We start from the raw sequence: 231,033 nt of genomic DNA, 5'->3' as shown, positions 1-231,033 counted from the left end.
TAAGTATAAATAAGTATTATAGTATTAATGGAAAATAAGGTTAAAATAAGTTAAGAAAATTATATGACAGAAAATAGAGAAAGATGGAAAGGAATTGCTGAAACAATTAACAGAAGTGGAATACAAAAAGGGAGGTGAGAGGAGGTCGATGAAACGAGGGAATGAAAGATAGGGCATTGAAATGGTATGATGTATGTTTTTAAATTGTTTTTGTTTTGTTTTGTTTAGTTTAATGTGTTAATGTTGCGTTGTGTATTGTTTATAAATTGTATTGTATTTTCTTTCTTTTGCTTCTTCTTTTTTTCTTCTTCTTTTTTGTAAGGTTTAAAAGTAATAAATATTATTTTATTTTTTTTTAAAAAAGAGAAAGTACCTAATAGGCACCAGCAGTTACCATTCAACCTTAAAATGAATGCACCTGAACTCTGAAGGTGAATGTAGACATTACAATAAACATGGCATTCAGGCTCTAAATATCAGTTGCCAGGAACCGCAACTGGAGAGGGTGGTTGTTGTGCTCTCTTTGAGCTTATCCACTTTTAGCTTTCCTCCACGCTTTCCAGACATGGTCCATGCTTTAAATCTGCGCCTGAATGACCTTTTGCTTTAAAGAGTGTTTTCTGTGGTGAATGCACTGGAGCAAAATGGGGGGCGGCCACTAAAACACAAAGTTTTAAAACAAGGACATGTGCCTGGAAAGAACGGGGCAAGCCCATTGTACCTCAGGATATAGATTAATGCATTAAGCGTGGTGACAACAAATGTATAGAAAAAGGAAACCATCTTGCCTGGTCACAAGAATAGTTCGACCGGGGGTTGAAGGTAACTGAAAATGGCCGCCCCATAAAACAGTGACACCACAATCAAGTGGGAGGCACAGGTGTTGACTGCCCTCAGCTGAGTGAATCTAACACAGCATCATAGTGTAGCTATGAAAGTCCATAATGAGGCCCAGGGGTGCTACAAGGAATACCACACTGGAAGCAAAGAGCACCACCACATTCAGTGAGGTGTCAGAACAGGCCTATTTGACTGAGGCTGGCACCCAGGGCCAGCCCTATCATGGGGCAAACTAGATAACTGCCTAGGCCACAGACCTCAGAGGGGTGCAGTACAGACTGCAGTGTCCAGCCTGATTCATTGGCATATCTGGCAGTCAATTCAAAATTAAAAAGAAGCTCTGGTTAAGACAAAAAGTGCCACATAAGTGATCAGTGAGGTTTTATTTATTTTTTATTAAAATATAACCACACAGTCTCTGAATGGAGTTGGGAGACATTAGTCTTAAGTTCTCTTCATCAGTCTTCTTAGAGCTTTGTGTACCTCTTTGTTCCTCAGCGTATAGATTAAGGGATTGAGCATGGTGACAACAAATGTATAGAAAAGGGAAACCATCTTGCCCTGATCGCGGGAGTAGTTGGACGGGGGCTGGACATAGCTGAAGGTGGCCGTCCCATAAAAGAGCGACACCACGATCAAGTGGGAAGCACAGGTGTTGAAGGCCTTCTGCCTGCTCTCTGCTGAGCGGATCCTCAACACAGCAACCACAATGTAGCAATAAGAGACCATGATGAGGCCTAGTGGCACTATAAGGAAGACGGCACTAGAAGCAACAAGCAAAGCCTCGTTGAAGGAGGTGTCAACACAGGCCAATTCGATTAAGGCTGGCACCTCACAGAAAAAATTGTCTATTCGGTTCTCTCCACACCGTGGGAGCCGAAGAGTCATCACCGACTCCACCACTGAGGTGCTTAGCCCACTAATCCAGGCGACAGCAGCCATTTTGAAGCATACAGAGTGGCTCATAATGGTAGTGTAACGCAGCGGGTGGCAGACGGCAGCATAGCGGTCGCAGGCCATGACAGCCAAAAGAATACATTCTGTGGAGCCCAGAGCAAGGAAGATGTAGAGTTGGGCCACACAGGCACCATAACTGATAGTCTTGCTTTTCCTCCAGAAGTTCACCAGCATCTGCGGGGCCACACTGGTGGTGAAGCAAAGATCAAGGAAGGAGAGGTTGCTGAGGAAGAAATACATAGGGGTGTGGAGATGGGGGTCCATCCGTGACACCACCATGATGGTTGTGTTGCCCAGCAAGGTCATTGTGTAGCAGATCAGGACAAGACCAAAGAGCAACATCTCCAAGTGTGGGCGGTCAGCCACTCCCAGTAAGATGAATTCTCCTTCATGGCTCTGATTATCTCCCCACATTGCTTCCCTGTACAACATCTGGAAAAGAAAAAAAGATAAATAGCAAAATACCTACTCAAAATGGAGCTGGAATAAACTGCTGGCACAAGAGCAATAGTGGCTGAGATCACCCATGTACCATGTGTACAATGAGAAAACCTTCTAATTTTTACATGGCCTGATGCAGGGATAGGGTACCTGCACGTAAGGGTTGGGATTCTTACTGAAAATGATAATGTTTTGTAGTGATCTAAAGAAGGCAAATTTAAAGTTGAGAATAATAAGATTGAAATAAAGTGCCAACTACCATATGCTCATATGTAAACCAGTGGTCAGCCGCACTTTGAATACTGTGTACTATTCTGGTGGTCAAATCTCAGAAAAAGGTAGACTTGCGGTTAAAAATACATAAAGACAAAGAGCATACAATAAAATGATCCAGGGTTGGAGTCCTCCCTTATAAGGAAAATCTGTTTAAAAAAACTTAACAAAGGTTGAATAACCTAATTGTATCAGCTGCAAATGCAAGTAACAGAAACACAAAAGCTGCTTTTTTCTTGCTGCTTGTATATAAAAGAAAGATCAACTTAAGGAGGGAGGAGGAATCTGTGATGAAGATGCTTAATCTGTCCCCCAACTTCATCTTAAAATATCCATCCCAGGCACTTTCCCCATACAGTCGTACCTCAGGTTACATACGCTTCAGGTTACAGACTCCGCTAACCCAGAAATAGTACCTCGGGTTAAGAACTTTGCTTCAGGATGAGAACAGAAATCGCGCGGGAGGCCCCATTAGCTAAAGTGGTGCTTCAGGTTAAGAACAGTTTCAGGTTAAGAACGGACCTCCGGATCGAATTAAGTACTTAACCCGAGGTACCACTGTATACATTTCCAAGCACATGTCTCAAAACTTTGAGGGAGAGAAACTTTAGGAGGAAAAACAAGACAAGAAAATTGCTCACCAGCATATCATGAAAAGTGCCATGTCCCATGAACTGAAAAATGATAACAACAACAAGAAGAAATAAACTTTTATTTGTATCCTGTCCTCCCCGGCCAAAACTGGGCTCAGGGCGGCTAATATCAAATATATAACATTAGTATAAAATCAAACAATAATTAAATTACCGACTAAAAACAAGTGTATTCAGTATTATATCTCCATTCTTCTCTTCATTTCACATCCATCCTATAATTTATGGTCCCTTTCTCAAGATGACACTCCTTACACCACCTCACTAGGGCATGTCATTTTAGGGGGTGAAACTTAATTTTTGCAAATTTATTCAGTGAGGGGTATTTCTGACTGTGAGGAATTCAAATCTGCTATTATTTTTTGTGACTGGACAACATTTAGTTTGATGTCGACGTTTGATGAAGAAGCACATAAACTACTTTTGGGAAACCAAATAATACTTAATTTTATCATATATATAACTGAATGAATGAATTTATTAATACGGTCACAGACCAGCGTCAACACACACAATATCACAGATCATAAAAATATATATCAGAAATACAAAAGACAATATGAATATAACAAGGATTTAAATATAAAAATTAAAATTAATTATTAGCGTGCCCCCTGTAAATAACATTTAGGGGTTTAGTCACTATGGAATACCATTTGCTTCCTGCGATTGATTGCAGACGCACAGAATTTAGCTACATTTAATGTAGTCTTGGGATTCTTGTCCTCTAGCAGTAGTTTTAAACTATGGTGTTCCGATTCTTTCCTGGACTTTTGCAAAACAGGTGTAATAAAAGTCAAACGTATATCCTCATAGAAACGACAACGTAATAGTACATGTGCAGCAGTTTCAACTTCCAACGAGCCACAAGGGCAGACCCGTGCTGTGTATGGTTTACCCTAAAATCTGCCCTGAAGTAAAGCAGAAGGGAGAACGTTGAATCTGGCGAGGGTAAAAGACCGTCTGTATTTGGGTACCTGAAGACCTGACAGATAGTTAGCTGGAGAGAAACCTCTCCCATGGTCCCTTATTGCTGGATGTTTAATCATTTCGCTCATGTGGCATTGTAATTCTACGTCCCAGATACGCTGGCGAATTGTAGTCCTAGCTTTCTCGAAGCCTGTCGCTATCAGGGTCTGCTGTGGGATCCCCAAGCCTTTAAGCTTTTCCAGCAGTGTAGCTTTCCATTTGGATTGGTAGGTATCTAGTAAGGTTAAAGGTGCCAGCCCAACCGGGAAGAAAATAAGCTTTAGCCAATAGTGGATCTTCAATATCCATATCCGAGTACTGATAGGAATTTGCCCAACCTCCAAACGGACCGCTATGTTGGATACACAGGAGGGGATCCCCAGCAGGCAGCGGAAAAACTTAGTTTGGAATGCCTCTAAGAGAGTAAGGTTTTTAAAGCTGCAGATCTGGGATCCATATAACAATTGTGATAGTATTTTGGCAGCAAAGACCTGGGAGGCTGCCGGTATGTGTTGGCCCCCTTTCCCATAGAAGAATCTTATTAACGCTTTGGTAGATCTTTCTGCATTTGCAATAGTATTATTAATCTGAAAGTGCCAGGAGCCCCTTTCCTGGAAGGTTACATCCAGGTATTTAAAGGTTGCTACCTGTTCTATTGAGCGATTGTCTATTCTCCATTTATGCCTCCTCCTTTTTTTAGAGAACACCATAACTTTGGATTTGTTGTAGTTAATTGTTAGTTGTTCGATGCTGCAATATTTCGTAAGAGATCTCAAAAGTTTTCTTAATCCAACACAAGAAAAAGACATTAAGACTGTGTCATCCGCATATAAAAGGACCGGGAGGGGCGTACCAGCCAATTTGGGGGGATGGGCATTTTCCTTCTCCATATTTCCTACTAGCGAGTTGATATAGAAGTTAAATAGAGTAGGCGCAAGGACACACCCTTGCCTGACCCCCTGGTGGATTTGGATTTCCTTGGATAGGTGGCCCTGTCGGTCACACCTTACCCGGATCCGTGTATTTTCATATAGACTGTGGATGAGATACAGTAGGCGTTTGTTTATATTTGCGGCGCTTAGCTTTCCCCAAAGCCTGTCCCTCGGTATATATAACTGCAAGTACTTGACAATCAATTTTCATAATATCCATGCAATCTTATACCCATTTTACTTACCAAGCAAAACTAAATTGTATTAATTTAACCAAAATATCTTTTGAATTCCCAATACATATTAAAACTTTTTTGCACCCCACATTTTTGGAATTTAAAAGTGGAAAAATTCTATATACCCTACTATCTCACCCCTGTCACAGTGAGAAGTAAATTCATTATGGCTAGGTCAGTTTTACACACTGGATATTCTTTTATTTATTTAATATGTGTATAGCCCACACTGCATTCTGAGATTTATGGCTGGGGAAAATAAAATAAGATTTGCAAAGAAGAATATTAACAACAACAAAAATCTATCCCATGGAGTGGTCCATAGCTTGGCCTCTTGGTCTGCTATGACAGTCTGTATTGAGAGAGCAAGTGGCTCCACCTTGGGCCAAGGAAACTCTCACAGAGCTCACTCGGGATGCAACTCCAGGTCATCAAGAGGGTATTGTGTAGAAAATACCAGGGGTAGCCTGGGGCAGTCATGAAATTGCCTTATAGCCAATAAGAACATTAGTCCAGCTATCTCAGTTATTACACAGTATTCTCCATGCTTGAGTTGCCGGGTTTTGTTGGACTACTACTCCCATCACCCCTCAGACACCTGAGGGTGATGGATGACGGGAGTTGCAGTCCAACAGCTCTGGAGATTGAAGCTTGAAGGACACTGGTCTAGTCTGACAGGCAGCAGCTGTCAAGATTGCAGACCCAGCTTTCTACAAGCCCGTTCAAGAGATGTCCAAGTTTGAACCTGGAACCTTCTGCATGCAAAGCAGATGCTCCACCACTGAGCTATGGCCCTTCCTATGTGACTAGAGGGGGGGCAGAAGGGAAGATGGCGACTGGGGGAGACACCCAGAGAGTATGAGCCAAGCAAAAAGAAGCACACACTGAGCCACACTGATAAGAAATCTTTTCTAAAAAGCAGAGAGTAAGAGCATCCAGTAAGTGTATGAGTTTGTGAAGGGGAGAGGGTCAAGGGGGAAAAGACAGGAGGAGACTGATAGAGAAAGAGATGCAGATTCTCCTACATCTGGAGGCATCTCCATAATGATCAATGTAAATCGTGGTAGCAAAAGAGAAATACTCTCCGCAACTCTTACCCTGGGTGGCTTGCCTAATTCAGTCCAGTGCCTTGGCTCTTCTGCCTCAGCATTGTGTCCCATACTATCTGTTGGTACCGGCACAAATACATGATCATAGTAGTCTGATCTCTCTATCTCAAAAGGGGCCTTCAGGGGACAGGATAAATGATTTTATGATGTTATCCAGGAGGATGGGAGAGGTGGAGGAAATTGCTCTGTCTTCCCTTCTTTAGCAGCTCTCTGAGGAACCATCATGAAGCCCCATAAGCGCCAGAAATCAGACGTGATAATTAAGGGAAAACTACATGTTACCCTTCAGTCATGAGCAAAGAAGCCCCAAAGGACCTGCCTCCCCTTCCCTTGCACAGCGTCCTCTGGAGGCTGTGACTTGCACCAGGGAAGGGATGGAAAAGATGGAAAAGGGAAGGAATTTGGTTGACTCATAAAAATATTGACCTGTTCCAGAATAACTATGTTCAGATATGGAAAGGAATTAAGAAGGACCTGGAGGTGTGGGGTAGAATGAAACTGTCCTTTTGGGGCAGAATATCTACGATAAAGATGAACGTGCTCCCAAAGATGTTATTTCTATTTCAGACTATCCCTGTTATTAAGGGGGTAGGGAATTTTAGAGATTGGCAAAGAGTGATTTCAAGGTATATCTGGCAGGGCAAGAAGCCAAGAATAAAATATAAATTATTAACAGATGCTAAGGAAAGGGGAGGCTTCGCCCTGCCAGATATGAAATTATATTATGAAGCAGCATGTCTTTGCTGGTTAAAAGAGTGGATTAAATTAGAAAACACGGAGTTATTGGATTTAGAAGGTTTTGATAACAGATTTGGGTGGCACGCATACTTATGGGCGGATAAGAAGAAAGTCCATAAAGGATTCGGGAACCACATCTTCAGGAGTCCTTTAATAGAAGTATGGGACAGGTACAAAAACCTCCTAGAACCAAGAGTCCCTCACTGGTTATCTCCGCTAGAGGTTATGAGTGTTAAGAAAATTAACATGCGAGGGAATTGGGCGACATATGGAGAATTATTAACTAAAGAAGGAGGAAAATGGAAACTAAAACCATACGAAGAGGTTAAAGATTATGTATATGATTGGTTACATTACTTTCAGGTGAATGAAATGTTTAAAAAAGATATAAGAGAAAGTGGATATGCAGAAAAAGACTCAAAGTTCCAGACAGAGATTATAGCTAATGAATACAAAATTCTGTCTAAAATGTATAAGATATTGTTAGAATGGAACACGAAAGATGAAGAGGTTAAATCTGTAATGATACAGTGGGCCAAAGATTTTGGATATAATATTCAATTTGAAGAATGGGAAAAATTATGGAAGGAAAGTTTAAAGTTTACTGCATGCATGGGGTTGAAGGAGAATGTCATGAAAATGTTTTATAGATGGTATATCACCCCGGTAAAATTGGCAAAAATGTACAAAACATGTAATAAATGCTGGAAATGTAAAGAAAAAGAGGGAACATTCTACCATATGTGGTGGGAATGTAAGAAAGTGAAAAGCTTCTGGGAAGCAATCTATAATGAACTGAAAAAGATGTTAAAATACACTTTTATTAAGAAACCAGAAGCCTTTCTTTTAGGGATTACAGGAAAAGATATAAGAAGAAAAGACTTTAGACTCTTCCAGTATGCAGTTACGGCAGCAAGAATTCTTTTGGCCCAGAAATGGAAACAAGAGGACATACCGACGATTCAAGAATGGAGAATGAAACTGACTGACTATGCGGAACTGGACAAACTGACTGGGAAAATAAGATATGTTCGAAACCAAAAGTTCATCGAAGATTGGGGAAAATTTGTTGATTATCTGAAAAATGTATGTGAGGTGCAAACAACGCTAGTGGGGTTTCAAGAAGCACTGTAAAAACTTTTAAAGAGGTATTGCTGAAAGTAAATAGAAAAAAGGAGGGAAGACAAATGGCAATGCTATTAAAGAAATGCGCATTAAAGGGTAAAAATGGATGATTGTCAGGGAAGTTGAAGGAAGTCCAAAATATGAATTTTGTTAAAATCTGGTAAAATTTGGATAAATGATTTGAATGTATGGAAAACTAATAAAAATCTATTTAAAAAAAAAAAAGGAAAAGAGAACACTACTTAACTCCTTAGGGAGCAAACTCTTTGAATTAACTATCTATGCAGAACCTTTCAAAGTTGTTAGGAGAAATTTATTTTATTGCATATGGATATTTCTGGGTATTCCAATTAGCTGTTAGGAGACCTCATGTGGTGTCACATTTAGGGAACTGGATTTAGTTCGAGGGGAGATCAAACTATGGGCATGGGGCCCATAGGCCAGTGACTAAGGTAAAGTGACCCCTGACCATTAGGTCCAGTTGTGACCAACTCTGGGGTTGCGACGCTCATCTCGCTTTATTGGCCAAGAGAGCCAGCATATAGCTTCCGGGTCGTGTGGCCAGCATGACTAAGCCGCTTCTGGCGAACCAGAGCAGGGCACGGAAACGGCATTTGCCTTCCCACCGGAGCGGTACCTATTTATCTACTTGCACTGTGACGTGCTTTCGAACTGCTAGGTTGGCAGGAGCAGGGAACGAGCAACGGGAGCTCACCCCGTCGCAGGGATTTGAAATGCTGACCTTCTGATCGGCAAGTCCTAGGCTCTGTGGTTTAACCCACAGCGCCACCCTTTGGGATAAAAAAACACTGGTTCTGAAGACAATGTCCCATGACCCTTTAAAATGAATTCTGAACAAAATTGGTGAAGCAGCCAAAAGGATTATTGAAAGAAAAACATCATTTCAAGATAGGTGACCAATGCAGGCACACCTTGTTCAGGGAGTCACAAGCATATTATCCTTTCCCCGAGCACAAAAATTCCTCCTCTATGTGCCCACCAGGAAGGGGCGTGCAAAGTTTACAGCCTATCACGTCCGCCTTATTAACATATAACCATCCAACTTCCCCTTGTTAATCATTGTACAGATATGGTCAGAAGCCCCCTTACAAAAATCTATTGATGTGAGCAGTATCTATTTTCTTTCCACAAGCTGTCCTATTTACACGTATTTATTCTTAATGCGAGCACAAGCTAGTTTCATATCTGATTAAACTAAAACGGCACATCACAATTTGCTTACCAAAGGTTCTAGCCCTAGGTGTAAGAGGGTCTTTGCTTCTGGGTCCTAACCACAAGCTATATGACTTTCTGAGCATTCTAACCACCAGTTTTGCTAAATGTGTATATTCCTATCTGTATATGTAGTGATGTATGGAAGTGAAAGCTGGACCATAAAGAAGGCTGATCGCTGAAGAATTGATGCTTTTGAATTATGGTGCTGGAGGAGACTCTTGAAAGTCCCATGGACTGCAAGAAGATCAAACCTCTCCATTCTGAAGGAAATCAGCCCCGAGTGCTCACTGGAAGGACAGATCCTGAAGCTGAGGCTCCAATACTTTGGCCACCTCATGAGAAGAGAAGACTCCCCGGAAATGGCCCTGATGTTGGGAAAGATGAAGGGCACAAGGAGAAGGGGACGACAGAGGACGAGATGGTTGGATAGTGTTCTCGAAGCTACCAGCATGACTTTGCCCAAACTGCAGGAGGCAGTGGAAGACAGGAGTGCCTGGCGTGCTCTGGTCCAGGGGGTCACGAAGAGTCGGACACGACTAAACGGCTAAATAACAACAAAAACCATTTGTGGTTATCACGAGCTCGGCTAATTTTGCAAACCTTGTCAAAGTCCATGCATTCTCTTGTTCTACTAGGGCCAGGCAGCTACTAATTTGCAACATACAATCAGATTGTATGTGTCCTAGTTCTATCAGGCAATCATCATCATCATCATCATCATCATCATCATCATCATCATTTATTTGTATGCCGCCTTTCCATAGCTAAAACAATGCTCAAGGCACTTTACAGCATGACAAGATTTACATAATTACCAACATAACAAAAGTCATAAACAATAAATAAAACATTAAAAAGGACACAACCAAACGGAAAACAATTTCCACATGAATCATAAAATCTAAAACTAAGAATACAGCATTAATACGAATCACAATTTATTTTTATTTTTTTTTACTTCTTTTTATTCATTTTCTATAACCAAACCACAAAAAAGAAAAACAAAAATAAACAACACACACCAAAGAAAAAAGAAAACATCAACCAAAACAAAACACATGAACAAACCAGAAGACAAACATTAATTAACAACAAATAACGGTTGACTTCCCTCCATCTCGGTTTTGGGTTATGTAAATATTAAATCCATTCTGCAGTTTTTCATTTTATATTGTCTACACATCACAAGGGTTATATTAAACCTACTGTGATTTTTATATCTCTAGAATTTGTTTCCATATATGTTATGAATTTGGTCCAATCGTCAATAAACTTTGTACCTTTTTGCTGTCTGATGTTCTGCGTCATTTTTGCCAAATCCATATATTCAAATAATTTAATTTGCCAATCTTTAATGGTCGGGATATTTGGGGTTTTCCAATTTTGTGCTAACAGAATCCTGGCAGCTACAGTTGCGTATTGAAACATTATATGATCTTCTTTCTTAATCTCATCTCCGATCATTCCCAGAAGGAAGGCTTCGGGCTTTTTAACGAAAGTGTATTTAAGTATTTTTTTCAGTTCATTGTATATGGATTCCCAATTTTTTTTAACTTCTTCACATTTCCACCACATGTGGTAGAAACTTCCCTCTTTAGATTTACACTTCCAACACCTTTTATCACCAGTCTTATACATTTTTTGCAATTTCACAGGGGTGATGTACCAACGGTACATCATCTTTTCCATATTTTCTCTAAGGGTGGTACAGGCTGTAAATTTCATTCCTTTAGTCTACAACCTCGTCCATTTGTCAAAATCCAAATTATATCCGATGTCTATTGCCCATTTTACCATAACCTCCTTGACCTCTTCGTCCTTGGTGTCCCAATCTAATAGCTGATTATACATTTTAGATAGCAGTTTAGTTTTACTTTCTATTATCTCTACCTGGAACTAAGATTTTTTCTCATTCATTCCAATCTTTTTGTCTTCCTTCCATAAGGCGTTAATTTGATGATACTGCAACCAACCTGCTAATTTGCTTTTTAACTCTTCGTATGGTCTAATTTTCCATCCTCTTTCCGATCTTTCCAGGAGATCTTCATAGGTCAATCTCTCACCTTCCATGTTTGTTTTTTTAATAGTTAATATATCAATAGGCGATAGCCACCGGGGGGTATTTTTTTCCAATAATTTTCTATTCTTTTCCCACGCTTCTAACAGTGTTCCTCTGATAATGTGGTTTGAGAAGCCTTTATGCACCTTTTCCTTATTCTGCCAGAGATAAGCATGCCAACTGAATCTTAAATCGAAGCCTTCTAAATCTAGCAGATCTGTATTTTTTAAGGTAATCCATTCTCTAAGCCAGCAAAGGCACGAGGCTTCATAATACAATCTCAGATTTGGGACCGAGAATCCTCCTCTGTCTTTTCTATCCGTTAACAATTTAAGTCTAATTCTCGGTCTTTTGCCTTGCCATATGAATTTAGAGAGAATTTTTTGCCAGTTTTTGAATATTACACTTCCTCTAATCACCGGGACATTTTGAAATAAGAATTATAGTTTCGGCAGTATGCACATCTTAATTGCTGCCATTCTACCTGACCAGGAGAGTTTTATCCTATTCCAAATATCTAGTTCCTTTTGGATTTCCTTCCAGGTATTTATGTAGTTATCAGCCATTAAATTTATATTTTTCATCGTTAGCCACACTCCTAAGTATTTTACCTTTTTTGCTTCTTTGATTCCCGATTGAAATTCTAACTGCCTCCTTAGATCTTCTCCCATGTTCTTAACCATCATTTTAGTTTTAGTTTTATTTAACTTAAAGCCCGCTACTTTCCCAAATTCCTCTAGAAATGCCAGGACTTTGTCAATACTCTGTTTTGGGTCCTCCACTGATATTACCAAGTCATCAGCGTATGCTTTCAGTTTGAATTCTTTCACCCCAATTCTAATTCCTCGTATCTCTGGTGTTTTCCTTATCTTATTTGCGATTACTTCCAATACCATTATGAATAGAAGTGGTGACAGGGGGCAGCCTTGTCTCGTACCCTTTGAAATTTCGAATGTGTCAGATAAATTGTTATTAATAATCAGTTTGGCTCTTTGATTTGAATAAATTGCTTTGATTCCCTCCATGAAAGCACCTTCTATCCCTGCTGTCTCCATACACTTTAATAGGAATCGCCATGATACATTATCGAATGCTTTTTCTGCATCGATAAAAATTAATGCTGCAGGAATTTCATTCTTCTTTTCCAGGTATTCGATGATATTTATTATATGCCTAACATTGTCTTTTAATTGTCTATTAGGAAGGAATCCAGCTTGATCCGTGTGTCTTACATTTTTTAGATAATTTTTAAGTCTGTTTGCCATTATTTCAGCAAATATTTTATAATCATTGTTAAGAAGCGATATCGGTCTATAGTTTTTTATATTCAATTTGTCTGAGTTCGCTTTAGGTATCAGCGTTATGTGAGCATCTTTCCAGGAGTCCGGTATCTTCCCTCCTTGCAGGATATTATTCATTACTTCACATAACACCGGGGCTAAGTATTCTTCGAAAACTTTATAATATTTGGCCGATAATCCGTCTGGGCCCGGTGCTTTCCCTAGTTTCGTTCTCTTTATTGCTTCCTGAACTTCATCTATTGTTATGCACTTGTTCAATTGGATTTTCTCTTCCTCCGTTATGGATGTTATTCTGTTATTTTCTAAGTATTTCCCTATTTCTATTATGTCTTCTTCTTCGTTTTGGTAAAGTTTTTCAAAGAATTTTAGGAAATTTTTCTTTATTTCGTTTGGCTCTTCCACAAGCCTTTCTTCTATTTTTATCTTATTAATCACATTTTGCTTTTTCCTTTTTCGTAGTTGCCAGGCCAAAAATTTCCCTGTTTTGTTTGTGGATTCGAAAAAATTTTGCCTCATCGATTTAATTCTCCATTCGACTTCTTGGTTAATTAGCATTGAATATTGTGATTGTAACAATTTGGATGTTTGTTTAATCTGTTCATCACTAGGATTTGTTATTAATTTTTTCTCACATTCTCTTAATTGGGTCAGGATTCCATCTTTCTTTTGTTCTCTTATTTTTTTCCTATGGCTATTTTGTTGGATTAGAAAGCCTCTTAGCACCGCCTTGCTGGCATCCCAGACTATATCAATATTTGTCTCTTTATTAAGGTTTAAGTCAAAAAAGTCTTTTAAGGTGTTTTTGGCCTTCTCAATTACCTCCTAATTTTCAAATAGGTATTCGTTCATTCTCCATCTATACACACCCTGGACTCCACACTTGATTTCCAGGGATATTGAATTGTGATCAGAAAGAGTTCTGGGTTGTATTTCACATTTTTCAACTCTTGTTACTAGTTCTCTTGATACCCAAATCTGGTCTATTCTACCTCAGCTCTGGTGCGGCTCTGAAAAGTATGTGAATTGTTTTATCAGTGGGTTTTTGTGTCTCCAAATGTTCGTCAAGTCTAAATTTTCTTCAAGGTTTTTAAACGATCTTGGTAATTTCCCTTGGCTCAATTTTTTCTTTTTTGCACTTCTATCTAACTCTGGTATTGGAACTCCATTTAAGTCACCGAGTAGAATCAGTTTATGAGGCTCTAAATCCAGTAGAATTTGTTCCAGTTTTTTGAAAAATTCTGCTTTATTCGTATTTGGGGCATAGACAGTTACCACATTTAATTTTTCTCCCTGATGGTTAATTTGTATCCCCACAATTCTCCCTTCCTCATCTTTGCATATTAATTTAGGGTCCCCTTTTTCTTTTGCATATATCACCACTCCTCTTTTTTTGTTTATATCTGAATTGATAAATTCAACCCCCAACCTTTTGTTTATCAAAATATGTTTGTGTTTTTTGGCCACGTGTGTTTCCTGACAGCATATCACATCAACATTCTTTTTCATCAAAACCTTTGAAATTTTATTCCTTTTAGATTTGTCATTTAGTCCTTTCACGTTCCAAGATAAAATGTTAAGAGTCATTATCGTATATGTTATTATTTTTTAATTCGTACTGTGCTCGTACTCAGGCGTACGAATCACAATTTAAAATGACATAGATAAAAAAATCTCTTCTCTTCTTCTCTTTGGCGATCACTCGTGGCCGAGTAAGATTGTGTTCCATAAACACGGTTTTAACAATGAGTCTGTAATGGAGGCCAATTCTGGATCCACATGTCCTTCCACAGTGGGGACATTGGTTCCTGGGCGGGAGTTGATCATGGTGTGGATTTGCCAAGTGTGCCTTCCTCTTAGCACGTTTCTCCCTTGCATTCTGAGTTCAAGTGTCTTCAAAGTCCATGACACCTTTGGTAAAGGCTCTTCTTCAACTGGAGTGCTCGTAGGCCAGTGTTTCCCAGTTGTCAGTGTTTATGCTACATTTTTTTAGATTTCCCTTGAGAGAGTCTTTAAACCTCTTTTGTTGACCAGCAGCATTATGCTTTCCATTTTTAAGTTTGGAATAGAGTAGTTGCTTTGGAAGACGATCATCAGGCATCCACACAACATGACCAGTCCAACAAAGTTGATGTTGAAGAATCATTGCTTCAACACTGGTGATCTTTGCTTCATCCAGTACACTGATATTAGTTTGCCTGTCTTCCTAAGTGATGTGTAAGATTTTTCAGAGAATCTTTTGAGAAGTTGGAGATGGTGTTTATAAGTGGTCCATGTTTCACAAGCATACAGTAAGGTTGGCAGTACAATAGCTTTGTAAACAAGCATTTTGGTTTCCCTGCGAATGTCCCGGTCCTCAAATATGTGATTCTTACTAATGCTGTATTCTTAGTTTTAGATTTTTTTATTCATGTGGAAATTGTTTTAAGTTTGGTTGTGTCCTTTTTAATGTTTTATTTCTTGTTTATGACTTTTGTTATGTTGGTAATTATGTAAATCTTGTCATGCTGTAAAGTGCCTTGAGCATTGTTTTAGCTATGGAAAGGCGGCATACAAATAAATGATGATGATGATTGCCTGATAGAACTAGGAGACATACAATCTGATTGTATGTTGCAAATTAGTAGCTGCCTAGCCCTAGTAGAACAAGAGAATGCATGGACTTTGACAAGGTTTGCAAAATTAGCCGAGCTTGTGATAACCACAAATGGCTACAGATAGGTATATACACATTTAGCAAAACTGGTGGTTAGAATGCTCGGAAAGTCATATAGCTTGTGGTTAGGACCCAGAAGCAAAGACCCTCTTACACCTAGGGCTAGAACCTTTGGTAAGCAAATTGTGATTTGCCATTTTAGCGTTATCAGATATGAAACTAGCTTGTGCTCGCATTAAGAATAAATACGTGTAAATAGGACAGCTTGTGGAAAGAAAATAGATACTGCTCACGTCAATAGATTTTTGTAAGGGGGCTTCTGACCATATCTGTGCAATGATTAACAAGGGGAAGTAGGATGGTTATATGTTAATAAGGCGGACGTGATAGGCTGTAAACTTTGCACGCCCCTTCCTGGTGGGCACATAGAGGAGGAATTTTTGTGCTCGGGGAAAGGATAATATGCTTGTGACTCCCTGAACAAGGTGTGCCTGCATTGGTCACCTATCTTGAAATGATGTTTTTCTTTCAATAATCCTTTTGGCTACTTCACCAATTTTGTTCAGAATTCATTTTAAAGGGTCATGGGACATTGTCTTCAGAACCAGTGTTTTTTTATCCCACAGTAGTCACCGGCCTATGGGCCCCATGCCCATAGTTTGATCTCCCCTCGAACTAAATCCAGTTCCCTAAATGTAACACCACATGAGGTCTCCTAACAGCTAATTGGAATACCCAGAAATATCCATATGCAATGAAATAAATTTCTCCTAACAACTTTGAAAATTTCTGCATAGCTAGTTAATTCAAACACTTTTGCTCCCTAAGGAGTTAAGTAGTGTTCTCTTTTCCATCCCTTCCCTGGTGCAAGTCACAGCCTCCAGAGGACGCTGTGCAAGGGAAGAGGAGGCAGGTCCTTTGGGGCTTCTTTGCTCATGACTGAAGGGTAACATGTAGTTTCCCCTTAATTATCATGTCTGATTTCTGGCGCTTATGGGGCTTCATGGTGGTTCCTCAGAGAGCTGCTGAAGAAGGGGAGAAAGAGCAATTTCCTCCACCTCTCCCATCCTCCTGGATAACATCATAAAATCATTTGTCCTGACCTCTGAAGGCCCCTTTTGAGATAGAGAGATCAGACTACTATGGTCATGTATTTGTGCCGGTACCAACAGATAGTATGGGACACAATGCTGAGGCAGAAGAGCCAAGGCACTGGACTGAATTAGGCAAGCCACCCAGGGTAAGAGTTGCGGAGAGTATTTCTCTTTTGCTACTACGATTTACATTGATCATTATGGAGATGCCTCCAGATGTAAGAGAATCTGCATCTCTTTCTCTATCAGTCTCCTCTTGTCTTTTCCCCCTTGACCTTCTCCCCTTCACAAACTCATACACTTACTGGATGCTCTTACTCTCTGCTTTTTAGAAAAGATTTCTTATCAGTGTGGCTCAGTGTGTGCTTCTTTTTGCTTGGCTCATACTCTCTGGGTGTCTCCCCCAGTCGCCATCTTCCCTTCTGCCCCCCCTCTAGTCACATAGGAAGGGCCATAGCTCAGTGGTGGAGCATCTGCTTTGCATGCAGAAGGTTCCAGGTTCAAACTTGGACATCTCTTGAACGGGCTTGCAGAGAGCTGGGTCTGCAATCTTGACAGCTGCTGCCTGTCAGACTAGACCAGTGTCCTTCAAGCTTCAATCCCCAGAGCTGTTGGACTGCAACTCCCATCGTCCATCACCACTGGCTAAGGCGTCTGGGTCTTGGTGGGAGTAGTAGTCCAACAACACCCAGGAACTCAAGCACGGAGAATACTGTGTAATGCTGAAATAGCTGGACTAATGCTCTTATTGGCCATAAGGCAATTTTATGACTGCCCCAGGCTACCCCTGGTATTTTCTACACAATACCCTCTTGATGACCTGGAGTTGCATCCAAAGTGAGCTCTGTGAGAGTTTCCTTGGCCCAAGGTGGAGCCACTTGCTCTCTCAATACAGACAGTCATAGAATCATAGAATCATGGAGTTGGAAGAGACCACAAGGGCCATCGAGTCCAACCCCTTGCCAATCCGGAAACACCATCAGAGCACTCCTGACATATGGTTGTCTTTTTTTTTATTTTTAAATGATTTTTTATTAAAGGTTTTTATAACAACAACAAAACATATAACAAATACATAAACAGACAAAAACAAAAACAAAACAAAAAAAAACATGTACCATTTCGAATCTTAATTTCTTATACCTTTCTTCCCCGACTTCCTCATGCCTCCCTTTTCTGTATTCCAAATTCTTATCAATTGCTCAGCAAATCTTCCCTTATTTTAATTTAAATTTAATCTAGTCTTCCTTATTCTCCTTGTCTTAACCCTTACTAATAGTAACCATTTACTTTCCAATCCAACATCATTCTAACTTTCGTTAATTTTGTAATATTTCTTTAAATAGTCCTTGAACTTTTTCCATTCTTCTTGCGCTGCTTCTCTTCCCTGGTTTCGGATTCTGCTTGTCATTTCTGCCAGGCCCATGTAGTCTATCACCTTCATCTGCCATTCTTCCAGTGTGGGTAGTTCTTGTGTCTTCCAGTACTTCGCAATAAGTATTCTAGCTGCTGTTGTAGCGTACAAAAAGAAAGTTGTATCCGTCTTTAACACCCCCTGTCCGACAATACCCAAGAGAAAGGCCTCTGGTTTCTTAGGGAAAGTATATTTAAATACCTTTTTAAGTTCATTATAGATCATTTCCCAGAATGCCTTAATCTTCGGGCACGTCCACCAAAGGTGAAAGAATGTACCTTCCTTTTCTTTACATTTCCAACATTTATTATCAGGCAAATGGTAAATCTTTGCAAGCTTGACTGGGGTTATGTACCACCTATATATCATTTTCATAATGTTTTCTCTTAGAGCATTACATGCCGTAAATTTCATCCCGGTGTTCCACAACTTTTCCCAATCAGCAAACAAAATATTATGACCAATGTCCTGAGCCCATTTAATCATAGCTGATTTAACCGTTTCATCTTGTGTATTCCATTTCAGCAGCAAGTTGTACATTTTAGACAAATTCTTAGTACTGGGTTCTAACAATTCTGTCTCCAATTTTGATTTTTCCACCTGGAAGCCAATTTTACTGTCCAATTTAAACGCTTCATTTATTTGATGATAGTGCAGCCAATCTCTCACCTTCCCTTTTAATTTCTCAAAACTCTGCAATCTCGATTTGTCCCCTTCCTTTTCCAAGATTTCCCAGTATCTTGGCCACTTCGACTCCATGTTCAACTTTTTAACTGCCTTAGCTTCCATTGGCGACAGCCACCTTGGAGTTTTATTTTCCAGCAAATCTTTATATCTGATCCAAACATTTAATAGTGCTTTTCTGACAATATGGTTTTTGAAACTTTTATGTGCTTTAACCTTGTCATACCACAAATATGCATGCCACCCAAAAATGTTATTAAAACCTTCCAAATCCAAAATGTCTGTGTTTTCAAGAAGCAGCCATTCTTTCAGCCAGCAGAAAGCTGCCGCTTCATAGTAAAGTTTAAAGTCTGGCAGGGCAAACCCCCCTCTTTCCTTTGAATCCGTTAATATCTTAAATTTAATTCTGGGCTTCTTGCCCTGCCAGACAAATTTAGATATATCTTTTTGCCACTTCTTGAAACAGTCCATTTTTTCCATTATTTGTAATGCTTGGAACAAAAACAACATTCTTGGCAATACATTCATTTTTATAACTGCGATTCGACCTAACAAGGAAAGCTTTAAGTTTGACCAAATCTCCAAATCTTTTTTCACTTCTGTCCAAGTTTTTTCATAATTGTCTTTAAATAAGTTCACATTCTTAGCTGTCATATTTATACCCAAATATTTCACTTTTTTAACCACGATCAACCCTGTCTCATTCTGAAACCTTTCTTTTTCAATCTGTGTTAAATTTTTCTCCAATACCTTTGTCTTTAACTTATTCAATTTAAATCCTGCCAATTGACCAAACTCTTGGATTATTTCCAAAACTCTTTTCGTACTAGCTTCTGGCTCTTGCAATGTAAGTACTAAGTCATCTGCAAATGCTCTCAATTTGTATTGTTTAGCTCCCTGACATATGGTTGTCAAGCCTCTGCTTAAAGACCTCCAAAGAAGGAGACTCCACCACACTCCTTGGCAGCAAATTCCACTGTTGAACAGCTCTTACTGTCAGGAAGTTCTTCCTGATGTTTAGGTGGAATCTTCTTTCTTGTAATTTGGATCCATTGCTCCGTGTCCGCTTCTCTGGAGCAGCAGAAAACAACCTTTCTCCCTCCTCTATGTGACATCCTTTTATAAATTTGAACATGGCTATCATATCACCCCTTAACCTCCTCTTCTCCAGGCTAAACATGCCCAGCTCCCTTAGCCGTTCCTCATAAGGCATCGTTTCCAGGCCTTTGACCATTTTGGTTGCCCTCCTCTGGACACGTTCCAGTTTGTCAGTGTCCTTCTTGAACTGTCATAGCAGTCCAAGAGGCCAAGCTATGGGCCACTCCATGGGATAGATTTTTGTTGTTGTTAATATTCTTCTTTGCAAATCTTTTTTTATTTTCCCCAGCCAAAGATCTCAGAATGCATGTGGGCTATACACATATTAAATAAATAAAAGAATATCCAGTGTGTAAAACTGACCTAGCCATAATGAATTTACTTCTCACTGTGACAGGCGTGAGGTAGTAGGGTATATAGAATATTTCAACTTTTAAATTCCAAAAATGTGGGGTGCAAAAAAGTTTTAATATGTCTTGGGAATTCAAAAGATATTTTGGTTAAATTAATACAATTTCGTTTTGCTTGGTAAGGAAAATGGGTGTAAGATTGCATGGATATTATGAAAATTGATTGCCAAGTACTTGCAGTTATATAATAATAATAATAATAATAATAATAATAATAATAATAATAATTTTTATTTATACCCCGCCCTCCCCAGCCATGGCCGAGCTCAGAGCAGCTTACAAGCAATAATAAAAACAAGTTGAATGATTACAACTTAAAAACAAAATTAAAATACAACATTATATAATAATAATAATATTATAATATTATAATATTATATTATTATTATTATTATTATTATCAGTTGGGCGGCTTCCAACTGAATATTAAAAACAGTACAGCATCAGACATTAAAAACTTCCCTAAAGAGGGCTGCCTTCAGTTGTCTTTTAAAAGTAAAATAGTTGTTTATTGCTTTGACATCTGCTGGGAGGGCGTTCCACAGGGCAGGCGCCACTACCAAGAAGGCCCTCTGCCTGGTTCCCTGTAACCTTACTTCTCGCAATGAGGGAACCGCCAGAAGGCCCTAGGCGCTGGATCTCAGTGTCCGGGCTGAACGATGGGGGTGGAGTCGCTCCTTCAGGTATCCAGGACCGAGGACGTTTAGGGCTTTAAAGGTCAGCACCAACACTTTGAATTGTGCTCAGAAACGTACTGGGAGCCAATGCAGATCTCTCAGAACCGGTGTTATGTGGTCCCGGCGGCCACTCCCAGTCACCAGTCTAGCTGCCGCATTCTGGATTAATTGCAGTTTCCGGGTCACCTTCAAAGGTAGCCCCACGTAGAGCGCGTTGCAGCAGTCCAAGCGGGAGATAACTAGAGCATGCACCACTCTGGCAAGACAGTCCGCGGGCAGGTAGGGTCTTAGCCTGCGTACCAGGTGGAGCTGGTAGACAGCTGCCCTGGACACAGAATTCACCTGTGCCTCCATGGACAGCTGTGAGTCCAAAATGACTCCCAGGCTGCGCACCTGGTCCTTCAGGGGCACAGTTACCCCATTCAGGACCAGGGAATCCTCCACACCTGCCCACCCCCTGTCCCCCCAAAACAGTACTTCTGTCTTGTCAGGATTCAACCTCAATCTGTTAGCCGCCATCCATCCTCCAACAGCCTCCAGGCACTCACACAGGACCTTCACTGCCTTCACTGGTTCTGATTTAAAGGAGAGGTAGAGCTGGGTGTCATCTGCATACTGATGAACACCCAGCCCAAACCCCCTGATGATCTCTCCCAGCGGCTTCATATAGATATTAAAAAGCATGGGGGAGAGGACGGAACCCTGAGGCACCCCACAAGTGAGAGCCCAGGGGTCTGAACACTCATCCCCCCCCACCACTTTCTGGACACGGCCCAGGATAAAGGAGCAGAACCACCGTATAACAGTGCCCCCAGCTCCCAGCCCCTCTAGACTATCCAGAAGGATGTTATGGTCGATGGTGTCAAAGGCCGCTGAGAGATCCAGCAGAACTAGGAAACAGCTCTCACCTTTGTCCCTAGCCCGCCGGAGATCATCAACCAGCACGACCAAGGCAGTTTCAGTCCCATGGTGAGGCCTGAATCCCGACTGGAAGGGATCCAAATGGTCCGCATCCTCCAGGCGTGCTTGGAGTTGTTTGGCAACCACCCGCTCAATCACCTTGCCCAAGAATGGTAAATTTGAGACTGGGCGATAGTTGGCCAAATTGGCTGGGTCTAAAGATGTTTTTTTAAGAAGCGGTTTAATGACCGCCTCTTTCAGCAGGTCTGGGAAGGCTCCCTCACAGAGGGAAGCATTCACCACCCCGCAGAGCCCATCGCCCAGCCCTTCCTGGCTCGCTTTTATCAGCCAGGATGGGCAAGGATCAAGGAGACAGGTGGTCGGTTTCACTTGTCCAAGCAGCCTGTCCACATCCTCGGAGGTAACAGATTGGAATTGATCCCATGTAACAGGACTAGACAGAACTCTAGCACTCTCCCACCCTGGCCCTGCTCCCACGGTGGAGTCTACCTCCTTCTGAATCTGAGCGACTTTATCTGCAAAAAACTTTGCAAAAGCATTGCAGGAGATCTTGGGGTCCCTACCAGGCCCCGGTGGTGCAGGTGGTTCCGATAGATTGCGAACCACATGAAAAAGTCTCCTGCTGCTGTTTTCTGCAGATGCAATGGAGGCGGTGAAGAAGGCCCTCTTCGCCATCGCCATTGCCACTTGGTAGGCTCGACGTTGAGCTCTAGCCCGTGTCTGGTCTGATTCAGAATGAGTTTTCCACCACCGGCGCTCTAGCCGTCTCAACGATTGTTTCATCACCCTCAGCTCCGGGGAAAACCATGGGGCTGTCTGGGCTCCATGCAATCGGAGAGGGCGCTTCGGAGCCAGACAGTCAATAGCCCTGGTTAACTCCACATTCCAGCGGGCCACCAGGGAACCAGCTGAAAGGCCATCAACTTGGGATAAAACATCCCCTACCACTCTCTGGAAGCCAATTGGATCCATTAAGTGGCGGGGGTGGACCATCCGAATCCGTCCCACCTCCCTGCAGAGGGGAAGGGTCGCGGAGAAGTCCAGTTGCACCAGGAAGTGATCTGACCATGGCACTTCTTTTGTTTCGCTTTTAGTTAATGTCAGATCACCAACATCCGTAGAGGTAAACACCAAGTCTAAGGCATGTCTGTGGCTATGAGTTGGGCCAAAATTATTCAGGGACAGCCCCGTGGAGGCCATGCTTTCCACGAAGTCCCGAGCGGCCCCTTGTAAGGTCGTGTCGGCATGGATGTTAAAATCCCCCAGGACAACCAAGCTAGGTGTCTCCAGGAGCATATCCGCCACGACCTGAAGCAGCTCGGGCAGGGAATCCTTGGTGCAGCGGGGAGGTCGGTACACCAATAGGAATCCTGTACTGCCCCTATTGCCCAACCTCCAGAACATGTACTCAGAGAACTGGGTCTTCCCAATAGGACGCCTGGTGCAGACTAATGACTTCCTAAAAATCACTGCAACCCCCCCTCCACGCCCACATGACCTGGGTTGCTGTGTGTAAGAGAAACCTGGTGGGCAAGCAGCGGCAAGGACAGGCCCATCTGCTTCATCCAACCAGGTCTCTGTCACACATGCCAGGTCAAATCCTCCATCCACAATCAGGTCGTGGATGGCAGTGGTTTTATTCATCATTGACGTGGCATTGCACAGCAACACTTTCAGGTCATGTGGGTTTCCCTTGCTGATTCCAGTATCCTTCCGGTCAGGACCAGACCTGGAGGCAGGGATAGTCCTCAAACAACGACTAAACCTGCCTCCTCGGTAATGACATGGTCTGGTCTTAGCGTAACTCCTCCTCCTGCCCATGATCACTGAGATCGGGTGTCCCAATACATTCCCTCCTGTGGAACCTGCCCCAGCCATTCTATTGGCTGAGGCCCACTCCCAGGCAGCCCTGACCCTTCCCCTTAAAAGGCAAAATACAAACTATATAATAACTTAACAGAATAATAAAGATAGAAGCACAGCAAAAAACAATAGTGCTAAAATTAAACTACTCCCCACCCTAACTAAATACTTAACCAACCGCAAGCAGAAATAAAATTATAAAACATTATAAAAAACAACAACCACCATTTAAGGTGCAGCAAATTAAAAGCAGTTAAAACATTTAAAACCATTTTGTCACTTGCTGCAGGTAGCTGCTCAGGCCTCTAAACTAGTGGTGAGTGCAGGCCCCGCCCCCTAGGCCAGATGGAATTGGCAGGAGAGGGAGCAGTTCTCCCATCACTCACGCAGGCAGCAACAGCAGCAGTGTCCCAGAGGCCTTGATGGAGGCCCTCAAGCTGTGGCGATGAGTGCAGGCTCCGCCCCCTAGGCCAGATGGAGTTAGCAGGAAATGGAGCGGTCCACCCAGCACTCACCTGAGCAGCAGCAGCAGTAGTTATTAAAATAATGAAACATTAAAATATTAAAATGTAGCCTCATCGCAGGAGGAGAAGGAAAGGAAAAAAGAAAGAGAGGGAGGGAATCAAATTGGCTCCAAGCCAAAGGCCAGGCGGAACAACTCTGTCTTACAGGCCCTGCGGAAAGAAATCAGATCCTGCAGGGCCCTGGTCTTATGAGACAGAGCTTTCCACCAGGCCGGAGCCAGAGTTGAAAAGGCCCTGGCTCTGGTTGAGGCTAATCTAACTTCCTTAGGGCCCGGGACCTCTAGGGTTTTGCTATTTATGGACCTTGAGGCTCTCCGTGGGGCATACCGGGAGAGGCGGTCCCATAGGTACGAGGGTCCTAGGCCGTGAAGGGCTTTAAAGGTCAAAAACAGCACCTTAAATCTGACCCTGTACTCTACCGGGAGCCAGTGCAGTTTGAAAAGCACTGGGGGAATATGCTCCCATGGCAGAGACCCCGTGAGGAGCCTCACTGCAGCATTCTGCACCCTCTGGAGTTTCTGCGTCAGCTTCAAGGGCAGCCCCGCGTAGAGCGAATTACAGTAGTCAAGCCTGGAGGTGACCGTCGCATGGATCACTGTGGCCAGGTCAGGGCGGGAAAGGTAAGGGACCAACTGCTTGATGCGGCGAAGGTGGAAAAATGTCGCCTTGGCTGTTGCTGTAACTTGCGCCTCCATGGAAAGGGAGGCGTCAAGGATTACACCCAAACCCTTAACGGAAGGCAATGGCACTAATTGGGCCGCCACAAGAGAAGGGAGTTGGCCCTCATCCCCATGCCATCCCGACCCAGCCATAGGACCTCTGTCTTCAAAGGATTTAGTTTCAATCGGCTCCCACGAAACCATCCAGCCACAGCTTCCAAGCATCTGCTCAGTGTGTGTTCGGGGCCGAGTCGGTGTGGCCATCCATTAACAGATAGAGCTGAGTGTCATCAGCATATTGGTGACAGCCCAGCCCAAAGCTCCGGATAATCTGGGCAAGGGGGCGCATAAAGATGTTAAAAAGCATCGGGGAGAGAATTGCGCCCTGCGGCACACCAAGGAATGGCACGATGACATTTCCCTCCCTAGTGCCACCCTCTGTCCCCGACCAGAGATAAAAGAGCACAGCCAGTTACAGGCTATGCCCTGTATCCCCACATCTGCGAGGCGGTGGTCCAGAAGATCATGATCGACCATGTCAAAGGCTGCTGACAAATCTAAAAGGATCAGCAGTCCTGACCCGCCTCGATCCAGTTGTCTACGGAGATCATCTGTTAGGGCAACCAGAGCTGTCTCGGTCCCAAAACCAGGATGGAAACTGGACTGAAATGGATCTAAAGCCGTTTTATATGATAAAATTAGTATTATGTGGTTTTCCAAAAGTAGTTTGTGTGCTTCTTCATCAAACGTCGACATCAAACTAAAGGTTGTCCAGTCACAAAAAATAACAGCAGATTTGAATTCCTCACACTCAGAAATAACCCTCACTGAATAAATTTGCAAAAATTAAGTTTCAGCCCCTGAAACGACATGCGCTAGTGAGGTAGTGTGAGGAGTGTCATCTTGAGAAAGAGACCATAAATTATAGGATAGATGTGAAGAGAAGAATGGAGATATAATATTGAATACACTTGTTTTTAGTGGGTAATTTAATTATTGTTTGATTTTATACTAATGATATATGTGATATTAGCCGCCCTGAGCCCAGTTTTGGCCCGGGAGTACGGGATACAAATAAAAGTTTTGTTGTTGTTGTTATCATTTTTCAGTTCATGGGGAATGGCACTTTTCATGATATGCTGGTGAGCAATTTTCTTGTCTTGTTTTTCCTCCTAAAGTTTCTCTCCCACAAAGTTTTGAGACATGTGCTTGAAAATGTATACAGTGGTAAAGGTAAAGGTACCCCTGCCCGTACGGGCCAGTCGTGTCCGACTCTAGAGTTGCGTGCTCATCTCGCTCTAGAGGCCGTGAGCCGGCGCCATCCGAAGACACTTCCGGGTCACGTGGCCAGTACCTCAGGTTAAGTACTTAATTTGTTCCAGAGGTCCGTTCTTAACCTGAAACTGTTCTTAACCTGAAGCACCACTTTAGCTAATGGGGCCTCCCACTGGCTGACCACTGGTTTACATATGAGCATATGGTAGCTGGCACTTTAGTTCAATCTTATTATTCTCAACTTTAAATTTGCCTTCTTTAGATCACTACAAAACATTACCATTTTCAGTAAGCATCCCAACCCTTACGTGCAGGTACCCTATCCCTGCATCAGGCCATGTAAAAATTAGAAGGTTTTCTCATTGTACACATGGTACATGGGTGATCTCAGCCATACCAAGATGCCACTATTGCTCTTGTGACAGCAGTTTATTCCAGCTCCATTTTGAGTAGGTATTTTGCTATTTATCTTTTTTTCTTTTCCAGATGTTGTACAGGGAAGCAATGTGGGGAGATAATCAGAGCCATGAAGAAGAATTCATCTTACTGGGAGTGGCTGACCGCCCACACTTGGAGATGTTGCTCTTTGGTCTTGTCCTGATCTGCTACACAATGACCTTGCTGGGCAACACAACCATCATGGTGGTGTCACGGCTGGACCCCCATCTCCACACCCCTATGTATTTCTTCCTCAGCAACCTCTCCTTCCTTGATCTTTGCTTCACTACCAGTCTTGGTCCCCAGATGCTGGTGAACTTTTGGAGGAAAAGCAAGACCATCAGTTATGGTGCCTGCGTGGCCCAGCTCTACATCTCTCTCGCTCTGGGCTCCACAGAATGTATTCTTTTGGCTGTCATGGCCTGCGACCGCTATGCTGCCGTCTGCCACCCGCTGCGTTACACTACCATTATGAGCCACTCTGTATGCTTCAAAATGGCTGCCATCGCCTGGATTAGTGGGCTAAGCACCTCAGTGGTGGAGTCGGTGATGACTCTTCGGCTCCCACGGTGTGGAGAGAACCGAATAGACAATTTTTTCTGTGAGGTGCCAGCCTTAATCGAATTGGCCTGTGTTGACACCTCCTTCAACGAGGCTTTGCTTGTTGCTTCTAGTGCTGTCTTCCTTATAGTGCCACTAGGCCTCATCATGGTCTCTTATTGCTACATTGTGGTTGCTGTGTTGAGGATCAGCTCAGCAGAGAGCAGGCAGAAGGCCTTCAACACCTGTGCTTCCCACTTGATCGTGGTGTCGCTCTTTTATGGGACGGCCACCTTCAGCTATGTCCAGCCCCCGTCCAACTACTCCCGTGATCAAGGCAAGATGGTTTCCCTTTTCTATACATTTGTTGTCACCATGCTCAATCCCTTAATCTATACCCTGAGGAACAAAGAGGTACACAAAGCTCTAAGAAGACTGATGAAGAAAACTTAAGACTAATGTCTCCCAACTCCGTTCAGAGACTGTGTGGTTATATTTTAATAAAAAATAAATAAAACCTCACTGATCACTTATGTGGCACTTTTTGTCTTAAACAGAGCTTCTTTTTAATTTTGAATTGACTGCCAGATATGCCAATGAATCAGGCTGGACACTGCAGTCTGTACTGCACCCCTCTGAGGTCTGTGGCCTAGGCAGTTACCTACTTTGCCCCATGATAGGGCTGGCCCTGGGTGCCAGCCTCAGTCAAATAGGCCTGTTGTGACACCTCACTGAATGTGGTGGTGCTCTTTGCTTCCAGTGTGGTATTCCTTGTAGCACCCCTAGGCCTCATTATGGATTTCATAGCTACACTATGATGCTGTGTTAGATTCACTCAGCTGAGGGCAGTAAACACCTGTACCTCCCACTTGATTGTGGTGTTGCTGTTTTATGGGGTGGCCATTTTCAGTTACCTTCAGCCCCCGGTCCAACTATTCTTGTGACCAGGCAAGATGGTTTCCTTTTTCTATACATTTGTTGTCACCACGCTTAATGCACTAATTTATATCCTGAGGTACAATGGGCTTGCCCCGTTCTTTCCAGGCACATGTCCTTGTTTTAAAACTTTGTGTTTTAGTGCCCCTCCCCATTTTGCTCCAGTGCATTCACCACAGAAAACACTCTTTAAAGCAAAAGGTCATTCAGGTGCAGATTTAAAGCATGGACCATGTCTGGAAAGTGTGGAGGAAAGCTAAAAGTGGATAAGCTCAAGGAGAGCACAACAACCACCCTCTCCAGTTGCGGTTCCTGGCAACTGATATTTAAAGCCTGAATGCCATGTATATTGTAATGTCTACTTTCACCTTCAGAGTTCAGGTGCATTCATTTTAAGGTTGAATGGTAACTGCTGGTGCCTATTAGGTACGTTCTCCTTCATCCCTAGAAGTTACATTTGGAGGTGTGCATTGAGAACTAATATCCTTTTTAAAAAGATAAAGATTAAAAAGACTGCCATTAATACGACCGTTGGGTTGATGGGAATAAAATGGAGGATAAAATGTCCTTCCTACAGATGTACTGTAAGGCCAAAGACGGGAGGGGAAGGAAGGTAGGGAAAACAGTGTCAAACTGGTTCTGCAGAATGGAAGTCACCCCCACCAAAGTAGCAATAATATCAAATGGCTGGTTCACATGACACAATGACAATCAGCAGCCGTAAAATGCATTAAACAGAAAAGTAGTGTGTTGGTATGGTGTGTGTGTGTGTGTGTAGAACTGGCAGACAGCTAAGCCAAAAGATCTTGGATTGGAAAGTCAAATTAAGGGCCCCTGCAGCTGTCCTTTTTAACACACATTCATAGCTCTTTGTGCTCAGGATGCTTTTGGGGTGGTCACATACAATCCAACAACAACAACAATTTTATATGTACCCTGTCCATCTGGCTGCCCAAACGATGCTGATTGCACCTGCAGAATTTGGGGGGCAGTCACACTGCTGCATTTCCATTCATTGCAAACTTCCTGTTGAAATATTCTATACCACAAATGTTTGGTGTAAGGGGTTTCTCCCACATCTGTTATGCTATAGCCCCAGCAGTTATGTGGTAACACTGAGGAAGCATCACAGAACAACCTGAAGCAAATTCTTTATGCTACCACTAATCAGTGCTTTTTTCCTCGGGGGGCGCAGGGGTACGCATACTCCTAAACATTTTGTCAATCTAAGTTTGGCCTCATTGAGGGGCAGTATTTCAATATGAGTAGGAAAATGAGAGCACCCCTAAACAGTTTTTTAGGAGGGAAAAAGCACTGCCACTAATACACAGTGATGGTGTCAAAAACATGTTGCTGAATATCACTGACAGGGCCTTGAATATCAGTACATCACCACAAGGGGGGTGAACTGTGTCGTATGCATAGCAAAGAAACAAAACCCAAGTGGGAGAAAAACCAAATGTAGATCAATTCCTAGTGAATTTTGTGGCTGTATGATGATGTGAACCCAGATCCCCCCCCTTGGACTAAAATTAGTTCTCTAAATGTGACACCACCACGAGGTGTCCAAAGAGCAAATTGGAGTACTGAGAAATATCAATATGCAATGAAATAAATTTATCCGACCAACAGTTTCTATATAGCTAGTTGATTCAAAGACTTTTGCTCCCTAAGGAGTTAAGTAGTATTTTTCTTTCCAGGTCTTCCCTCATGCAAGTCACAGACTCCAAATGACATTGCGCAAGCGAGGAGGAGGAGAGTCTTTGAGGCTTCTTTGCTCATGGCTGCAACGTAAAATTTTCCCCTAATTATTGAGTCTGAGTTCTGTTCCATCTGCGGCTCCATGATGGTTCTTCAGGGAGCTGCTGAAGATGCGGCTGGGGAGGATAGCAACTTGCTCCACCACCTCCCCACTGGATAACATCATAAAATCTGACAGTAATTTGGTTTAAATGTTGTTGTTTTTTTTTTTTAAAAAATACTAGATTACCTTTGGCCCTCCAGATGTTGGTGAACTACAACTCCCATCATCCCAGTATTTGGCCATGCTTGCTGGGGCTGAACAGAATTGTGCTTCAGCAACATCTGGAGGGCTCAATGTTAAGTCATGTTGTCAGAGCTACCCTTGGTCCCAGCTCACAAAGGACCAACGCTGCTTCGTTGTTAAGTATAAAAGTCTTTATTGAAGTTCAGTTTCACTTCCTTTTTTTTTTAAAAAAAATAAATTTTATTAACTGGCCAATCACATCAAATTAAATCACATCACATAAATTCCAAATTACAAAGCCAAATTTTTAAATTTTGTTGGGGGAACCCATACTTCAAGATCCAAAGGGGGATTCAAATCATCTTCTTATTACTGCGTCAGTGTCCAAATCAGTCCCAATCAGTCCAGACAAAGCTCATAATTCTATCCAGTCTTATCTTGGTGTTTCCACATCATATCTTGTTCATATAATTTCTCTTTTTCTTTTACGATCTCTTCTGTTAGTCTCCTTAAGCCGATAAGCAAATATAATAATCCTGTGTGAATTTCCCGTTCTTCCAATCTAAGTCCAGATGGTTTCCATATATCTCCTTCGTAGATAACATCACTCTTTCCATCATAAATCAGGCATTTTTCGCTCTTAAGTCCCACAGAGAAATTAATCCACGATATGTAAACAGCTCTATTTCTCTCTTTCTCCTCCCAGACCCAAGAGCTCCAACAATGCCTCCCAAGATGGCGACGGCATTTTTAACTGCGTCATTCCAAAACTCTTAACTTTCCAGCTTCGTCTTGAAACATTGCTTTGGTTCGAAAGTTTATCTCCACACAGCCTTAAATCACAGCTTAAGTCCTTAAAGTTCTAACTCATTAGGGGAGGGGATTCTTGTTAATCACATAAAGAGGAAAGGAAAGTTTTTTCCCCCTCCCCCCTCAGTCATTTGCAATACCGTATCTTGACGTATCTTCTCATATTTTGTTCTTGCCTTGTTATCAGAGATCTCTTCTGTCAGCAGTCTTTACTCCCCCTTTTTCCTTGAAATATGTGCAATTTATCTCGTCCAAATTGTTTCTTTTGAAGATTCTTGCAAACTAGAGGCGCGGATCAGGGACGGCGTCCAGGAGTGCCGGAGTCCCACAGGAGGGCTTTGTGCCTAGTGCCCCCACCCCCACAAATTCGGGGGTGGTATAGGGCACAGCAGGCAAGGGCCGTCCCCCCCATAATCCTGGGGGGGTTGAGGAGGCTAATTACCCCCATCATAGCCTCCAAATTACCTCGTGTGGGTCGGAGAGATGTTATTGTCAGCCATCTTCCGATGCGCCACCTAGTGGCCCCCCCTGAAGTTCAGTTTCACTTCCAGAGCCGCAGCGCGCAGCTCTACGTCTCAAGTGTCAGACCGCTGATGCTCCGTCTGAGTCTCCTCCCCCTTGACACCAATTTAAGATTCTAGCCTTGCTCCACCTTCTCCGCTGCTCCTTCCTCCTCTGGGTCCGCCTGCCCGCCGGGGTTCCGCCCTTTCTAGCCTCTTCTCCCGCTGATTCCCCTGAGCCTTCTCCCTCCCTCCGGCGGGCTTTAGGAGCTGGTTCCCCATCCGGGTCTCCTGCTGTTCCGCGCGCCTGCACATTTGAACTTGGCGCGCGCGCCCAGCCAGCAGCTTTCCTCCTGACCGTTCCACTGCTGCTGTCACTGCTTCCCCCTTCGGGGGGGCTAGCTGCAACTGGCCTCCCCTCCATTCCCCCACTCTCCGATGGAGGCGTGGTCAGCCCTGACTCCCTCTCTGGAGGAGACACTGCCCCTGACACATGTGACTCTCCCCCCCCACTACGCTCTGGTGGGGAAACTGGTCCCGATCCTCCACTGCTGCTTTGGGGTTCCCCTCTGGCTCCTTGTTTCTGGTGCGTCCCCCCTGGGACCCCCCTTGCCCTGACCATCGGCGCCCCCTTCTGGGAATCTTCTGATTCGCTGGAGAAGCTCATGGAATCTCTCGGGCCACTGTCATACTCCCCTACGCTGCCCTCGGATTCTTCCCCTTCGCTCTCCCAATCCTCTCTCCCCAGTGCTCCTGCTCCTGATTCCCTGACACATGTAAACATGAGAAGGTTTTCTTGTACACATGGTTCCTGGTTCATATTCATACTGCATAGATTCAGAAGCAGATTGGGGATGGGACATAACTTTTTAAATGGTATCAATGCAATCTATCATGAACAAAAAGCTAAAATTATTGTAAATAATGTGGTAACGGAGGAAACTAGAATTGAGAAGGGAACCAGGCAAGGGTGCCCACTTTCCCCTCTCCTGTTTATTTCGGTCCTAGAGGTCTTGCTAAGTATGATTAGAAAAGATGAACAAATTAAAGGTATTAAAGTAGAATCCAAACAATATAAATTAAAAGCCTTTGCTGACAATTTAGTACTGACATTACAGGATCCAGACTCCAGTGCAGTGAAAGCACTGGAGTTGATACAGGAATTCAGGCAGGTAGCGGGATTTAAGTTAAATAAGAGTAAAACCAAAGTATTAGAGAAAAATCTGGATAATGATGTGTCAGGGAACTGCCATCAGAGCCAAGAGTGGAGGTAAGGCTCCCCAACGATGCAGGAGAAGGGACCAGCAGGGAGAGAGAGAACACTTCCTTTGGGGAAGGAAATCGGCGTGACACCAGGAAGAAAGGGGAGCAGGGAAGGACTTTGGAGAGATGGCTCCAAGACTCTTCCACAGAGACCAGCGGGGAGAGCCCAGGACCTCCGCTGGCCACGCCCACTCTGCGCAGAAGACTTCCGCGCAGGGAGGCTAGGCGGAGACTTGGCGTCAAAGAGCTTTTATGTTGGAAGAAGTTCAGGAAACGCCCACTGACGGATTCTGCCAGTGACTGACACAGCCACGGAGAAAGGGCTGTCCAGCCAGGGAAAGGTTTAGCCAGACAACGTTGCCTAGAGCAGCAGCCCCCTTACGCACGAGCAACCCCAATTCCCTTTACATGATGAAATAAAACTATTACAAGAAAAGACGGGCCTAGATTTTGTGAAAAAAGTCAAGTATTTGGGTGTGAATCTGTCTCGGAAAAACTTGAACTTATATAAAGAGAACTATGAGAAACTATGGAATGAAATTAAGAGAGACCTAGCGATATGGTCAAATTTAAAACTGTCATTAATGGGCCGGATTTCAGTGGTTAAGATGAATGTATTGCCAAAGGTGGTTTTTTTTGTTTGTTTCAAGCCCTCCCAATCATAATGTGAAATGCTTTAAAGAATGGCAGAAAGCTTTATCTAGATTTCTCTGGCAGGGGGGGAAACCCAGAATTAAATATAAATTACTTAGGGATTATAAAGAAAGAGGGGGATTCTCCCTGCCAGATTTGAAAATCTATTTTGAGGCAGCTGCTTTTTGCTGGATTAAAGAATGGATACAACTAGAAGACACTGATGTTTTAGATTTAGAGGGATTCGATAATTTGTTTGGATGGCATGCATATCTATGGTATGATAAAGTAAAGGCCCATAATGCTTTCAAAAATCATGTAATTAGGAAATCTCTGTACAACGTATGGATAAAATATAATGATCTCTTAGAAAGGAAGACACCCAGATGGCTTTCACCAATGGAGGCGAAGGCCCAGAAAAAGTTAAATATGGATATCAAGTGGTTGAGGTATTCACATTTATTGTTGGAATTAGCTGGAGTAGCTGGGTGGAGGTGGGGGTCACTGAAAATGCCCATCCCATAAAAGAGTGACACCACAATCAAGTGCAGGCAATCCAACATAAAAAAGAAGCTCTGGTTGCCATATAAGTGATCAGTGATGTTTTATTTATTTTTATTAAAATATAACCACAGAGCCTCTGCATGGAGTTGGGAGACATTGGTCTTAAGTTCTCTTCGTCAGTCTTCTTAGAGCTTTGTGCACCTCTTTGTTCCTCAGGGTATAGATTAGGGGATTGAGCATGGTGACAACAAATGTATAGAAAAGGGAAACCATCTTGCCCTGATCGCGGGAGTAGTTGGACGCGGGCTGGACATAGCTGAAGATGGCCGTCCCATAAAAGAGCGACACCACGATCAAGTGGGAAGCACAGGTGTTGAAGGCCTTCTGCCTGCTCTCTGCTGAGCGGATCCTCAACACAGCAACCACAATATAGCTATAAGAGACCATAATGAGGCCTAGTGGTACTATAAGGAACACTGCGCTAAAAGCAACAAGTAAAGCCTCGTTGAAGGAGGTGTCGACACAGGCCAGTTTGATTAAGGCTGGCACCTCACAGAAAAAATGGTCTATTCGGTTCTCTCCACACCGTGGGAGCCGAAGAGTCATCACTGTGTGCACTAATGAATTGCTGAAGCCAAAAAGCCATGCGATGGCAGCCATTTTGAAACATAAAGAGTGGCTCATAATGGTAGTGTAGTGCAGTGGATGGCAGACTGCAGCATATCTGTCATAGGCCATGACAGCCAAAAGAACGCATTCTGTAGAGCCCAGAGCAAGGGAGATGTGCAATTCAGCCACACAGCCACCATAGGAGATAGACTTCTTTTTCTTCCACAAGCTCACCAGCATCTGTGGTCCGAGGCTGGTGGTGAAGCAAAGATCAAGGAAGGAGAGGTTGCTGAGGAAGAAATACATAGGGGTGTGGAGCTGGGGGTCCAGTCGTGACACCACAATGATGGTTGTGTTTCCCAACAGGGTCATCATGTAGCAGGTCAGGATAATGGCAAAGAGAAACATCTCCAAGCGTGGGCGGTCAGCCACTCCCAGTAAGATGAATTCTCCTTGGTAGCTCTGATTACCTTCTTCCCACAATCCTTCCCTGTACATTATCTAGAAAAGGAAGAAACAAAAATAGGAAAATACCTACTCAAAATGGAGCTGGGATAAACAGTTGGCACAAAAGCAATAGTGGCATGGTTGCAAGACTGTGATCACCCAGTGATTCTCATTCTTGGACATGAGACTCGTCCCCGTTCTCGAAGTCCAAGCTCCAGTTAAGTGTAATCTCTACCCAATCTGCTTCTGAATCAATGCAGTATGAATATGAACCAGGTACCATGTGTACAAGAAAACCTTCTCATATTTACATGACTTAACATTCAGCCCTCCAGATGTTGCTGAAGCACAGTTCTGTTCAGCCCGAACAAGCATGGCCAAAAGCCTTGGGAAGATGGGAGTTGTAGTTCATCAACATCTGGAGGGCCAAAGGTAATTAGTATTTTTTTTTAAAAAAACAAAATTTAAACCAAATTACTGTCAGATTTTATGATGTTATCCAGCAGGGAGGTGCAGGAGGAAATTGCTATCCTCCCCACCTGCATCTTCAGCAGCTCCCTAAAGAACCAACATGGAGCCGCAGAAGGAACAGAACTCAGACCCAATAATTAGGGGAATACTTTACGCTGCAGCTATGAGCAAAGAAGCCTCAAAGGACTCTCCTTCTCCTCGCTTGCGCAATGTCCTCTGGAGGCTGTGACTTGCACGAGGGAAGGCCTGGAAAGAAAAATACTACTTAACTCCTTAGGGAGCAAAAGTCTTTGAATCAACTAGCTATATGGGAACTTTCCAAGTTGGTCGGATAAATTTATTTCATGGCATATTGATATTTTGAGTACTCCAATTTGCTATTTTGACACCTCGTGTGGTGTCACATTTAGACAACTAGTTTTAATCCCAGGAGGGATCTGGCTTCACAGCATCATAAAGGTAAAGGTAAAGGGACCCCTGACCATTAGGTCCAGTCGCAGACGACTCAGGGGTTATGGCACTCATCTCACCTTATTGGCCGAGGGTCATGTGGTCAGCATGACTAAGCCGCTTCTGGGGGACCAGAGCAGCGCACGGAAACGCCGTTTACCTTCCTGCCAGAACGGTACCTATTTATCTACTTGCACTTTGACATGCTTTCGAACTGCTAGGTTGGCAGGAGCAGGGACCGAGCAACGGGAGCTCACCCCGTCGCGGGGATTCAAACCGCCAACCTTCTGATTGGCAAGTCCTAGGCTCTGTGGTTTAACCCACAGTGCCACCCACGTCCCTTCACATCGTCATACAGCCACAAAATTCACTAGGAACTGATCCACATTTGGTTTTTCTCCCCCTCGGCTTTTTGTCTCCTTGCTATGCACATGACGCAGTTCACCCCACTTGTGGTGATGTACTGCTATTCAAGACAATGTCAGCCCACTAATCCAGGCAAAAGCAGCCATTTTGGAGCACAGGGAGTGGTTCATAATGGTAGTGTAGCGCAGCGGGGGGCAGATGGCAGCATAGCGGTCACAGGCCATGACAGCCAAAAGAATACATTCTGTGGAGCCCAACACAAGAAAGATGTAGAGCTGGGCCACACAGGCACTATAACTGATGGTCTTGCTTTTCCTCCAGAAGTTCACCAACATCTGCAGACCCACACTGGTGGTGAAGCAAAGATCAAGGAAGGAGAGATTGGTGAGAAAGAAATACATGGGGGTGTGGAGATGGGGGTCCAGCCGCGACACCACAATGATGGATGTGTTGCCCAGCAAGGTCATTGTGTAGCAGGGCAGGAGAATTGCAAAGAGCAACGTCTTCAAGTGTGGGTGGTCAGCCACTCCCAGTAAGATTAATTCTCCTTCATAGCTCTTATTGCCTTCTTCCCACAATGCTTCCCTGTACGTTATCTAGAAAAGGAAGAAACAAAAATAGGAAAATACCTACTCAAAATGGAGCTGGGATACAGTTGGCACAAAAGCAATAGTGGCATCTTGGTATGGCTGAGATCACCCATGTACCATGTGTACAATGAGAAAACCTTCTAATTTTTACATGGCTTAACGCAGGGATGGGGAACCCGCCTGATGTTCCTGAACTACAACGCTTCTCGGCCCTGGCAAGCATCGCCAAAAGCATGAGAAGCTGGGAGTTGTAGTACAGCTATGTCTGGAGGGCCAAGGGTAATCTAATATTCAAGATTAAAAGGAGTTAAACCAGGTTACAGTCAGAAGACTAGGGTGCTCTGATTTAGCACTAAAGTGTGGGCTTTCTGGGGGAAGTAGCAGGGCAAAGGCAAAACCTCTGCCTAGAAAGCATGGGACAAGTGGAAAATCACTTGGACCCATGCTTTCTACACACGAAACAAGCAAAAGGGTGGATGGGCATACATTCTTGCTCCAGATTATTCTAGCACAGGGACAGCCAACACTAGACTTCAGCTCCCAGAAAGCATGGGAAATGATCGGGAATGATGGGAGGCATAGTGCTAATGGAAGAGAATACATAGCTGATCTTGGATTTTAAGATTGCTCTGCGGTTTTTATTGTATGGTTTTTATTTTGAGCTGTGGAAAACCACTCTGGTATTTTTATGAGTACAGTGGTACCTCGGGTTACAGACGCTTCGGCTTGCAGACACTTCGGCTTACAGACTCCGCTAACCCAGAAATAGTACCTCGGGTTAAGAACTGTGCTTCAGGATGAGAACAGAAATCGTGCTTCGGCAGCGCAGCAGCAGCAGGAGGCCCCATTAGCTAAAGTGGTACCTCAGGTTAAGAACAGTTTCAGGTTAAGAACGGACCTCCAGAACGAATTAAGTTCTTAACCCGAGGTACCACTGTAGTGGCATATCAGTATTTACAAATAAATATTTAAATGTGCTCTAGATGGTGCTACCTTTAGAACATACCAGAAGAGTTTAGTTCATACAAAATACAGTGGCTTCTGACAGGAACCCACAAACTGGGAGTTAGCCAATTCCTTTTTTTAAATGGTAAAATGTTGTTTGGCTCTGAACAGGATATGTAAGGGTTGAGATGCTTACTAAAAACGATAATATTTTGTAGTGATAGAAAGAAGGCAAATTAGAGTTGAAAATAATTAGATTGAAATAAAGTACCAGCTACCATATGCTCATATGTAAACCAGTGGTCAGCCACACCTTGAATACTGTGTACTATTCTGGTGGTCAAATCTCAGAAAAATGTAGACTTGCGGTTAAAAATACATAAAGACAAAGAGCATACAATAAAATGATCCAGGGTTGGAGACCTCGCTTATAAGGAAGATTTGTTTAGAGAAACTACACAAAAGTCGAATAACCTAATTGTATCAGCTGCAAATACAAGTAACAGAAAGACAAAAGCTGCTTGCCCCCCCTCCGGTATTTAAAAGAAGAATCAACTTAAGGAGGGAGTAGGAATCTGCGATAAATATGCTTAATCTGTTTCCCAACTTCACCTTGAAATATCCTTTCCATACACTTTCCCCATATACATTTCCGAGCACACGTCTCAAAGCTGTGAGGGAGAGAAACTTGAGGACAAGACAAGAAAATTACTTACCAGCATATTGTTGAAATTGCCATGTCCCATGAACTGAAAAATATGTATTCAATATTTTATCTCTATTCTCTTCATTTCACATCCATCCATTATATAATTTATTGTCACTTTCTTTCTCAGATGATACTCCTCGCACTACCTCACTAGGGAGTGTCATTTTAGGGTTGAAACTTAGTTCTTGCCAATTTATTCAGTGAGGGGTATTTTTGAGTGTGAGGAATTCAAATCTGCTATTATTTTTGTGACTAGACAACGTTTAGTTTGCTAAGTTCACATTTGATGAAGAAGCACATAAACTACTTTTGGAAAACCAAATAATACTAATTTTATCATATAAAATATATAACTGCAGCTACTTGGCAATCAATTTGAATGATATCTATGCAATCTTACACCCATTTTACTTACCAAGCAAAACAAAATTGTATTAATTTAACCAAAATGTCTTTTGAATTCCCAAGTTATTTTACAACATTTTAGCAACCCTTTATTTTTGATTTAGCTCACCTCTGTCTCAGTGAGAAGTAAATTCATTCTGAAAAATGTGTATGCAATATTTTATCTCTTTTCTTCTCTTCATTTCTCTTCCATCCATCCTGTAATTTGTGGTCCCTTTCTCAAGATGACACTCCTCACACTACCTCAGAAGGGCGTGTCATTTGAGGGGTGAAACTTAATTATTGCAAGGTATTCTTGAGTGTGAGGAATTCAAATCTGCTATTATTTTTGTAACTGGACAACATTTAGTTTGGTAAGTCGACGTTTGATGAAGAAGCACATAAACTACTTTTGGAAAACCAAATAAGTTTAATATTATCATATAAAATATATAACTGCAAGCACTTGGCAATCAATTGTAATGATATCTATGCAATCTTACACCCATTTTACTTATCAAGCAAAACAAAATTGTATTAATTTAACAAAAATATCTTTTGAATTCCTGTCATGTTAGAACTTTTAGCACCCTTCATTTTTGGAATTAGCTCACCCCTGACTCTTGGTCTGCTGTGACAGTCTGTGTTGAGGGAGCAAGTGGCTCCACCTTGGGCCAAGGAAACTCTCACAGAGCTCACTCTGGATGCAGCTCCGTAGTCCAGGTCATCAAGAGGGTACTATGTGGAAAATACCAGGGGTAGCCTGGGCAGTCATGAAATTGCCTTATAGCCAATAAGAGCATTAGTCCAGCTCTCTCAGTATTACACAGTATTCTCCGTGCTTGAGTTGCCGGGTTTTGTTGGACTACTACTCCCATCACCCCTCAGACACCTTAGCCAATGGTGATGGGCGATGGGAGTTGTAGTCCAACAGGCAGGGGTGGTGTGGTAGGAAAGGGAAGGCTGCTTCAGAATAAACCTCACACACCCCTGACTATTAATCATGTCAACTGGAGTTGATGGCAGTTGTCATTCCAGCCACCTGTCAGGCACGACGCCAGCGAAGGTTGCTTTACACCTTCCTGTTCTATAGTTGAAGCAGGTAGAGAATGAAATCAAATAAGAAGAAATCTTTTTGAGAAAGCAGAGAGAAAGAGCAGTGTGTATGTGTATCTGAAGGGGAGAGGGTCAAGGGGGAAAGGGCAGGAGGAGACTGAAAAAGAAAGAAATGCAGATTCTCTTACACCTGGAGGCAAGCCCGCAAGCCCGTTCAAGAGATGTCCAAGTTTGAACCTGGAACCTTCTGCATGCAAAGCAGATGCTCCACCACTGAGCTATGGCCCTTCCTATGTGACTAGAGGGGGGCAGAAGGGAAGATGGCGACTGGGGGAGACACCCAGAGAGGATGAGCCAAGCAAAAAGAAGCACACACTGAACCACACTGACAAGAAATCTTTTTGAAAAAGCAGAGAGCAAGAACAGTATGTGTGTGAGTTTGTGAAGGGGAGAGGGTCAAGGGGGAAAAGACAGGAGGAGACTGAAAGAGAAAGAGAAAGAGATGCAGATTCTCTTATATCTCCATAATGATCAATGTAAATCGTGGTAGCAAAAGAGAAATACTCTCCGCAACTTTTACCCTGAGCGGCTTGGCTAATTCAGTCCAGCTCCTTGGCTCTTCTGCCTCAGCATTGTGTCCCATACTATCTGTTGATACCGGCACATATACATGACCATAGTAGTCTGATCTCTCTATCTCAAAAGGGGCCTTCAGGGGTCAGGATAAATGATTTTATGATGTTATCCAGGAGGATGGGAGAGGTGGAGGAAATTGCTCTCTCTCCCCTTCTTCAGCAGCTCTCTGAGGAACCATCATGAAGCCCCATAAGGGCCAGAACTCAGGCTCGATAATTAAGGGGAAACTACATGTTACCCTTCAGTCATGAGCAAGGAAGCCCCAAAGGACCTGCCTCCCCTTCCCTTGCACAGCGTCCTCTGGAGGCTGTGACTTGCACCAGGGAAGGGATGGAAAAGAGAAGACTACTTAACTCCTTAGGGAGCAAAAGTCTTTGAATTAACTAGCTATGCAGAAATTTTCAAAGTTGGTTGGAGAAATTTATTTCATTGCATGTGGATATTTCTGGGTATTCCAATTAGCTATTAGGAGACCTCATGTGGTGTCACATTTAGAGAACTGGATTTAGTTCGAAGGGAGATCAAACTATGGGCATGGAGCCCATAGGCTGGTGACTGCCTATTTGGTAATCCGGCACTGAGGACTGTGGACCCTCTGCCTTTCAAATGGACCCTTACTTTTAAATTTTTAATATCTCTATGGCAGCCTTTGTTGTGTGAATGGTGCCATGGATCCCCTGGGGTCCAAGGTCCACCGATCAGGAGCACTGATTTGCAGCATTTTCACCTCACCTTTCTATAAAAATAATGTCATTATTACATTACAATGTTACAACACTGAAATATTCCAAACACCAATAAAACATCTGTAAAATAATCATTAAAAACAAATGAACAGAAGCAACACTGAAAGTCACCATAGAATGAAGGACAATTCATTATTATTAGAGTTGGCAGCCATTCTGTTCCAAATATGAATCTTTCATTATTAGGCAGAGTGTTGACCATAAAGATGAACGTGTTGCCAAGAATGTTATTTCTGTTTCAATCGATTCCAATGATCGGCAGGATGGATTGTTTTTGGGCATGACAAAAGGATATTTGTAAACATATCTGGCAAGGGAAAAAACCGAGGATAAAATATTAAAAGAAAGAGGAGGTTTTTCACTGCTGGATCTGAGATTATATTATGAAGCATCCTGTCTTTGTTGGTTGAAGGAATGGATGACGTTAGAGAATTCACATATTTTAAGACTTAGAAATCATGATAATATTTTTGGCTGGCACACTTATTTATGGTACAAAAAGGTGAATGTTCATAAAGGATTTACAAACCATATAATTAGGAAAAAATTGTATAGAGTGCGGGATAGTTACAAGAATTTACTAGAAGTAAAAACACCATTATGGCTTTCACAGCTGGAAGCTATAGCAGTAAAGAAAAAGAACATGACAGAAGGGTGGACAACTTATAGAAATTTATAAAAACAAGAGGGAGGAGAGTATAAATTAAAAGAATTTAAGGAATTATCTGGGAAATTAACAACATGGTTACAATATCATCATTTGAATGAAGTGTTTAATAAAGTTTGGATATGAGGCTTTGGGGAACAAATATCACAACTGGCGAGAGACCTGCTGGAATGTAATATAAACGTGTTGTCTAAAATGTATAAAATATTATTGGAATGGGAGACAAAGGATGAGCAAATAAAATCTTCAATGATACACTGGGCAATAGATATCAGTCATAATATAGATATGAAAGCATGGGAACGATTGTGGAATTTGAATGTAAAATCTACAGCGTGTTATGGTTTAAGAGAAAATTATATGAAAATGATATATCGTTGGTATCTAACACCAAGAAAATTGGCAAAATCTAAATCTAAATCAAACAAATGTTGGAAACATAAAGAGAAAGAAGGTTCTTTTTATCATATGTGGTGGTCTTGTAGTAAGGTTAAAGCTTACTGGAAAATGATATATAATGAATTGAAAATGATGTTCAAAATAACATTTATAAAAAAAAAATTATAAAAATTTCTTTTGGGAATTATAGGGACACAACTACCAAAATTGTATATAAATTAATTTATGTATGCTACTACAGCAGCAATAATGTTACTTGCGCCAAAATGGAAAGAAGTAGAAGTCCCAGTAAAGGAAGAATGGACCCAAAAACTTATGAAATATGCAGAAATGGCGAAACTTACTGGAAAAATAAGAAATCAAGATAACAAACTCTTTATAAAAGAATGGAAATGGTTTATTGAATAATTACAGACAAATTGTGAACAGATAAAAACATTAGCAGGATTACTGTAATAATCTGCAGTTTTATAAGACTATATATTCACAGTAGATAATTAAATGAGCAAATTAAATGAATTTGAATATGCAGAAATGAAAAAAATTAAAGAACCGCAGAAAGAGGGGGAAGGAAGTCAAATTTTGAAATGTTAAATGGATTGTAAAATTAATGAAATGTATCAATTTGAAAAGTATAAATAAAAAACCTTTATTAAAAAAGTTGGCAGCCATTCGACTCAAGTTGTTGATTTCCTCATTATTCTTCCAAGAGCTTTGTGCATGTCTTTTGTTAAGTTGTGGGTGAACATATCAGACAACACAGCGATTCTTCAAACAGATCTTGTTTATTCACAGGCCAGAACAGAACTGGGCTGAAGGGTTCAGCCAACCTGCTTATATAGAGCTCAACTACAAAGCAACAGTAACAACTTTCTGTAACTATCCAATCACTGAATGTCACTTTCAATTCCTTATTTGCATATGCGGACCTGAGTGAAAACTATCTACAGTATCCCCCTTCTGGTCCAGGGTGAGAACTTCAGCACATAACATCTTTGTTCCTCAGAGTGTAGATCAGTGGATTGAGGGTAGTGGTACCAAATGTATAAAAGAGCTACATCATCTTGCCATTCTCCATGGAGTAGCTGGATAGAGGCTGGACGTAACTGCAAATGGCCGACCCGTAAAAGAGCGACACCACAATCAAGTGGGAAGCACAGGTGCTGAAGGCCTTCTGCCTGCCTTTGGCTGAGCGGATCCTCAACACAGCAGCTGTTATATAGCTGTAAGAGGTTATAATGACACTCAGTGGTAAAAGAAGATAAACCACACTGGAAGAAAGGAGCTCAGCCTCATTGAGCGTGGTGTCAACACAGGCCAATTTGATTAAGGCTGGCGCCTCACAGAAAAAAGTGTCTATTCGGTTATGTCCACACCGTGGAAGCTGAACAGTCAACACTGTCTGCACTAGTGAATTACTGAAGCCACAAAGCCAGGCAAAGGCAGCCATTTTGAAAGATACAGAGCGGCTCATAATGGTGGTGTAGCGCAGCGGATGGCAGACTGCAACATATCGGTCATAGGCCATGACAGGCAAAAGAACACATTCTGTGGAGCCCAGAGCAAGGGAGATGTACAACTCAGCCACACAGCCACCATAGGAGATGGACTTGTTTTTCTTCCAGAAGCTCACCAGCTTAAAACCATGGAGAGACCTGGTCTGAATAGAGACATTGGATTCTTATCTCATTATACATGACAAAGCTATTTTTAGTCATCTCACCCCTTGCTTTTTCCTGTAAGACCATTGCAGTCATTAACAGCCGTCAACAGGTTTACCACACCTATCAGCCAATCACCCATTCCCACCACCCTTCTGAGTAATACCCATCCTCACCCTCTACTATATATGAGGGTCTGGTGACTTCTGTTTCAGTGTATCTGAAGAAGTGTGCATGCACATGAAAGCTCGTACCAATAACTGACTTAGTTGGTCTCTAAGGTGCTACTGGAAGGAAATTTTTTTATTTTGTTTCAATGAAGGAAAGGCCCTTGTTATACACCCACTGCCTACACGCTCCTCTTCTGTTATGTACTGAGCTGAATCCCAGAACAATAGGATCCAAAATGCAGTAGTCAAATTGGTCCACAGGAGCCACCCAATCCAGCTCCAGGTGGAAGTGATTCAGCGACCTGATTGGCCTGCAGGGGCACCCAATCAGGCTCCTGGATGAAGTGAATCCGCAACCTGATTGGCCAACAGGAGTAGCCCGGAATTAGCCAATCACGCAGGGCCCATTGTGTAAATAATGTATATATAGCTAGACGTTTTGGGGAAAGTTTCATTCATTGCTACTACGAGCTGAATAAAGAGCATGAAATTCACACTCGACTCCGAGTATATTTCATCTTCCTTATAGATTTAAAGCTTCTGCCGCTGTTGCGATACAGCTAGCACAAGGGAAAGGGAAAAGAACCCCTGTTTTGTCCCACACGAGAGTAAAGGCTGGGAGGTAGGGGAGGCAAAAGGTGGCGGACGCCAAAAGGCTGGGTAACCAAACGCCAAAAAAAAGTAAAAATAAAATAAAATAAAATAAGGGGTGGGGGAGTAAAGCGTAGAAATTTAACTCAGGAGGAAGCAAAATGCAGCGGTAAATGGGGGTGGGGGGAGGCGGAGGATCCAGGGAGGGAGGAAAGCAAAGCGCTCTATGAGGTAAAGCACCCAGCTCTCACACGCCCTTCTCTCAGCAAAGTTTAAGGGGGCGGGGATTGGAATTAAGCAAATCCTGCAGGCACAGCCAATCAGGCTTCTGGAGGAGGTGAATCCGCAACCTGATTGGCCTACAGAAGCAGCCCGGAATTAGCCAATCAGGCAGGGCCCATTGTGTAAATAATGTATATATAGCTAGACATTTTGGGGACAGTTTCATTCATTGCTACTACTATGAGCTAAATAAAGAGCATGAAATTCCCACACGACTCTGAGTATATTTCACACACCACACATTTAAACCACTATAATACCACAGCGGATGGCACTGTGGTCTATACAACAGAGCCTACAGCTTGCAGATCAGAAGGTTGGTGGTTCGAATCCCCACAACAGGGTGAGCTCCTGTTGCTCGGTCCCTGCTCCTGCCAACCTAGCAGTTCGAAAGCCCGTCAAAGTGCAAGTAGATAAATAGGTACTGCTCTGGCGGGAAGGTAAACGGTGTTTCCGTGCCCTGCTCTGGTTCGCCAGAAGTGGCTTAGTTATGCTGGCCACATGACCTGGAAGCTGTACACCGGCTCTCTTGGCCAATAAAGCCCGATGAGCGTCACAACCCCAGAGTCGTCCGTGACTGGACCTAACAGTCAGGGGTCCCTTTACCTTTAATACCACTTTAAACAGCCCTGGCTTCCCCAAAGAATGCTGGGCGCTGCAGCTTAAGTAGGGTTGCCATATTTCAACACACACCCCTTTTTTGCCAAATCTTTAAAAAAATGAAAATTGCCAAAATCTACACTACCAACATGGGCTGCCGCACATCCAGATTTTCCCAGACATTTCAGTGATTTTCTGCCCAGATGCTGTTTACAAGGGCTGAATACTGACTGTGTCCAGGAAATTTCGGACGTATGGCAACCCTAAGTTTATGGTGTTGAAAGTTATTAGAAGACCCCTGTTCTCCTCACAAAGCTACAGTTTCCTACAGAATCAGACAGCATTTTTAAAAATTAGTAATCTACTGTATAGACCACAGCAACAAATCGGATCCACTTTCCCCTTCCCAAAAGCAGCAGCTCAAGGCACCTTATGAACTATGAAAAAAGCATTAAAAATAACAGAAAACATTATTATTATTATTATTATTATTATTATTATTATTATTATTATTATTTCTACCCTGCCCATCTGGCTGGATTGCCACCAGTAGTCACCAAACCAAAAAGCAGCATCAAGGAAGAAGAACATAAAGGGTCCAAATGAAGAATCAATAAACTAACAGTTAATAACTTTGCCGAACTTGCAACACAAGTCCTACAACTTGGGCACAATTATAGCAGTTTGAAGTTCTGCAAATGACGAAAGAACTCTGACGAAAGTCGCCTTCCCTGAGGATGTCATGCGAGTGGCAGCTGGCCTTTGGGACTGCATGTCTTAATGGGGAGCCGGCCTCTAATTGTTCGGCTTGAAGTTTGATTCCCTGAGGCTCCGTGATGTGCAGGAAACTTCCTTGCATTGTCCATTAAATTCTGGAGACGCAGCAACAACAGTCCTTTCTTTAGTAAGATCCCCATAAAGCCAGCTCCCTTCCCCTCCGATGCCCTGCAAGAAGTAGGCTTAAGCTGTGGGAGGTCTCTAGGTACATGTAGTTGGGGTGCTATTCTCAGCCAGAATACCAATGATGCTAGGGTGAAGTAGACAAGCTGGAGTTGTGGGGAGAGTGAAGATCCAGCTTCTCCCTTTTATTTAATCTCTGAGGCTCTGCAGCTATCTTTCCAACCTTTCTGATAGTCTATATTCGTATCTGTTTCCATTCTCCTGATCTTACTCTCTCCCTTTCCCACCACAAGCACACACACAAAGAATGGATGCTTCCTCCCACCTAACTTCTAACTGCATTCAACTCCTTTCTTGACATTTAATTCATTATAGTCTATAATCCTTGGACTCTTTCCTAGGAACATAGCATTTCCTTTCTTCACATTCCACATCTATCACCCCTCTTTCTGTATGCCTGCCTGCCTGCCTCTTTGTACCTCTCCACACCTGTCTGCTTCTCTTTGCTTGACTTTCTCCTTCCATGCTGCCAGCCTCTCCCTCAAGCCAACTTCTGCCACAGCCTGTGATCTCTGGCCATAGCTTCTGGACCCTAAAAGCCTATCCAGAGTGCATCTGTTGATGGGAGCAAAGTCCCAAGACAAGCTGACTGCTCTGGTCTCCTACAAGTAGCAGGACAAATACCAGAGCAACGGAATCATCCCTGGAATAGAAGCAAAAATCGTATCCTTCGTCATCACACGAGAGAAAAACTGGAAGAAGGGAAGGCGATTGTTACGAAGACAGAAGTGAGGTTAGGAAGGGGCCGACCCAGCAAAAGAAGAAAAACTTTGTACTAGAGTACCAATATACGTGAGATGAAAAGGAGAGCTGAGATTAAGTGGCGTTTAGTTTATGTCTTTCGATCTATGGGAAGCAGCCTTTTCCTTCATGCAGAGGTGAGTACTGTAATTTGCTTTATTTACTCCTACCGGAGGTTTCTAGTCCTTGTGGTTTTGCAAAATTTTGTGCCAACAGGCCTTTGCATCTGCCTCCCCAGAAGCACTCTTTAATGCATATTTGTTCTGATTTGCCCTCATGGTGCTCTCTGAGCGGTCATACCCAACCCCACTTTTAATACAGTTTGCGCCTGCAGAAGCTTTCGGATAGTCATACTATTTCATTTCCAAGCAGTGCACAACCTGTAACATGCTGCTGAAACCCTGTAACTTTTTATACCACAGCTTTTCCAGATTATTTTTGTCCTGCTGTATCTGTACAGCAATAACACGCTAGCATTGGGGAAGCATCACAGAACTGAGGGCTCGTCAACACTTCTGCTTGTCCGTTGTCTAGAAAGAGCAGTTTTCCCCAGGGGAAAGCAGTGGAGCAAGAGGAAGTGTGGACAAGCCCTAAAGCAGGATAAATCCATTACTAATTCACTGTTGGGGGGACGCAGGTGCACTGTGGGTGAAACTACAGAGCCTAGGGCTTGCCAATCAGAAGGTCGGTGGTTCGAATCCCAGCAACGGGGTGAGCAGTTCACAACATAAAAACACAAAATGAGAATACAAAATACATAATAAACCAAAAACACCCACAAAAAAACAACATATTTAAAAAGCCATAACAAAACCCAAATAAGCCCATAGGAAGTCCATGGGTTGAAAGCTTGGCATTTTAATTCATGTCATATCAAATCACTTTGAGATGTTTTATGGGAAGTGATTCACTAATTAAATCATCATTATCACCATGCTCCTTTATTTTCAGTCCTAATAATTACTGGCACTGAATTGTTTTGTCTCTCTCTTTTTATTCATTACAGCACACTGCTATAATAAGTGAGCTTTCTGATGTGGCCCCAGGATGTATTGGGAAAACCTTGGGAGCCCACAGCCCCATTCAGACAGCGTTAGCATGTTTGTGAAATTCAGACCCCTTTGCCCTGGTATGCATCACTTTAGCCTTATGCTGAATTTCACTTGCTCTGCTGTTGCCTGTTTAGACAATTTTGGTTTTGGAGCTCTTCAGAATCTGAGATTTTACTATAATGAATAGTTTACTGTCATTATTAGAAAACCTGACTAGTTCAAGTTGCACCCTTGACTTGCTTATGAATCATTTAAGTAAAAGCAGTGTCACACACAATTTTACATTTTAGAATATTCATTTAAACAACTTTAAAATGTCAATGACTTCCCTTCTTCTCTTTCCATGGTTTATTTTACATAACATAAATTCCTGCATATTTTACATAAACTAAACCATTCATTAGTCCATTACTACATCCATCAAAACTTATGTACACTGTTGAATTTATCTTAATACTGCCAACATTTTCAAATGTACACAATTTTCACCCATATATTCAATAAACATTTTCAAATCTTCTTTAAACGTATGTGAGGGGAAAAACAAAACCCCACAGCTTTCTTGCCCCCATAAACTGTCAAATTGGGTTGCAGACAACTAAGTTCTACTCAGAGTAGAGCCCCTGAAATTCATCAGTGGGTCTACTCTGAGTAGGACTAGCAATACAGACAGTTGTCTCCCCTTGATCTCTTGGGTTTTTTAAACCAGTAACAAAATCCATAAGAACAGTGAATCTCAAACTGTGGTGTGCAGATCACCAGTGATCCGCAAGCTTCATGCAGGAGCTCTGTGGGGTTGTTCGTATTAAATATGAATATTGCATAGATATAAATGAATATGGTATATGGATATACATATAGATATTGTATATGGATAATTGTATTTTTATTCTATGTAATGCAATTTGTAACACAACAAATAGAATGCCAGAAATTAAAACAATGAAAATGCAATTTAATATCACACAGCATCTACTACAGCACTTTACAATTTGTTACAACAGGCAGAAACATAATTAAGGGTCCACCCATATCTTGGCTTAATTTGGAATGTGAACAATCGCCTCTCCCACTTTGTGGTTCCTACTTGGATCCCTAGTATACTCTAGAGCAGAGTGGTCCAACACGTGGCCCTCAAGGCCTTTTTTGGCGGCCCTCAGCACCGTATGCTGCCCACCACCTGCAGCCCTCGCCTTCCCAAAGCTGGATAAGCGAGTTGCTGGGCTTTGCAAAGGAGGAGCGAGGGCTCTGACAGGGTCTTCGGGTCCCCCTGCCTCTTTCCCAAAGCCCAATTAGTGCTTTTCCTGCTTTCGGAAGAAGGTGGGAAGGTTCTAGGATGCCGTCGGAGCATCGTGCCTCCTTCCCAAAGCCCAGCCCTCGCTTCTCTGGCTTTGGGAAAGCAGCAGGAGGGACCCCCTCAAATCTTGGCCTCGCTCCCCTGCCCTGCATGGCAAGGCAGTGTGCAGCTTGTGGCTTCTGTGTCGAAATTCTCTTGGGGCCCACTTGGTATGGAAGGTTGGACTGCTCTGCTCTAGAATCAAGGGTGAGGAAACAAGCTGGGAGATGATTCGAACATGCGTGGAGGAAAACTCCGTTGAATGAAATTGAACACTAGTGAGGGCTCATAGAATCATCGAATTGTAGAGTAGGACCCACAGGACCATCTATTAAAAAACAATAATTTTAAAAGTTGTGTGTCCTTGTTTCTCAATTTGATCCTTTCATATGGTTTTCTGGTCTTTCATGCATTGTGAGTTGCCATTATTTTTATTGATTATAGTTTAGTAAATCTTTATTATACAGTGGTACCTCGGGTTACAAACACCTTGGGTTACAAACACTTCGGGTTACAGACTCCACTTACCCAGTAGTACGACCTCACGTTAAGAACTCTACCTCAGGATGAAAACACAAATCGTGCACCGGCTGCGCAGCACAAGCAGGAGGCCCCATTAGCTAAAGTGGTACCTCAGGTTAAGAATGGTTTCAGGTTAAGAACAGACCTCTGGAACAAATTAAGTTTGTAACCAGAGGTACCACTGTAATTGTTAAGTGTAAACTGTTTAATAATTTTTTGCTGATATTTAAGTTTGCCGTTTACTTATTGACTAATGTTTTATTTGATGAAAGTTGTTTATTTTAAAGTTACGTTTTTATTATGGCTTCTTTGCATTGGATCAGATCGTTATTAGGTGTGCAATCCTTGCTGTCTATTTTGTGGTTTCTTCAGCTTGTAAACCGCTTTGTGCAAACAATATAGAAAGGTGGCATGCAAATTAAAAGTGAAATGGAAATGAAATGAAATCTAGTCCAAGCCCCTGCAATGCAGGAATATGCAGCTGCCCCATATGGGGATCTAACCCACAACCTTGACATGGTCAGCACCACACTCTAACCTTCTTTGGCAATCACTCGTAGCCAAGTAAGATTGTCTTCCACAAAAACAGTCTTAACAGTGAGTCTGTAAGTGACTGTGGAAGCCACTTCCTAGATCCACACGTCCTTCAACAGTGGAGACATAGGTTTCCGGGCGGGAGTTGATCATGGTGAAGGTTTGCCAAACATGCCTTCCTCTTAGCCCTGAATTCATGCTTCTTCAAAGTCCACGGCACTTTTGGTAAGGGCTGTTCTCCAACTGGAGCGCTGTAACCTACTGAGTCATCAAGCCTACCTAGAGGCAGTGAAGGCTGCCTCCATTGCATCCCCCTTGTGCTGTCCAGCACAGCTTTTCCAGGTATGGAGATGACAGCAGCCCACTAACTGTAACTTGGACCAAAACTTTAGAGGCCAGAGCTCAAGTGCCAGTCCAAGTATGGAAGTCTTACGAGAGGTGATGGACCCTCCTTCCTTGGTGGTTCTTAAGCAGAGGTTGGATGGCCATCTGTTGTGGATGCTTTAGTTGAGATTCCTGCACTGCAGGGAGTAGGACTAAATGATCCTCAGGGTCCCATCCAACTCTACAGCTCTATGACTCTTGGAGAAAGGACAATCTCCCAGCCAAATAACTATTGCTTCCATTTGTTGGTTGTCTGTGATTGATTAAGGTCTCCTTGATGTTACAGATGATGTACAGGGAAGCATCACGGGAAGAAGGTAACCAAAGCTACCAAGGAGAATTCATCTTACTGGGAGTGGCTGACCGCCCACGCTTGGAGATGCTGCTCTTTGCCATTATCCTGATCTGCTACGTGATGACCCTGTTGGGAAACACAACCATCATTGTGGTGTCGCGGCTGGACCCCCATCTCCACACCCCCATGTATTTCTTCCTCAGCAACCTCTCCTTCCTTGATCTTTGCTTCACCACCAGCCTCGGACCACAGATGCTGGTGAGCTTCTGGAGGAAAAACAAGTCCATCTCCTATGGCGGCTGTGTGGCTGAGATGTACATCTCCCTTGCTTTGGGCTCCACAGAATGTGTCCTTTTGGCTTTTATGGCCTATGACCGCTATGCTGCAGTCTGCCATCCGCTGCGCTACTCTACCATTATGAACCATTCTTTATGTTTCACAATGGCTGCCATTTCCTGGGTTAGTGGCTTCAGCAATTCACTAGTGCAGACCGTGTTGACATTCAGGATTCCACGATGCGGAGAGAACCGAATAGACCATTTTTTCTGTGAGGTGCCCGCCTTTATCAAATTGGCCTGTGGGGACACCTCACTCAATGAGGCTGTCCTCTTTTTTGCAAGTGTGGTCATCCTTCTGTTACCAGTGGGCCTGATCACCGTCTCTTATGCCTACATTGTGGCAGCTGTGTTAAGGATCCGCTCAGCTGAAGGCAGGCAGAAGGCCTTCAACACCTGTACTTCCCACTTGATCGTGGTGTCGCTGTTTTATGGGACGGCCATTTTCAGTTACCTCCAGCCCCCGTCCAACTACTCACGCGACCGGGGCAAGTTGGTCTCCCTTTTCTATACATTTGTCACCACCATGCTAAATCCACTAATCTACACCCTGAGGAACAAAGAGGTACACAAAGCTCTTGGAAGGGTAATGAAGAGAATCCCAATAGCTCCTAACTTTATTCAGCAGCTCAGTCTTATCTTTTAATAATAAAAAAATCTCTCATTAAACATCTGTATGATTCCCCTTCCTGTGGGAATCTGTCGCTTTTCTAGGTCCTATATTAATGAATGTTTCTTTTGTGAATGTTTTATTGCTGTTATGATTACTGCAATCTTATGATGCTGTAATATTGTTTTAATGAAATTTACAGAATTTTTACAGAAATTTACAGAAAGGTGGGGTGGAGATGTTGAAAATAAATAAATCTTTCTTTCTTTCTGTTCTGGCCCTCGCTTCTTGACAGAGTACTCAAATTCAGGTTTCTGTTTCTACCAAAATATTTTATTCACAGATTACTATGATACATAGGCACCACAGCAGACAGGAGATGGTAGTGCTGCAGCAGGACATTGATCTGATATCTAGCTCATGCCCCCTTTTCTCTCTCTCCCAGAACGCCAGAACTGGTGGACCTCAAACGAAGCTGACTGTCAAAAGATAAAAGAAATTATTTCTCCTCAAAGCGCATATATAAATTTTGGCGCTTGTTCCCACAGGAGGCAGTGATGGCCACCAACCTGTAAAGCCTTGTCCTCCTAGCTTTTCTCCAACCGTCGTTTATAGCTATCATTGGCTACTAGTTACGATGACTATTTTCTACATCCTCTGTCAATACCAGTTTCTAAAAGTTGCAGGAGGATAGAGTGCTCTTGTACGTGCTAGTTTTCCGCAGGCATCTGTGAAACGACTAGATGGGCCTCTGACCTGTTCCATTAGGCTATCTTGTTATTGTTTATCAAGTTCAAAGTTTGAGCCAAATCAAAAAAAGTCTTTGGTAATCTGCCTTCTTTCGTCTCTTTTTTCCTGGCTGATCTGTCTTTTTCTAATGATGAAACTCCATTTAAATCTCCCATTAACATCATCTTCTGATCTGCAAATTCAAGTAGTTCTGTTTCCATTTAAAGAAAAACAAAACCCACTGCTTTTTTCTCATTGGGGGCATAAATTCCTACCAAAATCATCTTCTCTCCCTGAACTTTTATTTGTATTATTAAAATTCTACCTTTCTCATCCTTCTGAATCAATTTGGGTTCTAGTGCAGGTTTAATGTAGAAAATTACTCCTCTTTTTTGCTTTATCCACTGAGATGAAGTCCAAACCTAATTTTTTATTAATTAAAACTATTTTATGCTTTTTTGCAGTATGTGTTTCTTGAAGACAAATTATATCCAACTTTTGTTTTAAAATTACATGTTGAATCCTGTTACATTTGGCTTTGCTGTTCAAGCCATTAACATTCCAACTCAATATTTTAAGATTGGCCATTTTCAGAGTCAGTTACAATATCTGTTTTTCCACCTGTTGCTCCTTCCAATGACAGCCGCTCCAAAGCAGCTCTTTGTTCTGCTACTGGGTCTGTTCTTGTGTCATGTCCAGGGTCTAAGTCTCTCCTATGTTTTTCAAAGAATTCTTTGGCCTGGTATTCTGTTGTCAACCTGTATCTCTTTTTCATGAATGTAAATGAGATCCCTTCTGGGTATTCCCAATTGTACCTGATGTCTACCCTCTTCAATGCTGTTGCTAAAATCTGGTACTTGTGCCTCCTAAGTCTCGATTTCAATGGAATCTCCCTAAAATGTCAACTTTCTGTCCAGCAACCACGAGACTGACCTCAAAACGTTTTTGAAGGATTGCATCCTTCATTTGATTTGAAGCTAATGTTAATAGGATATCTCCAGGCTGCCGTCTCAGTCTACTTTCTCTCGTCCTTACTCAAAAACAGCTCTCCAACTTTTCTGCCATCCAGTCTTGCCTCTCCCCCATCCATTCTGCAATTGTCTGTGTAACCGTCCCCATAACTGCTTTTTGTTCCTCCTTCAAGTGCCCTAACTCCTCAGTAGTCCCCCCTCCCAGTCTGTCAACTTTAGTTTCTAAATTATTGACCTTTTTGCCTAATTTTCCAAATTGTTCTGTCAACAACTTCAACTTGTTGGAATTTTCCATATCCCTATGACTTCCTATGCACTTGTTCTGTCAACAATTTGTTAGATTTCTCCATATCCATATGCACTTGTTGAGTAAAACTTTTCATTGACTGAACCATCTCTTTCCTAAATTCCATAAACTGTTGTGTAAGGAAATCAGTATGTTCTGCTTTCCCTACTTTTTCTAATGTCTTCTCTTGCACACTTGCACATCTTTTCTCCATAGCAGATTTCCTAGTAACCGCTCCTGCATCTTGCTTACCCACCATATCTAGGCCAGCAGTCTTTCCCACAGTTCGGCACTCTTGTTTTGAACTCTGCATTTCCTGGCTCAGCCCAGAAGTGTAGATATTTTCCCACTTCCAGACTGAACCATTAAATTTTTATTTCCCTTTAAACAACCTTCCGTCTCCTAGCAATCCCTCAAGACAGTAAACCAAAAACAGACAAAAGAAAAGCATAAAATAATCCAAAAACAGACAAAGGAAAAGGCATAAAATGATATCACACTAAATCTATAAAATATAAAAATAACAGTTCTCACACCCAGGCCCTTAAAAAACAGAAAAAGCAAAACAATTCCAGATCAAATCAAATTAATCAAACAAGACCATTCCCAATCCAGCCGACATATAAAATTAATATGAAAGCATATACTTCTCTTCAGTCCTGTCCTTTCCTTTTCCCAAAGGTGGTGGGAAGTAAGAGTTAGTCCAACTTTATATAAATCCAAGATGTACTTCTAAATTAAAAGTCCAAGTCCAAATTCAAGTCCATGTAAACTGTCCTTTAGTACCGTATTTTTCACTCTATAAGACACACTTTTCCCCTCCTAAAAAGTAAGGGGAAATGTGTCTGCATCTTATGGAGCGAATGCAGGAGTGCTCCCGCTGTGCTCCGGAGGCTTTGCGTTGTTTTCACTGAAGCCAGGAGAGCAAGAGGGGTCGGTGCGCACCGACCCCTCTTGCTCTCCTGGCTTCAGGGATAGGAAGATGAGTGCTGCAGCCCCAGAGTTGTCCGCAACTGGACCTAACAGTCAGGAGTAACTTTACCTTTAATATCACTTTAAACAGCCATGGCTTACTCAAAGAATGCTGGGTGCTGTAGTTTAAGTCGGGTTGCCATATTTCAACCCCCCCCTTTTTTGCCAAATCTTAAAAAAAATGAAAATTGCCAAAATCTACACTACCAACGTGGGCTGCCGCACATCCGGATTTTCCCAGACATTTCAGTGATTTTCTGCCCAGACGCTGTTTACAAGTACTGAATACTGACTGTGTCCAGGAAATTTCGGATGTATGGCAACCCTAAGTTTATGGTGCTGAAAGTTATTAGAAAACCCCTGTTCTCCTCACAGAGCTACAGTTTCCTACAGAATCAGACAGCATTTAAAAAAATTAGTAATCTACTGTATAGACCACAGCAGCAAATCAGATCCACTTTCCCCTTCCCAAAAGCAGCAGCTCAAAGCACCTTATGAACTATGAAAACAAGCATTACAAAAGAACAGAAAACATTATTATTATTATTATTATTATTAATAATAATAATAATAATTTTATTTCTACCCCGCCCATCTGGCTGGATTGCCACCAGTAGTCGCCAAACCAAAAAGCAGCATCAAGGAAGAAGAACATAAAGGGTCCAAACGAAGAATCAATAAACTAACAGTTAATAACTTTGCTGAACTTGCAACACAAGATTCACAACTTGGGCACAATTATAGCAGTTTGAAATACTTCTGCAAATGACGAAAGAACTCTGACGAAAGTCGCCTTCCCTGAGGATGTCATGCGAGTGGCAGCTGGCCTTTGGGACTGCATGTCTTAATGGGGAGCCTGCCTCTAATTGTTCAGCTTGAAGTTTGATTCCCTGAGGCTCCGTGATGTGCAGGAAACTTCCTTGCATTGTCCATTAGATTCTGGAGATGCAGCAACAACAGCCCCTTCTTCAGTAAGATCCCCATAAAGCCAGCTCCCTTCCCCTCCAATGCCCTGCAAGAAGTAGGCTTAAGCTGTGGGAGGTCTCTAGGTACATGTAGTTGGAGTGCAATTCTCAGCCAGAATAGCAAAGATGCTGGGGTGAAGTAGACAAGCTGTGGGGAGAGGGAAGATCCAGCTTCTCCCTTTTATTTAATCTCTGAGGCTCTGCAGCTATCTTTCCAACCTTTCTGATAGTCTATATTCGTATCTGTTTCCATTCTCCTGATCTTACTCTCTCCCTTTCCCACCACAAACACACACACAAAGAATGGACGCTTCCTCCCACCTAACTTCTAACTGCATTCAACTCCTTTCTCTCACCTCTTTTTTCTGTCACAAGTAAACACATCGACATTTAATTCATTATAGTCTATAATCCTTGGACTCTTTCCTAGGAACATAGCATTTCCTTTCTTCACATTCCACATCTATCACCCCTCTTTCTGTCTGTCTGCCTGCCTACCTGCCTCTTTGTACCTCTCCACACCTGTCTGCTTCTCTTTGCTTGACTTTCTCCTTCCATGCTGCCAGCCTCTCCCTCAAGCCAACTTCTGCCACAGCCTGTGATCTCTGGCCATAGCTTCCCGACCCTAAAAGCCTATCCAGAGTGCATCTGTTGATGGGAGCGAAGTCCCAAGACAAGCTGACTGCTCTGGTCTGCTACAAGTAGCAGGACAAATACGGATTCATCCCTGGAATAGAAGCAAAAGTTGTATCCTTAGTTATCACACGAGTGAAGAACTGGAAGAAGGGAAGGCGATTGTTACGAAGACAGAAGTGAGGTTAGGAAGGGCCCGACCCAGCAAAAGAAGAAAAAGTTTGTACTAGAGTACCAATATACGTGTGATGAAAAGGGAAGCTGAGATTAAGTGGCGTTCAGTTTATGTCTTTCGATCTATGGGAAGCAGCCTTTTCCTTCATGCAGAGGTGAGTACTGTAATTTGCTTTATTTACTCCTGCCGGAGGTTTCTAGTCCTTGTGGTTTTGCAAAATTTTGTGCCAACAGGCCTTTGCATCTGCCTCCCCAGAAACACTCTTTAATGCATATTTGTTCTGATTTGCCCTCATGGTGCTCTCTGAGCGGTCATACCCAAGCCCACTTTTAATACAGTTTGCGCTTGCAGAAGCTTTTGGATAGTCATACTATTTCATTTCCAAGCAGTGCACAACTTGTAACATGCTGCTGAAACCCTGCAACTTTTTATACCACAGCTTTTCCAGATTATTTTTGTCCTGCTGCATCTGTACAGCAATAACACGCGAGCATTGGGGAAGCATCACAGAACTGAGGGCTCGTCGACAATTCTGCTTGTCCGTTGTCTAGAAAGAGCAGTTTTCCCCAGGGGAAAGCAGTGGAGCAAGAGGAAGTGTGGACAAGCCCTAAAGCAGGATAAATCCATTACTAATTCACTGTTGGGGGGACGCAGGTGCACTGTGGGTGAAACTACAGAGCCTAGGGCTTGCCAATCAGAAGGTCGGTGGTTCGAATCCCAGCAACGTGGTGAGCTCCCGTTGCTCGGTCCCTGCTCCTGCCAACCTAGCAGTTCGGAAGCACGTCAAAGTGCAAGTAGATAAATAGGTACCGCTCCGGCGGGAAGGTAAACGGTGTTTCCGTGCGCTGCTCTGGTTCGCCAGAAGCGGCTTAGTCATGCTGGCCACGTGACCCGGAAGCTGTACGCCAGCTCCCTCAGCCAATAAAGCGAGATGAGGTCACGACTGGACCTAATGGTCAGGGGCCCCTTTAATTCACTGTTACTGTGTCAATAACATGTTGCAGAAGACACATGCAATAACACACCCATCTAGAAGTGTCCTCGGTTGGTTTTTCTTTCTGAGCTCCCCAACCCCACAACTTCCTTATACATTCCTTGTTTGAAGTTGCTCTATTCCTTGACTGTATTGTTTCCATTTGTCTTTTTCTGCACCTCTTTCAGTTCTACAGAACTGTGGAAGAGTCGGAAACCAGAGCAAAACACAGTTTTCAGTATTTATTATTATTATTATTATTATTATGGTTGAATTTTTATACTGCCCTTCATCCAAAGATCTTGGGACAGTTCACAACATAAGAACACAAAATGAGAATACAAAATACACAATAAACGAAAAACACCTACAAAAAAACACATTTAAAAAGCCATAACAAAACCCAAATAAGCCCATAGGAAGTCCATGGGTTGAAAGCTTGGCATTTTAATTCATGTCATATCAAATCACTTTGAGATGTTTTATGGGAAGTGATTCACTAATTAAATCATCATTATCACCCTGGTCCTTTATTTTCAGTCCTAATAATTACTGGCACTGAATAGTTTTGTCTCTCTCTTTTTATTCATTACAGCACACTGATATAATAAGTGAGCTTTCTGATATGGCCCCAGGATGTATTGGGGAAACCTTGGGAGCCCACAGCCCCATTCAGACAGCGTTAGCATGTTTGTGAAATTCAGACCCCTTTGCCCTGGTATGCATCACTTTAGCCTTATGCTGAATGTCACTTGCTCTGCTGTTGCCTGTTTAGACAATTTTGGTTTTGGAGCTCTTCAGAATCTGAGATTTTACTATAATGAATAGTTTACTGTCATTATTAGAAAACCTGACTAGTTCAAGTTGCACCCTTGACTTGCTTATGAATCATTTAAGTAAAAGTAGTGTCACACACACACACACACACACACACACACACACACAATTTTATATTTTAGAATATTCATTTAAACAACTTTAAAATATCAGTGACTTCCCTTCTTCTCTTTCCATAGTTCATTTTACATAACACAAATTCCTGCATATTTTACATAAACCAAACCATTCAGTATTCCATTATTACATCCATCAAAACTTATTTACACTGTTGAATTTATCTTAATACTGCCAACATTTTCAAATGTACACAATTTTCACCCATATATTCAATAAACATTTTCCAATCTTCTTTAAACATATGTGAAGGGAAAAACAAAACCCCACAGCTTTCTTGCCCCCATAAACTGTCAAATTGGGTTGCAGACAACTAAGTTCTACTCAGAGTAGAGCCCCTGAAATTCATCAGTGGGTCTACTCTGAGTAGGACTAGCAATACAGACAGTTGTCTCCCCTTGATCTCTTGGGTTTTTTAAACCAGTAACAAAATCCATAAGAACAGTGAATCTCAAACTGTGGTGTGCAGATCACCAGTGATCCGCAAGCTTCATGCAGGAGCTCTGTGGGGTTGTTCGTATTAAATATGAATATTGCATAGATATAAATGAATATGGTATATGGATATACATATAGATATTGTATATGGATAATTGTATTTTTATTCTATGGAATGCAATTTGTAACACAACAAAATAGAATGCCAGAAATTAAAACAATGAAAATGCAATTAAAAATCACACAGCATCTACTACAGCACTTTACAATTTGTTAAAACAGGCAGAAACATAATTAAGGGTCCACCCATACCTTGGCTTAATGTGGAATGTGAACTGCTTGTGCCTCCTTCATTCCCCTACGTCCATGCATTATTCCCCAGCTGTTGCTGTCCCACACTTTATCTTCCCTAAATCAATGCAGCTCTTGTACTTGGATTTTCAAAGCATAGGCAATATCCAGTTTTGAGGATGGGAAAGTGTTGGATAGCAGTAGTTGGAGGAGAATGCTCTCAGTAGAGCATGAGACTCAATCTCAGCATTTCTCCGATGAAAATAGGGACGTCGTATTTAACAACAAGAACAACAGTTTTACTACTGCCCAGTTTTACTGGGTTGACCAAGCCACTTCCAACATATATAAAAACATAATAAAACATTAAACATTTAAAAAACCTCCCTGTATAGGACTGCCTTCAGATGTATTCTAAAGGTTGACACAATCGCCGCTGAGCACCCTCTCCCACTTTGTGGTTCCCACTTGGATCCCTAGTATACTCTAGAGCAGAGTGGTCCAACACGTGGCCCTCAAGGCCTTTTTTGGTGGCCCTCAGCACCGTATGCTGCCCACCACCTGCAGCCCTCGCCTTCCCAAAGCCGGATAAGTGAGTTGCTGGGCTTTGCAAAGGAGGAGCGAGGGCTCTGACAGGGTCTTCGGGTCCCCTTTCTCTTTCCCAAAGCCCAATTAGTGCTTTTCCTGCTTTCGGAAGAAGGTGGGAAGGTTCTAGGATGCCGTCGGAGCATCGTGCCTCCTCCCCAAAGCCCAGCCCTCGCTTCTCTGGCTTTGGGAAAGCAGCAGGAGGGACCCCCTCAAATCTTGGCCTCGCTCCCCTGCCCTGCATGGCAAGGCAGTGTGCAGCTTGTGGCTTCTGTGTCGAAATTCTCTTGGGGCCCACTTGGTATGGAAGGTTGGACTGCTCTGCTCTAGAATCAAGGGTGAGGAAACAAGCTGGGAGATGATTCGAACATGTGTGGAGGAAAACTCCGTTGAATGAAATTGAACACTAGTGAGGGCTCAGTGAGAGCCAGTGTGGTGTAGTGGTTAAGAGCGTTAGTCTCGTAATCTGGGGAACCGAGTTCGCTTCCCCGCTCCTCCACATGCAGCTGCTGAGTGACCTTGGGCCAGTCAAACTTCTTTGAAGTCTCTCAGCCCCACTCACCTCACAGAGTGTTTGTTGTGGGGGAGGAAGGGAAAGGAGAATGTTAGCCGCTTTGAGACTCCTTAAAAAGGGAGTGAAAGGCGGGATATCAAATCCAAACTCTTCCTCTTCTTCTTCTCATAGAATCATCAAATTGTAGAGTTGCACCCAGAGGACCACCTATTAAAAACCAATAATTTTAAAAGTTGTGTGTCCTTGTTTCTCAATTTGATCCTTTCATATGGTTTTCTGGTCTTTCATGCATTGTGAGTTGCCATTATTTTTATTGATTATACTTTAGTAAATCTTTATTATACAGTGGTACCTCGGGTTACAAACACCTTGGGTTAGAAACACTTTGGGTTACAGACTCCACTAACCCAGAAGTACCACCTCGGGTTAAGAACTTTACCTCAGGATGAAAACAGAAATCACACTCCAGCGGCGCGGCACAAGCGGGAGGCTCCATTAGCTAAAGTGGTACCTCAGGTTAAGAATGGTTTCAGGTTAAGAACGGACTTCTGGAACGAATTAAGTTTGTAACCAGAGGTACCACTGTAATTGTTAAGTGTAAACTGATTAATTATTATTTGCTGATATTTAAGTTTACAGTTTACTTATTGAATATTGCTTTATTTGATGTAAGTTGTTTATTTTAAAGTTACATTTTTATTATGGCTTCTTTGCATTGGATCAGATCGTTATTAGGTGTGCGATCTTTGCTGTCTATTTTGTGGTTTCTTCAGCTTGTAAACCGCCTTGTGCATAGAAGAAGAAGAGTTTGGACTTGATATCCCGCCTTTCACTCCCCTTCAGGAGTCTCAAAGCGGCTAACAATCTCCTTTCCCTTCCTCCCCCACAACAAACACTCTGTGAGGTGAGTGGGGCTGAGAGACTTCAAAGAAGTGTGACTGGCCCAAGGTCACCCAGCAGCTGCATGTGGAGGAGCGGAGACACGAACCCGGTTCCCCAGATTACGAGACTACCGCTCTTAACCACTACACCACACTGCAATATAGCAATATAGAAAGGTGGCAGGCAAATTATGATTCTTGGAGAAAGCACAATCTCCCAGCCAAACAACTATTGCTTCCATTTGCTGGTTGTCTGTGATTCATTAAGGTCTCCTTGATGTTACAGATGATGTACAGGGAAGCATCACAGGAAGAAGGCAACCAAAGCTACCAAGGAGAATTCATCTTACTGGGAGTGGCTGACCGCCCACGCTTGGAGATGCTGCTCTTTGCCATTATACTGATCTGCTACGTGATGACCCTGTTGGGAAACACAACCATCATTGTGGTGTCGCGGCTGGACCCCCATCTCCACACCCCCATGTATTTCTTCCTCAGCAACCTCTCCATCCTTGACCTTTGCTTCACTACTAGTGCGGCCCCACTGATGCTGGTGAACTTCTGGAGGAAAAGCAAGACCATCAGTTATGGTGCCTGTGTGGCCCAGCTCTACATCTTCCTTGCTCTGGGCTCCACAGAATGTGTCCTTTTGGCTTTTATGGCGTATGACCGATATGCTGCAGTCTGCCATCCGCTACGCTACACTACCATTATGAACCATTCTGTATGTTTCACAATGGCTGCCATCTCCTGGGTTAGTGGCTTCAGCAATTCACTAGTGCAGACCGTGTTGACATTTAGGATTCCACGATGCGGAGAGAACCGAATAGACCATTTTTTCTGTGAGGTGCCCGCCTTTATGAAATTGGCCTGCGGAGACACCTCACTCAATGAGGTTGTCCTCTTTTTTGGCACTGTGGCCATCCTTCTGTTACCAGTGGGCCTGATCACCATCTCTTATGCCTACATTGTGGCAGCTGTGTTACGGATCCGCTCAGCCAAAGGCAGGCAGAAGGCCTTCAACACCTGTGCTTCCCACTTGATTGTGGTGTCACTCTTTTACGGGTCAGCCATTTTCAGTTACCTCCAGCCCCGATCCGGCTACTCCCGTGACCAGGAAAAGATGGTCTCCCTTTTCTATACATTTGTCACCACCATGCTAAATCCACTAATCTACACCCTGAGGAACAAAGAGGTACACAAAGCGCTTGGAAGGGTAATGAAGAGAATCCCAATAGCTCCTAACTTTTAATAATAATAAAATCTCTCATTAATCATCTGTATGATTCCCCTTCCTGTGAGAATCTGTCGCTTTTCTAGGTCGTATATTAATGAATGCTTCTTTTGTGAATGTTTTATTGCTGTTATGATTACTGTGATCTTATGATGCTGTAATATTGTTTTATTGAAATTGTTATAGAAAGGTGGGGTGGAGATGTTGAAAATAAATGAATCTATCTTTCTTTCTGTTCTGGCCCTTGCTTCTTGACAGAGTACTCAAACTCAGGTTTCTGTTTCTACCAAAATATTTTATTCACAGATTACTATGATACATAGGCACCAGAGCAGACAGGAGATGGTAGTGCTGCAGCAGGACATTGATCTGATATCTAGCTCATGCCCCCTTTTCTCTCTCTCCCAGAACGCCAGAACTTGTGGACCTCAAACGAAGCTGACTGTCGAAAGATAAAAGAAATTATTTCTCCTCAAAGCACATATATAAATTTTGGTGCTTGCTCCCACAGGCGGCAGTGATGGCCACCAACCTATAAAGCCTTGTCCTCCATGCTTTTCTCCAACCCTCTTTTAAAGCTATCATTGGCTACTGGTCACGATGACTATTTTCTACATCCTCTGACAATACCAGTTTCTAGAAGTTGCAGGAGGAAAGAGTGCTCTTGTACTTGCTAGTTTTCCGCAGGCATCTTTGAGGCGACTAGATGGGCCTCACCTGATCCAGTAGGCTCTCATGTTCTTGATGTGCTCCTAAATTTTCTCTATATTGAATAGATATTTTTCGAGATTGCATTTCTGTTTATTGTCAAGAGGTTTTCACCGTCACAGTACACCAAGGGGTGGGTTTTCTCTAATTGCAGAGGGCAGGCCAGCTTCTTCCACTTCTGATACTCTAGAATTTGTAAACCAATATTTTAGATTGCAGCATGGTTAAAAACGTTTTCCATTAGGAAATGCTAAACCCCTTTTGGTTGAGTGTTTTTGCTGCTACTCTGGGCTTCTTGTTGTTGTTGTCGTTTAGTTGTGTCCGACTCTTCGTGACCCCATGGACCAGAGCACTCCAGGCACTCCTGTCTTCCACTGCCTCCCGCAGTTTGGTCACACTCATGCTCGTAGTTTCGAGAACACTGTCCAACCATCTTGTCCTCTGTCATCCCCTTTGAAGCACGTGAACGTAAGCAGGTACTCGCTTGGTGTTAAATAAGGACTCAGCAATGGAGAATAAGAAGGTGAAGTTTATTGCCAGGCAATAAGGACCCAGTTTGGAATCTCTTCCAAAAGGAACTGGGACCCCGATCGACAGAAATCCAGAGGTCTTTATACCTGAGCAGATCACAGCAAATCATAGATCATGAGACAACCATGAGGCAGTCACGATATTGCCAGCGAAAATTAGCCAATTAGCAAGCTTCTTGCCATGCTACCAGCTCCTGGTCAAGCACTGGTCAAGCATGGAGTTCTAGCTCTGCTTTCCGATGCTTGCAGTGACGCTCTGTCTAACCTCTCCCCTAGTTATGACAGGACAGGGAGTTTGGAGATTTTGTGGTTTTGCTCTTCCTGTTCTGTGGATTAATTTAGCCTGTATCTGAGGGGATTTTGTACCAGAATCTCTGATTCACGCCTTCCCCTTGTCCAAGGTACATGGATGTTTGTAGGGGAAAGGTCGGCTCCTAATTTTGCTGTTTCAAGCAGTATGTAATTAGCTAAGGCATGGCTTCCCTTTGATTCAAAATGGATTATAAAATACTGTAAGCCCTGATTATGTGTGAGCATATATGAATATATTGATTACTGATAACTGATTATATGGATAGCATAGGGGTAGCCCTTCTTCCTTGCCTCACCTTCTCCTTGTGCCCTCCATCTTTCCCAACATCAGGGTCGTTTCCAGGGAGTCTTCTCTTCTCATGAGGTGGCCAAAATATTGGAGCCTCAGCTTCAGGATCTGTCCTTCCAGTGAGCACTCAGGGCTGATTTCCTTCAGAATGGAGAGGTTTGATCTTCTTGCAGTCCATGGGACTCTCAAGAGTCTCCTCCAGCACCATAATTCAAAAGCATCAATTCTTCGGCAATCAGCCTTCTTTATGGTCCCTGCTCATAAAAAATTGAATAGTTCTTCCTATTTTTTGAAGTAAAGTTTCGCTCACCTTCAGTGGTACATTTGACATCAGTAAATAGGATTTGTTTATGTTCATCTTTATTACTGAATTCCTAGCCATCCAAAAGTTTCACATTTTCCCAATTGCTAGATATTTACTTCTTTCTTTAATTTATTTGTTATGATTAAATATTATTCCAAATTAGTGGTGGATTTATACCTGGGCATCCGCACACATTTGATGTCTTGGAATGTTTCCCCAATGATACTGCAGTATTGGCATCTAGAGGGGTAGAAGAGAAGAGTTTGGATTTGATATCCTGCTTTATCACTACCCGAAGGAGTCTCAAAGCGGCTAACATTCTCCTTTTCCTTCCTCCCCCACAACAAACACTCTGTGAGGTGAGTGAGGCTGAGAGACTTCAGAGAAGTGTGACTGGCCCAAGGTCACCCAGCAGCTGCATGTGGAGGAGCAGGGAAGCGAACCCAGTTCACCAGATAACGAGTCCACCGCTCTTAACCACTACACCACACAACAAAAACAGAAATTAAACTGGAAGGTTTACGGTATAAAAAGTTACAAGATTTCAGCAGGAGCTACATGGCGTGCACTGAAATATGACATGCACAGAAACAAAGCAGCATGTCTACCCCAAATATTTGCAGGTATAAACAGCATTGAAGGTGGGATCACAAAGAAACAATAACCTGTCTGGATGGCCACTGTGAGAAAAGGATGCTGGACTGGTCGTTGCCATGATCCAGAAAACTCTTCTTATGTTCTTATATATGCAATGTTATGCACAGTCTTTGAGCGGTGAGAGATTCCAGTGGTTCCTTCCTCCCAGACCTCCATTTGAAGGTTAGCAGAGACTGGTATCTTTAGAATATATGGTTTTATTTACACATATACATAACCTGAGCACAGGATGGAGGAGCTCACAGCACTAACATCCCACTAGATCTTGCTTCCCCATTTATTTTCCAGAGGAATCCCAAAGTTCAACACACAGAGCAAAACATGTCTCTCTCTCCAGTTTACACAACCAGGGGCGTCTTTACCATTGGGTGTAGTGGCGCAGCGAGCCAGGGCGCCAAGCAGTGGACAGCGCTAGGTGGAGAGTCCAGGAAGAGTCCAGGGAGGGGAGAGTGGGGAGGTAAGTGAGGCAGAGCGGGGGCTTAGTGCCTGTATGCCTCCAGCACCCATCAGAGGCAGGAAGGCTCCAGATGCTTTCCCACAGTCCGGAGCTTTCTCCACTAGCTCTGCGACACACCACTTCCTTGGCTGCGTGGTGTGTGCTTGCACCCTGTGCATAATAAACATGACTCTACCACGGCTCCCCCTGTCCCTCTACCTCGAAACATCCCTGTGCTCGAGGTTACACGCTGCAACTGCTGCCCCCAGCGCCCCCTCCTTCCCCTGCTTCTCCACCGCCCAGTGGCGTAGCGTGGGGGGTGCAGGGGGGCCGGCCGCACCGGGCACAACATCTGGGGGTTAGGGTTAGGGGGCGCAAATCCACGGGTTAGGGGGCGCAAATCCATGGGTTAGGGGGCGCAAATTACTTGCCTTGCCCCGGGTGCTGACAACCCACGCTACGCCAGTGCCACCGCCTTGCACAGAGCCTGCCTCCTCCCGCTGCCCCCACCACACTCCTTCACACAAACCACATTTCCTTCCCCTGCCCGATCCCCTCCCAGTCACACTCCCTCCACCCCTTTCTCCCCAAGCAAGGACGGTGAGACTGCGGCTGAGTGAGCGCGCTTCTCTGCTGCAGCGATGTGGATAGCCCAACTCGCTTTGCCTGTCCCTGCCCGGACGAGACCCCTGCCTGCTTCCCGTGCCAACCCCATCACGCCTGGGTGCCCAACCCCACACCATGATCCCGCTGTGGGAGCTGATGCCCGGTCGCGCATGGGCAGCGCGGGGCAGCAGCGCGAGGGCGGGAGCAGCCTTTCCTAGAAAAAAGGTCTACAACTCTGGGAAACGGGGGGGGGGGCTGGAGGGATCTTTGCACCAGGGCGCCAGATACGCTTAAGACGGCCCTGTACACAACTCAGGACGTTGTTCTTCTATGTACACCACAGGTGAGGTGGCAACAGGAAGGCAACTGTTATGTACTGAGTTGAATAGGATTCAGAATGCAGCAGTCTGATTGGTCCTAGAACAATAGGATTCAGAATGCAGCAGTCTGATTGGTCCTAGAACAATAGGATTCAGAATGCAGCAGTCTGATTGGTCCTAGAACAATAGGATTCAGAATGCAGCAGTATGATTGGTCCGCAGGAGCCACCCAATCCAGCTCCAGGTGGAAGTGAATCCGCAACCTGATTGGCCTACAGGAGAATCCCAGAATTAGCCAATCACATGCGGCCCATTGTGTAAATAATGTATATAAAGCAGATATTTTTGGGGAACTACTATGAGCTGAATAAAGAGCATGAAATCCACACTCGACTCCGAGTATAATTCAGCAACTCATTTGTTCCTAAGGCACAGAGCAATTTCTTTGGATATGCTAAATCATAGTACTTAGCAAGCCAAAGCCATCACCTTGACAAAGGAACGGGTTTGGCAGGTTACTCCTTACCCATTGTACCTCACAGATACATGATCAAAGGTTTTGGAAGGGACCCAGGTTATCATCCAGACTGATGCTTCTCCCCAAAACTCATAACAGTATGTTCATCATTAAAGCACAACTGTCAAACAAAACTCAACCTCCAAGAGCAAGTCCATAAAGAGAGCCAAAACAAACAAACAAACATATCTGCTCAACTTGAAACACATTGGGCACAATAATAGTAAGAATAATTAGGAATGCTTCTGCAAATGAATAAACAATGCCAGTGATAGTCACCTCTCCTGAGGATGATCACAATTGCCTTCCTGTTGCCAACTCACCTGTGTGGTACATAGAAGAACAACGTCCTGAGTTGTGTACAGGGCCATCTTAAGGATATCTGGTGCTGTGGTGCAAATATCCCTCTGGTACCCCCCCTTTCCCAGAGTTGTCAACCTTTATTAAGGGGAGGGGACCCCAAAGTTGTTGACCTTTTTTAGGAAAAGCTGTTCCTGCCCTCGTGCTACTGCCCTGCGCTGCATTGGCTCCTGCAGCAGGATCATGGTGTAGGGCCGGGCGCGATGGGGATGGCATGGGAGGCAGGTGGGGGTCTCATCTGGGCAGGGACAGGCGAAGCGAGCTGGGCCATCCACGTCGTCGCAGCAGAGAAGCGCGCTCACTCAGCCGCAGTCTCGCCGTCCTTGCTTGGGGAGGAGGGGGGGGAGAGAAAGTGACTAGGAGGGGATTGGGCAGGGGAAGGAAATGCGGTTCATGTGAAGGAGTGCAGAGGTGGTGGGGGATGGCTAGGAATTCAGTAATAAAGATGAACATAGAAAAATTCTATTTACTGATGTCAAATATACCACTGAAGGTGAGCGAAACTTTACTTCAAAAAATGGGAAGACCTATTCAACTTTTTATGAGCAGGGACTATAAAGAAGGCTGATCGCTGAAGAATTGATGCTTTTGCATTATGGTGCTGGAGGAGACTCTTGAGAGTCCCATGGACTGCAAGAAGATCAAACCTCTCCATTCTTAAGGACATCAGCCCTGAGTGCTCACTGGAAGGCAGTGGCGTAGCGTGGGTTGTCAGCACCTGGGGCAAGGCAAGTAATTTGCGCCCCCTAACCCGTGGATTTGCGCCCCCTAACCCGTGGATTTGCCCTAACCCCAGATGTTGCGCCCGGTGCGGCCGGCCCCCCCTGCACCCCCCACGCTACGCCACTGCTGGAAGGACAGATCCTGAAGCCGAGGCTCCGATATTTTGGCCACCTCATGAGAAGAGAAGACTCCCTGGAAAAGACCCTGATGTTGGGAAAGATGGAGGGCACAAGGAGAAGGGGACGACAGAGGACGAGATGGTTGGACAGTGTTCTCGAAGCTACCAGCATGAGTTTGACCAAACTGCGGGAGGCAGTGGAAGACAGGAGTGCCTGGCGTGCTCTGGTCCATGGGGTCATGAAGAGTCGGACATGACTAAATGACTAAACAACAAGAAGAAGCCCAGAGTAGCAGCAAGAACACTCAACCAAAAGGGGTTTAGCATTTCCTAATGGAAAACGTTTTTAACCATGCTGCAATCTAAAATATTGGTTTACAAATTCTAGAGTGTCAAAAGTGGAAGAAGGTGGCCTGCCCTCTGCAATTAGAGAAAACCCACCCCTTGGTGTACTGTGGCGGTGAAAACCTCTTGACAATAAACAGAAATGCAATCTCTAAAAATATCTATTCAATATAGAGAAAATTTAGGAGCACATCAGGAACATGAGAGCCTACTGGATCAGGTCAGAGGCCCATCTAGTCGTCTCACAGATGCCTGTGGAAAACTAGCACGTACAAGAGCACTCTATCCTCCTGCAACTTCTAGAAACTGGTATTGACAGAGGATGTAGAAGATAAGTCATCGTGACTAGTAGCCATTGATAGCTTTAAACGAGGGCTGGAGAAAAGCATGGAGGACAAGGCTTTATTGGTTGGTGGCCATCACTGCCTCCTGTGGGAGCAAGCACCAAAATTTTTATATGTGCTTTGAGGAGAAATAATTTCTTCTATCTTTCTACAGTCAGCTTTGTTTGAGGCCCACATGTTCTGGCGTTCTGGGAGAGAGAGAAAAGGGGGCATGAGGTAGATATGAAGAAGAAGAAGAAAAGTTTGGATTTGATATCCCGCTTTACCACTACCTGAAGGAGTCTCAAAGCAGCTAACATTCTCCTTTTCCCTTCCTCCCCCACAACAAACACTCTGTGAGGTGAGTGGGGCTGAGAGACTTCAAAGAAGTGTAACTAGCCCAAGGTCACCCAGCAGCTGCATGTGGAGGAGAGGAGACGCAAACCCAGTTCCCCAGATTACGAGTCTACCGCTCTTAACCACTACACCACACTGGCTCTATATATCAGATAAATGTCCTGCTGCAGCACTACCATCTCCTGTCTGCTGTGGTGCCTATGTATCATAGTAATCTGTGAATAAAATATTTTGGTAGAAACAGAAATCTGAATTTGAGTATTCTGTCAAGAAGCAAGGGCCAGTACAGAAAGAAAGAAAGATTTATTTATTTTCAACATCTCCACCCCACCTTTCTATAACAATTTCATTAAAACTATATTAGAGCATTAATAAGATTAGAGTAATCATAACAGCAGTAAAACATTCACAAAAGAAACATTCATTAATATAGGACCTAGAAAAGTGACAAATTCCCACAGGAAGGGGAATCATACATATGATTAGTGAGAGATTTTTTTATTATTAAAAGATAAGACTGAGCTGCTGAATAAAGTAAGGAGCTATTGGGATTAATTCCTCTTCATTACCCTTCCAAGAGCTTTGTGTACCTTTTTGTTCCTCAGGGTGTAGATTAGTGGATTTAGCATGGTGGTGACAAATGTATAGAAAAGGGAGACCATCTTTTCCTGGTCATGGGAGTGGCCTGATCGGGGCTGGAGGTAACTGAAAATGGCTGACCCGTAAAAGAGTGACACCACGATCAAGTGGGAAGCACAGGTGTTGAAGGCCTTCTGCCTGCCTTCAGCAGAGCGGATCTTTAACACAGCTGCCACAATGTAGGCATAAGAGATGGTGATCAGGCCCACTGGTAACAGAAGGATGGCCACACTGGCAAAAAAGAGGACAGCCTCATTGAGTGAGGTGTCTCCGCAGGCCAATTTCATAAAGGCGGGCACCTCACAGAAAAAATGGTCTATTCGGTTCTCTCCGCATCGTGGAATCCTAAATGTCAACACGGTCTGCACTAGTGAATTGCTGAAGCCACTAACCCAGGAGATGGCAGCCATTGTGAAACATACAGAATGGTTCATAATGGTAGTGTAGCGCAGCGGATGGCAGACTGCAGCATATCGGTCATAGGCCATAAAAGCCAAAAGGACACATTCTGTGGAGCCCAAAGCAAGGGAGATGTACAACTCAGCCACACAGCCGCCATAGGAGATGGACTTGTTTTTCCTCCAGAAGCTCACCAGCATCCGGGGTCCGAGGCTGGTAGTGTAACAGAGGTCAAGGATGGAGAGGTTGCAGAGGAAGAAATACATGGGGGTGTGGAGATGGGGGTCCAGCCGCGACACCACAATGATGGTTGTGTTTCCCAACAGGGTCATCACGTAGCAGATCAGTATAATGGCAAAGAGCAGCATCTCCAAGCGTGGGCGGTCAGCCACTCCCAGTAAGATGAATTCTCCTTGGTAGCTTTGGTTGCCTTCTTCCTGTGATGCTTCCCTGTACATCATCTGTAACATCAAGGAGACCTTAATGAATCACAGACAACCAGCAAATGGAAGCAATAGTTATTTGGCTGGGAGATTGTGCTTTCTCTAAGAATCATAGAGCTGTAGAGTTGGATGGGACCCTGAGGATCATTTAGTCCTACTCCCTGCAGTGCAGGAATCTCAACTAAAGCATCCACAACAGATGGCAATCCAACCTCTGCTTAAGAACCACCAAGGAAGGAGGGTCCATCACCTCTCGTAAGACTTCCATACTTGGACTGGCACTTGAGCTCTGGCCTCTAAAGTTTTGGTCCAAGTTACAGTTAGTGGGCTGCTGTCATCTCCATACCTGGAAAAGCTGTGCTGGACAGCACAAGGGGGATGCAATGGAGGCAGCCTTCAGTGCCTCTAGGTAGGCTTGATGACTCAGTTTGTTTACAAAGCTATTGTACTACCAACCTTACTGTATGCTTGTGAAACATGGACCACTTACAAACGCCATCTCCAACTTCTCAAAAGATTCTCTGAAAAATCTTACACATCACTTAGGAAGACAGGCAAACTAATATCAGTGTACTGGATGAAGCAAAGATCACCAGTGTTGAAGCAATGATTCTTCAACATCAACTTCAACTTCAGCATCAACTTTGTTGTACGGATGCCTGATTATTGTCTTCCAAAGCAACTACTCTATTCTGAACTTAAAAATGGAAAGCGTAATGCTGGTGGTCAACAAAAGAGGTTTAAAGACTGTCTCAAGGCAAATCTAAAAAAATGTAGTATAAACACTGACAACTGGGAAACACTGGCCTGTGAGCACTCCAGTTGGAGAACAGCCCTTACCAAAAGTGCTGTGGACTTTTGTAAACGGCAAACTTAAATATCAGCAAAAAATTATTAAACAGTTTACACTTAACAATTACAGTGGTACCTCTGGTTACACACTTAATTCATTCCAGAAGTCCATTCTTAACCTGAAACCATTCTTAACCTGAGGTACCACTTTAGCTAATGGGGCCTCCCGCTTGTGCCGCGCAGCCGGTGCGCGATTTCTGTTTTCATCCTGAGGTAAAGTTCTTAACCCGAGGTGGTACTACTGGGTAAGTGGAGTCTGTAACCTGAAGTGTTTGTAACCCAAGGTGTTTGTAACCCGAGGTACCACTGTATAATAAAGATTTACTAAACTATAATCAATAAAAATAATGGCAACTCACAATGCATGAAAGACCAGAAAACCATATGAAAGGATCAAATTGAGAAACAAGGACACACAACTTTTAAAATTATTGTTTTTTAATAGATGGTCCTGTGGGTCCTACTCTACAATTCGATGATTCTATGAGCCCTCACTAGTGTTCAATTTCATTCAGCGGAGTTTTCCTCCACGCATGTTCGAATCATCTCCCAGCTTGTTTCCTCACCCTTGATTCTAGAGCAGAGCAGTCCAACCTTCCATACCAAGTGGGCCGCAAGAGAATTTCGACATAGAAGCCACAAGCTGCACACTGCCTTGCCATGCAGGGCAGGGGAGCGAGGCCAAGATTTGAGGGGGTCCCTCCTGCTGCTTTCCCAAAGCCAGAGAAGCGAGGGCTGGGCTTTGGGAAGGAGGCACGATGCTCCGACGGCATCCTAGAACCTTCCCACCTTCTTCCTAAAGCAGGAAAAGCACTAATTGGGCTTTGGGAAAGAGGCAGGGGGACCCGAAGACCCTGTCAGAGCCCTCGCTCCTCCTTTGCAAAGCCCAGCAACTCACTTATCCAGCTTTGGGAAGGCGAGGGCTGCAGGTGGTGGGCAGCATACGGTGCTGAGGGCCGCCAAAAAAGGCCTTGAGGGCCACGTGTTGGACCACCCTGCTCTAGAGTATACTAGGGATCCAAGCGAGAACCACAAAGTGGGAGAGGGTGCTCAGTGGCAATTGTGTCAACCTTTAGAAGACATCTGAAGGCAGTCCTATATAGGGAAGTTTTTTAAATGTTTAATGTTTTATTATGTTTTTATATATGTGGAAGTGGCTTGGTCAACCCAGTCAGATGAGCAGGATATAAATAGTAAAACTGTTGTTGTTGTTGAATAGGACGCCCCTATTTTCATTGGAGAAATGCTGGAGGGTACATGAAAGGGACCACATGCAGTGATTTTTATGTTGTGATCTTTAATAAATGTACCCACAACCCTGATACTGAGTCTCATGCTCTACTGTGAGCATTCTCCTCCAACTGCTGCTATCCATCACTTTCCCGCCCTCAAAACTGGATATTGCCTATGCTTTGAAAATCCAAGTACGAGAGCTGCATTGGTTTAGGGAGGATAAAGTGTGGGACAGCAACAGTTGGGGAACAATGCATGGACGTAGGGGAATAAAGGAGGCACAAGCAGTTCACATTCCACATTAAGCCAAGGTATGGGTGGACCCTTAATTATGTTTCTGCCTGTTGTAACAAATTGTAAAGTGCTGTAGAAGATGCTGTGTGATTTTTAATTGAATTTTCACTGTTTTAATTTCTGGCGTTCTATTTTGTTGTGTTACAAATTGCATTCCATAGAATAAAAATACAATTATCCATATACAATATCTATTTGTATATCCATATACCATATTCATATTCATTTATATTTATGCAATATTCATATTTAATACGAACAACCCCACAGAGCACCTGAATGAAGCTTGCGGATCACTGGTGATCCACACACCACAGTTTGAGATTCACTGTTCTTATGGATTATGTTACTGGTTTAAAAAACCCAAGAGATCAAGGGGAGACAACTGTCTGTATTGCTAGTCCTACTCAGAGTAGACCCACTGATGGATTTCAGTGGCTCTACTCTGAGTAGAACTTAGTGGTCTGCAACCCAATTTGACAGTTTATGGGGGCAAGAAAGCTGTGGGGTTTGGTTTTCCCCCTCAAGTTCTGCAATGAAACTGCAGACTTAACAAGAGGAACATACGTTTAAAGAAGATTGGAAAATTTTTTTTGAATATATGGGTGAAAATTGTGTACATTTGAAAATGTTGGCAGTATTAAGATAAATTCAACAGTGTAAATAAGTTTTGATGGATGTAATAATGGAATACTGAATGGTTTAGTTTATGTAAAATATGCAGGAATTTATGTTATGTAAAATAAACCATGGAAAGAGAATAAGGGAAGTCATTGACATTTTAAAGTTGTTTAAATGAATATTCTAAAATGTAAAATAGAATGTGTGTGTGTGTGTGTGTGTGTGTGTGTGTGTGTGTGTGTGTGTGACACACTGGTTTTACTTAAATGATTCATAAGCAAGTCAAGGGTGCAACTTGAACTAGTCAGGGTTTCTAATAATGGCAGTAAACTATTCATCATTGTAAAATCTCAGATTCTGAAGAGCTCCAAAACCAAAATTGTCTAAACAGGCAACAGCAGAGCAAGTGGCATTCAGCATAAGGCTAAAGTGATGCAAAGGGGTCTGAATTTCACAAACATGCTAACGCTGTCTGAATGGGGCTGTGGGCTCCCAAGGTTTCCCCAATACATCCTGGGGCCATATCAGAAAGCTCACTTATTATAGCAGTGTGCTGTAATGAATAAAAGAGAGAGACAAAACAATTCAGTGCCAGTAATTATTAGGACTGAAAATAAAGGAGCATGGTGATAATGATGATTTAATTAGTGAATCACTTCCCATAAAAAATCTCAAAGTGATTTAATATGACATGAATTAAAATGCCAAGCTTTCAACCCATGGACTTCCTATGGGCTTATTTGGGTTTTGTTATGGCTTTTTAAATGTGTTTTTTGGTAGGTGTTTTTCATTTATTGTGTATTTTGTATTCTCATTTTGTGTTCTTATGTTGTGAACTGTCCCGGGATCTTTGGATGAAGGGCAGTATACAAATTCAACAAACAACAATAATAATAAATACTGAAAACTGTGTTTTGCTCTGGTTTCTGACTCTCCCACAGTTCTGTAGAACTGAAAGAGGTGCAGAAAAAGACAAATGGAAACAATACAGTCAAGGAATAGAGCAATGTCAAACAAGGAATGTATAAATGGACACTTCTAGATGGGTGTGTTATTGCATGTGTCTTCTGCAACGTGTTATTGACACAGTAACAGTGAATTAAAGGAACCCCTAACCATTAGGTCCAGTCGTGACCGACTCTGGGGTTACGGCGCTCATCTCGCTTTACTGGCCGAAGGAGCCGGTGAACAGCTTCTGGGTCATGTGGCCAGCATGACTAAGCTGCTTCTGGCAAACCAGAGCAGCACACGGAAACACCGTTTACCTTCCCGCCGGAGTGGTACCTATTTATCTACTTGAACTTTGACGTGCTTTCAAACTGCTAGGTTGGCAGGAGCAGGGCTGAGCAATGGGAGCTCACCCCGTTGCGGGGATTTGAACTGCCGAGCTTCTGATTGGCAAGCCCTAGGCTCTGTAGTTTCACCCACAGCGCCACCCGCGTCCCCCAACAGTGAATTAGTAATGGATTTATCCTGCTTTAGGGCTTGTCCGCACATCCTCTTGCTCCGCTGCTTTCCCCTGGGGAAAACTGCTCTTTCTAGGCAACGGACAAGCGGAAGTGTCGACGAGCCCTCAGTTCTGCGATGCTTCCCCAACGCTAGCGTGTTATTGCTGTCCACATGCAGCAGGACAAAAGTAAACTGGAAAAACTGTGGTATAAAAAGTTACAGGATTTCAGCGGCATGTTACAGTTTGTGCACTGCTTGGAAATGAAATAGTATGACTATCCGAAAGCTTCTGCAGGCGCAAACTGTATTAAAAGTGGGGTTGGGTGTGACCGCTCAGAGAGCACCATGAGGGCAAATCAGAACAAATATGCATTAAAGAGTGTTTCTGGGGAGGCAGATGCAAAGGCCTGTTGGCACAAAATTTTGCAAAACCACAAGGATTAGAAACCTCCGGCAGGAGTAAATAAAGCAAATTACAGTACTCACCTCTGCATGAAGGAAAAGGCTGCTTCCCATAGATCGAAAGACATAAACTAAACGCCACTTAATCTCAGCTCTCCTTTTCATCTCACGTATATTGGTACTCTAGTACAAAGTTATTCTTCTTTTGCTGGGTCGGCCCCTTCCTAACCTCACTTCTGTCTTCGTAACAATCGCCTTCCCTTCTTCCAGTTTTTCTCTCGTGTGATGACGAAGGATACGATTTTTGCTTCTATTCCAGGGATGATTCCGTTGCTCTGGTATTTGTCCTGCTACTTGTAGGAGACCAGAGCAGTCAGCTTGTCTTGGGACTTTGCTCCCATCAACAGATGCACTCTGGATAGGCTTTTAGGGTCAGGAAGCTATGGCCAGAGATCACAGGCTGTGGCAGAAGTTGGCTTGAGGGAGAGGCTGGCAGCATGGAAGGAGAAAGTCAAGCAAAGAGAAGCAGACAGGTGTGGAGAGGTACAAAGAGGCAGGCAGGCAGACAGACAGAAAGAGGGGTGATAGATGTGGAATGTGAAGAAAGGAAATGCTATATTCCTAGGAAAGAGTCCAAGGATTATAGACTATAATGAATTAAATGTCGATGTGTTTACTTGTGACAGAAAAAAAGAGGTGAGAGAAAGGAGTTGAATGCAGTTAGAAGTTAGATGGGAGGAAGCGTCCATTCTTTGTCTGTGTGTTTGTGGTGGGAAAGGGAGAGAGTAAGATCAGGAGAATGGAAACAGATACGAATATAGACTATCAGAAAGGTTGGAAAGATAGCTGCAGAGCCTCAAAGATTAAATAAAAGGGAGAAGCTGGATCTTCCCTCTCCCCACAACTTGTCTACTTCACCCCAGCATCATTGGTATTCTGGCTGAGAATTGCACCCCAACTACATGTACCTAGAGACCTCCCACAGCTTAAGCCTACTTCTTGCAGGGCATCGGAGGGGAAGGGAGCTGGCTTTATGGGGATCTTACTGAAGAAGAGGCTGTTGTTGCTGCGTCTCAAGAATCTAATGGACAATGCAAGGAAGTTTCCTGCACATCACGGAGCCTCAGGGAATCAAACTTCAAGCTGAACAATTAGAGGCAGGTTCCCCATTAAGACATGCAGTCCCAAAGGCCAGCTGCCTCGCATGACATCCTCAGGGAAGGCGACTTTCGTCAGAGTTCTTTCGTCATTTGCAGAAGTATTTCAAACTGCTATAATTGTGCCCAAGTTGTGGAACTTGTGTTGTAAGTTCAGCAAAGTTATTAACTGTTAGTTTATTGATTCTTCGTTTGGACCCTTTATGTTCTTCTTCCTTGATGCTGCTTTTTGGTTTGGCGACTACTGGTGGCAATCCAGCCAGATGGGCGGGGTAGAAATAAAATTATTATTATTATTATTCTTATTATTATTATTATTATTATTAATGTTTTCTGTTCTTTTGTAATGCTTGTTTTCATAGTTCATAAGGTGCTTTGTGCTGCTGCTTTTGGGAAGGGGAAAGTGGATCTGATTTGCTGCTGTGGTCTATACAGTAGATTACTAATTTTTTTAAATGCTGTCTGATTCTGTAGGAAACTGTAGCTCTGTGAGGAGAACAGGGGTTTTCTAATAACTTTCAGCACCATAAACTTAGGGTTGCCATACGTCCGAAATTTCCTGGACACAGTCAGTATTCAGTACTTGGTAAACAGCGTCTGGGCAGAAAATCACTGAAATGTCTGGGAAAATCCGGATGTGCGGCAGCCCACGTTGGTAGTGTAGATTTTGGCAATTTTCATTTTTTTTAAGATTTGGCAAAAAAAGGGGGGGTGTTGAAATATGGCAACCCGACTTAAACTACAGCACCCAGCATTCTTTGAGTAAGCCATGGCTGTTTAAAGTGGTATTAAAGGTAAAGGGACTCCTGACTGTTAGGTCCAGTTGCAGACAACTCTGGGGCTGCAGCACTCATCGACCGCTCTTGCTCTCCTGGCTTCAGTGAAAGCAACGCAAAGCCTCCAGAGCACAGTGGGAGCACTGGGTCCAGATGGTTTAACTGCAAAGTATTATAAAAAATTAATTGAACAATTGGTAAACCCATTGAAAGATGTTATGAATGAGATTTTAAATACAGGTGAAATCCCAGAAACATGGAAAGAGGCTTATATTACAGTAATCCCAAAACAAGATTCAGATTTGCTGCAAATTAAAACTTATAGGCCTATCTCATTGTTAAACAATGATTATAAATTATTTGCAAACATTTTAGCTAGCAAAAAATATTAAATGAGTATGTACATCAAGATCAGACAGGATTTCTTCCAGGTAGACAAATGAAAGAGAATATAAGAAATATCCTGAATGAAATAGAATATCTGGAGGTCAAAAATGAAAAGAAAGAAGCAATGATGTTTATAGATGCCAAAAAAGCCTTTGACAATGTTTCTTGGAATTTTATGACAAAATTACTTGAAGAAATTAATTGTGGATCCATATTTTCAAAAGGAATACAAGCAATATATTCAGAACAAAAAGCTAAATTAATTGCAAATCAGGTGATAATGGATGACTGTAAGATACAAAAAGGAACTAGACAAAGATGTCCACTATCACCACTGTTATTCATTCTGGTTCTGGAGGTACTTACTAGAAACATAAGAGCAGATAAAGAGATCACTGGGATAAAAACTGGGAAAAGTGAGTTTAAATCTGAAGCATAAGCTGATGATTTAGTGATTACAGTGGAAGATCCAAAAAACTCTCCCCAGAGTTATAGAAAAAATTCAAAAATTTGGGGAAGTGGCAGGATTTAAATTAAATAGAAACAAAAGTTATTAGTAAAAAATCTGAAGGAAGGAGAGAAAAAAGAGTTGGAGCAAAGAATTGAGATAGAAGTCCATAAAAAAGTAAAATATCTAGGGATATGGCTAACTGCAAAAAATATAAGCATTTATAAAGATAATTATGAAAAAGTGTGGCTTGAGATAAAAAGAAATTTAGAAATATGGAACCTCTCCCTACTAGGAAAAATTTAAGCGGTAAAAATGACTGTTTTGCCAAGAATGCTCTTTTTTCCCCCCAGACAGTCCCAGTAATGGTGAAAGATGATTGGCTCAAAAGATGGTAGAAGGAAATTTCCAAGTTTATTGGGGGCGGGCGGGCGGGCGCAAAAGGCCAAGGATTAAACATAAAATACTTACAGACACAAAAGAAAGAGGCAGTTTTGCCCTCCCAGACCTTAAATTGTATTATGAGGCTGCATGTTTGGTATGGATCAGGGACTGGATAAAACTGGAAAAGTAAGAAGCATTGGACTTAGAAGGCCATGATAACAGATTTGGATGGCATGCATACTTATGGTATGGGAAAGGAAAAGTACATAAAGGATTCTACAATCATATAATTAGGAAATCATTAATGAGGGTCTGGGAGATATATAAAGATTTAATAGAACAAAAGTCACCTTGGTGGCTCTCACCAATTGAAGCTTTGCTGCTCAAGATACTTGGCAAAAAAGGAAAGTGGCTTACATACAGTGATTTATTAAAAGACCAAGAAGGAAAATGGAAACTAAAAGAGTATGAGGAAATAAGTATCATTTTCAGAGTTGGTTACATTACAGGCAATTACATGAGATGTACAAAGAAGACAACAAGAAAGGATTTAGTTACACCACTTCTAGATTTCAAAAGGAAGTCATAGAAGGGAAAGTGAAGTTGCTGAAGGGTGCATATAGTATTCTGTTAGAATGGGAAACAAAAGATGAGGAAGATCTGAAGAAGTGTATCTGAAGAAGTGTGCATGCACACGAAAGCTCATACCAAGAACTAACTTACTTGGTCTTTAAGGTGCTACTGGAAGAAAAAAATTTTTTTTGTTTTGACTATGGCAGACCAACACGGCTACCTATCTGTATTTATTCTCAGTATAGGTAAGATAAATAGCTAGCTGAGAGTAAGCCGGCCCGCCACTAAAATCTGGGACACGGTCATTGCATATTTGATTTTCCAACCCCATCCATTTTCTTTCTGTGTCACGTTTTTCAAGACTGAGTTTGGCAGGGACGATCTTGTTTTTTAATTTTTCTTACTTATCTGACAGCTGCTCTGCGAGGCATTTTTGGCGGGTGTGTTGAAAGCTATACGAAACAAAGCGACAAACAAATAAATAAGCGTTTTTATTGTTTTTGTCATGCATATTTGTGGTTTTTTTTTTATTGTACACCCCCCGTGATCCTCGGATGAAGGGCGGCATTGAAATCTAATAAACACACAAGCAAACAAATAAACCCCAGTTCGGAAAATCCTATCTAGTCTGATCCTATGTGCATTTAATGGGAACCAAAGCGCGCTTGTCGAAGAGCCTTTAATTCCAATGTGCGCGATTCCTGCTGTCAAATTCGAAGACCTCCGTGGATGAAGACGCTCTAGCGGTTTCCCTCTGCATCTTTCTTCTTCACCGCTCTAGACGCGCGGGCGCTCTAGGCTGCCGAGCTTGTCTCTCCAGGAAATGAAGTGAGTGTTCCATGCAAGCGCGTGCGGAATCAGCTGCCCGTGGAACCAGCCGCTGCATCAAACCCAGTAAGAGGACGCAGGAGGGAGCCTGGGGAGAATCGGGCAGCCTGGCGTCTGCCTGATTTGATTTGCAGAGCTCCGGTTCTGTTCCTGTAGATCTGCTGCTGTAGCCTCAGCGGCTTTAGCGGGGAGTAAGTTCTCACCCTATTTATTTATATATAGGGTGATATAAAAGAAGTCAGAAAGGAAACTGGTCATTTTGGGGGTTTGAGGACTTTCTCCTCTTATTTATTTATATAACCGCAAGATTACCCAAGATGGATTTATCCTAGCTGTAACTCCTTATAAGTTTGCTACAATGGCTTCTTGGAGGAATCTGTTTTCAGTTTGCATGATGTACAGTGGTACCTCGGGTTACATATGCTTCAGGTTACATACGCTTCAGGTTACAGACTCTGCTAACCCAGAAATAGTGCTTCAGGTTAAGAACTTTGCTTCAGGATGAGAACAGAAATCGTGCTCCGGCGGCGCGGCGGCAGCAGGAGGCCCCATTAGCTAAAGTGGTGCTTCAGGTTAAGAACAGTTTCAGGTTAAGAACGGACCTCTGGAACGAATTAAGTACTTAACCCGAGGTACCACTGTATGTGATACAGTGACCGATTGTCCAGATAAATGGAGGAGTTAATGGGTGGACGGGACTATATTTAGCTGGGCAGTCACCCAAGAGATACGAGGTACCACAAGCGGCTCCCAAAGCCTTCCTTTCCTAAAGCATTGACATGTGTTTTCACTTGGACTAGCTGATGTTTTCATGACCACGTGTGTGTTTTTCTCCCCTCAGAGTTTCCACTTGCTTCGGTCATTATGATACAAGGCAGCTCCTGCTTTGAATCTGAACTCGATTTCTGCCCCGAGTGCGGTACTGTCCTGCCTTTGCCGGGGATCCAGGACAAGGTGACATGCCCCTGTTGCTCTTACTCCATTGATGTGCGAGGTAAGGGCTTTGGTCTCTTCCTGACACATTCTGGGGAGGCCCCAGGCAGACATGTTAGAAATTCCTGAAGGCTGGTGTGGTCATCCAAGAGGTGGACATAAGTATAATTGTGGGCTGCATCTCTACACTCACCCAACTTCAGATCTGGAGCCACTATGTAAATACCTATAACACTTTTAGGGATCTCTCATTAAAAGAGGAATAGCAATTATGCACCCCTCTTGAAAAGTTTTGGGGGAGGGGTCACCAGTTTTTCTTCCACAAAATTTTGAGTATTTTGAGGTGCCTGCAACAGATTTTGCCTGGACTGAAAAAGAATGGGGAAGCTTTCTGTGCTCTCAGATCGGTGAAAGTGTAGAATGGCCTTGTAAATAAACCCACAACAGTTGCTATCTTGCTATTTTAGGGTTGTTCTTTTTACTTCTCTGCTAAGAGGCTGATAGGCTGCATTTCTGTGCTGACTGTGGATGAAGGATTGCCTTCTCCTCTCCACCACTAGCAGTCTAGCATGGAAACCAAATGAACTGTTGGAAGAGGGGCCAGGTGTGTATGAATTGCTTCACCCCTCTTTCATCAGCCTGTTGTCTTGATGCCAGGCATTGAGACGATGAACCCACTCCTTAAGCAGCCAGCCTAAGAATGCAGCAGTCTAACACGGGAGGGATGGAGCCATCTGTCCCTCAACTGCTACCTTTCTCAGTTGTCTGTATGGAAGTAACTATTGCCTGTATGGAAGTCCCTACACATGCCTGTTTGGATTTCCTTGACACCTGTGGCTGCCAGGTGAGATATTAAATGGAAGGCTGTTGTAAAGAGTATTAGGAGGGGATTTTAAGCTTGCATTTTTGAGTTCTGTTCTCTGTTGTTCCTCATACGTTTCTTCTCTACACAGTTTTTGAGATGCGAGTTGTGCATACATCCGTCACATTCAACAGTACAGATTCCACCTCTTTGAAGACGGAGGATGAAGGAAGCGCAGTCAAGGGACCATTGGTAAGTGGATGGGGAAATGAAAGTAGGTGTTGTACTGGAATGATTCAGTTGTCTGTAGCAGAGGCCTCCCAATATCTTTGTTCCTTTAACTCAAACGAGGTAGCTCAAAACTGGTGGGGTGGTATGCAAGTTGTTGTCAGGACAGTGTTGCTGTTCCATGCCTGCAGGTACACTTGTTTACAGTGGACTATATAAAAGAGTACAGAATTTATAATTTGACCCTGCCAACATTAAACTTATAGATGCACACTTTTAAAATATGAATTGCGGGGTGTGTGCACAATTTTCTCTTTGAGTTTTGGATTTTCATTGTGGAACTTAAACAACAGCAACATACTTTGAATCCTGCCCATGGAATCTGGCTGACATGGTTCCCACATCAGGAAGAAATTGTTGGGGGCAGAATTGTAATTCCCAGATTTGCAATTTGGGTGCTGAGTTTGGAATTTTAGATGTCTTTATATTCTTTTCCCCAAGCGGGTTCTCTGAATGAAATTCCGAATGGGGAAACCCACCTCCCGGTCTGACACTATCCTATGTTTCTCCTCTCAGATTGACAGGAAGTGTCCCCAGTGCGGGAACGAGGGCATGGCATACCATACGCGGCAGATGAGGTCTGCGGATGAAGGGCAGACGGTCTTCTACACCTGCGTTCGATGCAAGTAAGGATAGGCTACTAACAGCTTGTTCATGCCTCTCTTGGACACCCTGTTCGCTTTGTCCATGCTTTGCAAAATATGTTTGTTTGTCCCCTATTGGATTATTAGCACCGTGAGCAACCCCATCCACCCCAAATGATTTGCCAAGAAACATATGCTACAAACTTTTATTAAGATTGCATCATCCAGCCTGGTTTTGAGACAAAGAACTTGAGTTGCCTTGGTGAATAGTCTCCATTGGGACCTAGATAGATGCATCCCTGTTGGTTCTGCTGGGCTTGGCAGTAGGTTTCAACTCTTCTGAGCTGCCTACAAAGGCGAGGAAGTTGCCTTTTCCTGTGTCAGAACATTGGTTCATTTAGTTCAGTGCTGCCTACACCAAGTGTAAGGAACTCCCCCCCCCCCCAGATCCATGGCCATTGACCATGCTTGCTAGGGCTGATGGGAGTTGTAGTTCAGCAATGTATGGAGCACCAAAGGTTACCCACGCATGGTCTACATTGACTGGTGGCAGCTATCCAGTGTTTCAGACAGGATATTTGCAGCCCTACCTGGAGAAGTCAGGGATTGAACCTGGACCTTCTCTCTGAGCTATGGCCCTTCTGATTCAGCAGGTATCACTTTCCATTCAGCCCCAGCTGGTCTGCAGTGACTGGCATCAGCTCCCCAGAGTCTTTCCCAACCCTACATAGAGGTGCAGTGGGTTGAACCTAAGACCTTATACATGCAGAGTGGTCACTCTTATCGCCATGCCACTGTCCTTCCCTAGGATGAATGCTGGAGATACTGCTTTATGATGGTTCTCATGTTTCTAGGAGAGTAGGTCTCATAAGATGGTATTGAGGGAAGATCTGCATATCTCCATGGCTGTTGCCTTTTGAGGGCCTGTGAGAATCCATCTCATCCCTGACTTTCCTCAGTACTGTATCTACATGGACACTACTGGGAGAGGTTGCTCAAGAGTTTTGGAGTGCAGTGCTACAAAACACCATTCTCTTTGTCATCCAGCCACCGTTCTCTGTGAGTTGCTTCCGTTGGCAAGTTCCACTGGGGAATGGCCTTACAAATACAGTGGTACCACGGGTTAAGAACTTAATTCGTTCTGGAGGTCCGTTCTTAACCTGAAGCACCACTTTAGCTAATGGGGCCTCCTGCTGCCGCCGCTGCGCAATTTCTGTTCTCATCCTGAAGCAAAGTTCTTAACCCAAGGTACTATTTCTGGGTTAGCGGAGTCTGTAACCTGAAGCGTGTGTAACCTGAAGCGTCTGTCACCTGAGGTACCACTGTACATATGTATTTGTTTTTCACTTCCAGGTTCCAGGAAAAGGAAGATTCTTGATCGGCTTTACCCAAATGTGTGGGGGACACTGTGTCTGAGGAACTTCACTTCCGAGGGTCATTTTTGTCTAGTTACTATGGCCGTGGAGTCCTTTTTGGGTTCCATGGAAACATTCTGTTACTTGAGATGGGGGATTTCGTGCATAGTGCCTGTAGCTCCCCTGTAACTCTACGCAGAATAAAGCACTTTATGGTTTTCTTTGCATATGCATCATATTGCTGGTTTGGTGGTCAATGAGGGAGAGGGGGCTGGGTCCTCATGTGGATTATTTCCTGCCTTCTGTACTTTAACTACCTTCTCATAACACTCTTGATATTTTGTTGGAAACCACCCAGATAGGTGGGGTACAGCGGCGTAGCGTGGGTTGTCAGCACCCGGGGCAAGGTAAGTAATTTGCGCCCCCTAACCCCTAACCTGCCGCCGCTGCCAGCTTCTTCTTGCTGCTGCCTGGGCTGGTCTGGTGTGGTTCTCTCCCGCGCTCAGCGCTGCGCTGGACGGCCGCTGCACTGTCCCTCCCCCAGATAGTCCCTCGCCCTCTCTCCGCACCGCACGCCTGGCACCCACCCCCTCCACAGTGGGCGGCGACCCAGCGGCTCGGATCGGATTCGCACAGCCAGCACTGCAGTGAGAGAGAGTGAGTGAGCCAGGTAGGGGCAGAGAGCTGCGAGTGCGAGCGCCCCCCCCCAGATGTTGCGCCCGGTGCGGCCGGCCCCCCCTGCACCCCCACGCTACGCCACTGGTAGGGTATAAGAATTATAATTATTATTATTATTATTACTATTACTATTATTCCTCCTCAAAATCAAAGTGGTGAAGAGCGGTTTTCCCTCATTGAAAGTTTTCTTCTTGGTTATCATGATTCGTATCAGCAGATTGTTACTGAAAGTGCAGAAGCAATGGGCTGCATCTATCGTCTTTTCAGCAGACACCCAGCCTTGGTCACACTTCATTGCGACCAAGGAAACAGAAGTCAAGGCAGGGTTCTGAAGATGGAAGTATTAGGCTACACAGCTAGATGTAGGCTCTGGTCAAAATGGCTCCCGCTGAGTTTAGTGGGAGAACGTAATCTGGATCTAATTTGATATACTCGGTTAGTCTGAAGTTCTACTAAAAGTAGAGCTATTGAAATTAATGGATCTGGTCTAGCCTTGTTAATCAGTTTCAGTGAGTCATAGAATCAGAGAATCGAAGAGTTGGAAGGGAACCTGAGCGTCATCTAGTCCAACCCCCTGCAATGCAGGAATCTCAACTAGATCATACATGACAGATGGCCATCCAACCTTTGCTTTAAAATCTCGCAAGGAAGGAGAGCCCACCAGCTCCCTAGGGAGTCTGTTGCACTGTCAACTGTCCACTGAATCTACTCTGAGTAAAAATTAGTTGAATACTACCTATATATTTAGCCCCATACCAAAAGTGAACACCTTCGTCTTACATGATACAATAGCAGTAATTTAACAAATGACGTGATACAATAGCAGGAGGTTTAACAAACTGAAGGACATCGTCCTCTTTCTATGCTCTTCCCGATGGAAACATGCAGATGGGGACAGATATACCCCTGCTTTAAGTCGTTTACATACTGTCTTCTCTTGTATATTATTTACTACAAAGCTTGATATCTAAGCTCTTTAGCCATGAAACATTGGATTACTGAAACAATATCTGAGCACTGAACCACTGCTCTGTCACAAGTGCACTAATTATTACTGCGTTTGCAATTGTTCAAGATAAAATCTAATTTGGGAAGAGAAGAAATGAGCACTGAACCACTGACGTGTGAACTCTTTATTTACTGTGTTTGCTATTGTTTAAGATAAAACCTATTTGTAATATATAGTTTGCAGAATATGGCAGTTTGATGTTTTCTACTTTGATAATGACAAGGTTCTTTGGCTCTTGTGTGCCTTGGAGAGCAATGGGCGGGGGTTGGCTGAGGCCAGCCACTTAACATCCCAATTGAGAGGTTTATTTGAAATATCTAAATTGTTGTAGAAATTAAGGTAGGAGTTACTAACAGGATGGATGAGAGAGGTGGGATATCTATTTGAATACCAAGTCAGCAATTTGCCCAGAGTTGCTTATTGTCTCACAGCTGTTGTTAAAATGAGAATGATTGTGCCCAGCTTCACTACTGAAAAGTAAATTATACCAGTCTTAAGCCTGAGCCATAAATGTAACACATATATTATAAACTAATAAATGAGTAAAAAGCACCTGACCTTTGAGGCAAAACTGAAAGCAGTCACCTAAAAAATTAAATTGTCCAGTAGCACCTTAGAAACCAACTTAAGTTTGTTCTGGCTATAAGCTTTCATGTGCATGCACGCTTCTTCAAAAGCTTATACCCAGAACATAACTTAGTTGGTCTCTAAGGTGCTACTAGACAATTCTTAAATTTTATTTCGACTGCGTCAGACCAACTGGCTACCTACCTGAATCTACAGTCAGCTAAAGATATATTTGACTGATAATATTCTACACACTGGCAGCTGAGTTGCTGCTATCTAATCTTAAATATATTTTTAAAATGGGCCTTTGTACCTTGCCATGAATCTTCCCACTCACCCTTCAAAACAATCTGAAAATGTCCCTTGTGTTTCAGTACCCTACACAAGTTTGGTAGCTTATATTCCCGCTGTGCAATTTTAGGAGATAATTCTGGAAGGAGCTGTAGTTTGATGGTGTTTTGTGAGCAAAAGGTTCAAAGGTAAATCATCCCCAACATGTCTCATTTAGACCAAGAAAGACTCCTGCCAGTCAATAGACAATACTTAGCTAGACAGCTAGATGGACCAACAGTCTGATTCCAGACAAAGCAGCTTCTTATGTTCCTAATACACAGCTGTAAGTTCCATTGTGCATAATGTGGCTTATTCCCTTAGAAGTGTGCTTAGACTTGCAGCCTTAGGCGCCTCTGCTCACTCTCTTTCACAGCCCCTACCTTTCTTTCTCCCCCCCTGGCACTTCCAGATGTTATGAAGTACCCTAACTTCCCAATGCTACATTCCAAATGAAGAAGGTAGTTTTTCTAGGCTCCTCTCTACCCCCAAGGCTGAAAATTATTTGCATAACTTTTTTTTTATAAAAACCACAATAATTTATTGTAGAATGATTTTCAACAAAAAATGTCCTTGAGGCAGCATCTGCAAGGTTTTAAATGAAAGCATTTAAACAAATCCAATTAAAATTCCATAAAACAAAAAAATAGTCATGATATCTACAGGAGCTGTTGACACTATGGCCATTTCAATGCAGAAACAAAGGAGACTTATTGTGCCGTGAGCTTTTATGGTCTAGTAAAGATTTTTGAATCCATGGATGCTTAAACCACGATAACCTTAGGGCTTGGTCATGTACACAGAATGCAAGATGGCAGGATCCCCAAGGCACCAGGTTGTTGGGAGCCATGGAGGAGCACAACATTTGGGGTGAAGTCAAACCACTGGAGAGTTACAGCGCCTGCTGCGGCTGTAGAGACTGATAAGGGAGAGGCCTGTTTTGTTGCAGCTGGGGCAAATGAAGGCTGCAGACAGATGCACCATGTGCTGCTGCAGATGCATCATGGCATTTCTTCTCTCTGTGCTCCTCCCAGTGGTCATTTCTCCTCTGATCACTGCTACGGGTACACAACCTGCCTGTCTCCAGGTGCTGTGGTCCTTCACAAGCGGTTCCCACAGGCCAGGGTTCCTGCCACAACTGCAGACATATCTGTAGCGCAGAGTTGGTCTGCCGATGGGCCTGGTGCCCGAAGCTAGCTCCTCGTGGAGCACATCCTTGGGGATCGTGCCATCTTCCATTCTGTGGACATGGCCGAGCCAGCATAGACGTTGGTCTATAATAATATAATATAAGCATCATTTTCAGAGTTGTAAATAGTATATTTATTCCCCGCCCATTTGGCTGGGTTTTCCCAGCCACTCTGGGCGGCTCCCACAAAGTATTAAAAATAATGCCTGGCAAAAGCGGGGAGCCAATGCCGAGCGACTTCTGCGACCGCACAAGCGCAAGCACACTTTACTGAGCAAAGGGCAAGCCTCTCTCAAACAACGCGAGCCTCCTTTCACTACGCGCGCGCCGGTGCCATCTGTTGGTTTTTTTTTGTTATGTTCCTCCTCCTGCCGCATACGGCGGAAATGACTCTGGGGCCCAGCTGGGGGACCGCTTAACGCGACGGACTCCTGAGCGGAAGTAGGAAGTGGCGGGGCCGGAAGTCGGCTGAGGGAGAGGCTGCTGCACCTGCAGGAGGAGGAGTAGGTGGAGGAAGGGAAAGAACGAAAGAGGGAGAGGAGCTGCGGCGCGTCCGAACAGCTGCCGGCAGGTTTCCCCCGAGGCTGCGAAAGCTCCGGGCGAGCTTTGTCTCCGGGCCCCTCCGAATCCCCGTCCCCCCTGCAACTGGCGCCACGGCGGACAGGGCCGCAGGCAGCCGCGCCATGGCGGAGTCCACGACCGCCGTGGGAGCTTCTTCGACGGTCACCGAGACGGAGGTGACGGAGCCGGTGAGGACGGGGAGCCGAGGGAGCGGCCGGGGCGAAGGGGGGTGGGGAGCGGGCGGGCCGGGCCGGGCCGGGGACTGCGTTCGGCGCCATGGCAACCGCGGTGATGGAGTTGGGGGGGGAGGAGGAGGAGCAGCGCCCCCGGTGTCTGGGTCCGGGTCCCCCTCGGTTGCCGTAGCAACCGCGAATGCCTCTGGAAGGGGGGTGAGGCAGACTCACGGAGGGAGTCAGGTGCATCTGTGGGCGTTCGTCATGGCCAGAGGTGGGATGCTCCTTTGAGCGTGCGAGGGTGGGGCATCCACAGGCTTTGCGATTTCCCTTTTATCGTTTTCTCTTGTGGGAAGCAGGACGCTGGACCTCTGGTCTGACCATGCAACAGGGCTCATATATATATATATATGGATCCGCACCCTGCGCTTATTTCTTCCTGCCTCAAGGAGCTCCCTGCACCCATTCTATCCTCACAGCCAGCCCTGTCAAGTCAAGTACGGCTGGGAGGCCATGAGCTTTGGTCAGAGTGGGGATTTGAGCCCACATGCTCCTAGTTTTAACGCTCATAAACTACTGCACCATGCCGACTCTCCTGTGCAAAAAGGATGGATGCCGCTGCTGCAGGCTTGTGTGAGTCAGCCAGCCTGCTTTTTGCAGAAGTGAAGCCTTTGGCAGCTGTCGTGATGGCCGTGTCTTCCGCTGTAATGCATTTGAATACCAGTTGCTGGGTGTCACAGTCAAGGTTTTGTGAGCTGGAGAGAGAGCCTGCACAACTTAACCCAGTATTGCACGGTTGTTTTTCATGATGGGCCACATAGAAAATAATCGATTGCCAAACCACTCAGGTCTCCGGGTCCGCCACCATTATCAGTTGTTTTCTCATTCCCATCAGCCTTGCTTGACCCATCTCCTGTGCGTTTGCAATGGCAGCAGCATCCAGTGCAGTTAATAAGCAAAGTGATTTAGGCTGCAAAGGCAACAGCAAATGGATAAGCGGAAGGCGCTTAAGTGGATAAGTGGGGACAGGCTGTAGCTCAGTGGTAGAGCATTTGCTTTGTATGCAGAAGGTCCCAGATTCAATCCCTGGCATGTCCAGATAGGACTGGAGTAATAACCCTGTCTGAGCTGGACTCGTAATGGTCTGACTCATGAAACAAGATGAATTTTAACAGGGAGAAATGTAAAGTATTGCACTTGGGCAAAAAAAATGAGAGGCACAAATACAAGATGGGTGACACCTGGCTTGAGAGCAGTACATGTGAAAAGGATCTAGGAGTCTTGGTTGACCACAAACTTGACATGAGCCAACAGTGTGACGCGGCAGCTAAAAAAGCCAATGCAATTCTGGGCTGCATCAATAGGAGTATAGCATCTAGATCAAGGGAAGTAATAGTGCCACTGTATTCTGCTCTGGTCAGACCTCACCTGGAGTACTGTGTCCAGTTCTGGGCACCACAGTTCAAGAAGGACACTGACAAACTGGAACGTGTCCAAAGGAGGGCAACCAAAATGGTCAAAGGCCTGGAAATGATGCCTTATGAGGAACGGCTAAGGGAGCTGGGCATGTTTAGCCTGGAGAAGAGGAGGTTAAGGGGTGATATGATAGCCATGTTCAAATATATAAAAGGATGTCACATAGAGGAGGGAGAAAGGTTGTTTTCTGCTGCTCCAGAGAAGCGGACACGGAGCAATGGTTCCAAACTACAAGAAAGAAGATTCCACCTAAACATTAGGAAGAACTTCCTGACAGTAAGAGCTGTTCGACAGTGGAATTTGCTGCCAAGGAGTGTGGTGGAGTCTCCTTCTTTGGAGGTCTTTAAGCAGAGGCTTGACAACCATATGTCAGGAGTGCTCTGATGGTGTTTCCTGCTTGGCCCTTATGGTCTCTTCCAACTCTATGATTCTATGATTCTATATGGCAGCTTCCTGTGTTCCAGCTACAGTAAGAAAGAATCAAAAGTGCTTTTATAGCTACTTGGTTGTAAGCACTGTGACAGCTTGGTTCAGAGGAAGGCAGCATGGATAGTTAGCAGTACTGAAAGACTGGGAGTTGGGAAAGCATGGTAGCATTCTTCCAAGTACCTGAAGGGCTGTCACACAGAAGATGTCAAAGGCTTGTTCTCTGATTCCCCAGACGGCAGAGCTAGATCTAATGGTTTTGTTACAGATTTTCATTAAACGTTAGGAGAAACAATAGGAGAGCAGTTCAGCAGTGGAGCCAATTGTCTATGTCGTGATGGGTGCTCTCTATCTCAGAAACTAAACAGCTCTGTATATTCTGTATTAAGCAAGGGGTTGGGCTGGACTGCCTGCAAGGTTTGCTCCAGCTTTGATTCTATGGAACAGTTTACAAGAGCTAAGTGGGCCGCAATGCAAAGCCCACTGAATCTGCTGGGTATCAGAGTCACTTTTCACAGATTTTGGAAAACAAACCAGCTGTAGAAGGGAAACTGGCAACCTAAGGAGTGGGAATGGAAAGCAAGGAAGGTTCAGAGGGATTAAATAAAACACATTTTAAATTTCAGCACAAAACAAGCAGGTTGATAAACAATTGCATGTTCCACTATGTGTAGATCCTGTGTGGCATTGTGGTCTTCCTTCCCATTGTTTCTAAAATATTCCCAGCTGTTGATGGAATATTTATTGCAAGCCCATAATTGCTTAGCTGGTGACCTCCTTCGTCCAGTCTTCTGCCATCTGCCTAGTTCAAGAAGTAGTAGCTCTCTCTCTCTTTTTCCTGACAAGCTCCATCCACTCTATACTATGGTGCCATCATGCCTCACAACAATGTGAGTGCAGCCACTACAATGTCTGTTTCAGCCTACTCTACCTACCTCTATCGGGAAATTTCACAGGCTTGTAAAAATGGAACAAAAATGCAGAACCAGTTTATGGGTTTGGTGCAAGTTCTTTTTCCTTCTCACCGGAGCAGAAGTGAGAGCTGCCCATAGGAATCAGTGAAGAAATCCAGGATTTTAGCTTACCTGTGATTGGACGTTTGTGTGTTTCTTTACTTCTTGCTGCCCCTCCAAAAGATGGCAGCAAAGACACAGTACAGTGGATTTGCTAATACTGTAAAAGTAATTGATTCATCCTTTATCACCCCTTAATAAAAGCACTAAACTTGATATATGCAGATGATATGCAGCATGAGACACAAATTAAGATAGGGAGCATTCCTAACATTTTCAAAATTCAGAATAATGGCTGATTTTGAAAGTAGTTGGGGATTATAAATGGGTTCTGCAGATCTGACTGGCATTTCCTTTACAGCAAAGTGTCAGTAGTTGCCCTTGCCTTTCACTGGTTTCATGGCAAATCTTACTACTGGTCTTCAGGGTGCTGCAAGACTATTGCTTTTGCTACAACGGACTGGCATGGCTGTGCTTTTGAAAATGGTTACATATAAATATACTGAAAAGTAATGTGTTGCTTTACAGTACTGTACTGCTGCATGTTAAATTGCTGGCTGGCTGGTGCTTTTTACGGTGGTGCAAAGAAAATGCAAATCTGATCCCTAGAACCTGAGATCATATTACTTACAGCTGCAGTTAAATCTTGGGTTTCTCAATTGATTTCTTTGGGCAGTCTCCCATTTCTGCCCCAGGGGATATTTAAAATGGATGGAAACAGTCTGCACAGGCAGAGAGGACGCCTCTGCAGGCCTTTTTCTTATTTCTGTGGGAAGGCCTGTGACATGAGGATATTGTCATATTGGTTTGATGAGAGGAGGAGGAGGAGCCGCTAAGACTTCAGAATCCTCTGCAATTGTACATGGATTTACTATTGGCAGAGGCAAAGAGTTCCTAGGCAGACATGCTGATGCGGAAAGTGTTCCTGGAGGACTCGAGTTTTTGACAGTCAAGTACTCGTGTATTGAATGGGGGAATTGGCATACCATTTTCTGTTACGCATGAGACAATCTTCTCCCTGTTTCTCACCATTACGTTCACAGGAGAATCGCAGCCTCACCATCAAACTGAGGAAACGGAAACCAGCCAAGAAAGTGGAATGGTCAAGTGACACGGTGGACAACGAGCACTTGGGACGCAGATCTTCCAAATGTGAGCCACGCTTCCACCTATCTCGGCTACGTTGAGAGACCGACTCCTCACTATACAGTGGTACCTCGAGTTACAAACGCCTCAGGTTACAAACGCTTCAGGTTACACACTCCGCTAACCTGGAAGAGTTACCTCGAGTTGAGAACTTTGCCCCAGGATGAGAACAGAAATCGTGGCAGTGGCAGCAAGAGGCCCCATTAGCGAAAGCACGCCTTTAGTTAAGAACAGTTTCAGGTTAAGAATGGACCTCTAGAACAAATTAAGTTCGTAACTAGAGGTACCACTGTATTATCATTGTATCCCCAGAGGGTCCGCCCCCCCATGAACCCATCTCCCTGGTTCTGTGGTGAGATCACGGAGTCTGCTAGCCAAGTTCCTGTCATGCTGCCTTTTGTTCCCAGCATTCACCAGCACTTGTCCCCCAGCTGCCATCTTTTCTTATGTCCTTGGGTGTGCACAGCAGCACAGTGTGGCACGTAAACTTAGTAGCCTGGAACAGCCGGGAAGCTGGGTGCCCAGTGCTCCCAATCCAATAGGCTCAGCAAGCCAGATGTCGTTTGTGGATCACCTGTTGAGGAGTCATAGCTTTAGGGATGTACAGTGGTACCTTGGGTTACATACGCTTCAAGTTACAGACTCTGCTAACCCAAAAATATTACCTCAGGTTAAGAACTTTGCTTCAGGATGAGAACAGAAATTGTGCTCTGGCGGCACGACGGCAGCTGGAGGCCCCATTAGCTAAAGTGGTGCTTCAGGTTAAGAACAGTTTCAGGTTAAGAACACACCTCCGGAATGAATTAAGTACTTAACCTGAGGTGCCACTGTATTTGGCTAGTTTAGCCACCATTTTATGATTGTTGTTCCATTTTTATTCTGTACTTTCCCAAAGCATCTGGGACAGTGTATATGGTTCCTCTCTTCTCCCCCCCTCCTTCTAAAACCTGGCCACACCCATTTAATTCTTTTATCCTTACAAACAACTTTGTGAGGTAGGTTAGGCTGAGAGACGGTAATTGGCCTGAGACAAAGATTCATGGCCAAGTTCTGATCTGAGCCCAGATTTCCTCGGTCCCAGTCCATCACTCTCAGCTTCGCTATTAGCTCTCAACTTTATAGCAAGAAATGCTTAGTAGAAATGCTTTGTATGGGGGGGGGGTATTTGTCTGCTGATGTTTGGGAGCAGTTTTGCACAGGGATGGTGGTTCTAGGCAAGATCTGAGGCTGGGGCAACTTTATTCCCTCCCTCACTTTATTCCAGCTCTCTTTCCACCCCATATCCACTGGCAGCTCTCCCTAATTTTAATCAAGGTGTATAAAGGTTTTCCTACTGGAAAAGGGAAGCAAAAGCTTTAAGAAGCAAAATATTCCATATCTCAATGCACTGACATGTATATGCATAGATGTTTGTATTTGCCGCCAAGTCTGCGAAGCCCTTTCTGCTAGATGCACCAGCTCTACTATAGCACCTGTCTACTCACGAGGGGTTGCTTTTGATTGGCAAGGCACCCTTCTGGCCCTGACACTACTGTCTGGGGGCTGCATGGACCATGAGAAGACCACAGTTTGTCATCCCTGGTCTGGTGTATTGGAATGGCAGTATCAGTTGTGACTTATGTGTGAGGAGGCCTGTAGACTAGTGCAGATGAGATTTAAAATCCCTGGTATGTTTACTTGCAGGTAAACTCCTGTGTGATTTTGTATCCTGGCCCAGCCACTATAATCTCATCCCACATTAGCCAGCATCCCCTGAAAATGGCTGATTGCCGTCTTCTAATAATATGCTTATTGAATATGACTCAGCAATAGGCACGTGGGTGGCCACTTTGAGAACAGGATGCCAGGCTACAGGGGCCTTTGTTCCATCGGAGCAGGGCTCCTCTTACCTTCCCATGACAGACATTGGAGACCAAAGGCTACTTATGCCATGCTGGACAGAGATGTTCCTGCTGTGGTTGGCAGCCAGTTGCCAGCAGGAATCCCAGAGGCTCAGCACTTCTACAGTGGTACCTCTGGGTACGTACTTAATTCATTCAGGAGGTCCGTTCATAACCTGAAGCTGTTCTTAACCTGAAGCACCACTTTAGCTAATGGGGCCTCCTGCTGCTGCCGGAGCACGATTTCTATTCTCATCCTGAAGCAAAGTTCTTAACCTGAGATACTATTTCTGGGTTAGCGAAGTCTGTAACCTGAAGCGTATGTAACCTGAAGCGTATGTAACCCAAGGTACTACTGTATCTAGATGCTTGAAGGGAGCACGTCAAGTGATAGCTGCAAAGGGATAAGGGGGAAGAATTGCTACCTTAGCAGTGCCTGGATTGATTGGAACAGAGCGTGGTGGCAGGAGGAGACCATGGAGAATAAAACTGCATCGCAGTACCTGCGAGATTTTCCAGGGCACAAGCTGTCTGCAGTCATTAGGTGCAAACATTATACACTCAAGAGTGCATGAAACGACAATATAATGAAGTGTTAGCGGGAAGGAACCAGCATATGGACTGAGAAGTGAGGGGTAATACAGACAGGTGGAGAAAAAGTGTGTTTGTGTGTGTATGGTACTGGGCATTTGTTCTTGATCTTGCCATTCTTATGCTTCAGTGTCAGCTGTGGGCCGAATCCAGTGCTCTCCTTTGCACGGGTGTAAGGGATGTGCCACTTTGATCCAGTTTCAGTCAACAGAATGGGGATGGAGACCATTTTTGCTGGTTCCTCCTCTTTCCTCATCCCCCCTCTAGTACTCCCCAAAATCTGCTCCAGATGGTTTGGGGATCCTTCAGCACAGCATGGGAGGTTGCTGAAGGCAGCAGAAGTGGGGATCACTAACAATGGCCTCCCTTTCCCATTCACCTGATGGGAGCCTCCGCTGGGTCAGAGAGTCTTCCGTCACTGCAAGGAATGTTGCTGGACACAGCTTAACAGATTTTATAAGGAAGAGGTGAAGGTGGAGGTAGAAAGCTTTCAGGCTGCTTGACTCAGCTATAGCCTTCCTTCCTGGGGGGATACCTCCGGCTGCAGTAGGCCTTATGCTAGGAGAGAATCCTTCCTTCCTCTGTCTTCACATGCGAGGAGTGGAGAAGCATGACAGGAGGTTTTCTCATCCTTTTGGCCTCTGCTTTCTCCACACCTGAGAGAGAGAGAGTTGAATTGCTCACTCTGACAACGCAGGTTCAACACCTGCAGCCGACATTGCACAGGAGATAAATCTTCTGAGGCTGTCTGAAAGAAGTCCATGTGTGTGAATTACTGGTAGATGAGAGGGTTTGCTCCTTTGCTCCCAAAGGATATTGATCATTGGCAGGCTGTTGTCTGATTCTCTCTCCCTTCTTCCTCTGCCCCTCTTTTCCTTCCCTCCTTGTGCCCTTCCCTTTACGCTCTTCTCTCTAATGCTCTACTACCCTGTAATTGCTGTTTCCTTCCTTCCATCATGATGCACCTCTTCTTTTTCCTCTCCTCCTACATATTCTTTTCCCTCCTGCTTAATGATTCTCCTCCATCCCATTTTTCCACCCTGTCTCTTCTTCAATCCCATCCTTCTTTCCACATCATGATCCTCCACACACTGGATGATGACCCATATTCTTAAACCTCCCTCCCTCCCTCCCTCCCTCCCTCTCCCATCTTCCTTACCTTGACATCTCTCACCATCTCCCTTCTGAACGCTCTCCGTCCCTCACTTGCCTGCTTTCCCTCCCCTCCCACCCGACGCAGGCTGCTGCATCTACGAGAAGCCACGGGCGTTTGGCGAGAGCTCCACAGAGAGCGAAGACGAGGACGACGAAGGTTGCGGCAACGCCCACTGCATCCGGGGCCACAAGAAAGGCCAGCACGGGAAGGGAAGGGGCAAAGCGGGAGACCCCAGCCCGTCGGAGAGCAGCCCCCAGAAGTCGGAGCCACCTGACCAGAACCACGCCGGGGCGATGCAGCACTGAACCCCTCCCTGCCACGGGGCGGGAGAGGGGAGCCCCAGCTTCCGCCCTAAACAGGGACTGACGCTGCCCCAACTCAGGGGCAAGGGGGAGGGAGGGGAGGGCCCACACAATCAGCTACCCGTCCGTCTTGTGCCGGCGCTGGTGCTGCCTCGGTCCCAGGGGAGGGGGAGGGAGGGGAGGGGAGGGCACCTGCATCCAGCTCCCCACCTGCCTTGTGCCAGAGCTGCTACTGTTGTCTATCTGTCCATCCGTGGCTGGTGAGTCCGTCTGGTGACACCCATCCTCACTCCACCCAATGTGGAATGTAGAGAGAGAGAGAGAGCGCCCGCTGGGTTTCTTGGCTGAATTTCTGCCCCCCATGCTTCTTCATTAAATATTTGCATCAGTGATAAACAAGATGGGAAACGGGTGCTGCTTCAGAAAAGGGCAGCGATGGAGCTGTGCCCGAGCTCCTGTCGGACATGCATGCCCTCTCGCTCCCTGTTCCCGGCTTTGAGTACCCCTCCGTTTTCTGCTTGTACACCTCCTCCCCTTGTCCTTCCCCAGCAATTTCCTTCCCTAATCAGCCCAGTTCTGACCCTCAATGATGTTCATTCTCTCTCACTCTCACCCTGCCCTCTCTGATCCCTGATTGCCCCCCCCCACTTCTCTTCTCCCCCCCGTACCCCACTCTTTGCCTCCCCACCGCTGCAGGGCCTCTGCTTCTGACACACAGCTGCCTCAAGGGTGCAGCTGTGGGGTTTCCCCACCGTCCTAAACTTTTCCAGGAGCCCTCGGTTCCTCCTCCGCACTGCTACAACAACTGTGATTGGTTGTCTTCAGTTGTGTCTTTCTAAGAGGGCACCCTTCCCTTCCACGGTTCCTTTTTTTTAAAAAAAATGAAACAAAACCCAACAATGCTTCTTTTTCATTATGTTATGGAAGGCTGTGATATATTTTCTTTTAAGTGGGGCTGGGGAGAAAAGGAAGGAAATCAGGGTGGGTGCACCTAACTCGTGAGGTGGTGGGTGGGGGTTTAGAAACTGGTGCTGGAGTTGGGGAAGAGGCGTTGTGGATGTGGAAGGCGGCTGAGAATTATGTGCTATGGTAGACTCTGGCATCTGCCCAGGGAGCAAGGTTGGTCCTCGTTTGGAGAAGGTCCACGATCGAATAAAACAGATCCTGATCAGCTTTCACGGTGAAGTGGAACGTCAGCAGAAGGTGGACTTCATGACCTTGTGCGAAGAATACCAGCCTTCTGTTGACTTTCCATCCTTTGGCTGCAGGATCATACTAAACGAACTCCCCCCTCCCCTCCTGAAATCTCACATGACCGCAAAGGGATCCTGGCATTGCCATGTGGGACAGGGGCACCTTCCCTTGCATGACTCACAGATCACTCTGTCACTCTCCCTGTCCGCGGTTTCAGGGAAAAAGTCCTGGGCTGAATTTTTCAGTTCTCTGTTTTGTACAGCCTCGCACCCTCTCTGGCCCCTGTGCGCCAGTGTCGGCTTGCTTCTAATGAAAAGTCACGCTACCCCAGAGAACCACATGGCAAAGCGTTTCCCACAAGGTTTCAAGCAAGTTAGGGGACCTCTGCCTGGTTTTGAGAACTCCTTATCAGCAGTGTTTCTCCAGCTTCCAATGGCTGAGGCATAGGCCTGTCTGAATTAAAACTTGGAGGCACACGTCACACTCTGATCTGAAAAGATTCTCTGTCAGGGAGTGAACGCAAGTGGTGCACGGTTGCTCTCAAAGCTTACCCCATCCATTTCTGCATCAGTCACTCTTTTGAGCAAGAACACATTGCAGAGCAGGAGATGGGAGATGCGATGGGCTGCCGCTGTCGCCACCTCCTCTCTCAGCAAGTGCTTTGGGTTCAGGGAAGCCTCTTGATGAATTTCTTTTGTGCAGCACGCTTTCATTCCCGTAGCACGGTGTTCAGATTGCCTGATGGGTAAAGTGGGCCTAACCACCTTCTTTTGTGATAGTCCTCCTTAGCAGGCAGAATTTGGCCCAAATCAAGGGAAAGTCGGGGGTGTGGGGCTTGAGGATTTCATAACTTGGGGTCCTACATTCCCCCAATAAGTTGAACACAGTTTTGGAGCAACTACGCTAGGGTAAGCCACAGATTTCTGTACACAAACAGGGTGAAGAACTTCATAGGCGAGTCATGACTGGTGTTATTATTGGCCTGTCTTGTTTGGACGAAGGAAATGTGACATGTTTAGCTGGTCCATCTTGGGCACTTCCTCTGTTGGCCTTGGAAGTGCCTATTGGCCACAAGGTGGGAGGCTGAGCAAGTGGGACCGCTGAGCTTGTAGCCGCACGTAGTTGCTCTACAAATAATAAGCATCCCCATTTACCAGCAAAAAAAGAAAAGGGGGGCCAAAATGCTCCTTAGCGAAGCTGCTTTCTCTCCTGCCTTGCCCTAGGAAGAAAATTAGATGCAACACCTTAGGAAGGTGCCTCTGGAGTTTAAAACAGAAATGCCTGCAGGTTTGGACAGAAATCTTTGCTTCCTTGGTCACTCCAGTAGCCCTAAGTCCTGTGCTGCTCAACCAGCTTATAAGATACGTACCCATCTCAAATGTATTGCAACCCCAAATGCCAAATTTTGTCAAGCTCATTACAAATGGCATACATTACCCAACTGTTGTGATTATTTGATACACCAATTAAATTCTGGTTCGTTTAAACACAGTTGCTGTTTAGCAGATGCACTGAGGGACTAGTCGAGACCTTGCTGCCTCCAGCATGCTGGGGGGGGGGGAGTTCCTAGCACGGTAACAAGCAATGGGCCATATGGACAACTGGCAGACAGAGAGGGTGAGAAGAGAGGAAACTGAATAATATCCTTCAGCCTCTAGCCACTTGTAATTCTTCTTACCACCCTCTCCAGCCTCAGCAGCCAATGTGTTCACTTTTAAAGCTTATTTCTGCAACACAGAGGACTAGGAACATGCTTTTATTTTATTTTTTAAAATTAAAACTAGATCTCACGTATCTGACAGGTGCCTTTTCATTTTGCAAGCTGCATTATATAAATTCACAGTGAAACGGGCAGCCTGTGTTATGGTTTGAAGGCATACGCTGTAACAGTTCTGGTGGTGTTGTTTTCTGCACGGAAAACCAAATTTATTTAATCTGAACCACTTGTATGGTTCACAGTGCTGGGAACTATATGTGTGCTCTCTTGAGTTCCACAGAGGAAATGAGCTCAAAGAATAAAACTTCAAATCACGAATGAGGCAATGCTGTTAAATGAACTGACCGCTAGAGGGCAGGTAAAGGTGTTTAAAGTACCTGCTTCTGTTTTATTAGGCCATGCTAATCCTTTAGCTTCCTTCAGTGGTGGTTTGTTAAAACAAGAACCTGAGAAGAACCATGCTGGATCAGGCCCAATGGTCTGTCAAGTCCAGCCTCCTTTACCCAAAGTGGCAGGGGAAGCCCACAAGCAAGATCTGAGCAAAAGGGAATTCTGCAGTTTCCATCTACATGCCTCCAAACATGGCTGGATAGTAGCCAACTTGTCACATGGGTCTAAAACACGCATCTCCTAAGGCGATGCAAGAGTACCTTCTGGGATATATACGAGACCTTCCTAGTCTTTCTTACTGCATTTGATTTAGGAGGGACAACAGTGCGCCCGCCCACAAACATAAAAGCTGTAGCTCCGTAAAAGAGCTCAGGTCTTGCATGAGGAAAGACCTAGGCTTGCGATTAAAAGATCTGAAGTGGCAGGGCTGGTAAAGATGCGATATGGACTTGCTCTTGCTCACCATAATAAAGCAGTTTGAGATCTTTACACCAAAGCAATTGCAGAAGGCTTTTGGGGAAAAGATCTTGAAGGACACCCTTTTATTCCCCGGTCTGGGGGTGGGTGGTTTATGAACAGATCTGTGCATATCCTGCACTTAGGCTGGGGGACCCTAGAAATTCTACACCAAGGTCAAATATGGCTGGTTCCCATATTTTGCATCATTTATTCTGCAGTTACCATTTTGCATAAACACTTGGCTAGTCATATTTCAAACAGCGCCTCTGGCTTCTGATAGGCACACCCAATTCCAAGTATGTCATAAGGGCTAGAAACATGGTTTAAAATTACGGTTGTTTCTAAGGAATGCCCTGCTTCCACGTCATATATTCCCCAGCAGCTGTACAAACCAGGAAAGGGAAGTTTCATTCAGAAGAAAGTGTGGTTATATCTGCTTTAAAAGTTGTTGTTTAGTCGTTTAGTCGTGTCCGACTCTTCGTGACCCCATGGACCAGAGCACGCCAGGCACTCCTGTCTTTCACTGCCTCCCGCAGTTTGGTCAGACTCATGTTTGTAGCTTCGAGAACACTGTCCAACCATCTTGTCCTCTGACGTCCCCTTCTCCTTGTGCCCTCCATCTTTCCCAACATCAGGGTCTTTTCCAGGGAGTCTTCTCATGAGGTGGCCAAAGTATTGGAGCCTCAGCTTCACGATCTGTCCTTCCAGTGAGCACTAGGGGCTGATTTCCTTAAGAATGGATAGGTTTGATCTTCTTGCAGTCCATGGGACTCTCAAGAGTCTCCTCCAGCACCATAAGTAGGCTGCGTTAAAACACATGCCCAGCATTCTTTCAGTATCTACATATGTGTGCTAGGCTGCTGGTAAAGAGAATAGGAGCAAGAACATTAAAAAGTGGGAGAGGCAGTAAAAAGGAGAGAAGCAAGCCTTCTGTCCCATCCATTTCCTTTCCTGATAGGCTTGTGTGCTGCAAAAAGCTTGGGTAAACAAGCTTGCCTGTCCGTTTTCCATTCATGCTGTCTGCCAGATCTCCCATTGTAGATGAGTTGCATTTTCTCATTCTCTCCCCTATCCCCAATTAACAGGCCCAATTAACGACATCATGGATGGGCAGAAAGTAGATTGGGATCCATCAGTAATCTCTGGTGATTTTCTACAGATCTGCAAGAGTTTCTGATTTCCAATTGTTTAGCAACAGTGAGAACAAAACTACTCTCTCCCCCCCCCCACACACCTGAATTGGGCTGCTCAAATGAAGAAAGTCAGCTGGGAGTGGACTTTATGGGGAAAGACTGTGAGCACAGTTCAATTCTGGCGCTGAGAATAAATTCCTAGGCTCAGGATGAGTTGCTGACAGGCACCCTCTGATTCTAACAGTATGCTCCTTCCAACTTGACTGCTTTAAATCTTACGGTCCTGAATTTGGGCTGGGCAACATCTGGTTTTCAACACTGTGATATATCACCAGCTAAACATCGTGATATACTGCTATATCATGATGTCTGAAATAAGGATGTAACTATGTAAAGGCATTGGCTGGCTTCAGGGATTTTCCTGCATGGTGATTTTTGCATAGTGCAAGCACACACACACAAGTGCTGGGCAAGATATCAATACATGGTCAGAAATAGGTTTGAAGTCCATATTGTGGTAACAGTTTCATAATATTCAACATGGCTATATATATGTGGAACGCCCTCACTTCAAATGTCAAGGAGTTAAAGAATCACACAACTTTTAGAAGACACCTGAAGGCAGCCCTGTAGCGGGAGGTTTTTAATGCTTGATACTTTTATCATGTTTTTAGGTATGCTGTAAGCCACCCAGAGTGGATGAGGAAACACTGCCAGATGGGTGGGGTATAAATAAAATTATTATTATTATTATTATTATTATTATTATTATTATTATTATAGAATCACAATGTGTGGGGGTACTAAGTAAAAAATGGTGATGTGGGAAAAACCGTGAAGCCAGTCGTCACTTCTCTCACAATTCCTTCTGTCTCGACCTCTATGTAGTTACATCCTTATTGCAGACATTGTGATATATTGGTATATCGTGATATTTAGCTGATGATATATCACAGTGTTGAAAGCCAGACATCTCTCAGCCCTAACACACATCATGATTCATAACATATTGCCAGGTCAAAAATTATGAAACCGATACCACAATTTACACTTCAGACCAGTTTTGGATGATGTATTGATATATCCCCCTGCCCTAGTCCTGATTTTAAAAAAACAAAGTAGATTCAACAAGCCTGAAATCGACTCACTCCTGAAGTGTGTGACCAAAAGGCCGAGAAATCTTTACCTGCCCTGCTAATGCAGGGTGTGTGTTACAGTTTTACCTGTCAAAATTATGCATGCAGTGCCATCATGAAAAGGCACCGGAGGCTTTGGGGCAGGATGGGGAAGAGGGAACCCTAGTTTTTAGAAATCATTCCTCAGTACACACAAATTATTCTTATGCACTCTGAAAACAAGCATCCGTTAAAAGGTATAACCTTGCTTGGCTCCAAACCTGGCTGTATCCCCAACAACACCTGTAGTTTTTCCTCCCCCTGCTGTGGACATGCCAAGGCAGGAGGCTGCGCTAATATAGGAAGAATCCAGGTGGGGTTTGTGAATGGGGCCCCCCAGCCTCTGGGACAAATCCAAGGCTGGGTTTTCAACAGTTCTGACAAGAGAAGGATGTTTAATTAGCTTGGCAAGAGCTGGCCTGAAGGGGCTTGGAGCGATGCATCATATTTGGACGGGAAATGTATTTTTAGTACAGGAGCTGAGAGATGTCACATGGTTTCCCATATCCAACAGGGATGAGGAGGGAGGCTCTGCCTTCGCTAATCTCCGGGCAAGTTTATACATTCCACAAAATGCTTAAGCTTTTCCTAGAATGTTACCATTTTAGGATGCAAAGGGGGTGTGTTTGGGGGAGGGAAGAGGCAACTGGTTCGTAGAAAAATAAGTGTCTTAGGTTGGTGGGACTTTGTTTTTGACAAGCTGCTTCTCTAGCTAGAGAGGTCCCCCTTCCACCAGCAGCTAGAATAATAATAATAATAATAATAATAATAATAATAATAATAATAATTATTATTATTATTATTATTATTATTATTTATTTATACCCCACCCTCCCCGGCCAGAGCTGGGCACAGGGCGGCTAACACCAATAAAATCACAGTAAAAACATAATGGGGGGGGGACCAATTTAAAATACTGGTTAAAATGCAATTAAAAATGCAGCTTCATTTTAAAAGTAGCTGATAGATCAAGACCATAAGGGGAGGGCAGCATAAGGGTCAGACTGAGTCCAAACCAAAGGCCAGGCGGAACAGCTCTGTCTTGCAGGCCCTGCGGAAAGATGTCAAGTCCCGCAGGGCCCTAATCTTTTGTGACAGAGCGTTCCACCAGGTCGGAGCCAGTACTGAAAAGGCCCTGGCCCTAGTTGAGACCAATCTAACCACCTTGCGACCTGGGGTCTCCAAAATGTTGTCATTTGTGGACCTTAAGGTCCTCCGCGGGGCATAGCAGGAGGCATGAAGTGGCCTACTGATCAGGAATGGGAACCAATGGTGCTCGGACTCCAACTCTCATCTGCCCCAGCCAACATTGTCAGTGGTCAGGAATGATGGGAGTTGTGGTCCAGCAGGCCCGCAGCGTTCTCATCCCTGCTTCAGAAGATGGCCTCTGTTGCCGGTAGACAGGGATGATGGGAGATATTGGCCACCGACATTTGGAGGGCATCATGCTTGCTGGGGCTGAAGGGAATTGTAGTTCAGCAACATCTGGAGGGCTAAAGGTCTCTCACTCCCACACCAGAACTGTCCCTTACACTTAGAATCATAACCCCCTGCAATGCAGGAATCTCAGCTAAAACACCAGGGACAGGCGGCCACACAACCTCTGCTTTAAAACCTTCAAGGAAGGAGAGTCCACAACCTCCTGAGGGAGACCGTTCCCCTTCTGACTGTCGTGCCACTGTTAAAGACATGGAAATCCTGCTGTAGGGCAACAAATCAAGACTCTGGGTTTCAAATCTACTAAATTAACCTTGAATTGTGCTGCGTGATTAGTTCTCCACATTACTGGGGGAAAGGAGAAGAAAATTGCTTATGTGATGTTATGCTAGGCCTTTGGGGAAATTTCCATTGGCTGTTCACTCAAACCTTCCAAGCCAACTCCTCACCAAAGAAAACAACCACAACCACATATTTCCTTTGGGATAATGCCTTTTTTTAATTTACTTGCCCGTGGATTTACAGTTAAAAGTCCATTCCACGGATGGACTCAAATAACTCGAGACACACAAAAATTAAAATAATTATCTATAGTGCACGAAACAAACACAACGTTATTTGTGGGTATAATACATTTTCTTCCTTATCAGCAGTACAATATATTGTGGAAAGGGGAGTGGACTTTGGGGAAATAAGGTATGTACATTGAACTTCAAATTTCTCCCCTCAGATGGTAGCTGGGTCAAGTTTAGAAGCTGGTTAGAATCACTGACAGATTTTTTTAAAGCTAGCCAGAAAGATAAATGACCACACAGCACCACCCACTGGTCATGTATGAAATAACTGCATTGGGAACTTCAGATCACTTTAATGCCTTTCAGTAAATACCAGTTCATGTCAAATAGTTATTCCTTCTGCCATTTAACACGGTGTCAGCAGTGTGTTCTAGACCCTGTAAAGAACAGAGAAACTGGGGAGTTTTGCCTAGAAGGTTTATACTTCCCAGACAAGGCAGACAAGAAATTAGCAGAGGAAGATGGCAGAGATGGATAAACTAAAAGAAAACCAATCATTCTTCTCCAAGATCTCGTCTTCTCCCACATCAAGTGACACTTGGAGGTACCAGAACTTCTGAAGACTTAGTCAAACGTGGAACCAGTCACTCCTCGCAGATTTAGCCTGTTCTGCTCAGTTATGGGGCAGGGCTTAATCTGAACTAGGGGATGACGGAAGCCTGAAATCTGATTCCAAACTCTAAACCCTAACAAAGTAAGGGGGTTCTGCCATGTATGGAGCACTTTTCCCGCCCACCCCCCTCACCAAGCCAATGCATTTTGTAGCTTCCGAGACAGCTTGATATCTCTCTCTAGAAAATAACTTAAGCCCTGCAGCACGAGAGTCTCCCTAACTCTTGCAGGTCCATTCGTAAATCCAGAGCCTCATGCTTGGCTGATATCTCAGTTTCTCCACCACCAGCAGCCCTCCCCAAATTTAGCTGCCCCCATGCCATAGCCTGAGCCATTTGGAGATGGCTTGTTCGGCCATCTTGTTGAGGGTCTTCAAATCTTGGGAAGCAGGGATTGCCACTCTGAGGGGCTCCAGGTAGGTTGTTCTGCAGGTTCTGGTGAATATGGGTGTCTGGGAGCATCCAAACCACATTAGCTGTGGAGAGAAAAATGAAGATACACAAACAATAAATATCAAGACTAGGATGGAAGGCAGCGCTTACATTTCAGGGTTCCAGTTGCTCAGTGGAGGAATCTCAAGGGTGTTTCTGTATAAGAGGTGTCAGACATCTTATTTTTATTTTATTCCATGAAATTTGTAAACCACTTGATTGCAAATAGAATATCCAAGCGGTTTATAAAAAAAGAAAGCAAACATTAAAATTATCAATAAAAAGGAGTTAAAAACAGCCATTTTTAAAAACGCAGAAAATAATTAAAATATAAAATAAGCTGAAAACATATTAAAAATACTTGCTGGCTTCTACATCTGGGTAGGCTTGTCTGAACAAAAAATGTTTTTAGCAGGCGCTTCCAGGCACAATTAAGATTGTGATGACATTTAATGCTCCTCAACAGTTCAGAGCCAATATATTAAATGACCGTCTACGTCAGGGAAGGGGAAAACAGTGGCATTGTTGGACTACAACTCCCATGACTCAGTGGGTTTCTCCAGACTATAGTCATGATGAGGAAAGCCACAGTGTATGATTGGTTGAGAGTTCAGGAGCTGCTTCTGGCAAGCAAAAACACTTTGTCCTTCGAGCCGGAATCGAACCAGCGACCTAAGGATGGCTTGGACGACAATCTACAGTCCTCCGCTCTACCAGCTGAGCTATCGAAGGAACAAGCCCAAAGCTTTGCCTTGTTCTTTTCAACTTTGGATGTGGCTTCCTTTTTAAAAATAGATAGCAATTAGCCTACAGGGCATGGAAGTGGAATTTCAATGAAAGCTTCCATATATTCCTTGAGAAATCTTGGCACAAAGTCATGACGCTGCTGAGGCAGCAGTTGCAGCTCTGGTACCTGTGTGGATCACAGCATCACCAAAAGATTATGAACTGAGATGTGGGGAATCCCTTATAGCAGAAATGGGAGTGTTCAGCCCTCCAAATGGTGCTGGGGCTGGTGGGATTTGGAGTGACCCACTGAAAAGCCCCAGGGTTGCTCCCTCATCCAAAAATTTCCCTGGCCTGCAATTTGATACTTAAGCAGCTATCTTCTACAAACATATTTAGGGCCATCTATAGTACGCGGGTGGCACTGTAGGTTAAACCACAGAGCCTAGGTTCAGTTCGAAAGCACGAAGTGCAAGTAGATAAATAGGTACCACTCTGGCGGGAAGGTAAACAGTGTTTCTGTGCGCTGCTCTGGTTTGCCAGAAGCGGCTTAGTCATGCTGACCACATGACCCAGAAGCTGTACACCGGCTCCCTCAGCCAATAAAGCGAGATGAGCACCGCAACCCCAGAGTTGTCTGCAACTGGACCTAATGGTCAGGGGTCCCTTTACCCTTTACCTTTATAGTACTGTTTGAGCCCGTGTTTGCAAGGCTGGATTTAGGGTTTGATGAGGCCCTAAGCTACTGAAGATAATGGGGCCCTTTATATGCCTAGCTGTCCTTTGTCAACAACAAATTGTCGCTGTTTTTTGTGTTCAATATACTGTATGCTATATGGTAATTTATGGACCTAATAGGTATCTAAAGCCATTTGCACATAACAAAATATGTATTTTACCAAAGTAATTGTTGAACTTACAATTAAGAAGAAGTATATTAACAGTGAAAGTGATATTTTAGGGAGCAGGCTAGCAGGTGGGGCCCATTACTTACATCATGGGAGCCTACACAACACAAAACACTGTTGTTGTATGTAGGTTTTATTTTATTTGTTTTTTATCTTATATTTTGGAAATGTACATCCAGGTTTTTTCCCTTTAATTTTTTTGGAGGCCCACAAGAGAGTGGGGCCCTAAGCTATAGCTTGCTTAGCTTATATATAAATCCGGCACTGTGTGTTTGGCTTACATAAAGCTGCCAGATTCAATGCCTGGCAAGGTTAGTTTTCAAGTATCTGGAAATCGAGAAGGTGGAGTAGACTCACCATCTGCAGACTTCTCTGATGACTTCCTGGAAAAAAGAGAGAGAAGGCGATATTAGATGGATAGGTCAAGGTGGTAATCTTGTCTATATCGATGGAGCAGGAGCAAACAGAAAATGTGTTGAGTCAGATTCATATTGATTGGCAGTAGGTTCAGCAAAGTCAGAATTTATTCTATATTGTTTATTTATGATGGTGTTTATATACTGCACTCTCATAAAATATCAGGGCAGTGTACAGCAATATACAAACTTTTTTTTTTTAAAAAAAAGACCATTAAAAGCCTTACAGATCAATCATGAAAATGAACAGCTACTCAATAAAATTTTAAACAGCTGCACAGGCCCATCGACATAGAAAACAAAGTAGAATGTTTCTTTGCACAAGCGTAATTTAATTGGAATTCAATGCCAAAAGATATACGGCGATGACCATTGACTTTGATGGCTTGTAAATGGAAGCAGTCACTTCCACAGAGGATTATTTATTTATTTATTTATTTGCTTGCTTATTTGCAATGTTAAGCAGTCAAAGTTTATTAGATTTGTGAGGTCCATGCCTTTACACAAAATACCATAAAACATTATTAAAAGATAAACAATAAAATTATAAAAATAAGCTAAAATTCATGCCATGCTGTCCCAGCAAGGAAACTACCCAAACAACCTCGCCATTCAGGAAAGAAGATACAGCATCAGGTTAGGAGAGCAATGGGAGGAACCTCACCATTTCCTCCAGGAACCATACCCTAGTTTTCATAGCCTTCACCACAAAGACCGCTACCACGTGAGAAATCCGTGGATCAGCGTCCACCAGTAAAAACTTTACTTGGTCCTCAGGGTTGGCTATTGATTTGGGAATAGTTTGTAACATCGCATCCCTGAAGGCCGAATAGATGGGACAATACAACATGTAATGTGTGAGATCCTCTTTGGTTCTCATATGACAAGGACATATACGCTGCTCTACTGGGACGATATCGCGAGACGATAGAAAATTTTGGGCAATAGTAGCACAGGGAGTCTCATCCAAAGGAAAAATTGTAAACAACAGTATTCCATCCGATGTGTGGTTTCAACACTTTTTCCAGCTATTGTATTTGCAATGTTGATAAGGGCCCTGTTGGATCAGTCCAGCGGCTCATCTAGTCAAGCATCTTTTATCACGGCGGGCAACCAGATGCTTATGGGAAGCCCCCAAGGAGGAGACAAGTGCCTCAAAAATCAATTGCTCCCATCTGTGTATTATGCTTATTTATTCCACATTATCCCAGTCAAGGCAGAGCTCTTATGAATGCAAACTAGACAATGCAAGTGTCCAAACGAAGGTCAGCAGAGGGCTTGGAGGCAAGTGTCCCCAAGCCCAGATGAAGACATACCTTCCAGCATCTCACAGGTTAAATCAAGCCAGGCCATGCTTGTGTCACCCAAGTTCTCATGCCAAAGATTGCTGTCTGAATGTTGTCCCATCCTGAACCAGGTACACATTTTGTGCTGTATTTGTCCCTCCTACCATAACCTGCTCTCCAGTCTCCGCAGGCAAGAGGGTATATGGGTTAAAGGCAAATGAAATTGTCCTGCTGCACTAGGGATGAAGGGATCTGGGTTCTCCAGATGTTATTGTGAGCTCCCATGAAGTTCACAAGTTCCTCCCTGCGACTCTGGCCTGATGGTAGGGCAGCTCCTGGTTACTCCTTCCGAATAGTGAAGAAGAAGAAGAAGAAGAAGAAGAAGAAGAAGAAGAAGAAGAAGAAGAAGAAGAAGAAGAAGAGTAGTAGTAGTAGTAGTAGTAGTAGTAATTTGGCTTTGATATCCTGCTTTATCACTACCCGAAGGAGTCTCAAAGCGGCTAACATTCTCCTTTCCCTTTCCCTTCCTCCCCCACAACAAACACTCTGTGAGGTGAGTGGGGCTGAGAGACTTCAGAGAAGTGTGACTGGCCCAAGGTCACCCAGCAGCTGCATGTGGAGGAGCGGGGAAGCGAACCCGGTTCACCAGATTACAAGTCTACCACTTTTAGCCACTACACCACACTGGCTCTCTAGTGAAGGGGAGCTGGAAGAGATTGGTGGAGAACTAGCAGAAGGAAAATAACTCTGGCTCCTCCAGAGGGTTACTGGTCTCTTGCTATTATTATAATTCCAGGCTTTGCAAGGAAATAAACTATGTTGTTGTGTTTGCTATGTCAGGGTAGCTAGCAGGATGTTGCTGGACTCCCATCATCCCCTGCCAGCATGGCCAGTGGTGAGGGATGATGGCAGCTGGGGTTCCAACCACATTTGGTGGGTGGGACATTGACTCCTTCCATGTGCTTATTATTTAAAGGGGCAGGCCCACTATTTTGGACAAGCAGCCCCAGACCAAGGTACAAAATGAATTGCTAAATTGAAGGGTGCGTGTGTGTGTGTGTCTGAAAAACAAGGCAATGAGCTGCAAAAGGACAGGGCTCACAATGACACAGTTTTGACTCCTTAACTGAATTATGAATTTCAGTAAGTGCAATTTTGTCTGTCCCTATGGGCCAGGCATGTTTGCCTAATCTCCCTCCTCTACACAACTAACACTGGTCCACCAGTGTGCCTTATGCGGTCACCCTAGTGAAAAATCTGCAATTTGCAGGGAGAATGCTGCTATGGGATTCGCTATCCTCCCAAGAACTTGTGTGCTCCTAAAATCTCTCCTTTCCCAAATTACACCTAAATAGGCTATCCCACCCACCCACCTTCCCCGACAGAGGATCTGTACCTTAACAGTTGTACGTCAGCCTGAAATTCAACAGATGCAATCATGGTCACCTTTGTGTTGGGAAAAGCTGTGCCTGTTTAATTTCTGCCAGGAAGCTGTTAACGATAATTACATTGGCTTTGGTGGGGAAAGGGTTGGAGCCCCTTCCATGTACAGTGGTACCTCGGGTTACAGACGCTTCAGGTTGCAGACGCTTCAGGTTGCAGACTCTGCTAACCCAGAAATAGTACCTTGGGTTAAGAACTTTGCTTCAGGATGAGAACAGAAATTGCGTGGCGGCGGCGCGGCGGCAGCGGGAGGCCCCATTAGCTAAAGTGGTGCTTCAGGTTAAGAACAGTTTCAGGTTAAGAACGGACCTCCAGAATGAATTAAGTTCTTAACCCGAGGTACCACTGTACACATTTGGACACACATGTATAAACACCGACAACTGGGAAACACTGGCATGTGAACGCTCCGATTGGAGAACAGCCTTTACCAAATTTGTCATGGGCTTTAAAGACACTCAAACTCAGGACGCAAGGGAGAAACATGCTAAGAGGAAGGCACGCTTGGCAAACCCTCACCGTGATCAACTCCCGCCCAGAAACCTATGTCCCCACTGTGGAAGGACGTGTGGATCCAGAACTTACAGACTCACTTTTAAAACCGTGTTCATGGAAGAAGAAGAAGAAGAAGAAGAAGAAGAAGAAGAAGAAGAAGAAGAAGAAGAAGAAGACTCTGTGTGCCACCTGCTCACCTGGGATTCCACGTGCTGTTCATGCCCGATAATCAGGAGTGGTTGGCTACGACCCAGGCTGAGGCATGGAGCAACATAAACACACCATTGTCTTGGGCTGCCTTACCTAATGGTTGGCCTACGAGTGGTTGAGTCACGAGGGAGGGTGGTGTCCCTGAAATCCTTCCCATCAGTTACATGCCTTGAGCCTCAGCAGTGCCAATTAAAGTTTGCAACCTTCGCTCTGCTCCGCAGCATGCTCCAGCCACTCGATGCACATGAGGTCACCCACAACCACCTCAGCCTCCAGGAATTTATGAGCTGCCTGTGTCTGGGGCAGAGGTGTCAGGCACGAGTTTTCCTCCAGCACCACGGGCTCATCCGTCCACAAGGATGCCATGATAGTCTCCTGTATCTAAAGCAGCGTACGGAGCTCCCTTATCCAGAGTTGAATCCTTGGTCCATCTAGTTCAGTATTGTCTACACTGACTGGAAGAAGCTCTCCAGCCTTTCAGGGAGGCTTCTCTCCCAGCCCTGGAGAAGCCAGGGAGGGAACCTGGGACCTTCTGGACGCAAAGCAGATGATCTACAACTGAGCCAAAATATAGGAACACAGGAAGCTGCCCTCTACTGAGAACCAGACCCTCCCGCTCAGTATTGTCTACACCAGGGTTTCCCAAAGTTGGTTCTCTAGCTGTTTTTTGGACTACAAATCCCACAATCCCTAGCTAACAGGACCAGTGGAAAGGGATGATGGGAGTTGAAGTCCAAAAACAGCTGGAGGTCCAAGTTTGGGAAACCCTGGTCCACACTCGATCCTGCAGCAAAACAGGGTTCCAGATCAGGATCCTCCCCAGGCTTACCTGGATTGAACCTGGAACCTCCTGTATTCAAAGCAGATGCTCTAACCACTGTGATATGGCTGAGAATTGTAGCTCCGCGAGGGGAATAGGGGTCACCTAACAACTCTCAACACTTTTAACAAGCTGCAGATCCCAGGAGTCTTTGGGGGGAAGCCATGACTGTTTAAGGCGGTGTGATAGTGCTTTAAATGTGTAGTGCGGATGGAGCTAGAGTGATTGCAAGAGCGGAATACCTTTCACAAGACAAGAGAACTTATCATGCGCATGCACACACCCCAAATCTGCTCTAGAGGTTCTCCCACCCCTCTGGAGAAGATCTGGGTTGGGAGCAGAAGGAGGGGGAGCTCTGTCTAGTTGATGGGAGCAGCTCAGTGCCCCAGGTGCCAACATGTCAGGCGCCTCAGGTGATAGTAGAAGCATAAGAACCACCAGAAGATGCCACTACAGTGGTACCTCAGGTTACAGATGCTTCAGGTTACAAACTCCGCTAACCCAGAAATATTACCTCGGGTTAAGAACTTTGCTTCAGGATGAGAACAGAAATTGTGCAGCCGCGGTGCAGCGGCAGCGGGAGGCCCCATTAGCTAAAGTGGTGCTTCAGGTTAAGAACAGTTTCAGGTTAAGAATGGACCTCCGGAACGAATCAAGTTCTTAACCCGAGGTACCACTGTATTTAGAAATCTCAGCCTGTCCGAGTGATTGTGCGAGAGCAAAACATGGCTATGGTGTCAGCAATCCACAACTCACCAGTGCACAGCAGGTGTGTCCTTTTGTGGCATGACTACGTATGCCTTATATTTACATAGTTAAATATAATGACTGTTTTCTCACTGTGTGGCCTGGTTCGCCCCTGTTTCCTGCGATGTGCGCTGCTTGACATTATTAGACGGGAGCATCTTTTCCCAAAAGTACTTATTTGACTAGGTACATTTTGCCATGCATTAGTGACTCATCCAGCTTTGCCAGCTTCTAATGAGCAACTTTATGGATTCCAGGTGCGATGCTGCTGGCAAAAAGAGACGTCTTGCGTTGGTGCAGCTCGACATGACTGCTCCTTCGCAGATAGCTATCGGGTTTTGCAGCAGAGCCGCCCACCACAGACTACAGGAGCTGCCTTCCAGGTGAAGAGGGAGAAATGGTGGCCTGGAGTTCCTCCATGTCGTCTTCCATTAAGGTTCTGAACTGTTCCCTGCAGCTGTGCCAGATCAGCATCAATGGGCTGATGTTAACAGTGACTGGGTAGTGGAAGAGCTGTAGCTTAGTGGTAGAACCTCTGCCTTGCAAGCACAAGGTCCCTGGTTCGATCCCTGGCATCTCCACTTAGGGCTGGGAGAAAATCTTGGATAGCCATTGAGGACAATAATGCTGAGCTGGACAGCCCAATGGTCTGAGTCAGCGCTAAGCATCTGCCTCAAGTTTATCACCGCGGAGTGAAATTTTCACTAGCTCATTTCTGAAGGTCAAGCTGTTTTTAAAGAGCTGACACTGGTGGCGCTGTGGGTTAAACCACAGAGACTAGGACTTGCTGACCAGAAGGTCGGCGGTTTGAATCCCCGCAACAGGGTGAGCTCCTATTGCTTGGTCCTGTTGCTCCTGCCAACCTAGCAGCTCAAAAGCACGTCAAAGTGCAAGTAGATAAATAGGTACCGCTCTGGCGGGAAGGTGAATGCCATTTCCATGCGCTGCTCTGGTTCACCAGAAGAGGCTTAGTCATGCTGGCCACATGACCTGGAAGCTGTACGCCGGCTCCCTCGGCCAATAAAGCGAGATGAGCGCCGCAACCCCAGTTGGCCACGACTGGACCTAATGGTCAGGGGTCCCTTTACCTTTACCTTTAGACAAGGTTGTGGTTAGCTGGCCACTCTATCTCCTGCCCATGATTTTTATGGTGCTGGCTGTGCACCCCACTGTATCGCCTGCTGCATATATGTGGCACACCTGAAGTCCTAATTGCCCCAGCAGGTGGGGCAAGCAAGGGGAATGACAAAGTCGTGGAGGGAGGAATGAGCAGAGAAGCATGGCGGAGCCACGGCTGTTACCTTTCCTCCTTCTCCAGCAAAGGATCAAAAGGGCAATGTCCCGTATCAAACTTAAGAGGGAACAAACCTAAACTCCAGGTGTGCCAAACAGCAGGGAAGCGGGAGCAGGGACTAAGCAACAGGCAAGTGACCTGAGGCTGCTGTGCCATCCATTGCATCAACACATTTAAAAGCACAGGTCTCCAGGTTGCTGCCAGGGTGGTGTAGTGGTTAGAGTGTTGGACTAGGATCCAGGAGACCAGGGTTCAAATCCCCTCTTGGCCACGAAGCTCACAAAGGGTGACTTTGGGCCAATCACTGCCTCTCGGCCTAACCCACCTCACAGGGTTGTTGTGGAGATTAAAGGAGGAGAACCATGTACGCCAGCTTGAGCTCTTCGGAGAAAAAGGCAGGATATAAGTGTGATAGATAAATAAATAAAAATAAAATAAACCTGTCAACCTTTGATGCCAAGCACCGAACCAATGGCCTCTTGAGCTGCACGCTATAATTATCTGTAATTTTCAACAAGCAATAGTTGAGCTTAATTGGTGGATGTCGTCCGGAGTCATCAGCACACGACAGGTGGCGTTCAGGATGCAGACACAAGTGACAATGTCCCTGCCCTGAGAGCATTGGGTTTGTTTGTGAGGTCAGGGCTGAGACGATGCCAACTTTTCTTTCCCCTGGAACTCTCAGGTGGAGTTTCTGATTGCTTCCCAGTGATGTTGCATACAGCCAAGGACAGGAAGTCTCCCTGCCATTTCCTCATGCCTGGAATACTAGAAGTCTCTGACATGGTGCACTCATTGCTGTACACATCGTTGCTGCTCTGTGTCCTGGTGCTTGGTCACTGTTCTGCAGAGTGGATTGCATCACCGTGGTGTTGGACTAGGATCTGGGAGACCAGAGTGCAAATGCCCATTCAGTCGTGAAGCTCACCATTTCTCAGCTTAAAGTACCTCACAGAGTTGTTGGAAGCTGTACAGAGTGGGCTACCCCAACCCAGTCAGATGGGTGGCATATAAGTCATTTATTATTATTATTATTATTATTATTATTATTATTATTATTAGAGGGGAGGGAGCAGAACTTAAAACCTTAACATCCTTTTAACCCTGATGGGTCCAAAGTGAGCATACGAACACCTCATAGCCTAGCATAAGACACTTGTGAATGACACTAATATGGTGTGTCTTGTACTAGAAGCAGGAGTTGCCAATCTATGGGCTCATCTGGATTTTTAAGTGAGTGCCATGGGTGCCACACTCTCTGGCCTCTTACAGTAGAACTAATTGGAGTGTCTGAAACTACATAGAGCTAAAGGAAGAAGGGGAAAAGTGGGTCACTTGTCCAACACCCTCTGTCAGCTCCATGGACTTTACAAGGGAGAAAAAACGAACCGCCCTCATCACCTCCTAAGTTTTGTGGTGACCAGCAGACGACCTCAAGGGCACCGCGTTGGCAACCTCAACTAGAGACAGGAAATATGCTGCTCAGGTGGAAGATGATTGTGCCATCCTTTGATCCTTAAGGTAAAGGTAAAGGGACCCCTGACCATTAGGTCCAGTCATGACCGACTCTGGGGTTGCGGTGCTCATCTCGCTTTATTGGCTGAGGGAGCTGGCGTACAGCATGACTAAGCCACTTATGGCGAAGCAGAGCAGTGCACGGAAACGCCGTTTACCTTCCCGCCAGAGTGATACCTATTTATCTACTTGCACTTTGACGTGCTTTCGAACTGCTAGGTTGGCAGGAGCAGGGACCGAGCAACGGGAGCTCACCCCGTCCCGGGGATTCGAACCGCCAACCTTCTGATCGGCAAGTCCTAGGCTCTGTAGTTTAACTGACAGCGCCACCCGCGTCCCATGTTTATACGGAGCTACAGTTCATCTGCCACAGTTTCAGTTAGAGACTTATTTTAGTTTTAGGATCTGGCTGGAAGGTAGCTTTGTATCTGCATGTTTTGATCATCTGTGAACAGGCACAATACTGAGCAGGCACTTTTCACTGAAAAATTCAAGCAGTCAGTCTTCCTTCCCAGGGATGTGGCCTCTCCTCATCCAAGAGATCGTAGAGGCTGGGACCTGAGGCACCCTGAGTGCTTTTCATGCATTGTGTCCATTGTAAAATGGTTCACCTTCCCACTTCACCAATGGGCTTATTGCTCAGGTAGAAGTGCCATCTGTTGTCTAATTCATTACTGAAGTCCCAAATCCCATGTTGATATGGAGCCATTTTCCATCTGCCACAATTTCAGTTACATTTACTTAAATAAATAAAAAATCTACTCATATATCTGTCTCCTTTGTAATAATCCACGCCATTCTACCTGTCCTCGTATGATGACATCTCTTTCCAAAACCATCCTTTCCCAAGGGCCTGATAATCATTAGGGCTGCGGCATGTTCTCTGGACAGGCTCAACCAGACTGAGAAATTAGCCTTAATCAAAGGGATCCTGATCCCATCAGAATCCTCACCCCTCCTACGGATCTGTCATTTTGCCAGGTGCGTTTCCTGCCTCCTCTCTCCACTTTCTCTCTTCGCTGCTATGTTTGGTCGCCATTATTAGAATGCTCTTCTGTCCTGCTAGACCCACCATGGCAATGATGAGCCAAATCTCTTGAACAAATGAAGTAGGCTTCTGTTGCCAATGTCAAAGGACACTAGAGAGGGGTCTTGGCTCAGGGCTACAGCATCCCATGGAGACAACCTGGAACTCTCTGCTTGCAGAGCAGGTGCTTTATCATAGAGCTGCTGACAGGTGTGCGTGTTTTAGCAGTGATGATCTTTTCTGGTTTGTGTGTCCAATGAGCAGGCCGGCCCCAGAGCTGTTGTCCCAGGAAGTGTCAGTCCTGGTGCTTCGCAGCTATGTAACTACGGCCAGTTAAGACTCCTAATCCTTTGAAATGCGATGATCATAGGTTGCCACTTAAGGGATGAGCAAGCAGGAGCAGTCACGTGGACACCCTGCATTTCAGACCCTTTGTCCTTACACCTACCTCTTGGGCCAGCTTGTTGGCTTAATATTCTGGGGTGAGAATTAAAACCGTCTAGGCATGTACGCACCAAACCAAACACCTCTTTGCTTTTATTGAGTGGTTAGTGATATTGCACGCAGTTGTTATAAGGTATGAGCAATACCAATTTAATGCAGATGTATAAAGCCCTGAGTGATTGGGCCCCTAATACAGTGGTAACTTGGTACTCAAACGCTTTGGTTCTCAAACTCCAAAAACCTGGAAGTAAGTGTTTCAGTTTTTGAACATTTTTCGGAAGCCGAACATCCAGTGCGGCTGTTAGCTATTGTTTCCGGGGCACCTGCACCAATCAGAAGCTGTGCCTTGGTTTTTGAACATTTCGGAAGTCAAATGGACTTCCGGAACTGATTAAGTCTGGCGCTTTTGTTTTTTCTATTTATTTTGTGTTTTTGTTTTTGAGGATTTTTTGATTAATTTGTTTTTGTGACTGTGTGGAATCCAGTTCAGCTACTGATTGATTGATTGTGTGTCTGCGGAAGTGGATAAAAGCCCCCCATCCAAACAATGACTATACATCAGTGCAGGTAAGAAAAAATAATACAGTGGTACCTCTGGATGCGAACAGGATCCGTTCCGGAACCCCGTTAGCATCCTGAAGCAAACGCAACCCACGTCTGCATGGGTCGCAATTCGCTGCTTCTGCGCATGCGCGTGACATCATTTTGACTGTCTGCGCATGTGCGAGCGGTGAAACCCAGAAGTAACGCGCTCCGTTACTCCTGGGTCGCCACAGAGCGCAACCCGAAAAGGCTTCACCTGAAGCGACTTCAACCTGAGGTATGACTGTAATTTTAATTTTTATCATCTACAATACTGTCTTATTTATTTTATAGTACAGTACATTATTGCTTTTATTTTATGGATCAGTGGTCTCTTTAGATAGTAAAATTCATGTTAAATTGCTGTTTTAGGGGTTGTTTTTAAAAGTCTGGAATAGATTAATTCGTTTTGCATTACTTTCTATGGGAAAGCGCACCTTGGTTTTGGAATGCTTTGGTTTTGGAATGGATTAAGTTTGAGAACCAAGGTACCACTGTACCTGAAGGAGCATCTCTACCCTGCCTGGGTGCTGAGATTAAAAGGTGAGTCTGTGTGTGCATGCATGCTATGCCTTTAAAACACATTTCCCCTTCAAAGAAGGGCAGGTCCCTTCCAACTCTACAGTTCCACAGTCGCAATGGAAATTATTTTTTTAAAAAAACCCATTGCACATCAGGTTTATTATCAAAATTTCCAGACTTGCAGCTGTTTGCAATGGGCAAATCAAACAAAAGCAACTGAAATAGCTCAACACAACAAAAGCTTCATGGTTACCCCAAATTCAGCTGAAAATGCAACTTAAACTGGTTTCTCCAGGCTCACTGATATTCAACCCCCTGAATAGAATCGCTCACAACAGCACAAATACAACAGGTGTTTTCTCACGCACACCTGATGCAACTAATAAAGGGCTCCATTAGTTGTACCAGGTATGCTTGAGCTGGAACACATAGAATACCTGAACTGGCTAGGGGTTTGCTGAATTTGGCTGCATGTTAGAAATATGGCTAAGTCAGGTGACCCGAAAAAGCGGTTTCTTTCGATCTCACGCGGCCCTGAAAAATTGCTTTTTTGCATTTGTTTACGTATGTAGCGACAGCAGCTAGGCTTCTTTATGCACAGAAATGGAAAGATGAAGAAATTCCCACCAAAGAAGCAGCATCAGCAAAATGACGGACTATGCTGAAGCAGCAAAGCTAACAGCTAAAATAAGAGAATGGAAGCCCTTTCCGGACAACTTAAATAAATATTTTAATATGATAAATTTGCAATCAGGATTTGAACTGTGAGCAACAGAAATAATTAGAGATTATTGTATTATGGTTTTGATATTAAAGAGTGAAGAGAGCAATGAGATAGAATTTTAAAAAAACCATGGAAAATGGGATGGGAAGTTGATAAAGCAAAATAAGAATTTATTATGTATTGGAATTTTATGTGAAATTTGTGGAAATGTAATAAAATATATTATTTTTAAAAGGTGTTTTTTTTCAGGGCCAGATCGCGTCGCCAGAACGCACGAGACAGTGGCACCCAAAATGGCCACCGAGATCTCTTGTGTAAATACGAGATGTCCCATTTTCCCCGGGACACTTGGTGGGGATGTTCTTATCCGTGGCTTATTTGAATCCAGGTGTCTTCAGTCCTAGTCAGACACAGAGGAGCCCACTCCAGCGGATCTTATAAACAAGACAGAGCACTGATCCATGTAGCTCAGCCAGTGTCTACGCTAGGGGTGGGCTGCCTTTCGTCTGCATTGTTGTTGAACTGCAACTCCCATCAGCCCCAGCCAGTGTGGTCAATGGTCAGGGATGATGGGAGCTGGAGTCCAACAATGACCAAGAGTGAAAACTTTTTGACCTCACTTTCCCGGAAAGACTTAAAAAAAATATATGCCCTGTTTCAGCAATGGCATCACTCATTGGCATGTGCCGCCATCCTGCTGCCCCACCAGTATTGCTGCGTATCTTGCCTGTCGAGAACAGCAAGGCCACTCTATCTGATCTCCACCTTAGCTATGTAGGAGATGCTGAAGCAACAGAAGGCGAAGGATTTGTGGGATGTGCCCGATAAATTGTGGCTGGTGCAATCCGGGAAGGCAGGTCAGACCCATGAAATTTCCACTGCACGAGGATCTTCCACTAAATTCCAAATTCCGTATTATGTTTTGCCCTGTTCTGTTTTGAGTAGGCATTATGTAAGGAAGGCTGGATCTTATCGGATTATCGTCTTGTTGCAGCAGCAAGAAGGCACAAGTTTTAAGACTTCCAGGAGAACGAAAATTCAGTGTAAAAAAAACACAAGAGGGATGTTGTAACTCAAATCTGGGCTTGCGATCAGACTAAATTCATTACCGATGGAAATGGATTGGATTACCCTCAGGATAGTGTATGATAAGAGCAGCAGGCTTTGCATACACACACAAACATAAAGCCTTGCTAGGCTCTCATCTATGCATATTTGCAAGAAGAGAAACCACTATTTTAAAAACACCCGTATGACTATCATCCTCATGTAATATGTAATTATTACATAATACATAGTCGTCCATTTTTGCGGCTTTTCTTTCCGTCTTCTGATTCTCCTCTTTGCTTTTTCCTGTAGTATCAAGTTTCTTTCTCTATCTCCTCCTTCCATGAAGATTCTAGTTAAGGTTGCCAACTTCTTTCCCAGCCCACGCACCTGCGCCTTTCATATAGCAGCTTGCTCTGCAGACCTTAGCAAGTGATTATGCATATTTCCATGTCTTAAGAAAGATTCACTGGCTGATATAGGCAGCTCAAGCTGTAGTCGAAAGAGACTATGCCTCTTTCCTAACCGCCCCTGGTTAGTTGGCCGCTGTAATTCGAGTCCAAAATCTGAATCAAATATCTGAGATTCCTGCTCCATTAAGTGTTCACCCTACTCCTTTCTCTTGCAATGCGTTTGGAAATCCCCCTTCCAGAATGGAGGTCACTAGGTTTGCCAACTTTTTCCTGCCTCTACGAAAGCTATCCCCTTACTTTTTTTTATTTTATTCATTATTTTTCACCACTCCACCCTCATCAGCCCCAGCCAGAACAGCTAATGGTCAGGGATAATGGGAGTTGTAATCCAGCAAAATCTGCATAGCTTCCAATATGAAAATAGGGGTGTCCTAAGTGGGTGGCGCTGTGGGTTAAACCACAGAGCCTAGGACTTGCCGATCAGAAGGTTGGCGGTTCGAATCCCCATGACGGGGTGAGCTCCCGTTGTTCGGTCCCGGCTCCTGCCAACCTAGCAGTTTGAAAGCACGTCAAAGTTCAAGTAGATAAATAGGTACCGCTCTGGCGGGAAGGTAAACGGTGTTTCCGTGCGCTGCTCTGGTTTGCCAGAAGTGCCTTAGTCATGCTGGCCACATGACCCAGAAGCTGTACTCCGGCTCCCTCGGCCAATAAAGCGAGATGAGCACCACAACCCCAGAGTCGGCCACGACTGGACCTAATGGTCAGGGGTCCCTTTACCTTTAAGGAAAAGCAGGACATTCTGGGATCAAATCAGAAACCGGGACGGCTTCTATCATTCCAGGACTGTCCCTGGAAAATAGGGACAATTGTAGGCTCTGCATCTGAAGGGCAAAAACTTCCCTGTCCCTCCAGATAATACAAAGCGGTTTTGCTCTCCTTCCTCTTTCTATCTGCCGCTCTGAGATCCAGGCTACCTGTAATGCTAATGTCAACGGCATACCAGATGAGCCTGTTTTCCGTTTCGGTTGAGGCATTTTTTACGCGTGTGTGTGTGTGCGCATGTTATTTTAAATGTGGAAATCCTGGGGACTGGCTGTCTGACGGTGCAATCCTAGACATGTCTGTTCAGTTCCGCTGAGTTCTGCGGGGCTTCTTTCCGTGCAAGTGGGTATAAGGTTGGAGCCTCAGGCTGGACAAATGCAAGACAATGAGGAACATTTCACTGTGTGGGTCAAAGGAACGGAGCCTTGCTCGGATTTTGAGGAGGGTGAGGTTTCGGGATCTGCAGAGATCCTTCTCTCCCCCTGCTCCTTCTGTAAAATGCATCCTTCTTAAAGGTGATATACAAATAATAGGAGTTCTTCATGGGTATCATGCCCTGCTTTGTGTTTATAGAATCACAGACCTGCAGAGCTGGAAGTCCAGCCCCAGGCAGTGCAGGAACCACAGCTCAAGAACCCCTGACCATCTACCTCTGCTTAAAAATCTCCAGTGAAGGAGTAGTCCCTAGAGCGTTTCTCCAGGGGAGCCTCCAAACTAATAGGCCTGCCTTCTCACGTAACTCGAGTGTCCCTGCTGTCTTGCCATGGCTGCCTTAGTCTGCAGGAGGGAAGGGAAAACCTTGGGTCTCCCAGATAACAAATCGGACCGTTCACCCATCTAGCCCTGACCGCAATGGCTCACCAGAGTCTCCAACTCTCAGAGTCCTTCCCAGCCTTCCCTGGAGGTGCTGAGAATTACCTGCGTGCAGAGAGCACGCTCTACCGCTAAGCATCAGCCTTTCCCGTAGCTCAGAGGAGACAAATTTGCTCTGCTTGAGAAAATGTACGAACATGGCTGGAGGGGAATTTCCCTAGGGAAACAGCACATGATGACAGGGTAAGAAAAAAAAGGCCTGTCATATTGATCCATGTGGCTCCCTCACCTTGTGGTTGCTATACACCCAAACTGAAAGAGGTCCAGTGTCAGATCTTCATCATCTTATCATACCCACGTTTCTCCCATGAAAATAGGGACGTCCTAAGGAAAGTGGGACATTCCAGGATCAAATCAGAAACTGGGATGGCTTCTGTAAATCTGGGGCTGTCCCTGGAAAATAGAGACACCTGGAGGGTCTTTCTTATGAAGTCTGCTCCTGATGTTCTAGGCCAGGTTCTTGGCTACTGAGGTTCTAGAGCAGGGATGGGGAGCCTGTTGTCTTCCATATGTTGTTGGATTTCAGCTCCCATCAACCCAAGCCAATGGTCAAGGATGGCAGAAGGACCATGTGTTTCCCCATCCCTCTTCTAGGCAGAGATGTTTTGGACTACAATTCCCATCAGCTCCAGCTGCAGTTGTAGTCCAAAGCTTATTGAGGGCACCAAGCTGGCGAAGGCTGACATACGAGGAAGGGGAAAGGAGGGATATCTCTTGCTGCTGGTTAAGTCTCTGGTTTTCAGTTATTAATGTTGTCCAACTGTAAGAAAACATCCCTGTGCTCTTCAGTATCTACTCTGTTTTCTTGGCTTTGTTGCCTTTAATTGCTGGAGTGGCAGTCAGAAATTCAACAGGAACTGTTCCCTGCATCCCAGTGCTGGGGAAAAGCTTCACTGACTGAATTTCTGCCTGTCCTCTTAAAAGCAGAAGTGGACGGCGACTTTCTTTCCACCCTCAGTCTTGTGCTGTTCATTGTTTATATTCAGTTAAAGGGAAAGGTTTGAAACGGACCTTATACAGTGGTACCTCAGGTTACATATGCTTCAGGTTACATACGCTTCAGGTTACAGACTCCACTAACCCAGAAATAGTGCTTCAGGTTAAGAACTTTGCTTCAGGATGAGAACAGAAATTGTGCTCTGGCGGTGTGGCAGCAGCGGGGGGCCCCATTAGCTAAAGTGGTGCTTCAGGTTAAGAATAGTTTCAGGTTAAGAACGGACCTCTGTAACGAATTAAGTACTTAACCTGAGGTACCACTGTATAGCATAGATCTTCCTGGTGAAGGAATTTGTTTAAAAATGTGAAAGAAAGAAAAAACACAGGACCCTGGATTCCTGCAAATTTATCTCAGATTCTGTGACAAAAGCCTTTCCATGAAAGGTGGTAGCTTAATTGGAATTCATGCTTTCTTCATGGAAAGCCCTTCTCCCGAGACCTTCAGGGGCTAGTTGCGGTTGTTCCTTGGGGAAGAAGGGCCAGATGCAAATGTAATAATACCAAACAAATCAATTCATTGATGAGAGGCACTCTGCACATACTCAGAGATCTTCTATCCCCCCTTTTTTTGCAATTTCTAGAACTGAGTCCTGACATTGACCCTTGGTGAGCCCCAACTCTCGTGTCATACCTTTTCCTCCTGGATGCCGGTTGCAGGAATCCATCCCCCACGGCGCCTCCTGGGCTTGGGTGCGAGGGGCACGTGAGCCGTCTTGGCGTTGAGATGCTGGGTGATCTTGACCTCCACCGCCAGCTTGACGTTGGTCCGCAGGTTCTTCCTCTCGAAAACTGTCTTGCACTGGGGGCAAGAGAGAACCCTGGGGCCCTTCCCAGTGGCAGCCGCCTCTTCCCAGTAGCGGGTGATGCAGGCCCGGCAGTAGCTGTGATCGCAGTCCAAGATCACCGGATCCTTGAAGTGCCCCCTGCAGGCGGGGCAGATAGCTGCCTTCTGCAGCTGAGCCACGAGCCCTTTGCCTTCCATGCTGCGTGTGTGCGTCTCTGTCGGTCTGTGTGTTCTGTGGTTTGATGCTGCCAGCCAAGTGCTTGGCTCTTTATAGAAGGGGGTGGGGCCACCGGGGAGGTCTGGGGCGGAGCACCTCCCAGCTCCAGCTGCAGGTAAACAACTCTTGCACAACCAGCCTCTTCGCTCCGCGGCGAGCTCAGCTTTCTCTGCCAAGATGTGGCAGGAACTGCCTCTAGGATGGAAGACGAGCTCGTTTTTGGCTCTCGGGGAGATTCTTCCGTCTGATAAGCCGTAGCTGTTAATGCTGACGGGGGCAAGGGAGGCAGGAGGAGGTGCAGCTGGGGTTTTATCTGCAATGCTAGGGCTGAGATCTTGGTGCCCATCTTTCCTTGAGCTTGGCAGATCTGCCCCAAAGCAGGAATGGATCTCAGGCCAGCCCAAGACATTTTGCTGCCTGAGGCAGAGGACAAGGTGGTGCTCTTCTCCACCGCATCTGGGGGCAAGGGCCAGAGGTCAGCGGTGGGGCATCTTCTTTGAATGCAGAAGAAGAAGAGGAGTTTGGATTTGATATCCCGCTTTATCACTACCCTAAGGAGTCTCCAAGTGGCTAACATTCTCCTTTCCCTTCCACCCCCACAACAAACACTCTGTGAGGTGAGTGGGGCTGAGAGACTTCAGAGAAGTGTGACTAGCCCAAGGTCACCCAGCAGCTGCATGTGGAGGAGCGGGGAAGCGAACCCGGTTCACCAGATTACGAGTCCACCACTCTTAACCACTACACCACACTGGCTCTCAGGTTCAACCCTCCATAGCAACTCCAAGTAAGAATGGGGGGTAAGCTGCTGCCAGTCTGTGCAGACAATAGTGAGCTCGTTGGACCAGCATGTGGCAGCTTCCTACGTCCTCTCCTATGCACAAAAAGCCATAATGGTTTAGCAGTTGAATCTTCATGGATTGACCGGTGGCTTGTGGTACAATGACATGGCAGGCAGATGTGATTGGCAGCGAGGACGGATGGACAGCTGAAATTCTCTTCTGTGTACAAAAGCAAAATGGACTGACAACTGAACCTTACTTCAATGTGTGGCATCCCATATGGAGTGCGCATGCAAGGCAGCCAGCCGCTTGCGTAGTGACCATACGGGCTGCTATGCATGTGCACACCATATGGGATGCAGCTCATGCACGCCGTCCATACAGACATCAATATGGGTGGCTGCTTGCACGACAACCATACAGGTTGCTGTGCGAGTGGCATCCGTATGGACTGCGCATATGTGACAGCCCGTATGGTTGCAAGTGGCACCCATACTGACTGTGCATGCCCTCGGCTGCTCTACAGCTGGGGGGAGGCAGGGGCCATCTTGTCACACACCCACCCCAGGGTGGCACCCGGGGCGATCCACCCCCTCCGCCCTCCACTTCATACGCCCCTGCTGGCAGTGATGGGGTGAGATCTTCTACCACACAAGCTACATTAAGGAGCGCAGGGCAGGCTGTGGGAAACAGACAGTTCTTCCTTCCAGCTCCTTACCTCCAGTCCTTTGCTGCCAGCATCTGCTGCCTGAGGTGTCCGCTTCACTCTGCCGAATGAGCTCTGGTAAATTCATGTGCATGAACACCGAGAATCATGCACACCCTGATGTTTCACCTGCTACAGCTGCCCTCATCTATTTTAAAGTTTTGATAAACCAGGCAATTTCACATTTTTCTAGTATAACTCTGAACTTTTTAAGATCTTTGGAACTGGGACAGGACTATTGCAGAGTTAAATCAATCCAGAATCATAGAAATGTAGAGTTGGAAGGGGCCATGAGAAGCCAGCAAAGAGGCTTTCACGATGTACCGTATTGGCTCAAATATAAGCCGCACCCGCAAATAAGCCTCAGATTTAAAATTCAAGGTGGGGGGGGGGGAGACAATACCCAAATATAAGCCGCTCCCTTAAAATTCCTCAGGCACTCACACCTGTAAATGGCGAATGTAGAAGAAAATCCTACAGTGATATCGTAAAAGCCAAATTTTGTAAGGCTGCGAATATAAGCCGCATTTTAATTTTTCACGGTCGGAGTTTGGGGGGGGGAAAGAGTGTGGCTTATATTCGGGCCAATACGGTATTAATATATTGCAAAAAGTAACAATCCACACATGTCAGCACGCCATGGGGCCAACAGCAGTGGGGCAGGCTGACCACGCAAGCAACCTGCAGGATGTGCTTGCATGGCATGCTAACATTATGTGGCCCCGGGCCCCCTCAGTCGTGGGGGCGAGGTGGCCCACATGGCCCACCAAGGGATCCTTGGTTTGCAAGAATAAGGGCGTATGTACCTCTTTTCGTTTGTGAAATGCTGGAGGTTGTGGCATGGAGAACACGGGTGGTGGTAGGCAGTTATTCCAGGTTAGGGAATCCAGAGTACAAGGTGTGTGGACCCCGATAAAGATGTCTCAGTCATGGGCAGAAAAAAGAAATGTACCTGATTTGTCCAGAAAAGAAAGCAGCTGTGACCGAGGCCTACTGTGCCACCTGAAACCAAACACCACTTTAGAAATATTTGACATCAACAGCAGGCAAACAAACCCCACCCAAGGTTGGGTCTTTTCTCTTGTCAAATTCTCGTGTTTCCTCTCAGCTATTTTGGCAGTGGTGTGTGCTGTTTGTTCTGCCAATAGTATGTTTTGAATGCAACAGAATGGATTTTTCTGTTGGGAAGGGGAATAGTTGGACGCTCGCCAGAGCTGCGCTCCACCCTTTCTTTCTTGCTGAAGTTCACGTCGCCCTCCTCTTTCCCAGGAGCCAAAAAAATGCAAAGCAGCCCAAGCTCTGAAGGCCTGGGAAACGATCGCAGGGCTGTGAGTGGGAACAGATATCATACTTATTTGTTTATGGTACAGGTATTGGTTGGCACCCGCCTGCCTCAGGAGACAATGGAAAAGTCAAACCATTGGAGAATTATAGTGCCTGTTGTTGCTGTTGAGACTGATACAGGAGAGACATGTTTTGTTGCATCTGGGGCAAATGAAGGCGTCCAGTTGTGCTGCTGCAGATGCACCATGGTTCATCTTCTCTTTGCACTCCTCCTCCTCCTGGTGGTCATTCCTCCTCTGATCACTGCTGACTGTCTCCAATCAGATAAACCATCCGGCCCAATGGATGAGTTGGTCAAGCTGAGAGAGGTGGAGAAGTTAAGGACATAATGCAAGCCCCTGCAGGATCAGGCCAGTTGCCCATCTGGAACAGCATCTTGTTCTCACAGTGGCCGGCCAGTTGCCTATGGGAAGCTTGCAAGCTGGACATGAGAGCGACAGCACACTGCCCACTTGTAATTGCCAGTCACTGGCATTCAGAGGCCTACTGCCTCTCTGACAGTGGAGAAGAAGAAGAAGAGTTTGGATTTGATATCCCGCCTTTCACTCCCTTTAAGGAGTCTCAAAGCGACTAACATTCTCCTTTCCCTTCCTCCCCCACAACAAACACTCTGTGAGGTGAGTGGGGCTCAGAGACTTCAGAGAAGTGTGACTAGCCCAAGGTCACCCAGCAGCTGCATGTGGAGGAGCGGAGACGCGAACCCGGTTCACCAGATTACGAGACTACCGCTTTTAACCACTACACCACACTAGCTCTCAGAACATACTGGAGGCAGAACATAGCAGCTGGTTGGTAGCCACTGTTAGCCATGCTCACCAGCTTCAACAGATGTTCACTAGTTTGGTGGACAAAGTCTTTTAGGGATGTTACAGCTGTGTCCCGCTCCCAGGATGATAGCCATCCTGCGGCCGTGGAGAAGAAGGAGGGTCTCAGAGAAGGAGGGTGTGCCCCTGAGGACGAGGGACACAATCCATTAGAAGGGACCCATTCCTTGGGGGATAAGCAACTATTCTGTTTTGCTGAGGACATTTCTCTGGCCTGGGATCCTGGTAGCGGGTGATCTGATCCATCAGGAACATAGCTGTGTGTGAGAGATGGGTGAGACACAAATATTATTGAACCTCAAGGGTTTTGAGCAGACAGGGAATAAACCTTGCCATTTCCCCCATCAGTCAGGAAATACATTTCTACACCTTAGATCCAACCTAAACATTGTGTGTGTGTGTGTGTGTGTGTGTGTGTGTGTGTGTGTGTGGATTTTGACAGTAAGGGCTGTTTGACAGTGAAACAGTCTGCTTCCGGAGGTTGTGGACTCTACTTCCTTGGAGGTTTTTAAGCAGAGGTTGGATGGCCGTCTGTCATGGATGCTTTAGCTGTGATTCCTTCATTGCAGGGGTTGTACTAGATGACCCTTGGCTCCTTCCAATTCTATGATTCTGTTTGGGGGACTGTTGTTTTCCTTGTTTTCCCCCTTTCTCGCTCTCAGTGTTTCCTTGATAGGTTTTATTTATTGTGATGGTGGTTTAAATGTATGGTACCACAAACTTTTCACCCAAGGAGCTTAAGGCGGTGTACACAATTTCATCCTCCCTTTGTTCGCCTCACAACAATCCTGTGAGGTAGGTTAGGCTGAGAGACGGTGACTGGCCCAGGGCCACCCACTGAGCTTCATGGCCAAGTCAGGATTCGAACCCTGGTTTCCTAGGCCCCAGTCTGACTCTCTTACCACTATGCTGCACTGACTCAATTAATGAGGCATCATTGATTGCTCCACACAGCTCGCCCTATCCCCAAAGCCACTGCTTGTTTCAGTAGCGCTTGCTGAGCCTTGCTAAGTGTTATTCACACACACACACAGGCTGGATGAGCTGCCAGTTCCAACGAAACTACTCAAGTGGAGTTCAACGAGATCACTTTGGGTCAGGATTTCACCCACTGGGAGCTAGAAGCTGACTGCTTCGGCAATTCATGGAACAGCCCTATATGGCTATATAGTGGCTGAAGAAAGGATTTGCATGGGAGCTGAGCCAGGCTCTGAAAGCCTGGGAGCAGGCAGTGGCTCAGGAATCTTGGAAGATTCCTGCCTGCTGAGTATTCTTAGATTATGCTCTTGTAATGTGAGTGAGCTGGCATTTCTCTCCCTTGAATGACGCAGACATCCAGAGGCATGTCCATCCTTCTTTCAGCAGGGGAGCGGTGCTCACACTTTGACTTCCTCCAGCTAGACGTGTTTTGAAAATTTGGGGCCGGCCCTGCAATTAGGTAGAGGGAGGCAGCTGCCTCAGGCGGCAAGTCCCAGGGGGCAGGGAGAGGCAGTGAGGTGTTGGAGGACAGAGTCACGTGTGTTTGCCGATTGGGCTGCCCTGTGGCCCCTAAGCTAGCCTCCTTCCCTGTGGTACAATGTAGGATACTGCCCCAGATACAGTGCTGAATTAAGCAGTACTGTATATTTAAAGCATGTTGCTTCCTCTAAAGAATCTTGGGAACTGCAGTTTGTGATGAGCACTGGGGAATTTTAGGTCCAGCAGTTCCCGGGGTTCTTTGGGGGAAGATGGTGACAGCAGTCAAGAAATTAAAAGACGCTTGCTCCTTGGGAGAAAAGCAATGACAAACCTAGACAGCATCTTACAAAGCAGAGACATCACCTTGCCAACAAAGGTCTGTATAGTTAAAGCTATGGTTTTCCCAGTAGTGATGTATGGAAGTGGGAGCTGGACCATAAAGAAGGCTGATTGCCGAAGAATTGATGCATTTGAATTATGGCACTGGAGGAGACTCTTGAGAGTCCCATGGACTGCAAGAAGATCAAACCTATCCATTCTTAAGGAAATCAGCCCTGAGTGCTCACTGGAAGGACAGGTCCTGAAGCTGAGGCTCCAATACTTTGGCCACCTCATGAGAAGAGAAGACTCCCTGGAAAAGACCCTGATGTTGGGAAAGATGGAGGGCACAAGGAGAAGGGGACGACAGAGGACGAGATGGTTGGACAGTGTTCTCAAAGCTACCAGCATGAGTTTGACCAAACTGCGGGAGGCAGTGGAAGACAGGAGTGCCTGGCGTGCTCTGGTCCATGGGGTCACGAAGAGTCGGACACCACTAAATGACTAAACAACAACAAGCCTAAGATTCAGTTGCCAATAGGGTGAGCTTCTGTATTGGAATTGGGGGGAGCTGGGGAAACCCTATACTGCTGTCAGCCTCAGGAAGCAAAAGGCCTGGGTTCAAAAGGGGGCTGCAGGGAGAAAATGCATTTGATATTCTGGCTCATGTTACTGAAAAGGACGTCTGATGCCAATGGATTGAAAGGGGACTGTTGTCCCCATCCCTTGCTTTCCATTGCATCTACCAACAGATGTCAACACAGAGTTGGAACATTGACTCATACCCTTTAGGGTTTGGAGACGGGATATAGCTCAGTGGTAGAGCATCTGCTTGAGTCCCAGCTTCAATCCTCAGCATCTCCAGGTAGGACTGGAAGCAACCCCCACCTGAAAGCAATATTGAGCTAGATGGACCAATGATTTCGCTCAGATGTTTACAATGCAAAGTGTCCTCCTACCTTGGCACTCCACACCTGAATTAGTTATTAGAAGGAGTAGGTTGTATCGAGTGCTAGTCCTGCTCAGACGAGACCCACTGAAGATAATAAGCATGACCAGTGCTATTTTTCTAGAAAAAGAGGTTCTGGAACTCACCATGAATGCCTCCCTTGTTCTCTTATCATGGCAATGGCATCTACCTGACAGGTGCCAGAACTCAGTTCCTGTGATTTCTGGCTGAAAAAAAGCCCTGGGCATGACTAATTTAGCTTCACTGGACCGGATTCAACATCACTTGGGAAGATGGGCGAACTAATACCAGTGTGCTAGATGAAGCAAAGATCACCAGTGTCGAAGCAATGATTCTTCAACATCAACTTCGTTGAACCGTTCATGTTGTTCAGACGCCTGATGATCATCTTCCAAAGCAACTACTCTATTCCAAACTTAAGAATGGAAAGTGTAATGCTGGTGGTCAACAAAAGAAGTTGAAAGACTCAAGGCAAATCTAAAAGAAAAAATAGCGTAAACACCGACAACTGGGAAACACTGGCCTGAGAGAGTTCCAGTTGGAGAACAGCCTTTGCCCAAGGTGCTGTGGTCTCTTGGGGGCCAAAAGAAAAAGTAAAGGGGAAAAAACTAGATGTAGATTTCCAAAATACTTTGATAAAACACATGTTTTGTTATGTGCAAATGGCTTTAGATACCTATTAGGTCCACAAATTACCATACAGCATACATTCAACACAAAAAACAGCGACAATTTGTTGTTGACAAAGAACAGCTGGGCATATAAAGCGCCCCATTACCTTCTGTAGCTTAGGGCCTCATCAAACCCAAAATCCAGCCCTGATTCCACCCACTCCTTTTAATGGGTTTACTCTGAGTAGAGCTCCTTTGGCAACAGCCCAGGGATGCTAAGGTTCGAAAGCTTCCTTATTTGGCCAAAGAATTAATACAATCACCCAACGGAGAAAAGTGCCGTTGGTTCCCTGCTTACAGAGTTTCCTAATTACGTGTGCTGTTGTGCTCATTATGGGAAGCAAAAGGTTGTCTCAGCCCAAATATGTGTAATCCTAGAAAATTGCCCTTTCCAGCAGATTAGCAGAAGGTGCAGGCTGGGAGTAATTAAGCGCTTTGCTGGGAGGTAAGCAAATTGCAACCATTAATTGCTGTGCACAGCCCACCTTTTCCCCCAAGGCATCACTTGTCCTGATCTTTCTCACAGCTCTTAATTTTTTTTAAAAATACATTTTTTATAGATTTTCCAGTATCGTTCCAATAACAGCATCATTATAACAATGCCCACCTTAATTTGCTGGTGCGGAAAGATAGGTGCTTGGTGCTGGGAGCTTAACGCCATTTTCCAGGTCAAAAGTTGGTCGCGATTTCGTAGAGCTTAATTATGGCCAAGGCCGATCCAACAATGAAACAAGGTGAGGCAACTGCTTCAGGTGGCAGGATCCATAGGGGCAACAGATCCAGCCTCCAAGGAGCACATCGCCCACTGGTGGCAGCATCAGCTGCGGTGCACTCTTTGGAGACCAGATCTGCCCCCTCCCCAATGCCACCTCTACAGTGGTTTCTTGGCCAATAGGAGGCGCTGTTGGTCTCCTCCCATCCTTGTTCCTGATGTAGATCTTCACTCACCCCTTCTCCTTGGTGAAGGAGCTGGGCCCACACCATTTTGTGGGTGCTAAAATGTAGCCCTGGTTATTGCAAAGAGCCTGGTTCACATTTTACATACAGAATCATAGAATTGTAGAGTCGGAAGGGACCCTGCCCTCCTCAAGGTTCATCTCCTCAAGGTGAGAGCCAGTGTGGTGTAGTGGTTAAGAGAGATAGTCTCGTAATCTGGGGAACCGGGTTCGCGTCTCCGCTCCTCCACATGCAGCTGCTGGGGACCTTGGGCCAGTCACACTTCTTTGAAGTCTCTCAGCCCCACTCACCTCACAGAGTGTTTGTTGTGGGGGAGGAAGGGAAAGGAGAATGTTAGCCACTTTGAGACTCCTTCGGGTACTGATAAAGCGGGATACCACATCCAAACTCTTCTTCTTCATCTAGTCCAACCCCCTGCAATGAGAAATCTCAGCTAGAGTATCCATAACTGAAACAAGTTAGGGCTCTGGAACCCTCTGGCCTCGGTTCAGAGAAAGTGATGAATCTTTTTTCCTCGGAAGAGGTTCAGTTCCTTGGAACTCACCTCTGTATCTGATTTGGTAATTTCTTCTTCTACAGCCCCTGAAGGAGACTCTGAATGTATTGCGTCAGAAACAGCCGTGTGGCTATTGCAGATCCATGAGAAGCAATGCAGAATCAGCCCGGCAGTCCACTGCCTTGGGCTTGTCTCAGCAGCCCTGTGTAATCAAGACCTGGAGGGCTGACCTTGATCCTGTAACATGATAATATAATCAAAGAGCAACGTGGGCTGGAGGAGGACGTGCAGTTCAAGACATCTGCATTTTTATCAGGAGGAGGACCTGAATAGATCTCCACGTTGGCCAACCCCAAGTTGATGGACAGTTGCCATAGACTAGAAGAGGGACTGACCCAGAGGGCAAGGCTAGTCACAGAGACTAAACAGAGGCTGGATGGCCATCTTCCTGGGGTTCTTCAGCTGTGATTGGGGTTGGACCCTTGAGGTCCCTTTCCAGCTGTGCAAGTCTATGATTCTATGTCCAGCAGGAACAGGATGGGTTTTGCAGGATGGTCTGGGCCGCCAGGGGAGCTTGCCCAGCAGAATCCGGAACTGGATCAGCAAAGCCAAGCAAGGAGCGTCTTCCCAGAGTTGTTGCACCAACGCCGGTCCTGCACTTTGGAAGTTAACAGTTGGCCAACGGTGGAGGGCCCTGATGGTGGACCCTGCAGTTCTGCAACAAGAAGTCCAAGCCTTCGTTTGTCTGGTGAATTGCTGGCCTTAATGTCTTATCACTATTTGAAAAGGTGTCTTATCGATGACAACCCCCTGGTAATCTGTATGTGGACATACAGACCGCATATGCAGATCTACATGTGCAAAGATGCTAGAGGATAACTTTGGATTCAGAGACCATGAACCATATTTGAGATGACGCAATTTTGGATCCCCTTCCTTTCTCCATTCCTTTTTTGGATGAAGGTATGTTTTTATTACTATATAAATTAATAATAATAATAATAATAATAATAATGCAATAATGTTAATAAGTATAATACTGAGGAGTTTCATAGTGGGATTGAGTGCCCCACCAAATTAGGGGACAAAGGAGGGGTGCCAGTCTGAAGGCTAATAATACTAATAATAATTTATTTATCTGGTTCCCAACAAAATATTAAAATCACTATAAAACATCAAACATTAAAAATTTCCCTAAACAGGGCTGCCCTGTCAGATAGCTGCTTATTTCCTTGACATCTGATGGGAAGGCGTTCCACAGGGTGGGCGCTACTACCGAGAAGGCCCTCTGCCTGGTTCCCTGTAACTTGGCTTCTCGCAGTGAGGGAACCGCCAGAAGGCCCTTGGCGCTGGACCTCAGTGTCCGGGCAGAACGATGGGGGTGGAGATGCTCCTTGAGGTATACTGGGCTGAGGCCGTTTAGGGATTTAAAGGTCAGCACCAACACTTTGAATTGTGCTAGGAAACATACTGGGAGCCACTGACCTTTCCCCAGTTGCCCACTGGTCACTGACCTGATTTTCTGTTGGGGGAGGAGTTGCCAGTGGAAAAACAAACAATAATGCAGAGGCAAGTGGAGACAGCACACTTTTCATTCCCATTGTGGTGCTGAGCTAAGCAGAGACGGTTAAACCTCATTTCCCCAGCCCATCACTATGACAGGGATGGGGGGGGATCACACCTCTCCACTCACCATATCGATAGTCTGAAGAATTGGGGGCCTCTACCCTTCTTCCTCAGCTAATGAGGTGAGGAAGGGGGCTGTGTTTGCATTTGTGTGTGTGTACATGCCTGGGATCATGTGTGACCTGTTATTAGCATGGCCAGAAACAAAACCTTACACGCAAGACAACAGCGAAACCTTGGGGCAATTCCTTTTTTCTTTTCGTAATGGAAGCTGTTGATTAACATGGAATTCTAAAGGAAATGAGTCAAGGCCAGATTATTAAGCTGAAGAGCTACATGTGCTGTAAGTCTTAGGCAAACCACAAACTGGAAGGGAAAAGGAATGACTCAGAGAGTGTTCCCATCACCCCTTCGATAGCTCAGCTGGTAGAGCGGAGGACTGTAGAGTACAACTGTAGTCATCCTTAGGTCGCTGGTTCGATTCCGGCTCGAAGGAGGAATTATTTTCCTTCTTCTTGGGACAAAGGCTGAGGATGCCTTTGAGGGGGCGGTGAAGCAAAACTGCAGCATGATATTGCAGAGGCAAAATCTGTTGAACATGCCGTGTGTCGTTTAATTATATCTGTAAGGTGAGTTGGGCACCGGCAGTTTTTACCATCCAAAACAGAGGGTGTAAACTGCAAGGTGCATATTCTGCTAGGCTTGGAAATGTGTTGTGTGGTAGCCGGACCAGAATTTGACATCCTGGAAATTTTTGAGGGACGATAAAACAACCACCACCTTTATAAGTAGCAATCACACCTTATTGCTGCAGCATGTGAGCTTTCAGATGACACAGAACTCTTCCTCGTTCTTTTTTAAAGGCAGAAAAATATGTTTATGATAGAGAACAAGGTATGAAGCCAGGGAACAGAAATCTGTATTTGAGATGCAGGACAGTTACTAAATTAATAAGCCCTGGCTGCAGTCTTAAGAGGAGAATGGAGGAAGCTCATTGCAGATGAATTAAGGCAATTTCTCCTGATTTCTTGGCACAAAATGTGTGCAGATGTTATATGGTGATTATCATCATGATGATTATCTCCAGTGGGCGTGCAGTGAATTTTTTTATAGGGGAACAGTTGGGGCCAGAGGTGTTTTTACATGAGTAGAATGTAAAAGATTGAGGTTGAATCCTGACAAGACAGATGTACTGTTTTGGGGGGACAAGGGGCGGGTGGGTATGGGGGACTCCCTGGTTCTGAATGGGTAATGAAGGTGTGCTTTATTGCATGAAGGACATCTCCCAGCATCTACTTGAATGGATGAGATCTGCACAAAAAATGATGACAGTCTGGAAGGAACCTAAGACAGGGCTTAGGATAGGGGTAGCCAATGCAGTGGTGTCCAGATGTTGTTGGACTCCAACTCCCATAAGCCCCAACCAGCATGGCCAGGGATGATAGGGATTTGAGTCCAGCAGTCATCTTCTATATGAACCTTTAATTTTAAAAAGCATTGTTGTTGTTTAGTCGTTTAGTCGTGTCTGACTCTTTGTGACCCCGTGGACCAGAGCACGCCAGGCACTCCTGTCTTCCACTGCCTCCCGCAGTTTGGTCGAACGCATGCTTGTAGCTTCGAGAACACTGTCCAGCCATCTCGTCCTCTGTCGTCCCCTTCTCCTTGTGCCCTCCATCTTTCCCAACATCAGGGTCTTTTCCAGGGAGTCTTCTCTTCTCATGAGGTGGCCAAAGTATTGGAGCCTCAGCTTCAGGACCTGTCCTTCCAGTGAGCACTCAGGGCTGATTTCTTTCAGAATGGATAGGTTTGATCTTCTTGCAGTCCATACCTTTGATTAAAGCTTTTTTATGATCAGAAGGTCAGTGGTTCGAATCCCCGCGACGGGGTGAGCTCCCGTTGCTCGGTCCCTGCTCCTGCCAACCTAGCAGTTTGAAAGCACGTCAAAGTGCAAGTAGATCAATAGGTACCGCTCCGGTGGGAAGGTAAACGGCATTTCCGAGCGCTGCTCTGGTTCGCTAGAAGCGGCTCAGTCATGCTGGCCACATGACCCGGAAGCTGTACGCCGGCTCCCTTGGCCAATAAAGTGAGATGAGCGCTGCAACCCCAGAGTCGGCCACCACTGGACCTAATGGTCAGCGGTCCCTTTACCTTTACCTATGATACAAGAAGATATTATCCAGAGATCTCTCCATCTCTCCTATGATCCCCCTCTTCAAACACCTTCACTTCACTAGTTTCATTAGAATTCTTGTTCCTTATTGTTTATGTACGGAGCTCTCACTCACAAAGGCGAGGTGCATTTCATCAAACAAAAATAGCTCATGGGCCCTGCCCTCAGGCAGGCTTGCAACCTCAAGGGCTAAACCAGGTGTGCCACACGAGATCCATGAATAGAATGTTCCATTTTAAAATAGCATCAATAGCTGCTGATGCTGTTAAAAGGTGGTGTATAAACAGAGGGAAAGAAAGAATTCAAAGCAGAGAAGAGAGTTTGGCGAGAAGAAACAGGAAGTGCAGAGAAAGGAGTGCTACAATGTCAGAGGCTATTATTATTTTTATTGTTATTGCAAGTTATTACCCTGCCCTCAGTCTCAGGGTGGGTTATAACACAACATGAACATTAAAACACAATGATACACAATATTAAAAACACTGTTTAAAACAACTTAACATTACAAAAACAAGGTGGAACCTAAGATATATGAAATATAATGAAAGGAGATGGCAAATTCTCTCTTCTTCATAAGACAGAGAAGGGTGATTTTTTTATAATAAAAAACCCCAAACTTATTTGATTTCACTTCCCATAAAATATCTCAAAGCAATTTCCCCACAGAAACACCAGCAACAAAGAAATTGAAAACAATCCCATAAATGCACAAACAATTCCACCTTTTAAAGCAATCCCATATAAAAAAACCAATTCAATGTGTATAAATGATTTAAACCATTCCATATATGCAGTATAAACAAGTAAAAACCACTGCGTCTGTGCAAACCATTAAAAACAATGTCATATGTAAGAACAATTTCAAACCCAATACAGAAAATACACAGTGAAAGTGACAAGATTTAGCAGTTGAAGCTATTTCTATGAAACGGAAGGGAAGAATAAATGTATTAAAAAGGTAAAGGGACCCCTGATCATTAGGTCCAGTTGCAGACGACTCTGGGGTTATGGCGCTCATCTTGCTTTATTGGCCGAGGGAGCCGGCGCACAGCTTCCGGGTGATGTGGCCAGCATGACTAAGCCGCTTCTGGCAAACCAGAGCAGCGCGCGGAAATGCCGTTTTCCTTCCCGCTGGAGCAGTACCTATTTATCTACTTGCACTTTGACGTGCTTTCGAACTGCTAGGTCGGCAGGAGCAAGGACTGAAACAACGGGAGCTCACCCCATCATACGGATTCAAACTGCCAACCTTCTGATCGGCAAGTCCTAGGCTCTGTGGTTTAACCAACAGCGCCACTCGTGTCCTTACAAGTATTATATCCCACCTCAAATTTGTCCATTAAGTCATCAGCTAGTCATCACCCACAACTGAAACTAGACCTAAGTGCATTAAGTGCACTTTGTACCCATATCTCTTTTTTAAAACTTTGCCTCACCCCACCATCCCACCTTATTGGTGATATATACTAAATTGTATGGTCCTTGGGACAGAGACCTGCATTTCCCCACCTGCAATTCAGTTACATGACTACTACCACTTATTATAATTACTTGAGTCTTAATATCGCTCTTTGAGTTCTGCAGACTGCAGTTTGGGATTCACATGCTCCATCTGGGTAGAGTATGTCGCTCTTAAGCTCAGGGTTCAAGAGTCACATTGAGCAAAAGATCCCTGCATTGCAGGGGGTTGGACTAGATGACCCTCAGGTTCCCAGCAGGGCTCTTCAGATGTGCAATATGGGAAGGGGTTGTGTTTGTCTGGGTGCAGATCCCTGGAATGCCCTGGCTTTCACTAAGCTTCACAACCATCAATAATAAGCATAGGAATGGTGTTATTTCTAAGTCTGTGATGATGCACCTTGCATGGATCATTGTTTTCAAAGGAACCCGATTTGCAGCTTTCGAACTTCCTCTTAAGTTGTTTAGTTCCTTCCAAGACGGAAATGCTTCCCTCGTGTATCACGTCTGTGGAATGCCACGAAAGGGACCAGTACCCTTGCCATCCCTTGAGCTCACTTCAGAGGCAGCAGCCATAATAATAACTCACTGCTATTTCTGTCTCCGTCCGTCTGCACATCAGCTAATTAACTTTCCTGGCATGCTCGGGCGATAGTTTTATTGCCCATTTTATAGGCAGAGACACTGAGGCTCTGAAATGACCAGCCCAGAATTTTAATTGTTGACAACTTTATTGAAAGATTGGAGTGGGGGTGGGTGGGGAGGAAATGGAAATGCCAATTTACAGAAGAGGATGTATTGTAGCTCAAATAGTGCTCGGAAGACTGCACTGCCCTGGAGCACTGGAGATTCTGAAGGAGACAGCGCAATACTGCAGTATCTTTAAAATAGCAATGCAAAACACAGTGGTACCTTGGGTTACAGACACTTCAGGTTACAGACTCCGCTAATGCAGAAATAGTACCTCGGGTTAAGAACTTTGCTTCAGGATGAGAACAGAAATCGCACGGCGGCAGTGCAGCGGCAGCGGGAGGCCCCATTAGCTAAAGTGGTACCTCAGGTTAAGAACAGTTTCAGGTTAAGAACAGACCTTCAGAATGAATTAAGTTCTTAACCCGAGGTACCACTGTAAATTGGATGGGGTAAGGACTAAGAGGGCAGGAGTGGAAAATGTTGCTGCTGCTATATGCAGCTACCCAATTCTATCAAGGCATGGTTTCCTCAGAAGTAAATCCCACTGCATCCTACAGAACAGGGAACGGTTGGGGTTAGCTCAGTGGTAGAGTGTCTGCCTTGCAAGCTGAAGGCTCCAGGTTCAATCCCCAGCATCTCCTGGTAGGCTTGGGAGAGGCTCCCTGTCTGATAATCCTGGAGAGCTGCTGCCAATCAGTGTAGACAATACTGAGCTAGATGGACCAATGACCTGACTCAGTACAGTTGTACCTCGGGTTAAGTACTTAATTAGTTCTGGAGGTCCATTCTTAACCTGAAACTGTTCTTAACCTGAGGTACCACTTTAGTTAATGGTTCCTCCTGCTGCCGCCACACGATTTCTGTTCTCATCCTGAGGTAAAGTTCTTAACCCGAGGTACTATTTCTGGGTTAGCAGAGTCTGTAACCTGAAGCGTCTGTAACCTGAAGCGTCTGTAACCCGAGGTACCACTGTATAGGCAGGTTCCTATGTTCCTATGCACTTCTTTAAATGGTAGCAACCGTGATGAGAGTGGCAATGGCAAGGCCAATGTTTTGGGCTTTTTAGTGTGGAGAAAAGCGGTGAGTAAAAGGTGACACCAGATGGACGTTCATAAAAGTATGCAGGCATGGAAAAAGAGGTGAGAGAAAATTTCTTCTCCCTCTCTCCTAACGCTTGAACTCTCGCACATCCCATGAAGCTGAATGTTAGAAGCTTCTGTAGAAAGAAAAGGAAGTACTTTGTCGCACAGTTAAACTATGGAACTCACTTCCACAGGAGGCAGCGAAGCCACCAACTGACATGGCTTTCTAAAAACTAAGGCAAATTCATGGATGAGGGAGCTATGAATGGCTACTGGCCATTATGGCTATGCTCTGCCTCCAAAGCTAAAGACGGTAAAATAATAATAAATAATAATAATAATAATAATAATAATAATAATAATAATAATAATAATAATTTATTACTTATACCCCACCCATCTGTGGCCGCGCCTCCCCAGCCACTCTGGGCAGCTTCCAACAGGATATTAAAAACACAATAAAAGATCAAACATAAAAATACATCCCTAAATGTAATGTTTCCGATTCCAGTTGCTGGAAACCACAGGAGGGGGAAATGCGTTTGTGCTCGGATCCTGACAAAGGTGCCAGACACCTTTTTTTGCTGTGACCTGCTCCCTGCTTTTGTGGCCTGGGACTGGGAGGGCGTGGCCTCGACTGACTCCACCAACAAATATTGCTACCATTCAGGGTACCATCATGGGGTTATTTACTTTAGGGGCTTTTCCCTGGGGTCAATATTAAGTTTTAGGGACGCATTTTTACTTTACTGTATTTATTTTTTTGCTGCTCTCTGAATTATGTATTTTTATCATTAGGCTTTCCAGAGGATGATCGGCGGACTGCCCGATTTTACTGCATATTTATTAATACGAGAGGTTTTAACTAGCCTGTTGTTTACGGCTGTTTCCCTTTTCGACTCGTCTTGTCACTGTTGTTGTTGTGATTAATTTCCTACACGCCCTTTGCCCTAAGGTCCCAGGGCATGCGGCGGCAATTTAGAAGACAACATGTAAATCGGTTTCAACAAATTGCGGCCACAAGTATAGGGTGGCTCCTAAAAGATGTACATCTCAAGTGTCAGAGGGCAGGGTAAAGAGGGGCTGGTGAATTAGGTAGAGTTTGTAGTCCTTGGAGCCGCCTTGAGATTGGTTTCCAGTGGAAAGGCAACATACAAATAACTGAGGAGGATGATTGCGGGTTCCAGCCTCTTCCTGGCCAGTTCTGGCTGGGTCCACCAATTAATAATAATAATAATAATAATAATAATAATAATAATAATAGGACTCTCGTACCTACGGGACTGCCTCTCCCAGTATGCCCCACGGAGGACCTTAAGGTCCATAAATAGCAACCCCCTAGAGCAGGGGTGTCTAACTCAAATTCATCGGGGGCCGCATCAGCAGTTTGGTCACCCTCAAAGGGCCGGTTGTATCTGTAGGACTTACAGTACAGGAGAGAAGGGTTCAGGCAGCCGTTGGATCTGTCACATCACAGGATGGCATGCGCTCAATATAAAAACAAGTGGAGGTTTCCTGTGTAGAACGTCCGGCGCCGCTAGAGGGCAGACGTTCTCTGGCTTGTAGGCTGCCGCGCATGCGCTGAAGAGGCAGCTTTCTTGTGTCAAAAAAAGAAAAAAGAGCGAGAATAAAAGGTGAAGGCTGGCGGCCGGTGGCGGCTACACGGGCCACATGACGAGGTCTGGCGGGCCGGATTCGGCCCACGGACCTTGTGTTTGACACCCGTGCCCTAGAGGTTCCGGGCCCTAAGGAAGTCAGATTAGCCTCAACCAGAGCCAGTGCCTTTTCTACACTGGCTCCGGCCTGGTGGAACGCTTTTTCTCATGAGACCAGGGCCCCGTGGAATCTGATTTCTTTCCGCAGGGTCTGTAACACAGAGTTGTTCTGCCTGGCCTTTGGCTTGGAATCAATTTGACTCCCTCCCCCTCTTTTTTTCTTTTTCCTTTCTCCTCCTGTGATGAGGCTGCATTTTAATGTTGTATTTTAATCTTGTTTTTAAGTTGTATTTCAATCAACTTGTTTTATTATTGGTTGTTAGCCGCCCTGAGCCCGGTCTCGGCTGGGGAAGGCGGGGTATAAATAAAATTAATAATAATAATAATAATAACAATAATAATAATATTGTATCCCGTCCTCCCCAGCCAAGGCCAGGCTCAGAGCGGCTAACATCATAAAAGCAACACAATATGTATAAAAACAGACATCAACTAATTAAATAACATCTTAAAATTAATTCAGACAAGTTAAAATCTGGGCAGGTGGCAGACACCCAGACAGGAAGAGCTTTATGAACAATGGCGCATGTTTCGTTTTTATTATTTAGCTCTGCCACCCCCAGTGCTCTGTCCCCTTGGTTCCTGGCTCCCCTCTCTTGTCAGCTGCCCTGACTCACTTTCCTCTCAACATTGGTCTTTTGTGGAACAGGTGACGCACTCTCACAGGCCCTTATGTAAGGCCCGGTGTTTCAGCTGCGACATTCCGGTAAGACCAGAAATGTCAGGCTTTCTGGAACGTCCCCGTTGCATAATCACAACACAACCAGAGATGCAAGAATTCTCCCTCCCATGATCACAGCTTACCTGTGCCTCTTTGATTTCTGATAAGATGAGGTAAGAGGGCCAGTGCCTTGGGAAAAAGGGCACCTGCATTGTGGGGGAGCAATTAGCAAGATAATTGATGATGTTAATTCACCCCAGCGACTGGCAATGGTGCCTCCTGATCTCCCAGAGGTTTGCTAGAGCTTGTTAAAAGTCAGTTGAGGTTTGCGACTCAGAGCCTTGTGAGAGGTGCAATCAGTTAGATGGTGGCTCATTTTATAAAAATCTTCCTATCAAATGAGTCCTCTGAGGTTGTGTGGCTTGCCTCAGGTGTTTTTGAATATCCAGCAGGATTCCTGGATTCTTAGCTGCTGGTGTGACACCAATAGCCATCTGACATCTTTTCCCTATCGCTGCATCTCCATGCAAGGAGACGTTCGTCTTTCAGAGAAGCCCTTCCAGGAGCTGGTTTTCATATGTACAATTGCTCTGCAATCCATGTAAATCAGGGATGGGGGAAGAACCCATAACCATTCAGATATTATAACAAAGCAATCCAATCTGCAGGACCTATGCCATACAGTTTGTTATATGCTGAGTGAATTGAATCCCCCTGCCCCCCGAACTTCAGGCTTTATATACATTATTTACACAATGGGTCCCGTGTGATTGGCTGACTCCGCTTCCCTCCTGGAGCCTGATTGGACTGTTGTTGCATTCTAGGATCCTCCTGACCCAATAGGCTGATTAACTTCCTCCTGGAGCCTGATTGGGCTGCTCCTGCAGGCCAATCTGGTTGTTGCATTCTAGGATTCTACCTGCCTATTGTTCTAGGATCCTAGCTCAGTACATAAAACCTTTCAACATTTCTCCAATGAAAATAGGGATGTTCTAAGGAAAGGCGGGTGGTGCTGTGGGTTAAACCACAGGGCCTAGGACTTGCTGATCAGAAGGTCGGCGGTTTGAATCCGGTGAGCTCCCATTGTTCAGTCCCTGCTCCTGCCAACCTAGCAGTTCAAAAGCATGAAGTGCAAGTAGATAAATAGGTACCGCTCCGGTGGGAAGGTAAACGGCGTTTCCATGCACTGCTGTGGTTTGCCAGAAGTGGCTTAGTCACGCTGGCCACATGACCCGGAAGCTGTACGCCGGCTCCCTCAGCCAGTAAAGCGAGATGAGCGCCGCAACCCCAGAGTCAGCCATGACTGGACCTAATGGTCAGGGGTCCCTTTACCTTTACCTTTAATGAAAAGCGGGACATTCTGGGATCAAATCAGAAACTGGGACGGCTTCTGTAAATTTGGGACTGTCCCTGGGATATAAGGATTACTTGGAAGGTCTGCTATGCTGGTGTAAGTCCATTACCCCAGCTCAGCATTTTGCCAGAAAAACTTACGTCAGCATAATTTACACCAGCATAAATCCCCCAAAAGAAGCATTTCGGGAGTGGGACGGGGCAAGGAGAGACTGAGTCATGTGGCTTAGGGCCCAGCTTGGTCCATGCTCACCAGCTGTCTCAGCTGGCAGTAGGAGCTACTGAACCAAGTTTGGAATAGGGACAACTTACGATGCTGGAGGAGACTCTTGAGAGTCCCATGGACTGCAAGAAGATCTAACCTATCCATTCTGAAGGAAATCAGCCCTGAGTGCTCACTGGAAGGACAGATCCTGAAGCTGAGGCTCCAATACTTTGGCCATCTCATGAGAAGAGAAGACTCCCTGGAAAAGACCCTGATGTTGGGAAAGATGGAGGGCACAAGGAGAAGGGGACGAGAGAGGACAAGATGGTTGGACAGTGTTCGCGAAGCTACAAACATGAGTCTGACCAAACTGCGGGAGGCAGTGGAAGACAGGAGTGCCTGGCGTGCTCTGGTCCATGGGGCCACGAAGAGTCGGACATGACTAAACGACTAAACAACAACAACGATGACCTTACTTATGCTGCCTTCCTATAGTTAGGATTCCCCGTTGCTTACTGCCAATCTAAGTACCTGCAACAAGAGAGACTTCCACGGTCTACACAAGGCCTCCAGCACACATTGCTTCTGCTCTGCTGTTGTTTTCCCTGTGTTGGATTTTAGATTGTAAGCTCACTGGGGGCAGGGGCTGTCTTGTTATGCTTTCAAGCGATATGCACATTGATGGTGTAATAAAGCAACAATAAACATGAATGCCTTTTCAAAATGTGCTCTATTTATCTGTAAGGTCATAGCTATCCCACTAGCAGCATTGCACAGATGGTCCTCAGTCTTTTATCAGTTTCACCTTTCTGTTTTTATATAGCACCGCTGCAATGGACTAAGCCTTTCTTGATGGCTGAGTGGGGAAGGAGGAAGAGCCTCACTGTTAATTCACTGAGGCATGGCATTCCCTGCTTCCAGCTGAAATATAAGCTATGGGGACCATATGGAAAGACTCTTCAGTTTGGGGAAGAAAGCTGCCGGGTGAGCTTTGCAAGATTGTGTGAACAGCAGCATGTTGTTGTTGTTGTTGTTTAGTCGTGTCTGACTCTTCGTGACCCCATGGACCAGAGCACGCCAGGCACTCCTGTCTTCCACTGCCTCCCGCAGTTTGGTCAAACTCATGCTGGTAGCTTCGAGAACACTGTCCAACCACCTCGTCCTCTGTCGTCCCCTTCTCCTTGTGCCCTCAATCTTTCCCAGCATCAGGGTCTTTTCCAGGGAGTCTTCTCTTCTCATGAGGTGGCCAAAGTATTGGAGCCTCAGCTTCACGATCTGTCCTTCCAGTGAGCACTCAGGGCTGATTTCCTTCAGAATGGATAGGTTTGATCTTCTTGCAGTCCATGGGACTCAAGAGTCTCCTCCAGCACCATAATTCAAAAGCATCAATTCTTCGGCGATCAGCCTTCTTTATGGTCCAGCTCTCACTTCCATACATCACTACTGGGAAAACCATAGCTTTGACTATACGGACCTTTGTTGGCAAGGTGATGTCTCTGCTTTTTAAGAACAGCAGCATGGAGCGGCACAAATCCTTGGAGTTCCCTCCTTCCCACTGCCCAAAAGAGTGAACGTTGCACAACCTCTTTTGCCCTTGTTTCCTGATCTTCCTCTGCCAAGATGCAACCCAAACATTTTCAAGCCTTCCCTGAGAACTGTTTGTTATTTTTAAAGAGATCTAAACGACGAAAGAAGATTGTCAAGATGCCAGACAACATACTTGCATACTGGGAAACCACAAATGGAATGAAACTATGCAGAGCCTAGTTTATCATGTGACATAGCATCATGGATCATGCCCTTTTCTCACCACCTCAGACGGAAGGTGATAAGGCAATCACAGGTTATTGAGTAATCTAGGGAATCTCCTTTTGTGTTTCCCAAGGAAAACTTGGGCAAATAATGCACTGAGCATAACACAGCAGTGAGCAGAAGGCAGCCCACCAATAAACCATGCTCTGATTTCCAGTGGACCACCTTGTGGAGCATAGGAAGCTGTTTGACTTTGGGTCCATTTAAGTCAATATTGTCTACACTGACTGGCAGGGCTCACCAAGATTTCGGATGGGAGGTGGGCATTCCCAGCTCAACCTGGACATGCCAGTGGCAATTGTACCTAGTACCATCTGCATGCATATCCACTGAGTTGAAGTCCATTCCCAGCTTGCTGTTGTGGGGATTATTATTATTATTATTATTATTGCAAAGGTTGGTTTATACAGAGCTTGGTCTGAGACATGTAATTATGGCAGAGAACATACACAGGATCAACTTGTTCCAGATCAGTTAAGCCTTAACTGCTGAGAGACTCTGAGCATGCTCTTGAGCTTTGTAAACTTAAAATAATTAAAGGAGCACACAGGGATTCTGAAATATACTCGGAGTCAAGTGTGGATTTCAAGCTCTTTATTCAGCTCATAGTAGTGAGGAATCGAAATTCCCCCGAAACGTCTGCTTTATATACATTATTTACACAATGGGCCCCACGTGATTGGTCAGTTCCGGGATTCTCCTGTAGGCCAATCAGGCTGCGGATTCACTTCCACCTGGAGTTGGATTGGGTGGCTCCAGCAGACCAATCAGACTGCTGCATTCTGGATTCTATTGTTCTAGGACCAATCAGACTGCTGCCATTCGGATCCTATTCAATTCAGTACATAACAGATTCCCAAATAAAACAAACTGATCCACATTTCTTCGAAACCTTCACAAGAAGTTGACTGTTTTCTTTTAATAGTTTAACTTTTTAGACATTCCACAAGAGGAGGGTGCCTGCAGGTTCCTTTTTTTTAAAAAAAAGCTTTGTGAGTTTAATTTTTCTTTCTTTCTCTCTCTACATTTTTCATTTCAGCTTTAAAGTGAATCTTAAGATAGCCTCAGCATCATGCACAATAAGAGAATGTGTCGGTTTTCCAGAGTTCTTTGTTTTATCTGTAAAATGTGACTTTGACAGTACGGCGGGTCCTTATCAGAGAGTTGTTGTTTGCAGATGACAGCGCACTCTGAGGAAGCTCTGCCAAGACTAATGGACCGTTTCGCCCGAGCCTGCGGGGCGTTTGGCCTCACCATCAGCCTGACGAAGACCAACAACATCCTGGGACATCTGAAGTGGCAGGTGGTTTTGTCTACCTGGCTTCCACCATAACCAGGAACCTTTCTGTCAATGCTGAGCTGGGCAATGTCACCCAGTAAATGGGCATGGCGAAACACACCCCATGGTGCAATGAATGTTGTGGTGTGCCAATGCCGTTTGTAGAGCAAACAGATGCACAGGACCCAAGGGTGTTGTTTAGGCATTTAGATGGATAATTTTTGACAGCTTACATGGACGAGAGTTTAAAGCTACACCTACCATAAATTAGTGCAACTATTAAAGGTACAGGAGCCCTGCTCTGGCTGCTTGCTGGGGCTGGGGAGGGCTGTTTTATAGGCTCTGGTGTTGCAGGTTTCACAACTGGTTATCAATAAATGGGAGCGATATCGCCTGCTTTTCTTAGGCATGGCCCCAGTGCCCTCATATTGCAACAGCCACATCTGAGTTAGAAGAAGAAGAGTTTGGATTTGATATCCCGCTCTATCACTACCCTAAGGAGTCTCAAAGCGGCTAACATTCTCCTTTCCCTTCCTCCCCCACAACAAGCACTCTGTGACGTGAGTGGGGCTGAGAGACTTCAGAGAAGTGTGACTGGCCCAAGGTCACCCAGCAGCTGCATGCGGAGGAGCGGGGAAGCGGACCCGGTTCCCCAGATTACGAGTCTATCGCTCTTAACCACTACACCACACTGGCTCTCTCTCACACTGAATTATCTCTGGCAAAGATTGGCAGAAATGGAAGGTAGGAAGTCAACAGAAGAGAAATATGCAAGCCCCAAAGTGCTCGTTTCCGTATGATCTGATGCATAACAGCAGTGACCAGAGGAGGAAGGACTGCAGGGAGGACTGCAGAAAGAAGATATGCCATGAAGCATCTGCCGCAGCACAACCGGACACCTTCATCTGCCCTAGCTGCTGCAACTACAGCATCTTAAAAAGACAGCATCTTAAAAAGCAGAGACATCACCTTGCCAGCAAAGGTCCATATAGTTAAAGCTATGGTTTTCCCAGTAGTGATGTATGGAAGTGAGAGCTGGACCATAAAGAAGGCTGATCGCTGAAGAATTGATGCTTTTGAACTATGGTGCTGGAGGAGACTCTTGAGAGTCCCACAGACTGCAAAAAGATCAAATGCATCCATTCTTAAAGAAATTAGCCCTGAGTGCTCACTGGAAGGACAGATCGTGAAGCTGAGGCTCCAATACTTTGGCCACCTCATGAGAAGAGAAGACTCCCTGGAAAAGACCCTGGTGTTGGGAAAGATGGAGGGCACAAGGAGAAGGGGACGACAGAGGACGAGATGTTTGAACAGTGTTCTCGAAGCTGCCAGCATGAGTCTGACCAAACTGCGGGAGGCAGTGGAAGACAGGAGTGCCTGGCGTGCTCTGGTCCACGGGGTCACGAAGAGTTTTCTGCTGCTCCAGAGAAGCGGACACGGAGCAATGGTTCCAAACTACAAGAAAGAAGATTCCACCTAAACATTAGGAAGAACTTCCTGACAGTAAGAGCTGTTCGACAGTGGAATTTGCTGCCAAGGAGTGTGGTGGAGTCTCCTTCTTTGGAGGTCTTTAAGCAGAGGTTTGACAACCATATGACAGGAGTGCTCTGATGGTGTTTCCTGCTTGGCAGGGGGTTGGACTCGATGGCCCTTGTGGTCTTTTCCAACTCTATGATTCTATGATTCTATGAGTTGGACACGACTAAACAACTAAACAACAACAGCTGCAACAAAACATGTCTCTCCCGTATCAGCCTCTACAGCCACAGCAGTGGCTTGATAATCTCTCATACACACACAGAGAGAGTTTTTTTATGCTTTCTCCACTCTGGACTGGCCACATAGAGTAGGCAATCAGGAGTCAAAGCAAAAACAGGATGTCATCACTTAGCAAGTACAAATTAGGTATGTGATGACATTGCTGCGATCAAGTGAGGCAAGCAAGAATGAGGGTGACGCTTCCTAGATGAGTCACATGGATGATCCCAACCAACTGGTGAGCATGACCCTTCTATTGTGTTACGTAGCCAAACACATCTGATTATGTGATACGTGATAACATTACTAAGGGCGACGGAGGTCAATTTGAAGCATTGCAAAGCCACATCTGGAAGATACCCACCTGACTAACAACAACTGAAGATGTGGACTCAGAGGTAGAGGCATATTCAAAAGACCCGAGTGGGGGCAACTTAAAAGAGCAGGTGAACCGTTTCACAAGGGCTTACAGAATAATATTCCATGTGTTTTCAAACACTGACGAAAACGATTCAGATGAGTCATCTTTATTTACTCACTGCTTCTAAATTTTTAAAGGCGGCATAGCCTTACAACGGATCAAGGAGGTTTACAAACTTCCGAGCCACCCCCTTGATCACCAAAAATGCCTGTCTGGTGACCACAGCCCTGTGCCCCTGCATGCCAGTGGACATCCCTGGATGCCCTCAGGGCTGATTTCATCGCAGTGTCAATCCAACCATGTGGCAAAGCCGTGTGCTCTCCGGCAAAATAGACCCTCCCCTCCTTGTGGGCGAGGGCCTCAGCGTGTTCGCTCAGCTGGTAAGGCCTGAAGAGGGTGAAGGCCCCCATGGCGTGGGGGTCCAGGTTCCATTTTTTGACCACCCACCGGCTGCAAAGACGCCTCAGCTCTTCCAGGGGGCGTCGGTGGATAGTGGACAAGTCCCTCAGAACCACCTCGACAGCCTGTTGGGGGCTGAGGGGGGCGAAAAACTCTGAGTCGTCCCCATAAGTCTGGGAGCCCAGGATGACCCCCAGGCCGCTGGAGAAGTTGCAGTTGGGGTAAGTGGTGATCCTGGACGGCAGGTCACTGATGGAGGTTCCACCGTAGATCTCTTCTCCTTCTTCCTCCCAGAACTTCTTAGCGCAGGCCAAGGCCACTTTGGTGGCTCCTGTGGAGCGCAGAGAACGAAGCGCCTGGGTCTTGGCAGGCGAGAGGGGAGGGTGGAAGCGGATGAGGCGTGTGGCCTCTGCCGTGGACGTGACGATGACGTAGTCAGCCAGGATGGTGCCCGGCGAGGCCAGAGAGCTGGAAGGATGGTAGAGCACTGAAACCGTGTCCCCTTCTCTGAGGATCTCTGTCACGGTGCTGTTGAGCATCACGGTGCCAGCTGGGAGTGACTGGTGAATAGCCCTGGGCAGCATATCGAACCCGCCAGCGATCTCATCGTACCTGGAGGTCAAGAAAAGGCTGGAGAAGTCATTTCTGCTAGACATGCTCATTCAACTACCAGGAGTGTGTGTGTGTGTGTTTATTTATTTATTGAATTTATATACAGTGGAATATTGGTTCTCGAACTTAATTCGTTCCGGAAGTCCGTTCGACTCTCGAAATGTCCCAAACATGTGGGTAGGGGAGTGGGATTGCTCACACAAGCCCTCCACACCTTCTGATCCCTTCACCCATTCCCATGTGTTTAGCAGAATAAAAAGGTAAAGGGACCCCTGATGATTAGGTCCAGTCGTGGCCGACTCTGGGGTTGCGGCGCTCATCTTGCCTTATTGGCCAAGGGAGCCAGCGTACAGCTTCCAGGTCATGTGGCCAGCATGACTAAGCTGCTTCTGGCAAACCAGAGCAGCGCACGGAAACGCCGTTTACCTTCCCACCGGAGTGGTACCTATTTATCTACTTGCACTTTGACGTGCTTTCGAACTGCTAAGTTGGCAGGAGCAGGGACCGAGCAACGGGAGCTCACCCCGTCGCGGGGATTCGAACCGCTGACCTTCTGATCAGCAAGTCCTAGGCTCTGTGGTTTAACCCACAGCGCCACCCGCGCCCCAGTTTAGCAGAGTACTGAAAAGTAAATTCCCCTTCATGGGGAATTTCTCCCAGGGAGTCAGCACCTATGCAACCGGCTTTCATTACCTCTTTTCACGGGTAAACAGGAAAACTTCTCGGAGGAATTCAATGAAACTGCGGGAAAACTCCGCGCTCAGGTTAATCAGGTCTCCAATCATTCGGATGGCTGCGTGGCTTAGATTTCCCTTTTCGATCAGATATGCCTGTGAAGGTGGAAGAGTATATGAGGAATAATATGGCTGCGCTCAAGTGGAAATATTGATAGAGCTTAAACACATCTTTGCCTAAAATTCAAAGGCTGCCGTATACCCTAAATTAAAAACAACTAAGCTAACAACTTTTGAAAACCGTGTTCCAAATTTCAACATAGACGTTTCAATGTCAAAACTCAAATGATGAGTTTTCCTTGTGAAAGCTTAACAATTTTCCGTCCCACTTCTCAAAGCATGAGTTTTATTCCAAAATCCAAATTTCAGGTGTTGACTTTTAAAAAATTGTACTCTAGACTTTGAAATTGAATGTTTCGAAATAATTGAATTCAATTAAACAAACTGGCTTTTTTTTATTGCAGTCATTATACACATGGTAGCAATCTGCTGCCCCCTGGTGGCAGAAATGGAAGGTTTTTGCAAACCTACATGAACTTGGGCCAATGCTTGTAGTTTAGTTTGGCCAGAACAGACTCATATGAATTATGAATGGATGGAGAGGTCTGCACTTAAAAGTGCCAAACCAGACATGGAACTGCCACTGCTCTCTGTCCCTTTGCTATTTCCAACAGCCAGTAAAGTGAGATGGGGCTGGAGAGATGCAAATCACAGCATTGCACAAGCAGGAGCATTTCCATGTCTTGTGTATCATCGAATGGGGCTCTCAATTGCACAAAGTAATGTAATATATATAAAAAGAGGGAGAAGCAGATCCGTGCCACGAACAGCAAATATCACCCACGTATATCAATAAAACCGAGCACCTTGAGAGAATAGGCATCGTATTTTTCAAGCACATGGCTGCAGTTTGATCTCGCCAAGTCCTCTTCTATCTGAAGGGCACAAGCGAAGACGGGTTATTGTAGGACTATCCTTGAATGGCAAAGGGTGTCCTCCTTTTCTCCCCATCAACCTCAGGTTTAGAGAAACAGAAGGATAAATTATTATTATTATTATTATTATTTTATTTTAGACTTATATACCACCCAGCATCTTAAAAAGCAGAGACATCACCTTGCCAACAAAGGTCCGTATAGTGAAAGCCATGTTACGATATTGAAGCAATGCAGCTGCAAAGTGCTAGCTTGAAAAGTAAACATGATGGGAATGTTGGGACTGCCCGTGGGAAACAGAGGGACAGTCAATTCACAGTGCGAAGCACCGGAATTAGCTCAGAGTGTAATATGAGCTCTTCCGTTTGTTCCTGTCCAGGAAGTGCAGGAAGTGTTTGTCACTACACTGCTGGAGATTGAAGAGAGCAGTCATGTTTTTTATAACGCTGCAAAGAAAGAAATAAAGGCATGTAAATACGTTTCTGTCTATCTCTTTCCCCTACCAGGGGGCAGGAAAGAGGGGGTGTGTTCTTCTCACGTTTGAGAAGAATCGCCGATCGAGACCTAGCCTGCATTTGCTGGGGAATGCAGCCAGGGAGGTCAACAGGGAATCAAGCCGGGTGCCTGGGATTGTTGCCAGTTTCTCCTGATATGGGCTTGAATTCCCGACAGTTTTCCCAGTAGTGATGTATGGAAATGAGCGCTGGACCATAAAGAAGGCTGATCGCCGAAGAATTGATGCTTTTGAATTATGGTGCTGGAGGAGACTCTTGAGAGTCCCATGGACTGCAAGAAGATCAAACCTATCCATTCTGAAGGAAATCAGCCCTGAGTGCTCACTGGAAGGACAGATCCTGAAGCTGAGGCTCCAGTACTTTGGCCACCTCATGAGAAGAGAAGACTCCCTGGAAAAGACCCTGATGCTGGGAAAGATGGAGGGCACAAGGGGACGACAGAGGACGAGATGGTTGGACAGTGTTCTCGAAGCTACCAGCATGAGTTTGACCAAACTGCGGGAGGCAGTGGAAGACAGGAGTGCCTGGCGTGCTCTGGTCCATGGAGTCACGAAGAGTCGGACACGACTAAACAACAACGTATACCACCCTTCAGCCAAATATCACATAGTTTACAACATAAAATAAAAACAAAAATAAATAAAAAACAGCTTCAGCCTTGTATACCTGGAGGAGCATCTCCACACGCACTGTCCAGCCCGGACACTGAGATCCAGCTCCCAGGGCCTTCTGGTGCTTCCTCATTGCAAGAGGTGAGGCTAGAGGGAACCAGGCAAAGGGCCTTCTCGGTAGTGGTACCCGCCTTGCGGAATGCCCTCTCATCATATGTCAAACAGATAAACAGCTATGTGATTTTTAAAAGACACATAGGCAGCCCTGTTCAGGGAAGCTTTTAGTGTTTGATGTTGCATTGTGGTTTTTTTGTTGGGAGCCACACATATGTTCTAGGTCTAATTGAATTCTCACTGTCGAGATTTCTTACATTTCACTTCCCTCTGGCACCATTGTGTACAACTATGCCCCTTTACAGACAACGTGTGTGTGTGTGTGTGTGTGTGTGTGTGTGTGTGTGTGGTCTTCCAAAGCAACTACTCTATTCTGAACTTAAAAATGGAAAGCGTAATGCTGGTGGTCAACAAAAGAGGTTTAAAGACTGTCTCAAGGCAAATCTGAAAAAATGTAGTATAAACACGGACAACTGGGAAACACTGGCCTGCGAGTGCTTCAGTTGGAGAACAGCCTTTACCAAAGGTGTCATGGGCTTTGAAGACACTCGAACTCAGGACGCAAGGGAGAAACATGCTAAGAGGAAGGCATGCTTGGCAAATCCACACCGTGATCAACTCCCGCCTGGAAACCAATGTCCCCACTGTGGAAGGACGTGTGGATCCAGAATTGGCCTCCACAGTCACTTACAGACTCACTGTTAAAACCGTGTTTACGGAAGACAATCTTTCTCGGCTACGAGTGATCGCCAAAGAAGAAGAAGAGATAGATGATAGATAGATAGATGATAGATAGATAGATAGATAGATAGATAGATGATAGATAGATAGATGATAGATAGATGATAGATAGATGATAGATAGATAGATAGATAGATAGATAGATAGATAGATAGATAGATGATAGATAGAGATGATAGATAGATAGATGATGATAGACAGATAGATGGATAGAGTATGTGTCAATGTCACACTAAAAAGTGTTAGTCTTTAAGGTACCACAGGTCTCCTGACAGTTTTTGCTGCAGCACAGTAGCACAGATACCCCTCTGGCAGGCTGGTATGGCTCCCTGCTAACCTGTTGGCAACTGTGTTCACAAACACATGCATGCACACACTCTCATTTGTTTCATAAAATTTATACACTACTCAAAACAGTTTACAAAAAGAAACTCACCGGTTTCAACGCTTCATAATACAGCTCCACAGCAGACTTCCCACGTTCAGAGGGATCTACAGGGTATCCCAGAATGTCTGGATTCTTCTCCACCTCTTTGACTCTGGCTCGGATATTGTTCACCAGGTACCAGGCATTGCCATTGCCGTCTGAATAATGGTTTAATTTCAGGCCATATTTTGCAACATATTCCCGGACAATTCTGCATGGAGGTAGAGAGAGCAATGGGCGGATCAGAGGGGGGAAAGATGGTAACAGAGGGGAAGAATGGGTATTAAACATAAAGGGGTGTGTTTATTATGCCATTAGTCTTTGATTTCCCGTGTTTAGCTTTTCTGCATAGTTTGTTCCCTTATTGTGCCTCCTGTTCCGTTGCCATAGTCTACCAGGGTCTGACCCATGTCCCATCAGAGACTTTACTGTTTAGGGTGGAGAACTTTGATGAGGAAAGGGTTCGGAAAACCTCCTCAAAGAACCACCAGCATCTCATTCACAGGCTGGTCCTCATCCATGACAGGGCCTTTTCAGTGGTGGTCCCCAGGTTGTGGAATGTGCTACACAGTGAGGTGTTCCTGTCTCCATCAAGGAGAGATTTGAAAAGGTTCCTGCTTACACAGGAATTTGGTGTCTGAAGAAGAATGTTCCTGGCATTCTCGAGATGAATGTGTGTTTTTCACTGCAGTTGCTTTTAGAAGGTTTAAAATTGTAACACCTTTTAGATGTTTTTAATTCTTTTTTATTATGTTTTGATCTGTTTTATAACATTTCTCTTTGTTCCTGTTTTTAAATTGTATACATGTTTGCCACCCTGGACTCCTTAGAAGAAGGGCAGCATATAAATTCCATAAATAAACAGGCAAAACAACCCCCAAAACAAACCCAAACACACCAGAGGCCTTCTGGAAACACAGGCCTGCCATCATTCCCTGCAGTATCTCTGTCTTTCCAACCTCCCAAAAGCAGGGTCCTCTCAATACTTCTGTCGTCCCAACCTCACAGAAGCCAAAGACTTTAAAATAAGCTGAGGGCCCTTTAACTACCCAGCCAGCACCTCTAGGCTGGCAGAGCCTACCAGGTTTGATCAGCCTACACAAGGCTTCCCTTGCTATTAGCTCTCTGCACAGACAACATTTCAGGTAGCCGCTTGCCTTAGCAGGACTCATTGGAGCTGTCCAAGGTGCTGAAAGCTTATCACTTCCCCCTGGGAGCTTCCCACTCCCACAGAACTGGACAGTCGCTGGCTAGGTTGCAACCTGGAGAGCTGCCTTTAAATTCTGCTGCTGGAACAGGAGATGAAAGGGATGTGGCTTCTCCCCCCCCCCCCTTATCCTCCCATCCCCTCCACACCTGCTGTAACAAGCTGGATCCCAGCAGGTGGGAAAGGGTGTGGACTAGAGGAAAACAAAACAGGGGGAAGCCCCAACTGTCTCTTCTCCTGATTCAAGAGCGGAAACAAAGTTCAAAGGGGAATATCTCAAGCTTGCAACCTGGCAATCATATGGCCTGTTGCTGGAGCAATCTCTTTCTGTCTGTCTGTCTGTCTGTCTGTCTGTCTGTCTGTCTGTCTGTCTCTCTTTCCCCCAAAAGCTGGTTTCAAATATTCTGTCACACTCTAGCATGACCAAGAAGCACAGCCCCAGAAACAGAAAGGCTGAATTCATAATGGCTGAGATCAGCAAGAGATAAGGAACGGGTTCAACTCTTACCCAATCGTATCAGTGGACTTTTGCATCCTGACATATGGGGGAATGGCTGTTATCCATTCCTATGGGGCAAAGGTAAGGTGCTACATTTGGGGACATGATGAGACTGAGGGCAGTACATGCCCTCTCCCTCTGAAACTGGACACTCCACTTCTGCTGACTTTGATCATGCAGGGGAAGTTGTAGTGCAGAAGAGCCAGCGTGGTGTAATGGTTAGAGTGTCGGACTAGGACCTGGGGGACTAGGGTTCAAATCCCCACTCAGCCACAAAGTCCACTGGGTGACCTTGAGCCACTCACTACCTCTCAGCCTAACCTACCTCACAGTGTTGTTGTGGGGATTAAATGGGGAAGGGGAGAACCATGGAGGCCCCTTTGAGCTCCTTGGGGGAAAAGGTGGAGACAATACAAATGCAAATAAATGAATGAATGAAGTATGCAATGACCAAACATTCAAAAAAACTTTCTGATAGTAAGAGCAGGTCGGCAGTGGAACAGACTCCAATGAGAGGTGGTGGACTCTCCTTCCTTGGAGGTTTTTAAGCAAAGGTTGGATGGCCATCTATCATGGCTGCTTTAGCTGAGATTCCTGCATTGTAGGGGGTTGGACTAGATGACCCTTGGGATCCCTTCCAACTCTAAGATTTAGTGACCGCAGGGATCCACTGCACACCACAGGGTCCCCTAAAATTACAACGCCTCCCGTCTCTGCACACACTGCATGACATGATGACGGGCATTTTACCATCAGACTCATTTCAGTTTTGTTCTTGATTTTGTTCTCATTGAGTCACAGAATTGCAGAGTTGGAAGGGACACCCCAAAGTTCATCTAGACCAACCCTCTGCAACGTAGGAATCGCTGCTAAAGAATCCCTGACAGATGGCCACCAAACCTCTGCTTAAAAACCTGCAATGAACGAGAGTCCACCACCTTCTGAGATAAGTCTGTTTTACTGTCAAACAGCTCTTACCATCAGAAAGCTCTTCCTAATATTTAGTGGGAATGTCCTTTCTTGCCATTTTGAATCCATTGGTTCAGGCCCTACCCTCCGGAGCAGCAGGAAACAAGCTCCTTTCGCCTCCTATGTGACAGCCCTCCCTCTATTTGAAGAAGAAGAATTTGGATTTGATATCCCGCTTTATCACTACCCGAAGGAGTCTCAAAGCGGCTAACATTCTCCTTTCCCTTCCTGCCCCACAACAAACACTCTGTGAGGTGAGTGGGGCTGAGAGACTTCAAAGAAGTGTGACTAGCCCAAGGTCACCCGGCAGCTGCATGCGGCGCAGCGATGTGAACCCGGTTCACCAGATTACGAATCTACCGCTCTTATCCACTACACCACACTGGCTCTCATTTGAAGGTGGCTGTCATACCAACTCTCTTTCCCCCCATCAAATGTTATCAGCCACACACCACCATGGGAATATCACTGCCCCTTCTTACCTGTGGCTGAAAGGCAGGCGCCTCGGGCCCAAATCCACATACCAGCCCCCCTCGGGATCACGGTAAGTCTCCATCCTGCCTCCCACACAGCTGCTGGCTTCTAGAATTGTCACCTGGGGGGGGCAAAAGAAGAACTATAATTATAAACTATAATTCATTTGCAAAACGGCCTCCACTGAACAATGTTGAAGAAGGTGCCAATGGGAAAGGGCCAAAGTGTTTGTTTTATGAGAATACCCAGTCCAATATTTATAGTCCTGATTATAGCAGCTTTCCTCAATCTCCAGGTGTTGGACTGCAACTCCCATCAGCCCCAGCCAGCATGGCAAATGGTCAGGGATGATGGGAGCTGTAGTCCCTAGAGGGCCAAAAGCTGAACGATTTGTCACTGGCACCTTATTCTAGGCAGGTTAAGCAAATTATATCATACCAGCAGATTCAGGTGTCGGAGATGTCTGTTGACTCATGCTGATTTCATTCATTCATCTCCGGTGAGTTTGTAATTAAGACTTACAAGCCTTGGATATTGGCTGTTACCTTTCAGAAGTTGCTGCCACGTTGGATCTGCTGGTGTTATTCTTATTCAAGGGCAATTATCAACTTGCTGCCAGATTACTTAGCCTGAATGTTCTACCTGCTAAGTTTGCCTGGAAGTCACACTGTTGAGGAATGCTCGGTGCCAGTACTGGGGACTGGCAAAATGGACAAGCTCAGGGGTAAAGTCTGCTCTCAGAATGGACTTAGGCTGGTGGCACTGAGGGCAGAAGAAATGGATATCTTATTGATATATTATTGATGCTCAAACTGCAAGAAGCATCTTTCTGTAGAAGATGCTACTAGAGAGTGGGGACAGTGCAGATTCAAAATGGCCAAGTTTGCAGGAACATCAGCTTTGAGTTCACTGAGTCGGAAGGACTGGGCAGCGTTCTTCGGGCTTGCGAGCGCTGACTCGCATTCAGCTGCTGCTGAAGTCTGGGTTGTGTTGTGTAGGCCAGGGGTCAGCAAACTTTTTCAGCAGGGGGCCGGGCCACTGTCCCTCAGACTTTGTGGGGGGCCGGACTATATTTTGGGGGAAAATAATGAATGAATTCCTATGCACCACAAATAACCCAGAGATGCATTTTAAATAAAAGGACACATTCTACTCATGTAAAAACATGCTGATTCCTGGACCATCCGCAGGCCAGATTTAGAAGGCAATTGGGCCGGATCTGGCCCCCGGGCCTTAGTTTGCCTACCCATGGTGTAGGCTCTTCTTCGGTGGTTGGGGCAGACTCCCCTTGGGAGGCACAGAACAGCTGGAAGGGTGCAGATGCCAGCCGTGTTGGCTCTGGATTTTGGAGGGCTGGTGGGCAAGACTCCTTTCCCTCCAAGAGTCTAGCTCCTCATGACCTTTACAGCCAGCTGATTGTCCTCATCACCATTGGCTTGCTTGCCAAGGAGAGAGCCAATCAGCAGGCAGTGGCAACTGCTGCTCTGCCTCCCAGCCACCACTTTTCCCTAAGGTGGCTGCCTATATGCAGCTGTGTGCAAGTTGAGTGGGGAGCCGCCTGCAATTGCTGCTTTGTTTCAGTGGGGTTTCCCTGTACAAGAGCAAGGTCAAGTTTTTCCACTTTATCTGGGGACAGGGCATGGCTCAGCAGCAGTGCATCTCCCTTGCATGCAGAAGATCTCAGGTTCAATCCCCACCATCTCCGAGTACGGTTGGGAAAGACCCTCTGTCTAAAATATTGGAGAGCTGCTCAGTAAACAATCCTAAGCTAGGAGGACCATGGGTCTGTGTTATGTACTGAGTTGAATAGGATCCAAAATGCAGCAGTCTGATTGGTCCTAGAACAAGAGGATTCAGAATGCAGCAGTCTGATTGGTCCTAGAACAATGCAGCAGTATGATTGGTCTGCAGGAGCCACCCAATCCAGCTCCAGATGGAAGTGAATCCACAACCTGATTGGCCTACAGGAGAATTCTGGAATTAGCCAATCATGTGCAGCCCATTGTGTAAATAATGTATATAAAGCAGATACTTTGGGGAAACTTTCATTCCTCCTCACCACTATGAGCTGAATAAAGAGCATGAAATCTACTCTCGACTCTGAGTATATTTCAGTCTGGTTCAGCAAAGGAGAGCTTCCTACGCTCCTATGTCTGCAACGTCAGAGATGTCTCTTCCTTTGCTCTCCTTTCTAAGGTCAGTGCTGGATTAGTGCCCCGATCAACAGATCTTTTGCACACACCAGGACGCACACAGACACCAGTGAGGATCTTTGCATGCTCTGCTGCGTTACAGATGTCTGGTCCTGGGTTAGGAGGGCAGACAACAGAACAAATTTTGGCGGGGGGTCGGAGCTAGCTCCAAAACAAAATTGGGAAAAACAGGTCAGGAGACAGGTAGGTGAATTCTGTTCTGTGGCCCGGTGCTTTCAATCAGCTAACATCTTGAAAACGTCACATTCTGGAGGAACTGTTTGTCAGAGATTACCCAAGGTCCCTGAGGGAAAGGTCTGTTTTTCTGGTTATGATTACAACTCTGCTTCAGAACAGATGCACCTGTATAAATAAAGCCACGAGATCTGACTCATTGGCAACTGCTCTGTTGGGAAACCAGGCTGTTGTGCCTTGGTTAGCTCCTTGGCAAAGTGTCAACCGATTTGGGGTCAAAAATACATGGGTGATCCTGACATATTCTGGATCTCCATTCCCATGCATGGCATAGGAAGCTGCCTTTATACTGAACCAGATGCAATCCAGCCAAGCAAAAACACTTGTGCAATGCAGGGATGTAAAAGTAAAGGGACCCCTGACCATTAGGTCCGGTCGTGGCCGACTCTGGGGTTGCAGTGCTCATCTCGCTTTACTGGCCGAGGGAGCCGGCATACAGCTTCCGGGTCATGTGGCCAGCATGACTAAGCTGCTTCTGGCAAAGCAGAGCAGCGCATGGAAACGCCGTTTACCTTCCCGCCGGAGCGGTACCTATTTATCTACTTGCACTTTGACGTGCTTTCGAACTGCTAGGTGGGCAGGAGCAGGGACCAAGCAACGGGAGCTCACCCCGTCGCAGGGATTTAAACCGCTGACCTTCTGATCAGCAAGTGGTGGTTTAACCCACAGCACCACCCGCATCCCTAATGCAGGGATGTAGCCGGGGAGAATTTTGAGGGCCAGATGTAGAAGCCCAGAGGGCCAAATTCAACACCCTAGCTATCTACCTTCCCCATTCTCTTGAATATGTCTTGCACATTGTGGCATGGCAGGTCACCAATAAAACAGAGGCTTGCAAGATTTGCAAAAACAACAAAGGAAGCGATCGTGCCTGCCATCTACATAGTTAATTGCCTGGCGGTTTGTGCAACTGCACACTCCATGGCCCACCCAGTTTTTTCATTTGTTTTTCATAAGCTTGCCCTGCAGCAGAAAATAGTAATTAAGTCCTGCCAGTTGGCCCTGTTGATGGGGGGAAAGTATATAGCAAACGTTATTGGACTGGAATGAGCCTGCTCTGCAGGAGCAGAGGGCGGGGGGGGGGCAGGCAGACGGGGAATCTAGGCTGAGTGAAGCTCTTGTTTTTCTACTCGCACCTGGGTCTCAAGTGGAGCCAGCATCCCCTAGAAGAGTAAGGCTGCTATTGGAACAACCCAGCCCCTGAACCTCAGCAAACTATGCTGAGGAAAGCGAGGCTCCGGATTTTTGGGAATACAACTCCCATCAGCTCCCAGCCAGAGTGGGATGATGGGAGCTGTAGTCTAGAACATTTCGAGAGTACAACGTTGACAGGTGCCACCATGATGAAAGCTGTATATGCTGTAGAGACCATATCATTATGCCTAGGACCCTTGTACCTACAGGACCACCTCTCCCGGTATGCCCCACGGAGGACCTTAAGGTCCATAAATAGCAACACCCTAGAGGTCCCGGGCCCTAAGGAAGTCAGATTAGCCTCAACCAGAGCCAGGGCCTTTTCAACACTGGCTCCGGCCTGGTGGAACGCTCTGTCTCATGAGACCAGGGCCCTATGGGATCCGATTTCTTTCCGCAGGGCCTATAAGACAGAGTTGTTACGCCTGGCCTTTGGCTTGGAGTCAATTTGATTCCCTCCCCCTCTTTCTTTTTTCCTTTCTCCTCCTGTGATGAGGCTGCATTTTAATGTTTTAATGTTGTATTTTAATATTGTTTTTAAGTTGTATTCATTCAACTCGTTTTTATTATTGGTTGTTAGCCGCCCTGAGCCCAGCCTTGTCTGGGGAGGGCGGGGTATAAATAAAATTTATTATTATTATTATTATTATTATTATTATTATTATTATTATTATTAAGAAAGGCTATCCTCTGTATTCTCAGGCACCAGAAAGGGGGACACCTTTTTAATTTCCCACAATACCGTGGAGGGATGCTGTGTCAGGAGCACTGTGGGAAATTAAAACAGCAGCTCCCAAGCCCAATCGTCTGGAGCAAATGTTTGTCTAAATGGGAGCCCAAGGCAAGGATCAATTATAGTCCCTTCCAGAGTGCTGTGTCCCCAGCATCTGCCTGAAGATGCCAGGCTTGGTACTTTGAAATGTAAACCTGGCTCTATAAAGACCAGGGCTTGAAAACTGGAAGACAGTCTCAGGAACACACATACCGTCCTCCTCCTATTCCCTCAATCCCTTCTGAGGACAAATTCTGCCTTGTTGGCTTTAACCAGTGCTTTTTTTCTTAAAAAAAATGTTCAGGGGTACTCTCATTTTCCTACTCATATTGAAATAGTGCCCTTCAATGAGGCCAAACTTAGATTCACAAAATGTTTAGGGGCATGTGTACCCCCCAGAAAAAAAGCACTGCCTTTAACCATGGTTTAGCATTACATATACGCCGAGGTTAGCTATGGTTCCTATTCAGGTGCATTCCCAGTGCTTGCTTTAACTGTCGTTTGCAAGAAATCAGGATTACATCTGCACCAGGTCACACTGGAAGCAACCCCTTGGTTTCCCCCAGAATATGCACGGGATGGCTAAACAACAATCCATATTTCATAAACGTCCATCGTTTTCTTTTCCCGGCTTGCAAACCCGTTTGCAGAAACCATTGTCCCAATTTTTTTATCATTTGGTAGGGCCACTCTGGTGTTGCCTCAGAGACTGGATCAGCCTGATCTTAAACACTGCCTTGTGTCTTTAAATCCAATCATCCTGAGCGAGATAAGAGTTTGGGCAAGGTTGGCTGAAGATTGTGAATCAAGGGGGCGGGATTTGGGCTTGACTTACAGGAAAGTGGGCTACCAGAGAGAGGGCCTTCTCGGTAGTGGCACCCACCCTGTGGAACACCCTCCCATCAGATAAGCTTTGTAATGTTTCATTATGTTTTTATATACTGTATGTTGGAAGCCGCCCAGAGTGGCTGGGGCAACCCAGTCAGACGGGCAGAGTACAAATAAAAAATTGCTATTATTATGCAACCCCTGCCTCACCTCCCTTGCTTCTCACCCAGCCAAGGCCTCCCCTTCTCCTTGGCCCCATCACCTTGTGTCCAGCGTCCAGCAGCACTTTCCCAGCTGTAAGTCCAGCAACCCCGGCTCCCACAATCGCAATCCGTCTCGGTTCTTCAGTTTTGCCCAGCCCGTCCTTAGCGATATCCAGCAGCCTCTCATATTCTGGATCCTCAAAACATCTCTCCAAGGGGCTGGGCGTGCTCTTCCGCAGCAGGAGCAGAGCGGCAAGGCCCAGAAGCACTAAGAAGACACACAAACATCAACAGCCTAAGAACATAAGAAGAGTCTTGCTGGATCTGTTTTAATGGCTTGATTCTTTAACATCAACTCCGTTGGACTGGTCATGTCGTGCAGATGCCTGATTATCGTCTTCCAAAGCAACTACAATGGTACCTCGGGTTACAGACGCTTCAGGTTACAGATACTTCAGGTTACAGACTCGGCTAACCTATAAATATTACCTCGGGTTAAGAACTTTACCTCAGAATGAGAACAGTAATTGCACGGCGGCAGCGGGAGATCCCATTAGCTAAAGTGGTACCTCAGGTTAAGAACAGTTTCAGGTTAAGAACGGACCCCCAGAACAAATTAAGTTCTTAACCCGAGGTACCACTGTACTCTACAGTGGTACCTCAGGTTACATACGCTTCAGGTTACATACGCTTCAGGTTACAGACTCCGCTAACCCAGCAATAGTGCTTCAGGTTAAGAACTTTGCTTCAGGATGAGAACAGAAATTGCGCTCTGGTGGCACGGCAGCAGCAGGAGGCCCCATTAGCTAAAGTGGTGCTTCAGGTTAAATACATTTTCAGGTTAAGAACAGACCTCCAGAACGAATTAAGTACTTAACCCGAAGTACCACTGTATTCTGAACTTAAAAATGGAAAGTACAATGCTGGTGGTTAACGAGGTTTAAAGACTCTCTCAAAGGCAAATCTAAAGAAATGTAGTATAAACACTGGGAAACACTGGCCTGAGAGCGCTCCAGTTGGAGAACAGCCTTTACCAAAGGTGTCATGGGCTTTGAAGACGCTCAAACTCAGGACGAAAGGGAGAAACATGCTAAGAGGAAGGCACACTTGGCAAACCCTCACCGTGATCAACTCCCACCAATGTCCCCACTGTGGAAGGACGTGTGGATCCAGAATTGGCCTCCACAGTCACTTACAGACCTACTGCTAAAACTGATTTCATGGAAGACAAGCTTACTTGGCTACAAGTGATCGCCGAAGAAGAAGAAGAAGAAGAGTGGCTTGTTCTAACAGTGGCCAACGAGGTGCCCATGGGAAACATACAAGGAAAGATGTGAGGGCACTTTCCTCTCTCTTCTGATATCTTGTCAACCACATGAATGCCCACGGAAGATAGTTAGCTCTTCATTGTCAAAGCTGACACTTACAGTAGTTTCCACGGCTCCGAATACCTGCACACACCAGCCTTGTATCTAGGCAGCTATTCTACGCTCTACGAAGGAATTTCAGCAACAGGGGGCCATGCCCCCTTCACCAGCTTATGCACCTCCCCACGACAGGCTGCACACATGCCTCTGCTCTTTCCACATCCGTTTGCTCCTGGTTCTGGGAGACAGTGTTGCAGGAGAGGCTCGGGAAGCCTCCGGCCCTTCACTTGCCTGACCTGCTTCTTCCTCTTCTTCCTCCAGCTCTGAAGCTTCCCCTGCCTCTGATTCTCACCTCCTGGCTGGTACAGGTCCCCACAAATCCATGCTCCCCTCTCCTGAGTCAGACTCCAATAGTCCTGGTTTCCCCAGGCACCAGCTGTGCAATACATGCGTAGCTGCTGCTTGTTTGTTTTGCAGGGTCTTGGTTACTCTCCTCCAAGCAGCTTCTCTGCTTTGAAGATTTGCTTTTGCAATGTACTGCAGTGGCAGTATCTTGCTGCTGAGGGGATGGGGTTCCTCACGACAACAACCACCAGCAGCAGCACTTCTCAAGGGCCGTAGCACTTGCAGATTTGATCTGGGATGCAGTTGGACAAGTGTTTTATTGAACAGTGTCTACCCCTTTGCCAATGAACACAGCACTCCTTTCGTTTCGTGCTGCACGGCTCAGTAGCTGGTCCACAAACCGGCAACTGAAACAGGAGCTGAAACTCACTTGTCTCAAGGCCAGGTGCAGAAAACTATATTCTGGTATTTTCAAACTATGAGATCTTATTTTGGCTTAGAGGCTTCGGTATGACTCAGAGGGTTTCTCCAGACTGTAGTCATGACGAGGGAAGCCACAGTGTATGACTGATTAGGAGATCAGGAGCTACTTCTGGCAAGCAAAAACACTTTGTCCTTCGAGCCGGAATCGAACCAGCGACCTAAGGATGGCTTGGACGACAATCTACAGTCCTCCGCTCTACCTGCTGAGCTATCGAAGGAACAAGCCCAAAGCTTTGCCTTGTTCTTTTTAACTTGGGATGCGGCTTTCTTTTTTTAAAAAAGGCAGTGATTGGCCTACAGGGCATGGAACTGGAATTTCAATGAAAGCTTCCATATATTCTTTGAGAAATCTTGGCACAAAGTCATGACACTGCAGAGGCAAGGGCGGCAGCTGTTGATGATGGATGACAACATCATCATAAGATGCACACTGAAGGCAAGTTAAGTCAATGAACTGAGATGAGGGGGACCCCTTCTAACAGAGATGGGGAACCTGTATGCCTATCCAGAAGTTGTTAAACTACAGCACCTAAGAGCCTCAATGGGCAGGGATGATGTACAGTCCAGAAACATCTAGAAGAGGTGTGATGAACCTTTGGTCCTCCAAATGCTGCTGAACTACAACTCCCATCATCCTTGGCCATGCTTGCTTACGCTGATGGGAGTTGTAGTTTAGCTGCATCAGGAGGGCCAAAGTTTCGTTCGTTCGTTCATTCATTCATTCATTCATTCACTTATTCATTCATTTTATTTGTATGCCATTTTTACACACACACACACACCATGCTCAAAGCAGCTTACAACAAGGGACGCATTACAGCAAGGGATATATTTCAAACAAACACTACAAAAACAATTCTCCCATACCTGATCTAAAGGAGAGAAGTGGTCTTCTCAGGCCCAAAAAGAAGGGATGGAGATTCACCTTGGTCTTTTATTTCAAAAGCTTTCACATTTCAGCACAACAGCCTGCTAACCATTGTGCTAGTTCTGCCAACGCAGCGACTTAGTTTAAATCCAGCCCAGGATTTTTAAAGGTTATGCTTGTGAGTTTTGTTACTATCTTTATATATATATATATAAAAGGGAATGAACAAATTCCTATGCCCCACAAATAACCCAGAGATGCATTTTAAATAAAAGGACACATTCTACTCATGTAAAAACATGCTGATTCCTGGACCGTCTGTGGACCGGATTTGGAAGGCGATTGGACTGGATCCCCTGGGCCTTAGTTTGCCTACCCATGCTTTAGATCTTAGGCTTGCTGGCGGAGAGGAAGGAAGCCTGGGGAAGGCATTCAAAGGGAATATCTCCCATTGAAATTCCAGTTCCACGCCCAGCAGGTGCCACACCCACAGTTAAAAGGTGAGGCATAGCACCTTAGGCTTGTCCCTTCGATAGCTCAGCTGGTAGAGCGGAGGACTGTAGACTGCTGCCAAAGTCATCCTTAGGTCGCTGGTTCGACTCCGGCTCGAAGGACAGATTTTTTTTTCTTGTTCTTGCCAGATGCATCAGCAAATCACGCAGTAAGACAGTATTTGCATGCAGTGCTGAAATTAGTCGTTTGTGCTTTATATTGGTCCGTAATGCGAAAATTTGAGCCTGTATTGGCTAGCATCTCTGCTTTCAGCGTTATGCCCTCAAAGAACAGCATTCAGAAACGGTGCCAAGGAAACTTGAGTGGGTTTTTCCATCTCATGCGTGAAAAATATATTGGACATATGCCAACTTCTTGTTACTTAAGGTTAATGCATCCAAGCCTGTTTCATCTTTTGGCAGTCGTATCAACCCTGGACTGAAAGCTTTCTTGAGGGCCATTTAAAACATCACACACACACACATACATACACACACACACACACACACAGAGAGAGAGAGAGAGAGAGAGAGAGAGAGAGAGAGAGAGAGAGAGAGATAGCTCAATTGGTAGAGCATTGGACTCTTAAACTTAGGGTGGTGGGTTTGAACCCCACGTTGCACAAAAAAAATTCTTGCATTGCCGGGGATTGGGCTAAGTGATTCTCAGGGTTCTTTCCAACTCTACGATTCCATGACAATCACGCCTGAATTTGTCATTAAACAAATGTATGCTCAGTAGTGGTGACTTGACTGAAAACAACTGTTTCCCTCCCCACCCCCTACATTTTGTTGCCACAGCAATAGCCAAAGAGGCAAGCTGCTTTTTAAACCAAGAAAGTGGCTTGCCTCTTTGGCAACAGGATATGCTGCAGCAAAAATACTTCAAAGCCAGCTCGAAGTGCTTGCACAAATCTTGTTTACATGTGCCTATAATCTCTTCATGTCACATACACCGAAATCAGAAAATACATTCCACATTTTTTTCTGGACCCCAATATTCCAAAACCTGCCAGGAGGAAAAAAGATATAGATACTTAAAAAACTATTATTATTAATATGGTGCCCCAAGACATATATTAAAAAATTAGGCTTCTTTGTAGAGAACCCTGGTCTTGCTGTAAATCTGCATGCAAATCTGTATGGAGATTCCTTAAGCTGAATTGAGTTCATATTTTTTCATGTGCCATCTGAAAATTTCAGGGCTATTTAGCATCTTTGGCTGAGTACACACCAGACATTAAAGTGCACATCTCCTGGAAAAATCCTGGGAACTGTAGTTCACCACTCACAGAACTACAACTCCCAAAACCTGTAATAAAGAGGCTGCTTGTGAGACCAGAGGGACATTGCTATGCCTGACAACAAACCCCTAACTTTTGCCCCATCTTTTTGTGCCTGCCAAACAGCCGTGTTATGCTTATGATAATCTTTTATTCTCTTGTTAATTATGCTGTTTTAAATGTGCATTTTATATTTGACTTCACTTAGCAATTTTGGGGGGAAATGTTTAAGGCTTTTTGTTTGTTTGTTAACGTTGTGTTAAATATGTATTCCGTAGTTGACCTCCTTTGTAATACAGTGCTACCTCGGGTTAAGTACTTAATTCGTTCCGGAGGTCCGTTCTTACCCTGAAACTGTTCTTAACCTGAAGCACCACTTTAGCTAATGGGGCCTCCCACTGCTGCCGCGCTGCCGGAGCACAGTTTGTGTTCTCATCCTGAAGCAAAGTTCTTAACCTGAGGTACTATTTCTGGGTTAGCGGAGCGTATGTAACCTGAAGCATATGTAACCCGAGGTACCACTGTATTTTGAAATCTTTAAGATAATATTTTAGTTTTCTGTTAATTATGTTGCTTTGACTGTATACTCTGCATTTGTTTTTGTTTTAATTTATTAAAGCTTTATTGCAAAACAATTTACATACTACATAAAAACAACACAAACAGACCAATACCATACCCTCATAACAACTAAACACTAACAACATATCATTTGAGATCACACACACTTTTGTCTTCCGATTCACCTCATTGTACTTTTTACACATGATGGGTCTATACGCACTTCCTTATTTTTTAACTGTTAAATATCAAAGGTGATTTTTGCTTCTATAATTTCGTTATTATTCAAGATTCAATCTAGACCTGTCAGGAGATTTGCATTATCACATTACGTACTTTTTAAGATATTCTTTAAACATTGTCCAACCTTTCCTCACTTTCTGGTTTGAGTTTCCTCTTAATCTCCCAGTCATTTTCGCAAGTTCTAAATATTCTATCATCTTCGCCTGCCAGTCAATTTTTGTGTGTACAGTGGTACCTCGGGTTAAGTACTTAATTCGTTCCAGAGGTCCGTTCTTAACCTGAAACTGTTCTTAACCTGAAGCACCACATTAGCTAACGGGGCCTCCTGCTGCCGCCGCGCCGCCAGAGCACAATTTCTGTTCTCATCCTGAAGCAAAGTTCTTAACCCGAGGTATTATTTCTGGGTTAGCGGAGTCTGTAACCTGAAGCGTCTGCAACCCGAGGTACCACTGTATATGTGTTATTGGAGACAGATGTCCTCAGAGAGTGAGCACTAGCCAGGTGAGGGAGATCTTGACCCTACATGAAAGTCCAGAAACTATTGGAAAGATGCTGAGATCTTGGGTTATTAATTAATAGCTGGAGGCAAATGGGGCCTCCTGCTGCCACCACGTCGCTGCTGCGTGATTTCTGTTCTCATCCTGAAGCAAAGTTCTTAAGCTGAGGTACTATTTCTGGGTTAGCGGAGTCTGTAACCTGAAGCGTATGTAACCTGAAGCATATGTAACCTGAGGTACCACTGTTTTGACTTTCTTCAGATTGTTTTATTGATGTTTTAATATTCTGTAAACCACTTTGAGATTTTTCTTAAAAATATAAAGCAGTATAGAAATGAAATAAATAAATGGTGCATACAGAACTTCCATTCCCTCTAATACCCATGTCCACAACTAAGAGGTTTCAGTACTTTCTGTTTTCCTTCCCTTCCCTTTTGGCTCAGCAACGAGAGGAGAAAGGATTTGCCCATGTAACACCTTAGTCACCTGACATGCTTACCCAACCTGCCCATGGTCCTTGGGCTGGATCCCCAAAAGCTACGGCTGGTGCAGAGAAGAACCAGGGCCGTCTCACGGATGCTGACAGGTTCTCTTTAGCCTTGCCTGCTGCTGCCTTTCAGCCACAGCAAAGCACCATGAGGCCTTGAGCATCTGGACTCTGGGAGACAAACAAAAACCCCAAGATAAGCAAGGGGGTGGGTAGGGATGCAGCAGAAGATCAACACAGCACTGGGCAGAGCAGAGCAAAGGTGACAGAGAGCTTCAGCGGAGGTCAGAGTGGCTACTGTGGCTTAAAGCACGTCAAAGTGCAAGTAGATAAATAGGTACCTCTCTGGCAGGAAGGTAAATGGCGTTTCCATGCGCTGCTCTGGTTCTCCAGAAGCAGCTTAGTCATGCTGGCCACATGACCCGGAAGCTGTACACCAGCTCCCTCGGCCAATAAAGCAAGATGAGCGCCGCAACCCCAGAGTCATCTACAACTGGACCAAATGTTCAGGGGTCCCTTTACCTTTACCTTTTCCCACACTGGAGGGGAAAGCAGCTGCCATGCAAGACCATGGTTGCGGACTTTCCAGAGGAAGAAACAGGCTGCTGGTCATTTGGTCTAGCAGTAGGAGCATGGTTGTCTTTGGCCACAGGGGATCATTGACTCCTTACTCCTTTGTTGTTGTTTAGTCGTTTAGTCGTGTCTGACTTTTCATGACCCCATGGACCAGAGCACGCCAGGCACTCCTGTCTTCCACTGCCTCCCGCAGTTTGGTCAAACTCATGTTGGTAGCCTCAAGAACATTGTCCAACCATCTCATCCTCTGTCTTCCCCTTCTCCTTGTGCCCTCCATCTTTCCCAACATCAGGGGCTTTTCCAGGGAGTCTTCTCTTCTCATGAGGTGGCCAAAGTATTGGAGCCTCAGCTTCAGGATCTGTCCTTCCAGTGAGCACTCAGGGCTGATTTCCTTCAGAATGGAGAGGTTTGATCTTCTTGCAGTCCGTGGGACTCTCAAGAGTCTCCTCCAGCACCATAATTCAAAAGCATCAATTCTTCGGCAATCAGCCTTCTTTATGGTCCAGCTCTCACTTCCATACATCACTGCTGGGAAAACCATGGCTTTAACTATACGGACCTTTGTCAACAAGGTGATGTCTCTGCTTTTTAAGATGCTGACTATCCCTACTCCTTACACTTCCTCTATGAGGAAATGATATATAATGAATTGAAAAGGATGTTTAAAATAATGCTTGTAAAAAAAAAACAACAAAAAAAACCCAGCAGCTTTTCTTTTGGGAATTATAAGGACAGAACTACCTAAACTGTATATTCATGTATGCCACTACAGTGGCAAGAACGTTACTTGCCCCCAAATGGAAAGTAGCAGAAGTCCTAGCAATGGAAGAATGGATACAAAAGCTTATAGAATATGCAGAAACAGCTAAACTTACCGGAAGAATAAGAAATCAAGATAACAAACTTTTTATAAAAGAATGGAAATGCTTTATTGAATATTTACAGATAAATTGTAAACAATTAAGAACATTGGCAGGATGATTGTAATAGCCTGCAGTTTTATAAGAGTATATATTTATATGAATAAATGAGCAAATTAAGTTAATTTGGATATGCAGAAGATGTTAAAGATAAATTTAAGGAACCGCAGAAAGAGGGGGAAGGTAGTCAAGTTTTGAAATGTTAAAATGATTGTAAAATTAGTGAAATGCATAGATCTGAAAACATTATTTATTTATTTTTAAAATACTCTATGGCAGGCATAGGGAAACTTGGCCCTCCAGATGTTTTGGGACTACAACTCCTATCATCCCTGACCATCCTGTTAGAATCATAGAATCATAGAATCATAGAGTTGGAAGAGACCACAAGGGCCATCGAGTCCAACCCCCTGCCAAGCAGGAAACACCATCAGAGCACTCCTGACATATGTTTGTCAAGCCTCTGCTTAAAGACCTCCAAAGAAGGAGACTCCACCACACTCCTTGGCAGCAAATTCCACTGTCGAACAGCTCTTACTGTCAGGAAGTTCTTCCTAATGTTTAGGTGGAGTATTCTTTCATGTAGTTTGGATCCATTGCTCCGTGTCCGCTTCTCTGGAGCAGCAGAAAACAACCTTTCTCCCTCCTCTATGTGACATCCTTTTATATATTTGAACATGGCTATCATATCACCCCTTAACCTCCTCTTCTCCAGGCTAAACATGCCCAGCTCCCTTAGCCGTTCCTCATAAGGCATCGTTTCCAGGCCTTTGACCATTTTGGTTGCCCTCCTCTGGACACGTTCCAGTTTGTCAGTGTCCTTCTTGAACTGTGGTGCCCAGAACTGGACACAGTACTCCAGGTGAGGTCTGACCAGAGCAGAATACAGTGGCACTATTACTTCCCTTGATCTAGATGCTATACTCCTATTGATGCAGCCCAGAATTGCATTGGCTTTTTTAGCTGCCGCGTCACACTGTTGGCTCATGTCAAGTTTGTGGTCAACCAAGACTCCTAGATCCTTTTCACATGTACTGCTCTCAAGCCAGGTGTCACCCATCTTGTATTTGTGCCTCTCATTTTTTTTGCCCAAGTGCAATACTCTACATTTCTCCCTGTTAAAATTCATCTTGTTTGTTTTGGCCCAGTTCTCTAATCTGTCAAGGTCGTTTTGAATTGTGATCCTGTCCTCTGGGGTGTTAGCCACCCCTCCCAGTTTGGTGTCATCTGCAAATTTGATCAGGATGCCCTTGAGTCCATCATCCAAGTCGTTGATAAAGATGTTGAATAAGACCGGGCCCAAGACAGAACCCTGTGGCACCCCACTAGTCACTCTTCTCCAGGATGAAGAGGAACCATTGATGAGCACCCTTTGGGTTCGGTCAGTCAGCCAGTTACAAATCCACTGAGTGGTAGCATAGTCAAGACCACATTTTACCAGCTTCTTTACAAGAATATCATGGGGCACCTTGTCAAATGCCTTGCTGAAATCAAGGTAGGCTACATCCACTGCATTCCCTTCATCTACCAGGCTTGTAATTCTGTCAAAAAACGAGATCAGGTTAGTCTGACATGACTTATTTTTCAGAAATCCATGCTGACTATTGGTGATCACAGCATTCCTTTCTAGGTGCTCACAGACTGTTTGCTTAATGATCTGCTCCAGAATCTTCCCTGGTATTGATGTCAGACTGACTGGGCGGTAATTATTTGGGTCCTCTCTTTCCCCCTTTTTGAAAATAGGGACAACATTTGCCCTCCTCCAGTCTGCCGGGACTTCGCCTGTTCTCCAGGAATTCTCAAAGATGACTGCCAGTGGTTCTGAAATCACATCTGCCAGTTCTTTTAATACTCTTGGATGCAGTTCGTCTGGCCCTGGAGACTTGAATAGCTAGGGATGATGGGAGTTATAGTCCCAAAACATCTGGAGGGCTGAGTTTGCCTATCCCTGCTCTATTAAAGTAGAATTGGGAAAAAATATTGCAATATGGGAAAAAAAGCTGGATGATAAAAGGTGTAGATGAGGAAGACTAATTTTATATGTATGATGCTCTAAGAGAAAAATACCATCTGTCAATACTTGAAGCAGCAACATCTTTTAAGCAACTTGTTTTGGTTCGGCGGCCTTCACAGCCTTTGAGACACTCAAAATTTGGGAGCAATTGGATAATTCATTGGACACTAAAAAGCCAGTGATGACTTTTTATAGATATTTATTATCAACAAATAAGTTTGATGTGCAGAGTTTAAAAAACAATTGGGATAAATAATGGGAATGTTCACTGCTACCTAGGAAAATGTTTTGGTATCAGACGTATCAATGGATCTTAAATTAAGTCATATACGACGCCTTACTGTTTTGGGAATTGAGTTCCGGATGGGTCCTTATATCAGCCAGCCTCTCTTGCACAGAGACTCCACTGCACAGGGAAAAAAGCTTGTTGGCAGAGCATCAGACTCGTCATCTCAGGGTTGTGGGTTCGAGTTCCATGTTGGTCAAGATTCCTGCATTGCAGGGGGTTGGACTATATTATTATTATTATTATTATTATTATTATTATTATTAATACTCCACCCATCTGGCTAGGTTTCCCAGCCACTCTGGGCGGCTTCCAGCAAAGTATTAAAATACAATAATTCATCAAATATTAAAAGCTTCCCTTCAGGTGTCTTCTAAAAGTCAGGTAGTTGTTTATTTCCTTGACATCTGAGGGGAGGGCGTTCCACAGGGCGGGCGTCACTACTGAGAAGGCCCTCTGCCTGGTTCCCTGTAGCTTCGCTTCTCGTAGTGAGGGAACCGGCAGAAGGCCCTCGGCGCTGGACATCACCCCATGGCGCTGGGGTCCTTTCCAACTCTATGATTCTGTGTCTTGTGTGACCCACAGGCTGCCTGCCTGTTCAATGCCAAAGTGATACAATGGTGGTCTGCTTGTGGTCAGGATCATCATTATTTTTTGTGGAGTGGGTAGTCAGAAGACAGTTTGCTGCTAGTAATAGACTGGCAAGGAAAAATGGTTTTTAAAGAGCCTGCGTCTCTTGAAACTGATCAAGAGCAAACTCCTAAACTACCTAAACTTGTCTGTATTCCTGCGAAGAGAGAAAAAGGTGGTCGTTGCTGGTGAATCTCTCCTTTCTCTTGACCCCTACCCTCTCCTATCCAACTCTTAAAACAGGGGTGCCCAAACTTTTTTCAAAGAGGGCCAGATTTGATGAAGTAAACATGCGTGAGAGCCGACCAAAGTTGTTGAGCTTTTTAAAGGATTTTACCTCAGGACATATACTGCCACGGGGGCAGGATTAAATCAGCCAGAGAGCCGGATTAGGCCCCCGAAATGGACTTTGGACATACCTGAAAAGAAGCTGAGCCCCCCTCAGGATCTTGACCCCCAGTCCTGAACACTACTGGTCTGTTAATCATACATAGAAACCTGCCCTCTCCCTAGATGCATGTGTTTGATCTTGGAGCCAAAGGGGTGCAAACCCACGTTTCACTGCCCAGCTATGCTTCGCCTTGGCCTCTGGCGTTATCTCACAAATATTCAACTGTAAGGTTAAAGAGTACCAAAAATATGGTACGGGAACACACATAGAATCTTGTACATCTCGTTTCCGAAGGTGGTACTCAACTAAGCGTTATGCTGCACAAATCTATTGAAATCAATGGACCTAACTTAGTCCTGTTCATTAATTTCAATGGGTCTACTCTGAGTACCACCCCCAGTCTTGGGAATGATTAGCCAGCCACTTCACCCACAGCCTACAGATTGTGCTTTTGCAAAGGTCTGTGCCCTGCCAGTGTAGGATGGTTATTTTACCTCTCGACGGAAGAGCTCGACTGAGAGAGAAGCAATCGATTCCAAGATGGTTGGGGCTCTGCTCTTTGCCGCTTGTTCCCTTGCTCTGCTTGAATCTGGGGGTAAGTCATCATCATCATCATCATCATCATCATAATAATAATAATACGTAATAATAATTTATTATTTATACCCCGCCCATCTGGCTGGGCCTCCCCAGCCACTCTGGGTGGCTTCCAAAAAAATATTAAAATGCTGTAATACATCAAACATTAAAAGCTTCCCTAAACAGGGCTGCCTTCAGATGTCTTCTAAAAGTCAGATAGTTGTTTTTGCCTTTAACATCTGGTGGGAGGGCATTCCACAGGGCGGGAGCCACAACCGAGAAGGCCCTCTGCCTGGTTCACTGTAACTTTGCTACTCGCAGTGAGGGAACCGCCAGAAGGCCCTCGGACCTGGACCTCAGTGTCCGGGTAGAACAATGGGGGTGGAGACGCTCCCTCAGATATACTGGACCGAGGCCGTTTAGGGCTTTAAAGGTCAGCACCAACACTTTGAATTGTGCTCGGAAACGTACTGGGAGCCAATGTAGGTCTTTCAAGACCGGTGTTATGTGGTCTTGGCGGCCGCTCACAGTCACCAGTCTGGCTGCCACGTTCTGGATTAGTTGTAGTTTCCAGGTCATCTTCAAAGGTAGCCCCATGTAGAGCGCACTGCAGTATTCCAACTGTGTGTTACACAAGGCAGCAGACCTTAGAGCAAAAGCAAAGAGGACTCACTCTGCTTTCTTCCCCAGAGAGTATCAAATGCAACACTTGTCTCATGAAGAGTCCCGATGCCGAGTGCATGACTGGAGTCGAAGGTTGCATGTCTCAGGGAGAAAAATGCATGACCATCCGCATCAGGAAAGGTAATGGACCCTGGTCTGGTTGCTGCATCATTCAGAACCGGTTGAATTGAGCAGGGAGAACCTGCAGCCCTCCAGGTGCTGCTAGACTACAACTCCCATCATCGCTGACCATTGGCTGGGGCTGATGGGAGTTGGAGTCCAACGACATCAGGAAGGCCGCAGATTCCCTGCCCCGGGTCCAGAGTCTCTCAAAATGTGATCTATGTATGGCCCACTCAGGGCCTGCAAACTCCTTTCAGGGAGACTCGTAGAACAGTCAGGAATATCTCTGCTGCCAGACGATGGAAATTGCGGCCATATGAACCAGGGCAGCACTTATTGAGCAGGTTACCGTATTTTTCGCTCTATAACACACACCAGACCACAAGACGCACCTAGTTTTTGGAGGAGGAAAACAAGGGAAAAAAAAATCTGAATCCCAGAAGCCAGAACAGCAAGAGGGATCGCTGTGCAGCGAAAGCAGCAATCCCTCTTGCTGTTCTGGCTTCTGGGATAGCTGCGCAGCCTGCATTCGCTCCATAAGACGCACACACATTTCCCATTACTTTTTAGGAGGGAAAAGTGAGTCATAGAGCAAAAAATACGGTAACTAACACGGGTCTGAAGCCCGTGTTTTCTGTACGTCACTGGTGCAATCTACCAATTTCCCCTAAGACCTTTTCTAGTCCTTCTCAGCACCCTGGCCCAGGGCACTTGATTTTCATAATATGGAACTGGTTTTAGCAGTGATGCTGATACTTTGTGTGTGTGCAGTTTCTTAAGTTGCCCACGCACACAAAAAGAGACAGAGGCTGTGTCCACACTCCCAACTATTGCCATTCCAAAGCTGTTAAAAAGAAAATGTTCACCTGTCACAATCCAATATGCATAGGTATCCTGTGCTTTGCAGCAAAAGATACTGCTGTCTGCCGCGCTATTTCTTAAACCAGCCTCAAACTGATTGGAATTTTTACGGCGCTCCTAATTCCTCTCCAGACTTGGCGCAAACACCTTTTGCATAGGGTAAAGGCATCCCTGCCTGTCGACACCCCCTGGTACATAGAAATCAGAAGAATTTTTCATTAAGTTAGCCCAATGTGGTCTGCTCTTCATCCAGCGTCCCACTGCTGCTGGCTTAGAAAGTGATGAACACAAAGCCACAAACCACAATTCTTTTATCTATCCTGCTGTTTCTTGGGAAACATTTTGATGTGCGCCCCCCCCCCCAAAAAAACCCAGCTTCGATCTGAATCAAGACAACAAAGGAGCATAAAAAGTACACCCTAGCTGCATTTTAAGCCTGCAATGTATACACAGCATAGCACAGTGGTTAGAGCACAGGACTATCCCCACAGAGCATAGGAGCCAATTCCTAGGAGCCAAGGTCCCTTCCCCCCAAAAAAATATTTTTTGGGGGGGCTGGACCCCCCAGATTTGATGGACATTGCCATTCAAATCATGTGCATGCAACGTGTCATGTTATCAATTATGTGGGGCAGGGCTTACCTGCCCCCCATGTCGGATTTATGTATAAGCTAGACAAGCTATAGCTTAGGGGCCCCACTCTCTTGGGGGCCCAAAAAAAAATTAAAGGGGAAAAAATCTGGATGTACATTTCCAAAATATAAGATAAAAAACAAATAAGATAAAACCTTACATACAGCAAATGGCTTTAGATACCTATTAGGTCCATCAATTACCATATAGCATATATATATATTCAACACAAAAAACAGCGACAATTTGTTGTTGACAAAGAACAGCTGGACATATAAAGGGCCCCATTACCTTCAGTAGCTTAGGGCCTCATCAAACCCAAATCTGGCCCCGCCCCCCCTCAATATTTTATTCGAGTTGGCATTACTGCCACTGCTTAGCCTAGCCTACCTCACAGGTTCTAGATTCAGGTAGGTCAGGCGCAGCCATGTTGGTCAGACACAGTCTAAATATATAGAAAAATAAAAAAAATTGTCCAGTAGCACCTTAGAGACCAACTAAGTTTGTTCTTGCTATAAGCTTTCGTGTGCATAGGTATCTGAAGAAAGGGTGCACGCACACGAAAGCTTATACCAAGAACAAACTTAGTTGGTCCCTAAGGTGCTACTGGACACACACACACACACACACACACACACACACACATATATATATATACACATACATACATACACAGTGGTACCTCGGGTTAAGTACTTAATTCGTTCCGGAGGTCCGTTCTTAAACTGAAGCACCACTTTAGCTAATGGGGCCTCCTGCTGCTGCCGCACCGCCAGAGCACGATTTCAGTTCTTATCCTGAAGCAAAGTTCTTAACCTGAAGCACTATTTCTGGGTTAGCGGAGTCTGTAACCTGAAGTGTATGTAATCCAAGGTACCACTGTGTGTGTGTGTGTGTGTGTGTGTGTGTGTATTCCTACCCCACAGGGTTGTTGTAGGGATCAGAGGAGGAGAGGAAGAACCACGTGCGCAGCCTTGAGCTCCCTGCAGGAAAGCTGGGACAGAAATGTGAGGAGAAATTAAATGAATAAATGAATGAATATGCAGGCATGGGATAGCAGAGGGGTGGGAGCACCTTAAGAGGCTGGGATGAGTCAGGAGGAAGTTTACAAGCCCAGAGCTGGTTCTGGCTGCTGCAGTGAGAGGCTGGAGGGGCCGCGGGCGCCAAACTTTCCCTTTCCGTTCTTCTCCCCGCCCACCCACAGATGGAAAGGAGAAATTCAGGATCCTGGGCTGCACCAGACAGAAGAAAAAAGGCTGCGGGGTAAACAAGGAGTCGCACGGCCACCAGGTCAGCATCCGATGCTGCTCTTCGGACTACTGCAACGTCTAGCAAGGAGCTGGGAATCCACCCCCGTCTCCATAATTCTTCCTTCTCTTCTCGCATCTGCTCTCTGTTTTGTCTCCCCTCCTCGGGAGGCAAGCCAGGACGTGAGAAAAAAAGCGGGGAATGGAAACTTACAGATCTTTGCAAACCTCCCCTGGCTTCTCTGAGATTTCCCTCATATTCCGGAAGAAGAATGACTTCTCTTCCTCATCTCCACCCACAACCCACGTTTGCTTGGCTTCCCCGCTTCCCTCTCCGGGGGGCGTTCCTCACCCCTCTTGTCTTCCAGAATATTTCTGGGGTTGAGCAACAGATTATATTGAGGAAACGTAAATGACAGAAAGAAACGATGGAAGTCTGCAAACAGCAAGAGTTGGGGCTTCCAACCCCCCCCCCCCTTTGCATAATTTCAAATGCATGTGGTTGAAAAATTATGTCATTTAATTGTGTGATTTTTCAAATGATATTTCACTGGAATGGCTCAGTGAGGAAAGAAAAGTGAAAGAAAAGAGAGCAAAGATATTTGAAAATGTGATGCAATGCGAAATATGAGTACTGTATGAAATTTAATTATTGCAACAAATAAAGAATTATTAGCAAGCTGTTATGATTTTTAGAAATGAGTTCCAAATATCATTGTATTTACAATCTGTGTCTAAAAGCAATCCATTTATATGTTGCAAGAGTTGATTAAAGGCGGGTCATAGCATTATCTTTCCAATGAATCAGTAGCAGTCTTTTGGCAGAAGTTAGGGCACAGAGAACTCATCCATGTTGACCCGCTGTCAAACCTCATATCGTTTGTGTATGGTTCAAAGTAATATTATCTGCCAGCCAAGTTAATGGTCAGCAATTTTGAGAAATTAGAGGACGTTGTGGTTATTCTTTCACGCATGAATCAATTCTTGTGAAGCATCTCAAAGCAAATTCACAACACAATAAAAAATAGTAATTCCATACAGTTGCAACCAACAGGTAGGTAGGGTTCAGCATTAATCTGTTAACAAGCCTGGCACAAGATGCTGTATTTGGTTTTCTGCAGAGTTGTTAAGAAACTCCCTTTTCCATGCCCTCCCCCAAGCTAGTTTCCCAGAGTAGTTTAACATACAAATTCCTCCACAGGGAACTCTGGGAACTGTAGTTCTGTAGAGGCTTCCTAACAGCTCTCAGCCTCCTTAACGAACTACAGCTCCCATAATTCTTTAGGAAAAGCCAGGAATGTTTTTAAGGTGGTACGACATTGCTTCAAGTATATGGTGTGTTCTTGATTCTGTCATAGAAACGCAAATCAAACTCTCTGCGGACGCTGCTCCTTTCGAGGCCGACAGATGAGGCCAGGTTAGTTTTCCCTTTGCCGTAATAAACTTTTGGGAGGCAGAGGTTGTAGCATGTGAATTGTGTGTTAATGCATTTTGTGTTTTATACTTTAAACTGCCCTGTTATTATTTCATATGTAGGGCTGTATATAAAATTAATAATAGTAATAATTATTTTATTATTAACCAAATAGCAGCTGCAAGGAAACCTGATCAGCTTCCTTTTTTGCTTTCTGACGGTAGGCAGGAAGCAAGTTCTTTACAGTAACTTCTTTTGGGGCTTAGGGGTGGGGCTGGGTTGGTCTCCCACCTACACTTGCCAGGTTGTTCTTCCTGGGAGCAGGGCAGGATTTAGGTTTGATGAGGCCCTAAGCTACTACTACTAATAATAATAATAAATTTTATTTATATCCCGCCCTTCCCAGCCGAAGCCAGGCTCAGGGCGGCTAACAACAATCAAATAATCAAACAATCAAATAAACCAACATTCTAAAAATATTTCATTATAAAAATTAATTAAAATCAAGTTGATGGCAACCATTAAGCAAAACTCTGTGCAGGTTGCCAGAGGAGGGAGTCAGGCTGCGCCCTGACCAAAGGCCTGGTGGAACAACTCTGTCTTGCAGGCCCTGCGGAAAGATGTCAGGTCCCGCAGGGCCCTAGTCTCTTGTGACAGAGCGTTCCACCAGATTGGAGCCGCGGCCGAGAAAGCCCTGGCTCTAGTTGAGGCCAGCCTAACCTCTCTGAGGCCTGGGACCTTCAAGATGTTTTTATTTGCAGACCGTAGGTTTCTTTGTGGGGCATACCAGGAGAGGCGGTCCCGTACTGAAGGTAATGGGGCCCTTTCTGTGTCCAGCTGTCCTGTCAACAACAAATTGTTGCTGGTTTTTTGTGTTGAATCTATGCTATATAGTAATTTATGGGCCTAATAGGGATCTAAAGCCATTTGCCCATGTTGCCATGCAACCAGTCCATGCAGAATGTAGGCACCCTATATCTAGAAATGAGCAAACCAGTGATATTTTAGGGAGCAGGCTAGCAGGCAGGACCCATTACTCACATCCTAGGAGCCTACACGACACAAAACACTGTTGCTGTATGTAGGCCTTATTTGTTTTTTATCTTATACAGTGGTACCTCGGGTGCGAATGGGATCCGTTCCGGAGCCCCGTTCGCATCCTGAATGGAACGTAAGCCACGACGGTGCGTCTGTGCAGGTCACGTTTTGCCGCTTCCGCGCATGCACATGACATCATTTTGAGCATCTGCACATGCGCGAGCGGCAAAACCCAGAAGTAACGCGCTCCGTTACTTCCGGGTTGCCACAGAGTGCAACCCGAAAGCGCTCAACCTGAAGCACCTTCAACCCGACTGTATTTTGGAAATGTACATAACTTTTTTCCCCTTTAAATTTTTTTGGGGTCCCCAAGAGAGTGGGCCCTAACCTATAGCTTGTTTACCTTATACAGTGGTACCTCAGGTTAAGTACTTAATTCATTCCGGAGGTCCGTTCTTAACCTGAAACTGTTCTTAACCTGAAGCACCACTTTAGCTAATGGGGCCTCCCACTGCCGCCGTGCCACTGCCGCACGATTTCTGTCCTCATCCTGAAGCAAAGTTCTTAACCTGAAGCACTATTTCTGGGTTAGCGGAGTGTGTAACCTGAAGCGTATGTAACCCCAGGTACCACTGTACATAAATGAAGCACTGCGTGGGAGGCAGGAAGCATATCTTCCCCAGTGGCCCTCAGGTCCCCTAACAGACCAGAGGGTGCTTCTCCACTCTGTATCACAACCTCCAAACTCTTTCAATGATGGTGCCACATAGCTGACTCTGCGTGCGCCAATTTACCATGCATTTTCCCTGAAAGAGCACCTGGTGGAAGAGAATTTGCCTAGCCAGCACCACCCCACCTACTTATGATTAGCTGCGAAAGGTTGCTGCAAAGATTGCTGAGATGTGTGCGCTATTCATGATTATCTGAAATGTTTGTCCGATGATGACCGTGACCCAACATTAACTGAAAGCTCCATCTCCCAAAAGAGCCGGTGTCTATAACAGCTCATTTTTGCTGAGTCATTAGTTGGGTTCTAGTGTGATGAAGTCTTTTGCTATCTTGAGCCTTTTCAGCTATGCAAACCTTGGCATTCGATAATATGGCAAAAGCATATTAATTGAGGTACAGAGAGGGAGAGGGGGTCCGGCCAGCATAGTAGGGCTTCCACCAAATCCTGCAGCCGGCAGGATTGTGCCCATAGCTGCAATTCTTCGCTAACTCACAAGACGGCGACTCTTGAACTCCTCTCCCTGCTCAGCAGGGGAAGGGCGGGAGATGTTTCTGACCCGCAAGGTCCACAAATGACAACACTTTGGAGGTCCCAAGCCGCAAGGTACTTAGATTGGTCTCAGCTAGGGTCAGGGCCTTTTCAGTACTGGCCCCGACTTGGTGGAATGCTCTGCCACAAGACACTAGGGCCCTGCGGGACTTGACATCTTTCCGCAGGGCCTGCAAGACAGAGCTGTTCCACCTGGCCTTTGGTTTGGACTCAGTCTGACCCTTATGTTTCCCTCCCCTTATGGTTTTGATTTATGGGCTACTATGAAAATGAGGCTGCATTTTAAATTGTATTTTAACCCATATTTTAATAAACTGGATTTGTTTGTTTGTCTCCCCTCCCCCATCATGTTTTAATGGGGGTATAAATAAATTATTTATTATTATTATTATTATTATTATTATTATTATTATTATTATTATTATTTTATTCACATTCAGGACTAAAGGGCTTCTGCTCTGGAGGCCAGGACCTGAATCAATGGATCCAAGTTACAATAAGGGAGATTCCAAACTAAACACCAGGAAGAGCTTCCTAACAGTGAGAGCTGTTAGATGGACTCCCTTGGAAAGCGATATAGACTCTCCTTTCCTTGGAGGTTTTTAAGCAGAGGTTAGATGGCCACCTGTTTATGTCCCCCATCCCCAACCTTGCCCCATCTTCTCACAGCTAACCACATTTTCTGGAGCAACAATTCCTGGGCAATCCGCTTTCCTCCAGGATGTCCTTCATGAAAAGGTCTGCAAGGCCAAGACAATGGGAGTAGTTGTCCCCAGGTCTGCTGTGTCCTTTAATGTCCATGAGCTACTAATGATGAGCATGACCCTAGCTGGTCCTAACAAGAGCTTGCCTCCTTCTTACAAGTGTTCCATTATAAACACGCAGGGTGTCACAGGGGCTAATTCCAAGGGTCTAGCGGGTACCAACAGATTTGGCTGCTCTCCTGCATCAATACAACACTATGGCACCAAGGGTGGGGGTGGCGCCATTTGTGCCACGCTAACCACTGTTGGACTCCCACTTCCCATCATCCAACCCACATGATTGGGGACAGTGCTGGGCATCAAGAGGGACAAAGGTGTCCTCCACAGCCCTACTCACCAACACCCAAGCGGAAGGGGCAGGAGCACATTTCTACAGCAGAAGGAAAACCCCAGCAGAGGAACATTTTTTTCCCCCAGCAAAAAGATTTGCTGGACCAAATTTGCCCCCCACACAAAACAAAAAGAACAAAAAATTTATTTCATAAACCAGTAAACAGAACACAGAAGTACAAGACGCATAAGGCGCAGCACTTGAACTTTCTGGGTTGAGGGAAAAGATTGTCACACATGATCCTAATCATTAAAAAACTTTACATACTTGGCAGTAGGACGGATGCATGCATAAAATTTTAAATCTGTGATTAAGGCATAGTTGTTCACCTAGGAAAAAAAGAAATGCCCTGCCCGCCCTGAAATCATATCCTGGACCAAAGATTTTGATTGTTTTATACATCACTAGTGAATAATCATTCATTGCCAGCTATGCGATTGACAGGAACTGCAGAGAACATTGGAATAATGGGATCTTGAGGGTGGTGCATATTTGAAACCGCAGCAGTGAGATGCCTTGTAGTCAGTCCTTTTGACTCCCCAGCAGCGCCACAAAGGTACCTCCTGCGCTGGCTCCTCCAACCTGTCACTCAACCGAGCCTTCCTTTGAAAAGCCTGGCCCACCAAGCCGACCAGGTAGGCTTCACCTGATACTGAACTTCCCCGTCTTCTCTGTACACGTTGATATCGCTCTGCGCCTCCCCGGAGATGAAGGTCAGATTTACTCCTCCACACGTCACCATCAGTTTGGCATCGTCCTGTAGCACCACTGGCTCACGTGGAAATTCTTGCAAGGCCTTGTCGAGGCAGCTATGCAGCTCCTTCAAATCTCCCTGAGTCTCGGAGATGTTGGATGGCAGGTCTTGGAGGACACCACTGATTCTGGCGAGACTGAGCGGCATAGGGTGGCGCCCAAGCCTTGCCATGTGGACTTCTGGGCTGGCCTCATCGAGGATGTACGACACTGTGCCATTGATCCAGACCACTTCGATGTGGACTTCCCCTTTTCCGGAAACGAACTCCTGCTTTGTTCCGTTACACTGAAGGACCATCCTGGAGTTCTTCCGCACCATGGCTGGTTCCTCAGAAAACTTGTGAACAGCTTCCTCCAAGCACTTACGCATAGCTCCCTCTTGCGGTTCCTGCATCTCGGCTTCCAGCAGAGCCGCAAGACTGAGGTTTTTCTGCCCAACCAAGATGGCCGCTGTCGCGTTCTCCACAGCTTTTGCCCCATCGGCTTCAACGGGAGATTGCCGTCTCCACGGGGCGCAGAACAGAGCCCCGATAAAAGCCAGGGCGAGGAGGGTGAGAAGGGTAAGGAGAACCAGAATCAAAGTCCAGGTTTTTCGTTTGCCCAGCGGCCTGGTCGTCTGAGTCATAGTCGACTTGTCAGAGAAACTGGGCACGCCACATTCTATGCCGTAGAGCCATGATGGCGCAGAGCTTCGGGGTAGGATTCCCCAGAGTTTCTCCCTGTACGAGAATCTCTGCACAGGTATGAGCTTGCTGTCGTCCCCTTCGTCCAGAAGCGGCTCAAACAGGTTGCTGTCATCCCTCATGCTGGCGAAATCTGGCAATGAAAAACAGCTTAAAAATGAGTGACGCCGGGGCATGTACACCTGAACGCAACCCTTCTGCTCCATGTTAGCAGTTCTTCAAGCAGCGTGCAATTGAACAACTGTTTCTGCTTTTAAATGTTCAGGTTTGTCAGTGGTATTCTACCCTGAGGCCTTTATATTTTGCACAGAATGGCTAACGAATTCATTAGCCAATAATCAATTATTATAATAAATTTATAGTTTTCGTTTCTACCCCACGCTTTCCTCCATACTTGGGTTCTCTCCTCCATCTTCATTGTCATCCTCACAACCCCCAGGAGGCAATTAGGCAGGGAGTCATGTGACCAGCCCCAAGGTCACCCAATGGGCTTCATGGTCTCCCAGGTCCTAGTCTGACACTCTAATCACTACACCACACTGGGTCCTTGAAGGTAAAAAGTGGAACACAAATGTAATACATCAATAATAAAAATGGTATGAGAAAAAAAATCTATGTTTTAACCTCCCTTTGGCTTCATTGATTATTGGTACATCCTATGGGATGTCGAGGGACGCGGGTGGCGCTGTGGGTTAAACCACAGAGCCTAGGACTTGCCGATCAGAAGGTTCAAATCCCCGCGACGGGGTGAGCTCCCATAGCCCGGTCCCTGCTCCTGCCAACTAGCAGTTCAAAAGCACGTCAAAGTACAGGTAGATAAATAGGTACCGCTCCGGTGGGAAGGTAAACGGCGTTTCCGTGCGCTGCTCTGGTTCGCCACATGCTGGCCACATGACCTGGAAGCTGTATGCTGGCTCCCTCGGCCAGTAAAGCGAGATGAGCGCTGCAACCCCAGAGTCGGTCACGACTGGACCTAATGGTCAGGGGTCCCTTTACCTTTACCTATGGGATGTCATAGAGTGCTTGGGCACCCCATTCCTGCCATCTGATCTGCACAAGTTATCTGTCTGTTCCCAGACCTGATTTAAGTTCTGAATTCATGCCTTTAAGGTCCAAAACCATCTGGTTATCTGAAGGACAGTGTTCCGCTGCCTGTGCCTTCCCAAGTGTTTCAGTCCAAATTGGGGTTCTGTTATGGATTCCTTCACCAGCTGAAGGGTGGTGAGTATATTTCTAATAATAACAATTTATTTCTTATACCCCACCCACCTGATTGGGTTGCCCCAGCTACTCTGGGCAGCTTCCAGCAAAATTACAAAGTGAAACAGCAGGGTCTTTTCTGTTGTGGGGCCAATCTTACGGAAGGCCCTCCTTGGGAGACCTGCCTGGACCTAATGCTGGACATTTTTAGAGTGGACAGAGGGTGGTTTAGGTTCATTTTCTATTATGTCTTACATGTGGGTTTGGGTTCTGAGGATACTGTCGTTTGGGGCTGTCGGTCCCATCCACGCCGTACATGTAAAACTTAATTATGTCACCTTAAAACACACCACTTCTCCCAATAAATCTTGGGAACTGTAATTTTTTAGGCCTGCCGAGTTGTGAGGAGACCCTTAACAAACTACATTTCCCATGATTCCTTGTGAAAGGGGGAGTGGCGTAGTAAGACTGTTTTAAACGTAAGGATGTGACTGTTTTCTGAATTTTCTGTTGTTCTCCTTACCGGCGACAGTAGAGGAACGGAAGACACGACCAGAAGCAGGGACTCAAGCCACATAGATGGGGTGCACAGTGGAAATGAAAGGGATACAGCTCACAACCAGAGCAGCATCAGCTGTTGCTGGGGCAACGAAGGGTTGGGACTAGCTAGGAAGCAAAGGAAAATGGAGGGCTGGCATGGTGCTGTTGCTACGGTGATGGAAACACATCTCCCTGATGTACAACACCTGGAGGACTTCCTGCTGGTCCTTCTAGAACATGGGTAGGCAAACTAAGGCCTGGGGGCCGGATCCGGCCCAATCACCTTCTAAATCCGGCCTACGGACAGTCTGGGAATCTGCGTGTTTTTACATGAGGAGAATGTGTCCTTTTATTTAAAATGCATCTCTGGGTTATTTGTGGGGCATAGGAATTCGTTCTCCCCCCAAAAAAATAATAAACACAGTCCGGCCCCCCACAAGGTCTGAGGGACAGTGGACCGGCCCCCTGCTGAAAAAGTTTGCTGACCCCTGTTCTTGAAGGCATGAAAGGCTGGACAAAGGAAGCTGAGCTCGCTCTCAAGTCTGGGAGTGTCTGGCAGCAGCAACAGGAAGAGGAGGGTGTTATAAACCTCCCATCCAGGGCTGAGGGCCTCAAGTCAGCAGTAGGCCCAGGATGTGCACTGCACCCCCTAAGTTAAACTTCTTCCCTCACCACCCAGTCCTAAGTGTTGAAGTCAGTTTCACCCGCCAGTCTAGTTGGCTTCAGTGGGGCAGCCTCCCTGAGCTGAAAAAGTCTACTTCCTTGGGTGACCTCCCTGGGGTGCAAGCCTGGGTGGTGTGTATGGAGGTCCTGGCCTGCCCAGATGACAAGACCACACACACACCCCAGCCCTGCTGATGTGGTCCAAAGGAAAGCAGAGCAATACATTTAGCACCAGTAGTTTGGCTGCAGTAGTTGCTGGAAGGAGGCACACAAGGCGCCTTAGGGACTACTCTCCGGATTTGTGTGTCGGGTTTACTCCTAAGCCTTCTCTTCTCCCGAATATATCTTGCAAGGCAGCGGAGGTTTATGGTCAGAGTTTCTCTTCTCTTAGATGGGCTGCATTCCCAGGTTGATGAGCCCCATCTGCCCCAGGATATTGGCGTCAGCAAACTTTTTCAGCAGGGGGCCAGTCCACTGCCTCTCAGACCTTGTTGGGGGCCGGACTATATTTTGAAGGGGAAAAAAAACAACAAATTCCTATGCCCCACAAATGACCCAAAGATGCATTTTAAATAAAAGCACACATTCTACTCATGTAAAAACACGCTGATTCCGGGACTGTCCTTGGGCCGGATTGAGAAGGCAATTTGGCCACATCCGGCCCCCAGGCCTTAGTTTGCCTACCCATGGGCTACAGGGATAAAAATTGAGAAGGCGGCTAAAAGGCAAGCTAGAGCTCCCCCCACCCATTGTGCTACTGTTATCAACAGTTCAAACAATTACGGTAGCTATAAAGGAGATAAGGTGTAAATCATTAGCCTCAAGAGAAGACCTCTCCCTCTCTGAACTGCATCTCAGTCAAGGAACTGATGCTCCTTGGATGGCAACTAAAATCTGCATTGTGGAAAGGCAACATAGAAATAAATTTACTAAGCCAAGCAATCAGTGTGTGAACTTGCCAATCTGGACACTGCGTGGTACCCTATTGTTCACCCATAAACACACACAAATGCACCCCACTCCTAGATTGGATTAACTAGGAGATGGGGAGACTAGAGGTTGAACACCAGAAAATAGCTACCATAACCATTGGCACTAGAATATATATTTTTAACAAGGCATCCTCAGAAAGGCAAAAAATAGGGCAATAGTGATTCACAAAGGGCAGGGATGTGAAAATAGGTGGCAACCCTGCTGACACTGGATCTAGGCTATTTGCAAGATTATCTAGGTTTGCAGGATTATCCCTCTCCCTTTTCACAAGGGTCAACTGCAGACTCTGTATTTTGCAGGAGGGATTCAATCGCATACTGGAAAATCAGGTTTGTGCAATCATTAAAGCAGAACGAAGTGCTCTTGTGCAACAAATACGCGTTGTTGCTGTTTTTCAAAACAGACTTTCTGGGGTCAGGAAAGTAACAGGGAAATGCACTAAAGTGCAGGATAATACAACATGGGATTAACGCTCAATAAAGAGCGGATACAGTATAGCCTCTGTACCGGTAAATCAACGTCAATGCTCAGTAATATGAGCAGGCGTTGTCTAGCCATCCAATCAGGATGGCTATTTAACGCGCAGGTTGCCTAAAGCAGCCCTGGGAGAAACTCTTCCTTGCAAATTAGAAGCATTATAACTTCAACAGGATTTCCGCCCTGGAAATTGCTCTTACCATCAGCCCCACCCACCCCAAACGGCAAGCTCCGCTTCCAAGATATTTGCAGACTGGAATCAGAGCGGCTCCAGTCAGGATCCAACCCGCCCCGCCCCCTTTCCGACCTGCTGAAACGGTTTGCAGCAACTGCTCCACAGCCGCCTGCGTTGCGCGCAAAAAGGGCGCGCGCAGATCCAAATACCGGGGCTGCAAAGGAGGGAAGATGGGGAAAGTGTCGTGGGGCTGAGATCTAGAACGCAATTGTTATCATCAGAAAAGCAGCGCAGTTGGAGGGGGAGGAGGAGAAAAACAGGAGAAGCGCAGGACTGCACCCTAAACACGCAAAAGACACGCACCCCAGAAACACGCTATTTACCTCTGCACCACCACTACGGGAGTCGGCTGAGCTGCGTAAACCTCTTGTTCTCGCGCAGCGTCCCGTCACCGCCCGAATCTCGATCCGCCCAGCTGATCCAGCCGCTTTACAGCCGCAGGCGATCACTCCTCGCTCGCTCCAGCCAATGGGAGGCGGTCCCAGAATTGCATCGTTAATCCGGTCTTAAAGGAAAAAAAAATTAAAAAATTCCATCCGGTTGCACCTTAGAGACCAACTAAGTTTGTTATTAGTATGAGCTTTCGTGTGCATGCGCAATTGTGGAGGAAAGAACTTCAGCGCGCGCAGGGAGGGGGCGGGGACGTCAGGGGCGGGTCCAGTGGTCCGGGATGTAAGCTCGCTCTCTAACTGTGTCGAGCGTAGGCATTTAAAGTCGCTGATGGGGGAGATCTGTCTTACCTGTAGCAAAAGGTTGCCGTACCGAGCGCGCTCGTAGAATCCTACAGTTGGAAAGGACCATTCTTATTTAGACATATTCTCAGCCACTCAACTCACTCCCATTTGCCTGTATCTTGGCTTGTGGAAGAGAGCAAAGTTGCCCAGGTGTTCCACAGGTGCACAGGTGCCCCACAAGGGATGCAGGTGGTGCTGTGGGTTAAACCACAGAGCCTAGGACTTGCTGATCAGAAGGTTGGCGGTTTGAATCTCCGTGACGGGGTGAGCTCCTGTTGCTCGGTCCCTGCTCCTGCCAACCTAGCAGTTTGAAAGCATGTCAAAGTACAAGTAGATAAATAGGTACCACTCCAGCGGGAAGGTAAACGGCGTTTCCGTGCGCTGCTCTGGTTCACCAGAAGTGGCTTAGTCATGCTGGCCACATGACCCGGAAGCTGTACGCTGGCTCCCTCGGCCAATAAAGCGAGATGAGCACCGCAATCCCAGAGTCGGTCACGACTGGACCTAATGGTCAGGGGGCCCTTTACCATTACCTGGCTTGTGGAAGAGAGCAAAGTTGCCCAGGTGCCCCACAGGCTGTGGGAGGTTAACCTGCAGCCCTCCAGACAGTGCAAAACCACAGCTCCCATCATCCCTCACCACTGGCCACATGGGCTGATGGGAGCTGAGGTCCAAAATTTCTGGAGGACACTGGATTGGAGGTGGTTGGTTTAAAGCAGGGGTATGTTATAAGAAAAACTGCTCCTTTTTCCTTATGGGGTATCCAAGGCTGGTTATCCAAGCCCCCGTAAAGAGTCCTTAAGTGGGTTCCCTATTGGTAGCAACAGAGGCCAACCAGAGTATGGTATATTGAGAAGCAAAGCAGCTAGTAAGCCTGATCTTTATTGAACTGTTGCAACAGGGTCCTTATTCCCCACAGGCAGGAGGAGAGAACCCTGAATGATGGTGTGCAAGCCCTTATACAGACTCTTGAAATTGCCCACCCTGTAGCCAAGGACACCCCCCCCCCCACAAACATCATACATACATCACAGGAGGCGGCCATCTACAGCAGAAATCCTGTCTGCCAGGATACCTGATAATGGTCACTGATTGCATTACCTGGGCAGTCTGGCCATTCTTTGGTGATGGTTAATACTTCAGTTCCTGAATCCAGGTCACAGGCTCACCCTATTCATACACAAATACGCCCTTAAGACAGGATCTGTAAGCAAAAGACAATGGGGAGGCTTTTCCATTTCCTTCCTCCTTGCAGAGAAATATTTGAGGTCAATTTGGGAGTGTCAAAATGGCTTCTGGATTGCTCTCCTGTACTATTTCGGACACGTGGTCTATATACTTATGTATGTGTTTGCCTTGTACATTTATGAACATTTAATTTATATTTAAAACCTTAGAATTCTTGTAACAGGTAGGGGTTACGAATCTCTTGGCGTGAGGGCTGCACATTCTCTCATGCAGATATCAGGATGCATCAGGATAATACTTTGGGAGTTCCAGCTGCCCTGGCCCAGGGACATAGCTCTGCCAAAGTTTCTAGTCTACTTCTTCCACCCACACAGAAGAAAGCAGAGAGATATAGTCTGTGGTGGGGGAAGGTGTCATAGGAATTGGCAGGCAAATTGCTGCTTAGCCTCACATGCTAGCAGGCTACTTTTAAAGTTTTACTTTTTACATCCAAAGGTCTGGTTCATGCATTGTTCCATGCAACAGCAAAGAGAACGCAGGTAGATTGCTCTTGCATGCAAAATACACAATGCATTTTCAAACATGCAGTCTGAACTTGGATCAAGGGCAGACACGTCCGTCCTGGTCGGTTACATGGCTGAAAGAGATGGAGGAAGAGAAACAACTCACCTCCTCCTAAACGGGAGGTGGGGTTGACCTAGCTAAGTCTAGGAACAGAACTCGGTGGTCTTAACCCCTTCATGCACTAACTAGCACTTATGCATAGCTATGTTTGACTGCAATTTCGCATGGACTAAAGCTGTTGCTGTTGAGTGGAATGCAGACGACTGGGAAAGGGCATGGGCTGGGACCTTGGGCAGGAGCACCCCACACGGCAACATTTTGTTGTAGGTCTCACTCATCGCCACTTGCAGTGTGGGATGCTCCTACACAAGGCCCCATCCCATGCCCTACAAAGACCAAAGCAGACATTTTGTATGCAAGAAAGTTTTATTTGTTTGACATATTTTGCCAAGTATTGCACAAAAGGTATACAAGTACAAACCATCACCACAGAAGAAGAGGAGCTGGATGGGGCTTGAGAGCAAATGAATACATTCAAGATCAGTATAGACAAATCTGTTGATCCTTTTCTACATAGGCGGGTGCTCCAAAAATATTCAGGCTGGCATCGGAGAGGGAGGGCTTGGCTATAGTACCAATCACACACTATGAAGTTTAACTATGCTTAATAAACCCCTAGGAACAATGACAGCAAATAGTTCCTCTGCAAGATCAACTGAAGCTAATTTGATCAGTGCAAGGAGGGATCTGTAATCAGCCTCCCATTCATTCCAGGAGGGGACAGGCAGGAAATACCTGGGGAGGAGTACCCCCTCTTTCTTGTAATCCAAATGTACTTTTCTGATTTGTGGCCCAGCTTAACAGCACTATTTAGGCCACTCAAAGTACCATATCCAACATGAAGCTTTCTAAACAACCGTTTGTCCAATCGGCACCTGCAGTGTAAATGACCGGGGATACGGCCACCGTTATCAGCAGGCTGGCATCGGACAGAGTGATAGGTCTCTGTATTGCATTGATTCTTCCAAAGCACTCACACAATAGTTTTAGTAAAATGGAGGGGGGAAATCGCTCCTTGCATGAGAGCACATTTGCTATCTCACACTGTAAGCTTACGGAAAGTGCAACAGTGCTACCCCAAACCCTGTGAGCTAACCATCGGGAGTATTGTGAATTAAAAACCCATTCAGATTATTATGAGATTAAAATCCACTGGTGGGATTTGATGCACACGAGAGTTCAATGCGCTGCAGTGCTCAAGATCATGTCCAAAATCATTGGCTTCCTTGCCTGTATCTATCATGGTTGAAGTGGAAACCAAGATGAGAATAGAAGAAGCTAATAGCTACAAATCTCACATTTGGCTCTCATTTCTTACTTGACCCTTGAGTTTTGAAGGTGAGCACACCCTCACTAAGAGGTTTTCCATGTGGCATTTAGGATGAAGATGGGCAAAAACAGAGAAGCAGGCACCTCTAGAAAAGGAAGCTGTTTACATTTCTATTTCTGGTGGAAGGCTTGAGTTTTATCAGCTGGGCACATTCCAGGCTTGATGACTTGACATCAAGAGGCTTCTTCAGAGAACCATGAGGCTCTTTGATCAAACTGGGGTTTTTAATAAGGCTAGAACGAGGCAGATCATGTTTTAAGATAAATCACATCTTCATCCTAGGGAAGAGAGATACACACAAGCCAGATTGAAATCGTTTCTAACTGCAGCAGTGTTTTGTTTTTGTCTGTAAAGATCAGATCTTGAGTACTGAGAATCTTTTGCTTTTGTATCGTACAACAAATTCTCTCTGTAGGTGCTGGAAGAATTGTGGTAGAGCTGAAACTTCAAAATAGGAGAGTCAGGTGCAAGTCAGGTGCTTTGGATGGCAACCAGGTTAGTCATTGGGCTACTTGGATGAGACCGTTCAGGTCCAGTTAGCTTCATTCCCCACTTGGTTGAGTTCTTGGGTGAACTGAGAAATGATGCTCATCTCTTGCTCAATGGCTTGGAGCCTCTCTTCTACGGTGGACAAGGTCTTCTGGAGCCTGTCCATAAGATTTCTCAGTGCATCCTGGTTCATCAAGACCTTGCAGAGAGCTTCTTGGTTCTTCAGGATGGCATCTGTGCAGAAGAAACAACTCATTTATATGCCACCATTCCTCCAAAGCTGCCTTGAGCACTGGCATGATTCTCCACCCAACCCCATTTTATCCTACCCTATTAGGTTGAATGGGACACGGGTGGTGCTGTGGGTTAAACCACAGAGCCTAGGACTTGCCGATCAGAAGGTTGGCGGTTCAAATCCCCGCGACGGGGTGAGCTCCCGTTGCTCGGTCCCTGCTCCTGCCAACCTAGCAGTTCAAAAGCATGTCAAAGTGCAAGTAGATAAATAGGTACCACTCCAGCGGGAAGGTAAACGGCGTTTCCGTGCGCTGCTCTTGTTCGCCAGAAGCGGCTTAGTCATGCTGGCCACATGACCCGGAAGCTGTACGTCGGCTCCCTCGGCCAGTAAAGCGAGATGAGCGCGGCAACCCCATAGTCGGTCATGACTGGACGTAATGGTCAGGGGTCCCTTTACCTAAAGCTACTGGGAGCTGTCATTTGTTAAGGGTGCTGGAAACTGTTGCCCTGTGAGGGGTAAACTACAGTTCCCAGGATTCTTGGGCTGGTGGGCAGGATGTGCTTTAGATCTGTAGCGTGTCTGCACCCTTGGCTACACCACTGGAGAAAAGCACAGAACCCGTCAAGCCATTTGGCTTTTAGGTCAGCCAAATCCACATTCGCCAGCAGAGAATACTTACCGAGCTCCCTGCCGCTGCCCAGATGCATCCCAGAGGCTGCCTTTGAAGGAGAAGGTGCCTGCAGTGGCTGCTGTGGTGACAGCGGTGACAGCGGCGGTGGCAGTGGTGAAATTGACGGTGACAGTGGTGACAGCACCGGTTGTAGTTGACTTTGCTGTACTCCTTCATCAGGGACCTCTTGAGAGCTGTCTTGATCTTCTTGGTACGCAAACACATGCCCTATTTTGGGGAGAGAGAGAAAGCAGTCATGGCATGCGTGGGCCCAGCCCAATACTTTATGTGTCCCCTACAGATGATTCTCATTTCAACATTAGTGTTTGGACAGCACCTTTCAGGCTGGCCTTGGGGCATATTAATACACACCTTTTGTCCTCCTGGCAGATGAGAATGACTGGGGGAGCTCAGGAGCAACAGCTGGAGAGATTACCATTACCAGCACCCCCTCTGTCATTACTGCCCCCCTTTGCCTAATAGTAGGGCTGGCCATGGCTACTACACATTTGATATGGGGCTTATCCCTACTGTCATTTAATGTGGAGAGTAAGTTTTCCAAACCACTGTTAATTCTCTCTTGTCCACATGACGTTCTCCTCTAGATCCCTGCCTTTCCATATTTTCCGTCCCAGATTATTTGTTGTTAGGACTCAGTCAAATCACTGATTTGAAGGGTTCCTCCTGTGAGATTTTGCTCCTCAAAGTTCGGAGTCCAAAAGTGACTCCATCCCACATATCAGCATATAACAATTCACCACAATTAAGTTCTCCTGCCCAAGGCCTACCAAAATCCAACTGTGTAAACAGCAGTACTTTTGACCACTTCCTATTCATGACAAAGGAGCTTGTGGAGGAGAACATCCTAGTGCCATGGTTTTCAACGTGGCACCCTGGAGTGCCATGACTGATAGGGATGCCACAGGCAACATTGGCCTCTGTCCCTCTTTCCTCCCCCCCCCCCATGCCTTCTTGCGTCCCTGCCTCCTAAAAGCTTGCACAGCTGTTTGTTGCAGTAGCCCTGGCTACAAGTTACCCAGGTGAATGGTGCCCCTGGTGCTTCTCAGGCCCCTCTGGGGCAGTGTGAGGTGGCACCTCTGTTTGGGGCACGGGGGCAGCTCAGAGACCAGGGGTGGCAGCTGTGGGTGCCCAGAAGACTACCAAGGAGAGGGGAGAGGAGGCTGAGGGAACCCTCCACAAAGGAGGGTGTTTGAAAAACGGTGAGAAGCTGCCAACTCTGCAGGAAAGGGGTGACATAACTGGACTTCTGAGCCCCACAGGGGTGTCACAGAAAGAATGTACAGTGGTATCTTGGGTTGCAGGTGCTTCAGGTTACAGACGCTTCAGGTTACAGACTCCGCTAACCCAGAAATAGTACCTCGGCTTAAGAACTTTGCTTCAGGATGGTGCTTCAGGTTAAGAACAGTTTCAGGCTAAGAACGGACCTCCGGAATGAATTAAGTTCTTAACCTGAGATACCACTGTAGTTGGTCAAGAGAGTCATGAACTCAACAAGGTTGAAAACCTCTGTCCTAGTGGATTTCAGCCCAATGGCTCACACCTGCCCCAGTTCCTGCTTTGCTGACCTTAAAGGCATTGGTCTACTCGAGGTAACAGTCTCCTCTTAGCAAGCTTTCTTTTTTTATTAAATGGGCCTTTTCCCACTTCCTCCCTTAACTGGAAATCCTGATGGGTAAGTCACAGAATAGGAAATGGAAGGCAACTGGCCTTTCCGGAGTGAGTGTGAAGAACTGGGGCTTCCACTGGGCCTATCCTCCTGGGTTAGGAAGAGCATCTATCAAGGTGAGCTCCAAGTCTCCAAGTGCTTATTAGACTGGACACACCCCAATGAGAAGCTGGAGACAGCTACTCTGTTGGCTTTCTCTCTTTTTGGTGGCAAGATCTAAAAGGAGGATTTCAGAGCTGGAGAACAAATGTTCAGAACCAAACAGACTAACAAAAACAACACACCCATGCACCAAATTCTAATATTTAACTCATAATCTTTAAAAGATCCCATCACTTTAGCAGCAGGAACCATAGCCAAGACATGCCCCCTCCTACCCAGGCCTTTTGCTCCCAAGGTTTTTTTGGGAACGGTAAGTGTTTAGCGTTGCATTTTAAATAATTTTTAATGACAACTGCAACAGTAAAAATGTAGGTACATAGCCAAAAAGGGGCTCAGCCCCGACCCCGTTTTCATTTAATCATAATGTCCAACAGCTCATCTGCCCATGTGCAGAGTGCATTTGCCTCACTAGCCAACTACGCCTTTACATATCTGTGATTGAGGCACAGTCAACTGAAGAGAAAACGGATCTCCTAACTCCGATAGAGGAAGGTGAAGCAATCCACCTCCTTTAAAATATATATATATATTTTTAAAGTCGAGCCTGAAACCCCCTCACTGGAGCAATGCCGCTGTGGAAAGGGATTAAAAAGTTCTTCCCAGTAACTGAGCCCTGGAGAATCAGGCGCTGCTGCTCACCCAGTTCGGCTTTCAAGTCTTCTTTCAGGGCGACGGCGCTCTCCACCAGGGCCAAGATCCTCGCCCCCATCTCCTCCAGCCTCCCCACTCGCCCTGCCATGCCGGCAACCTCGCTTCACGCCCCAACTGACCGCCCCCCCCCCCTATGATTATATAGGTGCAAAGTTGCAGCCGGACGCCGAGCGCCGCTTCCCGGCTGCCCCCTGCGGTTTCCCTTCAGGTCCGCCTCGAGCCGAGGCCAATCAGGCTCCCGCATTCTTTCCTCCGGCTTCGTTGGATTGCCTGGGGGTGGGGATCAAAGCGGGGAAATGGCATGGGCGGCGGCCGCTTTTGCTCTCTTTTCATCCTGTTCTTCGTCTGAACGCTTTCTTCCTCGTTTTCAGTCTGGCTCTTCAGCTATCCTTTATTTGCTGCCGCCGCTGCTATTGTGCTTTTTAGAGCAGAGTGGTTCTCAAACTTTTTTTCCTCTGCGCCGCGCCGATTTTTTTAATTTATTATTATTGATAGAAATTCATTGGGGGGGGGGAGAGAAACATCGCTTGTGATTTGTAAGATTATCGCTTGATGCTATGGCTGTCGTTTTGAAAAGGGTATCTATTCATATTCTGCAAATAAATTATTCTGATACCACGCAACACTAAAATGTTTAACTGTCTCTTTGTCCTTGAATCTTTCTGCCACACCCTTTGAGAACCGCTGTTGTAGAGAATTTCTCTATCCTATTTACACAGGCCAAGTTATCTGTAGGAAATGACCCCGCTTCCGGGCTTTTAGGCTTTCTTACTTGTTTCTTATTTCCATTTTGTCGACCGTTTTACTACTCAAAAGTTCTCAAAGCAATTTATATGCACTCTCTCTCTCTCTATTACATTTTATATCCCGTCTTTCCTCCAGGGAACTCAGGGTGTGGCCCTATGGGACATCACCCCCAGCAACGTTTTATGCTCACAACCACCTTGTGAGGTAGGGCTAGGCTGAGAGTAGAGTGACTGGCACAAGGTCACCAAGTGAGGCTCATGGCCAAGTGTGGATTTGAACTCTAGTCTTCCGGAACCCATCCCAGCACTCTAACCACTGCGCCACACTAAGTACAATAAACCCGTATCAAATGATTCTCGTTACAAAATGCATTGGGGGGGGGAGGGGAAACTCCACACCCATAGCCATAACATAAAATAAATTCAGAGAGCACGACTACTAGGTGGTAGAATTCAAAATTTCAATCAACACAGCGTACATGCAATTTTGTCATGTTTCACACAACCACTAGAAGCACCCACTGCCTCAAGCATTTTATCTGTCAGCTACTCGTACATAAACCACTCACACTCTGCAATATTACAACCCAAGTACACAGGGTCACTGCCAAGCTTAAAGCAATAAGATACAGTCTTAATACCTGAAGAACTAACAGTCTCTTGTCCCTCTTCCATTGAACCACCTCAGATTCTCTCACCTGAGAGATAAGATTGCACATGCATAGTGGGGTGGCCCTGTTAATTTATTTTAAAAGCAGTGGCAGGGGTGGATCAGGACCACTGGGCGGGGGAACTCCCTTTCACAATGTTTTCCATTCTAGATCTCTCGCGCCCCCAACTATAGGCACTCCTCCCCTCACAAAGGAACACATCTGGTTGAAAACCAGGCTATTTTGCCATCCGGGAGGTCTCTGTGCCTTTAAGAGTTAACCAACAGAAGTTCAACAGGGGAAGTTTCCCCTTGTATGGGGAAGCAGTGGCAGAGAAACCTTCCATCTTCCTTATTTCCACCTGTTACCAAGCTGTTAGAAGCCTGGCCAAGCAAAACCAAACAAAAGCAGGAGGGTTTTCACAGTTTCAAGGATGTTTTCTTCCTTTATTGAGGTTCACCTATATATCATAATAGAATAATAATAATAATAATAATAATAATAATAGCATATAGTATAATTGTAATAGTGATTTAAAAAAAACTTCTGTAGTGCTGAATTCCAAATAAAGCGAGTTCATTTCAGACAACTGTTACATTGAGATTTCCCCACAATAATTTAAAAATAGAAAATAAGAAGAAGTAAGGGTGGTACAGAGCAAAGGAAGCACAACAGAAAGCAAAAGATCTGGTCTGAATGTTGGGGGTTTCATTACCCCGTCCACCAACCCAAAAAACAACAACCATTGCCATAAGATTTCTTTGCTGACATTATTGAGGCATAGTAGGTCTTAGCAGCAGGTTTAGAGTCTCCTCGTGATTGCTTCAGCATCATTTCCTAAACTGGACAGAAGGGGGAAAACTGGAAGAAGTGGATGAAAGGCAGGAAGGATAGTCCTGCCCAGGAAATTTCTTCTTCTCCTTAACTCTGTGAGGTAAGTCGCCCTGATTTCCATTTTACAGATGGGGAACTGAGTCTAAAAGATTGTAACTGGCCCAAGGCTATCCAGTGAGTCTGTAACGAAGCTGAGATTTAAGCCCAAACCTCTTGGGTCCTGGGTTCTTTACTTTCAAAGAGATTCTAGGGCTCATGGTTATGTGTTTGAAACGACATATTCAGGTGTGTGCCTATGGTGCTTAAGTCCTCTACAGCTGCCATTCCCCATCCCGACGGCCTCTGGTTGAAAATCATAGAATTGTAGAGTTGGAAGGCGCCCTGAGGATCATGTAACCCAACTCCTTGCAATGCAATTGCAATCCAATTCATGGCTCTGAGCATCTCTTTATTTAGCTATCAGCAGTTCGAATCCCCGTTACAGGGTGAGCTTCCGTTGCTCGGTCCCAGCTCCTGCCAACCTAGAATTCGAGAGCACACCAGTGCAAGTAGATAAATAGGTACCGCTGCGGCGGGAAGGTAAATGACATTTCCATGCACTCTGGCTTCTGTCATGGTGTCCTGTTGTGCCAGAAGTGGTTTAGTCCTGCTGGCCACATGGCCCGGAAAGCCGTCTGCGGACAAACGCCGGCTCCCTGGGCCTGAAAGCGAGATGAGCAGCTCAATCCCATAGTTGCCTTTCACTGGACTCAACCCTTCAGGGGTCCTTTACCTTTTCTATTTAGCTCTATTAAAAAGTCCTAGCTTTTTGCACATAGTCAGGGCCTGCCTTTATCACAACCACATGTTTCAGGCCTGTCTCTTACCCCATAGGGGAGTCCCATCTGTCCAAACAAGCTCTATAGCTGCCCCTTTAAGCAGCAGACCAATGTCTGGTGTTTATGGCCACGCTGTGAAAATTTGCAACACCTGCTAATTCCTTCCTCTCAGGCTGTTATTAAAGGCACAGGAGCTGGCCAGCCTTTTGCAGGTCGGTGGCAATCCTATGATTAGCTAGGATATAATGAAGTGCCCAAGGTGGGAGAATATACAAGGTGGGAGAGAGGAAATGGCCTCTTCCCTAAAAGACTAGACTCTTTTAAGCATTTGCTCAAACCCCATCCTCTGAATGTTGGGCCAAGAAAAGACCTGATTTTGGAATGAACTGGTTATGGAGAAAGACACTCCTTTAGGATATATATTCTATATTATATATCTGCTACGAGCTGGACTTCTCAGCTGGGTCCTGGGAGACTTTATTGTTAGGAACTGATGGCAGGGGGAGGTTTAGATCAACCAAGGGGCATCAACGGACAAGGTTGGTTTCCCACTAAGGCAGCCCCAATGCTGATTACAGTGGTACCTTGGGTTAAGAACTTAATTTGTTCTGGAGGTCTGTTCTTAACCTGAAGACCACTATAGCTAATGGGGCCTCCCGCTGCTGCCGCCGCGCTGCCCCTGTGCGATTTCTGTTCTCATCCTGAAGCAAAGTTCTTAACCTGAGGTACTATTTCTGGGTTAGCGGAGTCTGTAACCTGAAGCGTCTTGTAACCTGAAGTGTCTGTAACCCGAGGTACCACTGTATATAGAATCATGGAATTGTAGAGTTGGAAGGGGCCAGCCCTGTCCATTGCGGGAATCTTTCACCCAATGTAGAGATCAAACTTATGACCCTGGGATCAAGAGCCTCACAGTGGGGATCTGGCAATTCAGGGTCTTGCATGGATGTGGGAATTTTGGATTCAAGGTCAACTCTGTTGTGGACCCCTTCCCTTGCGGCCTTTGGAAAGTCATGCTCTCTCATCTTTTCCATAGTCTCCAACATGCTACAGAGGAACATCGAGACATAGATCTTTTCGGGCTGCATGCTCACGTGAGAGGCGACTTGCCCCAGAGAACCACTGCCATCGCTGGGCCCCATTTCTAGACTTAATCCCATGCTTCTTTCTCAAGCAGCACCCCTTGCTTCCGCAGAGCTTGGTCAGACTGGCCCATCACCCAGTACTTCTCCTGGATACCATAAAATGCACCTTGAACCTCCTATGCATCAGCAGAAGTATAGTGTCCAGTGTAACAGTACCACCCTATTCTGCCTTGATCAGACCATACATGGAATACTGGGTCCCGTTCTGGGCACCACAAATTAAGAAGCTGGAACGTGTCCAGAGGAGGGCAACCAAGAGGATCAAGGGTCTGGAAGCTAAGCGCTTGAAGGAGCTGGGTATGTTTAGTCTGGAAAAGAGGAGAACGAGAGGAGATACGATAGCCATCTTTAAATATCTGAAGGGCTGTCACATGGAGCAAGCTTGCTTTCTCCTGCTCTGGAAGGTAGGACTCGAACCAATGGCTTCAAGTTACAAGAAAGGAGACTCAGATTAAACATCAGGAAGAACTTTCTGACGGTAAGCACGGTTCAACAGTGGAACAGACTCCCACAAGAGGTAGTGGACTCTCCTTCCTTGGAGGTTTTTAAGCAGAGATTGGATGGTCATCTGTTATGGATGCTTTAGTTGAGATTCCTGCATCGCAGGGGGTTGGACTAGATGATCTGGCGGGTCTCTTCTAACTATACAATTCTATGATTCCAGGTACCTCTAATAAGGTACATAAAACACCATCTCCGTGATGCCCGCAAGAACAGAGGTATGCCTGGGTGGGAACAGGCATTCCTCCTCTGCTCTGCTCATTGCAAACCTTTAAGCCCATTCCCAACAACACTGTGAGCCAGTTCAGCCACTCAGGGGGAAAAAAGGACATGGTATACAGTCCACCTGGGATTGTATCGCCTCATTATGGAGAGATGCAGGTCCTACCGTTGGGCGATGAGGTGACTATGTAAGGAGGTAGATGCTGAAAGTGGGTGGGGAGGCAGGCAGCAGCCCCACTGCTGTTTCTTCCAAGTTCCCTAGCTGTGTAACTAACTGCCTGTTGGGGGAAGAGCTGTGTGCATCATGTGACCTGCCCCGCCCCCCTGCTGCTCTCAAGTAACACTCAGCTCCTGGTTGAGCTGGCGCCATCCTCTTCTCTGCCTCGGGCAGCAAAATGTCTTGGTCCGGCTCTGAACACAAGATTTGCCGCACCTTTCAATGCCCCCTACATCGAAGAAACTGTGTGGCATTCAGTGTTGTGCTGTCACAATCATTCCATCAGCGCGAGCGTTTCTGCTTTCCAGGTGGAACCAATTCCGCTTTCCTTCCCCCCTCCCCAGCCGTGTGCTGTTCTGGGGGCTCTCCTGACCCCCCCACCCCACCCGCCAGCTGCTTTTGGAGTCGTGTGGGGACAAAGCCCCGGTTGCCCTAGCCGGATTAATTCATCTGGTCGGCCACTGTGAGATCCAGCAGGCTCTGCTTGCGTTCTGATTGTGCTGGCTCCCACTAGCACAACCGTGTGGTCGAATCCGGCCCTCTCAGAACATGGAAACCCCATAAGGGAGGCCTGTATGGGAGGCCCACAAGCAGCTTCCCCACAGCTTCCTCCTCCTCTTTCAAAACACTAGCTGTCTACATGCAGGAGTTTTGTTTTGTTCTTTAATGTGAAGAAGTGCTCAAGTAGTCGTTCCTCCACGCCCACAAACACCCATTCTGAAATGCTACCGTCCCAGCAGAGCTGTTACCTCGTACTTTTTCAGCATCAGCTGAGGGGCGGTGGTGGAGGAAAGATGAATACTTCCTCTCTTGCCTCACCCCGCAAGCCAAAACAGATCTGGAAGTTGAGGTCCGTCGCCCAGTTAGGAGGTGGGGGGAAGTTGCGGCCAACCATCTTGGGCAAGGGTGGACGCCCAGCCCGAGCTGCTTTCCCCCAGTCTCCATGTATCTGGGGGCACGAACCCCTTCACGCCCCAGCCCTGCAGACCCCCAGGATGGACAGCATTAGGGATAGGGCTCTGGAAGGGAGTTGGGACCTTGGGCCACGTGGGAGCAGCTGGCGGGTTGCTGTTCCTGTCGCCCTCGACCCACCAGGGTGGCACGATAGAGAGAGCGGGCTCAGGAACACTCGGGGCCGGCTCCTTGTAGCGCTTGGAGCCCCCTTTCCCACCCTCGGCCCCTCCCCGCGCCCCTCCCTTGGGGGGCCGGTTGGCGGCGTGCGTGCGCTGGTGGCGGTTGCGGTGGGAGCTGCGGCTGAAGCATTTCCCGCACACGGGGCACTGGTACGGCTTCTCGCCCGTGTGGACCCTCCGGTGCCTCTCCAGGTGCGAGACGAAGCCGAAGCTCTTGCCACAGGCGGCGCACTCGTAGGGCTTCTCGCCCCGGTGGGTCCTCTGGTGGGTCAGCAGCTGGGCACTAGCCACAAAGCGCTTCCCGCACTCCTTGCACTTGTGGGGCTTCCCGCTCGAGTGGGTCCTCTGATGCTGCAGGAGGGTGGAGCTGACGCTGAAGCTCTTCCCGCACTCGTTGCAGCGGTAGGGCTTCTCCCCCGTGTGGATCCTCCGGTGCCGGTCCAGGTGGGAGCTGACGCTGAAGCTCTTTCCGCAATCCCCACAGGCGTAAGGCTTCTCTCCCGTGTGGATCCTCCGGTGCCTCTCCAAGTGCGAGCTCCAGCTGAAGCTCTTCCCGCAGTCGGCGCACCCGTAACGCTTGCTCTCGGCCGTGTGGGATTTCTGGTGCTTGACCAGAGACGCCAGCTCCCCGTAGGTCTTCCCGCACTCGCCGCACTTGTGGGGTCTGTCGGGCGAGTGCACGCGCTGGTGCCTCTCGAGGTGCGAGCTGACGCTGAAAGCCTTCCCGCACTCTTCGCACCGGTACGGCTTCTCGCCCGTGTGGATCCTCTTGTGCTTGATGAGGGCCGAGCACCAGCTGAACTTTTTTCCGCACTCCGGGCACTGGTAAGGCCTCTCTCCCGTGTGGATCCTCTGGTGCTTCACCAGTGACGAACTCTGGCCGAAGCCTTTCCCGCAGTCCGCGCACTTGTGGGGCTTCTCGCTGCAAGGTGGCGGTGAGGCAGGCGGCGGCAGTGGAGAGGGTGGGTTGGGGGCGGCCCGTTTGCGGCTGCAGTCGGAGCATTTGGTGGGATCCCGGCCCCCTGCCGGGGACGTCCCAAGGTGATGGAGGGCAGCTGCGCTGAGGTAGAAGCTCTTGCCGCAGTCCGCACACTGCCGTGGCTTCTCGCCCGTGTGGATCCGCTGGTGCCTGTAGAGGTGGGAGCTGCGGCTGAAGCTCTTCCCGCAGTCGGTGCACTGATAGGGCCTCTCTCCCGTGTGGATCCTCTGGTGCCTCTCGAGGTGGGACGTGAAGCTGAAGCTCTTCCCGCAGTCGGGGCACTCGTACGGCTTCTGGCCCAGGTGCTTCCTCTGGTGAGCGGCCAAGTTGGCGCTGAGGTTGAAGCCCTTCCCGCAGTCCCCACACTGGTAGGGCTTATCGTTCGCGTGAGTCCTCTGGTGCTGCGCCAGGGTGGAGCTGACGGTGAAGCTCTTCCCGCAGTCTTTGCACTGGTACGGCTTCTCGCCAGTGTGGATCCGCCGGTGCCTCTCCAGGTGCGACCCGACGCTGAAGGCCTTCCCGCACTCCTTGCAGGCGTAGGGCTTCTCCCCGGTGTGAACCCTCCGGTGCCGCTCCAGATGAGAGGTCCAGCTGAAGCTCTTCCCGCAGTCCTCACACTTGTAGGGCTTGTCGCCCGCATGGCACTTCCGGTGCTTGGCCAGGGCCTCGGCCTCGGAGAAGCTCTTCTCACACCCGTCGCACTTGTGGGGCCTTTCGTCCAAGTGAAGCCTCTGGTGCCTGAGGAGGTTGGACTTCTGGCTGAAGCTTTTGCCGCACTCGGGGCAGTGGTGGCCCCTCTTGGTCCCTTGCGGCTTCCCAGGGGGCAGCAGGAGTTTGGAAGCGTTCACTGCCTGCTTTTCCTTCTCTGCCTTTCCTTCTGCTGCTTCCGTGCGCCTCAGTCTCCCTTCTGGCTGGCTCTCTCCCTCTACTGGACTCCCATCCAGGGTGCTCTCTGCCTGCAGGTCTGTCTTGCTCAAAGCCTCTTGCTGATGGGTATCCTCATTCTTCCTTCTCAGCTCGTCACCTAAGACAAATGAAGCAAATGTGAGCTGCCTTCTGTGGTACACCTTTCACCACAACTTAACTGTTGTTTTTTTTTGACAATATTTGTTATTAATTTTCAGTTACAATAATTCATGGTAGCCTCATTATAACTATGCCAAATTACAATACCATTACTAATCCCAATCATTCAAATGCCAAATTATATAATTTACGTGGCCTCCCACGTGCTAGAATTGATAATTACTTTGTTTCTGCGTTCTAAGTTCTTATTCTTCTCAGTTACATTCCATTCAAAATAACCACCCCTTATTTAAACAACTGCGGGATGCGGGTGGTGCTATGGTATAAATCACTGAGCCTAGGGCTTGCCAATCGGAAGGTTGGTTGTGGTCCAAAAACAGCCAGAGGCCCAAATTTGGGAAGCCCTAATCTAAGCCATGTATTTTGTAATTTAGAAAGATATTTTGCCTGACTTATCTACTGCTATTTGCTGCTTGAATCAAGTCTGCAACTTTACGTAAGCAAATAATATTATTATATTTTACATTACAGAGTTCTGTGTTGTTATTTTGTATAGATGGATAAACAAAGTCTCTCATGAAACTCTGGTCTGCAAAAAGGCATCCTGGATAATTCTAGAAAGCTACACAACTTTGTCCCAAGTTTCCATGTTAGTGTTAGAAAGGATGGTATATTCTTAACTCTGCTAAACTAGATGCTAATATTACCCAAGTGAGTGAGAGGAAGGATAATTCATAAACAATGTATGCTATCCTACCTTCCACATCCATCCCAACAACTTAATCACTTAGCCCTGAATGACTGGCATCTCCAAAATGGGAAGAGTTGGGGGGGATGGAGATCTCTCTGTCTGGTATTTGATCTGCAATGGCTCATTCACACATGCAAGTCACCACTTGATAACCAACAGAGTAATTGAGTGTTGAACATGTAGATGAGAATCAGTCCTAGATATGCTATAAGTGCCTGAAAGGGACACAACTTATCGCACCACGTTGTTCAGGTTGGACCTAGCTGGAATAGCTCAGTCGGTAGAGCATGAGACTCTTAATCTCAGGCTTGTGGGTTCGAACCCCACATTGGGTAAAAAGATTCCTGCATTGCAAAAGTTTGGATGACCCTCGTGGTCCCTTCCAACTCTACAATTCTATGATTCCCACCCAGGAGAGACCACTAGTCTGGTTCAGGAGAGCTACCTTTGAGTTCTGAAGTTCAATTCCATTTTTTTAAAAATGCTGGTTCCTCACCTGGGCTAGACATCTCCCTTGGCATCTCCCTTCCCCCCGGCTCCTGAAAATCTGGAACCCATGGGTCTTCCCCTCGGTCCATCCAGGAGAGCAGGTCAGGTTTGGAAAGTGGAAATCCAGCTGATGAGAAAACGAAGGTGGCACTTCAGTAAAGGTAAAAAGGTAGTGGTTAAGAGCAGTAGACTCGTAATCTGGTGAACCAGGTTCGCTTCCCTGCTCCTCCACATGCAGCTGCTGGGTGACCTTGGGCTAGTCACACTTCTCTGAAGTCTCTCAGCCTCACTCACCTCACGGAGTGTTTGTTGTGGGGGGGAGGAAGGGAAAGGAGATTGTTAGCTGCTTTGAGACTCCTTAAAAGGTAAAGGTACCCCTGGACGGATTAAGTCCAGTCAAAGGTGAATACGGGGTTACAGCGCTCATCTTGCTTTCAGACCGAGGGAACCAGCGTTTGTCCACAGACAGCTTTCCGGGTCATGTGGCCAGCATGACTAAACCACTTCTGGCGCAACGGGACACTGTGACGGAAGCCAGAGTGCACGGAAATGCCATTTAGCTTCCCGCCACCGTGGTACCTATTTATGTACTTGCACTGGCATGCTTTCGAACTGCTAGGTTCGCAGGAGCTAGGACAGAGCAATGGGAGCTCACCACTGTTGCGGGGATTTGAACCACTGACCTTCTGATTGGGAAGCCCAAGAAGCTCAGTGGTTTAGACCACAGTGCCACCCACATCCCTACCTGGCACTTCAGTACCATGAACAGGGCCCCATCCCTCTTTCTTGCTGGGCTACCTTCCTTTGCACGTTTGCTCAAGTGATGCTTGCAGTGCAATCGTATACAGGTCTTCTCAGAAGCAAGTCCCACTGCTCACAGCCAGACTATGCCGTTATGAGAGCCACCAACTTATGGGGCAACTCTAATTGTATCTACTCAGAAGTCAATCCAACTGAATTCACTGGGGCTTACCCCTAGGTCAGAACGTAAGAGGAGTCCTGCTGGATCAGGCCAATGGCCCAACTAGTCCAGCATCCGGTTCCCACAGCGGCCCACCAGATGCCTATGAGAAGCCCACAAGCGGGATCAGAGCGCATGAGCCCTCTCCCTTCCTGGGGTTTCCACCATCTGGTGTTCAGAAGATCACTGACTCTGATCCAGCTTGCAGAATTTTTTCTGAGTGCAGAATGTGGGTTGATACAGCAAATAATTTCCTTTGTTGCTGTTGTTGTTTTTTCTCATAGAGCACGACGTTTACTGCATGGGACTCACCTGACGCCAGTCCTCTGCGATGCGAGTCGGCCAGCGCAGTGATCCGGGGAAGGCTGATGGCCATCTCTTCTGCTAACAAGATGAGAGGATGCCGTCAGAACACAAGGCAGGCTGGCCGGGGCGTTGGGCTTTGAGCCTTGAGATGCTGCTGGCTAACTTCCCCCATGCGAAAGCATTCTCCCAGTGCAAACCCTCGTCACTGCAGCAACACTCTCCTCCCTACCTTATGTAGCGGCTGGGTTACACTAATCCAGAATGCGGTAGCTAGACTGGTGACAGGCGCTGAGACCACATAACACAGGTCTTGAAAGACCTACATTGGCTCCCAGTACATTTCTGAGCACAATTCAAAGTGTTGGTGTTGACCTTTAACGCCCTAAATGGCCTCGGCCCGGTATGCCTGAAGGAGCGTCTCCACCCCCATCGTTCAGCCCAGACACTGAGGTCCAGCGCCGAGGGCCTTCTGGCAGTTCCCTCATTGTGAGAAGCAAAGCTCCAGGGAACCAGGCAGAGGGCCTTCTCAGTAGTGGTGCCCGCCCTGTGGAACGCCCTCCCATCAGATGTCAAGGAAATAAAAAACTACCTGACGTTTAGAAGACATTTGAAGGCAGCCCTGTTTAGGGAAGTTTTTAATGTGTGACATTTTGATGTATTTTTAATCTTTGTTGGAAGCCACCCAGAGTGGCTGGGGAAACCCAGCCAGATGGGCGGGGTACAAATAATAAATTATTATTATTATTATTACGCTACGAAGGCCGAATGCGTCAGGGAATAAGTTTTCTAAGTGCAGACGCCACCAGAACATTCTGGTACATTCTGCTTTCAAAGGTTCTGAAGTGTTCTGGAGGGCACAGAGAGGGCACAGCTGTTGGTTTTCTACTGTGCTATCTCCAAACTTCAAGCATGTTTGCCCCAGAGACAGTCTATATCAACTGCCTGCCAGGGAGCTCACGTAGAGGAAGGAAAAAGGTTGTTTTCTGCTGCTCCAGAGAAGCGGACACGGAGCAATGGATCCAAACTACAAGAAAGAAGATTCCACCTAAACATTAGGAAGAACTTCCTGACAGTAAGAGCTGTTCGACAGTGGAATTTGCTGCCAAGGAGTGTGGTGGAGTCTCCTTCTTTGGAGGTCTTTAAGCAGAGGCTTGACAACCATATGTCAGGAGTGCTCTGATGGTGTTTCCTGCTTGGCAGGGGGTTGGACTTGATGGCCCTTGTGGTCTCTTCCAACTCTATGATTCTATGATTCTATGATTCTACTCTTCCTTCTTGTACCGTCCTGTTCTTACTTTCATTTTGGCATTTATATTCATGCGGTGTGATTTTTTTTGACTGCTGAAACTGGATTTGCTAAATAGGAGCTAAGTTTTGCCTTGCTGGGGAGCTAGCAACAAACAGTAAGATGGATGCCTTAGTAAATCTCTACTCAATACATTTTCTGCCATCTGTGTCTTTACGGAATCCACTTATCTGCCAAAAGTTCTGCTATTCCGCTAACCAAACGACGATTTAAGACCCTGGAGAGCCCTGCCAATCAGTGTAGGCAATAGTGAACTAGATGGGCCAAGAGCCTGACTTGAGATAAAGGCCGCTTCCTATTCACCCTTGCCCACGGAGTTCTTTGGGGTTTTCACTGCCAGTCCCTTAAAGGTAAAGGGACCCCTGACCATTAGGTCCAGTCGTGGCCGACTCTGGGGTTGCAGTGCTCATCTCGCTTTATTGGCTGAGGGAGCCGGCGTACAGCTTCCAGGTCATGTGGCCAGCATGACTAAGCCGCTTCTGGCAAACCAGAGCAGCGCATGGAAACGCTGTTTACCTTCCTGCCGGAGCGGTACCTATTTATCTACTTGCACTTAAGAGTGCTTTCAAACTGCTAGGTGGGCAGGAGCAGGGACCGAGCAACGGGAGCTCACCCCGTCACGGGGATTCGAACCACTGACCTTCTGATCGGCAAGTCCTAGGCTCTGTGGTTTAACCCACAGCGCCACCCGCATCCCGCCAGTCCCTTATATTACAGTAATATATTACAGCAATAATCATAACAATAAAAACAGGCTGTCTCGCAGGCTGTTTCTTTTAAAAATCAAAGTGTGGCTACATGTTTGTTTTTTTTATTTACCTTTTCGCTCTGACACGACAGGAATGTAGAACGAGTTGTAAAGAATGGAATGGCGGCGAAAGAACAAGGAAAATGTCTATTGTGGCTATTGTGCATGTGGCTGTCTAAAGGGAGAAGGTCCTCATGTTCCAGGGTCCAGAATTGCCTCACTGGCACTGCTGGAATCCTTACCCAGAGAGATTAGCGTCTCATAATTCTCCTGCATGATATTCCAGCAGAGGGCTCAGGTGGCGAGGCCCTGCTCTCCTGCGAAGTGCACCTTTGGTCTCGGAGGCCTCTCGCATCTGTAAGGAGAAGTTTGCCCATCCATCAAACTAGCCCTGGAGGAAAACCTGCCTGCCCAATTTGAAACACACGTTTTTTGCCCGTGTGTGAATGACGTTGACTTTGGAGGCTGCAGGGGGGAAACAACCCCAAGATATGACCTGCTCATTGTGGCAAACATTTGAATGGATGCTCTTAATGTTTTCTTCCACGTGGCAGGTTCGGGGGACCATTTTCAACCTGAGGGCCATATTTCCCTCTGGGCAGCTTTCCAAGGGCCACATGCCAGAGGTGGGCTGGGCCAGAGGACAAAGTGGGCAGAGCAGCACATTTAAATGTTACCTTTGTACCATAGACTAGTTTCTACGCACATCTACACAACTTCCAGAAAAGCGATAGGCATTTTCAGAGTTCAAGTGACTCATTCCTGCCAGGATAAACTTGGGGTGCGTTTAGCACATTGAAGACATTTCACTGCAGGGTTTCCCAAACTTGGGTCTCTGGTTGTTTTCGGACTACAATTCCCACCATCCCTGACCACTGGTCTTGCTAGGTGGGGATGATGGGAAATGTAGTTCAAAAACAACCAGAGACCCAAGTCTCTGCGTAACCTGGGTTTTGGTTACGCCTGCCTGAACTATAAACCAGCACTGCGCACCTACCTGAGTAGCAGGGATTGGCTCCTTGTGGTGCCTAGTGAAAAATCAGAAAGAAAGGAAGGTTAGTATGCAACAGACTGGGTATAAATAAAGGGACATTAGGGACATTTTCCCTCTTACACTTATATCCTAGGTTTCTTCCATCACGGGACCCAAAGCAGACTACATGTGGTGCCCAGGTGTTCTCCTTTCCAGCCACGGATCAGACCCAGGCCTGCTTAGCTTCAGCAAGGTAGTGGCTTCATGTGCCCCTTGGACCACACCCTGGGACTACAACTCCCATAATTCCTGTGTGAGCTGGCGGCAAGAATATTAATGGCCCAAAAATGGAAACAAGAGGAGTTACCGACCCTTGAAGAGTGGAGAATGAAACTTATGGATTACGCAGAATTGGACAAAATGACTGGGAAAATTAGATATCAAAGGGATCACAAGTTCATCGAGGACTGGGGAAAGTTCACGGATTATCTGAAAAGCATATGTGATGAACAGACAACGCTAGTGGGATTTAAAGAGGCTTTGTGATAGTTAAAGATGTATTGTAAAAAAGAAACAGAAATGAAAGGATAATATTAATTGGCAATATTAAATATAGAAAATGAGTAAAGATAGAAAATATGGATGTTTGGTGGAGGAGCTGGTGGAAGTACAAAAACTGGAAATTTGTGAACATGGTTGTGCTGATGAATTTGTAAAGGAAAAATTTAATAAAAATTATTATATATATAAAAAAATTCCTGTGTGAGCTGGGGCTGCTGGGAGCTGAAGTCCAGCAATATCCAGGAGGCCACAAACTCTCCATGCCAGCCTCGGTCTCTCTGGCCCCACCATCACAAAACGGCAACACCACACCAATATTGAGGAACTTCCTGCCTGCTGCTGCCTGCCTGCTGTTGACTCTGTCTCCCCCTAGTGTTGGGCTCCCTGCCTTCCACCCCGTCAGTTCCAACGAGCACCAGCCACCTTGGCTTACCGGATATTTCTGCAGGAATCAAAATTTAATTGGCGACACATGCTGGCATATCGATGCCGCCGAGGTCACGCAGATGCCGTGAAACACTTGCATGCCTGGGCAGCACCCATCCTGCAATAAGCACCTGTCCAGTAGCCCCTTTAGTCCGTTGTAAAAAATGAACGCAAAAATCTTGTGGCACCTTGAAAGCCGGTGGAGTAAGTTAAGGAGCACCAGATCCAAACCCTGTTTGGCAGAAGGGCTTCTGTTGCTGCTCTGCGTAAGAGGAAACGAGCCTTTAAAATAGTATTCTGTGCTGGGTGGTCAGGCCATGTGACTAAGCTGAACAATCTTAGGATCCAACTTGGGTCCTCTGTCTCTGGCCCTGTTCCATCCATAAAGCACCCATTTTGCGGGACTTGGAGAGCTGAGCAAATTACACTGAGTTGGGGTTGGAGACTTAACTCTGGTTGAGCCAGAGATTTGCTGCATCATCAATAATAATAATAATAATAATAATAATAATAATAATAATGTATTATTTATAACCCGACCATCTGGCTGGATTTCCCCAGCCACTCTGGGTGGCTCCCAACGTAATTAAAAGCACAATAAAACACCAAACATTAAAAACTTCCCTAAACAGGGCAGCCTTCAGAGGTCTTCTGAAAGTTAGATAGTTGTTTATTTCCTTGACATCTGATGGGAGGGTGTTCCACAGGGCGGGCACCACTACCGAGAAGGCCCTCTGCCTGGTTCACTGTAACTTTGCTTCTCACAGCAAGGGAACTGCCAGAAGGCCCTCGGCGCTGGACCTCAGTGTCTGGGCTGAATGATGGGGGTGGAGATGCTCCTTCAGGTGTACTGGGCCGAGGTTGGTTAGGGCTTTAAAGGTCAGCACCAACACTTTGAATTGTGCGCTTTGAATAGCTGCTCATCCCGGCCGATCTTGACATAGGATTGCCCTCTTAAACAAATGGCATAAGTAAATTATGACATAAGCTTCTGTGCATTGCATACAGTCCACTTTCTCAGATACATGAAGTGTTAACCAGAGTAGGGTGGATGGCCACTTTTCATAACGTAAACACCACTGTCTATATACTGTCCTGCGATTACGACCTATGCAATATGTATATGTACCTGCAATGCAGGATTACTCTTCATGCAACTGAGAACCTGAAATACAGACCGTGAAAGTTTATGCCATAACAATTTATTCAGCATTCATCCTAAAGTTTACGTGGTGACTGGTCTTCACTGAGCACTCATTCAGATTTGTTTGTGGGGTGTCACTCGTTAATCCCACACTTTCCAGCCTATTTTCAAGTCACTTTCCCAACTGCAAATAGCCATTATTGTTTAAAGATTAGTTGTACAGAGGCTGTGTAGACAACCTTTGGCCGGCCTGCCAGCTGTTGCTAAACTACAACTCCCATCATCCCTGGCCATTGGCCATGCTTGCTGCGGGTGATGGGAGTTGTAGTCCAGCAAAACATGCAACAGGTCAAAGGTTTCCCACTCCTGCGCCAGAGCTTGAATCCGCTTTAATTGCGCAAACCCAAATTCCCTGGCAAAATAGTGACAGTGGAAGTGCCCTTAGTCTTTGTTTATTCTAGAACATAATGTATTTGTGTTTTTATATTGTGATTTTATGTTGTGAATTGCCCTGAGACCTGCAGACATAGGGTGGTATACAAAGTTAATTTAATAATAATAATACATTCATTGCGCTTTGCAATGCAAATGATTAACAAGGCAATAGGTCAACTAAAGACACATACAATAAAAAGGTACTACAAACTCTTTTTATGCAAGAAAATTGGGACAGTTGCTGTTTCTAATTCTGCCTGGATTTTGCTCCCTTCCTGGGTTCATTGGTTTGTTACAGCGACCCCATTCTTATTCCGTCTTGCAGCTTTATCATTTACACGTGTTAACTGCCTTCTCCGTAGATCAAGCGTCAGAGCTTGCATTGTATGAAGAAACACTATTTTTTTTAAAAAAAATCACTAAACGAAAGCATGCCCTCATGCGCCACCATTGAACAGCAAACCCTTGACTGATGGCAGCCGAGAATTTTTCATCGCATAGTAGACCCCCCGTGGAAAGTGTGGGGCGGGGATGGGGCGGGGTCACCCCTTCTTCTTTCACCAACCTGCTTGTGAACGGGAGCATCTCCCGGAGTGGCCAATTCCGTGTCAAGCGAGTGCGCGCACAGCTTTGGGAGGTTCGCGCAGGCTGCAGCTCCGAGATGCGCAGGCGATCAAGGCAGCAGGATGAGACGCAGCCACCGCCCCCCACCCTCCCCAGTCTTTTGCCTTCAGCTTCCTTACAGCCCTCCAACCTCAGGGCATTCCCGCAGCCCTGGATCGGCTGTCCTTGCGAGCCGGAGACCTTCCCACCTTGGCCGGGCAATGGCAAGGGAGGCGTCCCGTCTAGGGCACGCAGGTCTCCCGCGGGCATCGACTCCGGCTGGGGCGCCAGAGCAGCTGATCCCGCCCGCTTCTCAGCTGCATCCGAGTCACCCAGGAAGCTCAACGCCCGGAGGAAACACGCAGAGAGAGCGCGAGAGAGAAAGAGCCGCGTTTCTCTCTCTTCCCCAAGCCATACTCAGAGCCCTCTGGTGGCTGCCGAGGACGGAGCCTCCTCTCCGGACCGGCTTGGAAGATCTGGACAGAGAGATGGATGGATAGGCTCAGGGGAACCCGTCGCCAGCGCCTCTGTCTCCAGCTGCGGTGCTGGGACTGCTGGCTGGTGATGTAGGAGTCAGACACCCAGGGTGTAGATTTGGGTGTTCTTCTTGGTTGTTGTTTTTTTAATGTCTCAATATTAATTGCATTTAACTTTTGGCTAAAATGCACCCTTTCTTGCGTGCCTGCGTTTTGTGACTCTCATAAATCCCTCCTACCAGTGCCAGATTTACGTATAAGCTAAACAAGCTATAGCTTAGGGTCCCACTCTCTTGGGGGCCCCAAAAAAAGTTAAAGGGAAAAAAACCACTGGATGTACATTTCCAAAATATAAGATAAAAAACAAATAAAATAAAACTTACATACAGCAACAGTGTTTTGTGTTGTGTAGACTCCTATTTGTTATGTGCAAATGGCTTTAGATACCTATTAGGTCCATAAATTACCAAATAGCATATATTTAACAACAACAACAAAAACCAGCGACAATTTGTTGTTGACAAAGGACAGCTGGACATATAAAAGGCCCCGTTACCTTCAGTAGCTTAGGGCCTCATCAAACCTAAATCCGGCCCTGGACCCAGAGTGTAGATTTTGGTGTTGTTGTTGTGTTTGTTTTTAATGTCTCAATATTAATTGCATTTAACTTTTGGCTAAAATTCATCCATTCCTGCGTGCCTTCCTTTTGTGACTCTCATAAATCCCTCCTACACATTTGTGCAAATTAATTGAAACAAAGCATGTTTTCTATCTTACTTGTAATCCTGTGCTCAAAACAAATATGAAAAGTCAGTTGATCATTATGGCGTCAGAAGACTGCAGCCAATAGAAGGAATGAAGCGCTCACCACAATATATTGAGGTTCTACGAAAGAGAGTTATTCCAGAGCTGGAAAAGAAGTATCCAGATGGTACTAGGATATTGCAGCAGGACCTAGCCCCCTGTCACACATCGAAAGTGGTGAAGAAATTCATGACAGAGCAGCAAATACAGCTACTTGATTGGCCAGGGAATTCCATGGACGTAAATCCCATTGAGAATTTGTGGGCTATATGCAAAAGTCGCTTCCGTGCTGTAGACTGTACGACTGGAGAAGCTCCTTCTGATTCAAGTGTGGTACAGGGATCCGAAAACCAACAGTGACTGTTCGAAACTAGAAGACTGCGTGCCAAACCGTGTTCAAATGCTGCTTAAAAATAGCGGAGATCATATCTGTTACTAATGTACGTATATGTGAGTTTTGGGCAATAAACTACATTGCTTGTTTCAATTAATTTGCACAAGGGTGTACACTGCGTTCCATCCATAGGAGCCAAATCCTAGGGGTCGAGGGGTCTTTGGCTCCCCCCATAAGATATTTGAGGGTCAGCCATGGGCGTAGGCAGGGGGGCAGCGCCCTCCTGAGCAAATCAAGGAAAAAAAAATTAACAAACAGACCAATTATATCACAGATAACTTGGTTCTGCCCCCCCAACATAAAGCCTACCCCCCCCCAAAATAAATCCTGGCTACGCCCATGGGGTCCACACCTCCAGAGTTGATGGGCATTGCCATTCAAATGGTGAGTATCCGTGGGCGTAGCCAAGAGGAGGCGGGGGGCAGTTGTGCCCCCAAAATCAATCAAAATCTATACATATCAATACAAATCTGAGCTTCTGTCACCCCTTAACAAAAATCCTGGCTGCACCCATGTGTGCGTGCACTGCATCATGTGGGGCGGGGCTCACATGCCTCCCCCTCCAATATTTTATTCAAGTTGGCACCCTGATTTCATATCTCTTATCTGACCCTGAAAGTACCACCAATGGCAGGACGCTTTGTCTGTTGTGAGTACTGTGATAGGAATTTTGAGGTCTTAGTTATATGTTAAAATGTTCATAAGTGTACCAACCAAGCACGTACATAGATCAGCACAGGAAGACCGATCTGAAACCATTTTGATTTCTAAACTGAGCAAATGTTTTCTCTGCAAGGTCAAAGTGGGAAACCTCCCCATTGTCTCTTTCCTCACAAATCCTGTCTTAAGGGTATGTCTGTGTTTGAATAGGGTTTTTTCCTTCCAGTAGCACCTTAAAGACCAACTAAGTTAGTTCTTGGTATGAGCTTTCGTGTGCATGCACACTTCTTCAGATACACTGAAACAAAAGACACCAGACCCTCATATATAGTGAGAGGATGGGGAGGGGTATTCCTCAGAAGGGTGGTGGGAATGGGTGATTGGCAGATAGCTGCAGATACACCACCCTTCTGAGGAATACCCCTCCCCACCTTCTCACTATATAGAAGGATTTGGCAACTTCTGTTTCAGTGTATCTGAAGAAGTGTGCATGCACACGAAAGCTCATACCAAGAACTAACTTAGTTGGTCTTTAAGGTGCTACTGGAAGGAAAAAAAAATTTTGTTTTGACTATGGCAGACCAACACGGCTACCTATCTGTAACTTTGAATAGGGTGTGAGCCTGTGACCTGGCCCAGGAACTAAGTATTTATCATTACAAAAGACTGGCCAGGCTCCCCAGGCAATCCAATCAAGTAACCTGCCAGGCAGAGATAAACAAGGACAGGAGAAAAACAACATTCAAATTTCTGTTTTAGACCGCCTTTTTGTGATGTAGGTGTGATGTATCTGGAGGGTGGTCTTAGGTTACACCCCTTCTGTGATGTATGTATGATGTTTCTGGGGGTGGTCTTGATCTACAGGGTGACAATTTCAAAAGTCTTTATAAGGCCTTGCTCGCTATTGTTCTGGGTTCCTCCTCCTTTCCTGTGGGTGAGAGGAGCACCCTGTTGCAACAGATCAATAAAGATCAAGCTTACTAGCTGCTTTGCTTCTCAATATTCTCTGGTTGGCCTCTGTTATTTTCTCCTACCAATAGGGTACCCCAATTGGATACCCCATAAAGGAAAAGAGCAATTTTTGTTTACAACAGTACCTTGTAGTGAATGGAACACAGCTCCCTTTACTGACTTGAACCAGGTTCATTCCTGCCATTGGCTTGTGGCATTTTGTCATCTGTGTATATGTGGGTTTATGGGAAGCAGAGGTGGGTTGGTGCTTAGAACATCTTGTGTTCGGCACCAGATGATGTTCTGGTCTTCTCCAGCCTCCTCCAAAAGAATATGCCAGGCATGAACTGGATTGTCATAGCTGAATGCTGGCAAGATGTCCCTATACTTCCTTCCTTTTTTAAAAAAGGGAAATGTTATGTGCTGGCTGAGCAGTTAAAGATCTAGCAGAGGTGTTTTGTCCTTAAGATCCACCTTCAGTGGGTCAAGCTAACCCCATCATTAACTCTGAAGAAACAAAAAAGTTTTCCATTGCTAACAGAAGGCCAGTTCAGACCAGTTTAGCCAGCTGGAGGTGACAAATATACCCATCCCTGTGGTCAAAGGGAAGGGCAATATTAATTTTGTGCAAAAAAAAAAAAGTCTCCAGTGTTTCCTTTTATAACTCTATCAATTAATAAGAAAAAAAAACTGCATTAGAAGATTATCATAGGGGAGAGAAAATATTAATAAAAATAAAAAGCAGAGTTTTTGTTGTGCTTATTTTATATTTCAGGTAGCTGAACTATATATAATGAATTAAAAAATATACTTAAAAAAAACTTTCCCCAAAACACCTGAGATTTTCCTCTTGGGGATGGTAACAATGGAAGTCCTAAAAAAACAGAAGATTTTCAGGGAAGTTTTTAATGTGTGACATTTTTATGTATTTTTAATCTTTGTTGGAAGCTGCCCAGAGTGGCTGGGGTACAAATAATGAATTATTGTTGTTGTTGTTGTTGTTACTAATACTACTATATTTGGTATGAAGTTTTAAGTGGGACAGGGGGAGGGGAGGGGAAGGGAGGGGAGAGGGGTTAAATATGCTCTCTGTTCCTGTTTTTGAAAATGACACACACACACACACACACACACACACACACACACAGATGTGTAGCTGACTAATGTTTCTGAGTGTCCTTTCTTTCATTCTACAAATCATCTTATCAAAGGTCTGCACTCTGCAGCCCTCCCGGGTGTCTATGCTTCAATTAAAGCCCTGGGGAAGACATCATAAGCCTTGGTAACTCTCCTCAAGGGGCATCTCTTCAGAGTGGGAAATGTGGGTAGCCAGGGAGGCTGCAGAACTTTCAATAAGTGTTTGCATGAAAGCAAAACACAGAAACCTCCCTTGGCCACCTCACAACAGTTAGGTTAGCTGTTAAAAAAACCCGCACCCACCCATCAAAATTCTCAGATGCCCCGAGAGTCAGGCAGAAAAACTGAAGCCCCTTGAAACTGGAAGACAGATTTTGGTAGGTCACTAGCTTTTGTGTTGCTCTGTGCAGAAGCAAGAAGCAAAAAGCAGACCCGTATGCAGGTGTAGCCAATGTGATACATTCCAGATGTTGCTGGACTGCATCTCCCATCATCCTGGACCACTGGTCATGATATGATTTGTAGTCCAAAATCTGGAAGGTACCAATCCAGCTACTATTGTGGCTAATAGTAAGCAGTTGATACACCTGTTGTCTGTGAATTTGCTGCATCCAGTAATTATCTGTGGTAGTCATCTTTAACAGACAATGAACACAGCTTGCCAACAGTCTAGACTGATCAACTGGAATTCCTCCAGTGTGATCCAATGGATAAGCCATGTCCTGCATTGGGGAATTGACTTTGCAAGTGCTAAAGTCTGAGACTATTGCAAAGCAGTCTGCAGTTTCTCAGATAAAGCATTTCAGAGACTTCCTTTGGGACCACCATGTAGTTTATTTGGATTTTATTTACTTGGTGCATACACACAAGGCTATGAGATTTTCTGGAAGATAATTCATTCGTCTGGTCTCGGTGAAATGTTGTTATGGGAGTGGACAAATCAACCAAGTTTGAGTTTCTCCCTCTTTCTCATTTTCCCAATCTTAAATTCAGTTGTCCCCATTCCCACAATAGTTTGCTTTTGTTTTGTTTCTTGAGTGAACAAAACTTCATATGCATTTTTGTCTCCATATGCAGTTTTGTCTTCATATGAATTTTTGTCTCCACGTGCATTTTGTTTACAAGCAACTTCCCCTAATAAAATGCATTTTTGGTGTTAGTTCCATGAAAATAAGGGTGCTTTTTAAAACACTTCCCCCTAATTTACATTCTTTTGGTACGCTTTTTTTTTTGGGGGGGGGGGGACAGCATTGAGAAATTTTGTAGAAGTATGCGTTTTGAAGGATAGCTAGGTTGGGGTTTTTCCATGAGTGAGAGGTGAGTTTGCATTAAAATACGGTTTTCTTTCCCATCCCTAATCATACAAGAGGGAAGCTTAAGTGAAGGAAGAGGGGAGGAGTACACCAGTGTGTGCACACACATGATGGAGCGTCAGGAAAGCAGCATAACCCACAGGCCCTTCTCTGACTGCTTTGGAGACTGATCACAACGAATCCATATCCTCGGGATAATCTGTACTGCTTTCCCAGAAAACCCTGTTGCACATCTCCGGTTCCACGCAGCACTCAAATTTGATGGTATAGTCACCGCTTTTCTGTTCTGTGCCACAGACGTCGATACCAGGCCTGGTGCAACCATGGGAACGCAACAGCTCTTGCTCTTCTGCAAAAAGGTAATAAAATGCGAGGCTAGTGGTGAGCTACCTTTGCATGTACAGTGGTACCTCAGGTTACATACGCTTCGGGTTACAGACTCCGCTAACCCAGAAATATTACCTCTGGTTAAGAAGTTTGCTTCAGGATGAGAACAGAAATCGCGCGGGAGGCCCCATTAGCTAAAGTGGTGCTTCAGGTTAAGAACAGTTTCAGGTTAAGAACGGACCTCCGGAACAAATTAAGTACTTAACCCAAGGTACCACTGTATATGGATGGCTTATCCGGACTGTGGTACTAAAATACGGAGTTTAGATTCAGGATTGATGCTTCTGGTCTCCATTCTGGAGATGGAATGGTCTCCTGTGAACTCTCCTTCCTGGGAGGTTTTTAAGCAGAGGTTGGGTGGCCATATGCCATGGATGCTTCAGCCAAGACATCTGCATTGAACTCTACAATCGTGTGATTCTACTAAGGGGTACTGGCTATTGGGGGGGGTTATGGGGGGGCTGGAGCATGGGTGAGAGTTGTTAGGGCTCAGGGAGGGGGGGCACATTACTCAGGACACTTTCAAACCTGCTCCAGACCACTACAGTGGTACCTTGGGTTAAGTACTTAATTCATTCCGGAAGTCTGAACTTAACCTGAAACTGTTCTTAACCTGAAGCACCACTTTAGCTAATGGGGCCTCCCACTGCTGCCGCGCCGCCAGAGCACGATTTCTGTTCTCATCCCGAAGCACTTTTTCTGGGTTAGTGGAGTCTGTAACCTGAAGCATATGTAACCCGAAGCATATGTAACCCGAGGTATCACTGTATAAGGAAATTCTGCCCTTGGTATGTTCATTTACCACCTCTTCATTTTGATTCTCTGGCCCCATATCTGCACAAACTTATTATCCCAAAATACAGACATGCTTTTACACCTCCAAGACTGGATATTTTGCCATCTGAGGTACTTGAGGGTCGATTCCAAAAGATCCTGCCTGAGAAACGTCTTTTCCCCTGTGGAGACGGTAGCACCGAAACAGCGGCACACGTCCTCCTGTCCTGTACTCTCTACAAAGACCTGAGGAACGAGGTCATCACCCCACTCGTACTAACCATCCCAGGGCGCTCAACCACTGCCACAATGTCCTTTTCTTCTATCAGATCATAATGAGCAGATAACAGCAAAGGTTGCTAGGTTCATAGCAGGGGCAATCAGAATAAGGGCCACTAACTGACTGCTGATTCAGGACTTTAAATTGTTCTTTTATATCAAATTTCCTTTTCTGCACATACTGTAATGTTTTACTGTTGCTATGGCCATTGGCTAATATTAATAAATCTTTATCTTATCTATCTAACCTGCTCCAGAGCCGGCTCTACCATTTGGCAAAGCGAGACAGTTGCCTCGTGATGGGGCAACAAACAAACAAAATGCCCATTCAGAAGAGAGAATGTGTGGTCACGGGACCACGACTTACCGTGGAAAAAATGGAGCGTTATACAATTCTGTCCTCTGTCTAGGTCGGCCGAACATGCCCTTCCTCCAGTTACGCACCCAGATTCAGGGAAGTTCATGAGACAGCTGTAGCATCTGGTGCGCTCTGTCACAGGAAGCAGCGCAGGTGAGATACATTAGAAACACCCTGTCGTTTGGGTTTAATGTGCGGACGCGGGTGGCACTGTGGTCTAAACCACTGAGCCTCTTGTGCTTGCCGATTGGAAGGTTGGCGGTTCAAATCCCTGCTATGGAGTGAGCTCCTGTTGCTCTGTCCCAGTTTCTGCCAACCTAGCAGTTTGAAAGCACACCAGTGCAAGTAGATAAATAGGTACCACTGCGACGGGAAGGTAAATGGCGTTTCCATGAGTGCTCTGGCACTCATCACAGTGTCCCGTTGCACCAGAAGCGGTTTAGTCCTGCTGGCCACATGACCCGGAAAGCTGTCAGTGGACAAATGCCTGAAAGCGAGATGAGTGCCGCAACCCCATAGTCGCCTTTGACTGGACTTAACCGTCCAGGGGTCCTTTACCTTTACCTAACATGTTCACACATTCAGGACGGGGCAAATCTGTCAATGTTGGTTTCTCTCCAGCTCTCATTTTTCCAACCTTAAGTTCTATTTTCCGCATTACCACATCTGTTGGCAATCCCCCCCCCCCAAAAATACATTATCGTTTTGGTGCTAATTTATCCTAATACTGTATGTGTATACATTTTTTGCTAAGCCGCTTCCCCATGTATAATGCACTTTTTTGCATGTGTATTTTCACTATGGAACGTGCTCCTTCTTCTTCTGGGTGAAATACAAGCAGTCCTGACTTAGCGAAGTTTGGCTCTAGGTGGAAAAGCTGAGTCGGAAATCTGGCAGAATCTTTAGGGTGCAGTGTCCCCCCCCAAAAAAAAGCCCCATGGGGGAGCAGCATCTGTTGCTGTGCTAATTCTGTGAGCCTCCACCTGTGCTCAACCTGCATAATTGTAAATAAATGCAAATTTTACAAAATGCCAGTCTCCAATGTAACCTTATTCCAAGGGAACCAAACTCTGAGTAAGGACTAGATCCCCTGGAACCAAGTCACACTTGGAGAAGGGAACTGTGCATGTAACAATATCCTACAGCTAGATCTGTCGAGAAGCCAGTTCCTGTTGAGAAGATGTGATGGCAAAATTGGAGTTGTCTACGTCTAGTGTGCGTTGAGAAATTTGGTTCAGTTTGCACTTAAGTATTAAGTGAAAAACAACATATAAAATGCATTATAACCAGGAAACTTGATTTGTAAAAATGCCTATATTGGCCAAAATTGCCTTGCCAACAAAGGTCTGTATAGTTAAAGCTATGGTTTTCCCAATAGTGATGTATGGAAGTGAGAGCTGGACCATAAAGAAGGCTGATCGCCGAAGAATTGATGCTTTTGAATTCTGGTGCTGGAAGAGACTCTTGAGAGTCCCATGGACTGCAAGAAGATCAAACCTCTCCATTCTGAAGGAAATCAGCCCAGAGTGCTCACTGGAAGGACAGATCCTGAAGCTGAGGCTCCAATACTTTGGCTACTTCATGAGAAGAGAAGACTCCCTGGAATAGACCCTGATGTTGGGAAAGATGGAGGGCACAAGGAGAAGGGGACGACAAAGGACGAGATGGTTGTTTAATATTCTGTTGGGAGGCTACCAACATGAGTTTGACCAAACTGCGGGAGGCAGTGGAAGACAGGAGGGCCTGGCGTGCTCTGGTCCATGGGGTCATGAAGAGTCAGACACGACTAAATGACTAAACAACAACAATATTTAAAGAAATGCACACTAAAATGCTGAAGGGATAGCTCAGTTTGTAGAGCATATGATTCCTAATTCCAGGGTTCTGGGTTTGAGGCCCATGTTGGGCAAAAAAATCCTGCATTGCAGAGGGTTGGGCTTGATGACCCATGTGGTGCCTTCTGACACAACCATTCTATTCTATGAATTTCCATGAGGAAAATCACAAACCGACATAGAAATATTTTTGGACGTGGAAATGTTTAGGCGCCAGAGTGGCTGGGGAAACCCTGCCAGATGAGTAGGGTATAAATAATAAAATTATTATTATTATTTTTATAGGTAAAGGTAAAGGGACTCCTGACCGTTAGGTCCAGTCACAGATGACTCTGGGGTTGCGGCACTCATCTCGCTTTACCAGCCGAGGGAGTCGCCGTTTGTCCGCTTCCACAGACAGTTTTTCCGGGTCATGTGGCCAGCATGACTAAGCCACTTCTGGCGAACCAGAGCAGCTCACGGAAACGCTGTTTACCTTCCCGCTGGAGCGGTACCTATTTATCTACTTGCACTTTGACGTGCTTTCGAACTGCTAGGTTGGCAGGAGCAGGGACCGAGCAACCGAGCTCACCCCGTCGTGGAGATTCGAACCGCCAACCTTCTGATCAGCAAGCCCTAGGCTCTGTTGTTTAAGCCACAGCGCCACCTGTGTCCCTTATATTATTGTTATAGTTTCAAACTAAAAGAGACTGTGAAGAGCTCTCACAGGACCTCTCCAAACTGAGCGAATGGGCACTAAAATGGCAAATGCAATTCAATGTAAATGGTTACACCAGAATTAGACTTACCTGCCAGGCTGAGATCTAGGCAAAGCAGCACACAGGTGGCAAAAATCAGGGTCTGGACCATGCCGGAATCTCTTGCTTCTTCTCAGTTGGTGGAAATTTTCATAAAGGCGGAAAAAGAGATGCCTGATAAAGTCTCCCTGCTAGAAGGTGGGCTTTTAGAAAAACACACCCTGTGGGCTGGTGGATTAAGCCAGCAGATAAAGGTATGAGCTCTACTTAGCAGCAAGAGAATCAGAAGCCAAAAGTGATAGGATCAAATACAGTGGTACCTCGGGTTACAGACACTTCAGGTTACAGACTCTGCTAACCCAGAAATAGTACCTCGGGTTAAGAACTTTGCTTCAGGATGAGGACAGAAATCGTGCGGCAGTGGCACGGCGGCAGTGGGAGGCCCCATTAGCTAAAGTGGTGCTTCAGGTTAAGAACAGTTTCAGGTTAAGAACGGACCTCCGGAATGAATTAAATACTTAACCCGAGGTACCACTGTAATCCATTTTGTTCTGTGAAGAGAAGGCACTGGGCATTAATAATAACTTTGCAGTAGGTGAATGGAACGCCTGCCAACCTAGCAGTTCGAAAGCACCCCCGGGTGCAAGTAGATAAATAGGGACCGCTTTATAGCGGGAAGGTAAACGGCGTTCCGTGTGCTGCGCTGGCTCACCAGATGCAGCTTGTCACGCTGGCCACGTGACCCGGAAGTGTCTCCGGACAGCGCTGGCTCCCGGCCTATAGAGTGAGATGAGCGCACAACCCTAGAGTCTGGCAAGACTGGCCCAAACGGGCAGGGGTACCTTTACCTTTTTAGGTGAATGGAAATGGTTTATTGAATATTTACGGATAAATTATAAAGAGAATAAAACATTGGCAGGATTATTGTAACAACCTGCGGTTTTAGAAGAGTATGTCTTTGAAGAAGATGAATAAATGAGTAAATTAAGTAAATTTGGATATGCAGAAGATATTCAAAACAAATTTAAGGAACTGCAGAAGGAGGGGGATGGAAGTCAAGTTTTGAAATGTCAAAATGAATGTAAACTTGAAAAGTATAAATAAAAGGATCTCTTTCTGTTTCTGGGGTGGGTGTGTGAAAATACAAAACTTAAAGAAATAATGGATAAATTTGAGGAATCCTGCATGCCTAAACAGAATGAAACTTTTGAAAGAAACAAGTATTCCCTTTTTTCCATGCATCAGGAAAGCGGGTCAAACTATGGCTTGGTATTTTTCAGGATTAAGAAGGCTGAGCAGGAATTGTGGTTTTGGCAACTTGAAAGAGTCTCTGATAAGATACAGAATTATAGGTGTTATTGGAGATAGATATCCTCAGAGAGCGAGGACTAGCCAGGTGAGGGACATCTTGACCCTGCATGAAAGTCCAGGAACTATTGGAAAGATGCTGTGATCTTGGGTTATTAATTAATAGCTGGAGGCGATTAGCAGCCTCGCTGAGGTGGGTGTAACGAGACTGGCTTAATCTGAACACACTGTGCAGCACTAGATCAAGGAAGCATCTAGTGATTTGCAAGAATGTGGCATGGTTGTAGTTCTTGAATGTACCTAATGTTCTTTTTAAAAGTTTCTGAATCTGCCCAGCTGGGTTCACATTATACAAACTGGGTTCTGTAAGGAGGGCCTTCTTCCTCAAGCCAGGACTCCTCCCAGGCCTACCTTTTCTGTTCCTCTACCTTCACCACGCGGTGGCACTGTGGGTAAAACCTCAGCGCCTAGGACTTGCCGATCGTATGGTCGGCGGTTCGAATCCTCGCGGCGGGGTGAGCTCCCGTAGTTTGGTCCCAGCTCCTGCCCACCTAGCAGTTCGACAGCACCCTTAAGTGCAAGTAGATAAATAGGTACCGCTTTATAGCGGGAAGGTAAACGGCGTTTCCGTGTGCTGCGCTGGTGCCAGCTCGCCAGAGCAGCTTCGTCACGCTGGCCACGTGACCCGGAAGTGTCTCCAGACAGCGCTGGCCCCCGGCCTCTTAAGCGAGATGGGCGCGCAACCCCAGAGTCGGTCACGACTGGCCCGTATGGGCAGGGGTACCCTTACCTTTACCTTACCTTCACCCAACCCTGACTGAGTCTCCTACCATCAGCTTCATTACACCAACAAAGAGAAAAGGTAGCAAAACGTGCCACGGACAGTTTTCTGTCCTTTGCAACCAGCTTTCTGGTGAGTCTCAAGAACAGCGAAAGTGGGAATCCACAGCCCAGGAGACTTTTTCATATTGCTTTGGGGGGCAGGGAGCACAAAACTTTGAGTCTGGCTGTGTACATACCACAGATTGTCTTTAATTAACTTTGACTTGTGGTTCACACCTGTCTGTCTTGAATAACAATGGAGTGCGCCTCCAGGGGTGATGTCAAATGGCTGCGTTAGCAGCACCAAAGTAGTAGTAGTAGTAGTAGTAGTAGTAGTAGTAGTAGTAATTTATTATTTATACCTCACCCATCTGGCTGGGTTTCCCCAGCAACTCTGGGCGGCTTCCAACAGAATATTAAAAATAGAATCAAACATTAAAAACTTCCCTATACAGAGCTGCCTTCAGATGTCTTCTAAAAGTCAGATAGTTCTTTATGGTACTGGAGGAGACTCTGGAGAGTCCCACAGACTGCAAGAAGATCAAACCTCTCCATTCTGAAGGAAATCAGCCCTGAGTGCTCACTGGAAGGACAGATCCTGAAGCTGAGGCTCCAATACTTTGACCACCTTATGAGAAGAGAAGACTCTCTGGAAAAGACCCTGATGCTGGGAAAGATGGAGGGCACAAGGAGAAGGGGACGACAGAGGACGAGATGGTTGGACAGTGTTCTCGAAGCTACGAACATGAGTTTGACCAAGCTGCGGGAGGCAGTGGAAGACAGGAGTGTCTGGCGTGCACTGGTCCATGGGGTCACGAAGAGTCGGACACAACTAAACGACTAAACAACAACAACATACAGAGCTGCCTTCAGATGTCTTCTAAAAGTCAGATAGTTCTTTATTTCCTTGACATATGGTGGGAGGGCGTTCCACAGGGCGGGCGCCACTACCAAGAAGGCCCTCTGCCTGGTTCCCTGTAACCTCACTTCTCGCAGTGAGGGAACCGCCAGAAGGCCCTCGGCGCTGGACCTCAGTGTCTGGGCTGAATGATGAGGGTGGAGAAGCTCCTTCTGGTATACTGGGTCAAGGACGTTTAGGGCTTTAATGTGACCTCCCTGGGGCACAAGCCTGGGCAGGGTGTATGGAGGTCCTGGGTTGCCCAGACAACAAGACCGACCTCTCTTGGCCTCTCTGATATGGACCAAAGGAAAGCAGAACGATGCATTTGGCACCAGCAGGAGTTGCCAGAAGGAGGTGTACAGTGGAACCTCGCGTTATGGATGGGATCCGTTCCGGAGGCCCGTCCGTACCATGGAAATGACACAAGCCGAAGTGCTGCATCTGCACACGAACGTGGCATGGTTTAGTGTGTCTGCACATGCACGAGCGGCAAACCCCAGAAGTAACCTGTTCCGGTACTTCCGGGTTGCCGTGGGACGCAACATGAAAACATGTAACCTGAAGTGGACACAACATGAGGTAGAAGAAGAAGAAGAGTTTGGATTTGATATCCCGCTTTATCAATACCCTATGGAGTCTCAAAACGGCTAACATTCTCCTTTCCCTTCCTCCCCCATAACAAACACTCTGTGAGGTGAGTGGGGCTGAGAGGCTGAGAGAAGTGTGACTAGCCCAAGGTCACCCAGCAGCTGCATGTGGAAGAGCGGGGAAGCGAACGCGGTTCACCAGATTACGAGTCAACCGCTCTTAACCACTACATCACACTGGCTCTCAAGGTGTCTTAGGGACTCCACTCCAGATTTGGGTAGGGTTTAACCCCCTAGCCATTTCTTCTCCCAAAGATGTCTCTCAAGGCAGTGGAGATGGAGGACCAGAGTTTTCCTTCTCTCTTACTCAGAGTAGGCGCATGGAAATTAATGGACCTACGTTAGTCATGGCCATTCATTGCAATGTGTCCGCTCAGAGTAAAAGTTAGTTGTGTGTGAGTAAAGCAATGCATACATGTTTTATGAACTGCCCTGTGATCTTTGGATGAAGGGCAGTATATATATATATATATATATATATATATATATATATATATATATATATTCGATCGATCGATCAATTGATCGATCTTAAGATTTCAGGGCATTCACAAGATAAAAATACAAGGTAGAAGCCCAAATAAATAGTTAAAAATAAGAATCCTGGGAACCGTAGTTTTGTTAAGAGCGCTGACAATTCTAGCTCTGCGTGGGACCTCCTAACACTCTTAACTAAGTTCTCCAGAACAATCTGGGGATGGGCAGCCATGGCTCTTAAAAGTGTTACCAGGACATATATATGCATGGTGTGGTGTAACCATTGTTAAATATGAAAAATTCACTTCTTCCTCCCTATTAAAGTCTTTGTGTCTTCTACATACTTAGACTATCTAATCACTGTTTTTTGGCTTTTTGAAAAAAGAAGACAGACCACTTCCTGGAAAATCACAGTTGGTGAAAATAAATATTTTTAAAAAGCAGTATGCCAGTCTTTCACTATAATTCATTTTGGCAGTCCTATCCAGGTTTATAAATGTTTAGGAATGGAAAGAAACAGGAAGTTGTTGTCTGTGCCATGGCCTGCACCCATCCTTTGCTCTTGTCCCCACTTACATCCCAAAATTTAGACCACCCTGAGCCACAAAGCACAGAGTAGGATCACTCCAAGGTGGGGCTTCTGAGGAGACAAACTATAGGCCAAAGTGAAGGAAGGCCTGAGATTTATTTATTATTATTATTAGATTTTTATATATTAGATTTCTAGACTGGCCTTCATCCAAGGATTACAGGGCAGTTTATAAACAGAAAAATACGTAACGTAGTAACAAACATAAACAATGCCCCCCCCCCCCGTTTAAAAGACCATTGATTGTTTAATTAGCCAAAGGCCACGGGGAGGAGGAATGTTTCAGAAAAGCACCAGGCATAGTCGCCAGGTTGCCCCAAGATTGTCTTCTTCTTTGGCAATCGCTCGTAGCCGAGTAAGATTGTCTTCCATAAACACAGTTTTAACAGTGAGTCAGTAAGTCCGCAATTCTGGATCCACACGTCCTTCCACAGTGGGGACATTGGTTCCCGGGCGGGAGTTGATCAGTGTGTGGATTTGCCAAGAGTGCCTTCCTCTCAGCACGTTTCTCCCTTGCGTCCTGAGTTCGAGTGTCTTCAAAGCCCACGACACCTTTGGTAAAGGCTGTTCTCCAACTGGACCGCTCACGGGCCAGTGTTTCCCAATTGTTGGTGTTTATACTACCTTTTTTTAGATTGAGACATTCTTTAAAACTCTTTTGTTGACCACCAGCATTACGCTTTCCATTTTTAAGTTTGGAAAGGGGCACACATGAAATGTCATGTGTGTCCCCCAACAGTTCCGCTAGGCTGGTTAGGTTCCCGCAGCTTTTTTCTTTACTAGCTTCAGCTTGTAAAGCAGCTAGTGTTATTTTTGGACAGGAATAGCCTGACCATGCACTGGTAACCTCCAGGTTGGATTACTGCATTGCACTGAAGAAGAAGAGTTTGGATTTGATATCCCGCTTTATCACTACCCCAAGGAGTCTCAAAGCGGCTAACATTCTCCTTTCCCTTCCTCCCCCACAACAAACACTCTGTGAGGTGAGTGGGGCTGAGAGACTTCAGAGAAGTGTGACTGGCCCAAGGTCACCCAGCAGCTGCATGTGGAGGAGCGGGGAAGCAAACCCAGTTCACCAGATTACAAGTCTACCACTCTTAACCACTACACCACGCTGGCTCTCAATGTGTGGTGCTGCCCCAAAAATTGGCCTGGGAGCTGCAGCTACTGCAAAACTTGGTGCCTTGACTGCTACCTGGAGCAAGGTAAAGCCCTTGGTGTTACGTTGCTGCTGAAAGAACTGCAGTTCTGACATCTTTCTCCCGGCCGATAAAATAAAAATGCCCAAGAAGTGACATACGCACACGCACACACATATATCGTCAAATAAAACAAAGAGATTTTATTAATAATCTTACAAGCCACAAGACATAGATCTTGCCCTAAGCTGTGGGTTGCCAGCCCACTCATGCTCAAGGGTCGGACGCACCCAAGTCAGAGCTTCCTCAGCCGCATAGACACACACGTACACAAGTCAATCGCGCAACTCCAGACACTACCATTGGAAGGTAGAGGCAAGCTGAGCCCCACAGGGCATCACTGGGAGGGATGGGTTAAAGCCAATAACTAACCTGAGGCTGAACTGGGAATGAGGCTGAATGTCTTAGAACAAGGTGGGTGGGGAAACCTGTGGCCCTCCAGATGTTGCCTTAGTCCAGGCATGTCCAAAGTCAGTTTTGGGGGTCTAATCTGGCCCGCCGGTCTGTTTAATCTGCCCCTGTGCCAGTTTATTTCCTGGGGTAAAATCCTAAAAAACCTCAACAAATTCAACCCTAAGAAAAGGTCAACAACTTTCGTCGGCCCTCATGGCCCTTCACTTCATCAAATCTGGCCCTCTTTGAAAAAAGTTTGGACACCACTGCTCTAACTCCAATCCCCTCCAGCCAGCATGGTCCAGAGTCCGGGGTTGTGGCAGCTGTGGTCCATCAACATCTGGAGGGCCTTGCTGTAGAGGAATTTTCCCTGCCATGTTCAGAGGCTGTTGGAATCTTTATTCAACATACATATTTTGCACTCAAGGGTATTTTAATCACAAACATAAAAAGGTAAAGGACCCCTGGACAGCAAAGTCCAGTCCAAGGCGTCAATGGGGTTGCAGCGCTCATCTCGCTTTCAGGCCAAGGGAGTCGGCGTTTGTCCACAGACAGCTTTCCGGGTCATGTGGCCAGCAGGACTAAACCGCTTCTGGCACAACAGGACACCGTGACGGAAGCAAGAGCACATGGAAACACCGTTTACCTTCCCGCCACAGTGGTACCTATTTATCTACTTGCACTGGTGTGCTTTCAAACTGTCTGGACAAATGCCGGCTTTCTCGGCCTGAAAGCGAGATGAACACCTCAACCCCATAGTCACCTCTGACTGGACTTAACTGTCCAGGGGTCCTTTACCTTACCTTTACCAATCACAAACATACATACCTTCTGTAATAACTTTTAATA

General features: G+C 45.6%; 15 protein-coding genes and 3 long non-coding RNA genes across 29 annotated transcripts; 7 read left to right on the top strand and 11 right to left on the bottom strand.

Annotated features, from left to right (window-relative positions):
- Positions 1 to 1,210: 1,210 nt before the first annotated feature.
- LOC310757129 (olfactory receptor 2G3-like) lies at positions 1,211 to 2,306 on the bottom strand. Its single transcript, XM_083602326.1, has one exon. The coding sequence runs from the start codon at positions 2,227 to 2,229 to the stop codon at positions 1,285 to 1,287; it is 945 nt and encodes a 314-aa protein (XP_083458452.1). The 5' UTR covers positions 2,230 to 2,306; the 3' UTR covers positions 1,211 to 1,284.
- Positions 2,307 to 26,328: 24,022 nt separating this feature from the next.
- Positions 26,329 to 27,648, top strand: LOC310757130 (olfactory receptor 2G3-like). Its single transcript, XM_083602327.1, has 2 exons — positions 26,329 to 26,590; positions 26,628 to 27,648. Exon 2 carries the CDS (start codon positions 26,628 to 26,630, stop codon positions 27,570 to 27,572), a length of 945 nt encoding a protein of 314 aa, XP_083458453.1. The 5' UTR covers positions 26,329 to 26,590; the 3' UTR covers positions 27,573 to 27,648.
- A 6,219-nt stretch (positions 27,649 to 33,867) lies between these two features.
- On the bottom strand, positions 33,868 to 38,742 carry LOC310757112 (olfactory receptor 2G3-like). The gene is made up of 2 exons (XM_083602304.1): positions 38,347 to 38,742; positions 33,868 to 34,862 (listed from the first exon to the last, which is right to left on the bottom strand). The coding sequence occupies exons 1-2, from the start codon at positions 38,374 to 38,376 to the stop codon at positions 33,915 to 33,917; spliced, it is 978 nt and encodes a 325-aa protein (XP_083458430.1). The 5' UTR covers positions 38,377 to 38,742; the 3' UTR covers positions 33,868 to 33,914.
- Positions 38,743 to 43,281: 4,539 nt separating this feature from the next.
- LOC310758199 (olfactory receptor 2B2-like) lies at positions 43,282 to 46,956 on the bottom strand (the record flags this gene model as incomplete). Its single annotated transcript, XM_083604127.1, has 2 exons — positions 43,282 to 43,863; positions 46,921 to 46,956. The coding sequence occupies 2 exons, from the start codon at positions 46,954 to 46,956 to the stop codon at positions 43,282 to 43,284; spliced, it is 618 nt and encodes a 205-aa protein (XP_083460253.1).
- A 4,390-nt stretch (positions 46,957 to 51,346) lies between these two features.
- On the top strand, positions 51,347 to 52,336 carry LOC310758198 (putative olfactory receptor 2B8; the record flags this gene model as incomplete). Its single annotated transcript, XM_083604126.1, has 1 exon — positions 51,347 to 52,336. One exon carries the CDS (start codon positions 51,347 to 51,349, stop codon positions 52,334 to 52,336), a length of 990 nt encoding a protein of 329 aa, XP_083460252.1.
- A 9,617-nt stretch (positions 52,337 to 61,953) lies between these two features.
- Positions 61,954 to 62,919, top strand: LOC310758197 (olfactory receptor 2G3-like; the record flags this gene model as incomplete). Its single annotated transcript, XM_083604125.1, has 1 exon — positions 61,954 to 62,919. The coding sequence occupies one exon, from the start codon at positions 61,954 to 61,956 to the stop codon at positions 62,917 to 62,919; it is 966 nt and encodes a 321-aa protein (XP_083460251.1).
- A 7,328-nt stretch (positions 62,920 to 70,247) lies between these two features.
- Positions 70,248 to 76,594, bottom strand: LOC310754016 (putative olfactory receptor 2B8). The gene is made up of 2 exons (XM_083595424.1): positions 76,223 to 76,594; positions 70,248 to 71,305 (listed from the first exon to the last, which is right to left on the bottom strand). The coding sequence occupies exons 1-2, from the start codon at positions 76,301 to 76,303 to the stop codon at positions 70,358 to 70,360; spliced, it is 1,029 nt and encodes a 342-aa protein (XP_083451550.1). The 5' UTR covers positions 76,304 to 76,594; the 3' UTR covers positions 70,248 to 70,357.
- Positions 76,595 to 80,665: 4,071 nt separating this feature from the next.
- POLR1H (RNA polymerase I subunit H) lies at positions 80,666 to 84,880 on the top strand. Of its 2 annotated transcripts, none has more exons than XM_083602603.1 (5): positions 80,666 to 80,757; positions 81,533 to 81,685; positions 82,578 to 82,678; positions 83,231 to 83,340; positions 84,652 to 84,880. In XM_083602603.1, the coding sequence occupies exons 1-5, from the start codon at positions 80,703 to 80,705 to the stop codon at positions 84,674 to 84,676; spliced, it is 444 nt and encodes a 147-aa protein (XP_083458729.1). In that variant the 5' UTR covers positions 80,666 to 80,702; the 3' UTR covers positions 84,677 to 84,880. The 2 variants fall into 2 exon arrangements, with proteins under 2 accessions (XP_083458729.1, XP_083458730.1); XM_083602604.1 differs by having other exon boundaries at positions 80,694 to 80,882.
- Positions 84,881 to 88,868: 3,988 nt separating this feature from the next.
- Positions 88,869 to 100,138, top strand: PPP1R11 (protein phosphatase 1 regulatory inhibitor subunit 11). The gene is made up of 3 exons (XM_083602620.1): positions 88,869 to 89,175; positions 93,119 to 93,227; positions 96,933 to 100,138. Exons 1-3 carry the CDS (start codon positions 89,110 to 89,112, stop codon positions 97,151 to 97,153), a joined length of 396 nt encoding a protein of 131 aa, XP_083458746.1. The 5' UTR covers positions 88,869 to 89,109; the 3' UTR covers positions 97,154 to 100,138.
- Positions 98,578 to 102,804, bottom strand: LOC310757520. Its single transcript, XR_014545291.1, has 2 exons — positions 101,754 to 102,804; positions 98,578 to 101,346 (listed from the first exon to the last, which is right to left on the bottom strand). It is a non-coding gene; the product is annotated as an uncharacterized lncRNA (long non-coding RNA).
- A 2,325-nt stretch (positions 102,805 to 105,129) lies between these two features.
- Positions 105,130 to 124,773, bottom strand: RNF39 (ring finger protein 39). Its single transcript, XM_083602625.1, has 3 exons — positions 124,215 to 124,773; positions 108,265 to 108,290; positions 105,130 to 106,317 (listed from the first exon to the last, which is right to left on the bottom strand). The coding sequence occupies exons 1-3, from the start codon at positions 124,563 to 124,565 to the stop codon at positions 106,314 to 106,316; spliced, it is 381 nt and encodes a 126-aa protein (XP_083458751.1). The 5' UTR covers positions 124,566 to 124,773; the 3' UTR covers positions 105,130 to 106,313.
- Positions 124,774 to 133,583: 8,810 nt separating this feature from the next.
- LOC310757450 lies at positions 133,584 to 147,522 on the top strand. Its single transcript, XR_014545219.1, has 2 exons — positions 133,584 to 134,070; positions 146,982 to 147,522. It is a non-coding gene; the product is annotated as an uncharacterized lncRNA (long non-coding RNA).
- Positions 147,523 to 149,490: 1,968 nt separating this feature from the next.
- Positions 149,491 to 179,282, bottom strand: LOC310756804 (L-amino-acid oxidase-like). Of its 7 annotated transcripts, none has more exons than XM_083601595.1 (10): positions 178,844 to 179,282; positions 173,086 to 173,707; positions 170,229 to 171,543; positions 169,719 to 170,009; positions 163,141 to 163,349; positions 157,646 to 157,758; positions 154,498 to 154,699; positions 152,012 to 152,080; positions 151,105 to 151,241; positions 149,491 to 150,411 (listed from the first exon to the last, which is right to left on the bottom strand). In XM_083601595.1, the coding sequence occupies exons 4-10, from the start codon at positions 169,729 to 169,731 to the stop codon at positions 149,559 to 149,561; spliced, it is 1,596 nt and encodes a 531-aa protein (XP_083457721.1). In that variant the 5' UTR covers positions 169,732 to 170,009; positions 170,229 to 171,543; positions 173,086 to 173,707; positions 178,844 to 179,282; the 3' UTR covers positions 149,491 to 149,558. The 7 variants fall into 7 exon arrangements, with proteins under 7 accessions (XP_083457721.1, XP_083457724.1, XP_083457722.1 ...); XM_083601598.1 differs by having other exon boundaries at positions 170,229 to 170,906; positions 173,558 to 173,707; XM_083601596.1 differs by lacking the exon at positions 170,229 to 171,543 and having other exon boundaries at positions 169,719 to 169,877; positions 173,558 to 173,707.
- On the top strand, positions 174,982 to 179,309 carry LOC310757315 (prostate and testis expressed protein 3-like). Its single transcript, XM_083602639.1, has 3 exons — positions 174,982 to 175,118; positions 175,793 to 175,906; positions 178,587 to 179,309. The coding sequence occupies exons 1-3, from the start codon at positions 175,064 to 175,066 to the stop codon at positions 178,712 to 178,714; spliced, it is 297 nt and encodes a 98-aa protein (XP_083458765.1). The 5' UTR covers positions 174,982 to 175,063; the 3' UTR covers positions 178,715 to 179,309.
- A 4,274-nt stretch (positions 179,310 to 183,583) lies between these two features.
- On the bottom strand, positions 183,584 to 189,615 carry LOC310756224 (uncharacterized protein). Of its 2 annotated transcripts, none has more exons than XM_083599926.1 (2): positions 189,323 to 189,615; positions 183,584 to 185,024 (listed from the first exon to the last, which is right to left on the bottom strand). In XM_083599926.1, exon 2 carries the CDS (start codon positions 185,011 to 185,013, stop codon positions 184,045 to 184,047), a length of 969 nt encoding a protein of 322 aa, XP_083456052.1. In that variant the 5' UTR covers positions 185,014 to 185,024; positions 189,323 to 189,615; the 3' UTR covers positions 183,584 to 184,044. The 2 variants fall into 2 exon arrangements, with proteins under 2 accessions (XP_083456052.1, XP_083456053.1); XM_083599927.1 differs by lacking the exon at positions 189,323 to 189,615 and adding an exon at positions 186,615 to 186,781.
- Positions 189,616 to 192,748: 3,133 nt separating this feature from the next.
- Positions 192,749 to 196,895, bottom strand: LOC310757271 (uncharacterized protein). Its single transcript, XM_083602573.1, has 3 exons — positions 196,758 to 196,895; positions 194,279 to 194,497; positions 192,749 to 193,598 (listed from the first exon to the last, which is right to left on the bottom strand). The coding sequence occupies exons 1-3, from the start codon at positions 196,855 to 196,857 to the stop codon at positions 193,402 to 193,404; spliced, it is 516 nt and encodes a 171-aa protein (XP_083458699.1). The 5' UTR covers positions 196,858 to 196,895; the 3' UTR covers positions 192,749 to 193,401.
- A 5,656-nt stretch (positions 196,896 to 202,551) lies between these two features.
- Positions 202,552 to 214,296, bottom strand: LOC310756528 (uncharacterized protein). Of its 4 annotated transcripts, none has more exons than XM_083600759.1 (6): positions 213,706 to 214,296; positions 210,599 to 210,629; positions 209,844 to 209,956; positions 207,554 to 207,622; positions 206,288 to 206,407; positions 202,552 to 205,038 (listed from the first exon to the last, which is right to left on the bottom strand). In XM_083600759.1, the coding sequence occupies exons 3-6, from the start codon at positions 209,875 to 209,877 to the stop codon at positions 202,766 to 202,768; spliced, it is 2,496 nt and encodes an 831-aa protein (XP_083456885.1). In that variant the 5' UTR covers positions 209,878 to 209,956; positions 210,599 to 210,629; positions 213,706 to 214,296; the 3' UTR covers positions 202,552 to 202,765. The 4 variants fall into 4 exon arrangements, with proteins under 4 accessions (XP_083456885.1, XP_083456884.1, XP_083456886.1 ...); XM_083600758.1 differs by having other exon boundaries at positions 207,554 to 207,625; positions 213,706 to 214,295; XM_083600760.1 differs by lacking the exon at positions 209,844 to 209,956 and having other exon boundaries at positions 207,554 to 207,625.
- Positions 214,297 to 218,979: 4,683 nt separating this feature from the next.
- On the bottom strand, positions 218,980 to 224,021 carry LOC310757385. The gene is made up of 3 exons (XR_014545137.1): positions 223,900 to 224,021; positions 221,286 to 221,408; positions 218,980 to 219,827 (listed from the first exon to the last, which is right to left on the bottom strand). It is a non-coding gene; the product is annotated as an uncharacterized lncRNA (long non-coding RNA).
- Positions 224,022 to 231,033: the final 7,012 nt, after the last annotated feature.

Source organism: Podarcis filfolensis (assembly GCF_964270895.1).
Source record: "Podarcis filfolensis genome assembly, chromosome: 2".
Classification (NCBI taxonomy): Eukaryota; Metazoa; Chordata; class Lepidosauria; order Squamata; family Lacertidae; genus Podarcis; species Podarcis filfolensis.
Note: the sequence above shows the minus strand (reverse complement) of the source record. Positions and strands in the feature narration are given on the sequence as shown.

Bases quoted from the DNA above. Each gene is read 5' to 3' on its own strand.
- LOC310757129 (XM_083602326.1), bottom strand. From the start codon at position 2,229: ATGTTGTACAGGGAAGCAATGTGGGGAGATAATCAGAGCCATGAAGGA.
- LOC310757130 (XM_083602327.1), top strand. From the start codon at position 26,628: ATGTTGTACAGGGAAGCAATGTGGGGAGATAATCAGAGCCATGAAGAA.
- LOC310757112 (XM_083602304.1), bottom strand. From the start codon at position 38,376: ATGGGACATGGCAATTTCAACAATATGCTG. The intron at 34,863-38,346 runs GTAAGTAATTTT...TTCCTTTTCTAG, and splicing joins GCAATTTCAACAATATGCTG to ATAATGTACAGGGAAGGATT.
- LOC310754016 (XM_083595424.1), bottom strand. From the start codon at position 76,303: ATGAAAAGGAGAGCTGAGATTAAGTGGCGTTTAGTTTATGTCTTTCGA. The intron at 71,306-76,222 runs GTGAGTACTGTA...TTGATGTTACAG, and splicing joins GCCTTTTCCTTCATGCAGAG to ATGATGTACAGGGAAGCATC.
- POLR1H (XM_083602603.1), top strand. From the start codon at position 80,703: ATGCAAGCGCGTGCGGAATCAGCTGCCCGTGGAACCAGCCGCTGCATC. The intron at 81,686-82,577 runs GTAAGGGCTTTG...TTCTCTACACAG, and splicing joins TTACTCCATTGATGTGCGAG to TTTTTGAGATGCGAGTTGTG. The intron at 82,679-83,230 runs GTAAGTGGATGG...TTCTCCTCTCAG, and splicing joins GCGCAGTCAAGGGACCATTG to ATTGACAGGAAGTGTCCCCA.
- PPP1R11 (XM_083602620.1), top strand. From the start codon at position 89,110: ATGGCGGAGTCCACGACCGCCGTGGGAGCTTCTTCGACGGTCACCGAG. The intron at 89,176-93,118 runs GTGAGGACGGGG...TTACGTTCACAG, and splicing joins AGACGGAGGTGACGGAGCCG to GAGAATCGCAGCCTCACCAT. The intron at 93,228-96,932 runs GTGAGCCACGCT...CACCCGACGCAG, and splicing joins GGGACGCAGATCTTCCAAAT to GCTGCTGCATCTACGAGAAG.
- RNF39 (XM_083602625.1), bottom strand. From the start codon at position 124,565: ATGGAAGGCAAAGGGCTCGTGGCTCAGCTGCAGAAGGCAGCTATCTGC. The intron at 108,291-124,214 runs GTATGACACGAG...TCTTTTTTCCAG, and splicing joins CCGGCATCCAGGAGGAAAAG to GAAGTCATCAGAGAAGTCTG.
- LOC310756804 (XM_083601592.1), bottom strand. The intron at 152,081-154,497 runs GTGAGTTTCTTT...TGTGCCCTTCAG, and splicing joins ATTATGAAGCGTTGAAACCG to ATAGAAGAGGACTTGGCGAG. The intron at 151,242-152,011 runs GTGCTCGGTTTT...CCACCTTCACAG, and splicing joins ACGATGCCTATTCTCTCAAG to GCATATCTGATCGAAAAGGG.
- LOC310757315 (XM_083602639.1), top strand. From the start codon at position 175,064: ATGGTTGGGGCTCTGCTCTTTGCCGCTTGTTCCCTTGCTCTGCTTGAA. The intron at 175,119-175,792 runs GTAAGTCATCAT...TTTCTTCCCCAG, and splicing joins TGCTCTGCTTGAATCTGGGG to AGAGTATCAAATGCAACACT. The intron at 175,907-178,586 runs GTAATGGACCCT...GCCCACCCACAG, and splicing joins GACCATCCGCATCAGGAAAG to ATGGAAAGGAGAAATTCAGG.
- LOC310756224 (XM_083599926.1), bottom strand. From the start codon at position 185,013: ATGAGGGATGACAGCAACCTGTTTGAGCCGCTTCTGGACGAAGGGGAC.
- LOC310757271 (XM_083602573.1), bottom strand. From the start codon at position 196,857: ATGGCAGGGCGAGTGGGGAGGCTGGAGGAGATGGGGGCGAGGATCTTG. The intron at 194,498-196,757 runs GTGAGCAGCAGC...TCCCCAAAATAG, and splicing joins AGACTTGAAAGCCGAACTGG to GGCATGTGTTTGCGTACCAA. The intron at 193,599-194,278 runs GTAAGTATTCTC...TCTTCTGCACAG, and splicing joins GGGCAGCGGCAGGGAGCTCG to ATGCCATCCTGAAGAACCAA.
- LOC310756528 (XM_083600758.1), bottom strand. From the start codon at position 209,877: ATGCAGGAGAATTATGAGACGCTAATCTCTCTGG. The intron at 207,626-209,843 runs GTAAGGATTCCA...TCATCTTGTTAG, and splicing joins TGAGACGCTAATCTCTCTGG to CAGAAGAGATGGCCATCAGC. The intron at 206,408-207,553 runs GTGAGTCCCATG...TTTTCTCATCAG, and splicing joins TCGCAGAGGACTGGCGTCAG to CTGGATTTCCACTTTCCAAA.